This window comes from Cervus elaphus, chromosome 11 (assembly GCF_910594005.1).
Source record: "Cervus elaphus chromosome 11, mCerEla1.1, whole genome shotgun sequence".
NCBI lineage: Eukaryota > Metazoa > Chordata > Mammalia > Artiodactyla > Cervidae > Cervus > Cervus elaphus.
Window position 1 is genome coordinate 4,849,974 of NC_057825.1, and position 288,358 is coordinate 5,138,331.

The window sequence follows — 288,358 nt, forward strand, 5'->3', positions numbered from 1 at the left end:
CTGTGCTGGGCCTGAGGTCTATCTTTGAGCCAGGGCACACTGGGAGTTGGGGTCTTCTGGGATAAGCTTTGCCTTTCTCCTATGTTACATCTGCTCTTCCCTGGATTCTCTGCTTTCCACTTTCTTGGTTTACCCCCTCATTTTGATGGGGCACATCCTCTAGTAGCTTTCTGATAAAGGATGCATGAGAGGAAAATTTGGTGAGACCTAGCACGTCTGAAATGTATTTTGTCCACATTTGGGCTTAATTAATAAAATGGTTAATAAATTCAGGGCTGGGAATGATTTTTCCTTCAGGATTTTGAAGGTTCCATACCATGTCTTCTAAGTTTTAGTGATGATGTTAAAAGGTTCAGTGCCTGAACCCTGATCCTCTGTGGATGATATTCTGTCTTTTGAAGCTTTCAATAGGCTTCTGTGCTTGGCATTCTGAAGGCTCTTTAAATCTGGAAACATACAGTCCTGGAAAACTGCCATGTATACTTTTGTTTTTTTAAATAATAATTTCCTACCCTCTATTCTCTGTTCTTTGAGTCTAGATCTCTTATTTTTGGATATTAAACTTCATGGATCATGGTAGATAGAATAATCCTCTCCAACCCAACCCCTGAAACCTGTGAACATGCTGTCTTATATGGCAGAAGGGGCTTTGCCATGGTAATTAAGTTAGGGATCTTGAAACAGGGAGAATACCCAGGATTAATCAGGTGGGCCCAGTGTAATCACGAGAGTCCTTATAAGAGGGAGGCAGAAGTGGGGGCCAAGTCAGAAAGTGGAGCTGTGGAAATGCAAGCGGAGGTTGGCATGATGTGCTTTAAAGATGAAGGAAGAGGCCTTCCTGTATAGCACGGGGAACTCTGCTCAAGGTTACGAGACAGCCTGGCTGGGAGGGGAGTCTGAGGGAGAATGGACACATGTATACGTGTGGCTGAATCCCTTTGTGATCCACCTGAAACTATCACGGCATTGTTAATTGGCTATACTCCAACATAAAATAAAAAATTTAAAACAAAGATGAAGGAAAGGGCCATGAGTTAAGGAATGTGGGGGCCTCTAGAACCTGGGAAGACAAGGTAATGGATTCTCACCTCGTCTCCAATGAGAACACAGCCTTGCAGGCACCATGATCTTGGCCAGGTGAGAACCGTTTCAGACGTATGCCTTCCAGAACTGTAAGAGAATAAATGTGCATTGTTTTCAGCCACTAACTTGGCAGTGGTTTGTTATAGCAGCCACAGGAATCCCAGAAAAAGGACTGAAGAGCATCTACTACCTGCCCAGGCATCACCCAACAGTTTACATTCTTTAACTTCTCTGTAAAAGCTCTCCTGAGCCTTCACAACAGAATGGGTCCCACACTGCAAACTCTCCCTCTTGTGTCCGTCGTCATGCTGATTGAATAGTGATGACTGTGATTACTCCCTTTTTTTTTTTTTTTTTTGTGATTACTCCTTAAGCGTCTCTCTACCCACTAGACTATGGGCACCATGAGGGCCGGGGTTATGGGTCTGTTCATTTCATTCACCGCTTTGTCCCGTTGTTGTTCAGGCGCTAAGTCGTGTCTGATTCTTTGTGACCCCATGGACTGCAGCACACCAGGCTCCCCTGTCCTCCACTATCTCCCAGGGTCTGCTCACATTAATTCCATTGAGTCGGTGATGCCATCCAACCATCTCATCCTCTGCCGCCCCCTTCTCCTTTAGCCTTCAATCATAATAAATTTGTGCTTTGTGAATGACTAAATGAATCAAGTGAATTCCACTCAGCAGTCCTCCCAGCAACCCCGTGAAGTGAGAGCCATTGTCCATTTCACAGATGAGGATACCAAGACACAAGTGAGGCTCCATCCCATCACCTTTCCCAGGATGCATGGATTAGAAGGTGCAGGGCCAGGATCTGAACCCAGCATTGTTGTCTGTGCCCAACAGCCCATCAGAGGAGCCTGTAGGCCAAAAACATCCCAACTGACTGTCTGCCTCTGCCCCTCTGAGTGTCCCTACCCCTAGCTGACTTCTGCCCAGCAAACTAACACTCCAGGGGAAGAGGCATCTTAATTAGGCTAGCCTGCAGCTGTTAGGGGAGCTGCCTGGTCCACAGTGGAGGCGGAGGTTTCAATGACGAATCCCATGCTTAGCTGGGCTGAGGGCAAAAAGCAACAGGATTTGTCAAGTTGCTCTGGGATCCTCGTGAATGGGCAGCGTTCCAGAACCATAGAGTCATCATTGTTATTATTGTTTTTTTTTTTTTTTTATATATATCTAATCTGTTCTTGAGAACAACCATTTTGAAATTGGGCAAAAATACAGGCTAATATATTTAAACATATATATTTTTATTTTTATATAATTTAAAAATAAACGCATTGATGTACATTTTCCAAGTGCCTGCCTGCTGAATTCCTAATGTAATACAACATGACTCAGAGCTAAATTTAAAGAGAGAAGCACATATGTTTAAAGCAGGCACCAACTTTCAATCTGAGGAGAAACAGAGTCAAAAGTATTTTTTTTAGCGTGTGAACGGACTGAGTGCAAAGTGAATTATCTCCAAGCCATCTGGGAAGTCTGGTGTTTTTCAATGCCTTCACAACTCTAATTTTAAGCCGTTATTTGGCCTTTAAATAACAATATCTTTTCTTTCCATTGGAATTTGCACCAGATTCCGCATTTATTGCGCTATCGACTCCAAAAAGAGACCTATCTTTTTGAGAGCAAAAAGAGCAAAAGTTATTGAACGTATTACTCTGCAGATTGGCTCTGGGAAAAAAACAGCAGTCTGATATTTTGCAAATGAAGTTTGACATATTCTGGGATGGCATATTGCACTCACCACAAACAGGCTGCTTGTGCCCGGAGGAGAAAGCTTAATTAAAGCCCCCTTACAGCATGCAACTCCAGGAAAACGACTCCAAGTGCACTGTAAATGACCTTAATTTGTTCCATGGGGTTCCCATTCATGAACAGTCCTGACTTTTACCTAGAAGACTGTACAGTTTGGTTATAGAATTTCAGCTCTAAGGGGGTTCTGGTCTATGCTACCAGCCTGTGCTGGGATCCCCTACATAGACTCCAGGTAATACCTTTAGTCAATGGACTTGCTGCCTTCCCAACTGCAGGAAGTGCCTTGCATTATTTGGTTGAAATCTTCCCCTCTACAACTGGCTCTCATTATTGCCACTAGATTATGCAGGAGTCTTCCCCATGGTTGACACAAGGTGAGTTGAAGGTCACCATCACGACCTTCCACTGGCTCTCTCATCTGCTCTGCTCCAAATAAAGCACACCCAGCTCCTCTAAGGAAAGAACGAGATGACCTGAGTGGGTTCAGTAATAAAGATCACAAATTTTTAGGAACCTGTCTTTAGGCTCCCCTGGTGGCTCAGAGAGTAAAGTGTCTGCCTACAATGCGGGAGACCTGGGTTCGATCCCTGGGTTGGGAAGATCCCCTGGAGAAGGAAATGGCAATCTACTCCAGTACTCTTGCCTGGAAAATCCCATGGGCGGAGAAGCCTGGTAGGCTATAGTCCATAGGGTCGCAAAGAGTCAGATGGGACTGAGCGACTTTACTTTACTACAAGGGAGAGGACAAAGAGAAAAAGGAGAAGATGTGCTGAACCTTTATGAAATAAAATTTGGCCAGTTTATTTCATTTGAATCCCAAACCTTCTATTTCTTCTACAGCCTCTATGTATAGTCTCTTCAGAGGTATGGACTTGGCTGAAAACCAAATCCTTATTAGTTCAGAGGTTCTCAATTTGTTCTTCAGTCACTAAGTCATGTCTGACTCTTTGAGACCCCATGGACTGCAGGACTCCAGGCTCCCCTGTCCACTATCTCCCAGAGTTTGCTCAGATTCATGTCCATTGAGTCAATGATGCCATCCAACCATCTCAACCTCTGCCACCCCCTTCCCCTTTTGCCTTCAATCTTTCCCAGCATCAGGGGCTTTTCCAGTGAGTCAGCTCTTTGCATCAGATGGCCACAGGACTGAGTTTCAGCTTTAGCATCAGTCCTTCCGATGAATACTCAGGATTGACTTCCTTTAGCATTGACTGGTTTGATCTCCTTGCAATCCAAGGGACTCTCAAGAGTCAAGAGTCAAAAGACCCCCTACACCTTCCATTTCTACGGTTCCCTCTCATCTTCCACAAGAAAACAAACTTGTCAGAATTAAGATGAGGTGATGGAGATGACTGAAAACAAAGACTTGATGGGATGTATCAGCCCGTCATTGATGTGTGGTCCAAGGTCTACTTCATTCCATAACAGATTTTTGCATGAAAGACCTCATGTGATCTTCAGTTCAGTTCAGTAGTTCAGTCGTGTCCAACTCTTTGTGACCCCATGGACTGCAGCATGCCAGGCCTCCCTGTCCATCGCCAACTACTGGAGCTTGCTCAAACTCAAGTCCATTGGGTCAGTGATTCCATCCAACCATCTCATCTTCTGTTGTCCCCTTCTCCTCCCACCTTCAATCTTTCCCAGCATCAGGGTCTTTTCCAACATGTCAGTTCTTCACATCAGGTGGCCAAAGTATTGGAGTTTCAGCTTCAACATCAGTCCTTCCAATGAATATTCAGGACTGATTTCCTTTAGGATGGACTGGTTGGATGTGATCTTACCACCTACGAATTCTCCTTTGCCTTCTCTTCTGCAGGAATGTCCTTTTTAAAGATATCTGCCCAGCTCAATCGCTCGCCTCATACAGGTTACCACTCAAAGATCTCTATCAGACTAACCTGTCAGAATGACGGCCTCCTCGTCACTCTGTCCATTCATCCTGCTTTATATTCCTTAACAGTCCTTACTACATGAAATATTACAGATATAGCTATTTTTTTTGCCAACTACTTCCCTTTACTAGAATGTAGGCTCTGCGAGGTAGGGACTTTATCTCACCATGTACCCTGTTGAATCCCCTGGCCTTATAATATTTGATTAATCAATATTTATTGAATATATGTTTGAGGATCAATATGTAGATATTGGTCCATGGATATCAAACCCAGAATATCCTTCAGCCAGACTTGAGAAGGACTGGATTAGTCTGAGTGCTACATCCTTCAGGAGCCCTTTTTGCCTACCAGATAAAGTGACTCTTCCTTCCATAAGTTCTTCTCAAACTCAGGGGTCACCATTCATATGGCCTTGATCTTAAAGCAGTTTGGATTTTAGTTGACTTGCATTTATATCTCCCCTGTTGGGAGCAATTCCTGGAGAGCAATCTCTTCAGTCAGATGCCAGCAGTTGCCCAGAAAATACAAGGCATAAAAAGGAATGGCATCCTCTTCCTCCCTCTGTTCTCTTTCATGGAAAGGTTTTGGGGATATTTTGGTGATGGGAGCTAGTCATGATGAAAACTCATCATATCTAGTACAATCTGGGATGCTTGTTAACAGTTTGGATGAGGTTTAGTATGGTGAATATCTCAAAGAACTTTTACTCTGTGCTCAGTTATGTCCACTATAATGTCAGGTTATCATTCAGAATTAATTTGAAAAACCCTTTTAAAATGCAACAATGAAAAGACAGAGTTAAAAATGGACAAAGGATCTGAATAGACACTTCTCCAAAGAAGATATACAAATGGCCAGTAAGCCTAAGAAAAGACGCTCAATATCATCAGTCATCAGAGAAATGAAAATCAAAACCACAATGAGATTTCAGTTCACACCTACTAGGATGGCTATCATCAAAAAGGCAGACAATAAAAAATGTTGACGAAGATGTAAAGAAACTATAACTCTCACACATTGTTGATGGGAATGTATAATGTTGCAGCCATTATGGAAAACTGTGGCAGTTTCTCAAAAAATGAGAAAGAATTAACATTTGACCCAGCAAGAAAAAGCAAGAGAGTTCCAGAAAAACATCTACTTCTGATTTATTGACTACATCAAAGCCTTTGACTGTGTGGATCACAACAAACTGTGGAAAATTCTTCAAGAGATGGGAATACCAGACCAAGACCTTACCTGCCTCCTGAGAAATCTGTATACAGGTCAAGAAGCAAGAGTTAGAACCAGACATGGAACAACAGACTGGTTCCAAACAGGAAAAGGAGTATGTCAAGGCTGTGTATTGTCACTCTGCTTATTTAACTTATATGCAGAGTACAACATGAGAAATGCCAGGCTGGATGAAGCATAAGGTGGAATCAAGATTGCCGGGAGAAATATCAATAACCTCAGATACACAGATGACACCACCCTTATGACAGAAATCGAAGAAGAACTAAAGAGCCTCTTGATGAAAGTGAAAGAAGAGAGTGAAAACGTTGGCTTAAAACTCAACATTCAGAAAACTAAGATCATGGCATCACTTCATGGCAAATAGATGGGGAAACAATGGAAACAGTGACAGACTTTATTTTGGGGGGCTCTAAAATCACTGCAGATGGTGACTGCAGCCATGAAATTAAGACACTTGCTCCTTGGAAGAAAAGCTGTGACCAACCTACACAGCATATTAAAAAGCAGAGACATTACTTTGCTAACAAAGGTCCATCTAGTCAAAGCTATGGTTTTTCCAGTAGTCGTGTACGGATGTGAGAGTTGGACTATAAAGAAAGCTGAGTATTGAAGAACTGATGCTTTTGAACTGTGGTGTTGGAGAAGACTCTTGAGAGTCCCTTGGACATCAAGGAGATCCAACCAGTCCATCCTAAAGAAAATCAGTCCTGAATATTCATTGGAAGGACTGATGCTGAAGCTGAAACTCCAATAGTTTGACCGCCTGATGGGAACAACTGATGCACTGGAAGGAACACTGATGCTGGGAAAGATTGAAGGCAGGAAAAGAAGGGGACGACAGAGGATGAGATGGTTGGATGGCATGGCATCACCAACTTGATGGACGTGAGTTTGAGTAAGCTCTGGGAGTTGGTGATGGACAGGGAAGCCTGGCATGCTGCAGTCCATGGGGTCACAAAGAGTCAGACAGGACTGAGCAACTGAACTGAACTTGACCCAGCCTTTCCATTCCTAGATCAATATCCAGGAGAACTTAAGACATACACCAACACAATAACTTGTACACATATGTTTGCAGCCATATTATGCAGTATAGCCAAAAAAGAGGGAATAACCCAAATGTCCATCAAAAACAAACGTGGCATGCCCTTTTTTTTTCGGCCATAAAAGAATGAAGTACTGATGCATGCTACAATGGGCTTCCCAGGTGACACAGTGGTAAAGAATCTACCTGCCAATGCAGGAGACACAAGAGGTGGGGGTCCAATCCCTGGGTCAGGAAGATCCCCAGGAGGAGGAAATGGCAACCCACTCCAGTATTTTTGCCTGGGAAATCCCAAGGACAGAGGAGTCTGAGCAACTAACCACATGCTACAGCATAAGCAAGTCTTGAAAACACTATGCTGAGTGACAGAAGCCAGACACAAAAGACAGCATATCATATGATTCCATATATACGAAATTATCAGTGTAGGCAAATCCCATAGAGACAGAAAGTAATTAGTGTCTTCCAGGGACTAAGAGGAGCGAAAAATGTTCTGGAATTAGATAGCAGTGACAGTTGTGCAACTTTGTGAATATGCCAAAAACACTTTTTAAAGGTGAATTTTAAAGCATGTGAATTATATTTCAATGACGCTGTTATTTAAAAAAAGAAAACTTTCCTTGCCTTTCAGTAATTGAACTCAGCAAAAGTGATTACTATAGTTAGCTCTTACATATTCAAATCAATTATGAAAAAAAAAAACAAACCCCAAACTCACCTGGAAATAAAGCAGTTGAATAGAGTCAATTACCATTTAGACAGCCTTCAACGCACATAAGATAACATAAGACAACATAACAACAGATAACATGAGACATCACCTTTTGAGTGGAGAGAAAACAGAAGTCTCTTTCTTGGGGAAATTATGTAGAAGGAATAAAGTGACTGTTGGCCATACCAGGCTGTCTTCTTCCATTCCAGCAGTGACCATCACAGTGGACAGTGTGGGCTGCTTCTGGTGTCCAAGAAGCCACTTAGATCATTTATTTCTACCAGGCTGTCACCAGAACCAACAAATTCTTAAAAAAACAAAAAGACCTAGAATCTGAAAACCACAAGGCATGTTCAACACACACATAATATCCTTAAAAAAAAAAACACTTTGTTTTCATTATGGAAAATATCAAATAGTATAGTGAAACACACAAACTCATCACCAGCTTCAATAATTATCAGCTGACAGTCAATCTTCTCTCACCCTTTCCCCCCATTTACTTCTGGCCCCCTATATTATTGAGAAGGAAAGCTCATAAATTATATCATCTTCCCCAGAAATATCTCAGTATGACCCTTTCAAAAAACCCACAGAATATATTCATATTTCCTTTGCTGTCTTACAAACATTTAAAGGAACAATTTGCATAATGTCCTTTTTAATTGTTATCTCCATTCTGCATGGATACATGAGAACATGAATAGCAATTACTACTATTTACAGGAGCAGCTATTGTGTGCCAGACAGTTTACTGGGGCTTTCTGTATATCAACGAACATGATTCTTGCATCAATCACAAGGGCCACCTCCCGCGTCCCATCCCCCAGCTCAGGGAGGTGAATGAAGCCAACCGAGGGTCAGGTTGGCTGGCCCATCCTCGGTCTCCCACTCTGGCTCTCTCTCATCTGCCTCTCTTTTAGGGCTCCACTGTCCAATACTATAACCACTGGACTCTGTCAGTCTTGTCCAACTCTTTGCAGCCCCATGAGCCCGCCAGCCTCCTCCATCCATGGAATTTTCTAGACAAGAATATTGGAGTGGGTTGCCACTTCCTCCTCTAGGGTATCTTCCTGGTCCAGGGATCAAACCCACATCTCCTGCATTACAGGTGGATTCTTTATCACTGAGCCATCTGGGAAGCCTCTAGTATAGCCACTGCCGCTGCTGCTGCGTCACTTCAGTCGTGTCCAACTCTGTCTTGTCCAACTTCCTCTGCGACCCCATAGACGGCAGCCCACCAGGCTCCCCCGTCCCTGGGATTCTCCAGGCAAGAACACTGGAGTGGGTTGCCATTTCCTTCTCCAATGCATGAAAGTGAAAAGTGAAGTCGCTCAGTCGTGTCCGACTCTTTGCGACCCCATGGACTGCGGCCTACCAGGCTCCTCCGTCCCTGGGATATTCCAGGCAAGAGCACTGGAGTGGGTTGCCATTGCCTTCTCCTGTATAGCCACTAGCTACATATAAAGAATTTCAAAGATGTAGTAGGCAAAAAAGAATGTAAATTATCTCATTAGTAATGTTGATGTTAAAATGATCATATTTTGGGTGTATTGGGTTAAATAAAACCTGTCGCTCTACAACAATTGCTGCTGTTCAACAATTTTATGTGATAAAATACACATAACATGAGGTTGACCATCGTGACCTTTCTAAAGTGTGCGGCAGTGTTAAGTGCCTTCCTACTGTTGGGCACGCGTCAGCGTCGCCCAGCCCCGGAAGCCATGGGTACTCCCAGGCCACTTACCAAGCCCCCCTCTCTTTGAACTACCTTTAGCTTTCTCCGTAATTGTTAGTGGCAGCCAAACATTCTCTAATGGGATCACTCGTAAGTGGCATAGTGGGGACCAGAACACCTGTCTCTCTGTCCTCCAAAGCTTGTGCTCCTTCCACCTCTGCCCTGCCAGGGCTCCCAAGAATGGACTGGTGATGCCAGCAAGGTGGAAACTGGTCTCCTGGTTCTCCTCTGCACCCATTCCCTAAGATCTTACAGAAAAACCCAAACGAACTTTTTGGCCAACCCAAAATTATCCCCCAAACAGGGGAAGGAATTTGTAGCCAAATGGTGAATAAACATCAATTGCAAGGAATGTGTGCACTTCACACACAAAAATTGACAACTTAGGATGTTCTCTGCTGTGGTGTTTCAGGTAGAAAAACCTAGATGGCCAACAACGGGGGATTCAGTTGTTATTGTTGTTGTTTAGTCACTAAGGTGTGTCTGACTCTCTGCCACCCCATGGACTGCAGCATGCAAGGCTCCTCAATAAATTATGTTAAACCATCAAATGGGATCCTTGGCAATAATTAAGACATTTTCAAAGACTGTTTTATGATAGGGAAAGATATTTAGGCTCTATTATGAAAAATGGCGGCTCAGATGGTAAAGAATCTGCCTGCAAAGCGAGAGACATGGGTTTGATCCCTGGGTCGAGAAGATCCTCTGGAGAAGGGAATGGCAACCCACTCCAGTACTCTTGCCTGGGGACTTCCACGGACAGAGAAGCCTGTCGAGCTACAGTCCATGGGGTTGCAGAGAGTTGGACACAACTGAGCGACTAACGCTTTCACTTTCACTATGAAAAATGGAGGCCACAAAAATAGTATGTCTCCAATTTTGTAAAATAATGTGTGTGAATAATCAGAACGTTGAGTAGTGAAATTTTGCATAGATTCATGTTCTTTTTTTTTCTTCATGTTCTTGTACAGGCTTTTTCTACAGTTTCCAAGATTTCAAAGTAAGTCTACATTTGTAAATCGGAAAAATTAAGCAATACATTAAAAAAAAATGAGGCTTCATCACCAAGGTGAATGGATTGTTTCTTGGTCAGCAATCTGCTTGGTCAGCTTTCTTGATGTGGTCTTACCTGAGGCTTACCAGTAGCTGGAGGCAGGGACATGGAGCTGGAGGAGGGTGTGGGGAGGAGAAGGAGGGCTAAGGAGAGTTGCTGAGACAGAGATTCTTGTGCTTCTGTGGCTGCCCCACACCTTGGCTTCCCCTGGAAGCCCACAAGCTTGGCACCTGCCCTCTGCCCTCAGGTTCTGGGTGAGGGTTCCAGGGTTGGTAGCTTCTGATGCTGGCCATCCACGGTCCCTCTTAATTAAAACGCAGCATCCACATAACACAGTAATGGGATTAGAAGGCAGTTCCTCCCTCAGATGGGCTGCGGTCAAGACTGCACAAACAACTCGTGTTTTGTTCCACTGTGATTCAGCCTAATGTGTTGGTAAAAGGGTCCATTCCCGAGATGTTTTGTACTTAATTACGTATGAACATGGCAGAAAGCAGAGGCCCCTAACAACACACTCGGTGGTTGATTAAGTGAGCATCTGATGGGCAATCAATAATTTACTAAAATATTTAAAACACCACCTGGCTTCCTGTGATGGGAAGAATATGGCTTGCTTGTGGTCCTTTGTTGGTTGTTCTATAGGTGGAGGTCCTCCTGGCTTCCTAGTCTCCCTGCCTCTAGCTTGGACACTTCTGCAGCTGGAGTATGAACTTTCAGAAACACACAGATCTAATCACGTCACAGCTCCACTTTGTCCACTGAACTCTCTTACCTCTATGCCTCCCCCACCCCAACTGCACCTGGTTACCTGGGCAGGCTTGGCCCTCACTGCATTTCATGTCCCATCTGTGATTGTCTTCCCTGCTAGGCTGTGAGCGGACACCACGAGACAGGAACATGTTCTGTTTGGATCCTTATTTAATGCTTTTATTTGGTGGATGATGCTAGGTAAACAAATGCATTGGCAGCACAGGAATCCTGGTGCAGTGGTTGTGATCAGCATTAAAGGCAAATGATACTCTCCCCTTTCCCCCATCTTAAAAAAAAAAAAAAACTTTAAAAAATACATTTAACTAATTTATTTCTATTTTTGGCCGTGCTGGGTCTTCATTGCTGCACATGGGCTTTCTTTATTTGTGGCAAATGGGGGCTACTCTCGAGTTGTGGTGCTCAGGCTTCTCACTGAGGAGGCTTCTCTTGTTGTGGAGCAAAGGTTCTAGGGCACGCGGGCTTCAGCAGCTGTGGTCCATGGGCTTCGTTGTCCCAAGGCATGTGGAATCTTTCTAGGCCAGAGATCGAGCCTGTGGCCCTGCAGTGGCAGGGGGATTCTCAAACACTAGACAACCAGGGAAGTCCCTGTTTTCCTTCTCTTGAATTAATAACAAATTCCTTTAATCTTAGGACTTCCTAAGTGTGGCTCAGTAGTGAAGAATCTGCCTGCCAATACTGGAAACGCAAGAGACACAGGTTTGACCTCTGAGTTGGGAAGATCCCCTGAAAGAGGAAATGGCAACCCACTCCAGTATTCTTGTCTGGGAGATCCCAAGGACCAAGGAGCCCGGTGGGCTACAGTCCATGGGGTCACAAAGAGTTGGACACGACTGAGCACGGATGCATTGAACATTGTATCATTCTCTAATCTTACACTCCTGATGGTTAGTTCTGGGGGCCACCCCACTTCCTTATCCTCTGAATGCAAGAACTGAGGTTCAGAAGGGTTAACCCATTTGCCTGAGAGACCCCAGGGGGGCTGAGCCACCAGCTGGGTTGACTTCCTGACCTTCAGGAATCTTCCTTGTCCCTGGGATAATTTTGGTCACCACCATAACTATCGTCATCACCATTATTGTGTCAAGGTCGTGAGAGGCAGGAAATAAGAGGAAAACAGGAGCGGGGATAGGTTCAGAAGAGACCAAAAGGGGATTCTTTACCGTATGTGCTTAAATTGATCATAACAAACTTGGTTCCAAGCAATTTAAAAAATGATTGATGCCGTGAGTCTTAAGCGGGTGAATAGGGAGGAACACATGTTCCACTTGTGATATTTTCAGTGATATTTATCAGGCAACACTGGGCCTGGTTTTACCACTGGCTCCCCAGCTGTTTAGCGAAATGTTGAGCACATTCAATATCTATATTTGTTGAATGACTAACTTGAATGCCTACCATGTCCCCAGAACCGTGGGCTGTCTCAACGTAATCCTCAGGGCCACCCCCGAGGTCTTAAGCATCGTGCCACGTTGATTACGGCAGGTGGCTCAGTTCCGAGGTGGCTTATCCAGGGCGAATTTGAATTTAAAGATCTCTGGTGACTTTCCGTGCACCCCTCCAATGCAGTGTTCTGTGTCCAGTGAATCCTTAATAATGATTAATTGATGAGGGTGCTTTCTCAGTCTGAATGCTTAACACATGCTCTCTGAATATGATGGGTGTTGCAGCGTATTTTAATTAAATCCTGACAACTTTAATTCTGATTGCTCATTCTAATACTCTTGAGCTGCTAGCACCAAGCTAATGACTTGCTCATTTTGGAAGATATTAGTAGCAGGGTACTGCCTTTTAGCCAAACATAACATCATAATAATTAAAATCTGATATTTCTTGAAATGAACTCCTTTAAAGTGATTTCTATTCCACAAACACACACACAGATGCAAGCATATATGTGTCGAAATGCTCAAGAATTTACAACACCTTAGAGAAGCTCTGTCCATTTCTTTCCAAAATGAAATGTTTTTTTGTTGATGTGATGATAGACTCCTTACAAGGTTCAGGGGAAATGTGCATTTCCACTGATCAATTTCTGAGTTTCCCAGAAGAGGGGAGCCGGAGAGAAATCCTGAAAACTAATGACGGTGGGAGCAGAGTGTATTTGTACTTTATTGTGCCAATCAGAGCCTAAACCACTGAATCAGAGAAAGAGACAAAGAAAAATCTAATTGTGTGGGAAAGGTGGCAGGAGGACAGCTGAGCAGGTGCGAGAGATGGTATCTGGGTACACAAAGAGATGAGATAATTTGGAGAGAGGATCCAGGAAGCAAATATAATATACTGGGTTAACTCATTGCTCTCACAGAGTGAACATCTCTTGTGCTCAAGGCATCGGAGAGCTGACAGTTACAAGTTAGCTGCCGGCCATACACCCATGCTGCTTCCCTTAGTGCATGATTCTAACCAGAGGTTCATTCTTGGGCTTTAGTGGGGACTGTGAACCCCCCGAAATTATATGCAAAACTTTGTGTTATGGGGACTTCCCTGGCAGTCTAGTGGTTAAGATGCCATGTTCCCAATGCAGGAAACAGGGCTTCCATCCCTGGTCGGGGAACTAAGACCCCACATACAACATGGTGCAGCCAAACCCCCCACTCTAAACAAAAAACTGCGTGTTTATAGATACACATGAGTGTGCTCAGAAATAGAGCAGCACAGTTCTCAACCTCTCCTCTCCTCTGGGACAAAATATATAGCAAGGATCTCATTCTCTAAGACTTCAGTTCAGTTCAGTTGCTCAGTCGTGTCCGACTCTTTGCGACCCCACGGACTGCAGTATGCCAGGCTTCCCTGTGCATCACCAACTCCTGGAGCTTGCTCAAACTCATGTCCATTGAGTCGGTGATGCCATCTAACCATCTCATCCTCTGTCGTCCCCTTCTCCTGCCTTCAATCTTTCCCAGCATCAGGGTCTTTTCCAACGTGTCAGTTCTTCACATCAGGTGGCCAAAGTATTGGAGTTTCAGCTTCAGCATCAGTCCTTCCAATGAATATTCAGGATTGATTTCCTTTAGGATGGACTGTTTTGATCTCCTTGCTGTCCAAGGGACTCTCAAAAATCTTCTCCAACACCACAGTTCAAAAGCATCAGTTCTTCGATGCTCAGCTTTCTTTACAATCCAACTCTCATATCCATACATGAGTACTGGAAAAACCATAGCTTTGACTAGATGGATTTTTGTCAGCAAAGTAATGTCTCTGCTTTTTAATATGCTGTCTAGGCTGGTCATAGCTTTTCTTCCATGGAGCAAGCGTCTTTTAATTTCACGGCTGCAGTCACTATCTGCAGTGATTTTGGAGCCTCCCAAAATAAAATCTGTCACTGTTTCCATTGCTTTCCCATCTATTTGCCATGAAGTGATGCCATGATCTTAGTTTTCTGAATGTTGAGTTTTAAGCCAACTTTTTCACTCTCCTCTTTCACTTTCATCAAGAGGCTCTTTAGTTCTTCTTCGATTTCTGCCATAAGGGTGGTGTCTTATGCATATCTGAAGTTTTTTATATTTCCCCCAGAAACCTTGATTCCAGCTTGTGCTTCATCCAGGCCAGCATTTCTCATGATGTGCTCTGCATATAAGTTAAATAAGCAGAGTAACAATACACAGCCTTGACATACTCCTTTTCCTGTTTGGAACCAGTCTGTTGTTCCATGTCTGGTTCTAACTGTTGCTTCTTGACCTACATGCAGATTTCTCAGGTGGCAGGTAAGGTGGTCTGGTATTCCCATCTCTTCAAGAATTTTCCACAGTTTGGTGTGATCCACAAAGTCAAAGGCTTTGATGTAGTCAATAAAGCAGAAGTAGATGTTTTTTTCTGGAACGCTCTTGCTTTTTCTATGATCCAGTGGATGTTGACAATTTGATCTCTGGTTCCTCTGCCTTTTCTAAATCCAGCTTGAACATCTGAAAGTTCACGGTTCACATACTGTTGAAGCCTGGCTTGGAGAATTTTGAGCATTACTTTGCTAGAATGTGAGATGAGTGCAGTTGTGCGGTAGTTTGAGTATCCTTTGGCATTGCCTTTCTTTGGCATTGTGTCAAAACATGATATGGAGTTTGCCTTCTCTACTCTTCCCCTGGAAGGGATGAATAAACTGAAGCCATAACCAAAACCAGCCAACAGACACAGATATTTTTCTTCACTTTTGTAGAGTTAAACAGTATCTTCTGCAAAAATCTTAAAAAACAAAAACACCTCCCCAAAGATTTTAAAAAAGACCATTTAAAATAGCAAACTATAGGACACAGTTCATTGACAAGTTCTTGGCAACAGGGTGATGTCATTGGGGACAATTTGAATAGAACCCTTGCTGATCCTTGCTTGATTCTATGCAAAGACTCCTCAAGTGCGGGATGGAAGTGTAGGTCACAGTCTCATCAGAAACTTTCTCAGCACATCCTCCTCACAGTTAAGCTCTTCTGAGTGTTTATTGTAAGCTGAGCAATATTTCAAAAGCTTTGCCTGCAAGGTGTTATAAACCCCACAGCTATTTTATAAAGACAGGTATTATTACTAGGGGCCTCCCAGGCGGCACGAGTGGTAAAGAACCCACCTACCAAAGCAGGAGACACAAGAGACGCAGGTTTGATCCCTGGGTCAGGAAGATCCCCCGGAGGAGGGCATGGCAACCCATACCAGTATTCTTGCCTGGAGAATCCCATGGACAGAGGAGCCTGGTGGGCTGCAGTCCATGGGGCTGCAAAGAGTCAGACACGACTGAAGCAACTTGGCATGCATGCATGCATGATTACTAGACCTAATTTACAGATGAGAAAACTGAGGCTCAGTGAGACTCAATGAATTTTTTGCAATTCCACACCTAGACGTTTCCTGCTATCTCTACCCCTTTGCCTTAGGAAACACTATAAATGGCCACACTAGAAAAGTAAGGTAGAAAATGAAACTCTATAAACCCAAGACAATAAAACACCTTTCTTTCTTATGGGGCTGTTAATGTCTCTGAGTTTGTCAGGCATCCTGAGCAGATTCAGGGTTTGCATTTTTTGGCAGGAACATCACAGAAGTCATGTTGTGATCTGTGCCTCACATCAGGGGGTGGGTTGTCCTATACTGGTGATTTGACCTTGATCTCCTGTTAGCGTGGTGTCAGCCAGGTTTCTTCACTGTGAAGCTATTATTCCCTACCCACTCCCTCACTGACATTATTGAATTAAAAAACCTTATGATAAATTATATATAACCTAAAATGACCACTTTAACCATTTGACGTGTCCAGTTCTGTAGCATTAAGTCCATTCTCACTGCTCTGCAACTGTCACCACCATGCTCAGAACCTTTCCATCTTCCCAAACTGAAATTATGTCCTCTGAACAATGATTCCCCCTTCCCCCTTCCACAGCTCCTGACAACCACTATCCTACTCTCTCTTTCTATGAATTTGACTCTTCTAGGTACTTCACATAAGTGGAATTAGACAGTATTTATCATTTTGTGTCTGACTCATTTCACTCAGTATAACATCTTTAAGCTTCATCCATGTAATGCGTCTGGGCATGCTCAGTGGCTTCACTCATGTCCCATTCTTCGTGACCCTGTGAACTGCAGTCCACCAGGATCCTCTGTCCCTGAAAGTCTCCAGGGAAGAATACTGGATTGGGTTGCCATGCCCTCCTCCAGGGGATCTTCCCAACCCAGGGACCAAGCCGGAGTCTCCTGTGTCTCCTGCATTGCAGGTGAATTCTTTCCCGCTGAGCCAGTGGGGATGCTCTCACCCACATTGTAGTATGTGTCAGAACATCCTTCCTTTTTAAGACTGAGTAAATGTTCCCTTGAGTGTATGTGCCACATGTTAATGAACTCACCCCAGGATGGACACTTGGGTTGCTTCCACCTTTTGGCTCTTGTGGATAATGCTGCTACAAACTTGGGCGTACAAATAACGAATACCTTTTCCAGACCTTACTTTTCCTTCTTTTTATTATATAGCCAGAACGGAAACTGCTGGATTATTACTTTTTCCTTCTTAATTAGCAAGTTTCTTGAGGGGTGCAACGTTGAGACTGTGTAACTATGCTGCTATTCCTCACCCTTTCACCCCCTAGCACCTTCAGTTCCTATCTGAATCAATAATTAATCTAACAGTTGCCAAGTAGTAATTTTCTATCCATCATTCATTCTGCATTTATTAGCTGGCATTCTACTGTAGGGAAGAAATTTCCCTTCTCCCCCATTGATTTACGAATATGGAAGGATTTTATTCAATCCTTTACACCACGGACCCTTTATTGCTCTGAGCAATTCATTTCCATATGACTCCCAAGAGTGCAAGTTTGGGGAAGTGAGGGAACTTTCTGTATTTCCTTGTTACCATGAAGAAAGCCAAGAGCGCAGCCCGACTTCTCTAAATTCAGGTGATCGCTTTCCTGCCCACGCGTTCCTTTAAAGTGGAAATCCTCTCTCCCAGGGTGGTCTCACAAACCTCCCGGACGGCCCAGTCTCGCGAGAACTACATTTCCCAGCGCCCTTCTAGCGCCTGCGTCATCAGAGGGCGCGTCTTTTTGCTCGCCGGTTTTGAAGAGCCGGCTGTGGCGGCGGCAACATGGCGGACGTGCTAAGTGTTGGTGTCAACCTGGAGGCCTTTGCCCAGGCCATTAGTGCCATTCAGGCCCTCCGCTCTAGCGTGAGCAGGGTGTTCGACTGCCTGAAGGATGGCATGCGGAACAAAGAGACGCTGGAGGGCCGGGAGAAGGCCTTCATTGCGCACTTCCAGGACAACTTGCATTCGGTCAACCGGGACCTCAAGTAGGTACCGGCTGAAGGGGCGGGGGTTCGGGGACCTCCTACCCTGTCCCACCCCCGCGGGAGTCTCCTTAGTCGCGGGCTGCTCTTTCTTTTCGTTGCTCCCTCTCTTTCCTCTCCAAGCCTCTCCCTGCCCCTCAGGGCCTCCTCATCTTCCATCCCCGCTTTGTCTTCTCGTCCTGCTCTTGGCTGACTCCCGCCGCCCAGTACCTCCTCTGTGGTCCTTCCATTCCTTACGAGGGGACGTGCTCTTCCCATGAACTTCCACTCGTCTTCTCGGCTCGTCAGGGTTCCCACCTGTGGGCCCTCTGGGCTCCACCACGTCTGATCAAATAGTGCCAAAAAGGACCTGCTCAGCGGTGCCCCAGAGTCAAGTGTATTCCACCTAATTGGCCACAGGTTTTCCTCCCTGAACCTGGAATTCATCAGTTCCAGCCCATACCCCACCCCAAGACATGATGAAACAGGCTTCTTCCTCTTTTCTTCTACCCCACCCCTTAACCACCTGACCACTATTTTCACTCCCACTCTCACTGCTTCTCTTAAGTTCCTGCCTCTAAAGAGACCTTATCACAGGCTTAACCAGCTTAATTTCTGCTTGAACGCCTCATCCCTACACCCCCACCCTGGGCCTCCCAACAAAAGCTAATTTGTGGTCCTTAAGAGTTAAGGATTGTATATTTCTTTCTCTTTCTTAACAGGTTAACTTCTACTTTATCAGTGAAATGAAGTGAGAGAATGCTTGTAAAATGCCTGGTACATAAAAGGCAGTTTTTAATAGGTTCTGGTCATGTGCCCTCCCATCCTTATGAGAGTCAGACCTTCTCAGGGAGGTTAGAATTGCAGGATTTTTGTCTTTTACTTCTCAAAACTGACCTTAGCAGGCGAATCATTGGGTGAGTTACTCATCCTGTAATTTCTGGAGTGGCTGGATTTTTTTTTTTTCAGTCTCCTCAACTTGGTCTCGTTAGTAACCAGATGGAAGGAGGAGGTAGAATGGAAGAGGAGGTGGTGACCAAATGATGGGAGCCTCTTTTTATTTATTTATTTTTTCCTCTAAGTAGTTGCCATTCTTCTGGGGGAGAGCCAGGAGGGCACAGCCCCTCCTCAGTCCCACACTTACTTTCTGTTCTCTGGCGAAGTTCCAGTTAATACTTGCCCTGCCTGAGTCTGGATGCTAGTGGTTCTTCCCTTTCTTTCTTCTCCTCTTTGGTGGGCTTTCCTTGGTAAGGTGCAGGGTGTTGATACCCGTCAGCATTGTAGAAAGTTTAATAAGAGTGTTGATCTCACCCCGTTGTCTTCATAAATCTGTAGACAGCAGTGCGAAGAGAAAAGTGGCTGAAGAGTCCAAGACGAACATGGCAGGAGAAGCTGTTCCTAAGGTCTTATGTTGACCCTCTGGGACTGGCCCCTCAGAACGTGCTCCTGAATGTGCTTTTGCTGTTGGCTCTCTTTCCCAAGCTGCTCTAGGGTTTTTTTTTCTCCTGCTACAGTGAAGCGTGTTTGTTTGACACAGCCCCCTCTGTGGTGTCTTCCCATTTGTTTATTTTATCTCTTTATTGTTAAGTTTTACCATCTGTGAAGCACCATGTACAAATCTCTCTCTCTGTGAATGGTAAATAATCATCATTTATTCAGGTACTTGTTGTACTGCCAAATAGAATGATCTGTGTGTGGATCTGAAAACTCTTAGTGAGAAGCAGTGTTATACCTCATTTCGAAATTCCAGAAGGCCCTCCCCTTCCCCGGCCTTGCAAAGAATGATTTGAGTTGTTCAATCCTGATTTTAGGAGTCCTGTTGATTTCATTGCTCTTAACCTTTGTTCTCCTCTGGAATGGTGCTAGAGAGCTCAGTTGTAAAATTGGATAAGCACCCAGCTAGGGGTTCTCTCAAGTGGCTCTAGTCATCTTCTTCTTTTTAATACTTATTTATTTACTTGGGATCTTCGTTTCATCACGTGGGACCTTTCATTGCAGCGCTCGGACCTTCCATTTGGTGCTCGGGCTCAGTTGTTGTGAGTGGGTTTAATTGCTCCTCAGCATGTGGGATCTTAGTTCCCTGACCAGGGATTGAACCCGTGTCCCCCGCATTGCAAGACAGATTGTTGAGCGCTGGACCACTAGGGAAGCTCCTGGCCCTTGTTTTCTTAACCTTTCAGAAAGTATTTCTTCTTAAGGGAGTTAAATTTATGATGAGCAGTTTGAAGAACAGTCTTGGACCACTGTAGTAGGCTAAGAACTGGAGTTTCAGTGGACTCAGGCTTACTTGCTGCATCTGTTTACTTTTCAGTGAGCTGGAACGTCTGAGCAACCTGGTGGGCAAGCCTTCTGAGAACCATCCTCTCCATAACAGCGGGCTGTTAAGTCTGGATCCCGTGCAGGACAAAACCCCTCTGTACAGTCAGCTCCTCCAGGCATACAAATGGTCAAACAAGGTAAGGGGGATATGTCAGAAATGAAGCTAATACAGGAAAAAGCAGATTTCTTACATTTCGTAAAGGCAGAAAGTGAGGGTAAGTTTTTCTTTCCTTTTTTTGTTCTTGATTTGGCATGGGGTTACAGAGTTGGAAGTTTTAGACTGTCCCTGGGAGAGATTATATAGTCCTTTGAAGTCTCAGAAATTAATCATGATGCTCAGGTAATTACATTTTTAAAAAAGTCCAAACTCAGGTGTGTTTAACCGGGAAACTGGGTTAGAGAGCAGTTTTTATGAACCCCATGAAATCACATGCAAAGTGTTATGCTGTGCGTGTGTGTTTCTCTGGGAAGGACTTCCTAGCTTTCATCAGATTGTCAGAGGGGTTCCTGACTCCCAGGAGGTGAAGGACTGGTGGTCTGTGAGTGCAGCTGCTCACTTTGTTTTTGTTGCTCGGCCTGCCTTCCCCATTGCTGATGGAACATGTCTAGAGGACTGTTTGATAAATCACTCTTACTGTCCTTTTTTTCCATATATTTTTTAAAATTGAAGTATAGTTGATTTATGGTATCATATTAATTTCAGATGCATACATATCTATCTATGTATATATTCTTCAGATTTTCTCACTCATAGGTTATTACAAACTATTGAAAATAGTTCTCTGTTCTATAGAGTAAATCCTTGCTGATTATCTATTTTATATATAGTAGTGCGTGCTCATTGGAGAAGGCAATGGCGACCCACTCCAGTACTCTTGCCTGGAAAATCCCATGGATGGAGGAGCCTGGTAGGCTGCAGTCCATGGGGTCTCGAAGAGTCAGTCATGACTGAGCGACTTCACTTTCACTTTTCACTTTCATGCATTGGAGAAGGAAATGGCGACCCACTCCACTGTTCTTGCCTGGAGACTCCCAGGACAGGGGAGCCTGGTGGGCTGCCGTCTGTGGGGTCGCAGAGAGTCGGACACTAGTGAGCAGCAGCAGCAGCGCATGCTCAGTTGCCCAGTCATGTCTGACTCTTGGCAACCCCGTGAACTGTAGCCCGCCAGGCTCCTCTGTCCATGGAATCCTCCAGGCAAGAATACCAGAGTCGGTTGCCATTTCCTACTCCATACATACAGTAGTGTGTATATGTTAATCCCAACCTCCTAATGCTCTCTTCTCTAACTACTCTGCACCCGTCTGCAGGCGATTGCTCTAAACGCTCTCTGTTGTTCAGTTGCTCAGTCTTGTCTGACGCTTGCGACCCCACGGAAGGGCACACTCTCCATAGAATTTGCTCTTCGCGGTAGCCCCATGGCGGAGACCCTGGGACAGCTGTGAACAGAAAACTAAGTTGGAGTGTAAAAATAACAGGAACAATTAGGCCCATAAGCTGGCAGCAGTTAGTTTGTTTACTCGCAGGTTCCTCTTGTTTGGGTGCTGTGGGTTGCTGTGTTGTGCTTTGTTTGCTTTTCCGCTGCTGATGGAAAGCTAGAGTATATGTTTGGAACGATTTTGGAAGCTTTCCTCACTAGGCTGCTGCTCCCTGGAGAGAATTGTTCTTAGCGTTGCTGATTGTGATCCGCCCTTCCCCCTCCAGTTACCCATCGTCCTCCTCTTTTCACTCTCGGGTCTCAGGTGACAGATGAACCGTGGCAGTGTTTCTGGTGTGCAGAATTATTCCTTTGAATTTGTCTGTGGGAGTATTTGACATTCTTTGGTCTGCAGTGGGACCCAGGCAGCTGCATCCGAGACGCAGGGAGAAGCGATTTATCGTGGGACACTAGAGCAGGAGCGTGAACCCGGGAGGCGTGCATTTAGCCTGTAAGGGCTGTCCTCCAGCCTTGGGCTGCTGTGGACAGAAACCCACTTCAGTCCTGAGCGTCAGGTGCCCAGGTGGTGTGGGGACCGGTCATTCTCCTGCCCTCTGCATGCCCGCTTCCCAGTGTTGGCCTGGTGTCTCCGAGTGGTGGAAAAGACAGTCTGGCAGCTGTAGGTTTGTGTGGTCCTTCTACCAGGCAATCTCCAGGTGTCCACGCCAGATGCTGAAAACGGATGCCGGCCCTGTTTAGTAGGGGCCCCTGTCTACCCAGACAGCTTGTTGAGCTCAGCGGGTGGGATTCTCTGATTGCCCAGTGCAGATCAGCTGAAACGCAGGGATTGGGGCTGCGTGGATAGAGGCAGGAGGGGGTGCAGGACAGACACAGAGTCAGGGCTGTCTGGGGCATTGCCAGGGCCAGACACCAGGCTGTTGAGGCCCCACACAGACAACGCTGCCCGCTCAGGCTGTCCTGTGTGAGCTTCCTTGTTTCCCCAGGGGCTCGCGTGGGCATCTCTGCATGAGTTCACTTGGTGACTGGGTGGGATCTGATGTGTAGGTGACTTATTTCTGGTTGGACGCCTGGTCATGCCTTTTGGATGTGGAAGCTGTGTTGATGTATCATGTGGGTAATGTTCTCAGAATAGGCTCAAGTGGTGGAGACTTCTCAGTGGTGGGAAGATTTAGGCTGATCCCGAAGCTGCGAGTGCCCAAGATGCCAGTGGAAATGGCTGGTTTTAAATCAAAGTGATGACACTTACCGTTTGAGTGAAGGTAGTTTTGTTTGCCCAGTTTAATAGAATATTAAGCTAGAAGTCCCTGTTTCTCCCCTCTCAGATGCAAAGGAGGATGTGTTAGGGGAAAGAAGCAGTACGTATGTGGAAATCCTTGTCCTGGAGAAGCTGCAGGTTAAAACTAGATGTAGAAATGTGTCAGAGTGTAAGCCCCGCCCAAGTAGCGTGAGTGGTATCTGGGTTTCAGTCACGTCCTGGCCTGGTGTATGTTGTGAAGTCACTGTTCTTTCACTAGCTCTCTATGCCCAGCAGGGAGGGCATTTTGGACCCCTGTGCCATTTCTCGGCAAAATAAGGAAAATTAGTCAGAGATGTTCAGCTTATCCCCTTGTTTTATTGCCAAGCAGGTCAAGGCCCCATGAACCACCCTGCCCATGGCCTCGTAGCTGGACTAGAATTTGCCTCTCCTGACTTAGCCCGGTGTTCTTTACTCTAAAACTTGATGCTGTAATCCCGTTTGGCTTAAGGTTTTGACTGTACTAAACATTTTCTCCTCCCTTTAATCTTCTTGTCAGGAGCAATTCATGTGTTATATTTTATTCATGAATCTGTATCATGTTTTACTCATTTTTAGTGGTTTACTGAAGGGTGGAGATAGCAAATACATGGCCCCTGGTCCTCAGACTGTCGCTCTTGTCCAGGGCAGACATCGCTAATCACCGTCTGCATTCTTTCCTGCTGAGGCTCCCTCTGGACTCTCAGCTCTGTCGTGGGGCGCAGTGGCCCCTGCCAGTTATCCAAAGTGGGCTGCAGAGAAGACATATTTTTTATTTCTGTTACGGTACATAATGTGCTGTTTGGCTATTGCTTATTTATACTGCCCTTACTCTAGAAGGATTTGAAATCTGTTATAAGAAAGCTGTACTTTGACCTTGAAAGAAAAGAGGAAAACTAGGGTAAGGAAGCCTAGGTACATGTCTTTAATAAACTCAAGAAGTAGCCCCAAGAAATAAACCAGTATTCTAATTTCCAAGTGGGATAATGGAAGCAGGAAGCAATGATAGGTGTTTGTCTTGCCTCTCCTACACATGAAAAGAGCTTTTTAATTGCAGATGCTTCCATCATTTTACTCTCCAAGAGTTTAAACCAGTAGGTGCATTAATATGTTAAGTGGATTTTGGGGTAACTTGCCAATGTCAGCTTTCCACACTGTTGGCTAAGAATCAAGAAAGTTTGGGAAAGGCTTTGATACCACCCATTATGTGATGAACTTTCTGTTTTATGTGCTGTTGGCTGAAGAGAAGTCTTATTCACGCTTACTGACTAATTATTTTCTTAGGGGATTTTGTAATTTTTGTAAAGTCAGTCGGAATATTAATTACATGGTAGTTGGCATAATTGTTAGGATAACACATTTAAAAATTAATCTAATCTAATGAAATGATGTCAAATTGCTGTGAGCAGCACTTTCCCCGTGCTGAATTGGGGAAGGAATGTAGCTTTCAACTCTGATGCACCTATAGATAATTGTTCTGTAGAGGGATGACAAGCTCTCTTGACGAGGGCAAAAAATAATTGGCGTCAGCGCTGTCCTTGTAAGATAGCGGATGTGGACTTCCCATCACTGATTGCGCCCAGATATGCCGAGCGTTAGACTGAACTGACTCCTCTAAGACCCCTTTCCGAAGGTTCCCAGCGTCTCCTCACCAGGCCTTGATTTCCAGCTTTGACTGTGTTCATTTCTTGAAGACCTCAGTGCTTCCCTGGTAACGTTTGAAGCAGCAAAGACTCCAGAAGTGTCTCCTAGGGTTAGGAAGTAGGCCCTGGGGAAGGGGCTGCCGCCGCCTTTTTTTTGTTTGTTTTTGCATGCTTAATTTTTCACTTTTATTAGAGAAAGAGTGACTTTCTATTCCAGGAATATTCAGTGGGAAAGTCTACAGCCATTTCTCCCATTCTACCCTCCCGAGCTGTTCTCACCAGAATCTGGTTTTTCAGCAGCTTGAAGTTGCTGTAACATTGATGTCCTGCAGATCCAGCCTCGACGGTGCTCTTGACGTTTGGGCATCGGGGCTAACGGTGCTGGGATTGGTCCAAACTGCAGCACGGAGCCTTTTTCCTTGAAGTGCGCTGTCCTCTCTTAAGTCCCGGGGGAGAGAGACCGCGTCCGTCTGGCTCCCTGGGGGAAGCCCCGCCCCAGAGCCGAGCAGGGCGCTCCGTGCACACTCATTTATGATTCACTGAATGAATGAAAGAATAAATAGAGCTTTTTCTGTTGAATTTTTAATTTACAACCCCTTTTGTGGTTTGTGCGCTTGTATTTTTGATGAAGTGTGATCAGGGCATTTCCATTTGGGGCCATTACTGGGAAATCTAGTTGTGCTACTTGTAGACGAGAGAAAATTCTGAGGTCCTGTGGTGGAGGCTAGGGCCAGGCTTCAGAAGGGTAATTTGACAGGAAAGGTGAGGTCAGTTGGTGAATAGACGGTAAGCTTTTTGAGGGCCACGGCTGGCGTTTCATCTGTGTCGCCTGTCACCCAGGGTGCCTTCCTGAGAGAGCTGACTTGACAGCCAGCACTCAGAAGGGGCTGGGCTTGGGTGAAGCCTTCTGGAGTCGATGGAGTCAGGCTCATTTCAGCGACAGCACCCCATGTCCGGTGTTTGGCAGCTGCCGTGGTAGCAAAAACTATCTGGGATAAGTCAGCACCATCAGCCTCTTAGAGTTTATCCCACTTGGTGTATTATCGATAACTAACTGTCCCGCCCGGTGCACTACCACTGACTAACTCTCCCACCTGGTGTGTTGTCGGTAAATAAATATCACACTCAGTGTATTTATTCAGTTCAGTTCAGTCGCTCAGTCGTGTCTGACTCTTTGCGACCCCATGAATCGCAGCACGCCAGGCCTCCCTGTCCAACACCAGCTCCCGGAGTTTACTCAAACTCACGTCCATCGAGTCGGTGATGCCATCCAGCCATCTCATCCTCTGTCGTCCCCTTCTCCTCCTGCCCCCAATCCCTCCCAGCATCAGGGTCTTTTCCAATGAGTCAACTCTTCGCATCAGGTGGCCAGAGTACTGGAGTTTCAGCTTCAGCACCAGTCCTTCCAATGAACACCCAGGACTGATCTCCTTCAGGATGGACTGGTTGGATCTCCTTGCAGTCCAAGGGACTCTCAAGAGTCTTCTCCAACACCACAGTTCAAAAGCATCAATTTTTTGGTGCTCAGCTTTCTTCACAGTCCAACTCTCACATCCATACATGACCACTGGAAAAACCATAGCCTTGACTAGACGGACCTTTGTTGGCAAAGTAATGTCTCTGCTTTTTAATATGCTATCTAGGTTGGTCATCACTTTCCTTCCAAGGAGTAAGCGTCTTTTAATTTCATGGCTGCAATCACCATCTGCAGTGATTTTGGAGCCCCCAAAATAAAGTCTGACACTGCTTCCACTGTTTCCCCATCTATTTGCCATGAAGTGATGGAACCAGATGCCATTTAGTTTTCTGAGTGTTGAGCTTTAAGCCAACTTTTTCCACTCTCCTCTTTCACTTTCATCAAGAGGCTTTTTAGTTCCTCTTCACTTTCTGCCATAAGGGTGGTGTCATCTGCATACCTGAGGTTATTGATATTTCTCCTGGCAATCTTGATTCCAGCTTGTGCTTCTTCCAGCCAGCGTTTCTCATGATGTACTCTGCATATAAGTTAAATAAGCAAGGTGACAATATATAGCCTTGACGTACTCCTTTTCCTATTTGGAACCAGTCTGTTGTTCCATGTACAGTTCCAACTGTTGCTTCCTGACCTGCATATAGATTTCTCAAGAGGTGGGTCAGGTGGTCTGGTATTCCCATCTCTTTCAGAATTTTCCACAGTTTATTGTGATCCACACAGTCAGAGACTTTGCCATAGTCAATAAAGCAGAAATAGATGTTTTTTTGGAACTCTCTTGCTTTTTCGATGATCAGCAGATGTTGGCAGTTTGGTCTCTGGTTCCTCTGCCTTTTCTAAAACCAGCTGGAACATCTGGAAGTTCTCGTTCACATATTGCTGAAGCCTGGCTTGGAGAATTTTGAGCATTACTTTACTAGCGTGTGAGATGAGTGCAATTGTGCAGTGGTTTGAGCATTCTTTGGCATTGCCTTTCTTTGGGATTGGGATGAAAACTGACCTTTTCCAGTCCTGTGGCCACTGCTGAGTTTTCCAAATTTGCTGGCATATTGAGTGCAGCACTTTCACAGCATCATCTTTCAGGATTTGAAATAGCTCAACTGGAATTCCATCACCTCCACTAGCTTTGTTCATAGTGATGCTTTCTAAGGCCCACTTGACTTCACATTCCAGGATGTCTGGCTCTAGGTGAATGATCACACAATTGTGATTATCTGGGTTGTGAAGATCTTTTTTGTACAGTTCTTCTGTGTATTCTTGCCACCTCTTCTTAATATCTTCTGCTTCTGTTAGGTCCATACCATTTCTGTCCTTTATCGAACCCATCTTTGCATGAAATGTTCCCTTGGTATCTCTAATTTTCTTGAAGAGATCTCTAGTCTTTCCTATTGTGTTGTTTTCCTGTATTTCTTTGCATTGATTGCTGAGGAAGGCTTTCTTATCTCTCCTTGCTATTCTTTGGAACTCTGCATTCAAATGGGAATATCTTTCCTTTTCTCCTTTGCTTTTCGCTTCTCTTCTTTTCACAGCTATTTGTATTTATTACCAATAACTAATTTACATTCCTAGTGTTTTTCTCTCCACCAGGCCCTCGACTCACTCAGGGAATATAGATTCATTCAGAACATAATGAGGAAAGAAAATCACTAAAATATCCCCCAAGCTTTAGTCATGACTTTGGATTAGGCACTGTTTCAGTTTGTTCTGATTGTTAGCAGAGCTCCCCGGTACCATTCTTACAGGTTTTCTTTCACCCCAACCTCCCCCCCCCGTCCCCCATGACTCCTTGTCACTCAGCACAAATTTGCCTAGAGTTTGACTAGAGTTGAGTCTTCCCTGGTTGGCCTTGAACCTGCGCCCTTGCTGCCCTCCCCACCCCAAGCCCTGTGGGGGCATCATGAGAAGAACAAAAGAGTAACCAACGAAACAGAACAAAACCAGCCAAACAAAACCAGTCTCCTGGGTTCCTAGGTACTGCTGGATTCAGAAGTGAAGGCAGATACAGCCAGAAACGTCGAGACTTAACTCTGAGTTCTGGAGTTGGGCTGCCCAAGATATGATCCACCTCCACACTTATACCCTGAGCCTTGAACACGGGACAGGCTTGTTCAAAGCATCCATTTCCTCATCTGTAAAGTGGGAGCGGTGCAGCTCTTTGCGTGATAGTGTGAGAGGGAAGATGAAAGGACAGTGCATGTCGTGCCTTAGGATAACTCACGTGTGGTAAGTGTGTACGAGCGGTAGTTGCCGTTCCTGGACACGCGGAGCCCGTGTGTGTGTGTGTGTGTGTTCACACAGTGGCAGTGTTGCTCAGGGCTCAGGGCGTCGGCTCCAGAGTTGGCCCCGGTGGCTCAGCTCGCGGCTCTGCCACCTGACAGCCGAGCAGTGTCCCTCCCTGTGCCTCAGTTTTCTGTTCTCTGAAATGGGGACGACAGCTGTACCCACCACAGAGAAGTATTTTGAGACTGAATGAGGTAATATAAGCACAGCACTTCCCTGGCACAGAGTAAGTCGTCTCTGGGGGCTGGTATTATGATCTTAAAAGACAGTGACGAGGGCTGACTCTCGGGGCATGCTGGCCTGTCTTCCACTGGTTTCCGCTCTATCACCCGACCTCCCAAACGAGGCTTCAGTGTATTCATCTGAAATTCTGCAAATTAGAAGTTCATTTAAGTAATCAGAACCTTTTCCCCTTGAGGAGGCCTGGACATAGATATCAACAGCTCACACGTTAGTATCTATTTGTGGGAGGGGGCTATATTTCCTCATAAAACCTGGAGATGGGGTGAGGGTTTGGGAGCTTGGTGAGGAAGGCAGTTAGCCTCTTGGTGACCTTGTGATGAGGAGGCAGGGGTGTGGATGGGACGTGGGATTTGAGGGGCGGTAAAGGCAGCATGAAGGGCCTGCAAAGAAACCACAAGAGGAAGGAGGGCACGGCCGAGAAGCCGGTGAGCAGGGCTGTGGCCGGCCCAGGGCAGACCATCGCTGTGAGCTGAGGTGGAGTCCTCTCCCTGAGGCTGTCAAGGAGGCCTTGCTCCCAGAGCTCAGAGTTCAGGTTGGTCTGTGGTCTCTTATCTGGTGGGGAGAATGCCATAGGCTAGTCAAGGATTTCTAGTGTTATTTCTTTAGGGGAACATTCGCACATGTGGGCCTGTGTAAAAACAAGCACTTGGATTATATCCAGTTTGTGAATTGGATGCTTGTGGCTAGCAGGGCTCTGGGGTCGGACTCTGTTGGGTTTGAGGCCCCAGCTTTAGGACTTGGGGCGAGTTGGACACATCCCTCTGTCTCAGCCTGCTCATCAGTCAAAAGTGGATGATAACACGTCCCCCTTACGGGACTGCAGTGAGGACTGATGAGTGTGATACACCTGGGACCCAGGGCAGTGCCCCGGGTGTAGTGTGCGTGTGTGGTGGGAGCACCTCTTCTCACTCCCTTTGGTAGCGCAGGTAAGGCTTTGGTGAGGCAACGGTTGTCGTGGGAATATCGGACAGAGGTCTCGAGAGTCTGGGGTTTGGTTCTGCCTGTGCGTTGTCCAGCCGTGGGCCCCAGTGCTTGTGGCTTTGCTCCTTTGGGTTCTAGCTGCCTCGTTGGTAAAGTGGAGAGTGGGCTGGATGATAGCTGAGGTCATCTCTCACCTGGCAAAGAACGGTGGACTCGTTCATACGTTTCCATGGTTCTGGAAGTGAACGTGTACCCCGGGAGTGGAGGAGAGCTAGTCTCGTCCGGTCAGGTCTTAGGTGCAACCCTTGTGTGTCCTGCTGTGCCCGCCACAGAGCATCCCAGACCAGACCAGGGTAGAGCACAACCCCAGGGGCCCTTCGTGGAGGACTCCCTCCCAGGGGCCCTCTAGACAGGGTAGCCTCCTGGAACACACGAGTATAGATACTCGTGAAAATCACATGAGGCCCCCATAATTCTAAATGGGTTCCACCCCAAGGCTTTGGCCTAGCTCCACATCTCTGTGTTCCGCTTATTGGTTGCGGTTTCTGGAAACTGTCACTTTATTGTGGCCTGGAATCAGACTTGTGATTCCCTCCTCCTCCTCCTCTGAAGGAGCAGTAAGTCTGTTAAGAAGCTGCCCTGGGCAGGGGCAGAGGCTGCTGGACGTGTGTCACACGTGCCCTCCAGGACTCACTCTGCCCGGGGTGGGCGTTGGGGGGACTCATCTTGAGTCCCGCTTTGGCTGTCCTACAGTAGCCTTTTCTGGGCTGATCAGGTGTGTGTGTTTGTGTGTTTTGCCCAAAGCCTTCTGTGGGTTGTAACCAGAGCCTGCAAAGGGCACTTTCTCTTCTCTTCCAGGGATGTTAGGAGACAGGAAATGGCCCTGTATCATTTTTCCTCCAGGTAAATTGCACATTGACGGTGTGGAAGCAATCTGATGTCCCGCCTGCCCACTTTCTCAGCTGCTTCTCCTGGTGGTGGGTTGAGCGGGGGCAGGGCTGTGAGGTGCCTCGTGCTTCTCTTCTGTAATTCAGGCCTGCTCTGGGCCAGCTCATCTTTTCTGCCGCTTCACTTGCCAGCCGTGCCTGGATGATGCTGCACTCCAGGTCAGCCCTAGACTCTCTCCTGAGATGCTGACTCCTGTGTCAGAGAGCCTGTTGAATGTCTGCACTCTAAATATATGTCTTACATTTGTGTCTAAAGGGGAAAAAACAGGGTACTGACTTCCTTGCCACTGTTAACGTGAGCCCTGACCCAGCTGGACTGTCTGTGTCCTGGAAGAACCGTCCGTGGATTCTTGGTGATGTGGATTAATGACTGCATAGCAAAGGGTGCCGCACATTTGTCATTCTGTTTGTGAGTGGAGGTCTATTTTCTTTTGGCCACGCCCTGCGAATTGTGGGATCTTAGTTCCCCTACCAGGGATCCAACCTGAGTGCCTGCAGTGAAAGCTCTCAGTTCTAACTAGACCTCCAGGGAGTTTCCTGTGAATGGGTCTGTGTAAATTTCAGTACCTGGGGCCCTGATGGCCGATTTTGCCCATAGGTGAGGTCAGCCCCGTGCGCTGACCAGTGCCTCCCCAGGAGCCAGACTCCTGACTGCTTGCCTGACTGTCTGTCCAGCCGTTTACATAGCCCACCACACTTATGTTTCCTGGAGAAGGCATTGATTTGAAATCCTCCCTTATCCCTGGTGTTTGTGATGAGAGAATCCCCCAAGTTTCAGGATGAAATGAGTTCTCAGCCTCTCTTTCTTAGCAGAGGACGACGAGGCACCCGCTTAAGAGGTTTGTGTAGTTATCAAGTGGAAGTGTATTTTCTTTCCTCTGAAAATCACTGCGATGATTTCTCTGTGTTATAGTTCCTCTCCACATTTCGTCCTCTTCACCTGCATAGTGAGTCTGAAGACACTTCTTTTGTGGGCTTTAGAGCAGGGCCAGTGCAGAGTAAGCCCTCGGTGGGTATGCGTTTTCTTTAGTGCTGCCCATGTCCGTCCACCTTGCCCTTCGCCCCTCAACACTTAACTTGAGCCGGTGGAGACGTGGCTGGTTAACTAGAGTACCCTCAGCTTGGTTTGGATAGCAAAAGTGCTTGCCCTAAATGCCTTTAAAGTGTTCCAAGAAGCCACAGAGGATTCTAGAGGCCGATGCTCTCTGATCTTTGTTTTTCCCAGTCTAAAACAGAGCAGTCCATGCTCATTTTAATTGCTTGGATGAGCTCAGACATTGAGATTTTAATGCGTTTTCACAGTAGTTCAGACAGCGTCACCACATTATCCTGCTGGCAGTTCATCGGAATCCTTGGCCAAAACGCTGTGCTTAGGGACCTCAGCTTAGAAAACCAGAGTGTGGTAATTTCCTCGCAAGATGTCTTGTGGGGACTGCTGCCTTTCCTGGGGAGACTTCCTCTGAATTGCGTTGTCCTTCTCAGTCACGTAGTGATGGGCACGTCTTGCTTTCGAGGAGGGTTTTCAAGAGCTTTTGGTTTGCAGAGGCTGGAGTTGCTTTATTCTGATGAGTCACGAGATGGGAACAGGCCCTCATAAGCCTCCAATTTGTTTTTGATCCTGAAGACACACTGACAATATCTGCTCCCCAGTGGGGTCTGGAGGGCACTTCCTAACTCCTGCACCTTCCTCTCCCACCAGTCAGCTAGCAGGCCAGCCTCATGGGGAGGTGGCCACTGGGAGCCAATGACGAGGCGAGAGCTGGGAACACTGCCTCTGGGTGGGTTGACGAAGACCAACCAGGCCGCATCCCTGCCTCCTGTATTTCATTCCTTCTGCACATCAGTGGCCCTGGACCCTCCCGCGTCCAGCACTGCGGGAGGTTGAACCATGGTTTCTGGTGCTTGGCACGTGCTTAGTAAGTGTTGGTTGCTAGGCGGATGAGCGAACACCCCATCCCGTCTCTCAGAGCCCAGGACATTTGCAGAAGTCTCCTCACCGGCCCCGCTGTCTCACCACCTCCTGTCTCTCCCCGCATAGCGTCGGAGTGACCTTTAAATGTGCAAGTTTGATCTCACAAGTCTCCTGCTTAAAATATGTCGATGATGCCTCCTTCTGCTCGGGATGAAGACGGGTGCTGTGATGTAGCTGGTACAGTCCGGTTCACCGTCTGACTCCCATGGAGCCCCAGCTCAGGCCTCAACCTGCGAGCCCTCCTGCTCTGTAAGCGGCCTGTTTCAGCGGGCCCCACCCCTCTTGTTGTTTGGCTGATATTCTCTTGCTTTATTGGGAGACTCTTTTCTAGCTCCTCAGGTCAGAGTGAGGTAACCCCTCTGTACTATCCTGCAGCACCCCTTGCCCACATCATGGTGTGATCCGAGTTGGCCTGTAAGTACCGATGGCTGGAACTGGGGCCACGACACTGCCTGCCTGTTCACCAGTGTCTTTCCAGTATCCAGTAAGACCTGGCAGAAGACAGACCAACAAAACACCCTCAACTAAGTAACTTCCTTGTCTTTGAAGTCAGTATTATAATTCTAATGACACGTGTTTTTGGAGGGAGAAGGTCATGTTTTTGGAGGGAGAAGGTCGGGCTCCGGTTCCCACTTCTCTTGGTGGGTGGGAGGTGAGTCTCAGCCACTGTATTTCTTGAGCACTCAGCTGCCGAGATGTCTTTATTTGGCTTGTGCATTCCACTCACGGCCTGACTTATTGAAGGATGCATATTAACTTTTTTTTTTCCCAGCTAGTTTGGGGATACAAACAGAAGGCAAATTATCTTGATTATTTTGAGGCAGATCTGAAAAGGGCAAAGAGAGGAGACAGTGAAAAGTTGCAGAAGTGTCTTGTGTTCGTTTCAGCCCTTTATCGTTTGTAAAGTGTGAATGTGTTCGTCATCTCCTCCAATCAGAGTCTGTGTAGTCTTGTCATTAAAGACAAGAGCTCCAGGGCCTGCCTGGGTTCAAGTCCTGCTGCTTCTCTTTATTGGCTGTTTCCTTGGGCAGTTTCCTCTTGTTATCTGTAAGATGAGGTTGATGGGAGTCTCCCCCTCAGGGCGGTTGTGAAGATCAAAAGCCTAGAATATGCGAGGGCTTCAGAAGAGGGCTGATATGAGTTAGTTACCATTAACAGTAACATCACTGTCATCATCATTATCAATTCTGCAGTAGCCTTAGTTTACTTATTTTTATTCTCTAGTCTGCCTTTGCTGTCTCCAGATAGGATCCAGCTGGGATCCAGGTAGCTGCTTGCTTTCTGTAGGACTCGGTGGTGTCTTTATAAGGAAGACATGGTTAGAAAATGGCTCTTCTCTTAGGTAAAGATCTTTGAATAGAAACTGTCAAAGGTTTATTAACTGTTGGAAGGGCTGAAACTGAAGCTCCAGTAGTTTGGCCACCTGATGTGAAGAGCCAACTCGTTGGAAAATACCTTGATGCTGGAAAAGATTGAGGGCAGGAGGAGAAGAGGGTGACAGAGAATGAAATGGTTGGATGGCATCACTGGCTCAGCGGACAGGAGTTTGAGCAGACTCTGGGAGATGGTGAAGGACAAGGGAGCCTGGCGAGCTGCGGTCCGTGGGTCTCAGAGAGAGGGACCTGACTTGGCGACTGTGAAGTGTGAGTCACAAAGGTCATTGTCTGTAATCTTACTTGAAATACATGTATGGCTGGCAAAGGAGAATGTCTTGTGTGAATTGTAATTTCCTGGTTTAACCATATTACATCATATTCTGAAGGTTTTGCTGTTGTTCTTGTGTTTAAATTTGAGTCGCTAAAGCATAACTCAGCTCCCAAACCTTCAGAACCAGAGAAGTGATCTTTGGTCTTGATCATCACACAGTACTCATATGTTCCTCCAGCTTCTGCCGGCTCGTGGCCAAGACGTTGGACTGTGTTACTTTCTGTGCCTGTTGGTCATCCACTTCCTGCCTGCCTGACTGCTGCTTGCCTGTTTTTGTTTGATAAAATATATATCATCAAAGAGTAGCTTCGCAAAAGGCAGGGGTCCTTCATTTGGGTCTGGAATATATGTAGGTCCATTTTTCAGCAGACTAATCCTCAGCTTTCATCAAGATCCTTTCAGGGGTCTGTGGCCCTGAAAGTTCAACAGCCACAGAGAAAGAAGTATTACTCTTTTCTTTTAAATTTGTATACAAAGCATTTTATTAATAAAATTTATACCCTTCTTACAATACAACAAATTTTGTAGTGATTGAGCATGCTGTACTTTGTAAAAGCTTATCATAGAAAATTCAAGCTAAAACAAATAGTTTAAAAGTCTTCCAAACCACCCTTCCTTTGTAACCTGCCACCAACACAGGTATAAACAGCAGTCTTGTAACAGACACCCACATGTCTGAGCTGGCAGTCGCGTCTGACTCTTCTCGACCCTGTGGACTGCAGCCCGCCAGGCTCCTCTGTCCTGGGGCTCTTTTAGGCAAGAATATTGGAGCAGGTTGTCATTTCCTCAGCAGGGAATCTTCCCAACTCAGAGATCAAACCCATATCCCCTGCATTGCAGTCAGATTCTTTACTGCTAAGCCACTGGGGAAGCCCTTCAGAATGTCCAGGAGTATTATTATTATTTTAGGTATTTATTTATTTGTTTGGCTGCGCCAGGTCTCAGATGTGACACTGAGGGTCTTCAGTCTTTGTTGGGGCGTGCCAGATCTAGTTTCCTGACTAGGGGTCGACCCCAGGCCTGCTGCATTGGGAGCTTGAGTCTTAGCCACTAGACCACCAGGTAAATCCTTGGGACAGTTTGTTTGAAAATTGAATTTGGAAGCTGAGTGGTGGAGTGTGACTGGTGGAAAGTGTGGAGGGTTTCCTGCAGGAACTCAAAAAGGGTGACTCTGACGAAGGTTTCAGAGAAACGTGACCATCGAGTGGGACCGGGCGGAGGTCCCCGTTGGAGGCAGTGGCGGATACTGTCCTGTGTGCTCGCTCCCCCACCAGCTGCAAAAGAAGACGGCTGTCAGTTGACCTGTGTAGAATTTGCTTTGTGATGTGTCCATGGCTGATGGGTCGATGGAGCTGACAGCCCCAAAGATCAGGAGTGGAGCTGTACAGCTTTTCTGCCGGCTCCCCTCCTGCGTTCCCTTGGCCCAGCTGCTTCAGGCTGTCTGTCTGCCGGTGGCCGGGGCTTGCTTTTCTGCCAGACTGTGTGTCGCTGTTACTTCAGCTCATAGCAGGGCCTGCTTTCTAATTTTGCAGGAATCTCTTCACGTGGGATAATGTTCCTGCAAGTCAGTTCTTTTACAAGGAAATGGAAACAGTTTTCATTCATTTATTAATATTTTTTTCTACCTGGAACCCCCACTCCTCCCCTGGCAGTGTATCTAGATTGATCCTAGGCTCTGTGGTTTGTTTATTTTGTGACCTTGGGCAGGTCCCTTGTTCCTTGAGTCTCAGTTTCCACATCTTCAAATGGGAATAATAGCAGTTCTTCCCTTCTTGGGTTATCAGCATTAAGTAAAGAACTTTGCCTAAGGCTCAATAAATGTTAGGTCTTAGGAGTATACTAATGAAATAGAGTAGCATTGATCCTCATATGTCGATGAGAACCTGACTTCGAAGTAAGGGGGTTGGGGTAGAGGAGAGCATCCTGGTCACACGTCTTGTTGGACAAGCGATCTGGCTCGAGCTGTGTTGCGGGCAAGTCATATTAATGGCTGCTTCCCCTAGGTCTTTGCTTTCCCGAGGATTTATTTCCAACCGTGATGTGTAAACGGCCGTGGGTGTTCAGGCTGTAATGGATCTGGCGTTTAAGGCTTCCACTGTCACGGCCCAGTGGAGCCCGCCCCCGCCCGCCCCTCCCACTGCCACCCTGGCTTCCCCTCCTTGGGAGCGTGACTGCCTCTCTCCTGCCCCATCACCTGCCAGCTCCGATCCGGGGGCTGTGAATCCCAGCCCTGGTGCTGCTGCCAGCTTGGCCTTAGGAGAAGCCAGGCGCTGGAGCTTGCCAGCACAATTTGTACTTTGATTAATTTATTTAATCTAACTATCTTGTATCAACCTGCGAGGATAATTACGCACAAATTACTGTTTAAACTTGAAGCTTGCCTCCCTTGAACCGAGTCCCACGCTGGTCCAGAGCTCTTCCCTGTAGTCACTGTGGGCTAATTCTGCTCCCTCCTACCCTCCCTGAGATACGAGCCCCTCCCCGAAGTGAGGACTTGAGTTAGAAGCTTTTGAGAAAGGAGAAACACTTGCTTGGCTTCCGATCTGGGAGGTCTTGTTTGACTTATGGAGAGCTGTTCTCTTTGATCCGTGGATGGGAGATTGGTTTCCTTTCGCTCTGATGTCGTGAGGACACCTAGCCCACTGCTGCTGCTTTCTCCCTTCCGATCAGCCGGGGTTTCCAGATGCAGCTGGAGTGGGTTTGTTAGTTCTTTTCAGGGATGGGAAGGTGGTGTGACTGGTGAGGGGTGGCGCCTTCACCAAGCGGCCTTTGCTTTACTGACTGTAAGCTGCTGTTGATTGTAAGACGCATCGTGAGTGTTTTGGACCACTGGGAACGAGGGCTGCCAGAGAGCATTTTCAGACGCCTCGTGATTTCAGAAGGTTTTAAGAATAAGTGCGATATGATATATTGATGATGGAGCTGGTTACAAAATCCTTAGCTTTTGATACATTTTCACTGAAGTTGTAGAGGTGTGGATCTGGAGGACAAGATATTTTTGTCAGTGTCTTTCACATGACCTTCTAGTTGCTTAAAAAAAAAAAAAAAGAAGTGCACTTTGCCTCTCTGTGCAGTAGGAAGAGGGGACCAGAATCCTGACAATGCACATTATATCATGCATTTTATGTATGACTTTCAGATGATCTCATACGATCAACATACTTTGATTCAGCCTAATACTAAGATTTTACTTTCAAATTGGTGGCTAAGTCTCATAAAATTCTTAATGTTAAAAAAAAAACCCCAAAAAACAGGACTGTCACTTTTCGTATTTTTTCCCTTGAGCACAGAATATCTATTTGTTGCCTCACTGGGAGCCAGAGTGGTGGCAGCTTCATCGCCATTGTCAAGGAGGGGCTGAGAAAGTGAAGGGCGGGGGGACATTGGTTATTCAGTGTCTTGAAGAAACATAAACTCAGTTCTCTGCCTTCAAGGGGCTTACGAGTCCTAAACTCAGGAGTCTTTTCACTTCTATGAGTAATACTTGGGACCACCTGCTAGAAAATCCCAGATAACAGGCAGAATTTTCTAGTCACTAGCTGATTTAGTCCCTGAGAAGTTGAAATTTTGGCCTCCTGTTGGCTTTGCCATGTGCTTTTATTTTTTCGTAGAGAAAGTGCAGCTCACTGAGGACCCACCAAAGTTACTCCTGGTTGTTTCAGGCAGAAGGAAACTGGTGACGGAAGCAGGAGAGTGTTTTAGCACCCAGCTCTGTGTTCCCTAAGGCTCCTTCATAGCCCTCTGGCGCTGTCCCCATGTGTGGTTCCCCCACAGGAGACTGCTCATAGCAGACCCCAGCCAGAGTCCCCTCTGTGCTCACCCCTGGACCTCCCAGAGGCTTGCACATCAGGCTGGTTGGACGTGGTGGTCCCTGCTGGATTGCTGGTGAGGACGCTAGACCCTGGAGGGGGCAGGCGCCTTGCCTGAAACCTGAGATGGCCCACGATCCTTCTCCCGCCTTGCTCCGCTTAGAGGCAGGTGAGACCTCGACAAGCTCCTTGAAATAATCGTACTTAATGGGCTTGTCTGGGGATTGCTACAGGTGATTATAGGCCAGCGTTTACTTTTGCATTTTCTGCGCTTTTTTGGTTTCAAGGAAGAGACTCACTTGTGTCATATATGCAAAAAAGGGGGCATTCATTGGGTGTCTTATGGGACCAGTGGTCAGGAAATGCAAGGCCTTCCACGGGGCTGATGCTGAGAAGCAGAACGATGTGCGAAACCAGGGCAGTGCCTCTGTGGTCTCGGCCCTCCAGGACTCACGGACCCCTGTCCTGCCTCTCCATGTCTCCATCAGGCATTTCTGTCTGCAGACGGGTGCGCTAGGCCAAGCCAAACAGCTTCATGGCCTTGGAGTTTATGTCATCTCAGCTCAGGTGAGCACGGGGGCTGGGTGAAGACCCTTTCAGTTCCGCTTTCCTCCAGGGAATTGGAAAAATCAGCCGTCTGTTCTGGTCCAGTGAGCATGCCATGGAGTTGGGGTGGCAGCTCTTAGAGGAAGGAGTGGTGCTCAGTCCGTCCAGGGGCTTCCTCTGCACATCACAGGTCCTTGGACAGCTTGGCAATCCCTTCCTCTCTTGTACTCTTTAAGTCAGGAGGGTGCTTTTCTGACATGGCTCATGCCAACTTGGAAGCTGGTGATGTTTCACCTGGCAGTTCTCCTGTTCGTTCGCCATCTAATGATTTGCCAGGGCGCCCAGCTGATGAGGTGGAGGTCTGCCCCTCCTCTTCCCGGTCAGGATGGCCCTGACTAGGAAATCTGTTCAGACGCAGGAAGATTAATCTTTATTTCTCACTGGAGCGGTGTGCGTTGTAGGACTAATAATGAGCTGTAAAAACTGCCAGTATTTGTCCTGCTTAATGAAGTTACTTAATGAAGGCATGAAATAAACAATATGCCATAGTTATTGAGGTGGAAATGTGAGCGAATGTGAATGTGATGTCAATTATATTTGCGGGTAAAATTGCAGTTAGGTACATGAATATGACACGATGGTTAAGCCCCCGGGTTCCGTCTGATGCCAGGTTCAGGCTCTGCCTCTCCATAGTCCTTCCTGGGTGTCCCGGGGGTAAGTGACTTAGCCCCTGGTTGCTTCCTCGTCTGTGAAGTGGGCCTGACCACAGCAGCTTCCTCACTGGGTGGTTGTGGATTAATACCCCTTCAGTGCTTCGAATGGCATCTGGCATATAATAAGGGCTCAATAAATAGCAGTTTATTTTCTGCCAAGAAGAGCAGCAGGACTAACTGTTACAATTGGGTTGTGACAGAGGTCTGACTAAAGTGAGATCTCTGCCTTGTCTGTGGGTGTAGTGGTCCCGGCTGCCCTGGGGATTCCAGTGAGTGGGTGGGTAATGAGACCTCCCTCCGTTGGTCTCAGTCCTCACCCCTTCCCTTCCCAACATGCCATCTTGGGAGCAGGTTAGCGGTGCTGTGAGTGAGAGGAAGGCATCTTAAGGGCAGGTTTCAGTTGAGGTTTGGAGTCTGAGTTGACCCACATCTAAATCCTTCTTGATTTAATTGTGTTTGCTGTCCTGTTTGATCGGGTAAATATTAATTTTGTCCGGTTGTACATGTGGTTTTCAGTGGTCCCAAGTTTAATTACTGTGTTTTGTTTATAAAGTTCTCATAGAAGGTGAGGCAGTTTGTGAAGGACTTTAAAAAGCTCAGTCCTGGTTTAGGCCAGCAGACTCTCAATAAAACTTGGAGCGTTAGTGTAAAAAGAATTTCCAGTTTTTATAGGTGTGGCTCATGACCTTCCTTCTGCAGTCTTTTGTTTCAGGAAATGTTTGAAACATAGCTGTTTTGTTGCTAAGTCGTGTCTGACTCTTTGCAACCCCATGGACTGTAGCCCACCAGACTCCTCTGTCCATGGAATTCTCCAGTAGGAATAAGGGAGCAGGTTGCCATTTTCTTCTTCAGGAGATTCCTGACTAGGGATCGAACTCTGGTCTCCTGCATTGCAGGTGAATTCTTTACCGATTGAGCTACCAGGGAAGCGTTGAAGACAGAAGTGATTTTGTCTGCTGAGAATGCTCGGGGCAGCCCCAGCGGGATCATTTAGGAAAGGTTTCTTGAGGGCCTCCTGTGTGCTTTACTGGGTGGGGACAGGAGGAGACAAGGCTCTGCCTTCGCAAGGCTTCCAGTCCTGTGAGAGGTGAGCCAGGACACGGATCCACGGTACAGAGCAGAGGGTCATAACCCCACCAGAAAGGCACAGAGCGCCTCCGAGGGTCTTTTGGAGGAGGTGAGCCTGGTCAGTACACCGTAAAGAAGACTATAGAGGAGGGCGTGCTGACCTGCCCCTGAAATACATCTGGACTTTTGACAGGCAGACATGGAGGGTTCAGAAGAAGGTGGGAAGAACATTCCAGGTAGAAAGGGCAGTGTGAGCAAATGTTTAAAAAATAAAGTGTTCACTAGATTTCCGAACCGGCCAATCTGAAAAACATGAGATTCCCAAACCACCTTCTTCTCATATCATTTTTACTTTTGATTACTTGATACCTTTTATTAGTTTTTTTCCGTAATATATATCGGCTTTAAAAAAGAAACTTCGTGACTTCTTTATTTATTGTATATGGGTTTTGTAACAGACATTGTATTGCAGAGCTGCTGATATGAAAAGCTTCACCTGGGAACAGCCCAGGACTCAGTTTGGCAGACTCCAGCTTGCACACTTTGGTGAACTCTGTGTTGGCTAATGAGGCTCGACTGTTCGGCCTGGAATGTGACATAACAGAGGAGAACAGCAGGAGAAGCAGGGCAGTAGCATCAGGATTGTAGCACGGGTGTTTCAGTCCTGCGTTCTGGAACCTGGCTGCCTGGGTTCATAGCCTGCCTCTGCCGGTTCCCGGCTGTGTGCCTTCCGCCGTGTCGCTCAGCGTCTGAGTACCTCCGCTCTCTATGTAACACGGGCTCAGTGATGGTGTTCTTGATGAGTGACTCAGTGATGAGTCGTCGTGGGGACTGAGGTGGTACCTGTGAGCTCCTCCCTACGGGGTTTAACACATAGGAAGCACTCCCTGGGATGTCCATGTGTCCATGTGTGTGTGTTGTAAGAAGCACGCCTTGTCTTCTAACCCACCTGCCCATCTCCCCCGCTCCCTCCAGCCCCCTCTCTGTGTTCAGATCTTCTGTGCATCTCATACAGAGGTTGGCGCCTCCTGCTCTGTGAGCTTCTTCCTTCTTCCTGTGGGTTCTTTATAGCCAGGCTTCCCACCAGGCTTCTGAGCCATCTTTCTGTGGCATCGTCAAAAGGCTGATTCATAAAGAGCAGGATGAGCAGTCATTTCACTTGACCTGGAGTGTGGTGTGGCCAATCTCACTGCTCCTGAGTGAGACTGGGTTTTGTTATGGAGAGTTTTTTCTTTTTTTCTCATTGTGTGAGCATTTAAATCTTGGCTTTGAAATGTTAGTTCTGCACAGAGTTGTTAGGCTTTATCCTGAGAGCCACTGTATTATTCTACAAAAACATACCCAGTGCATGACTACTAGATAGTCACTGTGTGGAATTAATCTGTTATTATGAAACCTCAAAATAGGGACCGTTGGCAGATTAAATGTCAGCCCTTCTCCAAGATGTTTTGCTTGTGGAAGCAGAGGTTTGTAGGTAGATAGCTGGCCCCTTTGAAAGGAAATATAAAAGAATATAGTTGTCTCAAGGCTACTCCCTCCTGGCATCAAGAGATCAGGTACTTGGTGATGCCAGTTTCCCCTTCCTCGGTCCCTCTGCTATGTGGGGTCCGTCTGCCCTGTGGCCATCCGTCTCTGTTCGTGAGAGCTCTGCTACATGCAGCTTGCCTTTATGATGGCCAGGCTGATGCTTGGGTCGGATGGAATAAAACAGAAAGCGAACAGTAGCCCCATTATTCTCTCCTGTTGCTCTTTTTCCTAGTCCACAGTTTGTTTTGTTTTATGGTTCCCCTTTTGTACCATTGCTCATACACTGAATGCCCTGTCGTAGTTAAGATGCCAAGGGAAAGGGCCTGCTCTGGCCCTTCAGTCTCCTCCATTGCAGTTCTTCCGGCCTCATTGTGGTACGTGACACACTCATTTCTGAATCCAGAGCAGTGCTGGCCAGTAGAACTTTCTGTGCTGATGGAAATAATTCTTTAGGTTACTCAATATGGTAGTCATTCAGATCAGTTCAGTTCAGTTCAGTCGCTCAGTCATGTCCGACTCTTTGCGACCCCATGAATCACAGCACGCCAGGCCTCCCTGTCCATCACCAACTCCCAGAGTTTACTCTAACTCATGCCCATCGAGTCGGTGATGCCATCCAACCATCTCATCCTCTGTCGTCCTCTTCTCCTCTTGCCCCCAATCCCTCCCAGCATCAGGGTCTTTTCCAATGAGTCAGCTCTTCGCATGAGGTGGCCAAAGTACTGGAGTTTCAGCTTTAGCATCAGTCCTTCCAATGAACACCCAGGACTGATCTCCTTTAGGATGGACTGGTTGGATCTCCTTGCAGTCCAAGGGACTCTCAAGAGTCTTCTCCAACACCACAGTTCAAAAGCATCAATTTTTCGGTGCTCAGCTTTCTTCACAGTCCAACTCTCACATCCATACATGACCACTGGAAAAACCACAGCCTTGGCTAAACGGACCTTTGTTGGCAAAGTAATATCTCTGCTTTTTAATATGCTATCTAGGTTGGTCATCACTTTCCTTCCAAGGAGTAAGCGTCTTTTAATTTCATGGCTGCAATCACCATCTGCAGTGATTTTGGAGCCCAAAAAGATAAAGTCTGACACTGTTTCTACTGTCTCCCCATCTATTTCCCATGAGGTGATGGGACCGGATGCCATGATCTTAGTTTTCTGAATGTTGAGCTTTAAACCAACTTTTTCCACTGTCCTCTTTCACTTTCATCAAGAGGCTTTTTAGTTCCTCTTCACTTTCTGCCATAAGGGTGGTGCCATCTGCATACCTGAGGTTATTGGTATTTCTCCTGGCATTCTTGATTCCAGCTTGTGCTTCTTCCAGCCCAGCGTTTCTCATGATGTACTCTGCATGTAAGTTAAATAAGCAAGGTGACAGTATACAGCCTTGACGTACTCCTTTTCCTATTTGGACCCAGTCTGTTGTTCCATGTCCAGTTCTAACTGTTGCTTCCTGACTTGCATATAGGTTTCTCAAGAGGCAGGTCAGGTGGTCTGGTATTCCCATCTCTTTCAGAATTTTCCACAGTTCATTGTGATCCACACAGTCAAAGGCTTTGGCATGGTAGTCATTAGTGACCTGTAACTATTGGCATATAATAGGTATTATTTACATGTAACTTGGAATGTGACTAGTGTAACTGTGAGGGACTACATTTTTAATTTTTAAAAATTAAATTACATAGCCACATGTGGCCAGTGACCACTATATTGGATGACACAGATCTGGAGGCTGGACAGAACCCTGGGCCATATAGACTAGTATTGTAAGCCCCTTTCTGCTTACCTGTGCATATTTCCACAGTCTTGAGTCTGGCTCAGGGGTGTGGGCAGGAGAAGCCATAGGTCTTGGAGAAGCATTGTAGTGATGGGATGAGAAGGAACGCAGACCTTCAGCCAGCGGTGGCCAGTCTGGGACTAAGCCAGGCCCTCTCTTTTCCCCAGCATTGTCAGGTTTTAGAACAAAGTGCAGGTGGCATCTGGGCTAATCCTTCCAGAAATCCATGTCCCAGCTAGCTATAATGCTATGTCTTTCTTTCCCACTCAAGAAGGCTTACTGAAATGCAAATGAGTGGCAGATGTGTTAGGGATAACCTTGAATCTGCTCTGATATGAGTAAATAATTCACAAGCTCCTATGCTTTAACTGTTACTGAGAACACATTATTTGGGACACACCTCATCACTGATTATAAAAATAAAGACTGCTGTCTTGACACTTGGGTTGAAAAAGGATAGACTGGTGAGAGCATTGGCAGCAGGCTGTGAGTGGTGGATGGCGCGTGCGTGTGGGGCAGTGTGTGTGAGTGTATGTGTGTGTGTATATGGAGGTCAGACGGAAAAGCGTCTGCCTGCAATGTGGGAGACCCAGGTTCGATCCCTGGGTCGGGAAGATCCTCTGGAGAAGGAAATGGCAACCCACTCCAGTACTCTTGGCTGGAAAATCCCATGGACAGAGGAGCCTGGTAAGCTACAGTCTATGGGGTCACAAAGAGTTGGACATGACTGAGCCACTTCACTTTAGGTGCGTGTTGAATCAGGGTTCCCCGGATGAGTTATGATTGAGAAATGCTGACTGAGGCCATCACTGAGTCTTTCCAGTTATTCATCCAATATTTGCTGAGTGCCTACTACATGCTGAGGTGTTGTCGATACGGTGGTAACGAACGCCTCAAGGCCCTTGCCCGCATGGAGCTCACGTTCTTGGCAGAGGTGTGTGTGTGGCAGAGGTGTGGCTCAGTTGTGTCCGACTCTTTGTGATCCCGTGGACTGTAGCCCGCCAGGCTCCTTTTGTCCATGGGATTGGCCAGGCGAGAATACTGGAGTGGGTTGCCCTCTCCTTCTCTAGACAACTAAAAAATATAACTGATATCAGGGAGTAAGAAATGCTTTAAAGACACATTAAAGCAGGATGAAAGGCTGGGGGGAGCCGGGAAGGGGGAGGCCTGTGTGAGGTGGGGGAGAGGTCCAGCCTCAGAGTCCGTGAAGGCGTCCTGCTCCAGGTGTTGCTGTTGGCACCTTTTTTTTTTTTTCTTAAGTTTTGGCTGCGCTGGGTCTTTGTTGCTGCATATGGGCTTTCTCTAGTTGTGGTGAGCGGGGGGCTACTCTCATTGCAGTGCACTGACTTCTCACTGCGGTGCTTCTCTTGTGGAGGAGCGCAGGCTTAGTTGCCCCGTGGCACATGGATTCTTCCTAGACAGGCATTGAACCTGTGTCCTCTGCATTGGCAGGTGGATTCTTCCCACTGAACCACCAGGGAAGTCCTGTTGTCAGTATCTTCTACTGTCAAAAAAGATACTTTCTCTCTGTAACATATATTGACTTAATTAAAAGACACTTCCTCCTTGGAAGGAAAGTTATGACCAACCTAGACAGCATATTAAAAAGCAGAGACATTACTTTGCCAACAAAGGTCTGTCTAGTCAAGGCTATGGTTTTTCCAGTAGTCAGGTATAGATGTGAGAGTTGGACTATAAAGAAAGCTGAGTGCCAAAGAACTGATGCTTTTGAACTGTGGTGTTGGAGAACACTTTTGAGAGTCCCTTGGACAGCAAGGAGATCCAACCAGTCCATCCTAAGGGCGATCAGTCCTGGGTGTTCATTGGAAGGACAGATGCTGAAGCTAAAACTCCAATCCTTTGGCCACCTGATGTGAAGAGCTGACTCATTGGAAAAGACCCTGATGATGGGAAGGATTGAAGGTGGGAGGAGAAGAGGACAACAGAGGATGAGATGGTTGGATGGCATCACCGACTCAATGGACATGAGTTTGAGTAAACTCCGGGAGTTGGTGATGAACAGGATGGTGTGGAGTGCTGCGGTCCATGGGGTTGCAAAGAGTTGGACATGACTGAGCAACTGAACTGAACTGAGTATTCTTTTTCGCGTGAATATAGCAGGGCCTGGACCCTGTCTCTTACAGTGACTTGTTGGACATCTTCAGCCAATATCAGGTTGTGAGTTGCCACTAGCGGCCTGCCTTCTCCCTTCTGGCCGCAGTGATGTCCTCAGTGGTGGTCCTCTTGGCAGCTTTTGCCCTCCTTAGCCTGGCATTCAGACTGCAGCCCACCCGGCTGCCTCTCCCCTCTGACACCCTGCGTGCATCCTATGGTCAGAGTATCCAGTCTTCCGTCAGCTCGTATTTTCCAGGTTTCCCTTCTGCTGATGTTGAACCTCTTCTGAAGCATCCTTTTCTCCTCAGCCCTTCCCAGATCCTCTCTATCCCTAAAGACCCACCTGCCCTCACTTCCTCTGGGACACTTTATCACATCACCTGCTTGTGACCTTCTTTCCTGATTCGTAGTTAAGTGCTGTTTATATGACATCACAAGTAATGTCCTAGTGTTTCTTGAGTTGATGATAAATATGATCAGGCCTGTTCCACAGTGGAAGAAACATTTTATTCCTCCAGTTCCTTGGGCTTGAACCCAAGGACTCTTTGTGGTGTTAGGTTTAAGAGAAGGGAATAACTTTATTTTAAAATCATGTAAAGCCTCTGTGTACACACATTCCAATTCTGTTTTTTTGTTTTTTTTTTTTAAAGAAATTTTACCTTTACTTGTTCTCTTTGGATTGCCTCCATTTCTCTCTGGCTGTGTTCTCAGTTTTCTGCTTTTCCTGAGGATTAAGTGTGTGGTTGGAGTAACGTGGGGTTCTGGGAACCAGCCTGGTCGGCAGTTGGTGGAGCAGAAGTTCAGAATCAGCTGCTGAGTGCTTGAATTGCTGTGTTTCTTTCTCAGCCTTTCTGATCATAAGGTCCTGTCCAAGTCTCCACGTTCTGTGATTGTATATATTTTCCTGGTTGAGCCGACCTGGTTCTCTGTGGAACATTGGACCAGATCTTGCCAACTTGTCACGAGAAGTGCAGGAGCAGTGAACCATTGACGTGAGTGGCCTTCCAGCCCCTTACACAGGGTCTCTCCCCACGGGACTCTAGAATCACCCTTTGGCTGCTATTCTGGCCCTGGAGAAGAGCACATGCGCACAGAATCTCGTCTCAGGAATATTGAACTTTTTCCTTGATTTTTCCCACAGTCTGCAGAGCCTGTTTTAGGGCCGCATCAGGATTAAGTAAGATTACCAGCATCTTCTCTCCGTCTCTCCTGTGTATCTTGTATGAATGTGTCCTAATAACTATTGATATCAAGTTCATCCCTCAAGAAGCCAAGCCTGACCTTTAGTATCCTGCTGAGGTTGCAGTTTTATGATGTGTTTTCTTTGCAAGTAAAATCAATTGAGATAAATCTCGGTAACTTTTTCTGCACGATGAGATGGTGAGGCCCTGCTGCCATGGTGGGTTCCCCCCTCTACAGGGCATGCTCCTGTGTCCCATGCAAGGTTTTGTTTCACCAAAATTGATTGTTGATCTGCTTCTCTTAAAGGTCATGCTTAATCACATTTCAGGGAGACCAAAGAGGGTACCAAATTGCCCGGGTACCAGAGCTGACTCTCTGCTCTCCTTTGGTGCTGTTTGCTTTTAGCAGCACACCTCTAATTAACTAGGCAGTTACACCAGTTCTTAAAGGGCAGAAGCCCATTGTGCATTTTTTACCCGGAAAATTAGTCACAGTGAGTTGTGCTGTGGTTTCAGAATGGTCTGTTTTTTCTCCTGGAGATTGTAACGCCAGTGGATGAGACCCCAGCATGCTGCCAATCCCTGCTTCCCATCCCCGTAACCAGGGTGTCTGTTGAAGGACAGACCTCGGTCACAGAGTGGCCTGGCTTATCCGTGTGGTGGATGGGCCAGGCTGATGGGCCCGGAGGGGTTCTGCTGTTAGCCTTTCATGTTAAGCCTGATAGGGTAGAACAGATGGAGGGGAAGGGGCCTCCTTGACGGTTTGGGAAGGTGGGGACCTTTCAGTTAGGAGGAATCAAAAGAACAGTTTAGTTATTAGTGGCGTCTGTGTGACAGCTTGACATTCTGTAATTGTCCATGGAGACCAGGCTGCTTTGGAATGGTGTTCTTGCAAATGTGTCCTATTAAAAATTTTTCCTAATAAGGAGGACTGGTCTGATTTGAGTAGTTCTGAGTAATTTCACATTACTTATTAACCATCAGCAGTAGGAATGTTTTTCCTTGCCAAGTGTTTGACTGGAGGGCTAGAAACAAGAGTAATTGAGATTCCTGCATTCAAGAAATATTTTTTTCATTCTCGAGAGAAAATTTTTGATTGGAAGATCTGTAACATGACTTAGTATCTTGAGAGATAATGTTGAAGTGCAAGACAGGGAACATTTTGGGGGAGGCAGGAAGTAGTTGCTGTTTTCAAAGTAGTATGTGCTTATTATCCCAGTCTGAGAAACAGAGAAGCAGAAAGACGAAAAAGTCGTCTGTAATCCCTCTCCTTAGTTTAGCACCGTTAACAGTGTAATATTCTTTCCTGCTCGTCATTTTTCCTAGGTTGATGCTTTTGTGTTTAGCTTTGTTGTGTTCATTATTTATATATAATCAAAGCTACCCTCACCCCCACTTCCCATTATGTCCCAAGAATTTTTAATGATATTGTAACATTATGTCCGTAGTTCTTCAGGCACTCTGTCTGCCAGATCTAATTCTTTGAATCTATTCATCACCTCCATTGTATCGTCATAAGGGATTTGATTTAGGTCATACCTGAATGGTCTAGTTGTTTTCCCTACTTTCTTCATTTAAAGCCAAGATTTTGCAATAAGGAGCTCATGATCCGAGCCACAGTTAGCCCCAGGTCTTGTTTTTGCTAACTGTATAGATTGTCTCCATCTTCCACTACAAAGAATATAATCAATCTGATTTCAGTATTGACTATCTGGTGATGTCCATGTGAAGCGTCGTCTCTTGTGTTGTTGGAAGGAGGTGTTTGCTGTCACCAGTGTGTTTTCTTGGTAAAACTCTGTTAGCCTTTGCCCTGCTTCAGTTTGTACTCCAAGGTCAAACTTGCCTCTTATTCCAGGTATCTCTTGACCTGCTTTGGATTCCAATCCTCTATGATGAAAAGAACATCTTTTTTTATGGTATTAGTTTTAGAAGGTAGGTTTTCATAGAACCAGTCAACTTCAGCTTCTTTGGCATTAGTGGTTTGGGCATAGATTTGGATTACTGTGATGTTGAATGGTTTGCCTTGGAAATGAACTGAGATCATTCTGTCATTTTTGAGGTTTGTCATTTTCAAGTACTGGATTTCAGACTCTTGTTGATTATGAGGGCTACTCTTTTTCTTCTAAGGAATTCTTGCCCACAGTAGTAGATATAGTGGTCTGAGGATGTTGGACAAATAGCTGAGAAAAGAGATGCAAAAGGCAAAGGAGAAGGGGAAAGATACACCAACTTAAGGCAGAGTTCCAGAGAACAGAAAGGAGCGTTAAGAACGTCTTCTTAAGTGAACAATGCAAAGAAATAGAGGAAAACAACAGAATGGGAAAGACTAGAGATCTCTTCAAGAAAATTAGAGATACCAAGGGGACATTTCATGCAAAGATGGGCACAATAAAGGACAGAAATGGTATGGACCTAACAGAAGCAGAAGAAATGAAGAAGAGGTGGCAAGAATACACAGGAGAACTATACAAAAAAGGTCTTAATCACCCAGATAACCATGATGGTGTGGTCACTTCCCTAGAGCTAGACCTCCTGGATTGTTAAGTCAGGTGGGCCTTAGGAAGCAATGCTACAAACAAAGCTAGTGGAGCTGATGGAATTCCAAACTCTTTAAAGTCGTAAAAGGTAATCTGTAAAAGTGCTGTACTGAATATGTCAGCAAATTTTGAAAACTCAGCAGTGGCCACAAGACTGGAAAAGTCAGTTTTTTTTTTTTTTTTTTTAATGTTTATTTATATTTATTTATTTATTTGGGTGCCTTGGGTCTTGGTGGTGGCAGGCAGGATCTTTGATCTTTGTTGTGGCATGTGAAATCTTTAGTTGTGGCATACAAGCTCTTAGTTATAGCGTGTGGGATACAGTTCCCTGGCCAGGAAGTGAATTCTGGCCCCCTGCATGGGAAGCACAGAGTCTTAGCCACAGGACCACCAGGGAAGTCCCTGGAAAAGTTCAGTTTTCATTCCAGTCCCAAAGAAAGGCAATGCCAAAGGTTGCTCAAACTACCGTACAGTTGCACTGATTTCACATGCTAGCAAGGTAATGCTCAAAATCCCTCAAGCGAGGCTTCAACCGTATGGGAACTGAGAACTTCCAGATGTACAAGCTGGATTTAGAAAAGGCAAAGGAACCAGAGATCAAATTGCCAACATCCATTGAATCATAGAAAAAGCAAAAGAGTTCCAGAAAAACATCTGCTTCTAAAGCCTTTGACTGTGTGGATCACAACAAACTGTGGAAAATTCTTCAAGAGATGGGAATACCAGGCCACCTGACCTGCCTCCTGAGAAACACCCGTATGCAGGTCAAGAAGCAACAGTTAGGAGGAGACACGGAACAACAGACTGGTTCCAAATCAGAAAAGGAGTACGTCAAGACTGTATATTGTCACCCTGCTTGTTTAACTTATATGCAGAGTACATTATGTGAAGTGCTGGGCTGGATGAATCACAAGCTTGAATCAAGATTGCTGGGAGGAATATCAACAACTTCAGATATGTACATGATAACACTCTAATGGCAGAAAGCGAAGAGGAACTAAGGAGCCTATTGATGTGGGTGAAAGAGGAGAGTGAAAAAGCTGGGTTAAAACTCAACATTCAAAAAACTAAGATCGTGGCATCCGGTCCCATCACTTAATGGCAAATAGATGGGGAAAAAGTAGAAACAGCGACAGATTTTATTTTCTTGGGCTCCAAAATTACCGTAGACAGTGACTGCAGCCATGAAATTAAAAGATGCTTGCTCCTTGTAAGAAAAGCTATGACCAACCTAGGCAGCATATTAAAAAGCAGAGACATTACTTTGTTGATAAAGGTCCATCTAGTCAAAGCTATGGTTTTTCCAGTAGTCATTCATGTATGGATGTGAGAGTTGAACCATAAAGAAGGCTGAGTGCTGAAGAATTGATGCTCTCTAACTGCAGTGCTGGAGAAGACTCTTGAGAGTCCCTTGGACAGCAGGGAGATCAAACCAGTCCATCCTAAAGGAAATCAACCTTGACTGTTCATTGGAAGGACTGATGCTGAAGCTGAAGCACCAATACTTTGGCCACCTGATACAAAGAGCTGACTCATTGGAAAAGACTATGATGCTTGGAAAGATTGAAGGCAGAAGAGGGGACAGAGGATGAGATGGTTGGAGGGCATCACTGGCCCTACGGACATGAGTCTGAGCAAGCTCGGGGAGGCCGTGACGGACAGGGAGGCCAGTTGTGCTGCCGTCCGTGGGGCCGCAGAGTTGGACACAACTCAGTGTCTGAACACTGACCATGTTATGATGTAGCATTCTGAAAATTTAAATTTTAATAACTGTAATACTCTACTCAGGGCATGTACCACATTTTCCTATAGTGTTTCCCTGTTAGCTTGGACATTTAGTTTACCATTGTTACAAATATTGATGGAATAAATATCTTTGAGCACAGAGTTTTGTCTTTGCTTAGAAGTCTTTTCTAAGGATAGAGCCCTAGAAGTAGAATTGGGGCAAAGGGTAGTGATTTTTTTTTCCCCCTAGGATTTGGACAGGCTTTATTATAAAGCCATGGGTTGCCAATTTAACTACTGCAAAGGTGCCAAGTGGTCTAAGATGTGTGTGTGTGTGTATTTCTGTTTTTTTGCTTCTAAAATTTCCATTTAGCTCTTCCTTGTATCTTGCTTTGCTGAGACGTTCTGTGTTTCTGTTCATTTCAAGAGTGTTTACTTTTACTTGTTGGAGCATTTTTATGATAGCCATTTAATGCCGTTATTAGAAAATTCCAGCATCAGTGTCATCTTGTGGTATGTTTACATTACCTATTTGAATTGAAATTTTCCTGATCATCTACATGCCAAGTAATGTTGGCTTGTATCCTAGACATTTTTGTTATTATAAGGAAAACTCTATTTAAATTCTGTGGAGAATGTGGATATTTTTGTTTTTAGCAAACCATTGATCCTGTTGTGTTTTAGGCTGCAGTTTCAGATGAGCCTTCTGAGTTGTGGTTTCACTGTGTTGTTTTCAAAGCCTTTGCATGACTCTTCTAATCTGTCTCATGTTCATGCCATTCATATTTGTGACTTGGTGATCATCTATCCCATAGTCAAGTTGTTGAGAATGTGCTTGATGGTTTCTAGGGCAAACCTGTGCTTGCGCGGGAGTTAATAAGCAACTTTAGGTGTTTGCTCTCCAAGCATACCTTTTTCTGTGATCTCTCAGGGTTCTGTTTCTCTGGACCTCTCCTTCTCGGTCCTTGGCTGCTAGGAAGCTGGGGCCTTATTTGCAGGGCTGTGCTGTGTACTTCTCCCTGTTGCCTTTGGGATGAAATAGTGGGAGGGCAGAGAGAGAATTAAAGGGTTGGAGCCTGTTCCTCCACTCCCTCAGGTCTGTAGTGCCTCAGATTGGAAAGGAAGTTCCCTGCACCCTCAACATCTCTGGCCCTTTTGGGTTGCCATTGCGAGAAAGACGCTCACTAGCCCGCCTCAGAGGATGGACTGGAGACCCCCAGTGCGGCGGGAAGTGAGGCTTTAATGACGGGCCTGCGTGGTCGGGTGTCGGGGGGCAGTCACACCCAGGGCCCACACGGGAGCCAGCTGGCCCTGGCTCGCAAGTCTTTCCCCCAGTTCCTCACGGGCTGAGCACTGTGGGGTGAGCAGTCTTCCCGGATGTCGTCTCGATTTGTTCCCTTCCTCTTTACGGCTGGCCCCTCCCTGACCTGCGCACCTATTCCTGTTCTCAAGTTTTGAATTCACAAGTAGGATGAACCCACGCAAAACCCTAGTCCAGTTCTTATGTTTTAATGTCACCAATGGAATGAACCCGTGTGAAAATCCTAGGCATCTCGCCCTCCCATTGTCTGCCCAGGCTTTCTAGTTTTGTAACCCTTTAAGCCATTGGCTATTACATCAGCAAGCCGTCCCTCAAAGCTAGCTATTCTTGAAAATGGACCACTCCTAAGTTTATTTGTTACACCATCGCAGCCGCTAATGCTGTTGTCACTGTCACTGCTACAATTGCAGAGGAACTGGGGCAGGAGAGAAGGAGGAAGTCCAACTGGGGACGATTTTGCCCACTCTCTGAACTGGGTTCTCCCTTTCCTGACCCTTTGGGCATAGACTGGAGAACTTTTCTGGATGTCTCAATCTCCACTGATGCACGCTTCCAGTTTTGGGCAGCATCGAGTTCAGGCTGGGGATGTTGGGGAATAAACAGATAGTTCCCTCATCGCTGGTTCAGTGGTACTTTGCATTCTGGTCTTCCTCCTTAATTCATCTGCTGCTGTCCGCTTCTCAGAATCCTCAGATCACAGCCCCTTACGTGCTGTCTGGGTTTTGCAGCTGCTGTCAGTGGAGAGGCAGAGTGGAAGATGCTCAGTCTTACCTGGGTCTGATGTGTGGTTTGGACTTTCAGGAACACCCTTGGTACATGTTACAAATGGCTTTCCAAAATGACTATACCACGTTACAGTCCGTGACAGTATCTGTTAGCCTATTTCAGTGTGTGAAAAGATGGATACTGGAAAAAATTGTCAAAGTAAGACAAAAGTATTCCCATCTTTATTTAGTTGATGGATGAACTACAACAGCTTATCGTGTTCATTTATCTCCTTAATTAGTAGTGAGATTGAACGTTCACCTTTATATTTCTTTCTTAAGTGTATTTCTTGTCTTCTCATTTGTCAGTTCAGATCATTGTCTATTAATTTGCTAAGTTCAGACATATCAGGATCAGGTTTGGCTGTAAATACCATAGTCCTTTCAAAATATTCCATGGTTGAGAGGGGAGCTCTGTATCGTCAGGGACCAAGGTTCCGTTTATCTTACTCCTTTGCCGTGTGTAGTTTTCATTTCCAAGTTGTCTGGTAATGGCTGCTGGAGCTCCAGCCATCATCTTGTTCTCATTCCTAGCAGGTTTCCCAGAACCTGGCAAAACATTTTGTTTGTTAGTCAGAACTTAGACACTTGGCTATACCTAGCTGTAAGTCTTGTTGAGAAACAGTTTTTTGGCTGGGCAGCAGTGGGTCCTGTTTAAAAGCTTGAGCTTCTGTTTCTAAGAAAGTAAAGGAGAATGGATATTGACCAGCAGTTAGAGATGGCTGTAAAACAGAGCTCTAAAAAGTAAAAAGTGAATGGCTAGGGTGGGGTTCCTGCCCACCCTTTTCCCCCTGCCACTCAGATACAACCTTTTTTATTTGTTTATAACCATTATTAACAGCTTGATGAATGGTTCTTTAGGACCTTTGTGTGTGTGTGTAATTAACAGAAGAAACAAAAAAACCAAATATAGATCTAAATAAACATCTCATAATTCTCTTTCATTCAGTAATATACAGATCATATGTATGAACACCATACATTTGCTATTCCACTGTATGGATATAGCCTCTATATTTTATTTTTTCCTGTTGATGGACAGATTGCCTGATTGTTTTATACTTAAAAATTATGCAGCAGGGAATATTCTTAAACACATATCTTGGCATACTTTATGCAAATATTTTTCATTGTTTTTCTTTAACACTATTAATATTAAGCTTTTTTGTTTTTGCATATATCTTCCCAAATTGTTGTTTGCCTTAGATTTTGTTATATTTTGTTTTTTTAGCTGTCAGAGGTATTTATTTAGTCAAATCTGTTGATCTTTTTCTTTTTTGTCTCATGTCTCTTTTAAATGAAGAAAGTAGTTGTGAAATGGTCATATCTTTTTTCCCCCATGTTTTTCTGTGACTTGATTCCATACTTTTAACTCTAATCAACTAGAATTATTTTCAGTGTATGATGTGAGATAATACTTTCAATTAGAATCTTTCCCTGTGTTTAATGCGTGTCTACTGAATTAAATAAATTTTATTTTTGCCTTGTTAATGGCATACTCCTTATTAAATGAAAACTGACCAGAAATGAAACAAAGTAAATGAGTGTCTTCATTTGACTCAGTTCTACAGGTAATTTTCCAACCATGGACTTTGTGGGTAAAATGTGCACTGTTTTTGATCATTTAAGCAGATACAGGATTGTCCTTCAGATGTAAGGTCAGCAGATCCAACTGCAAAGCAGATAATTAGAAACAAAGTTAGCTTGCAAACTAAAAATGTGGTGCAGTGGGCAGAAGGCTGCCAATAGACCAGCTGCCCCGGGGGAGAGAAAGCCTGCACGGTCCTCCCGGCTCTCTCCTTGCCCCTGAGGACAGACCTCCTGGGCACCAGCCCCCTTTCCCTTTGGGGTTTCTGGTGAAAGACCCCTGAAGAAGTGGCAGCCTGAGAAGTAGGAGTAATAATAAAAAGAGCATTTGTTGTGCACTTGTAAAATCAACCCTGAATATTCATTGGAAGGACTGATGCTGAAGCTGAAGCTCCAATACTTTGGCCACCTGATGCAAAAGGCTGACTCATTGGAAAAGATCCTGATGCTGAGAAAGATTGAGGGCAGGAGGAGAAGGGGCAACAGAAAATTAGATGGTTGGATGGCATCACTGACTCAATGGATATGAGTTTGAGCAAACGCCAGGAGAGAGTGGAGGACAGGAAAGCCTGGCCTGCTGCAGTCCATGGGCTTCAGAGTCGGACACGACTGAGCCACTGAGTGACAACAAACTCTCAGACTCTGTGCTAGGCAACCAAGAAGCAACTCTGACAGATGCGTTGTTGTCTCTCTCTCTTTTCATTCTTTCATTTAAAATAATATTTTTATTTGGCTGCCCTGGGTCTTAGTCGCGGCATCCTCGATCTCCATTGCGGCGTGTGGGCGCTCTGAGTTGCAGCGGGTGGGATCTGGTTCTGTGACCAGGGATTGAACCTGGGCCCGCTGCATTGGAGGTGCAGCATTTTGCCCGCTGGACCACCAGGGAAGGCCTTTGTTGTCCTTTCACGGAGGAGAAAGCCGAGCCTGAGAGCTAGTGACCTGTGCCAGACTCATGGCTGCCGAGCCTGGAGCCTCAGGTTCTCCTTGCCTTCTTCTTCCTTCTCTCCTCCCGGCTCTTCACCCACCCTTTGTCCTTCTCTCCTTTTTTCCTTTTCAGTAGCCTCATGAATCAGTTACGAAATTACATTTTAAATGATGAAAGTAACAGATTTATTATGGAGGTTTGGAAACAATAGCAGATGGGAAGAAGGAAAGTCCTGACTGACGCCCTGGACCTCACTGTGCGTGGATGCCGTTTCTCCTGATTTTTGTCAGTACTGGATATAGATGGGAGAGGATCCCCGTCAGCTCCCCAGGGGAAACTGGTGTCTGTGTGTCTTCATTCACACTTTGCTCATTCATGCTTTGGCCCCTCTTTCACTTGGGCGGTTTCTCCGTTTTCTTATTGATATCCATCCCCTGTGCTATCCAGTGTTGGTTCTCTCATGCCAAGAACCTTCTTCCCGAGTCATAAATTATGCTGACCATAGAAGATGGTCATATTTTGCTGACCGTTAGCATTTCCTTTTAAATCTCTCAACTTAAATTTTAAGTGAGGTCATCTGTTTACTCTTGTCTGATAGTGTATATTTTCATTTGTTCTCCACATTAGGGCAATCAGTGGGGCTTCCCTGATAGCTCAGTTAGTAAAGAATCCACCTGCAATGCAGGAGACCCTGGTTTGATTCCCGGGTTGGGAAGATCCTCTGGAGAAGGGATAAGCTACCTACTCCAATATTCTGGTCTGGAGAATTCCATGGGCTGTATAGTCCCTGGGGTGGCAAAGAGTTAGACACAACTGAGCGACTTTACTTTCACTTTAGGGCAGTCAGAAGGGTTTTTTCTTCTTTTTAAAATTATGCCAGATTTTATATGCAAAATATGAATCTATTCATATGCAAAATGCATAAATAATAGGAAAGTGAACATTTGTGCACCTATTCCTAGTTTAAGAGACCCAAGTCAGTTCCTGCCCAGGTGCTTGTGAGCCCCTCCCCCTCAAGCTCCCCCAACACACCCCGTTATGCAGTGTGCTGGAGTTTGAGTTCCCTTCCTCAATTTTTTGTTTATAAATAAGATGGTAGATGGGAAAATGGGAGTCTTAAAGATTAAACAAGTTGCCCAGAGTCTGGCATTAAAGATAACTGTGATACTAGCACCTAAATTTTGAGCTGCTAGTAGATTGTTATCTTTTTCTTTCTCTTTGAAACATTGTACTGTCTGCTCACTTTCCTGGGAGCATGATGTCCTCCTGATCATCCTAATTTTATCTGAATAGATTTATGAAGAGTACGTTCAAGTTGTTTGGCGATAGTGCTTTTATTACTGAGGATTTAACCTTTGCCTACTTCATATGTTAGAAAACTTACCCTGACCCTCACAAAATAACCTGATGGTCCCCCTGATTTGTTTCCATAGCCAGGGTTGCTTGAGGTAATATCCACATGATTAATGGGAACATGGTCACCTCTTTTATATAGTCCATGCTGTGACTCCAAGTAAAGAAGCATATCTTGGAAGATACTTAGCGAGCCTTTCTAAAGCCCAAACGCTGGGGATTTTCCACTGCATCTAGTTCAGGTTTTGTTCATTTTTATAACTCACATCAGCATTCGGGTCACAGGCGTGGACTGAAGGTGGCGCCTGGTGGAACGAGGCCTGTCTGGCCGTCCTGCTGGGCGCAGCACAGTCCGCTCCTGGAGCTGAGGTTCCAGGCGCCGAGTTGCTTAGTGCTCCTCTCGGCTTTTGCTTCTGTGACCACTCAGAGCGAAGGCAGATTGTGGCCACCGGACTCTGGTACTGGAGGGGTGGGATCGCAGGGCTCTTCATGGGCTCTTCAGTGACCGCCGGGCAGCATGGTACCGTGGCTACAAGCACAGCCTCTGTGGTCACATAGCTGTCTTGGCTTTCCCACTCTTAGCTGTGTGACTTTGGGCAAGTGACTTTACCTTCCTGAGCCCGGCTTGCTCAGCTGTAAAAGTGGGGACGTTAGTACACATACTCTTGGACGTAAGGAGTTTAAGCAAGGTAGAGAGAGGGTGTAAGTGAGGTCGCTGGTGTGAAACGCTCCTCTCTTGCGCCAGGCACACAGCGTGCACTGCGAATCTAGCTGCCAGTCAGGATTGCCAGTGTCACCGTCATCGCCATCTTTAAGCCAGCCCCCGTTTTGTAGAGGAAGGAATCGAGTCCTGGACCTCCCGGCTGAGACAAGAGTTGTCTCCGGCCTCCCCGCCTGCGGTGCCGGTCCACGGCCGCCGGCCCGCCTGCCCGCACCCCGAGGCCTTCAGGCCGTCACCTCCGCAGCTCTCGGCGGTGCCGCGCCGGCCCCCGCTCCTGAGCCGGTAGCTCCTAACGACAGATGGTGCTGTTTTGAATTAAAACAATTTAACTTGGGATCCATCAACTGCCAACATCAAACACCCTTAAAAGAAGGAAAGAAACTCATTATCAAGAGTATTTAAGCAAAGTAGGTATTTAATCTATCTTGATCATTTGCATTCTTGAGAAGAAGAAAGTCAGTGGCAGCTGCCACCACCGGCCGGACCCCACGAACGCGCCTGCATGTAATTGCTTCGGACTGAGTTCTCTCCGCTTTTCTTCTCGCCACAGAGTACTCATTTGGACTTCGGTCCTAAGTTTTTAAGCCACACTGAATGTTTAAAAATTTAAAAACATAATCTTTTTTTTTTTCTGGTCCACAAATCCTGTGACTGCACGCTTTGCAGTAGCAGGGGCTCAGCTCACCACCGGAGCTTTGTCAGCGCTCACAGGAGTGCTGCGGGCTGGCCGGCTCCTTGGCGGGGGGTGCCCACGGCCCTGGGTGAGGGGGGCTGAGGCAGAGGTCGTGGGCCCCGCACTCAGGTCTCAGGACAGCCGCGCGCCTGCGCAGAGCTGGTTCTCAGAAGCCCAGTGTTCTCTCAGTGCCGCTCCGCCCTGCTCCCCGCACCTCGCTCTCTCCAGAGCTTGGTGTCCATGCAGTCGCAGTTGCCTTCGGATCACCACCTGATGGTGAAGCATAGTGGATGTGAGATCGAGGAAAGGACGCCCGCTCTGAGTACATCTGTGTGTCCAACTGACCCACTCCTGCCCGGCTCCTCGTGACTGTCTCCCGCGTTGCTTGTCGCCTCGCCCGCTCCTCCGTCAGTGCATCCCTGCTTTCTGCCCTCTGGCCCCCCGCCCACAGCCCAGGCGTTAAGGGATGCTGGTGTGGCGGCCCTCACATGACCTGCCTTTTCTTCTTCGTGGTTTTCTCCCTCTGCCCCTGTTCTTCTGCTTCATTTTGTTCTTTCTCCTTCCTCTCTTTTATCCTTCTTTGGTGCCCCTGGTTTGGTCCGTCGAGTAATGCTAGCCCGGCCTTGCGCTGCTCCACGGACGAGTCGTGAGCAGCAGCCCCGGGGTCATGGGGGAACCCCTGTGGCCCTGGGTCCCGGCTCCTGACCACAGGTACAGCCTGGCTCCAGGCCACAGATCCTTCCCTCAGCCAGTCTGCAAGAGGAAAGAAGACTATGGTAGGCATCCATTGTCTCTGAAATTGGCAAAACACAGGGGAAATAAAAATGTCACCGGGCCTTCCCAGAAAATCCTGACCTGTGCCGTCATGTGCCAGCATGTGAGTGTGCAGGGGAGTGTGTGTGCAGGGATGTGCTGGCGGGAAGAAGTGAAAACCTGCTGCATCAGTGGAACACTTCATCACTTTTCATACTTCTCTTTGGGCCTTCGTGTCTTGATCCGGATTTATCCTAATGGGCTGCAGGGCCTGGTGTCGTCAAGCCCTGCTGTCTGCCCCCTTCAGGACATGGCTAGAGGTAAACATGCTGCCTGAGTACTTGTTTGCTGCCTCACACTTCTGCCCAACCTATAGATCTGCAGTCTTATTTATAGCTTTCCCGTAACATCGGCGCGGGCAGCCTCCCGTCAGGTGACACCCTCTCTGGACGTGGAGCCGCTCCGGCTCCCTCGCGGCCCTGCCCCTCTATGCCAGCCGTTCTACATGTGTGTTTTATAAACGGCTGTTCTTAAGTCACCTGCCACGCAGGCTCTTACCTTGTGTGGTTTCAGCTGTCCTCCCTTAAGGAAATAAAGCAAAAAGGGGGTGGCACGTGCTTTTCATCTCTTAATAACTCAGTTCCCCACCTCAGGGAAGGGAGTGAGGCTCTGATGGCTTGAAAGGCCTGGTTTTGTTCAGTGTCAGAGGGCCCACGTGTCAGGACTGATGCTGCGCACGATGAGTAATCAATCGGTTTCTATCTGACAGCATTTTGAAAAGAGGCATGTAATGGTTGGTATGGGTGTGGTAGCATGCGTGAGATCTGTCACACCAAGTTATTCTACCTTGTTATCGATGCTTTCCCCCTTTCTAACGTCTCATGGAACAAACAGAACCGAAACAGAGTCGTGACATTTTAGAGGCAGAAGAGAGGCCATAGAGGCAGTGGTTTTTGTAAGGGATGGACCTGCGGTCCCAGAGGTGAAGGGTATCTGCGGGGTAAACGCCTTGGGGTGGAACCCAGTGTTGTGGGTCACGGCGCCCCCTGGCCCACACAGGGGGTGGCTCTGCTCCGGCAGACACCCGCTCCCCGGTTCCCCTTCCTCCTCCTTGGACAGCGGTGTCCTTGTTTGCTCACTTGAAGCAGGCCTCCCTGCCGGGTCCCAGCCTGGCCTCTGATATCAGACAGCCCAGGCGGGATTCAGCTCCGTGTCCCCAGCCCTGAGAGCCCACCTCGTCTCCTCCCTTGGTGCGGTGCCTGGGGCCTGTGTGAGGACTGCACTGTGGCAGCCGATGAGGACAGTGGCCAACGTTTACTGAGCACTGGCATGTGCCAGGCAGTGGGCTAGGTTTTTTGTGAAGTATCACATTGAACCCCCACGGCAGCCCTAAGTCATAGGTACAGTCATTATTGTTCTCATTCTAGGGGGACTGAGCCTACCTTCAAAGTCTGGCCCCGGAGCCATGTCCTCCGCCGGCCTTGGCATCCTCCCACCTCTCAGCCAAGCACCTGACCCATTGCACTCATGTAGTAAATGACAGGTTAGATGATAAAGTTAAAGCATTTGCACATCAAATCTGCTAATAGTTCTGTTTGTGTTCTTGGTTTTTTTGAAGCCTGAGACATTCTCCTCCCATCCAAAAATCATGAACTCTTTATTCTACGAGGAGTTATTTTTATCTATGATGTTCTTTGCAGGCTAGAAGTCCGTGTTGAAAGTAAGAAGACCAGAACATTACCACTGAATCTGAAGCCCTTGTTAAACCCAGTTGACCTTCATGTTCTTGTTCTGGATCTGCCATGGGCTTGGTGACGCTCCCTGCTTCTCCAGCCTAGTCTCGACCAGCGGTCAGGGTGTGCTTTAGCAAGGAAGGTCCAGACACATCGTGCCTCTGCCTCAAGCCCTGCAGTGGCTCCCGTCTGTCCCAGAGTAAAGGCCCAGGTGCTCTCAGCAGCCCTCCACCTATGAGATCTGCCCCCCACGCCCTCCCGCTCTGCGCTTCTCCTCTCCTTTGCTGTCTCTGTTGTAGCTGTTAGCCTCCTTCCTGATTCCAGGACACCGGGGGGCAGGACACCCCTTCTCCCCCTCAGAGTCTCTGTGCTGACTTCCCCGTCTCAGTAGCCCACATTCCTGTGTCCTCATTTTCACGTCTTTCTCAGTGCGCACCACCCTTGACCTTGCAGCACCCCCACTTCGAGCCACCCTACCCTGCATGTGTTAAAACCATACCATGTTTCTTCTTCTCGTACACCAGATATTTCACTTAAAAAAAAAAAAGAACTTATAGTCTGTCTTTGTCTTCTTGGAAATGTCCTTTATTTCATTGCTGTTTCCCAAGGGCTTAGAAGATGCCTGGCACATTTTAGGAAGTGTCCCATAAATATTTGTTGAAGAAATGAATGAATGAATGAAAGAAATGATTAAAGTTGTCACCTTGGTGAAGCCACTTCTCTTCGGACCTTTTTTTTGTTCTTTTTTAAATACATAGCAGGTGTCCTAGGTGAAAGGTCACATCCTCCCAACTGAACTTCTGCAGCTTCTTTGCACTGCAGTTGTTGGTCACTCATCTGTCCTCCCCCCACCCAGCTTGAGGTGCGATTTAGCTGGTGCTGGGGAGGCAGGTGACGTGTCACTGCTGGTTGCAGAGAGCCGTGTTCTCCTCTTCCGGTGAGGGGACACGCTCTGTGTTGGCCAAAGCTTGTGCTCAGGAAGCCTGCCTTTCCTGCCTGGGCCCACCTCCTCGGGAGAGCCCGGCCTGTTTTGCCCGTTGGCGATTCGTGCTGTCCCCGGAGCCTCATGGACGCACTGCTGTCCTTCCCCTCACCTCCCGGCAGCTCCCGTTCGCTCTCGTCCCCCGACGGTGGCCGAACCCGTTGTTGCTGGGAGTGTGTTTGCATATTGCACAGCCATCTGTTCTTTCTACCATCCAGGTTTCAGATTTTGAGATACGAATTACCACCGCTCCACGGACTTCAGTGGCTTGCTGTTTGTTTGCATGCCAGTAACTCGTCTTTCAACTGCTAGGACCTCTGTTCTCAAAGCCTGTCTTACTCCTGATTGTGTGTGTGTGTGTGTGTGTGTGTGTGTGTGTGTGTGTAAATCGCCTGGGGCGATTTGCACCGAAGGAGCTGCCGCCCAGGTACAGAACCAAGCCCCGGGCTTGAAAACCTCACGCAGCTGTTACTGCTAGTGCTTTCATTCCAGAGGCGACACTCAACCAGACAGTCATTTCAGAAAGTGACCAGAATATGGCCACCCCATACATGGTGAACCTGTAAATTAAGAGGACACTAACTTCAAGTCTGCTTCTGTGCGCTGTGACTCAGGCTTCCCGTTGTCCACGGTGTGTGGAGTACTCTGTGCTCACGAGGGTCAGGGTGTGCCTCTTATCCAGCAGCGTCTGTTACACCACTGCCCTCCGCGGTGGGCCCCCTGCTCCCAGCCCTGCAAATAAACATTTCGCACATGCTTTCTCTTTCCGCTTTCACAAGCTCCCCTTACCTCTGCTTTTTCACATGCTGTTCCTTCTGCTGGGACTGTCCTTCTGACCTAAACTTTCAGCACTGGGCCTTTTTATTAAGGCATTTATCACAAAAGCTTGTGAGTTTTTAGTTTTGGGAGTTGTCTATTTAATATCTAGCTATACTTACAGACTCAGTGCCAAAGAATTGATGCTTTCGAACTGTGGTGCTGAAGAAGACTCTTGAGAGTCCCTTAGACTGCGAAGAGATCAAACCAGTCAATCCTAAAGGAAATCAACCCTGAATATCCATTAGAAGGACTGATGCTGAAGCTGAAGCTCCAATACTTTGGCCACCTGATGCGAAGGATCAACTCATTGGAAAAGAACTTGATGCTGGAAAAGACTGAAGGCAAAAGGAGAAGGGGGCAACAGAGAATACGATGGTTAGATAGCATCACCAACTCAATGGACCTGACTTTGAGCAAACTCCAGGAAATAGTGGAGCACAGAGGAGCCTGGTGTGCCGCAGTCCCGGGGGCTGGACACAACTTAGTGACTGCACAGCAGTAATACCCACAGGCTGTTCGCTCCATGAGGCTCAAAGCCACATCCCCGGCGCCTGGCGCTGTGCTTGGGATAGAGGCAGTTCAGTTCAGTTCAGTTCAGTCGCTCGGTCGTGTCTAGCTCTCTGCGACCCCATGAATCACAGCACGCCAGGCCTCCCTGTCCATCACCAACTCCCAGAGTTTACTCAAACTCATGCCCATCGAGTCGGTGATGCCATCCAGCCATCTGTCGTCCCCTTCTCCTCCTGCCCCCAATCCCTCCCAGCATCAGGGTCTTTTCTAATGAGTTGACTCTTCGCGTGAGGTGGCCAAAGTACTGGAGTTTCAGCTTCAGCATCAGTCCTTCCAATGAACACCCAGAACTTACCTCCTTCAGGATGGACTGGTTGGATCTCCTTGCAGTCCAAGGGACTCTCAAGAGTCTTCTCCAACACCACAGCTCAAAAGCATCAATTTTTCGGCGCTCAGCTTTCTTCACAGTCCAACTCTCACATCCATACATAACCACTGGAAAAACCATAGCCTTGACCAGATGGACCTTTGTTGACAAAGTAATGTCTCTGCTTTTTAATGTGCTATCTAGGTTGGTCATCACTTTCCTTCCAAGGAGTAAGCGTCTTTTAAGTTCATGGCTGCAGTCACCATCTGCGGTGATTTTGGAGCCCCCCAAAATAAAGTCTGACACTGTTTCCACTGTCTCCCCATCTATTTCCCATGGAAATAGAGTCAGTCCTATGGCAAATGGTATGTTTCAGTTTTCACAGACAACCCTGTGAAATTATGTGTATTATATGTTTTTGAAACTGGGGTTAAAAAAGAGGTTAAATCACTTGCCCTAAGATCCTTCACGTCATAAAGGGTAGAGCCAAGATTCGAATCCAAACTGTTAACATCATGTTCATTCTTAATAACCAGGGGATGTTGGCCCTCCTGACATACGAATTACCAATACAGTTAAAACACAGTTAACACATAAACCAAATGACCTGTATTCTGAGTGAATCTAGATGCTTGGGAAAATGAGGCATTCTTATTAATTGTTAACTAGATAAAATTTTTGTTTTCTGACTTTTTCAGATATTTCTAAAACATCTCTTTTTCCTACTTTAAATAATCCAGCACACAAATATATTTTCCTTTTTTCTTTTGAGGAGTCTGCAGTCCTTCACAGCCTTCACAGTCTGCTGGGCTGGACTGAGAAGATGGGTGGGCTGCATGACCACTGACCCAGAACCTGAGTTGGAACTTACTCTGTTGCCTCTCAGGCTGGGTCAGGGGATTGTGTGCCAACTTGCTGACTGAAGCTTTGGGCCGGTTACTGCCACGCAGAGGTCTTCCGCCCCCGCCCCTTCTCAGCTGGCTTCGGGTGCTGCGTCTCTTTGAAGGTGCCCCTGGTTGTCTGGGTGTTGTAATGCTTTCTGCTAGTAATGCTTGCCCATGGCCGTGACACTTACCTTAAATGTTTTGCTTTGAAAATATTTCCGGCTTTCAGAAAAGTTATAAGGAATTAAATTCTGTATACTCAACTGGATTCACCACATTTTCTCTATCTTTGTCATTATGCATACTATGGTTACTTTAGTTTTTGCTAAAGCACTGAAGAATGCATAGCCTGTATCCTGACCCTTTACTCCTCAAAGAATGAAGGGATCTTCATTTATGACCACTATTCATGTCAGACATCTTCTGAAAGACCAGTGTTTCATCCTCACTGCTCTTGACTCAGCCTTTCTTAAGCAGCTGCTCATGGAGTCTCCTCTGTGGAGGTGCCACAGCCAGCTCTCTGCAGAGGGAGTGTAGGGCATTTCCAGTCTTCACCGCAGCAGGTGCCCTGGTATGTTAATGTTTGCCTGGAGGTCCAGGAAGTTTCTGGGGGACTGCGTTTACCATTTCCATGGACCCTGTTGACTTGCCCTTCAGGGTGGCTGAACCTGTTTACACGCTCCACCAACAGAGACCAGGTGCCTGGTTTTCCACCTCACAGTCGATTTTATCTAGTCTTCCCTTCTTAATCCAGTGGGCAAACAGAGGCGCATGACCACATCCTTAAGCGCGTGCGACCACGTGTGGCCGGGGTGAGGGATGAGCAGTGTCAGAAGCATTCTGTGTGTGGAATGAGTTTTGACAAGTGGGGCCGGAGACGGAGGAGGATCAGGCTTAGGACCCGCCAGGGTCAGAGTCACAGGTGGTGACGGTGAGGCCAGAGACCTGCTCAGCGCCCATGTTGCCCACGGGCCAGAAGCTGAGCAGGGGTGATGCGCAGCTGTTCTGAGAAAGGCTCCCCCTGGACTTCTTCCTGCCAGGGTGCCAGGCAGACTGCGCGCGCATCTCCTTTTCCATCCCAGTTCTCATGGCCACCTCAGAGATGCCTGGACTTCTTCCTGCCAGGGTGCCAGGCAGACTGCGCGCGCGTCTCCTTTTCCATCCCAGTTCTCATGGCCACCTCAGAGATGCCTGGACTTCTTCCTGCCGGGGTGCCAGGCAGACTGCGTGCGCGTCTCCTTTTCCATCCCAGTTCTCATGGCCACCTCAGAGATGCCTGGACTTCTTCCTGCCAGGGTGCCAGGCAGACTGTGCGCGCGTCTCCTTTTCCATCCCAGTTCTCATGGCCACCTCAGAGATGCCTGGACTTCTTCCTGCCGGGGTGCCAGGCAGACTGCGCGTGCGCCTCCTTTTCCGTCCCAGTTCTCATGGCCACCTCAGAGATGCCTGGGTGCCCGTCAGGTTCTGGCTCAGATGGCACCTGCTCAGGGGCCTTCCTCGCCTACCCTGTTTAGTGTTGCAGCCTCCGAGCTGCCCCCTTTTGCTTCCCCGTGTCATTTTTCTCCACGCTCTTGATCACATTTATCACCCTGTGTGTTTACTTCCTCCTTTTGCTCATTGTCTTTCTCGCAGCCCCTCTGGAATGTTGTCTCCATGAGGATGGGAGTTGCCTTCGTTCATTGCTTTATTCCCAGTGTTGTACTAAAGCAGTGTGCCAAGCGTACTGGATTCGCAGTACATATTTATTAGTATCATGCAGTACTGAATGAGTGAAATTCTGTTTATCAAGGCAGTATAGCTTTGTAATTAAACTTGCAGGGTTGGGTCCATTTGGACCTGAAATCAGCTATGTGACTTTAGGCAAATGACTTCACTTTCCTCAGCTTCTTTCCCTAAAGGTGAAGTGGGGTTCATGAGAACACCTCTGTTGTTGAGTCCTGAGGATTAAATGTCTGGCATACACTGGACACTTGTTATTGTTTCATAAGTTGTGTAGGCTGACCATCTTTTTTTGGAAGCTTTTTGTTTTGAATTAGCTCATTAATAATGTGATAGTTTCAGGTGAACAGCCAAGGGACTCAGCCATAGATACACATGTATCCATTCTCCCCCAAACTCCCGTCCTGTCTGCTTCATAACATTGAGAGGAGTTCCCCGTGCTATACAGTAGGTCCTTGTTGGTTATCTTTTTTAAATACAGCAGCGTGTCCATGTCCATCCCAGAGTCCCTAACTATCCCTACTCCGCATCATTCCTGCCAGCAACATAAGTTCATTCTCTTGAGTCTGTGATAGACTAGGAGTCTTTCCATGGGAGATTCTCCTAGGTGGACCTCAGTCCTCACCTAATGAGGTGAGCTTCTTATTTATTTTTTGAATCTCTTACTGAGTTTTGGCTCTGCTGGGTCTTGGTTGCTCATGGTCTTTTTCTAGTTGCGGCGAGCTGGGGCTCCTCTCCGTGGTGGAGTGCAGGCTTCTCACTGGGGCGGCTTCTCTCGTTGCAGAGCACGGCTCTGGGTGTGCAGGCTTCAGCAGTTGTGGTGCATGGGCTCGTAGTTCCTGCTCGCAGGCCCTAGAGCGCAGGGCTCAGGACTTGTGGCTCATGGGCTTAGTTGCTCTGTAGCATGTGGAATCTTCCTGGCCCAGGGGATTGAACCCGGGACTCCTGCAGTGGCAGATGGATTCTTATCCACTGCACCACCATGGAAGTCCAGACTAGGAGTCTTGATTTGTCTTTTCTGTTTCTGTAATGCTCATTTGAAATAAGTGTGCATGTATGTGCACGCTTGTACGCCGTGGTGAATTTATCATGCTGTGAACGAACTAGGCCACCCTCACAGGTAGTTTTAAGAGCTGAAGCCTCAGCACAGACAGTCCCTGTTTTTTACTCATGGCCATCGGATGTTTTATAATAAAGGCATTGTCAATCAGCTATATTTCAGTGAAAACCTTTAAAAAAGAATGACATAAAAAACAAAACCAAACCCTGTATGTAACATCCTCCTACCTTGAGCTTCTTCCTCATTGACCTGTGCTCATGGCTGGACAGGAGAAGGGTGACGGCCACAGACAGCGCCCAGTCAGGGACTCTGCTTGAGTCCACTGCAGGCAGAGGGAGGAACCATCCCTAAGTGAACTTGTATGTGGGAGTGTTGAGGAAGCAAGGAGGGTGCCAGTCAGTGTCTTCATGGCAAGATAGCAGAAACCCAGGCTATTGTTTTGTGATTCTGTTTTCCACCGCTTGCTAATGTTTAGCCATCTTCGGACCTGGGAGTGAGGTATACCTTGGTTTCTTCTACAGACGTCTCTAGAGAACGTTTCCCTAGGTGCATCCTCGGACAGCGCACTGGGATGATACCGAAGTGAAGGGCAGGCTTTGTTAGGAAACTGGTTCTTGGCGAAGTGAGAACCAGACTCTGTTTTACTGTCATAATCATAATAGGTGACTTTGGTGACCTTAAATCCTTGAGTCTGATACGCTTTGGTGAATTTATCATCTCGATTTGTCCATGAACACTTTAAAACTCACCTTCCCTGTCTTCCTTGAATCTAATAAAGGTAATCTCTTGTTTTCTGTTTCAGGTCTGTATATTTATTTATGAGAGCTAATGATATGTTGTGCCTTTGGGAAAGAAAGGAAAAATTCTTCCTGATTCTCCAGCTGGGGAGGGCAGAGCAGTCAGCTGCGAACTTTACTCCCATGCATTTAATCAGTTTGCAGTGGTGCTCAGGATTCCACGTCTTTTCAGACGGGGCTGTGTACTGGTGCTGGGTTGCTGCTGCTGAGATTGGCACTGTTATATTATTAATAGTACTGCTCACACATGCCTTGCATTCAATATAGAACATAAGAGGCTCACCTAGCATGAATGAAAAATCCCAAATTGAAAGTGTAGACGCTATAAAATTTTTAAAGAAGGGAATGTGTTACGATTGAACTTCTGGAATAAAAATAGTGTATTTTTAATCACCAAGTTTTGAATGTCCTTGAATTCTTCAGTGGGCAGGGGGCCGGTGGCGGAAGGGGAAGAAGGTGTCTTCCTCTTACTTTTGGGCCACACAGAATCCAGAGACTTCCATGGAACACTGAGGGTCTCGGTTACACCAACAGAAATGAAGAGAAATTAAAAAGGAGTTTAGGGAGGCAGCCGTTCCATTATTAATTCATCTGGTTATGCCAGCGATGGTGGAGATCTCAGAACAGTTGGAGATTTATATACATAAATGTGTGTGCTGAAATACCACACTCTGAGGACATTCGATGGAGGGGTAACCTTTGATGATGAATTTTCTTGCCCTTTTTAGGGGAGTGGAAAGGGAGGCGGGTGGTACTTCACAAGACTCTAAATTTACCAAAGTTGTTCAAATTTGAATTTTCTTGGAAAAAATGTCAAATGATTGTAGATCCAAAAATGCCTTTGTTGGCATTTTAATGATGCCTTTGGAGCCCAGTATGGTGTGCAAGTGAAAGGAAAAAGGAGTTTCTTTTCTTGGTAATAATGGTATTGAATCTGAAGTCCTGGACCAAACAATATCCCAGGAATCTTCATGATTTATATATTGTATGTGATCTTTTCTTAAACGTTGTTAACCTGTGCCCTTTACAGACAATGCCAGGTCAGATAATGTCAGAGAACCTTCAGCTTGCTTTCATAAGCGTATAAAGGAAATTATTGTCCTCAAAATCCAGGAGTTCTGACAGGCATTCTTAGTAGAGTGATATGTTCAGAGGGCCAGACACTGTGTGTAAGACTGCTTTTGGCTGGTGGGAATGAAAAATATTTGAGTGATAGTTTACTTCTGCTCCGGACCCATGGTGAAGGAGAAAATGTGTGTTTGCTACCTGTCAGGCTGCTGTAGACACCTGTTTAATTTGTTGGAAAGGTGAATTTTCAAAGCAGGAAGCCTTCTGAAATGCTTATTCACACTCAGACAGTTTATCACAGTCTAGAAAGACGGCTCAGCGTGGGCTGCAGTCCCAGGCGCTGCCCATAGGAGAGGGGCTTGACCGCATGGCTTCAGGAGCAGGGACGTGATGCCGGGAGGGAGCCTGGGTGGGAAAGAGGTCTGTCCTGGAGCAAGTGGAACCGGGAAAAGGAGCCGTGTGATGGGGGTGTTCGGCATTCCTGCCGACTAGCTCTGCTTGACAGGCTGTCTTAGCTTCTTGAGGTATTAAGATCTGCAGTGGATGACTTGTTCTGTACAAAATGCTATTTGCATAGGTGAAAAGGAAGAAGTGTCTTCTTGTTCATCTTATCATTTGGGTCATTAAAAAAAAAAAAAACGGTTTTAAGTGAAAATGAGAAGAGAGACAGTTCTTTGGCAGAGCCAGAAGCGGTATAACTATTTTCAACCCCGTGTTCTGAAGCAACGTTGGTTACTTCGGTTCAGCTCTTTCAGAAAGAAGAAAAAGAAAAAAAAAATAAAATGTGTGGGCTTGAGAGGCGGTTTTGCCAAATCACAGTCCAGAGTTGAACTCAGAGTGCCACATCCTTTCTTTTCAAAAAGTTTACTTTCTTGGTAAACACGAAATGAGAACCTATAAAAAGGAGCATAAAAGCCATGATGCTATTTCATGAGGCGGAGACTGTCTCTCACTCCCTTGCGGGTCTCTAGAATTTTTCCATTGCTTTTCCATCTTTCACAGTGGCTGCCCTTATGTTCCTTCTCTTGACTGGAGGCCGGGCGGGTCCTTAGGGCTCGTGGGCTAAGGCAGAGCAGCCTCAGGAGCCCATTCGGCTCCGGCTCGCTGCTGACAGCCCAGTTATCGCCTCGCCCACCACAGCCACCTTCTGACGGCAGCATTCACCAGAGGAAAAAAGCTTTCTGCACCTCATTAGTTCTGCAACCTGAGTGAATTTGCAAATTAATTGATGTGTGGGAGGGACGGCATCTGCTATTGTAAAAACCTTTAACTGTCGCCATAAAACTTGAAATAAAATTAAGTGTTACTATAGTAAACTAATAGTGCCCAGGTGATGAAGCACATTTTGTAGTGTGCAGGGGCCTAATGTTTTCGGGACCTGCTTAACTGAGGCTCTGTTTTGATTTTGTTTTTTCTTTCTGTTATAGTTTTTATTTTCATCAAAGGAATACAGGAAGGTGAATAAGTAAGCCTACAAGATTTATAGCACAAGTATTTGTCCTTTGTCTGCCTGTTCCACAAGCCAGTCCCTGGAGGGAACTCCTTTAAACTCTTTTAGTTGTTTCTTTGGATCCCTGCCTGCATTTTTATGAACAACTTGCCTGGACTGCTGTCTTAGATGTCATCTGTTGACTCCAGTATGGATGGTGAAGATTTAATCCGCATGTCCCACCTTCTCCCCATCAGTTTGCTTTAATTAATATTCAGGTTTTACACTGTTTCATGGCTATGAAATGTTCACAGCCGAGCCGTATTGTATACTGCATTTGCTGTTGCTTTCTGTGCAGGCAGTGGGAGGGAGGCTGTCTCACTATTCAAAGGGCAGGTCTGTTCCCCTGTTTTCAGTTGTCCCTGAGCCTCCCTGGAGCAGCCTCTGCTGAATTCTGATGGGAATAGGGGGTCCGTCTATGTTTACAAAAGACTTCACCAGTCCACCTTGTTTTTATTCCTACCCCACATCTGGCCTTCTGCCATCCTGGGTGCCTCCGCTTCCTGAGTCTTTGCAAATTCCGCAGTCCAGTTCCCTTTGCTCTTTCTTGACTTCTTCTATCCTCCTAACTTCCCTAACCCTGTTTCCCTCGTTCTCCCCTCTGCCTGGCAGCCAGAGGAAGTTTCAGCACACTGCTCTCGGCTGAGGTGGTTCTGGTCGGTGCTCTGCATCTTTTAAAATTTAGTTGACATCTTTTCTGTTGTCGTCGCCTCTCCTATTCTCTTTGTCCTTATGGGTTTACACTCTGCTGTCGTTTCTGTGGTTTGGGATGAGAGTGTAGTGAACGTTGCTGTTCACACTTACCATGTGCAACAGGAAGACCTCTGGCTCCTATAGGAAACATTTTGCTTTCTGTTACACATGGGCTTCCAGCATCTTCACTTAGTATTTTAAAAGCACATTTTGATGTAATGGACTTCTATTTTCCATCAGGGGTCTCTTTTTCATTGCATGCTTCTAAGAAATTTGCACAGACACTTGCACATGGTTGACTGGAAATAGAGTAGTATGTCTCTGCGTCCCTGATCTGCTTTCTAAGAGGATCTGTCTGATGCTAGCATTTCATTATATAGCAGCAAAGAGAGATGATAAAACACCGAGTTCTTGAGAAGAAAAGACTGACCTTTCCCCCCTCTTTTACCTACAAGCTGGTTTTAAACCTCTTTCTCACTGGAGCTCTCTCATTATTTTGGCTCTCAGCAGTTAGCTTTTCCAGAGTGTACAGTTGAGGGCAGGAGTACATGGGGGATGACTGTAGTGTTAAAAGCTGAACTTTTCAAAGAGACTGTGACTCCATTAAAATCAGAGCCACTCTCCTTGTGCTGGGACGGGGAGGGCCAGCGGTGCTCTGGTGAGGGGCTGAGGGATGCTGTCCCCAAGGAGTGTGGCTCTGGAGCCGGTGCACAGGGCCCTTCTTGGAATACTGGTGGAGTGCCGGGCCAGGCCCTCACCAGGCCTGTGCTGTCTTGAACGGCTGGACCACATTGTGGACTGAGCGTTTGTATCCCTCCTGGATGTCTTACGTTGAAGCCCTAATGTTAACCTCAGGACGATTGTATTAGGAGGCAGGGCCTCTCAGATGATTAAGTTAGATGAGGTCACGAGAGTCGGGCCCCCATAATGAGATTAGCTATCCTTACTGAAAGAGGCCGAGGGACCTGAGTGCTGTGAGTACAGAGAACAGGTCACATGACCCACGATGACATGGGGGCCAAGTGCAGGCTGGAAAGAAGGCCCTCACTGGGACCAAGTTTGCTGGTGCCTGGATCTTGGACTTCTCAACCTCCTGTGTGTGTGCGCGTGCGTGCAGTCGTGTCTGACTCTTTGCGACGCCAGGAACTGTAGCCCACCAGGCTCCTCTGTCTGTGGAATTTTCCAGGCAAGAATACTGGAGTGCGTTGTCATTTCCTTCTCCAAGGGCTCTTCCCAACCCAGGAATCGAACCCATGTCTCATGCATTGGCAGGCAGATTCTTTACCACTGAGCCACCTGGGAAGCCCCCCAACCTCCGAAAGTATGAGAAATAAGTGTCTGTTGATTAAGCCTTGCAGTCTATGGCATTTTGTTACAGTAAGCAGAACTGATGAAGGCAGACAGGTAAAGCCTTTTACATCTCTTTCTGTCCTTGCAACTGAGGACGTAAGCCACCAATTTTAGCATGCTGCCTTTGAGGGATCTTTGCATTTTCTGTCTGGGAATTAGAGCCCATGTAAACCCACCTTTCTTGACCTCTGTGCCACCTTTATCAGCAGCTCGCACATAGTAGCCTATGTACTTTGATCTACAACTTTTGGATACCTCTCCCCCCTTTTTTTCCGCAAGGGTAATGCAAAATGCAGCTCACAGGCCTGTCTCACACCTTATTAAAACATCATTTCCCCTGCCTTGTTCCCAGATCTCTGTGCTTAATCATAGGAAGGCAGCTTGTTCAAACACACATCCCTCCTGTTTGGAGAGTTCTGCGGGCTCGTCTTCCTTCTCACCCTCCCTGCGTATTTTGTAACCCCGCCTCACGGAGGCTGTTCTTATTAAATAGCAAAATTTGCTCATTGGAAAGTTACTTGTAAACTTAATTAACTCTCTGTCAGTGGTTGAGTTAACTTTCTCCCTTTAATTTCAGCCTCCTTGGTCATGGTTTTCCCTACCCTGACCTGTGCCTGTTAAAGACTTGGTAAATAGTTTTGAAATGCCAGTTGGTGATATATGGGCCTCTTTAGCATTTCTTTGATTTATGTGCAGTGCTGTGGAAAAAGGCAAAGAAAGCAAATTATATGGCAAAAAATGTTGCCAATCTTCACTTTTTTCCTCGTAGTTTTAAGAAGTACACTTATCAATCACATCTGATGGATTTTCTTTTTTATAAAGATTGAAAATTTAACTATTTGAAGACTCTTTCAGTGCAGGTTTTGTGTCTGCTTAATCAAGTGCAGTTTAGAGCCTGGGGTAGAGTCTCAGAATTCTAGAAGCTCTTTCTGTCTCTGCTGTGTGTCCTGCTAGGACGCTCTTCAACAATATATGCTGGAAACAGATTTTTTTTTTTTTAATAGGTGTCAGAATCTTCTTGACAGTGGAAGCATTTTACATCCATGTTTCAAACCCTGAATCTGTGCAGTGGGCCAACAAGAGTTGTGTCTTTAGAGTAGCTAATTGTAACTGGTCTGAGGTTTCCTTGTGGAGCATATTCATGGTGAGCATATTCATGGTGAGATTGACATCTTCAATCAGTGAGTCAACAAATATTTTTGAGATTGTCCTATGAGTGGATTCAAATTCCAGTGTGTCTGAGCTGCCTGGGTGGCTTCTTAGCGTCTTCATTCCTGGGTTTCCTGGTAAAAATTCGAATCCAGCAGATTTAAGGTGGGGCCGTGGAACCTGCATTTTTGGGGGGCATTCTGTAGGTGATTCAGGCTTCCCAGGTGGCGCGAGTGGCAAAGAACCCACCTGCCTATGCAGGAGACGTAAGAGATGCGGGTTTGATCCCTGGGTTGGAAAGATTCCCCTCTAATATTCTTGCCTGGAGAATTCCATGAACAGAGGAACCTGGTGGGTCCATGGGGTCACAAAGAGTCGGGCATGACTGGAGCAACTTTAGCACGCACTATAGGCGGTTCTGATGTGGATGAGCTCAGGCTGTTTTGAAAAATGACTTGAGGATTCTAGTGCCCTTTGCTTGTACCACTCCCAGGCCTGATGTCCTCAGGGGCACCCCTCCCCCAATTGTCTACCAAATAAAGTCCACAGAGGGTGTAAAAATCCATACTGCTTGGGAGGGCATGGATTTTTAATTTGTGTAGGCTGGGTGTGTGGGTCTGGCTGTGCACAGTTCTGCAATGCTTCCGTGCCTCTTCTGAGTGTTTCCTTATTTCTTCTTTCACTCGTCAAGTACTTACTGAGCTACAACTATGTGCCAGGCACTCTTCTGGGTGTTGGAGGCACAGTGGTGATGGAGAGAGCTGGGGTCTGGGTTTCAGTGGAGCTTTTATATCCAGTTAGTGTGTGGTGTTGGAGGGTGAGGGGTAGAGCAGGGGACATATACACTAAACACAGAAAGAAACAGTGTGTATAAAATACCTCTTTGGATTTACTGCTGTGATTAAGGTGAGACCCTGTGGTGTGATGAGATGACCTCCAAGAAGGTGAAGTTCAGGTTGAGACTTGAGTGACAGGAAGGCAGAAGTGCTGCCCAGCCCACTCGCCACCGCATGTCCCAGGTCCACAGCTCTTCCTCCAGAGCTTTCGCGTCTGTGTTCTGGGTTTTGAATATTCTGGGTTATTGAAAGGTAGTGTGGTTCATATACCACGAAGTTCTCCAGCAGGGTCTGGGGCAGTACCCTGTAACCAAATGTTGTGTAACAAGACGTTTGACTGTTCACACTAAGTGAGATAAATTAAGATGTAAACAGACTCACATCAGTTCATGTCAGTTTTTGCTGCCACAGGAATTTTAGCATCTGTATTGATGAGAAAGCTTTTGACTTTCAGAACTTTTTATACATTTTTATATTGAAAAAAAAACAAAAAAACTGTGGCTCTGTAATGCCAGCTCCTTGTCCATCCTCCATTTCTCTGGTGTGAGAAGGCACGCACTGGGTGAAGAGGTGGTGTGTGCAGTTTGCACCCTCACGTGGCAGCAGGCAGGAGCCTGGGGGAGATGCGTTCCTGTCTGCTGAGGGCCTGTCTGTGGGTTCATTGGCTTTCTCTGCTTCCCGGGCACTGCACAGCAGACCCGTATTAACTGGGTGACTGGGAAAGGCCGCACTGGGGAGGAGGGGAGGCCACGGAGCCCCACCGTCCTCCTGCTCTGCAGAGCCTTCTGCGTGAAGATGATTCAGAGTCCAGACTCCCTCCATACTCTGGCGTTTAGTTCAGGTCTCCTGGAGCTGTCCCCTGCTACTTATGTATTCATCTATTCATTTACTTTAAAAAAACGCTTTGATACAAGGGTTTGTTTAAAAAAAGAAAAGCAAAAAGGAAATAAAAATAAAAACCCTTCCGGAGAACATGCCAAGTTCTGGAGAAGCCATCAAGTGTGGTTGCAGAGCAGGGACTCTGGGGCCAAGCCGTCCAGAGTCCAGGCCTTACTGGCTCCATGGCCTTGAGCAGGCCACTTACCATCTGTGGCTCCATTTTCCTCATCTGTAAAATAGAGCTAATAGTGCCTGCCTCATGAGGTGGTTGTATAGATTAATTGAGTTAAGTGAATTAGAATAAAACCTAGTTACAACGAGCCCTGTGTACACGTTGTGTGTGCCCAGTCGCGTCTGACTCTCTGTGGCCCCTGTGGACGGCAGCCCCCCAGGCTAATCTGTCCGTGGGGTTCTCCAGGCAAGGATGCAGGCATGGGTTGCCGTTTCCTCCTCCAGGGGGTCTTCCCCACCCAGGGTTCAAAACCACACCTCTTGTGTCTTCTGCACTGGCAGGCAGCTTCTTTACCACTCGCGCCACCTGGGAAGCCCCATTGTGTACTTTGGTTCATGTTATTATTATTGTGATGCTGAGCGTTGTTCTAGACACTGGGGACCTAGCAGTGAAGACTAGGGAGTTCTGTGGAGCTCTTAGCTGCTCTCATGGAGCTTGTATTCTAGGCAAGTCTTGACCCCCTAAAAGCAGAGAGCATTTCTTTTTACATCCATCCATGTCTAGCGCTATACTCGGCATCCATCAGGTTATCTCATTCTCAGTAAGGATTTATTGAACATCCGTGCAGGCCCCTCTGCTAAGCCTGTGAGGCTTGTTAAACGATGTGAGACAGTCTGGCAAAGACAGATACACAAAAAACCATACTCTAGGGTATAGTCATCAGCCCTGTAAACGGTGCTTCAGAAAGACTTCTGGACTGGCTTGAACAAGCTTCAGCTCTTCTCAGCTTCTACCCGCCGAATACTTAAGGGAAAAAGCACTGTATTTATCTGAGTATCCTGTAATGAAAGAAGACACTAGCTGTGGCACCAGTTGCCTGTTATTCTCCTGTCTCTGGTCCCAGTGGAAGCTGCTTCCTAACATCTGGTTGGATGTATCTGATGGTAGCTGTGTTGTTGCTGTTTCTTCCCAGACATTCCTGGCTGCCTGCTGCTGATCCCCATTTTGGTTATTGGACTTGTTCTTCATAGCACAGTTCGGAGTTTCAGTAGGGCTGCAAAGCATCATAGAAGTAAATAAATAGCTAGTCCATCAGAGTAACCTGTTTTGTGTCAGAGGCTCAGCTCTTGTGGTCCTGCGATCCCTGTACACTCACCAGCCCAGATCCACCTAGAAACAGGCCTGTTTTTCACTGGCTCATCTCTGAGGCTTTTCATCAGAGGCAGGGCCTTCCAGTTACTGGCTCAGTCACCCCTCCCACTCAGCCTGACTGTCCCTGGCTCAGCAACCTCAGCCGAATTATAATCATAGCAAACATTCCTTGAGTCTGTATTTTATGCCAGCCACTTTGTTCAGTGCTTTCACGTGCTTAATCTTCACTGACTTCAAGAACCTGACTGTGATTTTGCTTCTTGAAACTCCAGATTGCTTCTAGGGTAATCATGTGGTATCGAGTAGCAGTATCATCTGTGATAGAATAGAAGAGAACTGAGACTCCGGAATGTTGAATAACTCACCTGAGTTCACAGTTGGTTAAGTGGAGGGCTGATGGTTTACATTCAGGTAGCTGACTACGTACCTACACTCTCAATGGATTAAGAAACTGTGCCTCAGTCCTGTTGATCAGTAGAAATAAACTGACCTGTCGTTTGTTTTAAACCAGAAGCATACCTACTGTATGTGTGACTTTTGCCTTTCTTTTTCGTTCCAAAAGAAAATATCTTTTTGCCACATTTGTCATAAGAAAATCCTACATTGACTCCTGCTTTTACCTTTTCTCATATTTCCTCAGTCAGAACTTAAACCAACAGAAAACCTTCAGTAGTCCACTAAAGAAGGAAATAAGAACAGTCCAGTCGGTCCTCTGTATCCATGGGTTCTGCCTCCTCAGATCCAACCAACTGCAGAGAGAAAACATTTGGGAAAAAAAATTCCAGAAAGCTCCAAAAAGTAAAATTTGAATTTGCTGTCACTGGCAACTATTCACATAGCATCCACCTTGTTCTTGTAACTATTTACCTAACATGTACATTGTATTAGATGTTATTATACAAGTAACCTAGAGATGGTTTAAAGTACCCAGGAGGATGTGTGTAGGTTATATGCAAATGCTGCACTGTTTATGTATGGGACTTAAGCGTCTGCGGAGTTTGGCACCCACTTCTGGTCCTTGATCCAGTCACCCGCAGATACCTAGGGACAGCCGTACTCAGGGAGTCTGGAAAGAGACTTTGATCTTCCTGTGCTGAGTTCTTTGTCAGCTGCCTGAAAAATGCTCTGTAACGTTCTTGTTTAGTGCAACAAGGTTGAGCCAAGTTTCTGGGCATTTTGAGTGTTCGTAGGAAGGATCCTACGCATCCTTCCGCATGGATCCTCTTTGCCTCTGTGTGGAGTGCTTCCCGTGTTTCCACAGGTCCCGCACAGCTGTCCTGGGTTCTGGGGAGACTTTCACAGGGTCGGCCACGAGGCGTCACAGTGTGATGGATTCCTTTCCTTGTTTGTACAAGAAGAGCCAAGCTGGGGCGCCTCCTCAGTGTACCTGCTGGCTCAGAACAGCCTGGAGGGGGGAGCTTTTTTCCTTTTTCCATTACACTTGCCAGTTTATTATCTGACATGTTTAGAGTGACAGTGTTTGATTAAAAGAAGTGATGTGAAAGTCGCTCAGTCGTGTCCGACTCTTTGCGACCCCATGGAGTATACAGTCCATGGAATTCTCCAGGCCAGAATACTGGAGTGGGTAGCCTTTCCCTTCTTCAGGGTATCTTCCCAACCCAGGTACTGAACCCAGGTCTCCTGCATTGCGGGCAGATTCTTTACCAGCTGAGCCACAAGGGAAGCCCAAGAATACTGGAGTGGGTAGCCTATCCCTTTGCCAGCAGATCTTCCCAACCCAGAAATCGAACCAGGGTCTCCTGCATTGCAGGTGGATTCTTTACCAACTGAGCTATGAGGGAAGCCCTCATTAAAAGGCAATACTTTTCCTTAGTTGTGAACATTCTCATTCCTGGCATTGTTGGAAGAGGTGAATTTGGGGGCATAGTCACTTCTGATAATCGCAAGACCAACTCTGTCTGTTCTCGGGGTGCTGGGCCCTGTGCTTAAGTCTTTTGCATGCATCATATCATTTCATTCCTACCACTGAACCTTCCATTTCTTCCTCTGTAAGAGGAGGCTGCCATTCCTCTCTCCATGGGGTTGTTGTGCTATAAGGAAAAAGCACTGTTAAAGTCTGCTTTAGGGAGGGTGCTTAGTCAACAAGAGAACAGCTTTGTCCTTGTGAGAGAAAAAAAAATCCCCCCATCTCTCATTATTGGACTGAGGAAGAAATAGGCTCAGAGGGGAGAGAAAACACCCAGTGATGCCCAGGATCACTTGTGCTGAAGCTGAGGTTTGAACTCAGGGCCATCTGACTACAAAGCTCGTCCCCCTACCCGGTGGCCACACTGCCTCTGGAGTTTCAACCTTTCTGCCAGAGTACAAAGGAAAGCACTTGCCTCTTTAGACTTATTGCCCCTTAAGCCACCTGACCTTGTTCCTCCTATTCCTGAAGGGAAAAGGCAGTTGTTAAAAATGATCAATAAAAAAATGCATCTTCCTGAATGTTTTCTTCTATTTCCTGATTTCTGCTCTCACAGGCCTTTGACCTGAGCAGCTCACTGTTCCTTTCCTTCCACTCCTGTTATTCTCAGCTTGTCTGACATCACAGTTATAATCTTTTAAAAGTCAGTGATCATAGGGCCATTTCCCATTCTTCCTCCTTCTGAGTCGCATCTGTGCTTCCTTTCCTTCTTCTCTACCTCCTGGCTTCATTTCCCGGGTAAGGGAGGGGTGGGGTGAGGCTGGTCAGACCCCTGATTTGGAGCCAGTTGACTCCAGCCGATGACTGGCTGATGGAAGGAAGCAGAAGCTGATGGGGGGCTGCTTTTGATGGTCATTGAAATGATGCTTAAAGCAGAAATGAGCATTTCATTACATGAGATAAAGGAAGAGTTAAACTGTCCAACTACATCTAAGCCAACTTTGAGCACATAGGAATCATTTTTTCTACCTGTAAAAGAAGTTTATAATAATCTAATCGGAATTTTAAATTGATCGGATTGATCATATTAAAAAAATCATGTTTACTAGTTTCTTGACTGAAGTCTTTTCAGTGATAACTCGGCAAAGAATTAATGCTCAGAAGTCAGTGGCTAGAATCAAGATATGGAAGTGTCCGGTGGTTTTCACTTTACTCATTTCTTAGTTGGAAACCCACCCCCGCCACCCCCATTTTCTTTAAGGGGAGGAAGAGGAAAAAAGGAATAGCCAGGGACATACCTATTATGTGGAAATATTCAGTTCTTCCCACAGACCTCACCTATGAATGTTTGGGGAGAATGACGAACTAGTGTTTGTCAACAGGCGTGTGCTACTTGCTGGGCCTCCAGCATTGCACACTAGGTTTTACGTAGTGCAAAGAGCCAACTCATTGGAAAAGACCCTGATGCTGGGAAAGATTGATGGTAGGAGAAGGAGGCGACAGAGGATAAGATGGTTGGATGGCATCACTGGTTCAATGGACATGAGTTTGAGCAAACTTTGGGAGATGGTGAAGGACAGGAAAGCCTGGCGTGCTGCAGTCCAAGGGGTTGCAAAGAGTCAGCACGGCTGAGTGACTAAACAGCAACAGTAAGGTTTTACCTAACACCCGCATCAGACATCACAGAGAGCCCTTCCCCCCTTTAACTGCCTAAAGTGGAGGCTTTTGGTGACTGGTACAATATTTGTGTTCATAAGCATATTTAAATTTCACCAATGCAAGTTCAGACTGCAGTTTCGTAGAGAAATACAACAATACAGAATTTCAGCGTTTGAAGGGACCTTAAGCATAATTCTAGCCATCTGATTTAGACTTCTGACCCAGGTATGCAAGAAAAAACTAGTATCTGGCATTTCTGGTGGAAATACAAAGCCAGTTCCAAGATATGTGCTTCTCCTCTGCTGCTTCTCTTTTAGTCAGTAGTGGAGGAAGGTCTAGGATACATTTTGTGTTTGCGGGATATAGTGTAGTGTGTGAATGGATCGTGATTCTCGGGTGGTTCAAGCCTAATTACGGATGGCCCTTCTGACATGAACTGCTTCCTCTAATCGGAATGCAGGTGAGCAAGATTGCCACCATGTTGTCCTCTTCAGAGAGCGTGTTCTCACCGTCCGTTAATAAGCTGTTAGGATGCCCTCATCAGTGCACTGTCAGATTTGCCTTGATCCTGTTTGTATTTCCTGCCTACATCTTCCTAAGTGGCCCTGTGACCTTCCTCCAAGATCCTTGTGAGCCTGTGACTTGCTCTCTGGGACCCCTCAGGTACAGAGGCTGAGAGCCTGGTGTGAAATGTGAGTTGGTTCATAGGAGATGGGCAACACCCTGGTCTGTTAGTGTTTGTAGCTTGTCTTTCCTTTTTGGCTTTCTTTTGTCTGCTTTCTCTCTCCCTCTACAAATAGTCTCTGTGATGGATGTTCCCTCCATTTTTAGCCGCAGTCACAGTTTACCGTTTAGTGAATCTGTTTGGATATCTGAGTGATAACTCTTCCGACTGATTGGCATCTTCTAAGTATGATAACATGCATACAGCTGCTGTGTAAACAAAAGCGTTGTGGAGAAAGGCCTATTAATAAAGGTGTGAGTTCTGAAACATTCCACAGGAACAGTTGTAAGCAGGCCTAAACATTACAGATATTTAAGAAAGAAAAAGGCTGCTTTCTGTCCTCTTGATTTACTTCTTTGACAGTTTTAAAGTCTGGACATTTGAGGATTCACATGCAGGAAGAAAGAAACCCAGACGGCCTTCGGGATGTAAATGATGCCACAGTTGAGCAGAAGCGGGTCCCTCGGTTTGGTGTCCTGCTTTCATGGTAATTGAAAGGCCTGAACCCAGCTTCCCAGTAGAGAACAAATAGGCAAATAAATTGGAGGCTTCCTTCTTATGGTTTATTGATGCTGTTTTGCCCAAGTAAAGAGATCATCTACCCATAAAAGCTCAAATGTGAGGATGTTTTTCTTTCTTTCCTTCTTTCTTTTTTTCATACTGGCTATTTGAAAGAAGCATTAGGAGATAAAAGGAGACAAGAAGCTAATATCATTGTCTAATATTTAGATAAAAACCTGAGCAAAACAATTAGATATATGGTATTTTTCTGTAGCTGTTTTCCTTGGCACGTATAATACCAGGCACCCTTGCTTATTTCTTTCCTCAGAGTTATGTTCAAAAGAAGAAACAGGGCTTTATTGTAATACATGGTTCCTTCTCATTAGCTGGGAACAAAACACATTTCAATAATGAGGGGCAAAGGTCTTTGCAACTCAAAGTGGTGACGAAGTGTTCCTAGTTTTGCACAAATATTGGTTTTAGTTGAAAGCTTAATGGTTTAGGAGAAATATGACTCCTAAGTATGAGAATGAGAATCTCACAGTGGCCTCCCCCACCCCCAGTGCCGCATACGCATATGGCAGCTTCATGGCGTGTGGCTCGATCCAGGTGTCTGTGGCGTGAATTGATCCAGGTGTCGTGTGTCCCTGGATTGGGGCCGTGAGCTTGGCGTGTGCTCTCGCCTCTTGGAAGGATTCTCAGTGCCCTTAGACCCGCCAGCTCTGGCTGTTCTGGTCAGTGCTCTACAGGGGAAGCGGTCCTCCATGGCTAATGTCCTTGCCTGTTACTGTCATGATGTATTACACAAATTCTCAAAGAGAAGCCTAAGTAAAAACGGATTATGCATGTGGCTGCTCCTGGGCAATAAGATGATTTATAAAAACCCATGAAGTACTCCACTAGCACAGTTGCCCCATTAGAACACTGTCAAGGCTGCTAGGAAGGTCAGATGTGTTACTGCTGAGTCTAGAAACTAGGTTTTTGACTATCTTGAGGTGTCTGTAGTTTCTTGATTCTTTCGTCTTTGAATTTTTTGTTTCTACATGGTATTAAAACCGTAAAATGAGAGCATTTAGAACTTCCCCAAACTCCCCACCTTAGACATGACCCAGTAGGAAGAAAAAGGCATGTGACAGATCAGCGCTGAAAGGTGAGAGTGAGGGAGCGGACAGGAGCGGGCAAACGCTGGCGACGCTCTGTCCTCCTTCCCTCAGCTCTGGGTCCTGGCCTGAGAAGAAGGGCTGCGTTTCACGGCCTGAGCAGTGATAACAAATGCCAGGTCCTGGGTTAAAAAGATGCAGCACGCGTAAAACAACAGGACAAAGTATGTGAGTTGAACCCTGAATGGCTTGTTTCCCTTTTATGATGTGTGAGACCCTGGGCTGGTGACCTCTTTAAGATCGGAGTCTCCTCTCCCATAAAGTAGGGCAGAGTGGAGGTGGAGGGCGGCTTCTCCAGGCCCCCTCTCTGACATTAGAATTCTGTGAGTTGAAGCAGTCGGAGGGCAGCCCCTACGAAGGCTTTTTCCTGAGCTCAAGCCTGCAGAGGGGTTTGACATACCTGCTTTTTTAGCATTTAGAATAAGAGGGAGTCAGGGCTGTTTCGTGGCTCTGTCATGACAGTGAGCATCTGCAAAGCTGAGAGTCTGCTTTTGTTAGAAACCAGCCTCGAGAGGGCTGTCTGATGGAGTCGTTCTGTTCTCTAGGTTGGCTCCAGCCACAGGCCAGGCCAGGGCAGCTTCACCAGTCGGCCAGCCCACTTATCAGTTGACAAATTCATTAGCATCTCCTGTTCTTAACGCACTACCCTGCACGCTGTAGAGAATACAGAGTTATCAGTAGTAACAAGGATGTGTCCTCACAGTGTGTCTCTCTCGTGGCCAGCTTCATTCCTGGCCCAAGAAAGAACATCAGGCCCCCCTGCCTGGATGCTCTGTGCGGGGAGGAGGGTGGGGCTCTCCAGCCCTTGATCTCTTCTTTCTCTCCTGTGGGCCCGCTGCGCTAAGGCAGCCAGAATTTATCATAGCTTGGCTCTGTCGCATTCTTCATCGAGAGGGTTCAGTTACTGGAAGTACCAATGTGTCTTCCTCGCATTCTTAGGAGAATCTATATGTAATTCTGTGTAAAGTGATTTTTTAAAAATGGAGTTGAAATGCCTTTAAGGTTAAGGAGAACTCTGTCATTGCTGTTTTTAACTTGCTCCCCACCTCCCCAAGAAGCCTTTGATGGAAAAGAAAATAATAATTTTCATGGTAGGAAGAATCAAACCTTGATTGAGCTGGCTTATAAATTTTAAGATTTTTGAATGTCAGTTTTCTTAAAGTGGGATTCAGGCCATATGGCATGGGGAGGATCACGTTGCTTATGAATAGATGCTGTACCCCGGACGCCAGGGGGGTTCTAGCAAACACATCAGCTTTTAAGTTCTAGGCCTGATCGAATGCCAGTGGCTTAATCGGTATATTGAATGTGATCAGTGTGATGAATTTCCTGTTTTCTTCTCAAACTTCTGTCTATTGCAGAACATGCCCTTTATTTATCTTGGAGCAGGTAGAGCCTTCAGAACAGTGTGGAACATGGAAAACCAGTTGGAGGACTAACTAAGGGGACCATTGCTCACTTGATTTTCTGAACCTGAGGTTTAAATCAGAAACTTTGCATTTGAGTTCTGTTTTTTAAATAATTTCCTTTCATATTGTTTCCTCTCAGTCTGTTTTGTCATTTGTAATTTGAAGTATATTAAAGCTACCTGGATTTGAGCCTCAATAATTTGGACTTTAAAAATAAAGACCTTAGGCTATCCAGAGGAAAAGGGTTTGCTGTTGTATGAAATTGTAGGGACATTACTTCACCAGTTTTTGGTGAAACCAAATACCCTTGTGATGTCTTCAGAAGCCTAGAGCTTGGAATGAAACTTCAGAGCTTGGTGGGTCCTTGGAGAAAATATAATGCAAATGAGCCATGTGAGATCACACAGCTTTTATTAGTAGCGGGTCCAGCAGCACATTCTAGAGGCTCTTAGTCTGTACACTGGAGTTCACCAGGACCTGATCACATTCCACACTTGTGCATGTCTAATATTACTAAAACAGCATTTATTCAGTAAATCAAGGTTTTCCTAATTCAAAGTGGTGTTTCCCTCAGATCATTATAAGGTGTTGAAAATATCGCAGACATAGAGCTAATTAGTAGGTATAATTGATTAGAAAAGGCTTTAGGTTGAGAACTGACCGAAAAATATGACGTTTGTTATAGAAAGTGGAAGTTTGACATGAATAGATAGGTTTCTCTTGGAACTGAGAAATTTGCTCTCAAAATTCAGAGGACACGGAAATAGCTAGGACTGCCAAGCAGCAGTCAATAAAGACCCCTTCCCCCCAGCTGGCCACACAACAGTCCCATTCCCCCAGCTGCGAGATGTGGAAGTTCAGAGAATGGACTGTTTTATTTCTCTCCCACTTTCATTTTACTCTTGCTGGTTAGTGAGAAATGATCTTGGATAGAAAAATCACATTATAACTTTGATAAAGTTGCCTTTTGAAATAAGAGTTGTTTCCATGCCACAGACATTTGGAGCGAAGTATGTTTATTGAAATATATTTTTATAGAAAATATTACCGAACCTGTAATTGAACACTTATGGCAGTATTTTGAGGAGTGATATGTTCTTAATGTTAATTTGTGGATTAGCTCTGAACTCCCTTCTGCTGTTTTAAAACCATTGGCTGAGTGAACATTTTCCAAGAGTCTTTGCAGATCTACACAGTGTTTCATGGAATGGAGTATTTAGTGCTTAAATAATGTATAAATCCAGTTGGACAGGAGCTGCCTGTCAGTTTTATTAACTTTGACCTTTTCTCCCATTATAAAGATGCTTCGGTAAATATTTAATGGGCCCCTTATAGATCTTGACAGTCGGATCTGTGTTCCTGGAAACTGGGAACCGTATATATGATTAACAAATGTCGCTTAATCACTGTGAGTCAGCTTTCAAGGGCAGGTTCTGTTCTGGGGGAAGAAAACTCCTTCCATCTCCATGTGCTCTCGGGTGTGGCGTACATTGAAAGCATCCAAGATGGTAGACGTCTCATTGGAATTCTGGGAAAGACAGACAGCAGCTAGGGTGCATTTCTGCTGTTTGGGGGTTTTTGTTTGTTTGAGCAAATGATGCCAGGTGGGCAGAATCACCCTGCCACACTGCATAGTTAGCAGGACTCTTCCACTTAAAAGAGTCAGCAGGGCTGGAATGGCTGAGCTTGCAGGGACCCTAATAAGATACGAAGGAGAAGGAGAGCCAGGAGGGGCCCCTGCCAAGCTGTCTTTCCCTTTAATTCCATAAAGCCCCATGCATATTGCACTCATTGCAAATTCTGGTGGGGAGGATCGAAACCCAAGTAGCTGACATTTTGAAACATTGTCTTTCAAACTTGTACTGTCCCTTGCTTCCATTGATTTCTCATTTAAGAAATCTGTAGCAGAAAAATAAATTTGAGCAAAATTCATTGGTCTGTGATGAGTTTTTAGAGCCAAATTATGCCCCCCCTTTTCCACCTCGAGAAGAGCTCCATTTTTGTTATGAATGTGATATGTCTCTGTCTTGTATTGTGCAGCCATAAGGCTCCCACAGCAAATCGACCAAGTAAATCAAGAGCCTGTTAAAAAGCAATATGGATGCTCCAAACACAGACATTTCACTCTTTCCTGGGTCACTGGATATCTTCATTTTTATAGCCACTTGCAAGAAGCAGATCATTTCAATTGGTTGTGTTTTCTTTCACTCTCTGTTTGTGTGCAGCCCAATGGCTTTACAGGAGGCCATTTATTTTTCAGGACGTTATTACCCTTTGCATCCAGGGCCCAACCCCTTTTATATGGTGGTCACCAATTTCATTACCATGAGCTGTAATGTAGCTTACTCTGCAAAGGAAATCTATGCCATGGAAGAGCATTTTGAAAAGAAATTCAGAGCTACAGAATGAATTGCTATTTGTATATTCAGTTAATTCTAAATAAATGTTTGAAAGACCTTGCTTAATTTGAGGAGGGAAAAAGAAACATGTTGGATGTTATAAATGGTCTCAATCCAAGCTTGGCATTTTCACATTTGAATGTTTTATTTACATCTGTTCAAAATTGGGATACCTTTCAAGGATAATTTTGTTATAGAGATGGATGACAACTCTTCACATCTAAAATACAAAAGTACAGGATTTAAAAAGGAAAATGGGTGTCACTGTCATTTGTCAAATTGGAGATGAGCTTCATTTTTTAACGAGTAAGAGTGATGAGCTGTATTGTAAATCAAAAGATCCTGATGATCGGAGCTGAGGGCAGGGGGAGATTGCCTGCGTGGGGCGAAGGGGAACTTTCTGCAGTGATGGAGGTTGTCTGTGTCTTGATGGGGGTGGCAGTGTCACAGGTGTATGTTACCAAGACATCACCACACTGGACACCTAAAATGTATGCATTTTATTTTGTATGAATTGTAACTCAGTAAAGGTTTTTTTTTTTTTTTTTTTTAAGTCCTGTTTGGTTTAGAACTAGGCAGTATTATTTCTCTTTTCCAGTAGAGAAAGTCTAGAGAAGTAAAATGATCTGTCCTGAGTAACCTCGATGCTCAGCAGTTTGTCCAGAACAAAGCAAATGATGCTGGCTCTGAGCCCGCTTAGAGTCGGCCGCTTCCTCACTTGTATTGTTCCGATTGCATGTGCATGGAGTGGAGTTAACTTCTGCAGCCAGTTCTCTTTAGTGAGCCTGTATGCATTTGTGTGCATTGTCATGAGATATGTTCCTGTGCTTGTTTTGTGACCCATACTTGTGTCTTAACCCCTGGGGACAGCAGCCCAGCTGTGTGCTTGAATCTGTTTATGATCAGCTTGTTGTGCTCCTGTTGCCACAGTGGAGTGTGAGTTACATGTTTTTTTATTGCGAGCAAGACATGACAGTAGCAAGGGTTCCTAGAACTAATTTGTCTTTAAGGAAACCCACCGGATCCTCTTTTTAAAAAATGACAGAAGCTTTAAACTCATTTACATAAAGCAGATGTGAACAGAAGTGAAAAGAGAAGTAAAAAATTACCACAATTCTACTCAGAAATACACAGTTAACCTTTTAGAGAGCATGTTTTAACCTTCTAGAGAATGTTTTTAAGTGCCTCTTTGTTTACAATACCTTTTTCTTTTTAACTTAATAAAATGATGTTGTAAAGTTCTTTATGTATTTACCCAATTTCCCTCTTATTATTGGGCATTTAGATTGGTTCCAGTTCTTTATCATTTTGTAATGCCATGATGAGCACCTTATTCATGTTTGTTTTCCTGTTTGTCTGATTATCTCCTATGAATACATTTCTTGAAGCAAGATGTTAGCGGGTATATTTGAAATTATTAAAAATGTTCTGAGCTGGTGAGATGTATCAAGTATTGATAGTTTAATAGCCCTTGTCCTACTTTTACCAAATGTTATTTTTCCTCCCCTTTTGTTTGGTTTTCCTCTGCAGTTGCAGTACCACGCAGGTCTGGCATCTGGCCTTTTGAATCAACAGTCGTTGAAACGTTCCGCTAACCAAATGGGAGTGTCTGCTAAACGTAGACCAAAGGCTCAACCCACGACTCTCGTCTTACCGCCTCAGTGAGTGATGGGTTGGAAAAAGTTCTTTCCTCCTGGGTAAACTCTACTTTGTGCTTGCTTTTGGCTAATGGAAACTCATTTTGGCAAGATTGTTTCTTTCTTTTTTTTTTTTTTTAAAGGTTTTTTTTAAAAAGGTTTCTGTTAAGATTGGAGACCAAACATGTAGGTAACCTATTCTGCATAGGTCTTCAAAGAAGCAGTTATAATGCAATTCCTAGTTTACCTGTTCTGTGTGTGTCTCTAGGACTGTAAGATACCTCATGGCTTATTCTTTGTTTCCTTTCACACTCCCAGAGTTGGCAGAGTATGAGTGCAGTTCTCCATATTTCACAAATGAGACCACGGAGGAGCACGTTTTGATAAACTGCAGGCCGTCTAAAAAATCTGGTAGCCCTGGGATTAGAATCAGTGCTGGCCTCCCTTAGTAATATATGTGCTCTTCCTTTTCCCAGTAGGAGAGAGAGCAGACACTGTAAAGTATACGATCAGATGGATGGTTTTTTTCACGTGTCTACCTTGGGGTAGCTCCACCTGGATCACGCCACTGGCCACCACTTCCAGAACTCCATGAGGGTTCTTCTCACGTTCCCACCCTGTACACAGGCCGCCACCTCCCTAAGTTGACCACTGTCCTGACTTCTTTGAACAATTAATTTGAACTGTTCTTGAACTTCATATGGGTGTAATCACACAGTATGTAATCTTTTATATGAGCTGTCTTCACTCAACATAATATCTGTTAGATTGCTTGTTCTTTTTTGTTGCTGTGTAGTATTCCTTTGAATATGCCATAGTTGTTCCACCCATTGGGTTGGCCTTTACTCAGAACCTCAGGAGTTGAGGGCCATGGCTCACTCAGTGATTAGAATCAGAAATTGAATACACCAGTCTTTGCTGGCGGTTTTTCCATTCCACACACAGACTCCCCTGGAAGGGGTGCTGCCTCCCAAAGGCTTGACCTGATTTTTAAACACATTTGCCCAGCTCAGCCTGTTCTCCTGTTGTACCTTCTTTCCTTTATATCCTCAGTTACAAACTACGTTTTAAAGTTTCCAGTCTGAAGGGGGTTGGCAGGGGACATTCAGTTGTTTGCCTTTACACAGGATCTCATTTATATTATGTTTGGTTAGCAAATATTTATTATACCTCCTGTCTGCCATGTACTGTCCTCAGCTTTGGGGATACAGTCACAAGCAAGACAGACATGGTCCCATCTTCCCAAAGCTTTTGATTTTCTGGGGAGAAAAGGCAAAAAGCAAGTACCCCTAAACAAATAAATAAACTAATACAGTAATTTCTGGTTATGATAAGTACTTATGAAGGGAACACCTAGGATGGTAAGGAGGGGAGGCTGCTTAAAACAAGTGGTCAAAGAAGGCCTCCCCAAGGAGATGGTGCTGGGGGAGACTTGAGAACAGGGAGGAGAAAGACCAGTGAGGAGCTGGGAAAACTACAGGGGATGATTCTGGGGGGTCTCTTCTCTCGCCAGTGGATGCTTGTGACACACCATTTGTATGATTTTCGGATTTTCTTCACCAGTAGCATTTGCTTCCAGGGTGGGATGAACATAACCAGCCGGCCTCCAGCAAGTTCCTTTTTGTCTGCCACACACACAGGCGCCATCCTTTCCAGAGACAGCAGGGCCAGCTTCTTCGAGTGATGCAGGATAGAGGGAGTTTTCACCATTTGGCAAAAAGCTTCTTCTGTCTGATGCTTAGCACATGTTGACTTGGCGATTCTGCACATCTCAACTTTTGGCTCTCAGAAGTCTAATGGGCCCTATAACTTGTCATCCTCCCTGCATGGCTTGTCTACTGAGGCAGGATGCGTGGTGAGAAGTGAAAGACTTTCTAATGGTCCCACAAGACTGGAGCCAGAAGTGTTTGTTGCTAACTCTCTCCCGACAAAAGTCAGTTCTTAGTCCATCTGTTCACCATTTGTTAATTTGCATTGGCTTGAAACCTGTTTACAGGTGACATGCTATTATGAGGACACTTAGAAACTATTTTAAGCAGCAAGGCAATCAACAGACTCTGTTCTCATGCCAAGAAAAAAAAATGGGTGTTCACAACTGTCATTATAAATTTATAATAAATCACTCAAAATACTTAGTTTCAAAGAGAAAAGTGGTTACCGTGCCCTAAGAATACAGTGTTGAAATGATTTCCTATACTTAGTAGCCTCTTTTCCTGTGAAAATTGACTGCAGCCTTTTCACATCCTTGAGCTTTGTGGATTCACATTGTCCTGACATCCCTTCTTAGAGCAGCTGTCCAGTAGGCAGAATCTATAACTAAAGGGCATTCTGTTCACTTTCACTGAGCACCTACTATGTGCCACTAACTGTGTTAGTTGTCAGGAGTAGAGACACCAGTTATGTGGCATAGCTGCTGACCTAATTGGATCATGCATTGTAAAAAAAAAAAAAAGAAACTAGTAATATATAAAAATATTGTAGATTTTGAAGAAAATCAAAGATTATTAAAAAAGAAAAAATACTAATGCTTTTACCCTGATAAAGTTATTGTTAAAGTTTTGATGGCCGTTCTAGATTTTTTTCCCTACGCATGTGTAATATATAATTTTTAAAAACAAAAACCAGCCTTTAAGAAGAACTGTCTCGTGATACTTTTCTGTATCACATCCCAACATTTATTGTAGTTGTTAGGTTTTAAGGTAGTATAATTTGACCAATGGAGTATTTAAAATTGGCTGTTAATCAGCCGTGTTGTGGTTTTATGTATAGGACATTTCCTCATTACAGAATTCTTACTATAAGCATGGTATGACCATAAACTTTGTGTTTAAGGAAGTCCCTTGAACTCCCTTATAAGATAGCACCTAAATGCTCCAAGGTTGCTGATTTTCATCCATTGCTACAAAACAAATTGCCCCCAGACTTAGTGGGTTTAACGACAATAAACAAAATCGCCCGTATTTTCTGTGGGTCAGGAGCCTGGAAGTAACCTGGTTTAGAGCCTCTCATAACATTGCCATCAGGTAGCAGCCAGGACCACAGTCATCTAAAAGTTGGACCAGGGTCCAAAGGCCACTTCCAGGGTGGCTCAGTCACATGGTAGGCAGTTTGGTGTTGGCTGTTGGTGGGAGACTTCAGTCCCTCCACGCACAGGCCTCTCCACAGGCTGCCTGGGTGTCCTCTGGACATGCGGGTGACTCTCCCAGAGCAGGCACGCTCAGAGAAGGCGAGCCGGGCAGAGCCTGTCCTTTTTATGGCTTCACCTCAAGATACGCAGCATCAGTTCCACCTGTTCTGTGGATTAGAAATGAGCCGCCAAGTCTGACTGACATTCATGGGGAGGGGGTGAGGCGCTCTCTTCTAAAGGCTGGGGTGTCCACATTTGCAGACATATTTTAAAACCACCACGATTGCCAAAGAGGAGGGACACTGCCCAGAGAGTAGGGTGGTGGGGCCTGTGAGCCCCATTCTCTTGTTTATTCAGCAGATATTTACTTGGGGCCTGCAGGTGCTTGGTTCTGTGCTCTGAGCTGGGGGTTTGGAGATAAATAAGATAGGATTTTGGCTTTGGGGATGCGCTCAGTAGAAACAGAGGAACAAACGGGCAGCAAGGGATGACCATACTGCAGCATTATAGTCGAGTGTGCCCGGTCCTAAGGACCGGATCCTCACGTGCCCGAGAAGGCCATGGCAGTGCTAAGAAAAGCCACGCGGGGACCAGACTTCACCGAATCTCTCCGCTGCCGGGCGGGAGCGAGGGAGGCTTCCTTGTGGAGAGCTAGGAGCTTTCTTGTGTAGGCCTATGGAACTCTGAGGAAAGGGTTTATTTCTAAACAGTGGAGGAGGCGGTTAAGGGCCAGGGGCCAGCCGCCTCACTCGCCCTCCCCTAGAATTCTGTGTGTCTGTTAGTGCGGAGGCACTTGGGTTTCTGCATTGGGTTGAGTTAGCAGTTGGGTGGCGTGGAAGCTGCTGCCCCAAAGCCTCGTCCTGAGTGCGCTGAGACTATAGTTGTGGCAAGAATGCAGGAGATTTGTACCATCATTGATGTGTGTTTTTAAAATGCAGTTGGCTTTAAAAGCAATAGTCTTTGAAGACTCAGATTCCACGCCTCACCCCCCAACCCACGTTCCCAGAGGATTAGTGATTTGTGGGATTAACGATTCATATCTTTCCCCCCCTCCAAAGACGCTTGTAAGGAGACAAGATGCTGTTCATGATGAAAGATCTGTGATCCTGTATTAGCGTTCAGAAGGCCCTGGTGAAGCAACCTCACTCCCTGATTGCCGAGTGTTCTTCTTAAGTCTTTGCAAAAGGACAGACACTGTCATTTTCAAAAAGGAGGCTGTGTCCCCCGTTGCCGGGTAAACATTGTTCGCCTTTGACCTTGTAGGACTGGGCTCAGTCTGGGAAGTGGCTGCTGCACTTGGCTGATCCGTCACTTGCATCCTGAGATCCCCACGTGTCAGCTGGCGCCATGGTTCCTTGTGCCGTCATGGATGGCAGCTTCAGCTCTCCCAGACCTCGCTCCGTGTACTCCTGTGGCAGCGTGGGGTGTTGGTTTGGTCAGTGTGGCCAAGTCACACACAATCAGTGTGACTCCCCGGTTTCATCAGAGGGGAAAGACCCTTGTGTGTTCTTATTTTGCACATGTAGATCTCATTCGGGTTTTTTTTTTAATACTTGTTTTCATTTATCTGGCTGCACTGGCGTGTGGTATTTAGTTTCCCAACCAGGGATTGAACCCGGGCCACTGCATCGGGAGCTCGGAATCTTAGCCACTGGACCACCAGGGAAGTTCCAGGTTTCACCTAGGTTTAAGGGGAAAAAAAAGTCAGTTGTTTTACAGAAAGGGTATTTTTAAAAGTATTAGCTGCCTCCCTCCCCCCGCTGGAGGTTGTGACAGCAGGCGGTTCCTGTGTATCACCTTGTGGTTTGCGAAGAGGCCCTGCCTATGAGACTAAGGGCACCTCACAGGCTGCCTCCTCTCAGCACTGGGGATGCGCTGGCCCTGCTCGCAGCCCGGAGCAGCCCTTCTGCTCATTCACTGGGTCCAGTGCCCCCTCCCCCACTCCCAAGCGTTTCTCCAGGGGCCTCCTGTTTCTCTCCCACCCCGTCCGTGTTCCCTTTCTCCTGCTTCGTTCTTGGTAGAATGGAAATGGGCAAACCCCAGAACCGTCTCCTGGGGGAGCACCGCCCCCTTTCATCTCCCCAGCCCCTCCCCCACAGCACACTCCCTGAGAGAGTGGACTGTGCTTGTCCGCTTCTCAGCCACCCCAGGCAACAAGCACTCTGACTCCCGTCCCCGTTCTCTAGTTTTGCCTCTTGTAGCACCCCACGTAGGCGGAGTCACGCAGAACACAGCGCTTTCTCCCTGGTTTCTTTTGCCTGACGTGCTGTCTTGGAGATTCATCTGTGTTGTGTGTGTCAGTGCTCTGCTCCATTTTACTGCTGAATAGGATTCCTGGATGTTCTCTGGAGCCCACCAGTGGGTCTTCCTCTCCGTTTGGCGTCTGCTTCAGTATTGTCTCATACCTCTGAGAGTGTGGGGCGTCTTCACTTCCTGCTCCTGCTCTTGGATGACCTCCCTCAGGTTTGAGTAACAACGACACACAGAAACCACGTGCCGGGACAAGTGTTGCTGGGGAGAAACGCCACCGATGGAGGCAGTCACTGGCATGATGACACTGCTTGGCCACCTCGGGGTTCCGGTGTCTGAACAGCAGATTGTCTTGGTATGGCCACTGACTGGGCTCTGGAAGTTGAACTGAAAGAGGCTTATCTCCTGCCACCGCCTTGCACACTAGGACCAAGACTGAGAAGGTCTTGGACTTGAAATCCCACCCGGTGCTGGTATGGGTGACCGGTTTCCCTCTAAGACGCGTGATGAGCACTGCCTCTCCTCCCCGAAGGGAGAGGCTCCTACTGTCTCTTGCTTAATGTGAAACTGCCAGGAGACCTGGAGAGCAGAGGGGAGACACGGATCCATGCTGGGCGACGGTGATGAACGAGGGGCCCGCAATTCGTGGTCATTGATGTTGAAACCGAGAAAGGCAAATATTTGCCAGGATGAGTGTACAAAACCCAGGTCTCTTCCTGTAGCTTCCTGGCCATTACATTATTCTCTCTCCTGTTGCTGATTTTTCCAGACCTTTTCTGTGAGTTTTTTTCTCAGCCGCACAGAGATGAAACTCCAGGTTTCTGTGTTTGCTTTGCTATTACAGAAGCCCTGATTTAGCCATCATTTGATAGTGACTGTGACCCTGCTTCCTTGCAGGTACCTAACCCTTCTCTTGATTACTTGGGCTTTGTTTTGCCTCCCAAGGATCTTGATATTTTGTTGAGGGCAACATTTGGTTGCATGTTGATAGGTTTATATTAACTGCTTCAACTCAGATGGTGAGAGGAGCCCCGAACAGGAATGTTTGGCATCTCTTTTCATGGGAGTTTAGTTTGTCTCTGAGCAAAGGAGGCTCAGATGATAAAGAATCCACCTGCAATGCAGGAGACACAGGTTCAATCCCTGGGTTGGGAAGATCCCCTGGAGGAAGACATGGCAACCCACTCCAGTATTCTTGCCTGGAGAATCCCACAGACAGAGGAGCCTCGCAGGCTACAGTTTATGGGGTTGCAAGGAGTTGGACACGACAGTGACTAAGGATTTCTCACTTTTCACTTTCAAAGCGTCAGTTAATATACCATGAATGAGAAGCAAACAGATGCATTGCCGTGAGTTTTAGAAATACACAGCATCGCCTCCTGTAATCCTGTCTTCCAGATTGCTTATTTGCTAGGCCGACACTCTCTGGGCCTCGGCTTTTCAGCAGAGCCAGTGTGTTGTTGGCTGTTCTGAGTGTCCCTGAAAGGAAACAGAGAACTTTGCAGCTTTTAAGTTTCCTTGAGGTTGGCAAAAAGTCATCAAAACTTAAGTAGAGATTCACGAAATTCCCCTTTCCCCTACTGGCAAGTATTAAGTAACAATATTCATTAGATGCCACTGAGAGGCTGTGTAATAAAGAAGTAATCCTAGGCCTTGGTGGCTCTCACTCTCCAGAAGAGTTGAAATTGAGAATATAATTAAAGATTAAAACATTGTTTGCATTCTAGAACATGGAGAAATCTTCCTCTCCATTGCGGGACCATATTAATAAGGAAGAGATCAGTTTCCAATAACCAAGACCACAGAAGCTCATTTATTAACATCAGTCATGTTGAAGCTGTCTGACTCGTTACTTCTTTGTCTTTTTCCTACAAGACTGGAGCTGTGTCCAGGAATAGTGAGGGATACCAGTCTTATCTCAAAAAAAATTTATCAAAATGTACGCAGCATCCTGAGTGTGGATGGGAGTGTTCACAGGGAAAGGGGACGGCAGAGGATGAGATGGTTAGATCACTGACTCAGTGGAGGTGAATCTGAGCAAACTCTGGGTGATAGTGGAGGACGCAGGAGCCTGGCGTGCTGCAGTCCATGGGGTTGGAAAGAGTCAGACATGACTTAGAGGCTGAACAACAGTTCAGTTCAGTCGCTCAGTCACGTCTGACTCTCTGCGATCCCATGGACTGCAGCATGCCAGGCCTCCCTGTCCATCACCAACTCCCGGAGTTTACTCAGACTCATGTCCGTTGAGTCGGTGATGCCATCCAACCATCTCATCCTCTGTCGTCCCCTTCTCCTCCCACCTTCAATCTTTCCCAGCATCAGGGCGTTTTCAGATGAGTCAGTTTTTTGCTCATTGGCCAAAGTATTGGAGTTGCAGCTTCAACATCAGTTCAGTCCAGTTGCTCAGTCATATCCGACTTTTTGTGACTCCATGAATCGCAGCACGCCAGGCCTCCCTGTCCATCACCAGCTCCCGGAGTCCACCCAAACTCATGTCCATTGTGTCAGTGATGCCATCCAACCGTCTCATCCTCTGTCGTGCCCTTCTCCTCCTGCCCTCAATCTTTCCCAGCGTCAGGGTCTTTTCAAATGAGTCAGCTCTTCACATCAGGCAGCCAAAGTATTGGAGTTTCAGCTTCAACAGCAGTCCCTCCAGTGAACACCCAGGACTAATCTCCTTTAGGATGGACTGGTTGGATCTCCTTGCAGTCCAACAGACTCTCAAGAGTCTTCTCCAACACCACAGTTCAAAAGCATCAATTCTTCGACCCTCAGCTTTCTTTATAGTCCAACTCTTACATCCATACATGACCACTGGAATAACCATAGCCTTGACTAGACGGACCTTTGTTGGCAAAGTAATGTCTCTGCTTTTTAATATTCTGTCTAGATTGGTCATAACTTTCCTTCCAAGGAGTAAGCGTCTTTTAATTTCATGGCTGCATTCACCATCTGCAGTGATTCTGGAGCCCAGAAAAATAAAGTCAGCCCCTGTTTCCACTGTTTCCCCATCTATTTGCCATGAAATAATGGGACTGGATGCCATGATCTTAGTTTTCTGAATGTTGAGCTTTAAGCCAACTTTTTCACTCTCTTCTTTCACTTTCATCAAGAGGCTCTTTAGTTCTTTACTTTCTGCCATAAGGGTGGTATCATCTGCATATCCAAGGTTATTGGTATTTCTCCCAGCAAACTTGATTCCAGCTTGTGCTTCCTCCAGCCCAGCATTTCTCATGAGGTACTCTGCATATAAGTTAAATAAGCAGGGTGACAGTATACAGCCTTGATGTACTCCTTTTCCTATTTGGAACCAGTCTGTTGTTCCATGTCCAGTTCTAATTGTTGCTTCCTGACTTGCATATAGGTTTCTCAAGAGGTGGGTCAGGTGGTCTGGTATTCCCATCTCTTTCAGAGTTTTCCACAGTTTGTTGTGAGACTGAACAACAGCAACCTCTATATTGCTTTTCAATTCTGTAATTCACTGTATTCCTCTGTTTGTCAAAAAATAATTTTCACGCTGTCAGGTTCAGCCAGTTTTTTAATGCAAAGAATAAAAGGTTGATAGGAACTAGTGTACCTACTTGCGTTGAGGTTGTATCATTGAGGCTGGGAAAGAGGCGAGAACACCATAAAATGTTGTCAGACCATCTGACACATTGTACTTGGCAGTCAGATACCTTGTACTCTGAGTTCCTTGCAGCCCACTGCACCCCTAACCTCAGAGTGGACTCACAGAAGAGGCCGGGGCCTTGCCCAATTGGATTGTAAAAGTTTAACTGCACAAGCACCATTTCATTTTCTCTCTCTGCTTTTTTGTTGCTGTTCATGTTTGTTTGTTTTCCATTTGCCTCAATATCGAATCAGAAGGCATTCAAGGCCAAGGGTGCAAGATAGTCTTCTCATGCATCCAGGCACCGCTGTTGCCTGTTCTTGCTCTTCAGGGTTTTTGAGGGCCCAGAGAAGATGCTGTCAGTAATAGTTCTTGAAATGTCCTTTTTATGTTTATTGCTAGTGTTATTGGCAGGTGGAGCAGGAAAGTGTCTTTCTCTGTCTGTGGCATTGACCGGGGAGGGGAAAATGTGGTTCAGTGACAGCAGAAAGAAAGTGTCCGCTCCGGGCTCTGTACGGCTTGCTTTGGTAGCCAAATGCCTCTGGCTTTGCCACTCTCTGCCTTGTGTTTTGTTGAGACTGGAAACTCCTTGGGGACCAGGGCTCCCTGCATCCCCATCCTGCCTGGTCTTGGCTCGCCTCCTGATGCCTGAGTGAACCAGCCCTGAAGTCTAGTTCCCCTCTCGGCCTCCCTCCCCGCTCCCTGCCCAGATGCTAAGGCAAGAATGTCTTTTTACAAGATGTGCTGGTTGTCATTGTTTGTACTGCTCATGGCTCTCAGTAAATTGGAAGCGTTGAGCGCTGGGTATTTAAGTGGCTGGGAACCAGGACTTTTCCACTGGTTACAAGTCTGTCTGCCAATGCAGGGGACACGGGTTTGATCCCTGGTCTGGGAAGATTGTATGTGCCTCAGGGCATCTTAGCCTGTGCGCCACCGTGACTGGAGCCCACGTTCCAGAGCCCGCACATGGCAGCTAGCAAGCAGTCACCGCGCCTGGAGTAAGCCTGAGCACCGCAACGAAGACCCAGCGCAGCCGAAAGTTAAAGAAATCAGTGGCTGAGCACCAGGTGCAGGGTACCTGTAGGTGAGCATTTGAAGGTGACTCCGCTGAGTGGGGGGGACAGGATTGGATCTGCAGGCTCCGGCAGCAGGCAGGGCCCGAAAGGCAGGTGGAGGCCTTATAGCGGCCACCGCTGGGGGCAGCAGGTCCCAGGGGCTCATGAGCAGGGGCTGGGGTGTGCAAAGTGGTGTTTTAGGACGATTAATCAAGTGGAAGAATGCAGCTAAATAAGGTAGTCCTTTGTAGCTGTTAAAAAGATAATTGGTTCATGTTACTAATCTTTTATCTCTCTGTTTGGGCAGGAGAAAAATCTCCAGGAGAAATAAACGAGGAATCCCTCATAAATATTAATGTAAAAATCTGTCTATGGAGAATAAATATAGGGACATTTTGCTTTAAATGCTCTATGTCGTTGTGCTTCATTAGCATATGTGTTGTAAAAGATCCTCCTCTCCCCTTGAGAAAACCGTATTTAGTTCAGCTAATAGCTGCCTGCTGAAAGCCGCAGGTTGTCGAGATCCTGTACTTCATATGGCCAGGAGAGCTGCTGTACCCCCGTGTCAGCCGGCCGGTTTCCTGGGCTCACTGCCCTCAGGAGTGCTGGCCCCCAGCAGCAAGTCCTGGATCCAGTCTCTCTTCTGGACCCTTTTTCGGGACCTCTGCTTCATGCCTGGTTTCCTAGTGTGTCCCTGCGCACATGTGAGTGCACAGACACACGTACTTGTGTTTTGTACTCTTCAGTTTGCAGGCATTCATCAAGCCCTCTGTGTAGGCTAGGCGTGTGCTTAATCAAGCTGGAGCTGTAAGGTGTTCAAGGACTCCTGTCTGTATAAAAAGATAGAAAAGAGAATGAGTTGCTTGTGAAGCTGGTTAGGTTGGAGGTACCCACAAGCCTTGGGAGAAGCAATATAATAGACTTGTTTACACTCCATGCCTTCCACTTCTCAAAAGTGTTGGGGAGGGGACTTCCCTGGTGGTCCAGCCAAAAAAAATGTCCTCTTCATTAGAGGGGACTGGAATGCAAAAGTAGGAAGTCAGGAGCTACCTGGAGTAACAGGCAAATCTGGCCTCGGCGTACAAAATGAAGCAGGTCAAAGGCTAACAGGGTTTTGCCAAGAGAACATGCTGGTCATAGCAAACACCCTCTTCCAACAACACAAGAGAAGACTCTACACATGGACACCACCAGATGGTCAGTACCGAAATCAGATTGATTATATTCTTTGCAGCCAAACGCGGAGAAGCCCTATACAGTCAGCAAAAACAAGACCGGGAGCTGACTGTGCGTCAGATCATGAACTCCTTATTGCCAAATTCAGACTTAAATTGAAGAAAGTAGGGAAAACCACTAGACCATTCAGTTATGACCTAAATCAAATCCCTTATGATTAGAAAGTGGAAGTGACAAATAAATTCAAGGATAGAGTGTCCGAAGAACTATGGATGGAGGGTCATGACACTGTACGGGAGACAGGAATCAAGACTATCCCCATGAAAAAGAAATGCAAAAAGGCAAAATGGCTGTCTGACGAGGCCTTACAAATAGCTGAGAAGACAAAAGACACGAAAGGCAAAGGAGAAAAGGAAAGAGACAGCCATTTGAGTGCAGAGTTCCAAAGAATAACAAGGAGAGATAAGAAAGCCTTGCTCAGTGATCAATGCAAAGAAATAGAGGAAAACAATAGAATGGGAAAGACAAGCGATCTCTTCAAGAAAATTGGAGATACCAAGGGAACATTTCATGCAAAGATGGGTACAATAAAGGACAGGAACAGTGTGGACCTAACAGAAGCAGAAGATATTAAGAAGAGGTGGCAAGAATGCACAGAAGAATTATACAAAAAAGATCTTCATGATCCAGATAACCACGAAGGTGTGATCACTCACCTAGAGCCAGACATCCTAGAGTGCAAAGTCAAGTGGGCCTTAGGGAGCATCCCTACGAACAAGGCTAATGGAGGTGATGGAATTCCGGTTGAGCTATTTCAAATCCTAGAAGATGATGCTGTGAAAGTGCTGCACTCATATGCAAGCAAATTTGGAAAACTCAGCAGTGGCCACAGGATTGGAAAAGGTCAGTGTTCATTCCGATCCCAAAGAAAGGCAATGCCAAAGAATGCTCAAACTACCGCACAATTGCACTCATCTCACATGCTAGCAAAGTAATGCTCAAAATTCTCCAAGCCAGGGTTCAGCAATACCTGAACGATGAACTTCCAGATGTTCAGCTGGACTTAGAAAAGGGAGGGGAACCAGGGATCAAATTGCCAACATCCGCTGAGTCATTGAAAAAGCGAGAGAATTCCAGAAAAACATCTACTTTTGCTTTATTGACTATGCCAAAGCCTTTGACTGTGTGGATCACAGCAAACTGTGGAAAATCCTTAAAGAGGTGGGTATACCACACCACCTGACCTGCCTCCTGATAAATCTGTATGCAGGTCAAGAAGCAACAGTTAGAACCAGACGTGGAACAGCGGACTGGTTCCAAATCGGGAAAGGAGTATGTCAAGGCTGTATATTGTCACCCTGCTTATTTAACTTCTATGCAGAGGACATCATGATAATTGCTGGACTGGATGAAGCACAAGCTAGAATCAAGATTGCTGGGAGAAATATCAATAACCTCGGATATGCAGATGACACCACCCTTATGGTAGAAAGTGAAGAAGAACTAAAGAACCTCTTGATGAAAGTAAAGAGCAGAGTGAAAAAGCTGGCTTAAAACTCAACATTCTAAAAACTAAGATCCTGGCATCCGGTCGCAGCACTTCATGGCAAATAGATGGAGAAACAAGGGAAATGGTGGCAGGCTTTTACTTTTTTGGGCTCCAAAATCACTGCAGATGGTGTTTGTAGCCATGAAATTAAAAGACGCTTGCTCCTTGAAAGAAAAGCTGTGACCAACCTAGACAGCATATTCAAAAGCACAGACGTTACTTTGTCAACAAAGGTCCGTCTACTCAAGGCTATGGTTTTTCCAGTAGTCATGTATGGATGTGAGAGTTGGACAATAAAGAAAGCTGAGCGCCGAAGAATTGATGCTTTTGAGCTGTGGTGTTGGAGAAGACTCTTGAGAGTCCCTTGGACTGCAAGGAGATCCAGCCGGTCCATCCTAAAGGAAATCAGTCCTAAATATTCATTGAAGGACTGATGTTGAAGCTGAAACTCCAATACTCTGGCCACCTGATGTGAAGAGCTGACTCATTTGAAAAGACCCTGATACTGGGAGGAGGAAGGCAGGAGGAGAAGGGGATGACAGAGGATGAGATGGTTGGATAGCATCACCGACTCAATGGACATGAGTTTGAGCAACTTCCGGGAGTTGGTGATGGACAGGGAGGCCTGGCGTGCTGCAGTCCCTGGGTTCACAGAGTTGGACATGACTGAGCAACTGAACTGAATTGTAGACACTAGGTCATGATACCTTAATACTGTCAATGAGCTCATTATAATATACTGTTTTTGTCTACTTCTGTGTATATTTTAATTTTTTTCAGGGTTTTTTTTTTTTTTTTTTTCTTATTTAAATATGAAGCTTGGGAGCTTGGATTATTGTTGAAGAAGTGGAGTTTCAGTGTGGGGATGGTAGGAGAAGTCTTGGGAGTGGGTGGCACCTGCCAGGGGTGGTGGAGGGGGCGCCGAGGCGAGGGCACACAGGTAGGGTGCTGGCACGGCACCACAGCTGGCCGCCCAGCCCTGCCCCGTCCCGCCCTGTCCCACCCGCCAGGGCACTTCAGCCCTTTGCTGTCAGGTTCTGGCCCAGCCTCACTCTCAGCTGATCTGTCCTATATTTATCTCGGGCCCTTTGTGACACAGGCTAAAATTTAAGACTCCATGTCTTCCATAGATACTGAATCAAAGAGAAATTGCATAAAGTGGAAAACTATAATAAAGAACCTGGCCATTAAGCACCAAGTCGAATGTGGCAGCCTGCGAGATCAGTTTAAAATTATATTTCATTGCATCCTCTAATTGCATTTCTCCTTTACAAGGTGATTTTATCCAGGAAGACAGCTGTCTAGTGTGGTTATTACATCACTCTGGCCCGTCCTAGGCAAAGGAAGAAAAGAAATGGTGGTTGTATAGTACACTCATCAAATAGAAGTTGGGTCTTTTTTTTTAATCCCTTTTTGCATAACAAAGAGAGCTTCAGGATTGTTAATATTTCACAGGATGCCTTTCCCAATCCACAGTGGTTTTAAGTGAAACTTTTTTTTTTTTTCATCTTTCTGTTCTTTCTTGGAATGGAAAGTAATTTCAGTGGTCTCTTGAAGTGTGTCTCTTTTTCTTTCTTTCTCTGCCATCGAGGCTATTAGTCACCCATAGATTTTGACCCAGATAGTCCCTGTTTATAGTCATAATGGTCTCTGTTCATCTCTGCTGAAAACTGCTCTGTTAGCTCTGACAGGTACAGTGACCTCAGTAACATGGAAACACAAAATGGCTTTGTCTCTTAGTTTGAGTCTTTTAGGGTAGAATGGATTTTGATCTGGGGTACCAGTCACTTTGATAGTCCTCATTCAAGCAGATACCCAGGAGTTTTTTTAAATAATAAAACACGAAAAACAACCCAAAAAACCTTTTTTCAGCCCAGGTTAGACTTATTTCTAGCCTCCTGAGACTTGAGGTGTATCATCTCCCTGTGTGCTTAGCGTGAAGGAATTGGTCATGGTCTTTGCGTTTGGAAAGTTTTTCAACCCGGATTCAGCTCTGAGCTCAGGACCTGCTAGTCCTTAGGATGAGCTGTCAAGGTCAGGCCTCACTCTGGACATTCTGACAGCGGGGTAGTTGTGAACTGGAGCGGGCTCCCGAGAAGAGGGACCCATGGGCCGGGTGTGGGGCCAGCTCTTCCTTGGAGTGAGGGAGCCTTTGGAGTGGTGATTCCCACCCCAGATGCACATTAGAATTTTACAGGGAGCTTTCTGTGGGGAGAGGCCCAGACACTCACTTTCTTAAACAGCTCCCACGGGGATCCCTGTTTGCACCTGAGAGTCAGGACTCCTGCTCCAGGAGGAATGAAGGGACACTCCAGGGATAGAGCTATCTTGTCAGAACGTCTGCAAGATGAGGGGACTAATTGTGGGGGAGAATTGGGGAGAGCTTGTTTGCTCAAGGCCACCAACAAGAACCTGCTGGAATTTAAAACTCAGACAAAGGTGGATCCTGACTTGATTGCTCATCAGCTCCCAGATGTATCCAGTGTCTCAATGCCTAATTTCTCTGACCAGCTTTATTGCGTTTTGTGGCTCTTTGGTCCACAGAATAAGGTAATCTGGTGATAGGTTACTTTTTTCCTTTAAATGTATTTTTATAGTAGTGGTTTGGTCCTTCAAATTAAATTGCAATCTACAACTAAGCATGTTGCATTGTCATTCTGTACACTTTTAAAGGTATTGCTATAAATTAGAAGTGTACAATTTAGTTTATTGTTAGTCTGATATATATTACTTTTCATTATAGCTTTTTTTGAACAACTTTATTGGGGTGTACAAAAAATACAGTAAGTTGCATGTATATAAAGTACGTAATTTTTGACACACCTGTGAAACCATCACTTTATCATAATCAAGATAACGAACATATTCATCACCCCTACATTTCCTCACACCCCTTTGTAATCTTGCTTACCCTTTATCTCCATCCCCTCACAGCCTCTGAGCTGCTTTTAGTTGCTATGGGTTAGTTTGCATTTTCCAGAAGTTTATATAAATGGAATCACAGTATATACCCTTTTTTTATTATGACCGTTTACTCAGCATTGTTTTGAGATTCATCTATATTATTGCACGTATTAACAGATCATTTGTTTTTATTGCTGAATTGTATTCCATTGAATGGATAATACCACAATTCACTTATTCCTGTTGCTAAACATTTTCATTGTTTCCAGTTTTTGACTGCTGCAAATAGAACCAGTATAAACATTCATGCTCAAGTCTCTGTATGGACATATGCTTTCATTTCCTCTTGGGCGAACACTTAAAGAGTACAACATCTAGGTCATATGGTAGGTGTATGTTTAACTTTTTAAGAAATTGCCTAACAGTTTTCCAAAGTGACTGTAGCATTTTACATTCCTGCCAGCAGGGCATGAGAGTTCCAATTGCTCCCTTTCCTCACCAACACTTGGCATAATCAGTCTTTTTAATGTTAAACATTCTAATAGGTGTGCAGTGGTATCTCATTGTGGTTTTAACATGCAGATTTCCTTAATGACTAATGGTGTTGAGCATCTTTCTTGTGCTTATTCACCATCTATGTATCTTCTTTGGTAAAGTACAAAAATCTGAGAAATGGAAGTTCCCTCTGATGGCTTTGAAGAGGCTTTAGTGTAGGGCTTATCACAGATACGTTATGACATGTTGCTTGGTTGGTGCACATCTGTCAAGTACCTACTGTGTGCTCACCACGCTCCCAGTCGCTGCGGGGCCTTGAGAGGAAATAGTAGTCAGGGACCGCGGGGATCCAACACTGCAGGTTTTACTTGTACGTTTCATGGTGTTTCTTCACCTTGTCCAATCTTCTTTCCTGTGCTTGTGTCATGGCTGTGGGTCTGGAGTTGATTGATGCTGAAGAATAGGTATTTAATTCAGTTTATGCTGACTTTTCTGGTAGGGGTACTGGTCCCTGAACCACTGCGGTCTAGACTCTTGCTGTCCTTTATCTTTAATTGGTGTTTATTTTTAGTCTGCTCTGCTTTTTGTTAATTTTAAAAATAAAATCTGACGTCCATAATGCCAGATGCCGGATATCCAGTGACGAATAAACCTTTCTTTAAAGAACTTAGAGTGTCCTGAGGAGACAAGTGCAGAGGCTGTTAGAACTCAAAAGGACATGAAGTCAACTCCAGGGAACCAGGAACGCTCTCTGGATGATATGGACTCAGAAAAGCTGAAATTCCCTATAAACAGACGTAAATATAATGTTGGTGGCTTGTATTAGAAACACCTAAGACAGGCCCACTGGGCTTCCCAGGTGGTTTGGTGGATAAAGAATCTGCCTGCATTGTAGGGGATGCAGGTTCGATCCCTGGGTTGGGAAGAACCCCTGGAGAAGGGAGTGGCTACCCACTCTAGTCTTCTTGCCTGGAGAATGCCATGGACAGAGGAGCCTGTCGGGTCTGTGGGGTTGCAAAGAGTCAAAGAGTCGGACACAACTGAAATGACTGGATGCACACACAGCAAGACAGGTCCACTGCCCGTTACCTCCTAAGAGGAAGGGGTAGAGGCAAGACTATAGAAGCAGAAACTGCTGGATCAGACCACCCCATTACACCTCTCACTCTTCTACCCTGCTCCTCTCCCAGAGCCCACTTCCTGAAGTAGTGAAGAGAGACCTTCAGCTCTCCAGGAGACTTGCATGGCGCCTAGAGCAGCTGCCTATGTCACTGTGTCCTAGGGATGCTGTCACCTAGGGCCTCGCGATATGGAGATTGGCAGGCTGCTGTGATCGTGGGTCTGATACCCAGGGCTTTTTTCTCTGGCTCTCTTTCTGAGGTGGTTGTTCTCCCTTCCCCCTATCATCTTTGTCCCTAGAAACCTTGTGGGGTTTTTTTCCCCCTACTATTTAATAAACCCCGCAATGGACCTTGCCAGGCTTAAGATCAAGCTTGCAGAAGACCCTAGTCTCCAAGTGTTGGTGGACCCTCAGTAGGACAGAGCCACCTTTCGCGGTCCACTGGTGTGCTCTGACCACAGATCATTATGTATTGTTGAGCTGAATGTCCTCATGGCCCCTCCATCTCCCCTACCCTGCTGTATTTGGGGCTCAGGCACAGACATTCACAGGTAGATCTTTCAAAGAAATGTTAATTCTTGACTCTAAGAACTTTGTTCCCCCACCCCACCCCCCGAGTTAGATTTGCTGGGACTTAAATGTCTCCAGAGAAGAAACCGAGGGGTTTTTAGCCATAGATTTAATAACCTGTCCCCTGTCCCATCCTTGCTCCACCCGTTACGGCTCCACTCGTGTTTCCTGGGGTCCGTTCCTTCCATTCATCTGCTCCTACTGTTACGTCTCAGTGCCCCAAAGAGAAGATCCTCAGAAGTCTCTCACAGTCTTAAATAAAATTTCATTTCATTTTTATCATATCATTAAGCCAATGTAAATCCTAAGCACAGTAGCTCCAGAAAGGCGTTCATTTCCTATCTGACACATAATAAAATAGATTTAAATTTTTGTTGTTGTTGTTGACTTGAGCACCTTGGGAAAAGTAAAATAAAATAACTGAAATTAAGTAAATAAAAGGCACCAAATCCCTTTTCCTTCTCTTGGCCTGAACTCTCATCTTCTATTGTCAGTTAAAGTGGACCCCCCACTCCAAATGTGTCGTGCACAGAACCCAACTTCACAGATCAGGTGTGGGGCCAGGGTAGGTTCTTACAAGTTAACTTCCCCTCTCTTTTAAAAGGTTTTTGTTGTTGTTGTACTTTTTTATTTTTAACAAAGGGTACTTAAATATTTAACGGTCTCCTAAGACCAATTAATTCAATACAGTTCATCCAGCAGACATTTAGACAGCATGTGGCATTGTCCTCCCCATTAAGGAAGCTCTGATGTTGTTGAGGGACGTGTCTAGAGTGTCTTGAAAGCCCAGGCCCAGAAGAGCCGGGAGGCAGCTGCTTCCCCCGGATCACTTCACCGTGAAGAAAGCCAAGGGTGCAGGTAGGGAGGTATTTCTCCTGAACAAGTCACAGGGATTCTTAGCAGCAGAGCCAGGACTGGACTGTCTTGACTGTTCTGCTCCTCTAATGCTCCTGCTGGTATTCTGCTGCTGTTTTCTGACTTTTTGGGTGGTGGCAGTGGAGGAGGAAGAGAGAGAGAGAAACCTCAAAAACAAGATATGAAAAAATTGTGGGACTTTCCCTGGTGGTCTAGAGAGTTGGATCGTGAAGAAGTCTGATCGTCAAAGAATTGATGCTTCTGAAATGTGGTGCTGGAGAAGACTCTTGAGAGTCCCTCGGACAGCACAGAGATCAAACCAGTCCGTCCTAAAGGAGATCAGCCCTGGCCATTCATTGGAGGTACGAATGCTGAAGCTGCCATACTTTGGCCACCTGATGCGAAGAGCTGACTCACTGAAAAAGACTGTGATGCTGGGAAAGGCTGAGAGCAGGAGGAGAAGGGGGCAGCAGAGGATGGGATGATCAGATGGCAAAATGCACGTGAATTTAAGCAAACTCCCGGAGACAGTGAAGGATAGGGAAGCTGGTGTGCTGCAGTCCATGGGGCCGCAAAGAGTCGGACGGGACTTAGTGACTGAATAACAACAACCAGTGTTTAAGGCTTGAGCTTTCATGCCATGGACCCATGTTAGATCCCTGCTTGGGGAACTAAGATCCCACAACCCCATGGTGCAGCCGGAAAAAAAAAACATCTTTTTTAGGTAATGATTTTGGATGGTGTCATAGAATCGCCACACCTGTTTGCTGTTCTGAGATTTCCCACGTGGGTTACTTTGCTGATTGCTTTTTGAGTCTTGTGTGTGTGCCTCACGAAGGCCACGTAGCCCATTGCTTCTGGTTCTTTGCAAGAAGAAGGGGACAGTTTCAGCATTTGTGTGCTGAGAATTCCAGCTTTCTGCATCAGTGCTCCTTGTGGCCTTGGAGCTCTGCCCTGTTAGCACTGCTTTTTGGCAGAGAAACAATACTTTATCAGCCAGTACGAACAGATATTTCTGTTCTACAAATGGGCTCAGATTTATAGACTCGGGGCTCAAAGAGAGGAGATGAGAGGTCACCAGCCACAGCCGAGTCTACAGCGAGGGAAGGGGTAGCATGAAGCTGGTCCATAGTGGAAACCAGTGCGCAAGGCACCCTTTCAGTCCCGGCGGTGTTTTCCTCTGAGAGGTGCTGTCGCCCTCCTTGCCTTTGCCGTGTCCAGTGTCTCCCAGCCGGGTGGTGGTGGGACTGGGGCTCAGGCCTGGGCTCTGGGACTCCGGAACCCACACGTCTGAGCTGCGTCCACCTCTGTGTCATCGATCAGGTTTTTTGGGAGCAGATCCTGAGATGGAGTTTGGGGTGCAGTGTATATATTAGTGATCAACACCTGTCTGAGGAACGGGGACAGAGCAGGATTGGGTAGGGGAAGATGGTAAACTGTGATGAGCCCTGACAGAGCCTGGTCCAACCCGGGAGAGCTTTGGAGTGCACATTGCCTCTAAGAGCTGTCCCACATCGGCCTTTCTCATCCTTCCTCGCTCAGCCGCCAGACGCAGGTGGCTCCAGGAAGGCCAGGACTGTCTCTGGGTGAGCTGGCAGCTGGAAACCGAGTGCCGAGTACACTCCCCTCGCCGGGCAGCACGTTCCTCCTTGAAGAGGGAGCGCTCGCCCCATGTCCTTGTCAGCCACACTCTTTGTCAGCCACACCACCGTTACTGTTCAGCTCAGCGTTGGTCTCTGCTGCTGGAGTTTGGACGCTTGTTGGCCTCAGTAGCTATTGCTATAGCAACTTTTCTAAGTGCAGGTCCGTGCTGTTGGGCCACTTCTTCCATGGGTCCATCATGCTGACAGTGGTTGACTGATAATAACTGCTCAGGTCACATTATCCCCTTGGATGTTCAGTGCTCTTCCATGGTTGGTGATACAAGGATCTCCCACCCTTCCTGCCCACTCCCATGTGTTCATGCACATCCACACCTTAGACTTTTTTAAAAAAGATATTTAGGCCGTGCCAAGTCTGAGTTGCAGCAGGTGGGCTCTTTAATTGTGGCATGTGAACTCTTAGTTGTGGCATGTGCGATCTAGTTCCCTGACTAGGGGTGGAACCCAGGCCCCCTGCACTGGGAGTAAGGAGTCTTAGCCACTGGACCACCAGGAACGTCCCTGCACCTTAGACTTTCTTGTCGTTACCGTCCAGTCTTTCCTTCTGGGCCCTTGACCGTCTGACTGGACCACTCGTGATTGCCCATAAGCCCGTGGATCGTCTAACCTGTGCCCCTGGTTTTCCGTACACGGTCGACACCTTGCTACAACTGCCCAGCGCCTCACCGATCGGCAGGCTTCTCTCTCACTGCTGGCTTTGTGTCCCTCCTGAGCGAGTCTGTACTGTAGCTGCTGGGCGCTTCTGGCTTGTACCCATGAAAGGCGGGCTTGGGCCTTTTCCTCCTCCTCCGGCTGCTCCGTGGGATGCCCTGTACAGACCAGTACAAGCTGCGGAAGGGAGGCTGAGGCCGCGCAGGGCGCCTGGAGCCGGAGGCCGGCGGTTCTGCCCCTGCCCCGTCCAGGGTGTGCTGCTGCCCTCTCTGCGCTGGCGGTGGCTGGGCCTGAGCAGCCCGAGGACTGGGTGCGTCTGACAGCACCCAGCGAGCCCCACCAGACATGGTGCTGCTTTCCCGTGATAAGAGATGCAAAATGCAGTCTCTTGTGTTTCACTTTATATAGGTGTCAAGAGCTGTGAAAGGTCTGAGACTTTTACTGGCCTCTCCCCCCACCCCTTTTCAAGTTAAAATGTTAGCTTATCACAGTTACATAGATGCTGACAGAAGTCCCAACAAAAGGAGTAGCCAGACTGTTGGCAGGGTCTTGTTGGGCCCCCTGAACCCCATGAGGGGTGATGTGGGTGTCCCCAGATGGATGCCTGCATTCACAATGGGTTACATCACAGGAAGGGACACTGAGTCTTGGGAACTCGCTGCCTTAGGGCAGCCCATCAGCAGCTCGCTCTTTATTTGCAAGGAGATGTTATCTTATCCCTTGAGGCTGCTCACTGCAAACAGGACCTTGAGAGACATCCCAGGTAGAGAGTCTCTGGGCCCCGTGTTCTCGGCGTACGGTAGATGTGTGGGGTGCGGGAAACCTGCAGAGGGCTGTCTCTACAGTAAGATGTCCTGCCACGCATCTGGCCTCTGGACCCCTAAACGTTTTCATGGGTGGGGAAGACAGCATGTGTTTCACCAAGGCCTCCAACGACTTGGCCACCTCGTGTTCATCTGACTTGCTCAGCAGTGTGTCGTTATGTCATGGATCCCTGTGATGATCAGAGGAAAGTCCAGACATCCAGACATCTCTTCCTACTGTATTATGACAGAGGGCAGAAGTCTGCCCTCAGGCAGAACAGTGAATGTACACTGTTTTGTGGAATATGGACTGTTTGTGATCTTTTTTGGATTGATTGAAATAAAAAAATGCATTCACTAAATCAGTGACTTTGTGTAATAAGACATCATGTTGCTGTGTCCTAGGAAAGACGCTACATCTGACGCAGTGGCTGTGGTCAGGGCTGTCTTCCTGGTTGACCTCTCAGTAGTCCGCAGTCTTCCTCTAGGATCCATCTGGTTTCTGCAGGAGTCAGGCTGGTGAATTAAACCTGCCCGGGTAGGAAGGGAATCACTGCCCCTGCATCCAGTTTCTGCTATTGTCCTGGGATGCAGTGTTACTTTTGATTTCCTGTCTTGGCTGGGAGACAGGGGAGGGGCAGGGCAGTGTGGTATCAACCTTGTACTTGGCCTTCTCCACTCTGATAGGTCTTACCCACAGACCAAGGACCTAATGCTGTGGTTGTGTCAACTGCCAAGTATGTTTATCTCAGCTGCGAGCTCCCAGCTGGTCTGCAGATCCTGTGGACAGACCCACTATAAATGGGGCCTGGGCTCGGGCTCCATCTCCTTCCTGGCCCTCACGAGCCTCCGTTTTCAACAGGGAGAGAACGATGACGCTGTAGGTCTCTGGGAACTGGTGTTAACGCGGAACAGTGGCTCTCTGTAGCTGGCGCTGACCCAGAATGAGTGGACTGCTGGAGGCTGACTGCGTTCACCACAGCCCGGCAGCCAGGCCTTCCCAAAGGGCAGCTGAGAGGTGTGGCCCCTGTCTGCCGTAATCTTGCTTAGCCATGAGACTGTTGCTGTATGGCCAGGACCAAGAAGCTTTGCGCGAGCACACCTTGGAGAGTCGGAGGTTTGGTTTCAGACAACCCCAATAAAGCGAGTATCACAATAAAGTAAGCCACATGTGTTTTTTGATTTCCCAGTGCATATAAAAGTTACATTTACACATAGTGTAGTCTTTTAAGTGTGCAATAACATTATGTCTAAAGAAACAATGTACATACCTTATTTAAGAATACTTTACTGGAAATTCCTGGTGGTTCAGTGGTGAAGACTTGGTGCTTTCAGTACTGGAGCCTGGGTTTGATCCCTGGCTGAGGATCTAAGATCCTGCAAACTTCATGGCACAGCCAAAAAAATAAAATAACACCTACCTTTCTTGTTAAAAAATGCTAACCATCATCTGACAACACAGGGTTGCCCCAAACCTTCAATTTGTGAAAATGCAGTATGTGCTAAGCTCAGTGATGTGAAGCGCAATAAAACGAGGCATTCCTGTGTAACCTTTCAGTGTGGTAAATAAGGGTTTGGAAGGGGAAAGTGCGACTGCTTTGTTTTTTCATGAATACCACTGGATGTTAAACTGCTGTGCTGTTTATTAATCAGCAAACTTATATAAGCCACGGTGGTAAACTCTGGGAACACAGAAAACCCTTGTTCTTAGATGTTTATAGCCAAGGGGATTTAGAACATAGTGCATGTGAAACATAGACTAGGAAGTACAGGCTGGGAAAAGTAGCTTCCGGAGTCCATTTGCTTGGGTTTGAACAAGCCTGGATCTCCCGTTAACTACCAGTGTGCCTCTGGGCTTCTGAATTCACCTCTCTCACCGTTAGTTTTCTCAGTGGTTAATGGAGATGATACTAATGGGACAACAGGACAGTGTCGCTCTGTAAGTGCTCGTTGCCTGCTTACTGTGGTAAGTGGTGTGACTTAGATGCTAGTGGTATGTACCAGATGGATATTATGGGCCAGGAGTTCTAGTGAGGGGTAGTGAAGAAGACTTCATGGAGGAGGTAGGCTCTGAAGAGTTATTCTCTGTCGGAATACATGCCTTTAAGAGACAGCAGTAGACAGCCATTTTCCACATCCACGTCCTATGAGGTAAAGATTCCTAAAGCAAGAGACTCTATTGTCGCTATTACTAGTGATGGAAACAAAGACAGGTCTTCCTTTCCAGTTTTTCTCATCAGTTTAAACTCTAGAAAATTATGTCTTTTTGTTGGCTTGTATGTTTTCTGTTGAGTGCAGACACACACACACACAGTATACACACAGGGACATTGCTTTCTTTCCAGATAATGTCATAGGAATTGGGCAATGAAGAATAATAAAATGTCATAAGAGAGGTCACCAGAGGAACTTACCAGAAGCTCTGCTAACAGCCTTGTTTTGTAAATGTCCTGATTTAAATTAATCCAAGACACTGGAAAGTGTGAGTTCCATTCTGAACCAGAGAAAAATTAAATTCTGTTTTATGTAGTTTGTGTTGTGTGTTTTATTTTGAAAATGATTGATTTATATTTAAGTGTCATAGCAAACACCCTCTTCTAACAACACAAGGGAAGACTCTACATATAGACATCACCAGATGGTCAATACCAAAATCAGACTGATTATATTCTTTGCAGCCAAAGATGGAAAAGCTCTATACAATCAGCAAAAACAAGACGGAGAGCTGACTGTGGCTCAGATCATGAACTCCTTATTGCCAAATTCAGACTTAAATTGAAGAAAGTAGGGAAAACCATTAGACCATTCAGGTATGACCTAAATCAAATCCCTTACGATTATACAGTGGAAGTGACAAATAGATTCAAGGGATTAGATCTGATAGAGTGCCTGAAGAACTGTGGACGGAGGTTCATGACATTATACAGGAGGCAGGGATCAAGACCATCCCCAAGAAAAAGAAATGCAAAAAGGCAAGATGGCTGTCTGACGAGGCCTTACAACTAACTGAGAAAAGAAGAGAAACAAAAATCAAAGGAGAAAAGGAAAGATATAGCCATTTGAATGCAGAGTTCCAAAGAATAGCCAGGAGAGATAAGAAAGCCTTCTTCAGTGATCATTGCAAAAAAGTAGAGGAAAACAATAGAATGGGAAAGACTAGAGATCTCTTCAAGAAAATTAGAGATACCAAGGAAACATTTCATGCAAAGATGGGCACAATAAAGGACAGAAATGGTATGGACCTAACAGAAGCAGAAGATATTAAGAAAAGGTGGCAAGAATACACAGAAGAACTATACAAAAATGATCTTCATGATCCAGATAACCGCGATGGTGTGATCACTCACCTAGAGCCAGACATCCTGGAATGTGAAGTCAAGTGGGCCTTAGGGAGCATCCCTATGAACAAGGCTAGTGGAGGTGATGGAATTCCAGTTGAGCTATTTCAAATCCTGAAAGATGATGCTGTGAAAGTGCTGCATTCAATATGCCAGCAGATTTGTAAAACTCAGCAGTGGCCACTGGACTGGAAAAGGTCAGTGTTCATTCCAATGCCAAAGAATGTTCAAACTACCACATAGTTGCACTCATCTCACATGCTAGCAAAGTAATGCTCAAAATTCTCCAAGCTAGGCTTCAACAGTGAACTGAGAATTTCCAGATGTTCAGCTGGATTTAGAAAAGGCAAAGGAACATGAGATCAAATTGCCAACATCTGTTGAATCATTGAAAAAGCAAGAGAATTCCAGAAAAGTATCTATTTCTGCCTTATTGACTATGCCAAAACCTTTGACTGTGTGGATCACCACAAACTGTGGAAAATCGTTCAAAAGATGGGAATACCAGACCACCTTACCTGCCTCCTAAGAAATCTATATGCAGGTCAAGAAGCAACAGTTAGAACCAGACATGGAACAGCAGGCTGGTTCCAAATTGGGAAAGGAGTATGTCAAGTCTGTATATTGTCACCCTGGTTATTTAATTTCTATGCAGAGTATATCATGTGAAATGCCAAGCTGGATAAAGCACAAGCTGGAATCAAGATTGCTGGCAGAAATACCAATAACCTCAGATATGCAGATGTCTCCACCCTTATGGCAGAAAGTGAAGAAGAACTGAAGAGCCTCTTGATGAAAGTGAAAGGGCAGAGTGAAAAAGCTAACTTAAAGCTCAACATTCTAAAAACTTAGATCATGGTGTCGAGTCCCGTCACTTCATGGCAAATAGATGGAGACACAGTGGAAACAGTGACAGACTATCTTCTTGGGCTCCAAAGTCACTGCAGATGGTGACTGCAGCCATGAAATGAAAAGACACTTGCTCCTTGGAAGAAAAGCTATGACCATCCTAGACAGCAGATTAAAAAGCAGAGACAGTACTTTGCAGTTCTCATCTAGTCAAAGCTGTGGTTTTTCCACCAGTCATGTATTGATGCTTTTAAACTGTGGTGTTGGAGGGTACTCTTGAGAGTCCCTTGGACTGCAAGGAGATCAAACCAGTCACTCCTAAAGGAAATCAGTCCTGAATATTCATTGGAAGGACTGATATTGAAGCTGAAACTCCAATACTTTGGCCATCTGATGTGAAGAACTGACTCATTGGAAAGACTCTGATGCTGGGAAAGATTGAAGGCCAGGAGAAGGGGACAACAGAGGATGAGATGGACATGAGTTTGAGCAAGCTCTGGAAGTTGGTGATGGGCAGAGAAGCCTGGTGTGCTGCAATCCATGGGGTCACAAAGAGTCAGAAACGACTGAGTGACTGAACTGAACTGAATATTTAAGTGTGTTGCGGTAAAACAGGAAGTTAGGTCACTAGCATCTGGCTTTGTGAGAGGACAGATCGCGTACAGAGCTCAGCAGAGATTTGCCTGTTACCCTTATTGAGTTTGATTCACATCTTTGTGGGCTGTGGGCAGGGATAAGTCAAAGGTATTTGTCTTGTTTCCAGTAGGGAGTTAGATCGTTTTGGATTTCTGCAGCAACTAATAAAATTAGGTTGTTCTGTCTGTTTTGTAAGGGATTCCTGGCTGTGTCAGAGAATGTGGAATTAATAGCTCTGCTTTACGACGGAAGTTCTGAGCGGTGGTGTCTGGTGGTATCTCAGCTCTCTCTCCACAGGTGCAGAGTTAGGTCTCTGATAGCACCTGCATTTTTTGAAATGCACTTGTAGTTCTGCATAGCAAGCATCTGTTGTTTTGTGTGTCTGCCATAAAGATATTTGGGTAGGTGAAAAACTGTCCCAAGTTGTCTTGGAAGGGAAAACAGGCTCTTCTTTTAGTGCCTCTGGGTTATGATTTGAAAGACAACCCTCACATTGCTCTACTCTTCAGCACACGTCCACATTTCCCGTTGTTCCTTGCCCCTGTAATGCCAATGGCCTTGACTAATGAATTGACCGTGACTGTTTCTGGATTTTCCACCTTGTGTCTGATTAGTGCACAGTGTCATGTGCCCTTGACTCTGAGGAGCTTGCAGTCGGATTGAAAGGCGAAATTATGTTCAGAGGCAGACAGAGAATATCATGATAGTCTCTGTCCCACATAATTTGTACAGACAGTCCTTCATGAGATTACTGTGAGCTGTAGTCCTTTGGGAGGTGAGATTTGGCCAGGTCCCCTCCTCTAATGGAAATCCTGCCTGTAGTCAGAACCTGAGACCAAGGCAGGACTGGCTTTCAGACTGCAGCACATGGGGTTCAAGGTGACCCAGGAGACCACACCCTCTCAGAGGTCATGCTTAAACCAATGACCAGGTGGGCTGTATGACTAAGGCATGGATCCAAAAGGACTAGACAGGAGGGTCTGGACCTTTTTTTTGTATCGGAGATACCCTCCACGTTTGGAAAATGTATGGGATGCTCGGTAAACATTGGTGGAATCGGGTACTGTTCTAGACATGAGGGATCTGGGATGCCTAATCAGACAAGATCCCTGGTCTCATGGGAATTGTAGTCTTGTGAGCAATATAAACTTGTGAACAATTTCAGGACCCCAGGTCAGGAGCCTTGGGGTAGATCAGAAAGAGGCGCATGGACAAAGCAGAAGACACCCATCAGAGCAGGAAGGTTCCAGAGGCCTCAACTCCTCTCAGCATCCCTGTGTTGTTGGAGATGTGCCGTAGGTGCCTGTTACCATGCATCCATGGGCTGCAGTGTCCCACGGGAAGGAGAGCACCCACCCAGGTACCTACAGAGGAGGTGTGAGGAGGAAGCGTGAGGGGGTGGGCTGCAGAAGGACCGCCTCAGGGAAGTGGGCCATGGAGCTGACTCTCTGGGAACTGGAGAGGTGGCGAACTGCCTGGTTTGTGGGCAGACTGGGGCCTGATTGGGTGCTGGTGAAGGTGGGTTTCAACTAGCGGGTGGTCCATAACAGTATTATGATTAGGGAGCTCCTGGTTCAATTACTTTAAAGATGAATATGTTGCTTCTTAGTGGTGGGTGTTAAAATACAACTTTATCATACTGCAATAGGTTATAGGTGAACTGATAATGAATTTTTGTTACTCTAGTGTTTTAAAAACTATGGTTATGTGGAGGGTGGATAAGTAAAATAGGATGGGTAATTGTTAGAGCTGGCTGAGTTTATTATATGGTTCTCTCTACTTTTGGATATATTCAAACATTTCCATAATAAAAAGTTAAATTAAAAATAATATAGCTGGCTGCACAGCCTTATGCATGTACTTAATGCCAACAAACTGTATACTTGGAAATGGTTAAGATGGTAAATTTGTGTTATGTATGTTTAACCACATTGCCTACAAAGGAGTAATATCAGATTGTGGCTCGAAGCCATAGAACCCACTGCTGAGGCCTCTGAAGACACATTTTTATGGGATGAAAGGTCAAGGGAAAAAATTCTGGGCTCCTTGTTCTTGTCCTCAGAGGGAAGTTCCCAGGTAAAATATTAGAACCACACCAATTTCTTTGCTTCATGATTTTGTTAAGAGGAAGTTCAATCTTAGTGAAGTCTAAATAAACAATGTTTTCAAAGTGTTGTAAATCCTTTTTTCTGATGTTCACCAGCTACTTATGTAATTACTGTAGCCTTGGTTTCTTCACCCACAAAATAGGGATGATAACATTTGTTATCATTATCAAAATAGGGATGATAACATTCACAGTTGTTGTGAAGTTTGAGATAATGAACATGAGGAAACCCAGCACCACTCCCATCTCCCCTCATTTCTGAATATCCTTGTTCAGAACTAGAATGCAAAGTTAATAGCTTCTTTAATGGACAAATCTCAGTTGATGCATTAATGACTATTCTTGTGTAAACAAGCATATCCAACTGTCATTTTTTTTAAATTAAAAAATCTGAGTAATCACTATGCTAGAGAATTTTTTAAAAAGGAAAAAGAGCTAATTTTCCCCCTTTAATACCATAATTTTATTTTACTTTATTACTGTTTGTGTTTATGGAAATAATTTTCCTGGCTCATTTTTTTTTTAATGTATATCTAACAGGCGGCTGATTCAGTCCATGTCTTAGGAGATACAAACTCTGACATTTCCCAGTAGTTTTTCACTCCCCAGGACATCGGCACATACTCTCGTGGTGTAACTGGGACCTCTGTCATTTACATAGGATGAGAGTGGAGCTGGAGCTGATTCCACCCCACCCCCACACACACACCCCAGTCCTGAATCCTAGCTGACTGCTTTCTCTGTTGCCTCAGCAGAATCCAGATGGCTTAGCCGGTAAAGAATCCTCCTGCAATGCAGGAGACCCTGGTTCCATCCCTGGGCCAGGGATATCCTCTGGAGGAGAAAATGACAACCCATTCCAATATTCTTGGCTGGGAAATCCCATGGGCTGTAGCTGTCCTTGGGGTCACAAAGTGTCAGGCAGGACTTAGCAGCTAAACCACCACCACTTCTGATACTTCTTCCAGTAGGAAGAGGACCAATTTCATGCATAATTCTTCATGACTGCGCAGAACAATTTTAATTGCTTGCTGTTGTGTCAAAATACTGTCCTTCTGACAGTTGGGATAATATAAACAGAAAGCAAGAGGAGATAGAAAATTGAGTAAATTTGCAAGAAAAGAAGAATGCCTTTGAAATACCTGAAAGACTGACTTGATATCATCAGGGAAACGTCTTGATCTAGTGCACTCTCAGGTGTGATCTGTGGGGGCGGTAGTGATCTCTGGAAGACAGGGCCTGTTGAGAGTGGAGGAAAAGCACTCTGACCCCTGGCTGTCCACACCCCGCCACCCCACCCGCCCCGCTCGCGAACTGAGTGCCTTCCTCTGCTGGGCGAGTTCGGGACACCTGCGTCCTGTGTGACTGATGGGGCTCTTGTTCACACTTCTGTCTGCTCAGTCTCATCTCTGTGCCTTTGCTTATTCCCTGTTTCAAAACCTGCCCCAATTTCTGGTCCCTCACTCCACCAGGCATCTACTCATGACACTTAACGAAAGAAACAAGCAAGAGGTTAAAACTAGCAAAAGATGCACCAGTCAATCCGAGGAAGGGCCTTAGCCTCCTTGAAAACCAGTGTCTAGGGAAAGTATCACACGTCACAGGAATCGTTCTCTCAGGCTCCTTTCTACAGTGCTCCTTCAGTGCCAGGAGAGCGTACCACAGAACCTGGATGGAAGCTTGACCCAACAATTCAGCCCAGTGTTGTTATATAGAAGGACAGCACTGTTGGGACTTCCCTGGTGGGCCAGTGGTTAGGACTCTGCGCTCCCAGTGCAGGGGGTCTGGGTTCAATCCCTGGTCAGGGAACTAAGATCTCGCATGCTGCACTAAGACCAGCACAGTCGAGCAAGTAAATAAAATAATTTTTTTTTTTACAAAAGAAAGTGGTGTTAGCAGTGTTCTTTTTTTTTTTTTTTTTTAAAAAAAAAAGGAGTGTGGAATAAAGCATGAACTCTGGGAAAAGCGCATGAGCTTTTCTTTAAATACCTACTCAGTGACAACATGCAGTGAATCGGGATCAACCAAGTCCATTCATTGTCAGCAAGATCGTATCAACTGCCTCTGTGTTCAAGTGCTGTTCTAGGCACAGGGCGTATAAACGTTTACTTTCTGGTGAATAATGGCAAAATCATTGCTCGTTTTGAATGTATAATCAAGGCCATATCATTGTCAAGACTAATTATATATCAGAAGGTAAATGTTATAAAACATGGGAATGTAAAAACATTCACAGAGCAAATAGAATCAGATTTGGTAGGCATATTTTCTCATCTTATTTGGGAGCCAGAAATATGTCTAAACATCAAGAAATAGAGGTTTAACTATATGATGTAAAATTAGAAAACCCTTGAGGGCAAAAAAAAAAAAGAAGAAGATGGAGTGTAAACTCACAAGACAACAAAAAGATAATCCATATGACAAGAAGTTTTTTTAAAAACCAAAACATTAATAGGTAAAAACACAAAATAAGGTGGCCAGTTTTAGACTGCACATCTGTATTATCAATAAATAGAATAAACACCAATAGAATAAACACCTATTAAAAAGTCTCATCAGATTGTCCCCCAAAACAAAATCCTGCCATATATAGCATTCAAGGAGTATTGGACAAAGATAGATCTTGCATTTCTAACTAAGAGGAAAGTAGGTTTGTGATAGAAGTACCAGAGAAGTTGAGTTCAAGGCACATGGCCTAAATGGCTGCAGAGGAGAATGTTGTAACGACAGAGTGTATGCTCCAGAGTGAGGCCGTACCAGACCGTATAAAGGCAGGAAGTGCCAGGAGAAGCAGAGCCTGGGCCTGAGTGCGGGACTGTGACTGCCCTAGCGCACGGCATACTGGAAGACAGGAAGTCACATCAGCATGTGCAAGAGTCTGGTATCTCCTTTTTGTTCAGTTTTTAGCTGAAATGTCACCTCAGACCGGCCTTCCCTGACTGCAGTCTAAAGTAGCTTCTCCCGTCCTTCTGTCATACTAGCTTTTAATTATCTCTGTAGGACTCATGACCATCAGCTATTCTCTTATTGGTGTATTACTTTGGATTGTTTTTTTAAATTTTTAATCATTGGGCCGAAATCTCTGTGCAAGAGGGACCCTGTTTGTCTTGTTCACTGCTGTAGCCTAGAACAGTACCCAGCAGAGAAGTCATTCTTGATTAAACAGATAGCTACTGAATGCCAGGTCTTGGGTTGGCCAACAAATTCCTTTTGAGTTTTTCAGTAAGATCTTACAAAAATCCAAGCAAACTTTTTGGCCAACCCCAGTATGTGTATGTGTGTGTAGATGTATGTGTACATATGGTTCTGGGTGCTCAGAATACTTCTGTCAAGAAAACAGAGCCCCTCATGGAGTCTACATTCTAGCAGAGAAAGTGTGGAAGAAAACAACTGTAGTAGATTAGGAACATATACAGTGTTAGAAGAGCTGAGAGAGCTGGCCTGAAAGGAATGGTGAGGGGAGACTTCCTTGAGATGGTTACATTTGAGCACGTGGGACAGGGGGGTTAGACCTGTGGGCCTCTGAGGGAAAGGGTTCCAGGCAGAGGACCATGAAAGAATGGGGTGCATCACTAAAAGGCTGTGAAGACAAATGGGGACCTGGGACAGAACAGCAAGCAAAGATGGCAGTTCTTGTTTGTGAAACTTGAGATAAAAAAACTGGCCCCAATCAGATAGGGTAGAATCAGCTAGAGCAACATAAGGAATTTAAACTGATATGTGACCTTGAGCCAAGCTGCTACTTGTGGGCAGTTTTGCCTTGGTGTAACATAAACATTCGTTCTTGTTTTATAGATCGTTTTGAGGGCTACAATATGTGCTGATTTCAATTATTAAAATGTCCATTTAGAACATTTATTAGCACAAATGAATTCAATTATTTCAAATATAGAAGCAAAATATTGTACAGAGTGAAAATATACGATATAATTAGACTATTAATGAAAACACTTACATACCCTCCGTGATTGAAAATGAAAGCTTAACAGTCTCAAAAGGATGGTGCTAAATATTTACATATCTGTCTGAGATGCACATTTTTAGATGCTAAAAATATTCATTGTTAATGACTGGAAGGGAAGGCTAGGTTTAATGTAGTAATAAACTTCCGTATATTTGTCTCACACCAAAGTCAAAGCCAGTTTTGTAAAGTAATACAGGCAGCCTTTGAAATAGAAACTACAGCTGAAATAAAAGGAGAATCTTTCCAGGCAGTTAACAGTAACTATTTAGTGAGGGAAAAGTTTGCAGGATGATTAGGAAATGAGAAAGTTTACTTGGCAGGTTGGCTGTTACATCTAAATTCTGTATACACATCTTAAACTTTTCCTTCTAAAGTGTGACACTCTTGAGGCAGTAAGAGGAGACTGAGTTATACTGAAGTATAGCCACATTTTGTTGGCTGAAGCAAGTAACAGAATCATCTCAGACTTAAGGAGAAGGGACTGGCCAAAACAAGGGTGTAAATAACAGTGTTCCACTGGGGGCCATCAGCGTAGCCAACTGCTCCTTGTGCATAGGAAGTGCAAAATACACGCAGCGTGTCCACTACCATTGCTCCTACAGCTCCCAGCGTGTGCATATCTAAGTGGCATGGGGGCTTGGTCTAAGCATGATAAGCTCTTTTCTGTAAATGCTTTCCTCCTGATTGGAATCCTTTTTCTCACCTTCCCTACCACTTCAAAATAAAGTGGGAAGAAAACAGATCCGTGGTCGGATGTGGTTGGAAATTGGAGGCCCGTTCTTGTCTGAAAGCCTGCTAATTCCTTGTCCAGCGTCGTGCCCCACCTCTGAGCTCCCCTTGCTGCCTCCGGGTGGAGAGCAATGATCCTGGGCCCACAAGGCCCACCGTAGCCCAGCCTCTTCATGCTGTAGTCTTACTGTGTGGTTGGGTCGAGATGGTGAGTCGCCTTCCCACCATTGTGTCTGCAGACCAGCCTTAGCCGCCCAGGTGGTTGTAAATCCTGCGAGCCCCCTCTGGTCCTCTTTGGAACTAGTCATTTCTTCTCCTTGGAGGAGTCGATGGAAGAAGAGCTGTGCTGTGTGCATGAGTTAGGCATGCTTCTCACAAATGGCCACATTTTAAAATAAACAGACTGGGGAGAAAGGCATTTGGGATCATCTGTGCATTTTCTTATGTGTTTGACTTCTTCATGGTTGGAGACGGTATTTTCGTTTCATTTCAGCACATGGGCCCAGACTCCATGGAGCTTACGCTCATCTTATTGCAGTTTTGAGGGAAAATGTCTTAAGCTATCACCCTGTGCAGAAATCAGAAGCATGTGATTTATTGTAATTTAGCTAAAACAAATAGTGGTTTTCCTTAGAACTTGCAACAATTGCTGTGAATGAGCAAATGTTTATACAAGGTGTGAAATTAAGTTTCATATAGTCACAAAATGTGAGTCCTCGCCAACAGCTCTGAAATCATATTTATATTTTGGGTAACAATTTCAGTGGTGTTCTTTGTTGCAATTAGGAGCCCTGCTGCTTTGAGAAATGATACCATGTCCAGATTTAGCTCTTGATGATGAAAGCTAGGCTAGAGCTTCTCCAATCTGGAGATTCGAGTCCCACCTTTGAGGCTGCCTTTCTGTGAGCATGAAAATCAGATTCCAAGGAGGGGGAACCCCTGAAAAATTTCTGGCTTGTGTTCTGAATTTGCCTGCTTTCCTGGAAGGTGCCTTGTAAGCGAAGGGTCTGACCTTGCCCAGACCATGAGTGCAGAGCTCCAGGAGGCCTGGGACCAGGTTATCTTGTTGGGGACCAGGGTTGCCAAGATTGGGGTAGGGGGAACCGAGGTGGTGGATGCCGCCAGTGGTTCTCTTCTCCAGATAGGAGGGTGCGAGTAAGGGGTCTGGTGGTTTCATTTATTGAGAGGTCTCTCTGCAAGCAGGCGGCCAGAGCTGAGGGCCAGGGACGGGGTCGGAGTCCAGCTGGGCTCGTGATGATGGTGCAGAGAAGGCAATCAGGAGGTGGAGATAGGGAGGCTGGCAGCAGGGACAGGAGGCTTTGTAGAGGGAACTCACTGGAGTCTGTGTGTGTGTGTTACACTGGGAAGAACCGCGTTCAGTTGAGGGGGTGAGATGGAGTGCTATAAGAGGCAGTAGAACCTTGGGCAAGTCCCAGCTGCTTGGTTTCTTCAGCAATTAAATCCGGATGAAAGAAAGTGTGGGCTAGAGCAAGGGTCACTTGTTAATAGCAATTAGAGCTCATAAACAAATTCAGCAAAGTCTCAGGGTATAAAATCAATACAAATCAGTTGTATTTCTATAAACTAGCAATTAATAACCAGAAAACAAAACAATTCCATTTATAATAGCACCAAAAAAAAAAAAAAAAAAAAACTATGCTGACTTCTAGTGAAAACCTGGGATTTAATCCTTGCTTTTAAAATGTGCAGATTCTGTCAAACAATTTAGGTGACTGAAACTCTTCCTCCAGGGTTTTATTTCCTAATCTGCTCCATTGAACTGTTTCTGCCACTAACAAGGAATTAAATTGTGTCTTTGCTGAATGCTGTCTTCTGCAAGAAGTGTCAGAATTCATTGAACTAAGAAGGTTCTCCTTAACAGCAGTGAACTAGTTAAAGCTCAGCATCTCTTGAGCCTTCTTGAAACAATGGTACTAGGCAGGCTCATGTTTCTATACAGCTTTTCCACCAAGCAGTCAAAACCCATTTTCTTTTTTTTTTTTTTTTTTTAATTTTTTTATTTTTTTTAATTTTTTTATTAGTTGGAGGCTAATTACTTCACAACATTTCAGTGGGTTTTGTCATACATTGATATGAATCAGCCATAGATTTACACTTATTCCCCATCCCGATCCCCCCTCCCACCTCCCTCTTCACCCGACTCCTCTGGGTCTTCCCAGTGCACCAGGCCCGAGCACTTGTCTCATGCATCCCACCTGGGCTGGTGATCTCAAAACCCATTTTCAAGAGAAAGTTTCCAAGACGAGCAAAATTCACAAAATGATTGAATATTGTGCACTGATTTTTAGGAATTAATTGGGAAGCAGAACTGTCTCCTGTCAGACTCTTCCTGATAAGTGAAGAGTGATGTATTATTTTGTACCCCTTACCTTTTTGCCCTAAGGTCCCATTTGTTTTATGCAAAGACACAATGCCGACACATGAAATAGCTTACTGTGTAACGGGAGCTGGTGCCTGCCAGGCTCTTTCCAGCTCTTGCGAACGCTAGAATCTCTTAATCGGCGCAGTCTTCTGCTGATTGCAGTAGTCTGTGTTTGGGGGTCAAAATCGGGTGTGCCTCTGAATGAGAGGAAATTTTTGCCTGGTCCAGCATTTGATATTTAATGAATTAGGTGGCTGGTTCATTTCAAAAGCAGTTTTGTGCTATGGCTCTTGTTAGGCAGCAGCTCGATTTCTTTCCCCTCCCCTCTGCCCACTTGTTAAAGGCCGTTTTGTACATCTGCCTCCCCACAAGAAACAGCGATTTTCTTGTTAGTGATGTGTTTGTACTTTTGGCAATTTGCAGATCAAAAGTCATTTAAAGAAATAGTTACAGTTTGAGCTGGGATTCTGAAATGGGATGCATATAGCTTTATTATGTTTTCAATAAAAAGTAGAAATGTCAATCTGGGCAGACCCAGTATCTTAAGGTTCTGAGAAGAAGGACCCAAGAGAATCCTGTGGGTGGGGTAGATTTTATGGTCTGTCTGTCCATTCTTCTGTCCCTCTGTCTTCTAGGGCCAGGTGTTACTCTGCAAGGAGGTAGGTAGCAGGGTCTAGTGCAGAGAACCCTGTTTGAAGGTGAGGAGTGTTCTGGGATAAGGGGCTGGGCCACTGAGGGAGATGTGTTTCCCTGGGGGTGTCACTTGATAAGCAGGCTTCACTTACCAAAGCTCCGCTTCTTTCTTCATTGAGTAACTACTGCGTCCCAGGCACTGGGCGGGCAGGTAGCAGATAGCAGGAAGCCCAGGGTTGCCTCAGTGATCTTGTTTTAATACTAAAATCCAGGGTTTTTTAAGAACAGTTTTTCCATTTTAGTAGCAAGTAAGTAACACAACTTAATTGAATAAACCAAGTATCTCCTCATATTTATTGTATGCCTCTAAACAGGAAGACTTCCCTGGTGACTCAGATGGTAAAGCATCTGCCTACAATGCAGGAGACCCGGGTTCAATCCCTGTGGTGGGAAGATCTCCTGGAGAAGGAAATGGCAACCCACTCCAGTACTCTTGCCTTGAAAATCCCGTGGACGGAGGAGCCTGGTAGGCTACAGTCCATGGGGTTGCAGAGTCGGACACGACTGAACGACTTCACTTCAACGCAGGAAGGAAGATATACAAGCATTGGTTAAACTTCCTAATCTGTTTAAAACCAGAGATTCCCAAGATGCCCTGGATCTTATCTGTTTTAATTCATTGGCTGGTCCGATGTCGTTCTTTAAAACAAAGGGGCCGAAAAGAAGGTGCTGGGTCCCATTGTTTGACCTAGATCGGGTGGCCACAGCCTCCAGGCCTCCGCCACCAGAGAGCCAGAGGACACCCAGGGGAGCACCTGAGGCCCACGGCCTGGGTGGGAGGGAGACAGAAAAGGCAAGTGACACTGGTGACAGCCGTCACCTCTGCGGGCGGCACTCTCCCGTTCAGGCTGATGCCCCAGATTGTCACCGCATCCCTGTTGCTCAGTGATCCAGTGCGTGTAGAGCTTAGGATTGTAATTCATTTCTGTGTGTAGGGCTCTTTGACGTGATTTTTAGGGTTTTGTGATATAAACAATCCAGGCACACCACAAAGCCATAAATTTTAGGGTTTTGTGGTGTGCATGGATTGTGGGGGAAAGGGTAGAGATGATCTAGTTATATTAAAAACAATAGAGTTTTCTTTGCTGGAAGTTCTTTATATATAAAATTTAAAGCTGAATGCTGGGCCCCCTTGAGGTGGCTCATCCAGACCCATGATTGTTCTAAAGAGCAGCCCGTTTGAGCTCCAGTGCAGGCTAGTACTGTGGGTTCTGAGGGTCATGTAGAACTGTGCCTGAAACAGTCTTTTATTATTATTATTTTAATCAACTTAATTGTCTCATAGCAGTGTTAGGTTCACAGCAGAACTGAGCAATAAATATAGAGAGTTCCCACATACCTCCTGTCCCCCTCCAGACTGGTATGTTTGTTAGAATGGAAGAAACTAGAGTGACACCTCATTATCACCCCAAATCCATAGTTTATAAAGAGTTCAGTCTTGGTGTTGTATATCCTGTGGTTTTGACAAATGTATAATGACATGTGTCCGCTATTACAGTATCACACGGAATAGTTTCACTGCCCTGAAAATTCTCTGTCCTCTACCAATTCTTCCCCAATAATTTTGTTAGTGTTATTTTTTTTAACTTTTTAATGGAGAATTTTGAACATACACAGAAGTAGAGGTCATTGTAATTAACTCAAGTGTAACCCCAGCAGCCTCGTATTACTTTGAAGCAATCTAAGACATGTCATTTTCTCCATAGTGTGTGTGTGTGAGTTGCTCAGTTGTGTCTGACTCTTTGTGACCCCATGGACTATAGCCCACCAGCCTCCTTTGTCCATGGGATTCTCCAGGCAAGAGTACTGGAGTGGGTTGCCATTTTGGTATAGAGATACATAAAGTCTTAAAAAAACAACAAACCTGTTGTCTTATTTAAAATAAAACTAAGAGTAGCTCTGTAACTCCCAGCGTCCAGTCAGTGTCCAGGTTTCCAGTTGTTTCATAAGTGTCACAGATTTTGTTGTTGTCGTTTAACAGTTCATCTGAATTGGGAGCCACATAAAGTCCACATCTTGTGATTGGTTGATGTGTCTTTTGTGTGTGTGTGTGTGTGTTTCAGTCTGTAGTTCTTTCTCCATCCTCTCTCTCCTTCCTTTCTTCCTTCTTCTCTTTCTCCCTTCTCACAATTTTGTTGCTGGTGTTGAAGAGACCAGGTGGTTTATCCTGTAGTTTCCTGTGGTCTGGATTTTGCTGACTGCATCCCCGTGGTTTCCTTGATCATGTTTCTCTATCCTCTGTATAATATCTGTATAGATAATATATGTATCTGTATCCTCTATGCACTGTATAAATTGGCAGCTGGATCAAGAAGCTTGGTCAGCCATGTTTGATTTGCTTGTTAAGGCCGCTTCATCTGTGGCGTTGTCTTCTGTCAGGAGGCACAAAATGTGTGGTTGTCTCTCTCTTTTGATGGCGTTAGCGGCTGTCTGTGCTCCGTGTCCAGATTCACTGGGCACAGGGTGGTGATGTATTAATACTATCATTCCTTGTTCATCTGTTGGCTGGAACGCTTCTATAAAGACAACCTCTGCCGTATCAACTGTTTAGTTAGCCTGTGTGCTCATATGTGCTCAGTGCTCAGTCTGTCTCTGTGGCCCCATGAACCATAGCCTGCCAGGCTCCTCTGTCCATGTAATTTTTAATTTTCCAGGCAAGAATACTGGAGTGGATTGCCATTTCTTTCTCCAGGTGATTTTTTTTCCGACCCCGAGATAGACTGGTGCAGCTTGTATAAGAGGCAGAGTAAATGCTTGATTTCCATGTATTCATTTGTTTTCAAAATAAAGTTGATTCTATAGCATCCTTCAATAATGACCAATTCACCTGTTTTTCTAATTATTTTTAAATTAGAATTTAACATTTTTGGTTAGGAATGTTCATTTTTGAGATGGCTTAGGTCCTTCCTAGGACAGCCCCTGACTCTTGGGGAGCTGAAGGGTGGAGTGGGTCCCAGAATTCCCATAGGAGCCCAGTACGAAGCTCCCAGGGAGAGGGAGAGGCCGCCTTCAGGGGCCAGCAGCAGAGCACGTTGGTCTGCACCACCCGAGAGCCTGTACAGGTGGGTTGGATAAATCACGTGGCCCTGATGTGATTTTTAAGGATTTGGAACACGCCTTAGCAATTATCTGAACCAAATTACTATTTTTTTGGCTCTTTCTCTTTTTTTTAAAATTGTGTTAAAATACACATGAACTAAAATGTTGGTCCTAGCCAGTTTTAAGTGTACCATTGATGGGTGTTAGGTACGTGTACATTGTCATACAGCCACCAGCACTGCCCGTCCCCGTAACTGACCAACTCACTTTTACAGTCAGGGGAAGTAAGACCCAGAAAGACTGTGTAAGGCTACAGCAGTCAGGGCGAATGGAGACCACATTCTCCAGCTTCAGTACAGTCCTTCCAAGAAGCCAGGCTTTGACCTGACTGCCTTGGGTCCTAGAGCTGTCGCCTCCTTACCGGTCAGACTTATCAGTTGCCCCCTGACTGCTGTGTGACAGTCGCAGAGCAGAGACCCCGGCAGAGGACGCGCCACGTGAGGACGTTCCTGCAGAAGCAGCTTCCGAGTAGGGTCTCAGAAACTGCGATGGAGCAACGAGCAGCCTAAGGGTTAACAACCTTCCTGACTCTGGCTTGGCAGGTCCATAAAGAATTCTGCTCGAGTTCATCCTCGCAGCTGACATCAAAGTGGTACAGCTGCTGCTGGAGTCCCAATTAGTGCTTTTCCTGTTTAAATGGAGCTCCTGCAAGTTGAATCTTGAAATGACTGTGTTGTGATTGGGGTTTGGGAGAGCAAAAAGGGGAAGGTCTCTCTTATAATTACAGTGTTCTTAAAGCATAATGATCTGTTTTCCAGTCTTTCCTGATTAGATAATAGCATTGTGGATACATTCATAACTGGCTTAGTTTATTGCTATGCTCATTTGTTATTTGGTTGGATATCTTTAGGTTGGATGTCTTTTGGTAGCTATTTCCATAATCACTGTAAAGTTTGTATTTACAGATTTTTTTCTTAAAGCAAGGGATGAGGCAAATTGGATAAAAGTTCAGCTTATCAAGGAAGAAAACAGACTTTGAAGGTATTTCTTTGCTCACTTGCCTAGATTGTCTTGTTTTTCCCAGCAGGATTTGTTTTAATTCATTGGCAAGGCTTGTCAGTAATGGGAGATTGAATTAGTGATAACATTTGTTCACAGTTGGTTTCAGGACTAGCGTTCAGGAACCTGGGATTAATGCTGTCACTTATCCCAGTATTAAAATAACCTACTATCCCCCCTGCCCAACGTCTATCTTCATTTTTGTCTTTTTTTTTTTTTCTCTCTCTCTCTCGGCCTTTGATATTAAGCTCATAACTTATCAACTGATTAGGATAATAGGGAAATAACTGAATCTCTGGCATCATAGCATTTTAGAGCAGGGGTGTGGTTACATTCCTGGGCTAAGTGAGAGACCAGAAGCTGGTCCTTTCTGGGCCCTTTCAATTTAGCTGGTGACCTTGGGCCCACAAGACTCGAACTTACCCCCAGTTCTTCACTTCTGACTAAAAGAAGTTAAACAAATACAGTTCTAAGATGTCTTTTAACTCCTTTCTATAATATCACTCAGGTCCTTATAGAACCTTCCGTCTCCTGGGTGAGACAGTTATTGCCTCCACCAATTGCTTAGCCCTCACGCGGCTTCCTAGTGGAGCTGCCGACCTCACACCCCCCTCTTCCGTCACAGACCCAGCTGAGTGGGGTGGCTGTTGGCCCTGAGAGAGAGAGAGAGACGGAGATGCTACCTAGATCCTTAGCAGCCCCTCAGTTCCTGGGCCTTCTTGCTTGGAGCACTGGCAGCTTTCCTGTTATTTGGGTCTGCAAGAGACATCTGGGTGTCCTGCCGATGAATGCCCTGTTTTCCTTTCGTGTTAGTGAATTCCTGTCCATTGCGCCCAGTTGCTTCCAGAGACATCTATATCCTCGTCATGCCACCATGTTTCTTGTCTGTGTGACTCCTTATCTTGTCCGTTTTTCTGTGTCAGTGTTTCTCCTTGCCTTTCTGCACTGTGAGCTCTTTGAGGGCAAGGACCGCATCATGTTCATCTTTGTGGCCCCAGTGCTTGTAATTGTTCAGGATATGGTAAACGTTGGTTTAAAAATGAATGACTCTAGACACAGCTACTTTTTAAACTGAAACCAAGACCCTGATGCTGGGAAAGATGGAGGGCAGAGGGAGAAGGGAGTAACAGGATGAGATGGTTGGATGGCATCATCAACTCGGTGGACATGAGTTTGAGCAAACTCTGGGAGATAGTGAAGGACAGGGAAGCCTGGCGTGCTGCAGTCTATGGGGTCACAAAGAGTCAAGCAGATTTAGTGACTGAAAAACAATAACAAAGAAATATTTGCTTGGACTTTTAGAATCAGCAACTGGATGAGAACTCAGGAATTTTTTTATCAAGCTTGTACTTTCTTGTAGTCATTTTGGTTTCCTTTCTTCTCTTTCGTTCTTTCCTTGGTGTTCTAGTGAGACAGGAAGGGGGCAGGACACAACCTTTAAAAGAATGACAGCTATTGAGGACATGACATAAACTGGTTAGAATCAACTAGATCCAGGGTGGCAGACAAATTCACTTCCGCTAGACCTTGAGCCTCATTAATATGCTCGTTATAATACATTAGCTTAGGCTAAATGACACACCCACAGGCACCATGACTGTTCCAAGGCTGTCAAAGATAAACAGTCAAAAAGTGGGCAACAACCCAATTCCTGAAAATCTCCACTCTTTCCCCCAAATAGTTGGAATAGTCCTCCCACTCATTAGCCTATGGAATCACCCAGCCAATGAGAGCTGACCGCTCCATATTTCCGGGTCTCTCACCTTCTGAGATGGCCCACAGTCTGTGGAGTGTTTCTCCCAGGGCTGCTCTCACTTTCTGAGACGTACCCCATTCTGTCTGTGAAATGTGCATCTCCCTAAATAAGCCTGGTTTTACTTTACTGTGGTTCTTTCTTTCTTGTGTGAAGCCAGGAACCCACAGTTGGCAGCCCATCCCAGGGGCTTGCCTGAGACCTGGGACATGGCCACCCTCATGAGTCCCACTCTTTGCTGCAGCACTAGCATGTGGTAAAACTTGTCTTTGCTTCTGCCCACTGTCTGTTGGAGGAATTAATAAGCAACGGGGTTGACCAGCAAGCTTAAAGGAAAAGTGATATGGTCTGGATGGCCTACTAACTACATTCCTATGTACTCTTTGTAACACAGAGGGGTGACTGCTTACAATACTAAAAATTAGGTGAACTTCTCACAGTAGAGGTGTGATACTAACCTGCCATTTATTCAGTGCCCATCATTCAAAATGGGCAACACGTTCCTTTTAAAAAATAGTGGCTCCAAGATACTACAAAAACTTACTTGAGTATTCAGCAAACCTTCTCCAGCTCACATATTTAAAGGATAAAAAATAAATAACAGTAACCGAAACAAGTTTTAGGAATGACTGCAAAGTAATTAAGTTTCTTTTTATGGCTTTTTACATTGGCTTAAAGGTCAGCATGAAAATAGATGAGAGTTAAACTTAGAACCAAGCATCTCAGACAGAAAATCACTTAGGTTCCATTGATCACCCCCTCTCACCAAAGTTTTTATACCTGAATTGCACAGTTCTCCCTGGCTGTTCTTTAAAAAAATCTAGGTGCCCTTCTGAACTGATGGAAAACGGGCGAGATAGTAGAAAATCCGTCTTGCGGAAGCGACCAGTGAAGGAACAAACGGAAGATGATCACGGGAACACAGCTGACATGGTGAGAAGCCCTCGGCGCAGCAGTGGTGCCGGGAGGTGAGCTGGGACGAGAATTTACAGTGAAACACTGCTTGGGTCAAGCCCCATTCTTCTGCACTACACCTTTGGGCGTGTGGGCCCAGCAGGCCCCGGTGGGTGTGCCAGGCAGCCCAGATCACAGTCGGCATTCTCAGATGCCTGTCATTGACAGGCCTTGTGTCTTTGGACAGGTCACTTCCTCTTGGGCCCGAGTTTTCTCACTTTTTAAAGGAGATAATTAAATTCAACAATTTCTAAGGCCCCTCCTCACTGTAAAACAAAAACAAAAACAAAATCTTGTCTACAAGGTTAGAGATAATCTAACCATGATTGAATGGGGTGGTTAACAAGGTAGCCTAGTGGAAGTAGTACAGGTGGAAAAGATTGGAAATCAGTGTATGGACTCGGTACCACCCGGGAGCCCCAGGTCATTCCTGTTTGATCTGTACCGTTGGCCCTCTGCATCTGCAGATTCAACCAACTGGGGCCTGGAAATATTCAGAGGGGAAAAAAAAAATCCTAGAAAGTTCCCCAAAGCAAACTTAATGTTTACATTGTATTTCCAACTATTTACAAAGCATTTATATTGTATTAGGTATTAAGTAATCTAGAGATGGTTTAAAGTATGCAGGAGGATGTGAAGAGGTTGTATACAGATACTACAGCATTTTACATCAGAGATTTGAGCACGTGCAGATTTTGGTGTCTGAGGAGATCCTGGAACCAGCCCTCTGTGGCTATGAAGGGACAGCTGTACATCAGTTACGCCTGGTACCTTCTCCACAAGTATCGGAAACCCCAGTGAACTGACTTAGGCAGTAGGACAGTCTGTTTATCACAGGATAACTCATTATAAAAGGTTCTAAGATGGAGTAGCTCTAGGGAGTGTGCTGTGGTGTGTGTGCGTATTTGCTCATGTATTTGCATGTCCGACTCTTTGCAGCCCCATGGACTGTAACCCGCCAGGCTACTCTGTCCATGGGATTTTCCAGGCAAAAATACTGGAGTGGGTTGCCATTTCCTCTTCCAGGGGATCTTCCCGACCCAGGGATCAAACCCAAGTCTCTTGCATCTCCTGCGTTGACAGGCACCCCTTGGGGAGCCCACTTGTGTACTGTATTTAATCAAATCTAGGAGTCACCCATGGTAAGATGTAGCCTCATTTTACATTCCACTGAAAGAAAATCATCTCTGCCAATTAAACTATGACATACTGCTGAGTAAAAGACATCTGATTTGAGAGATAATTAAATGTGGGGGAAGAATGTATCTTGGAATCCAGTGAAACATAAGAATTCAGTAGCGGGTAGATATCATCCTTCCAGACTGCCTTCTCAGCCTGTTGACCTTGTCCACGGCTGTCTCCCTTCACGGGTGCAAGACAGCTGCAGACAAGATGAAGGCGTGATGGAGATGAGCATGCCTATTCTGGCACCTCCTGATAAGAAAAAGGAGACTTTTCCCAGAAGCCCCGCAGCTGATTTCACCACAAGTCTCATTGGCCGAAAGGTCACCGGTCACACAAATGCCCCCTGGCATCTAGGTCACTGCCCAGGGACCCAGAATTACCCTTACGTGGTTAGAGTCAGACCAGTTAGGATTTACCCTCCTACGTGGGATGATGTCTGACATGAGAAAGAAAGAGGGAGTGAACAGATCATTATGGAAGCAAGAAACTATAGATAGAGCTTGGGATTTTTCCGGGTAGAAATTGATGAGAGGAAGGTGGTTTGTGATTAATGTCAGTTATCTTCTTGGTCTGAGCATTTGAGTGTTTGAAGTTTTGTTGTTTTTGGTTTTTTTGTTTTTTCCTGCCACGTAACTTGTGGAATCTTAGTTCCCCAACCAGGGCTTGAACCTGGGCTCTGGTAGTGACAGTGCTGAGTCTTAACCACTGGGCCACCAGGGAACTCCCATGAAGGTTGTTGCTGATTCGTTTAATTGTTTCTGCAATAGTAATTACTTTCTATGCATTTTAATATAGAAAAACATATTATCAGCTTTGGAAAAAATTCTTAATCTTTTTCTTTCCCTGTTTTATTGAGATGTAACTGACATACAGCGTTTTATAAGTTTAGGGTGTACAGCATAGTGATTTGACTTACACACACCATGAAATGATTATCATAGTAACTTTGGTGAACGTCCATCATCTCATATAGATACAAAATTAAGGAAAGAAAAAAATTTATTTCCTTGTGATGAGAACTCTCAGGATTTACTCTCTTTTAACAACTTTCATATGTATAACATACAGCTGTGTTAAATATATTTATCATGTTCTACACTACATCCCTAGTATAACTGGAAGTTTGTACCTTTTGACCACCTTCATCCAGTTCTCTCTACCCCAATTCCCTGCTCTGGTAACCACAAATCTGATCTCTTTTTCTGTAAGTTTATTTTTGATGTGTAGTTGATCTATAGCACCATTAGTTCCTCTTACACAGCATAGTGATTTGATATTTCTGTGCATTTGAAAATGATCACACTACAGTTCTAGTTGCAGAATGTCACCATACAAAGGTGCTCTCCACGCTGTACATTTCAAACCTGTGACTCAGTTATTTCACAACTGGAAGTTTGTGTGTCTTCGTCTCCCTCACCTGTCTCTCCTCCTCCCCCCACTCTCCCCTCTGGCAACTGCCTGTTTCTTTTCTGTATCTGTAACTCCTGTTTTTGTTTTTTGTTTGTCCATTTGTTTTGGGTGGTTTGTTTTTTTTTTTTTTAGAGTCTTCAGATAAGTGAAATCATTTAGCATAATACCCTCTAGGTCTATCCATGTTGTCCCAAATGGCAAGATTTCTTTTTGGTTTTTTTTTATGGCTAATACTCCTCTCTGCGTGCATGCATGCCTGCGTACGTGTGTGTGTGTGTGTGTCTGTCTGTGTCTGTGTCTGTGTCTATGTACGTACTGTATCCTTTTAATCCACTCATCTATTGATGAGCAGTTGCTTCCCTATTTTGGCTGTTGTTAACTATGCTGGAGCGAACATAGGAATACAAAAATCTTTTCTAATTAGTGTTTTTCATTTTCTTTGGCTAAATACCCAGGCATAGCCTTGGTGGATCATATGGTAGTTCTATTTTTAGACTTTTGAGGACCCTCTGCACTGTTTTCCACAGTGGCTGCACCAATTTACATCCTCAGCAACAGTGTAACAAGGTTCCTCTTTCTCCACATCTTCATGAACACTTGCTATGTGTTGTCTTTTTTATAATAGCCATTCTGATAAATGGTATCTTATTGTGGTTTTGATTTGCATTTCCCTAATGACAGTGATGTTGAGCATCTTTTTGTGTGCCTCTTGGCCATCTGTATGTCTTCTTTGGAAAAACTTCCCAATTTTTTTAAGCCGTGAGGTTTCTTTCTACATGCTTGCTGGTTGATTCTATTATGACATGCTGTTCTTAAAATTCCTTTACAGGTGGATACTAGATTACTCGTGTTTGAACATTCTTACTTCATATATTTAGGCTTAATTTTATCATTTTAAAATGCTTCACAACAATGAAATATGTGTTCTTAAGGGCCCCACTTTTTATTTGGACTAATGCAGCTGTTTACTCTTTTCCTGATAAAGATCTGGAAAAATTTTAGACACTGTGGCCCCCTTGCTTCTTAATGGACTGATATCCAGCTCATCTTCTTGGCCTTAACCATTGTGCCCACAGTCCCTTTTACTTAGTGACTGGGAGATGGCCCATTTCTTTCATGTTTCTCCTGAAAAACTTGCCCTGATTGCATTATGTGTTTCCTACTTCTACTCTTTGTACGTTGGTGCTTAAGTTTGTTCTTGATTTTCTAAGTAGAGTGGATGGCACACACTCGGTAGGGTGCCCAGTGCCCAGGCTGTTGCTTTTGTGGTACACCGGTTCTTCCCACAATATCACCTGGGGTTTTCTTGACCTGTGTCCTCTGGAGCATTGCTCTTAGTTGAGCCTCTCTGCATCCAGCTCAGGGACTTGAGCATTCAGAGGAGGAGGGCCGTTAGAGTCAAAGACCGCGCTTATTCATTTACTGAGCCCTCTGTGTCTGCAGCGCCCAGTGCTGGGCACTGAGGAGGACTCAGCACAGAGGTGACGTGGATATGTTACCGTAGGCTTTGGTATCCCCAGGAGGAGGGTCTGGCTTTTGAGGAGCTTGTTGCTGGAGTTCACTGTTCTCTGCTGCCTTGCGGGCGTTTCTGTTCTTTCTCCCTTGAGTGCACAGGCATCCTTCCTTGACGTTCTCTCCTCTATTCTCAGTGCAGAATTTCTGAGAATCGGCATGTGACAGAGGAATGAGTTAACGCCTGTTACGATACTGTTTTGTATTGAGGACTTTGCTCTAACAAGAAAAAGGACAGATTATTGTCGTATTCCTTCCTCCAAAAGTAGCTAACTAAGTATTCAGTGGTTCAGACCTCTTATTGTGAACCTTTAGGTTTATGAACAAATCCAAGTAGAAGTCATCTGTACTAGAACCAAACTGCTTTGGCAGAAGACAGCCATTGCCAATGTAGGGATTGTTTTTAAAGTGAGAGTGTGGAGGGTCTACCCTCTTTTGTCACTCACCTGCGTAGTCTGTGTGTTTCTGGTCTCATATTTCATCTATAAGGAGTGGCCTGAGCCAAGGTATGTGTAGGTCAGACTTCTGATGGTGATTTAAATCTGACAGTGCTTTTGAAAATTTCTTTTAAAGAAAGAGGGCCCTTGGCATGGAGCGCCGTTTAGAGATAGCCAGAGAGAACTGGGAAATTTTCTTCTCATTTCTGGGGAAAGATTACGATCAGAGAGATCATTGTGATGACCACAGTCCAGGAATGAACGTGTCTTTGCTTCACCTCCTCTCCTCCTTCTGCCCACTCGAGCCCACTGGCAGTATCTCTAATCGAATCTTACACCCTGCCCTTCTCTCTGTCGCCACTGATGGGGCCCGAGTCACACCTGGCGTCCTGCAAACCCCCACTGGTCTCCCTGCTCCCATTCTTGCCCCTACACAGAGCAGTGTTTTTCCAACATAAATTCAACTTTGTCCCTAATGAGTAAACCTTGCAGTGGCTTCCCATCACTTTAAGAATAAATTCCAGACGCCGCCTCGGGGTCGACAAAGGCCAGGCCTACATGATGTGGCCCCTGCTTGGTTCCATAGCTTCAGCTCCTTCCACTTCGCCCGACCTCCGCCATGACCTCTCTCCTCCTACCCGCTGCGCCCCCACTTCCACCCTGCCCCAGCTACAGGCTTTTTCCTTCTTTCCGGAAATCTCCAAGTTCATTTCTGCCTTGAGCCTCTGCACTATTCCTTCCACCTGCCTGCTCTGCCCTCCCCTGATCATGGGACAAGTGCCCCCTGCCCCGCCTCCCCATTAAAGTTTCAAGTATATGTAAAAGAAGAGAATACTAGGATGAACTCCATGGGACAGTCCCCTAAATCCAGAATCACCAATATCCAGCCATGCTTTCCTTACCCTTTTCTTCATTGTTTAAAAATGTTCTGCTGTAGGGCTTCCCTGGCGGCTCAGTGGTAAAGAATCCACCTGCCAGTGCAGGAGACACGGGTTTGATCCCTGATCCGGGAAGACCCCACATGCCTCGGAGCAGCTAAGCCCGTGTGCCGCATCTGCGGAACCTGTGCTCTGGAGCCCGTGCTCCTCAACAGGAGAAGCCACCACAATGAAAAGCCCGCACACCGCAACTAGAGAGGTAACCCCTGTTTTCCACAGCTAGAGAAAGCCTACACACGGCAACAGAGACCCAGCAAAACCAAGACAAAGTCAACAAATAAAATTATTTTTTAAAAAATTGTTTCCACTGTGACTCTTGAAAGCAAATCTCTGACATCATGTCATCTTGCTCCTGAATACTTGTTTCTACAAGATAAGGACATTTACTTTATAATCACAGTGTCATTATCACACTTAACAAAATTAACAGTAATTCCCTCACACCATGTAACACTCAACCCATATTCATATTTCCCCAGTTGTCTTGAAAATGTCCTTTTACAGTTGCTGTTGTTGGTTTTTTGTTAATCTTTTTTCAGCAGCCAAACACGCTCCGCACGATGCATCGGATTCTTGCGCCCCTCACCTGTCTCCTTCTTGCCTCCACTCCTCTTTCTGTGCTTTCTGTGGTGTCTCTCTGCTTTGATGTTTCTTTTAATTTGGTCTGATTGCTAAAGAATATTTCTCACATTTTCCTGAATTTTGTAAGCTCTCATTATATATGCTCTTGTTGTCCAGCTGTCTCACTTCTGAGAAGTTCTGATTCGTGTTGTTCTTTCAAACCCTCAGTTGTGTTCCCTTAATTTCTTTTAGCTCATTTTGAAATAATTTATTAGTTTTCATCCGCTTGTGGTCACTTTTTCATGGCTTAGTCTATTCACTCTACCTTTTTTTTTTCTTGTCGTATTGAGTGGGGTGGGATCACATTTCTGATGTGTCCCTGTGTGTTTGTGGGGGCGGGGGGGTGGACCACCTGTTCTGTGGGGGGAGCATGACAGCCAGGGTGGCCTCCCCATCTCATAAAGGATCCAGGCGCTGGTCTGCCTCTCAGAGCTCATGCTCTGCAGGCCTTCAAGGGTTCTGGCTGCCTGGCCTTTTGATGCTACTTGGCACTTGTTCTGGATGGCCCACCCGCTTAGCTTTCTGGGGCTTTGATTCCTGCTTCGTGTGAGGGCTGCTCCCAGCGCGTGCCCTCGGCAGGAGGACTGCCTTCTGAGTGGTGTTTGCCGGGTGGCTCTGTGGACCAGGCAGCACCGGCCAGCCCTCCGGAGCCCCTGAGGAGCGCCTGTGAGTGTTTGTGACAGTAGATGGTGAGTCACAGGCAGTGAAGGCCCCGTCCCTCCCTGCTCAAACTAGCATTGTGAAACTTTCCCCAAAAGCTCGAACCCTTTTTACTATGATTATATTACCCCGAAAAACAACTAAAAGAAAAACATTTCCCTAAAATGTTTTGAAGGCACATAAACTAGAAAATAATCCAAGATATTAAAATAGTAATGTGATATACACTAACTTAAGTATCATCAAACATTTTAAAATCTAGTTTTACCATGTCCCAGCAAAGAGGACTTTTCTGTTATAATTTCTGTTATAGAGTCTCTCATTGCACCGTGTGTGTGGTGTGTGTGTGTGTGTGTAGACATATCATACTGTGGTTAAACACAGAATAGTAACTGGTGTCTAAGACAGTGCAAACTCTAGATTCACAGATTGTCTGCATTGGGGAGCCTTCTAATATTAGCGTGGGAAGAAAGATGGCCTTGGAGCCAGAAGCGAAGCAAGATCTTGTCCCCCCTCTGCCACTGGTAATTACATGACCCGGGTCTGCCACTTACTGTCACTAGGTTCCATCCATCACTAAGATATAGGGTTTGGGTTTCTTTCAGCTCTGAGTACTAGGATTCTTGTAATCATAAATACTTGTTACCTGAAGACCCATTCCAACCTCCCAGTATAAGAGTCATGAGACACAAGTGTTTTCTGAGTTGGAGTCTCTACTGTAAATGTAACCTGACAATGAAAGCAGAAGTGATACCTTAAAAAAAATATGCACTTCAGTTTAATTTTGAAAGTATCCATCTGCAAATAACCACTGAACATATTTTTTGTTGATTCACAGCCATGGTGTCATGGGGGATACGTTTAAGAGAGATTTCATGTTGAAGTACAGTTCCAAAAATAGTAGTACTAAGCATTTCTGAAATTTTTGAATTAACACCCACAAATTGGAATGGCCCAGGGTTTGTATCCTGAGTAAGTGTATGACATGTTGTTTATTCAGACACAGAGATTCTTGCCCGAAGTAGAGGACGGTGTGAGCAAGTGTTCAGTTCCTGATACGATGATGCCAGTCACTGTGCGTATGGAGCACATGTTGTGTCCAGACTCTGTGCCCAGCACTCATTACACGCAGTGTGACTCAGGCACACTGTGCGGAAAATGTTCTGCTTATTTTACAGATGAAGAAACTGGGATGCGAGAAGGTGAGCCAGGGCCACACAGCCAGCGGAGGTCCTAGCGAGCATTCACTGAGATACTCCACGCTACTCCCTGGTCTTAGGATTCTGCACTTAATAAGCCATTTAATCCTTACAAGATCCCCGTGAAGCTGGTACCACCATGTTTCCTTAACACAGGAGGAAACTGAGGCACAGAGAGGTTAGATGATGCGGCCAAGGTCACGCAGCTGTTTGGTGTCAGAGTGAGGACTTGAACCAGGGCAGTCAGTGTCCAGAGTGCAGGTTCTTGTCTGCCGCACAGTATTGCCTGGCAGCAGTGTGGTGACTGACACAGAGACTCAAATTCTTACTCTCAACTGTGTCATTAGGAGTGGTCCTAGAAGAGCAGAGAGAATGTCAGAGATTGTAAAACTTGTCCTTCCTTACGTTAGGGACGTTGTGTTTTTGGCCCTATTGCACATGACTTGAAATTCAACAAAAATAAAGCTTCCTCTTTCCCTAAAATGTGAAGTTAGTGATTAGCAAGATTGCACTCTTCATCTCAGTTGTCAGAATCATATGCCCCTCTAGATAGACATGGTTACCAAGAATCATTAGACTCCCGAATCTCTGATTATCGTCATGCTTGGTTACTCTGCGCTGGAGGGTTAGTGTTTGAAAGATGCTAATTTAAAAAGAGAATTTCTCCGGATTTGTGGGGAGGAGGGATGGTGAGATCTAATGTGAGTGACATTTTTTATGAGAAATTTGAGAATACATATCAACAAGTGAGGGTGGCCTGGGCTTTTAAATGGAATCCTTTGTAGTTTGTTGTTGTTGTTGTTGTTTGGACTGTGCATTAACTTTGGGTTTGTGTTTAAGAAAAAGTGAAACCCAGCTGTACTTTTCAGCGTAAGGTAGCCTGAGATTTTGGTAGACGTGTAGACCCCACAAAGAGAAATTCAGGCTCTGTGTCTTGCTGGACTCCACTCCAGTGCCCCCCACGAGCCAGAGCACTGAGCCGGAAGCCATAAATGACAGAGAAGCGCCGAGACCAGCAGGTCCAGTGTGACTGCCTCACCCTCTGGCTATTGAGCTGATTGCTTGGAAAGTCTTTAGTGGTTTTTCAACTTGAAAAGAACAAATTTGAAATAAATAAATTGATCCATTAACCTGTTACAGGAAGGTTCCCACTGTGCTTAGGACCCCAGATCATCTCAGACAAAGTTGACTAAGCCACACCGTGATAGATTCTCAGGGTAATATGTGGGCCATAAAGTGACCATTAACCAGCCTGCTTTGTTTATGGGAGGCAGGCTCTTAATGCCGCTGGCCTCGTGCTGGAAGCACCTTCCACTGTGGTCTGTTTCATCACCGTGAAGTCATTGATCAGATGGAAATGACCAGTTAGCAAGTAAGTGTTTCCTGGGCTGCAGGCTTTATGAATAATGTGTTCTTCAGTTAAAAACAGCACTTTAAGCAATTGTTTAAACCTAACCATTTGGGAATGAGGCAGAGAGCTTCATGAATAATTTATTTTCAAAAGAAAAGATTAAGGGATCTGAATTTTTTTCACCTTCCCAAACCCTTTTTACATTAAGTGAAAATATCTATAAATGATAGCTAGATCCAGTTAAATAAGATTCATAATGTATATGTGATATCTGTAAGTTTATATGCTTTCCCTTTTAAAAAAACCTTTACTGAGAAAAGTACAGTCATGTAAATACAGTGAGTTTAAAATAAGAACTGAGAACAGAATTGCTGGAAGGGTTGCGGGATTTTAGAATGTAGCATTGAATGTGCATTAGCATAGTGCCGTGGGAAAGCTTGAAATATGGTTAATATGTCCTTGTGTCGTAAAGGACTCCATCAAAGCAGACCAGTTTGATCCCTTGTGCTTAAACATTATGCTTTCCACTTTCTAAACCAGATCACCATCTTAGGAGAATTGCACATCCTTGCTTCAAGGTTCTAGTAAGAGAGGTTGAGGCGGGGTGGGTACTAGCATCACAAGACCCAAATCTACCCCCTCATCCCCACCCTGTTTGCTCCCACCTCGCCAACTCCCCTCTTCTTCCTCCTGTTCTTAATATCATTAAAAACCCCCATGGTGTTTTGTTTGTGAGCCTGACAGATGATTGGCCTCAATGGATGAAATTTTCATCAACCATCTTGGCATTGAAGGAATTAACAGAGGCGCAGAGGGGTCTGGATGCTGCCTCACCACCGTCATACCGCTGTCACCACGGCAGGCAGCTGCTGGCTTTTGAGTGATTACCTGGTTTCAGGCGGTTTCAGGCACCATTCTAAGGACTTTACACCTTATTTAATCCTAACAACCTCCTGAGCTAAGTGCAACCATTACCCTCATTTGCAGTTGAGGAAACTGAGACAGTGTTTACTTACTTGCCCAAGTTCACCGAGCCCATGTGTTTATTCCTTTCAGCATCTCTGCTGCCTTCTCCATCACCTCACGGTCATACCCAAGGGACTCAATGCCGGGTGGGTCACCAGCATCACAGAAGGGCACCTTCACTTAGTCACCATTTGGTTTCTGACCCCATGACAAATTGGAACATAGTCAAGAACCAAGAAACATGGGAGCAGGCCTCGCTGATGTGGCTCTTGTCAGTTTCCCAGATGTCCAAGACCCTCTCTCAGAGCCCATTTTCTCTGGGTTGTCAGGGTAACGCGTTTGGAAACACGCAGTACACATTCTAACAACAGCCAGGAGCCAATGCTTATGTAACAGGAGAAGAAACAGGAGAAAAGAGAAAGAAAAGGAAGCGATGAATATAAAGCACAGGGACTTGAGTTGGTGCCCACAACGTTAACTAGATTGTTTTCTTATTAGGAATAATATATCTTTGTTTTCAGAAGATAGTCGTAAAAATGGGTACAATTAAGTTCAGGTATCAAGAGAGGCAGGCGTGAGGCACTGAAACCTTTGAGGGACAGTCTCAGGTGAGGGACAGCCTAACGTCTGGCAGCAGTGGCTGAGTTGGGCCCAGCCACCGGTATTTAGTCTCCTCCACCCAGCTGTTAGCATCAGAAATACTTCTGCCATGATATAGGAGTCTTGATTGTTCCCATCTTTTTCTGCTTGCTGCTTCTGGGGGCTTTAAAATGTCCTGTGTAAGATGGCCGCCCTCCCCTTTTGAGCCAGTCACACTTGAAAAGTATACCCTGAAATTATCCAAACTTAATTTCTGGCCATTTTGTTTCAGAAATACCAACCCCAGGGGCTCTCTGTTCTCTCCACTAAAACTTAATCTATTTGGAAAAATTCCATTTACCCTCTGTAGAAATCGACTGGACATGGCTCCTGTGAATGATATGGTTGCTATTATCCCTGAACACTGTAAAAATGAACTTTGAAACAGTTGGGTCGGACCCAAACAGAAAGTGATGTATGGCTTGAAAATGGTCTCATTGAACAGCGTGCTTCAGTATTTTACTGGTCAGTGCAGCACTGGTTTTCAAAATACATGTTCAGTTTTTTAAAGTTGTGTTTTTAGAGTGGAAACTTTCTCACAAACCAAACTAGATGAATCAAGCATGTTTGAATCAATGCTGAAATGTCATGCACATCTGTGGCGTGAAAATCATTAACCTGTTTCTTGAAATCCACATCAAATAAAACCATTTTACTCCATTCTTCATCCAGCCTTTACCTCCTCACTGAAGGAGAGAGTGCTGAGAGTCTACGAAAATGCATGTAACTGGATTATTGTTTTTTTTCCCAAAAGGTTTTCAGAAATACTGAAGGCAGGTATTAATCGAGCATGGGGCAGCACCCTGCCTGGATTGAGTCAAGTACATCCAAAAGTACATTTAACACAAACTCATTATTTCTCAGAGTCTGTGCTTGGAAATAGATAGAGACTACTTCTCCAAACCATGTGGCATAATTTCAAGTACATCTAAACTATGACCAGAATGTATTGTTGGAAAAGTGAGAGTGCATGAGAACATCGTAAAAACCACAGTGTAAAAGTACAGTGACAAGTTTTTTACACATAACTCTAAGAGGCTCTTAAATCTGTCTTTTGGAAGAGTTTGTGAAAGTCGCTCAGTCGCATCCAACTCTTTGCGGGCCTATGAACTATTTAGTCCATGGAATCCTCTAGGCCAGAATACTGGAGTGGGTAGCCTTTCCCTTCTCCAGGGGATCTGTTGGTTCATAATGTTTAGTAGGGCTTCACTGGTGGCTTAGTGGTAAAGAATCTGCAGTGCAGATGTGGATTTGATCCCTGGGTCAGGAAGATCCCCTGTAGAAGGAATTGGCAAGCCTCTCCAGTATTCATGCCTGGGAAATCCCTTAAACAGAGGAGCCTGGCGGGCTCCCGTCCATGGGTCAAAAAAGTCAGACATGACTTAGCAACTAAACAAACAAAAACCTTTTGTCAGTAATCTAAGTGGACCTGAGGAGATTCAGAAGGTCTGCATTCTGATCCCAGCTTTGCCTATAACCACCTAGAAGGCTTCATCCAAAGCCATCAGTTTCCGTGCCCCGGTTTCGTTTCCAAAGAGTAAAGAACTTGGATTAGCCATTCTCCTTCTTGCATTCTAGCTCTGGAATTATATGATTTGGGGGAGGGGGGCTATTATTCCGATTCTTAAAACTGTCAACTCTTGGAATGTATTTCCAAACAGGGAGAAAAACTAAAGTGCCTTCTTTTTCATGGAGGAAAAAAAGTGCTGGAAGTGACACTCCATCTTGTCATCTCAGAGAGCGAGCAGAAAACCTTTTAGTCTTAGAGCGTTCAAGTCCCAGTGGACACGTGTGAACTCTGCCAGCCTAGATGAGAAGGGATCATGGAAAGCAGAGTTTCCCCCCACACGTGGGATTCCTTGGCTAGTTAATGAAGGTGGGAGTTCTGATCTGGACCCTGCTGCCTTCATTAGGCCTTGGAACACAGAGGCTGATGGTCAGTCATCATTTACAGTAGAAATCTGTTAAAAAACAAAAACAAAAAAAAACAGCCCTATTTCCCAGACTTGTTAGCAGGCCCTTAGAACCTTCCTGAAAATGATGAAAAGTTTCTGGGTCATGTTAATCAAGCCTAAACGCTTTACATTGCTTAACAACAAGTAATATGCCCCTGTTTGGAACTCAACAAAGCAAGCTTTGAATTAAGACTGGGAAATATCAGAGAGCGTGGCAGGCAGGGAAGAAGTGCTGTTGTCTGGGTGTGCTGTGTATTACCCAGCGCCACCTTCCAGAAAGCCCGCCTTTCTTTTCTCCAAAACAATCGCCATTGTGTTGACTTCTTGCCCGCTGCAGCAGATGCAGAGCGTTTTCAAAGGCGTGTGATGGGTTTAAGGGGTCAAGAGTTTTGCCCAGTGGGTAAAACCCTCACTTATACCAGAGGGTTAAAAGTGTTGAAAAGTGGGAGTTTAACCTTCTTGTTTTCTTCCTCCTTTAGATCAGGGCAGACCTCTCTGGTGGCACATTTCTCCCGTTCTCCTGAACTGTGGCAGGAATAATTTGGGTATAATTAGGCATGTGTGAAGTTTAACCCTCAATGTCTCTACAGGCGGTCATTTCCGAGCGTCTCCTGGCAGCCTCTCTCCTCTACTAGCAGTCCTTCTATTTGTAAAGTTTTGCCTAATATTTAACCTCAGTGTTCCTTGCTGGAACTCTCTCTTCTTATTCTCATCGACCAAGAATAATTGATCCGTCTTCACTCAGCAACTTCCATTTGCATGTTTCAGGAGTAAGCGTGTCATCTCTCTGTTAGAGACAGCCTCTCTCCTCTTGTGAAGTCTTTGTCCACCTTGCTTCCAAAAAGGATTCCTCGGGGTGTTCATCTTCTAGGCACAGTCTCCAATTTGTCATCCATTTATTATCATTCGTGTTGGTACTGCACCTGTTTTCACCACAGTGGACTGATTCGCTCTCATTTTACACATAATCCTTCAGATTCTGAGCGTTTCATTTGGACCCATTGTGTTGTCGACTCATTTGCAGGGTGATTCGCCAAGTCCTCTGTGTCAAGGACTGCTGAGAGATCCTAGCAGGTGAAACAGATGTTTCATCCCTATGAGCGTGTGTCCCCAACTCTTGAGCAGTCTGTTCTGCCCACTGAAGTATGTGTGTGTGTGTGTGTAATGCATGTGCACACCTGTGCACACACACCCGCCTTGACAGGTCAGAGCTGACTTACAGCCTTCATGAGTAATTGTATGTGGGGATATTTGGAGAGTTACATGGAGTGACTTTTACGACAACCCAATCTGAGTACGTTTGCATCCATTGGTTGCAGCAGGTCTTCTGTTTATAAGAGTGGGCGTCTGAGGTTTGAGCATTTAAGGACCTGGATGCTTACTCTCCTGGCTTCTAGTCCTAAAGCCATTAGCATTCAAGTAAACGCTTGTTTTTATCTGTTTTATTCTGAGGTCCTCAAGTGAAAGATGTATTTGTTATGTGCCCTTTAATTACGCATGCCCTCTGAGTATGCTACTCGCCACATTAGGGCAGCCCACTCGGCCGCAGTAAATATTCATGTGTGAACTCTAGTGGAGAGAGTCCTTCCTGAAAATTTCCTTGATTACAGAATTGCTATTTCCTGGGGTTCTTGTTAAGAGACTCATCTTGAGTCCTAAGACTTGGTTACGGGAGTCCTTTCTAGTTATATGTTTCTTCAGTCATTTCTAGTAACGGGCCGCCCTAGACAGTGACAGAGGCAATGTGTCTTATGCCAGGACTATATACTTGAAGTAGTCCTGCTGTTAAAACCCTGATAAATTTTTACCAAAGTGCAGTAGATTTCAGTTATTCACAAAGGTTAAGGAATAGGGTGTTCTGATGCATTGCATTTTCTATAATAATTATCATATGTACCATTTGAAGACGGATAGTCTTTGGAAACTGTGAAATCGCTTCTTTGTGTATATAGTAAGCTCTTAGGAAGTGGGTGCTGCATTGACTAGATCTGGAAGGACCTGTTGAGTTCATCCCGTCCAAAGAGGAGGAGACCAGAGGTGGCAGGACTGGCTCTTTTGCCCGCTGTGGCCTGTGAGTGAGCGGAGACTAGGAGAGAGCCCAGACCTTTCCACACCCGACCCGGGATTCTCTCAGCCGTGGTTTGAAAGACTACTGCAAGATTTCTCAGTGTAGGGTAATATGATAAATGTTGAGTTGGCTCTAGTTTGGTGAGGCCACCGTAATCCTGTCGGGGGTGCCCTCTGAGAGTTTGTTCAGGCTGCCTTAAGCATCACCTGCCATGGGTAGAATCCTAGATTTGGCTCCACTGGAGAACTGTGTTCTGGTACAGTTTCTCACTCCTTTGGAGGGTGGCAGAAGGAATGTTGGAGCCAGTGGCCGTGCACGCTGGTGCCGGACTGAGGGCCGTTTTATTTTCTGTGAAGGAGGCCTCTGTCTCGTGCTCACATGGCAGATTCCCAGATGCACGTTCTTGTGGAGTCAGCACCCAGCGTGATTGATCAGCATGGCCCTTGCTTCACCGTATTGCTGACCTAAACACCTCGCCCCTCTGAGGATACTTTATCCATATCCTGTTTTCAATAGCTCCAGATGTATGAGTGACAGAAATTTTTTAAGGTCCAAAGTAAAGATTCATTTAGAATTAAAAAAACCCCACAATCTACAAAGACAAGCAAAACCTTTCAAAACAAAGCTGTTTAATTACCTGGTTTATTTGGAGAGTGTTTCTAAATGCAGTCATTTTTAATCTCTCATAGGATGTTTGCTATAATCTTTAGTCAGCTATTCTATTAGTTCCATATTTTTCTCTAAATAAACTCATTTTTTAAAACTTACCCTCATTCCAAGAAGTAATGTCTATGAAATCACAGGTTTTATTTGCTACTTATATGCTTTTCTGTATGTTGTTGCTGTTATTGTTGTTCAGTGGCTAAGGCATTTCCAACTCTTCGTGACTCCATGGACTGCAGCACGCCAGGCTCCTCTGTCCTCCACTATCCCTGAGTCTACTCAAATTCACGTCCATTGAGTCGGTGTTGTTTTCTGATCATCTCATCCTCTGTCTCCGCCGTCTCCTTTTGCCTTCAATCTTTCTCAGTGTCAGGGTCTTTTCCAATATACGTATATTTAAGTTGAAAGTGTTCATCCATATGGGACGGCTCTGGTGGTCCAGTGGTTAAGACTGCATGTCCAATGCAGGACATGTGTGTGTGATCCCTGGTCAGAGAACTAAGATCCCACATGTGCTGGTACAGCCATCAATAAATAAATAATTTTTCTTTTCTTTTAAGGCAAATGTTTGTCCATACCACACACCAATGTGTGAGTTTCATGTCACGTTTTGGAAATTGTTGCCCTGGGGCAAATGTGAACTGGACAGTGAACTTGGAGGAAAACAAACTATCCCTTGGCAGTGATCTGTGAAGGAATGGTGTGTGTCTGCAGTGTGGAGGGGCGTGGTGCATTTAGGGAGGAAGGAGCCATAGGAAGAGGAGCAGACTGATTCTCAGGGAGGCAGATACTTTCATTATGATTCCATGATTCTGTTTAAACGCCATGAATTTCAAAACTAGCCACATCCCATGGTTATAACACCCCAGGAGACACTTGCTGACGAATGATGTTGCATTAAGTGAGCAGAGTGGCTGTAAAGCTGTACTTCGTTACCAGTTTAGAATAGTCACGTCAGTCTTCTCAGTTAGGTGAACTGTTTTTCAGCTTTCTTGCTCTAGCAGAATTGCAGGGTTGGTTTTAATGTCATAGGATTTGTTTGAGGAGAATCTTTTATTATTCCAGGAGGAGACTCCAGCAGAGGAATGATTTCCAGTGTGAGAGGTCTTTACTAAAGGGACTGTTTCTAAAGGTACCAGCAGGTGTGGGAAACCCAGGGACCCATGCAGTAATAATAGCCCAAGCCAGCCCTTCCCCTGTGGGAAGAGTTTGGTTACTGGAGCCCAATGTGAGAGCGTGCGTGAGCTGTGAGCTCCAGGGGTCATTTTTGCAGCTCTGACATAGGTGACTGATTTAATAGCTTGTTAATTGCTCTTGTCGGAAAGCTCAATGTGGATTTTTTGTTTGAGATTTTTTTTTTTTTCCTTCCTCTCTGTAACATGCAAGGGCTTACAGAGGAGGCAGATCCTGAATGAAGCTACAAATTCTTCCCTAAGCTTAATACCTTGTTTAAACATTTTAGGGAAAGCTAGGACCCACAAGTATCTAAATGAATTTTTTAATGCATGAAGAATAGAATCTGAGAAAAATGTCTACCTCCTAGTTATTAATATAAAATAAAACTGAAAAATGTATTCACTTTTCTACCCCTTCCTGTAGCCTACCAACTTTGCACTTTAATTTTCTTCCCAACAGGAGAATGGAAGGAACTTTAACTTAGCTATCCTGTTTTTTTCTGAAGGAAGATGCCTTGTAACCAAATGAAATGTAAGCCCTGAGAGGGCGGAGACCGCCAGAGCATCCCTGTGTCCCTGGGCCCAGTGAGGCGAGTGGGTATTTACTGAATGATTGGGAAGAGGGAAAACCATACACTGATTCCATTTTGTCAGTACACTACCCCTCACTTTCTCAGTCATCTTATAAAGTCTGGGGAATGAGAATGGGGCAGTCTTTTTTTTCCCTGCGGTCCTCCCAGACCTGTAAACTGCCTCGGGGCAGGAGGAGGGAAACCCTGGGCTGGGGATCAGAGAGATCCAGTCTAAGGCCGGCTCAGCCACTCTGTGCTGTCACCTCGGGCAGGTCGCTTAACCTCGTTTTTTCTGTTGTTTATAAAGCAGGAGTTTTGCACTTGCCCTTCTTGTTTTACAGACTTGGTGAGGGATCGAATGAGATAAAGAACACACAAGTGCTTTGGAAACTGGAAAGCAAGGCCTGCTTTCCTGCTCAGCCTGACTCCTCCAGCAGAAAGCACAGGCTGGACCCATCCCTCCAGAGTAAGCCTGCAGGGAGCCAGCTAATACAGTGTTTTTCAAAATTAATTTATTTTTAGCCAGTGAGTGAGTTGTGTCCAAGCAACTTTGCGACCCCATGGATTATAGTCTCCCAGGCTCCTCTGTCCATGGGATTTCCCAGGCAAGAATACTAGAGTGGGTTGCATTTCCTTCTCCAGGGGATCGTCCCGACCCAGGGGTCGAACACGGGTCTCCTGCATTGCAGGAATTGCTTTACATTGTTGTGTTGGTTTCTGCCATACATCAACATGAATCAGCCATAGGTACACATATGTCCCCTCCCTCTTGAACCTCCATCCTACCTTCCATTCCAGTTTTGTTTTGTTTTTTAATCCTTAGATACTTGAGATCATTCCCTGAAAACAGTAATTATTGACAACTGTAGACACTCATTATATATTTGTTAAGAGATACAACAGGGAGAGTTTACAAACTAAACCCTTCACCTCTCCGTGTTTTAGTCTCTGTGCTCAGAGTGAGCAGTGCCTCTCTGTTTTGATGGCTTAGTCACTCAGTCGTGTCCGACTCTTTGTAACCCCATGGACTATACCCACCAGGCTCTTCTGTCAGTGGGATTTCCCAGGCAAGAATACTGGAGTGGGTTGCCATTTCCTCCTCCAGACAATCTTCCCGACCCAGGGATCAAACCGAGACTCCTGCATTACAGGTGGATTCTTTACCACTCAGCCACCAGGGAAGCTCAAGGCACTCAATAAATATTTGTTAATAGATATAATAGGGATAGTTACAAACTAGGATAGTATAGGAAAAATTCCGTCTCTGTGATGGTGTTTTCTACGTGTTCCAATTCATACATACCCAGGGCTTACGGGGCTGCTTGTACCTAATAGAAGAAGGGAGGCTAGACTCTGTATGTCAGTAGGTGGTGAGTGTGCATTTATTTCACCTTATGGAAATGGAGGTGGCTTTTGTTTGCTTGCCCAGATGATTCTTCAGGTTACACACCGACGTAGTTCCAAGTTCATCGGCTGTTCAGAGAGAAGAGGAAGAAGCCGCTCTTCTATGTCCGCGGCCTGGCTGCAGCTCCCCTCCAAGAAAGTGTGCCTTCCTGATCTGTATCTGCTTAGGTGTTGAGTTTCCATAAGGAGATTTTGAAGTCTTGAGTGTCTCTTCTTTCCTTTGGTAAGACACAGATCCTCTGGACTGTTACTCATTATTTATCTTTGGCCGTGTGGGCTCTTTGTTGCGGCTCGCGGGCTCCAGGGGACGAGAGCTCAGCAGGTGCTGCACCCCTTGGGGCTTAGTTGCCCTGAGGGATGTGGGATCTGAGTTCCCCAGCTAGGGACTGGAACCTGTGACCCCTGCATTGGAAGGCGGATTCTTAACCCCTGGACTGCCAGGGAAGTCCCTGAGTATCTTTTCTTGAAGGAGACTAACAGTCGGTCGGTAGCTAGTTGGGTAGAAGTGGTAAGGGAGGGGGTGTAGTGAGAGATAGTGGAGAAATCTAAGCCACTCCTTTTGTCTGTAACTCATCTGCTGCTTATGACTTCCCTCATAGCTCTGTCAGTGAAGAATCTGTCTGCAATGCAGGAGACCCAGGTTCGATTCCTGGGTCGGGAAGATCCTCTGGAGAAGGAAATGGCAACCCACTCCAGTATTCTCGCCTGAGGATAGAGGAGCCCAGCAGGCTACAGTCCATGGGATCGAAAGAGTCGGGCACAACTTATTGACTAAACCACCACCTGCTGCTTAGTCGCTTCAGTCATGTCCGACTCTGTGTGACTCCATGGGCTGTAGCCCACCAGCCTTTTCTGACCTTGGGATTCTCCAGTCAAGAATACTGGAGTGGGTTGCCATGTCCTCCTCCAGGGGATCTTCCCAACCCAGGGACTGAACCCGTGTCTCCTGCAATGGTAGGCAGATTCGGTACCACTGAGCCGCCAGGGAAGCCCCCAACTCATCTAGTCTTCATTCTTAATGTACAGTTAGAGAACTACTAAACTCCTTTTATAAACATGTTGATTCCAATATTTTACAAGCCTGAGAAGTTTGACCAAATTCGGAGGAGTGAGCAAGCTTGACCTAAGTTCCCAATTCTGTTTCTTCAGCATACTGAAATTAATAGTTGGAGTTTTAGGCAATCTCATTCTCATAAAGTAATTAAACAAACCTCCTTCTGTTTCCACCACCGGCAAAGTCCACTCGGTCTCATCATTCTTGGACAGGTGTAGAGGAAAACCTTAAATCTATTTCAGACGGTGTAAATTGCTCCCTTTTTGTTATCTCCTGGGCATTACCCTTTCCCCAAGAAGGTAGTTTATTAATATATGCATTCCTAACTTTCAGATTTTGTATGGGTGGAGAAAATGAACAGCATGTATTGTATGCACCGTGTGGGGTAAATGCTATTTAAATATCTGGTTCGAGCTGCTAAACATCTCGCTAATACAGGATCACTGGCTGGAGTCCAGGTTTGTTGGTTGTTGTTTTTTTCTTTTGAGGAGGGGTCAGACTTTATCGAGAGCTAAGCCATCTGTCCAGCAAGTTATTTTAAGGCTTTAATGACAAATGCTTTGCCATGTATTTCATTGTGTAGGGGAGAGAACTAATGTTTTACAAAACCGGTATCTTTAGAAATGTCTTCCACGTTCTGTCTTGCTATCGTTTGAGGGTATTGTGGTCCCGATTTGGTAGCACGAATCTTTGTACTAATGTTTTTGCAGAATTAATTAGTTCATTAAAAGCAGCATTTGAAAACTGGCTTGTTGATAACACAATGTACATTTTCAGAAGGCTGCTGCTTCCAGGAGGTATCGAGCTTCTCCTAAAACAGATGCAGGGGTTTTGTAGCCACGTCTTAAGCAGTAAGACTTTGAAGCATCTCTCTTTCCTTCTTTGAGGTTGCTTCTGCAGGGCTCTGTGGCTGCTGCTGGTAGTGAATTTTGCTGGCTAATGTAATGAACTCCTCAACACCTCAAATCTTCATCTGCTGAAGAGAACGTTGTGTTGTAGTTGTTTCATAACTGCCTGACTGGCATCTGCATGGCTTACTTTGAATGTCCTGTCTCTTTCTTGGGCAAATATTTGAGGAGTGTCTGGTGGGTGCCAGGTACCGTGGCCATGTGCTGGGATTCCACCTTTCTAAAGAAAGCAGTAATGTGATTCCATGGAGAAACCTGTTGGGGAGATAGACATTAAACAAATAATCACTCGGAAAAATTGCTTAATTACAGCTGGGACAGGAGACACAGAGAGGATTAAAAAGTGCCATAGAGGTGAGATGAAGGCCACTGAGTGATGGGGGGCCCGGGAGGCATGTCAGAGATGGTTTCCCCGAGGAAGTGTCCTTCAGGCTGCAGCCCAAAGCTGAGCTGGGCATGGGAGCGGGAGGAGTTACCAGACAAATCCTCCAGGCAGAGAATGCAGAATGTGCCCTGGTGCAGGGTGCTGCCAGCCTGCTGGGGTCACGGAGGGAGGAGGTGGGGCCAGACCAGCACCTGGACTTGGCCTCCTAGGACTAGAGGTTGAGTTCACCCCTGACTTATGCCTTCAGGGGTGATGCAGAAGGTAGGGGGCTCTTTCTCTATAGAAGCACGGAGGTTCCGTAAAGCTCAGGTATGATGTGGCTGTCAGGGCAGAAAGGTTTACTCACTATCAGGTGACCTCAAAGGTCACAGAAGTAGGTCTTTGCCTTTGTTGAAAAGATTAACAGTGAGAGGCAGTAGTTTAAGAACAAACATTACCCTTGAACTCCAACATGGAAGCATGATTTTAAGATGATCAGAGCTAGGAGATCCGTTGTACCCCCATACAACACTTCAGTGTGTTCACTTGTAGGCTGATACATATTTATTTCTAAGATGAAGATAGCTTTATTGAAAAATACTGTACAGTTTACCATTCAGAAAGGAACAAAGAAGAAAACCAGATACCTCCATTCTGGAACAGGTCTAGAGGAGTTATTCTGAACTTGGGGTCCATGAATGGACTTTAAGGGACCTATAAACTGCAGAGAGTTGTATGTAAAATTGTGTGCAGACATGTGTTTTTGTTTTCAGCACCTTCCGAAAGGGATCTGTGACCCAAGATAGAGTTAAAAGCACTGATGAGCTGGAAGGCCTGATAGTCTTTTATGTGTTTGCAGAAAGCCTTAGAGTTCAAAGGAAGTATCTGTGTGTGGCTTCACAAGGCTCAAGACTGAAGCGGGGTGTTGGGTGAAGGCCCTGGTCAGTGGGTTGCAAGCATCCCAGGAGTCTGGCAGTGAGGGGGGCTGCCTTGTGAGCTGTGCTCCAGGGTTGCTGACTTAAGCAGACCACCTCTTGGAGATGCCGTTACATCCCTAGATTGACAGGGACATTGAGTAAGAGGACCTCTGGGGCCCCAGTGTGAATTCTCTGATTAAAGACACTTACAGGAGGAGGCCACGCTCCTTGAAGAAAATCAGGAGAGAACAAGGTTTATAGGGCTTCAGAGATGAACGTTAGGAACCTGAGAACAGCATGATTGTTTCTGATGAAGCAGAGATGTTGGAGTAGTTGAGACTGAAACTTGGTCCTGAGGAAGGCTGTGGAAACCCTGAGAAGGAACCGTCAGATGCACAAAGGAGATTGAATCAGAAACCATTGAGAGTCTGACTGTAACTGGGGGGGCAGGACAGGGAAACGAAATTCTCTCAATTGCTTAAGGATTCATTTTCTACCTGAAAATACTGAATCTATGAATCACACCTTGATCTGAACCTGTGATTTCTAGGAGTTTATGTTTCTAAAAGCCTGGTTCTTGGCCCAGCCAGCCAGCTGACGGGCTGCGTGCTTCATGGAGGGAGAACCAAGCAGCTCTCTGTTTTCGAAAGGCCTCTGTAATGTAAATAGGAACAGCAATCTTTCCAAGTTATTACCCTGTTAACAGGTTGACAGATATGTGCAAATTGTGACTCACTGCTCAATTTGGCACTAAATTAATGTCGTTCCGCACCACGTCTGCTCAAGTGTAAACTAGTCACCGCTGCTGTGTTAGTGCTTGCTTGCCTGTATTCCAAAGGTAAAAATTAAAGTAATTCGATCCTGCCGCGGAGCGGAGTAGAGCATATGGTGGCGTGTGGGAGGGCGGGGAGCGCGCTGTTCCTACCTGTGCTGGCCCTTCACGCCCAGCCCTGCACGCGCTGGCGTGGCTGGCGGGGCACACTGGCCGGGGGGTGCTGCCAGAACAGCCCCCAGCCCCGGCAGGAAGAAAATGTCATCTCCTCAGCCTCCAGCTTTTTAACTTGCCGTTCCAAACTTTCCTTATTTCTGTCAAGTCACTAGTGGAGGATTTGTGGTTTGACGGTTGGGTCTACTTGAAAATGAAATGTTTTGCTTCTTTGCTTCTAGGATTTAGACATTGTTTTCCTCAGTGAAAGATGCAGCTGACTTTTTCTATTTTTGACAAATACATAATGTCACCTGTGAAAAGGAAATTTGCATCTCCTTTATGTTAGGCACAGGAAGGAAAATCAGTCTCCTTGAAATGCATTTGTGCTTAATAAAATCTTTGGATCGAGCTTGCTGAGCTTTATCTGAGATCACTGGTTGGAGAGGGAACAAAAAAATACCACCCCAGACCTCCCTACTTCCCTGTGTCCACATTAGGTATTTCTCCTAGGAACTCTTTTTCTCCCTCCACGGCCTTCCTTTGCAAGTAAAGAGTTCACATATAAAGGATTCCAGAAATGGCCAGAAACATTTATCATCTGCCCTTTCAGAACTCTGGCTCCTGCTGAAAGCAAGTCAGGTAGTTGGCTTAGTATCCTGAAAGTCTACACCCTGAACTTGGTTCTGGAATCATCACCTAGCCTACCTATCCCCCTGAGTTCAGCCTACTAGAGACACAAGTGTTCTAGAAAGTAGTCCCTTCAAGGTGAACGGTACATGGGAGAGCAGATTAGGATACCTTTGTGCTGAAGTTCTGCTTGTTCATTTGCATCCTGCTGTCCAGAGCTATGATGGCTATTGATTGAGGATTCGTTCAGAAGGCATTGCCAATCCCCCTTCCCATTAGCATATACTTAGCAATGACCTCCATCCCACAGGACAGCAGGTTTTTGCTTCCTGCTGAGTCTGAAAGAACCGAGTTTAAACCATACACATAGAGTTAGCAAAGAAGTATGTAAATGCAGAGATGTTTCCAGTGACCTGGTGTCAACTTTTGACATGAATCTTGCCACGTGTCTTCCACCATCTCCAGAAACAGGAGACAGTAATGAAAAATGAGTTCATTTCCTCCTCCTGTGTTCTCATGGATCCTGGGCAGACTGTCCAGCGTCACCTTGTCCTGGCCCAGCTCTGGGCTGGGCCGAAGACATGTGTGCCCCCTGCCACAGGAAGCCCCTCCCTCCAGCCAGGCCCCTCTGCCGTACCATCCCGACAGTGAACTCAAGCTCCACCGCCACCTCGTTGAAACACCACTTCTTTATTGAGGTCCAGGCCACAGTCTGCATCGATTTAATGTATTTGTTTCCTCTGTGGGCTCCTGGGATACGGGCAGAGCCTGCTTCTGACCCACAGCTGTATCTCTGTCACCCCAGCAAGGCCCAAGGAGGGCATTCATAAACCATCTTCAATGGCAAAAAAAAAAAAGAGATAAAGGTTCCATTTGGGCCAGAAAAACAGAAGACTGCCTTTCAGAGGGATGTTTCCAGAAAAAAAAAATGGCAACTGATAGATTGTCTGATATGTTTGACCATAGTGAGAGAAGTTTTAGAGTCAGGTAGGGAGTTTAAGGGAAAAATTTGTAATAGGTACAGAGAAAACTAATCGAGTAAAAATCCAATAAAACAAAACAAACAAAAAACTGTAAATAAATGTACCCATGAGCCACTGTGTGGCTCATTTATTAAAAACAGGCAGATGGGATGTCTCTGACAGTCCAGGGGTTGAGACTTTGCCTTCCAAAGCAGGGAGCCATGGAGTTTAAGATAGCCTGCCTGCCTCGTTCGAGAAAAACCAAAACATAAAGCAGAAACAATACTGTAACAAATTCAATAAAGCCCTTAAAAAAATAAGCAAATATTTTAGAACGTGAACAATAAATACTGATTTAAGCAAAAATTGTGATGTAATTTGAATTCGTTAGCCTCAAACCCGAAAAATGGGAATGACTTCAGGTATTTAAAACAGAAGGAATTTAATCCAGAGAATTGACTGTTGAAGTGATTGAGATGAGAAGGAAGCAGGACGCAAGAAGCAAGCAGAGGTGAGCAAAACAGGAAGCCACTCCACCCCTAAACCAGGGGACAGAGGGAGGGGCCCCTGTCAGTGGAGCCCAGCGGCCAGGAAGGTGGCGGGATTAAATTCTGATCTATAGAGGAAAGCCACAACGTCATACCTTAAAGTGAAAGACCAAGAACTGGCATTAAAAACACATCATGTGGAAATATGGAGGTAAATAGCAAAAGAAATTACTAAAAAAAAAAAAAAAAGGATGGTTCTGGAAAGCAAGAGGAGGAACTAGGGAGTCATATTTTTGCTAAAAAAAAAAAAGGCCTCATATATCCCACTGGCCTTCTTAAAAATGTATTTCACTAATGAATACCTAAACTGAGAAGAGAAGCCTCTAGTACACTGTAGATTTGTATCTCTTGGACTGGGGCTCCAGCTCTTACATATGTGTTTCTTCCTCTCAGATACGTTGACGACGTGATCAGCCGCATCGACCGGATGTTCCCTGAAATGACCATCCACTTGTCCAGACCCAATGGAACATCCGCCATGCTTCTGGTAAGTTCTGTCTGACCTGTTTGTAGGGACATGTGCACATTCCTGTGTTGTCGGAGCTCGGGAATGGAAATTCAGTTGCAGTTTGATGGTGAAGAGTGTGTTTCTTCTCTTTACTGGCATTCTCTAGGTTAAAAATTCTGGATGTGGATTCATTGCTTTTGAATGAAATCCCAGAGCCCACCTAAGAGTTACTCAGACAGGAAGTACAGTGTGAGACTCCATCACCTGTCAGTTCATGGGTTTTGGTGAATCTCTTTTGTAGTATCCCAAAGACAATGGAAATGCTCACCTGTTGGATCTTGCTGATAAAAACAGCCTCTTAAAACAGAAACAGGTTTTACAGGAAATCATTTATAAAGTTCATTCCGTATTTGAAGCAGGTGTCTGGGACCTTATCACTGACGGTTTCTGATTTTGTTGTTTCTGATGTGACTCTGCTCTGAGCAAGTTGATCCCGTGACCTCACCACTGATGTGTGTATTTGCATAAATTCACCAAAGACAGGTGTGTTTGAGACTTCAGTGGTGAGATGATTTTCTGGTGCTCTGTGTCCTAATACACAGTTGAAGAGCACAGATACTGAGGAGCCTCCACGTTCGCAGAAAAGGAGAATCAACTGAGTAAGAGCAAGGTTTTTGGCGGCCATCATGGAGGCAGGCTTCAGGACTGCGTGCTTTCTACGTCTGGCCAGCACTGCTGCTCTGTGGCCTAGTGTAAATTTCCTGGACTCGAGCATTTTACTTTTGTGAACTTTTACAAATATCCAGTCACCCAGGATGAGTGAGTATTCACTCAGTCCATTTACCTGAAGAGGGCAGACTTATTGTGTGTGCAAATAACTTTGTTTGTGGCTGTGCTGGGTCTTCATTGCTGGGCAGGCTTCTCTCTAGGTCAGTGTACTGGCTTCTCGTTGCAGTGACTCCCCTTATTACAGAGCCCAGGCTTTAGGGCACGAGGGCTTCGGTAGCTGTGGTGCATGGGCTGAATTGCTCCAAGGCGTGTGGGATCTTCCAGATAGGGATTGGAGCCGTGTCTCCTGCACCGACAGGTGGATTCTTCACCACTGAGCCACCAGGGAAGCCTCTCTCTTAAGAGGGGGAAAGACATAGCATTGTTAAATGGGTGGGATTTCGTGTGAGAAAAAATTAAGTGACATTCATCTGGGTGACATGCTACTTTTCTTTAAAATTTTTCCAGTTAAAAAATACAGTGAATGAGATAACATGGTGTTCTTTCACTAGAAAAAGAAAACAATTTGTACCTGTCTACAAAACATACGGTATTTTCTGCCCCCTGTTAAACGTACAGATTGTCTACGTGTTAAGATCCTCTAGACCCAGCGGCTGAAACATAAATGCTGCTTCCAGGATGCTTGACAGGGACCAAAGAGTTAATGAAGATAAAAACGAAATCATCTGCAGCGAGATAGGTCTGCTCAGATTATTTCTGGGTCGTTGGGCTTCCATTTCCTGATGAAGGTAGGAATTTGGCATTGATGGGAATGAGCAGAGAGAACAGGATTCTGGGTAAACAGGGTTAAGATATTAGAGTTATTTCCACGTGAGAGAGTGGGCGTTTATTTCACAATGACCTGTCAGCCTCATCTGCTTTCTCACCAAGCTTCTGTTTTAATAGGCTGATGAGAGTTCAGGGGCTCGAGTCAAGGGCAGAATTCTATTTTATATACACCATTTTGACTGCCATGAGTGGCTAATTCAGATCACTGTGCATCTGGCCAGCTAGCTGTCATCTTCCCCAGTTGACATGGGAATTCACACGAGGTGGAGCCTATTTATAGGAAGAGCAGTGGGTGATCTGATTTGGAATCAGTCACCAGGTGGATCATACTTTTAACATCATGGCTTTATTTGGCTTTTACTTTTAAAAGATGGTATTTTATTAGATGGCAGGTTTCTGGTCCACTGCTGCCACACACGTCTCTGAGGTCAAAGGGAATTTTCACCGGAGCGGAGAGCAGGACTGGGGGCTGCCACCTCCCCTCCTATGCTTGCTAGTCGCCTCTTCCCTGTAGCCGGTGGAAGAGGTGTGGGGCCTGTGCTGTAGGCCGTGGGGAACCGCTGCATGAAGTTCAGGCAAGAGTTAAAAGCTGTTTTCTGGAGCTTCTTCTGAAATGAGTTGTGTGAATCCGGGAGGCAGGTACCCTGAAAGTTTTGGGGGGCAAGTGAGACTGATAGGGAGGCCAGCCAGCCTTCCATGAGTACAAACAACAGAAACCTGCTCTGATGAACTTAGATACGAGAAGCATTGCCTTTTGTCTTTGTTTTGCTCTTTACTGATGCTGGCTGGTCACAGACATGAAGAACTGCTCTGCCAGGAAGAACAGAAAGCAGGATGGCTCCAGGGGTGTCAGGAGCAGGACCGCGTCCCTTTGGGACCCCGTGGCCCGAGTGATTGGGCATCAGCTGCCTGCCGTCCTTTCATCCATGCCTGTGCTCATACATCCCGGGAGATCACTCCCACTGGCCTAACCTGGGGTTCCTCCCCCTCGGAGAGGGTGGCGGTGATCCTGCCTTGGTAGGCCCCCAGAACCACTGTGGAGTGGAGGGGGCCATGTCCCCCCGGGGAAGAGAGTCGGGGCAAGAAAGCAGCAGTCGCTGACACAGTGAGTGTCCCCTGTCCCTGAGGAGCCTGGGTTTACCTGTCCTCCTCTCCTCTCACCCTCATCGTGCCCTCGAGGGAGGCGGCACTGATCGTTTTCATTTTACAGGTGAGGAACCCGAGGTGGTGATTTCTCCAGGGCCAGGACCCTGTTCCGAAGCCTCCAGGATGCTCCTTGCTCCCGTCCCTGATTGTAGGTCATGGTGGTGCTGAGTGAGATTTGGACAACCAGGGGACTTCCCTGGTGGTCCAGTGGTTAAGACTCCGAGCTTGCACTGCAGGGGGCACAGATTCATTCCTGGTCAAGGAACTAAGATCCCACATGCTGCACAGTGTGGCCAAAAAAAAAAAGATTTGGATAACCAGAATTACCAGACAGGTAATTTTTCCTTATTATTTTGTAAGTCGTGTCATGTGTATGTTAGTTATAAAGTCTAATGTTGAACGCCTGAGCTCACATCCAACCTAAGAAGCAGAGTATAACCAATGTGCTCTTCTCAACCCCCACCCCTCTCCACAAAATCGCCACCATCCTGATAATCGTCTCCTCTTCCTTTTCTAAGTGTGAGTTACCACATGGACATGTATTCCCGGGTAACGTATCATTGAGTTCTGTTGAATTTTGAACTTTGTAAGAACAGTATTGTACTGTGTGATTGTTTCTAAGATGCAGCTGTGTTGGTGGTTGTATGTGACAGTCTGATCATCTTCTTGGTTGTGTGATAGTTCAGTCTGTGACCATACACACTTTATTCTTTCTCCCATCACTGTGTGTTTGGGTGGTTTCTGGTTTTGCTTTTTAAATAATGGTAGTGTGAGGACTTCCCTGGTGGTGCACTGGGTAGGATTCTGCCCACCGATGCAAGGGACACAGGTTCGATCCCTTTTCTGGAAAGATCCCACATGTTATGGAGCAGCTGAGCCCGTGTACTGCAACTACTGATGCCTGCACGCTCTAGGGCCCACGAGCCACAACTGATGCATGCCCCAGAGCCAGCACGTCACAACTACTGAGCCTCAGTGCTGCAACTACTGAAGCCTGCACGCCACAGCTACTGAGCCTCAGTGCTGCAGCTACTGAAGCCTATGCGCCTTGCTCCACAACAAGAGAAGCCACTGCAATGAGAAGCCCACACAACACAGAGAAGAGTAGCCCCCATTCTCCGCAGCTAGAGAGAGCCCGCACGCGGCACCGAAGACCCAGTGCAGCCAGAAATAAATAAATAGAGCCATGTGTACGTGTCAAAAAAAAAAATAATAATAATAATGGTGGCACGAGCATTCTTGTACATACGCCGGAATATACTTTTAAGGTTTATCCCAAGCCACTGAGCCAGTGGGGTCCCTGTCCAGCGGAGAAAGGGGCATGTTGGGAGCACTGGAGTAGATAGTTTTTTCCAAAAGTCACACAACCTGTAAAATATAGCGGCGTGCTGCCCACTCTGCTGTACATAGTAGCCCAGAAATGACTAGTTAATAGCCTGGCCTCCATGATCAGCGTGTTCCCCTGATTTTGTCATCAGTATAGATCTCTTCTGGCTTTGGTAGGTGAGTGCAGAGGGCCTTTGGGATTTGTGTGTGTGTGTGTGTGCACGCATGGGGAAATGGCATAAAGTCACTGAACTCTAGAGCATTCCGTGAACAAGAGGCAGGCTTGGTTTCCTCCTTCAGCAGGCAGTCCCTGCCAAGAAGCAGCAGGGTGCCTTAGATCTACAAACATGGGTTCCTGGGATTCCCTACCTGTCATCAGTAGCTTCTTCACAGTGTAGAAGGAGAAAGGAAAAAATGAGGACTGTATATAGACTGATGTCTCTGTGAGCCTGGGGTCACCAACTGCAGCCTGGACAGCCCAGTCATGGCTAAAGTGAAGTCTAAGATTTCAGCCTTTTACATAAGCCTTAACTGCTGTGGCCAGCTCTGTTTGGGGGCTGTGTATAGAAATGGGTTGTTTTCAGGCAATTTGGGATCAATCTGGCTCCTCTAAAAGCTCAACCTGCCTTTCCTTGTCCTGGAGGCATCAGGTTTCAGAGCCTGTGACACTTAGGAGCAGTCTCCTGTGGGCCTGGGCTGTGTGCTTGACCTGGAAGCCCAGGCACATACCTGCTTCTGTTGATTGACCCACGGGGAGCAGGGGCACAGGAGACAGGGTGGAGGAGAGAGAGGGGACAGACGGGCAGAGTCAGTGTTCGCTGTGTGACTCCACTAGTGACACAGCAAAGCATCTTTCTCTTCTGGGTGTGTCAGCCTCTCCCCACAGCTGCAAGGGGGACCTGTTGCTTAGTGGAGAGGGAACAGGCCTCAGTACTAGCCTGCTTCCGGAACTCTCTGGGCAGTTATCATATGAACTGCTCCTGGCGTCTCTGTGAGCCTGGGGTCACCGACTGGAGCCTGGACAGCCCAGTCGTGGCTAATGTGAAGTCTAAGCTTTCAGCCTCTTACGTAAGCCTTAACTGCTGTGGCCAGCTCTGTTCGGGGGCTGCTTCGTGTTGTGTAAGTTAATAACTCATGATATAATAAATCCTGCTTCCGTTCTTTGAAGAGATGAGCTCAGTCATCCAAAAATAAATCTAGCTCTGTTGATATTTAGTTTCAGTTAATCTACCGCCTAACATCCCATTATTAATTTCTTCAAACAGTCAAAATATTGTAAGAGCTTAACTGAGTCAGACTAGAACAAGCAGCTGGCTCCTTTCGGCATTTAAAATATTAATCCACAACATTTTACTGATCCACTAGGTATGAAAATGTAAGAGAAGAAGAAAAAAATGAACCTTCAGCCAGCCATGATATTTGAAACATACCTTAATATCTTATAAATTAATCTTTCTTTATATGTTATATGGTTTGCAGCAGATAAAACTCATTTATCAGTCTCTTTAATGTACATTTTTACCAACCCTCAATTTCTTTAGCATATTCGTGTCTTGTTTTTGAATGTTACATCTGTTTTAAACCAAGAGACTCATCATCTCATTTCACTGTATCCCAAGCTCTCTGAGCTGGGAAAGACCGTTGAATAGCTAAACTGCTTAACTGTTCTGGGCATTGATTTTTCTGCTGGGTTCAGTAGTTCTCAAACTTCAGAGGCTCAGGAGTCACCAGTGTAGTTTGTGGACAACCCATATTCCTGGCAGGATGCCCGAAAATTCTGATTCAGTGGCTCTGGGGTAGAGCCCCAAGGCCACACTCCCCACCCGTGTCGGGTCATCTTGGAGCTCATTTCAAACGGCATGATGTTAAACCATGGTGCCCTTGGAGTGCCAATGAAGGTGGGCCTTTTGGGTAAGTCCCAGATCCAGCGTCAGGCTCTTTTGTGAGTTGGTTGCTGAAGCATTTGTGTATTTGTTCAGTAACCTGAGCAGCAGGAGAGGAAGGCATAGTACTGGGTCCTGTTCAGCACTGATCACCATCCCTGCTCTCAGGGCACATGCATTGCACGCGTGGGTGGGAGACCAGCCAGGCGTTGTATAATATGCTGGCTGCGGGGGCCTGGGGGAGAACAGGACACGGGGTGGAGAGAGACAGAGGGCGTGGTGTGGGGAGCAGAAACAGACAAAACTACAAAAACGGGGGCAAGCGAGGCGAGCCAGGAGTGGGGCCCAGGAGAGGCAGCACAGCACAAAGACCTGAGCCCAGGCCCCTGGGCCTGTCCAGATCACACCCAGGAGGCTAGGCGGCTGGAGTGCGGGGAGCGAGGGGAGGCAGGGAGGAGGTGAGACGTGGTTACACACTGTGGGTATGGCAGGGCAGGAGACTTTCTAAGTTTTAACTTCAGGTTAAATCAGTCATAATCCTTAATTGATGATCACACTGTCATCGTTGATCCAGACATGGCTCATTTATATTTATTTATTTAATAATATAGTAACTATTTGTAAATCTACCACCCAGCCTCAGAGCTAGAACATTATCTGCAACCTTCACCCCTGTGAGGGTCCCTCTGCCCACCACACCCACCTCTGTCCTGTAGGAACTGTTATCCCTTCGTTTTTGGTCATTCTCTTTCCTTTTTTGAGGGAGGGTTTAACACAAATATATGTTTTTTATCTATATATAACGTATTCTTTTTTTTTGGTCTGCCTGGGGTCTTAGTTGCACCCTGCAGGGCATTTTGCTGCGGTGCACACACTTTAGTTGTGGCATGCAGGCTTCGTTGCTCTGCAGCGTGTGGAATATTAGTTCCCTGACCAGAGATCGAACCTGAGTGTGGCAGATTTTCATAATTTTTTAATTTGAGTGAATATTAGTCAATCTCTCTTCCTTTATGTTTGAAAATGTTCACACTCAGAAGTGTTATAAATGGTTATTTAAATTTAGGTCTCTCCACATATCCTCCAAAGAGTACGGAAAAGCAGAAACAAATAAAACTACAAAACCACCCCTTAAACATGACCAAGAGACCAAGAATGCCCACACTCCAAATTATGTGTAAATAAAAAGCAAGCACATCCTAGTGAGCTGTCTCTTGCACACCTGTTAACTTTCGCTGAGGGAAAAATGTATCCTCTAGAAGAGTACATACGTATGATGGCATTACATGACATTTTAGGATGGACCAAAACAAGGTGAATACAAATCAGAACTGTGTGTGTGCGTGTGAGCCCATCCCCTCACCGGGAGGGATGGGGGCAGACATGGATTGGGACGGGCGTGAGGAAATGGTGGTGGTGGTGAGAGCGTTCTGCATCTTGATGACGTGATTTCTGTGACTGTGTGACGTTGCCAGAGCTCAGAGAACGGTGCTTTCTAAAGGTTTATGCACTTTATTGGAGATAAATTTTACCTCAAAAGATGCTGTTTAAACTAACTCTAAGCTGCCTAATGTCATGCTTGCTTTAGTGTTTAGGGATTAACTGTACTAATGTCTGCAACTTTCAAACTCTTCCAAAAATTAAATAAGTGGACGGACAGATGAGTATATATGTTAGAACAAAATGATAACAGTTGTGGAATCTAGCTCATGAGGATACAGGTACTCATTCTAAGACTCAATTTTTGCGATATTTAAAGTTCTTCATAATAAAATGTTAAAGGAAAAAAATACTTCAACTAAAGAGATCCCACCCCCAAGGAAACAAACACCACAAAGCAGAAGGAAGCTGTTTAACACAGACAGCACTCTAAACTGGTTTTAACATCCTCAAGCATTTGGAGAGGCAAAAAGACAAATCCTTATATCAGGAATTCAGAAATTAAAAGTAGAAACAGGCAAAAAGATGAAGAAATGAAATGGATTCACTATGCTCAGGAAAAATGATAAAATTATCTCAGACATTGACTAAATTTCAAGATGCTCAAGGAAAAATAGATTCACATGAGATTTAATAAAGGGCATTGAAGAAAGGCTGAGAAACAACCAAGAGAGTAAAAATAAGGTAAAGAACAAAGTAGAAGGGTTCAGAGAGAAAGTGGTTCAAATGAAACTAGACAAAGAAGAAACAACATGTACGTAATTGGAGTCCGTGAAGAAGGAAAAGGAAATAATGGAACAGAACCAATATGTAAACCTGTAATCTAAGAAAAATTCCTACAAATGAAAAGTCTAAATTTGCACATTGAAATGTCTCACTGTGTACTTAGGAAAACTGACCAACAGCAATCAAGTCTGAGATGTAGTCTTCTAATGCTAGCTGACTTTAAAGATGAAGAACAAATCCTCAAGGCTTATGTTCCAAGCAAAAAAAAAAAAAAAAATACAAGGCAGAAGATTTAAACTGGCGTCAAATGTCTTGAAAACAATATCCAAAGCAATACATTGACAGAGCAGCATTTTCAAAGAAATCATGAATCAAAGACAAATATGTCTTTCAAGTATTGAAGAAAAACCATTTTAAACACACAAGAATTCTGTCCATTAGCCAGTCTCAAGGAGTCTTCCAGAGAATGAGATTCATGCCACAAAGAGATGAATGAGAAAACTTCAGCCTAAGGACCAAGAGTGAGTGTGTAATATATTTAATTGTTGAGATAAGATGAAAACAAAGGTCATGATGAGGCCAAAGTATTAATATATAAATGTTATGTGTTCTAATACAGTAGAAGTAATCTAAGCAAAAAGTGAGGTAAGGGTTAAAGATAAAAGTACAATGAACTCTTTGATTGTTAAACATGTGATAGGTAAGACTTAAAGGATCCCATTAAAATTGACAAAATGCTAAAATGGTATCTAAGAAAAGGGGAATCTAAGGGTATTAAAATGTTATAGGTACAAAGATAAGCATGAGAACAAATATACAAACATTCCTAAATACAAACAGAATATACAGTGGAGAAAAGATAGTCTCTTCCATTAGTGGTTCTGAGAAAACTGGACAACTATATGTAAAAAGAATGAAATTCGAACACTTCCTAACACCATACATAAAAATAAGCTTAAATACAATCACTCAAACAGTGAGTGAGCAAGCAAAGAAAACGTCACTTAGAGAAAAAGCAGCGTTATAAATATGAGGCACATAGTAACTGTAGTGTCGTGTGATTCAAATTGAGACCACATGTATCAGTCATATCAGTAAATGTGAACAAACATAATACAGTCATTAAAGATTTCATTCTAGTTGATATTAAAGTTCATATGTAAAAGAAGCATGCAAGAAAGAATGGAAAAGCACAAAAGCTACCAGGGAACTTACCCTGTCAGACATTGAAGCGTACTCTAAAGCCTCTATAATTAAAACTGTATGGTGCTGACTCATGGGTAGACAAACAGGCTGGTAGAAGAGAATATAAGTAGATTCTACTTCTAGAATCAAATCGACCTTATGGACTGTAGCCCGCCAGACTCCTCTGTCCATGGAATTCTCCAGGCAGGAATACTGGAGTGGGTAGCCATTCCCTTCTCCAGGGGATCATCCCGACTCAGGGATGGAACCCAGGTCTCTCTCCTATGTTGCAGGCAGATTCTTTACTGTCTGAGCCACCAGGGAAGCCCGAAGTAGATTCAATTACGTAAACATTTAGTGTGTGATAAAGATACTCCTAAAATCAGTAGGACCTCTACGTAAAAAGGAAAAAACCCAACGTAACAAAGTCTGAAGACAGCCGACTTGCTGGGACATGTGTCATAGATACAGGGCTAGTATACCTAAGATCACTGTTTTTTAACTCTTACAAAGAGTAAAAAGACCAAAAATGGAATAGAAAATGAGGAAAAGAGACAGTCCCCTGAAAAGGTATAAAAATGGTACTTAAACATTTGAAAAGATGTTCAGCCGTACCCATAATTAAAGAAATGCAAATTAAAACTGCACTGAGGTATGGTTTCTCACCTACCAGATTTGCAGAAATTAAAAAGTATAACAGCACATTCTGTTGGTGAACCTGTGAGGAGACAGCCACCATCGTACACTGCTGGTGGGAATGCAAATTTGTCCAGCCACTTTGGAGGGGATTTGGCAACATGTGATACAACAACGTATGCATTTGCCTTCTGACCCAGCAGTGCTACTAGGAATTTACCCTGAAGACCCACCTCCAACAGTGTGAAAATATGCATGTGCACAGGATTATTAATTGCAGCTTGTTTGTAGTTGCAAAATACTGGAAATCACTGTAATACCTGTGCAGAGGAAAGGGATTGAACAAATACAGCTGCACAATGAAGCCACACTGTTTCTTTTTTTCATCTTAAAAAAAAGAATGAGAAAGACCTTTATGACTCATTTGAACTGATTTCTAGGGTACATTAAGAGAAAAAAATCAAAGTGTAAGAGGATCCTTAATATGCTTCCTCTTTTGTAAGAAAGGAGATTAAGAAAAAAAAAAACCTCTTATCTTATTTGTAGAGGAGACAAACAGAAAAGATGGTCAACTGGAAGCCAATTGATTAGCTCGAGGTGGGTGGCAGTAGGGTAGGATGGATGTGTGCAGGGAGGGGCGTTTCTCTGAGAACCTCGTTTTATATGGTTTTGACTTTTAGAACCATGGTAATGTTTCACATATGCAAAAGATAAATAATCGGCCAGAGTGGATTTTTTTTTTTAAGGAGGAAATAATAGAAATAATAAACTTAACTATATTTCAAATGAATTATGTAATCGCACTTTGGGGAAGGGATGGAGATTGAACCCTGATAACCTTTGAACACAGCATCGTGACTGCAGATCCTTAGACCAAGGATTGTTAGGCCTTGTGAAGAAATACTGAAACTCTTGGTAGTCTGCCAGTTTTTCAGAGAGGGTATGGGTTAACAATTCTGGAGCCGCTTTGTGTGTATTCTTGGATTGAGCAAATAAGGAAATCAATTGCAGATAATGGAAACCAAATTTCTCCCGTTTGCAGAGGGACATTATAAAAAAAAAGAAAAAGGAAAATGCTAGAATAAGCCCTTGGTATTGGATTGAAACCAGAAGTATCAGTGTGAACTAATTGTTTTGAATATGTACATACAGGTAGATCTAGAAAGAGATTACAAATGTGTGCACACATACCCCTGAGCATGTGTGTCCCACTGTCTACTGAGGTCTACAAGCGTGGAGACTCTGGGAACCATGAGTGAATCTCTTGTCCCTGTCTTAGTTTCTAAGCGTCGTTCTCACTAATAAGAACCAGGCTCCTTGGAGAAATGGCTGCTTCCAAGACAGGGACAGAGAAAGGACAGGGTGAACCAGAATATCTCCTCGGGCCAAAGCCAGGCAAGTGCTCACAGAAGGATGGGGGCATGGGCCGTGGACACAGATGCCAGTTTGGCTCCTGGGGGCCACGCCTGGGCCTGTTGAGCGCGAAGGTAGATGTGATGGTCATGGGTTACAGTCCTCAGAAGCCATCGTAGCCCATGTGTTGTCCACACTGATTTAAATTAGTAAAGCAGTAGAGAAAGAAAGGGGAGGTGTTTGTATCACATAAAAATAGCCACAGGAGAGCCATTCCTTCGGGAGAACATGAACTAGTAAATGCAGGAGTTAGAAAATTTGGCAGCCACCATGGTAATAATTGCTTTACATAAGAATCAAGAATTACCAGTGAGTGCTAAAATTAATGGGTAAAAGGTTGATGACAGGCAGTCTGAGTGTGGGTGTGCACACGTGTGTGTGTGAGAGAGAGAGAGTAGACGCAGAGCCTTTTTAAAGGGAAACTCGAGTAGTGTGTCCTCTCTGCTCAGCCCCGTCCGTGGCTCCGTGGCACTCCAGGAGAGGCCCCGTCCTTCTGAGTCTCTGGTTCCACCTGCAGGCTCCCCCGCCTGCTGGGCGCTCTGCTGCCTTGGGGCTGGCCTCATTCCTCACAGCCTTCGAGGTCTGCTCTGGGGTCGCTTCCCCGTGAGACCTCTCCTGACCAGGATGGGCTACTCCTGCCCCCTTACCTGCTTGAGTGTCCTTTAGTTTTTTAAAAACAATTCTTTTTACTTTCTAAGACAGTACCTGATTTTCTTGTCTGGTAGAGCCTTGCAGCTTGCCGGATCTCAGTTCCCTGTCCAGGGGTTGAACCGAACCCAGGCAGGCCCTTGGCAGTGACGGTAGGGAATCCTAACCCCTGGACCACCAGGGAGCTCTCTCTGCTTATTGTTCCATATCTGTTTCCTTCCGAAAGACTGTGAGCTCCACAAGAGAGAGATCTCGTCTTGGCTCACTGATGTGAATCAGTGCCTGGCACGTAGTAGGTGCTCAGTAATTGTGTGCTAAATGAACATTCATTCACATTCGTCTGTGTGTATAAAAGGAAACTGAACTGAGAGACTTCTTAAAACGCCAAGATGAGCTGTTAGGGGCTGACGTGAGCCTGGAGTAGGCAGCGTCCCGGGAAGTGGACGTGCCCCTGTTCGTAACTTCACTTGTGAACAGTCCGGAGGGGCTGTCCTTACCTCCTGGTAGAGTAGTGGTTGTCTCATGGGGGAGCGGGGAGAGGAGTTAGTTCTTGAACTTTCTGCTTGAAACACTTAAATGTTGTCTGGTTTCTTTTATTGTAACCACACATTATTCTTAAGATTAAATGTTAGAGAAGAGAAACTGCGTTTTTAAGTATAAAATTCACTGGGAACAGAAACGCTGGCCTGATCTTAACTGATTTCCTCAGTAAGTGTCTCAGCTTAGTCAGTGTGCTGTCTGTGCTGGGCACCAAGCTCAGGTTTTCACAGGCCCCGGGACCCCAGGGGCCCTTCATCCCCTTTTCCAGATTAATAAGCTGGGACTTGAAGAGGACCAAGGTCACACAGCTGGAAAATAACCCCAGTCGTAGGTGACAGTTCAGCCCCTGGCCTGCTTGACTCGAGAGCTCAAACTTGCAGCCAGTAAATAGTGAAAACATTACTTGAAGTTGCCCAGGTGTCGTTTTGTTCTTTCCTGGCCCTGAGGCATGTTGCTCCTGCTTCCTCGGGGTGCTTTCTGCTCTGGGAGTATCCAGCGCCCAAGGTGCTAGAGACGAACTCAGGACCCAGCAAAGCGAGAAGGGAGACTCTTGTAGGGACGTAGGGAGGGCTCATGGGCTCCGTCATTTTGCAGGGCCCACTGGATCCCTCGTGTGGTTCAGCTGGTAAAGAATCACTTGCAATATGGGAGACCTGGGTTTGATCTCTGGGTTGGGAAGATCCCCTGGAGAAGGGAAAGGCTACCCACTCCAGTATTCTGGCCTGGAGAATTCCATGGACTGTATAGTCTGTGGGATCACAAAGAGTCGGACACGACCGAGCAACTTTCACTCACTGGATCCTGAGGTTTCTTAGGCAAAACGTGTGCAGTGCTTCTGGCTGAACATGCACACCAAAGTCATGCTTGGACTTAATCTTTTGAAAGCTTGTGATTTTGAGCACTGTATAGATATGGTGTTCCATAAGACACACAGATGTTGTTTTTGTGGGGAGTTCCCTATCTGGTTCTGACTCAGTTTTTGAAACTAACTCTTGTCATAACCTCAGGGATTATAAGCTTGGTTTGTGAACTCCCAGAAGGTAGTGGATAGACTTCAAGAAATCTCTAAACCCCTGCAGGTTTTGTGTGTAGGTGTATTTGTGTGCCTCTTTCTGAAGAAGAGGGTCTGTGACTCCCATTAGAAAAGGCGGTTAATTCCCGGAGAGGGTTAAGGACGTTGGTCTGAAACCCTGATGGAATTCTGGTCCTTTCTCAAGGCTCTCCAGTTACCTGCTGATTCAGCCTCTGATCTCCATATTCTTGTTTTATATTCAGTATATTCTAGCATCCATGCTTCATTTCCACGTGAATTTCTCGTGGCTTCCAGGTTAAAGCACCATCCTAGAGATACTGCTCTTAAAGAGAATGGCTGTGTGAAGGAAGGCATCAGAGTGGAGCAGCTTTAAAATGCTTGGCCATTAAATCTGCTTTTCAGTTTTCTGACAGCTAAAGCTTATATAAAGCAGATTTTTTTTAGTCACATAGATTTTTTTGTATTCTGATAAAACCATTTTTTCCTTTTAGAACTAATTTCAAGAGTAGTTTATATCTTTTCCCTTTTCTTTCCTTTTCTATTTGTTTTCTTTTCTCCTCTCTCCTTCCCTCCCTCCCTCCTCTCTAAATACCATTTGCTCCGTATATGTTGTTTCTTTAGTTTCTTTGGCTATCAGTTCAAGACATTGGCCCCCAGAGGCAGTGGGCACTTCCATCTGTCATGTGAATGTGTGCCTGGGGCTCAGTGGTAATTGTTACTGTCCCTTAGATTCTCTAAAAGTATTTAGTCTGAACTAGTGATAGCCTAGTTAGACATCCCAGAATGCCCCCCTCAAATGCTAATATGCCAGCAATTACTGGGATCCACCATTTCTTATGATACTTTGGAAGCTCGTGATTCAGACCTCTAGTTTCCCCCAACACCTCTCAATTGCGTTTATCCCCCCAAACTTGGAAAGTACATTCTGCCAACTCTACCAGGTGTATTTTACTAGGCTAGCATCTACAGTAGTGAATTTAAATGTTGGAGAAAGCTATTGCAACTCCAAAGGAGTTTTATTGGATTTTAGTTTTAAACGACTATGAATTCATTTATAAAATTCATGTCTGGTAGAAACCTGTGACACTTGCCTTTTTGAAGCTGAGTGAAACTGCGTTTTCAAAAATCAGAAAAAAAGGAGATTGAGTAAATGCATAGTTAGCTTAAGAAGTAGTAGTAAAAACCACAACTACTTTTTTTTTTGTAATCTAATTCAGATTTATTCAATGGTAAAAGTGTTGGATATGTTTCCAGGGCACCTGAGTTCCAGGCTTCTTGTCTTATCACCTGCTCCCAATGTGGCAGCGCTTTGTCACATGACTTGTCTTCATTCTTATAGCTGACCCCAAATTGTGAGCCATACACACAAAATGCCACATCCACACACTTCCTGACATGCTGTCCGTCCTGCCTCACACCTTCCAAGGAGCCCCTCTGCCCACCTCCCCTGCTCTCATCTCCCGTAGTCTAAATTCTTGCCGGAGCCTCACAGCTGATCTCCTGGTCTCCCTGTTTCTAGCCACTCAGCCTCCACTGCATACTTAGTGCTTGTCCCAAAGGGTAGGTCTCCACAAACCAGTCTCCTCCATTGCTTGCAGGATGAAGCCATCCTCCTTAGGAAGCTTCAAATCAGTTCAGTCGCTCAGTCGTGTCCAACTCTTCGCAACCCCATGAACTGCACCACGCCAGGCTTCCCTGTCCATCACCAACTTCGGGAGCTTACTTAAACTCATGTCCATCAAGTCGGTGATGCCATCCAACCATCTCATCCTCTGTCATCCCCTTCTCCTCCTGCCTTCAATCTTTCCCAGCATCAGGGTCTTTTCCAGTGAGTCAGTTCTTCGCGTCAGGTGGCCGAAGTATTGGAGTTTCAGCTTTAGCATCAGTCCTTCCAATGAATATTCAGGACTGATTTTTTTTAGGATTGACTGGCTGGATCTCCTTGCAATCCAAGAGACTCTCAAGAGTCTCCTCCAACACCACAGTTCAGCTGCATCAATTCTCCAGTGCTCAGCTTTCTTTATAGTCCAGCTCTCACATCCATACATGACTATTGAAAAAACCATAGCTTTGACTAGACGGACCTTTGTTGGCAAAGTAATGTCTCTGCTTTTTAATATGCTTTTCTTCCAAGGACCAAGCGTCTTGTAATTTCATGGCTAGAGTCACCATCTGCAGTGATTTTCGCTTCGACTTTTCTCAGCTATTTATAAGGCTGCCTCAAACAACCATTTTGCCTTTTTGCATTTCTTTTTCTTGGGGATGGTCTTGATCCCTGCCTCCTATACAATGTCACCAACCTCCCTCCATAGTTCTTGCAGGCACTCTGTCCATCAGATCTAATCCCTTGAATCTATTTGTCACTTCCACTGTATAATCATAAGGGATTAGATTTAGATCATACCTGAATGGTCTGGTGGTTTTCCCCACTTTCTTCAATTTAAGTCTGAATTTTGCAGTAAGGAGTTCATGATCTGAGCCACAGTCAGCTCCTGGTCTTGTTTTTGCTGACTGTATAGAGCATCTCCATCTTTGGCTGCAAAGAATATAATCAGTCTGATTTTGGTATTGACGATCTGGTGATGTCTATGTGTAGAATCTTCTCTTGTGTTGTGTTGGAAGAGGGTGTTTGCTATGACCAGTGCGTTCTCTTGGCAAAACTCTGTTAGCCTTTGCCCTGCTTCATTTTGTACTCCAAAGCCAAATTTGCCTGTTACTCGAGGTGTCTCTTGACTTCCTACTTTTGCATTCCAGTCCCCTATAATGAAAAGGACATCTTTTTTGGGTGTTAGTTCTGGAAGGTCTTGTAGGTCTTCATAGAACCATTCAACTTCAAATTCTTCTTCAACATTAGTGGTTGGAGCATAGACTTGGATTACTGTGATATTGAATGGTTTGCCTTGGAAATGAGCAGAGATCATTCTTGTTTTTGAGATTGCACCCAAGTACTGCATTTCAGACTCTTTTGTTGACTATGAGGGCTACTCCATTTCTTCTAAGGGATTGTTGCCCACAGTAGTAGATATAATGGTCATCTGAGTTAAATTCTCCCATTCCAGTCCATTTTAGTTTGTTTTCCTAAAATGTCTATGTTTACTCTTTCCATCTCCTGTTTGATCACTTCCAATTTGCCTTGATTCATGGACCTAACATTCCTGGTTCCTATGCAGTATTGCTCTTTACAGCATCGGACTTTACTTCCATCATCCGTCGCATCCTCAACTGGGTGTTGTTTTGCTTTGGCTCCATCTCTTCATTCTTTCTGGAGTTACTTCTCCATTGATCTTCAGTAGCATATTGGGCACCTATGACTGAGCGACTGAACTGAACTGACCTGGGTAGTTCATCTTTCAGTGTCCCGTCTTTTTGCCTTTTCATACTGTTCATGGGGTTCTCAAGGCAAGAATACTGAAGTCGTTTGCCATTCCCTTCTCCAGTGTAGGGAAGCTTACGGGGTCTTTATAACTCAACCTCAGTTTACCTTTTCAACCTCCATCCCTCTTACTGTCTCCTGGCCACCTGAGTGTCCTCTGATGCCCCTCAGTGGAGGCACCCCTGGCATTTTGGTTGGGTCAGCCCCTCCCTGTACAGAGCTGGTTGGTGTCCTGCAGAAGAACTAGCATCCCTGACCCCAGATGCTAAGTGTGGGCAGCTCTCCCCACTCCCCACGGTGAGCAAAAATACGTCCTCGTTTCCAGGGGCTCCTTGGAACCCACCAGATCCCCAGACACCCCGTGCCTGCTTGCTCCTGCACCTTCTGTCTGCTTCTCCCTCTAATTGTGGCGTCCTTGTCCAACCCCGACCCTTCTGGCAAAACTGCGTGCCTTTGAGGCTGGGGTCTAATGGTACGTTTCCAGAGGCCCACCCCTACTTCTTCAGGCCACGGTAGTTCCTTTCGTGCTCCTAAAGTCCTGTGTATGCCTGTGTTACAGGAGTATACTGTGTGCAGAGGTGTCTGGGTTGGTCTTAAAAGGATCTCTCTGCTTTAAAATACACTTGACAGGGTTCCCCTGGTGGTCCAGTGGTTACAAATCCGCCTGCCAACGCCAGGGACACGGATCTGATTCCTGGTTGGGGAAGACCCCACATGCCCTGGCGTGACTAAGCCTGAGCACCACAACCCAGGAGCCCATGTGCTCCAGAGCCCGTGTTCCACAAGAGAAGCCACCACAGGAGAATCCCGCGCACAGCGATGAGGACCCAGCGCAGCCAAAAATGGATATTTTAAAAATCAGAATGCGCTGGACAGGACCCACCTCATCCTGCGCCACCGGGCCCCAAGCCGTGGTGCAGCGCCCGGGAGGAGGAGCTCCATCCCGGCACCTGCGAGCGTCTGTTCTGGTCCCCCTGCTTGCGTAGCACTGCGCGGCCCTTGGTGCCAGACATGGGGGACTTCACAAAGAAGAAAGGGCCTCCTGGGGCTTCATGATTTCCATAAGACAAAGAGACTATGTAAGTTGTTGTTGTTGGTCTTGTTATTAGAAGAACAGTAATATTGATCAGTAGATTCTTTGAATCCCTGGCAACTTATCTCAGAGTTTCTATTTGACTGAATGGAGCCATTTTTCTCAGTACCCCCTGCAATCAATAATATGACACAAAATGATGTTACTCTTTCCGAATCATCATCTTTGTTTTGAAGAGTTATTAACACAGGAGCCCAAGCTGCTATTTTCTTTAGACACTCGGGTTGTCCTGCTTCAGATTTATACACAGCAATTGAATCTCATTAGCCTGGCTTTACACTGCATAGACCAAGTATGTAAATAATTGAAACTTGCCAGGGCTGCATTAAATCTTCAGCTGATTTTAAAAGCAGTTTTATAGTGGTATCTTACTACTCCCTAATCCCAGTCTACACAGTTGATTTTTCCCCCATTCAATCTTTTCATTGTGTCTGTGCACTGAGATAAAACAGTTGCTCGATTCTAATAAAAGTGACATATACAGTCCATTTTGGTTGGCAGTTGAATTAAAAGATGAGCAGGAGTTTATACTAATATAATCTATAGTATTATTAATGACGTAAATTACCTTATATTGAATTTTAATGAAAATTAATTGACCTAATTGTGCTGCGTGCAGTTGTAGGAGTAGTGATTGTCATCATTCTCACGCCCATCATAATTAACTCAGCTCCTAAGCAACCCTGGAGCCAGATCACCTAGGTTCAGTTCCTTTCTCTGCCGATTCTAGCTGTGTGACGTTGAGTCGTCACTTAATGTCTCTGTACCGTCCGTTCCTCCTGGGTAAAACAGCTGATCAGAGTCCTCTCCTGGGCTTGTCGTGAACATCATTTGGTTAATCCTTGGAGCCACACCAGCTGCTGGCCAGCTCAGGAAGTCAGCCGGCCAGGGGTGGGGGTGGAATTCAGTGATTTCTACTAGACATTTGTTAAAGGTCATGAAATTGTATGGGCCTTTTCCTGACTTAATTACCATGTTGACTGTTGCTCATAAACACTATGAACATAAGAAAAAAAGTTGTTTCTATTCAAAAATCCTTTACAATAATGTGGGACCTGCTTTTTAAACACAGACAAAAATTCTCACCTTCCTTTTTCTCCTCATTCTTGAATTATAATTTTACTTAAAATCATCCGGTGACTGTCTTTGCATCTGCTTTTATGGTGACTACTCAGTGATCATGCTTCATTTGGTTCAATTAGAGATGGTGACAATTGTCCAATGGAATTTTGGAGTCGGGGTTTTGATAGGTTTTGCCCTAAAAGTAGCACTCATAATGGTTGTTGTTGCTGTTTTTCGGTTACAGCTGTGTCTGACTCTTTGCAACCCAATGGACTACACACTCTAGGCTTCCCTGTCCTTCACCATCATCCGGAGCTTGCTCAAACTCATGTCCATTGGGTCAGTGATGCCATCCAACCATCTCATCCTCTGTCGTCCCCTTCTCCTCCTCCCCTTATCTTTCCCATCATCAGGGTCTTTTCTAATGACTCGGCTCGTCACATCAGGTATCCAAAGTATTAGAGCTTCAGCTTCAGCATCAGTCCTTCCAATGAATATTCAGGGTTGATTTCAAACCAGAATTGACTGTTTTGATCTCCTTGCAGTCCAAGAGTCTTAAGAGTCTTCTCCGTCACCACACTTCAAAAGCATCAGTTCTTCAGCTCTCAGCCTTCTTTTTGGTTCAGCTCTCACGTCCATACATGACTACTGGAAAAACCATAGCCTTGACCAGACAGACCTTTGTCAGCAAAGTAACGCATCTGCTGTTTAATACGCTGCCTAGGTTGTCATAGCTTTCCTTCCAAGGAGCAAGTGTCTTTTAGTTTCATGGCTGCAATCATTGTCTGTAGTGATTTTGGAGCCCAAGAAAATAAAGTCTGTCACTGTTTCCACTGTCTCCCCATCTATTTGCCATGAAGTGATGGGACCAGATGCCATGATCTCAGTTTTTTGAATGTTGAGTTTTAAGCCAGCTTTTTAATTCTCCTCTTTCACTTTCATCAAGAGGCTCTTTAGTTCCTCTTCACTTTCTGCCATAAGGGTGGTGTCATCTGCATATCTGAGGTTACTGATATTTCTCCTGGCAATCTTGACTCCAGCTTGTGCTTCATCCAGCCCATCATTTCTCATGATGTACTCTGCATATAAGTTAAATAAGCAGGGTGACAATATACAGCCTTGACGTACTCCTTTCCCAATTTGGAACCAGTCTGTTGTTCCACGCCTGGTTCTGACAGTTGTTTCCTGACCTGCATACAGATTTCTCAGGAGGCAGGTAAGGTGGTCTGGTATTCCCATTTCTTAAAGAATTCTCCACAGTTTGTTGTGATGCACACAGTCAAAAGCTTTAGCATAGTCAATGAAGCAGAAGTGGATGTTTTTCTGGAATTCTCTTGCTTTTTCTGTGATCCAGTTGAAGTTGGCAATTTGCTCTCTGGTTCCTTTTCTAAATCCAACTTGTACATCTGGAAGTTTTCAGTTCATGTACTGCTGGAGCCTAGCTTGGAGGATTTTGAGCATGACCTTGCTAGCATGTGAAATGAGTGCAATTGTGTGGTAGTTTGAACATTCTCTGGCATTGCCCTTATTTGGGATTGGGGTGAAAACTGACCTTTTCCAGTCCTATGGCCACTGCTGAGTTTTCCAAATATGCTGGTCTATTGAGTGCAGCACTTTTAACAGCATCATCTTTTAGGATCTGAAATAGCTCAGCTGGAATTCCATCACCTCCACTAGCTTTGTTTATGCTGATGCTTCCTAAGGCCCACTTGACTTCCCGCTCCAGGTTGTCTGGCTGTAGGTGAGTGCTCACTTATAATGTTAGCTGTTTTTTATTCAGGGCCTCTTCCCACTTCCCTGATTATTCTCGGTCTTCTCTCTATTATAGATTCCTCTTCCTCCTCCCAAAACATCGGTGTGTCCCAGGCTCAGTTTTTGGGTCTGGTCTCTTTTCTGTTCAAACTCTCGAGGTGATCTTGTCCATCCCAGGATTTTAAAAACATTCCAACTGCCACTGACGCCCACATTTACACCCTTGCCCAGGTCTCTACCCAGACTTCAGCCCCAGTGCCTGTGGACGTCGCCACCTCATTTCCACACTTGTGCTTGGGCAGCGGTCCCGTGTACTAACTGACACCTCCGTGATCCTGTTGCCCAGACCAGAAGTCTTGGAGTGGCCTCTGCCTCTTCTGTCTCATATTTCCCAGCCAGTGCTTTGGTAGATTCTGTGGGTTCTTCCTTAGAAATATGTCCAGAACCCATTCACGTCTCACCAGCTCCAACCCACACTCCAGTCCAAGTTGCTGTCTCTTCTCACTGGGCGGACCGAAGCTCCCTTTCAGCTGGCCTTTCTGGTCCCACCCTTGCCCCTCTGTAGCCTTTAGCATGCTGTAATCACTTTGCAGCTAGAGTAGTGCTTCTGAAATGTCACTCTTCTTCCTAGGAGACTACCAGCTTCCATCGCACCTTAGAGATCGTCACCACCTTCTCCAAGGCCCCACACAACCCCTTCCCTCCCCCGCGGTCTCTCAGACCCCCACCTCCTGTCACTGCCCTGGCTCCCTCCACGCCAGCCCCTCTGCCCTCCTCACTGCTCCCAGAGCACGTCAGGCCTGCCCCGGCTCGCTCCTTTCTTCCTTGGAGCTTCTGGGTCTCCCTGGCCGCAGTGTTTCTGTAGTTCAGCGCCCCGCCCTCCCCTGCCATCCTGTCCCCTCCCCTGCTCTATTTGCCTTCACAGCACTCTGACCAGGCGGCATGTTATTCGTCAGCTTACTGTGCACATCCACCCTCCAGAATGCGGGCTCTTTGCAGGCAGAGACTTTGTTTGGCTCACTGCTGTATCCGCAGTGCCTGGAAGAGCGCCGGGCCCGTGCTGAGCGCCCGGCAGTATCAGTGAGTGCGTGCGCTCTCTGCGATGTGATCTCACGGCAGCCCTGAGGTGGGTGAGGCACGGAGAGGCAGAGGACGTTGCCAGGTTGCCCGAGGCACGTAGCGGATAAGTAGCAGAGCGGGGTTTAGTTAACCTCTGCCAGGTTGACTCCAGAGTGCATGTTCTCTCTGTTCTACCGCATGTCCTCCCACCTCTGAATGTTTCCAAACCACCGTCAGATCTCTGAGAATTTTATCGTGCCTTCGAATTTTACCATCTTGATTTTGTTTGTCATTGTCATCAAATTGTGTTTGAGTGTCCAGTTTCCACAGGCTCTTGGCTGTCACGAAAGGTAAAGAAAGGTGCCTAGCACCTGCCCTTCTGTTCTCTTCCTGGAGCAAATCCCCCGTGAAACAGTGAGTTCCCCCAGGGAAATCTCCTTCTTGGTTCTTGTCATCTTTGTGACCAACCTAGACAGCATATTAAAAAGCAGAGACATTACTTTGTCAACAAGGTCTGTCTCATCAAGGCTATGGTTTTTCCAGTAGTCCTGTATGGATGTGAGAGTTGGACTATAAAGGAAGCTGAGCATCAAAGAATTGATGCTTTTGCACTGTGGTGTTGGAGAAGACTCTTGAGAGTCCCTTGGACAGCAAGGAGATCCAACCAGTCCATCCTAAAGGAGATCAGTCCTGGGTGTTCATTGGAAGGACTGATGCTAAAGCTGAAACTCCAATCCTTTGGCCGTCTGATGTGAAGAGCTGACTCACTGGAAAAGACCCTGATGCTGGGCAAGATTGAGGGCAGGAGGAGAAGGGGGCGACAGAGGATGAGATGGTTGGCTGGCATCCCCAACTCAATGGACATGAGTTTGAGTAAACTCCAGGAGTTGGTGATGGACAGGGATGCCTAATGTGCTGCGGTCCATGGGGTCAGGAAGAGTTGGACACGACTGAGCAACTGAACTGAACTGAACTTCCAGGGCTTAGCACTGTGCCTGGCACAAAGGAGGCACTCGCTTCCTAGCAGTCGGATGAATGAATGAATGAATGAATGAGTGAATACAGGCTCGAGGAGGTGCTGTGAGAGCACATGTTCTTTGTCTTTGGCCAACTGAGCACTGCCTGAGTTGGGTGCCTCCCGGGTGTTCAAAGACTCACTGGACTCTGGTGCTTGTCAGAAATGTCAGTTCCACTCCAGAGCTACTAGGGTGACCAGGACTGGGGTGTCTGATTCAGATGGGGTTGTGGTCCACACCTTGAGAAACCCACTGCTGCCCAGTGAAAATACAGACCACAGGAGAGACTTCCCAGCTAGACCATTGAGGAAGGGGTGAGATTTGGGAAGCCAATAAGAGGGCCTTCCAAGCAGGGAGAAGTAAAAATGAAAAGTGAGGCTTGTTTTCAGATCTTAGAGAAGTCTGCCCCTGCCACTGTGAATATAATAGTTCTAATAATTGCTACCACTTCCTATGCCTGCCATGTGCTGGGAACTCTGTTTGGCTCTTAAATATACGCCTATTAATTTGGTTTCACACCAACCCCTCAACACAAGATGTTATCACCATCTTATAGACAAGAACATTGAGACTCAGAAGGTTAACTCACTCGTTCAAGGTCACACGTAGCGGTAGAGCTGGGATTTGAAGGGAGATCTGGGAAGCACCGAAGTCAAGGTCTTTTCCATCATCCTCCGCGCTATCCATGAAAAGGTCTCATGGACTCAAAGAAGTACAAGAACCTCCTAGCACATGTAGGTAACTGGGGGAAATGTACTGAAATGAGTCAAGTTTTCTTGAAAGTGCCTTAAAAGAATAATGGTTTTGATAGCATTTTGTTTTGGTCAGAAATACTTTCTGAATATACTCCTGACTTTCCCAATTCTATTTTCTTCTTTCATACAAGCTTTATCAAATGATTGTTTTGTTCATAAATTTAGTGTGCAGTTGGGACTTACATGTAGATTATACCTACCCTCAAAGGGAGAGAGGATTTTATAGTTTCCATTCATTCTCATTAAAATCAGAACATTTGCATCTTAACTTTTACATCTTGTTCCAGGAATTTTAAGCAGTCTGATTGTATGGAAGTGGGTCGTATTAATTGCAAATGGGCTAGACATCTGCTCACTAACACGGAATGATTTTTTTTTAGCTCGATTTTGTTTTTATATATGATCTACCAGAGCGATTAAGTGAGGGCTGTCGGGGCTGCTGTTACAAGACCAGGATTTTCAGGGACTTATAATGTAACCAGAAAATGAACTGAAGAGCGAATCTTTGAATGTTCTTGAACTGGGAGCAATTAAACATCTTACAGTTGATAAATTTTTATCCCCAGTCTGTTTTCCATTGTTGGGGCCTCTGTTGGTCTGGTGTGCAGTGAGCCCAGGTCCCTTGGGTTCCAGGCTCTGGGGTGGATGATGCTGTGCTGTTTCTACCTGTGGGGAGGAAAGTAGGCTGGGAATGAGCTGAGGTATAGCCTCAGACTGGAAACACACTATCCAGCCTGCTGGGGACTGGCTGAATAGGCTGGGTATTTCTTACCTGGTAGTAACCTAGCAGTGTTTCCCAAAGTGGATTTCTTACAACACAAAGTGTGTGTGTCTGTGTGTGTGTCTGTGTGTGTCTGTGTGTGTGTGTGTATAATTGAGCTTCGCAGGTGGTGCCAGTGGTAAAGAACCTGCCTGCCAATGCAGGAGATATAAGAGATGTGGATTTGATCCCTAGGTTGGGATGTGGATTTGATCCCTAGGTTGGGAAGATCCCCTGGAGAAGGGCATGGCAACCCAGGAATTCTCCAGTTGGGAAGATCCCCTGGAGAAGGGCATGGCAACCCAGGAATTCTCCAGTTGGGAAGATCCCCTGTGAAGGGCATGGCAACCCAGGAATTCTCCAGTATTCTTGCCTGGAGAATCCTATGGACAGAGGGGCCTGGTAGAGTACAGTCCATGGGGTTGCAAAGAGTCAGACACAACTGAAGCGACTTAGCACGCGTGTATGTGACTGATTTATTTATGGTTGTGCTGGGTCTTCGCTGTGTGCTTCTCTAGCTGCAGCTGCTCTGTTGTGGGGCCCAGGCTTCCCATCGCAGTGGCTTCTCTTGTGGCGGAGCACAGGCTCCAGGCACACAGGCTTCGGGAGTTGCAGCACACAGGCTCAGTAGTTGTGGCGCTCAGGCTTAGTTGCTCCAGGGGATGTGGAATCTTCCCAGACCAGAGATCAAACCCGAGTCCTTGCGTTGGTAGGCGGACTCTCATCCACGGTACCACCAGAAAAGTCCCGCAACACGACTTCTTAAGGAGGGTGATGTGGACAGTAAGGTTCAGAAGCACTCACTGGTTAAACCATCCTAGTTAAGCATGTTCCTTCATTGCAGGCCTTTCCAGCACCTTTAATATGCCCTTGTACACTGTGCATCGGTAAGAGGAGGACAGTGTCTGCACAGTTTCTGTGACACATTTGGCCAGAGTCCCCCTTCTCATTGATCTCAGATGGCCTCAGCCTGCAGCAGCTTGAAGCAGGACCTGAAGTCAGGCCAAGGCAGTGAGAGTGTGACTCCTAGCCATTAGACCGCCAGGGCCCAGTGGCCAGCGACGAGGCCCTGGGCCGTCAGCTGTGTAGACATGAATTTCCAAATAGAGACAGAAAGTAGTGAAACAAGTAAAGTGTTTATTAGGAGGAAAAAGGGTATGTGTGGGTGGACACATGGGTGAGCTCAGAGAGTCACGCCCTTGTGGTAGTTTGAATCTTATATGGGGCATTGAATCTTATATGGGGCATTTCTTCCAGATTTTCCTCTGGCCAGTCATCTTGCTTCGCCTGGTCCTGAGTCTGTATTTGGTTTAACTCAGGATCCTCCCTTGTATGCGTGCATCTCTTGGGCAAGATGGATTTTAGTGAAGAGGCCTGCGGGTAGGTTGGCATCCCTCCCATTTTGGCCTTTCTGCACATATGTAGTTGGGAAGGTCTCCTTGACCTTGAGAAGGAGAAGCATGTGTTTTTTTGTCTCAGCAGTTCCTCCTCCTTTTCATCTTGAAGTATCCGTCCACAGGGGACAAACTCTGGCTGCTGCTTAGCCTGGGGCCCATCTATCTCTTGCCTCATCATGGAACACAGTTCAGGAAATGTTGCCATGGAGAATGTCCCCAGTTTTTGTCATAAAACCAGGAACTGGGGAATCTGGTTGAGGCTCTCTGGTCAAATGGTTGAATACAAAGTCTCGGGTCCACAGGGCAGTTGCCTCAGCCATCTCGCCCCTCAGGACCTCCTAGGACCTGTTTTGCCTTTTTTTTTTTTTCAGAGCTGTGGATTCCAAGCCAGCAGCACCACTGGCCCAGTCAGGGGGCAGGAAGGGAGCTGGGCCTGTGTGCATCGATGCGTGTCTGTGCTTGACAGAGAGGAAGATGGTACACGACTGGGCAGCAGTGGTTAGGGAAGGACAAGTGAGATACGCAAGAGACAAAAGGGTTCGGGAGGGACCGGCGTGTTTCCTACGGGGGTCTCCTGACCCTGGCCCCGCACCCGCTACCTGGAGGGACGCAGTCCGTGTTTGTTGAATGAATAAATTGTTGGTCCTCCACGGCCTTTGCAAAAAGACAGGTAACGTTGCGACAGCATCATACCCTGTTTCAGTGGAGCTTGGCTGCCAAGTGTGTGTAATCTTTCACATCACCTGCAATCAGAGGTGAAGCCACCAGAACTTTTCTTTTCCTCACTTCACCGAGGTCCCTTTCAGGCAGAGCTCTCTGCCAAGTACTGCCTGGCCGCAGAGCACGTGTCCCTGCGCGTTATTTTTCTAGGGGTGGGAATGGACGTGAGCCGACTGATCCACACCTTTCCTCCTTCTCTGTTGGAACCAGTGATAGAAAGCTAATAAATGTGAAGTGGTGACTCGGAAAGGAGCAATGGTCGACTCAGAAGAGGGGCGAAGGCCACAGTGTGGACCTGTGACCTTGACCTCATTAGCTTCAGGCCTCTGAAGCAGCAGCTGGGGACAGTGGTGTGATCGTCTTACTGCTGAAGTCCTCCTCCTGCTGTCTTCCCATCTCATCCCCTCCTTCTGCAGAGCATGGCTTGTTACCCAAAGGAAGGATCACTGGCTCACCCTTAATATGGGGAAATCACTTAGAGCACTTAATTTGTGTTGCCTCTTTATTGGTGCACTATTGCAATTAAGTTAGATTAATGAAAGGTAAATTCCAGTCTATACATGAGGAAAAAAAAATCTCTTGTAAAGATCCTAATTAGTATGTGTGTTTATTTAGCCTCTCATGGTTTAATTGCATCCCATCTTGCTATTTACAAACAGGCATCATTAAAGAATAATGAGTATGTGAAGAGCATTAATGCCAGCAGCAGATGAGGTAACTGGCGGCTGGTGGGGAAAGGGTGGCGGATGGATGAAGCTGCCGGTTTGTGTTATTTCCCAGTGAAGGAGACTGCAAGACAGGGAGGACGGAACAGACCCTACGCATGGCAGCAGCTTGTCCTTTGACGGCAAAGACTTGGGCTGCTTTTCATCTGCTACGGTGTCACCTGGAAAGGTGAACACATGCTCTCAGGATTGTCTCAGGACCTTAGCCAGCAGCGTTTAGGTTGGAGCTTTCTTTTCTGCCCTGCATTGCAGGATATCTGCACCTCAATTTGGTGAGGATCCCTGGGATGCTGAAAAAGCCACCCATCGTGGGCCTTTCCTCATGCAGTTCAGCTCCTGTCCCTTCAGCAGCCTCTTTTTGAAAAATATCCAGATGTAAAATAAATTAAGCGGTAGGCTTGTGAGATTTCCCCGGCATCCCTAATATCATTCCAGTTTTACATAATTTGCAGTCATTCCTCGAAGTGACAAAACCATTTTATCTTTTTAAATGGATGTGTGATCATTTCTATTCTATTCTAACCTGGGCTAAGGGTAGGGAAGCTGAGATTCCACGTGGGGTAGCAGTGAGGTTGAAGGAAGAACAACCCAGAAGAAGCCAGGCGCTGTAGTGTCTTCCTCACTTGCTGCTTGAGTCTCTGGTTCACAGTACAGAGTAAGCACTTCTCTAAAGTCACTTAGAAGCAAATGTGGGACAAAGGTGGTGAATCTGAGGAGGGGGTGTCCTGGAGCCCGGGTTGCCTTCCTTGTTGGAGTCAGACTCGGAAATACCAGCCTCAGTTTCCCCTTATGTTATGGTTATCATTGCAAGCAGGTTTGTGAATATGTTCTATGTAAATGCAAATTGCCACTATTCAGACTATATTAAAGCTTTAGATTTCTCTAGGGATTCCTGGGTGAGCTGAAGTCCAGGGTTTAATTTATTTAAAATCAGGTTGTAGGAATTCAGTTTTTAGTACATTTTATGTTTTTTTTAAAAAAGAGAGAAACTACAGTTTAATTTTAAGCTACCCTAAATAGAAGCCAATAAATTTTTCAGTGTTCTCAATACTGCCTGTATCTAAGGGCACAGCAAGCTGCATTATCAAACACGAAGGACCCAAACAGGCTTGTGTGGCTGTCTCTTTTGTTGTTGTTAACTTGCAACTATTCCATTTTCAGCTCACAGAACTGTGGGGCGTACTGTCCCATTCATATTAATTGGATTTTAAAGTGACCTTGTCCAGGTATTGATTTGAATTAAAATTTTCTACATCAAGGTCAAGTTGGCACACATCGTACAGTCAAAATATTAAAAAGCCAAGTCCTGCCTAACAGGGTATCGACAAAAGTGGAGATGTAACGGGACCATGTTTGCCGCAGCGGGCACCGTGGTCTCTTCTACTGCAGGTGGCAGATCTGTGTGGGGGTCACTTTCACCTGGACTTGAGTCGCCCCATCAAAGGGACGGTTCCTGTTTAAGTCCACAGACTCACCTTTTCCCAGGAAGAATGTCCCTGAGCAACTCAGAGCTCAGATTATGCTGCTCAGGCACGAGGGTTTAGGGTGAAGCTTCAGCTCATCTGAATTCACCCAGGCTGCCTTGAAAATGAGGACCTGATACGATCATTCATAAACCTGAACTACCTAGCCCCAATTTCAGCCGTGAGTCCCAGTTTCCAAACTGCCTGTTTAATCTCTCTCTGCTGAGACATTTCAGAAATAATCTTAAACTTCATAAAAGTGAAGTAGTTTTCCCCTCTCCCTCTCTTACCCCTCTGCTTCCCCCTCTTATCTCATTAAATAGCAAAACCATCTACCTGGTGCCCAAGCCAGACACCTACAAGCTTCCTTAGTGTCCCCCTTTCTCTCACCCCCCAGCCCGTCTATCAGCAGATCCTGTCTTTAGTTCCTCTTCATTCTCTCTGGAATCGATCGGCGTCTCCTGCCGCCTTGGCCCCAGTCAGAGCTGTCACCGTCCTCTCTTGTGGCCCCTGTTTCTTCTCTTGATCTCGCCACCAAGCAGCCAGGGACATGTTCTTTTAAAGCACGCACATCAGCCCTGTCATTTCTCGGCACTGACTTCCCTTCACCCCGAGTACAGCTACGTTCCTCGTCAGAGCCGCTGCCACCAGCAGACCCCGGCCTGCCCTGACCTGGCGCCTGGCGCTCTGCTGCCCGCCCCGACCCCCGCCCCAGGCCCTCCCCACCCAAGGCCTTTGCTCAGGCGCCTTCCACGGCCGGGCCCTCTGCTGCAGGACTCTGCTCAGCCCAGCCCAGCCCAGCCTTAGGCAGTAGGTGTCTGCCTAGTGGGAACCTAACCCGTCACCCAGCTTTATTGTCTTCCTAGCCCCACACAGATCTTGTATTTTTGTTTCTTGTCTGCCCGTCCCCCTCCCCAGGAATACCCTCTCCTGAGGCTTTTCGTTCATTGCTCTGTCTCTAATCCTTAGGCCAGTGCTCGGCACAATAGTGGATGTCCAAGAAATATTTGAGTGAATTGAATGAACAAATGAATAATTGAATCATCTGATCTAAATGTCATTTTGGGGCACACATTGGTATTGCCTAAATCTCTCTTTCAGCTGTCCCCTTTTTGTTTATTTCCCTTATAACTCCTCGCAAATTATACATTTTTATTTACATACAGATTTGTTGCCTGTCTCCTCCACTAGACTCTTAGCTCTCTGAAGTGTTTCATCTGCTAACCTAATGCCTAGCCTACACTTGTATCAAATTAACAAGTAATTGTCGGATGCAAGGAGGCGGGGAACTGGAAGCCAAGCCATTGCCCATCTAAGGCACCTCCAGGTTCCAGTGCATCCGTCTGTCCGTCCATCTCCCCTCCTTACCCCCGCCCTTCATTCCCTCCCTACTTCTTCCAGCACAGCCACCTTCTCACAGGAGAGCTGTTCCCAGTTCCCAGTCTTGTCCAGATTCTGGAAGGAGGCAGCGTACGTGGCCTAGCCAGCACAGAAGGGAGAGCCTTCTGTCAGACCGGCATAGGGCCGCCTTTGGACCAAGTACCTCCCCCTGGGCCAGCTGGTTCTGCCCAGGACAGGAAATAGCAGCTGCTTCCTGGGCAGCAGGCCCACCCAGCTGAGGGCAGTGGCTCTCCTGCCACCACGCCCAGCACAGGGGACAAGTAAAGGGTGTGTGTGCACGGGGATCCCTCTCACGTCCCTACGAGAAGATTCACGTCTCAGCCTGCTAGAGAAAACAGTAGTCAGCTCCTCCTTCTGTCAGCTAACCCAATCCCCACCTCACCGCCGCAGCATCCTTTTGGAGTCTGAGTGCCCTAGTTTATACAGGCATCATGTTCTCCTTTTTCCTAGAGGGGTTTCTGTTATATACTTGAATGTATGTTTTATAAATGAAAACGAACTAATTCTGTTTTGACAATTTGGGGGATTTTTCACAACACTGCTTCTTTACATCGTGTGTGGATTTTGTTGTCATTGAGAGGAACGGGAAGCCAGATGAGAGGGAAGGACTGTGAGGAAGGTGGCATTTAATTGTATGAAATGCAGACTTATTTCTTAACCATTCCTTGTCATGAAATGGCTGATGAGGCCTAGAGAATGAGGAGGTCCTCTCTGCTGAAACTTCCCTCCCTCCGGGGCAGTTTTGACTATTGAAGAGACGAATGGATTCAGAATGAGCAGAAGTACCCGGAGTGTTAACGTTGATGGCCCCTTGGGAAATGATTCAAAGTCACTCATCCAGGGAATAAGCCACCTAGTGAAAAATAAACCTCACCTTATCAGGCAGGGTGCTTCATAATTGTTAAAAAGAATGACTTGCAGTGATATAACAATTGCTCCCGCATAGTGAGTGACAGTAGCGACTCCCCTGGACACTTCATAGCACTGGCCATCCAGACCTTACAAAGGGTTCTGTTTTAGAGATGAGGAAGTGGAGGCTCACGGAGGCTGGTTTTCCCCAACCCACGCTGGTTTACCATGTTGCTCTGTACGCGGCAGAGGCACAATTTGAACTTGGGTCTCTCAGGCTCCAAAGCCCTGGCTCACCCCCCCACCCCTATGCTGTCTGTAACCAAGCCTGACAGTGGACGGCAGATGCCAAGTGTGAATCCCAGTGCTAAACCCTTCACAAGGCTGGTGTCATTTCCTCCTCCCAAAAGCCTCATCCTGAGTCTGTAGGCAAAAAAACGGGGACGTGACAGTCCAGGTAACTTGCCTCAACTCCTACAGCCATGGGACTTCCCTGGGAGTCCAGTGGTCAAGATTCTATACTGCCGCTGCCGGGGGCGCCAGTTTGGAGAACTGAGATCCTGCAAGCCACATGGTGAGGCCAAGAAAAAAAACGTCATGCAGCACCAGAAAGAGGCAGAGCTGAAATCTAAACTCATTCAGTTCCATTCAGTTGCTTAGTCGTGTCCGACTCTTTGTGACCCAATGAACTGCAGTGTTCCAGGCTTCCCTCTCCATCACCAACTCTCGGAGCTTACTCAAACTCATGTCCATTGAGTTGGTGAGGCCATCCAACCGTCTCATCCTCTGTCGTCCCCTTCTTCTCCTCCCTTCAGTCTTCCCCAGCATCAGGGTCTTTTCAAATGAGTCAGTTCTTCACATCAGATGGCCAAAGTATTGGAGCTTCAGCTTCAACACCAGTGCTTCCAATGAATATTCAGGACTGATTTCCTTAGGATAGACTGGTTGGATCTCCTTGCAGTCCAAGGGACTCTCAAGCATCTTCTCCAACACCACAGTTCAAAAGCATCAGTTCTTCAGCACTCAGCTTTCTTTATCTAAACTCAGGTCTACTTTTTTCCCCAGTCCATACATGTTAACTCGAACTTACTTGCCTTACTGGCAAGTTGATTTTCTAACTTGTTGGTAGACAGAACCTAAAGTGAGTTTATCTGCCTTACTCTTCCTGGGTCTTTGTCAGAAGGGAAGATGTAATTCACCACTTGAGGCTGTAACAGCTTCGCAGCTCCAGTCTAGTCCATCCCCGAAAGTTACCTTCCAGTTTGATTTTCCCTTTCTTGAATCACACTGCATTGAACTGCATTTTATCATCAGAGGCACACCTGAACCCCCCACCCACCCATCCCCACTCCCCCTTTGAGCAAAAAATAAGTGACCTTCAGTGTAGGAAATACCGGTTTTCTCTTAGAGGCCCCCTCGGTCTGACCTCTTGGTTTCCTTGTCACGTAGACCGTGTTCTTGTGACGGTCTCATTACTGTCCAGCCCTCCACAGTGCCAGCAGCCTCATCCAGCCGTGACGGCAAGTTTATTGTCTCTCCCTCAGCCTGGCCAGAGCCTCAGCCTTTCAGGGTTGGTCTGTTGTCCATTTTCCCTTGGCTGTTTCCAGTTTTACAGTTTTCCTCGAAAGAAACAGGAGCTGGTTTCCCTCTCGTTCCCAGTCCCCCTTGCTACTCCTGCTTTGGGAAGCCTGCTGTGAGGAGAGCAGTCCCGCCAGCATGGTTCTGTCAGGACGTCACATACCTAGCATCTGTGCAGAATTCAGAGCACTAAGTTCAAAAAGAAACAAACAACAAAACACTAAAATTAATCAAAGCTAGTGTTTTAGTGGCGTCTGATAGATGGGGTTGGGCTTCCCTGGTGGCTCAGTGGTAAAGAATCCACCTGCCAATGCAGGAGATGGAGGAGACGCAGCTTCGATCCCTGCGGGGAAAGATCCCCTGGAGAAGGAAATGGCAACCCACTCCAGCATCCTTGCCTGGGAAATCCCAGTAGGACACGACTTAGCAACTCGACAACAATAACAATAGCTGGGTCAGGAGTGTGAGTATAAATCCATTTGGGCAGGAGGCCAGGAGCCTTGTGAAGCAAGATTTTGAGCCACTTACCAGAGTCCCCAAATATATGACTGGCAGTTAGAGGATTAGATGGTCCAAGGCTCTGTGGTCGCCCTGTCTTGTGATTTAGAGATGCTGCTGTGGGGTCAGGGACCAGGCACAAGAAGCGGAAATGGTGAGCAGCAGGCCCTGCGCAGAAAAGCTGTGACCTGGCACTCAAATCTGGCTAAACCTCAGCTTCCTTCTGTTAAGAACGAGAGTGAGATACCTGCCCGGGGTGCATCACAGGGTTCTCAGGTGGAGGAGGGAGCCGCAGCCCTGTGGGCACACCCTGGTTCTTGTCTCAGAGTCAAGGATGTGTCCACAGTATTCAGGGACGACCCCCCAGGTGTCAGAGGAAAGCTTAGAGGAACGTTTTTTCCAGGTCACATTCCAAGAACATCTCCTGGAGGAATGTTCTGTGGGACATCATCTGGGGAGTGCTCATCTGTATATAACCGACCCTCCTTTCAAAACGTGGGGTGAATTGGACAGGCGCCCAGCAAGCGTTTTCCAACAGCCCAGTGACACAACGCCTTCTCCCCAAGCCCCTTGGGGACACAGTGAGCCCCACGTATAAAGCACCGTGCACCCCCAGTTAGCACAGGCCCGGCTCGGTTTAATCACTTTCAAGGTTTGCTGTCACTCAGTCGCTAAGTTGTCTCCGACCCTCTGCAACCGCATGGCCTGCAGTGTGCCAGGCTGCCCTGTCCTTCACTGTCTCCTGGAGTTTGCTTAAACTCATGTCCATTGAGTTGGTGATGCCATCCAACCATCTTGCCCTCTGTCGTCCCCTTTTCCTCCTGCCTTCAATCTTTCCCAGCATCAGGGTCTTTTCCAGTGAGTCACTTCTTTGCTTCAGGTGGCCAAAGTATTGGAGCTTCAGCTTCAGCATCAGTCCTTCCAATGAATATTCAGGGTTGATTTCCTTTAGGATTGACTGGTTTGATCTTCTTGCTGTCCAAGGGACTCTGAAGAATCTTTCTCTAGCTCTGCAGTTAAAAAGCATCAAATTCTTTAGCACTCAGCCTTCTTTATGGTCCAACTCTCACATCCATACGTGACTACTGGAAAAATCATAGCTTTGAGAGCTATATGGACCTTTGTCAGCAAAGTCATGTCTCTGCTGTTTAAAACACCTTCAAGGTGGGAACCATGTTTGATACCTCTTAACCTCTCGAGGCTTCAGTTTACTCCCTTGAAAATGAGACAGTTGAAAGTGACTTTTTTAAAACTCCAGCTCTAAAGTCACATAAACCTGCATCAGTGTCCTCACCCAGAGCTTCACGTAATACACTTATATACTCAGTGAATAAATGCTTATCAGGCTCGTTTCCTTTATCTCCATCTTTCTTTGTAGTTAGCACAAAAGGGAAGGTTCTTAGTTCCATACTGAGAAGAACTGTTCCTGAACCTCCGTAGGTGCCCATCTGCCCCTCCCTCTCTCCCTTCCCCTTTCTAACTATACTTGGAAAAACATCACTGCAAGTATAGCAGGCCCCTTACAGACACTTCCAGGGTAAGCTTTTACCTTGTTTGTACCTGGAAAATAACGTTTGTGGACATGTGTGTATATATGGTTGCTTTTGTTTTTTTTTCCCCAATGTATCCCTTCCCCAAAGCAGAGCTCAGCCATGCATCCTTTGTCTGGGTGACAGATACTGTGCTACCCGCTTCACCGCCCAGTCACGGGCTCTGTGCTGGACCTGGGGGTGCAAATGAGCCATTGGTCAGCTCATCTGCCCCGCGTCCTAGACAGCTCTGCGCAGGCTCAGGGCGCCGCTCCCTGCACAAGCCCAGGGCTGAGGTGGCAGGTGATTAGCTCCTCTCCCCTTCTCAGCTCACCTGGTCTCAGCTACCAGGTTTGTTACATTTGCATTGGGTAGCAGTTGGCGGCAGAGCAGAACGAAATATTTTTGCTATCCTCAACGTGCCTCCCACTTTGCAGCTTGCCTTGCCATAGTGAACTAGAAATTTTCCCAATGTCATACCGCTTGGCAGATGAATGCCATAGAACAGACAGAGAAGACCACCCCTTCAGCCCCAGCGCCCCTGCAAGGGGAGGTGCTGTGACAGGTCTCTAAGGGCACTTCCTGGAAGGGCGACAGCCTGCTGGGCGGTCCGCCCCAGCGGCTTCATTTCCAAGTGCACCCCAATTCTCTCTGGAGAAGCACAGTGCTCCCCTCGACTTCACGACTTGCCATGTGAACGCACGGGGACCGGCGCAGGACGGCTTGGTGAGAGAGCTGCTCAGTGCAGAGGGTTACCTTGGCAACCGCAAGCCCGCTTCATTACCAGATGGCATTAGCGTTATTTGTGGGATCCCATGGCAGTTGCCAAGCGCAGACCTGTAGCTCCGTCTCTGGACATTTTGCTCCTACCACAGCCAGCATTGACTAGTCTGTAGAACAGTGTCCATCAGTCTGTATATGGTGCCCCACTGTATCAGTCTGCCAAAACTCCAAGGTCATTGCAACCTGCTGCGTGCACAATCCAGACACGAGAATGTGAATCATGATAGAGTGACATGCAGGCTGGAAAGAACATTAGGCACACAAAGCCCCTTCTCGAGGGCCAGGGCATGAAGGGCTCATGGGACGCTCTCAGCTGCACCACCTCTGGGTTGAACAAAGGCTGGCGACTGGTGCATTATTATCGCTCACCATGCCCACGACCACGTGTCTCCCATGGATCATCCCATCTCATTGCTCAGCAGGCCCCTCTGCACTTCACAGCTGAGTGAACAGGCACCAGAGGTGACTGGACGTGCCCTTGGTCACCCTGCCTGTAAGTGGCAGGTGTGGCACGGAGTCCAGTGCACTAGACCTTCATATTCAGCGACCTCCTTTGGAAGTCAGCGAGGTCAGCCCCCGTGGCAGCCTCGTCCCGCCCCCACAGCACCCGCACCTCAGGCTTACCAACTCTTAGCAGCCATTCAACAGGAGCATGCTTTTGTTCGAACGTCAGGGCCCACACTGCTGACACCCCATCTCTGCAGCATCCCTTTCGCCCAGGTGTAACAGCAGAAGGGCAGATTAGCCCTAAGTGGTAGTTTCACTCGACCAGAGGCAGTGACCGTTCTTGTTCCAGCTTTGATGTTAACTGGCTTCAGATCATTTCACCTCTGCAAAGTCCAGATGAGGGTGTGGGCCGAGCAGTGAGGACTGCCCCAGGAACGTAGTCAGTGCCGGGCCCTCTGCCGCACCCCTATCGGTGAATTGCCTCCTCGACTCCTCGGGATCGTTCTCGGAGGGCACTGTTGGTTCTCCCATCAGATGGAGGAAACTGACGTTCAAAGAAGGCAAGGGACAGGGTCAGGCTCTCCTGTAGCAGAGCCCAGACCTCATTCCAGATGCGCCTGATTCCAAAGCCTGAAAACATTGAGCTTCAAAATTGCGTGTGTAGTTTAACTGTAACCACGTTAAGAATGCAAAAGGCCATAAATCTGTGCATTTTCAGCCTATTGAGTATTAGAGTCCTTTCTGACTATAAAAAATGAAAATTGATAAACTTCATAGCGTATGACAGGTTTGAGAGAATAAAAGTGAACTGGAGCCAGACTTCCTATCACTGAATGGCCGGAAGCATCCAGCTCAGGAGAGGCATAGCCGAAGAGATGCTCTTGGTGAGCCTCCGATATGCGTGCGCCCTGCCTTACAGGTGAAGCCGTGGCCCAGGAGTGGGGCGTGGAGAGTCTATCCCAGGACTTCAGAGTGACCAGGCAGGGGGTGGGGGCAGTGTGGCTGGCTGAGGGCGGGCGTGGAGGTGGGAAGTGTGATTGTTGAGGGAGCGGTATGCTGGTAGAATCTTGTGTTTAGAGAAGAAAACACTTAAACCTCAATATATAAATGAACGTAGGGTAAGAGAAAAGGGGGTGGTAGAGGAAAAACTATGCTAGTCCAGATTCATAAAATGCAAAACAAAAATTTTAACCTGTCGAACAATGATCTGCCCCTCTCGCCCTGGTTGTGGACTTGAAATACCATTTTCCACGAAAAGAACCAGAGCTGCTTATGGAAGTGGCTGATTCATGACCTCGGGTGGGACTTGGCACAGGACAGGCCTGGAGTATCGTGTACAAGACAGTACCCGTCACAGAGACCAGGGTTACGACCTGACAGGCCTGGAGAACCGTATACCAGAGAGCAAGGGAGCCGTCACGGAGACCAGGGCTACGACCCACAGAGACGCCCATAGGCCACAGACAGGACAGTTCCGTGCGAAGAATTGCATCAGATACATATACATCAGATCTGCTTCACTTTTTGAGTTTATAGTAATGTTAAGGGGGAAAAGCTAACCCATCTGTTGATACATTGGAAGTAAACTAGAGAACTAATGCATTATTTGAAAACTGGCAGATAAATGGTAAGAACTGACCTTTTAACCTTTCTTTCCTATATAATAAATTTGCCCATGAGGTGACCAATTAGTAGGTAGGTGGAGTTTTTCTTTACAAAAGTATTCCAGCTAATACTTGAAGGCTGGGTGATCCGCTTGGAGTGTGACCATCTGTAACCCCTGGTGAATTTAATGGGTCAGCAGCTGCCAGCATCACACGCTGAGATGCCTGACCTCCCATGCTTCCTGTTGGCAGACTGTGACATCCCCATGAAGCAGTCCTGCCAATAATAATAATAATAATCAAGCCTGCATCTCATATAATTACTAGTTTACAGAAAGTACAGAGTAAGGAAGACCATGTAAAGTACACCGCCAGGACGCCATCAGCAAAATCCAGGCTGGAAAACTCTGTAGAGAAAATGAGCCAGTTTCTTCAACAAATAAAACAGGGGAGGAGGGGACAGAGAGAAATTTTTAGTTTAGGAGAGACTTTTGAGACATCAGCCAGTCACATGGTGTGGACCGTATTCAGATCCCAAGTCAAACAAACTTTTTTAAAATGTGGTCTTTGTGAGACTGTTGGAAATATGAAGACTGACTGACCTGCGGATTTGATAACACTGGTGAATTCCTATTACTCTTTCAGATATGGAGTGGTAGCATGGCTAATCTGTTTTGTTTGTTTTCAGAACCCTCATCTTTCAGAGATCCAGACTGAAATATTTACAGATAAAGTGATATCTTGGCTGTTATTTGTTTCCAAATAAAACGGGAAGGGAAAAGTAGGTGAGGGTGTAGGTAAAACAAATCTGCCAAGAGTTGTTGCCGTTGGGGTGGGTCCAAGGAGTTTCTTTATACTATTTCATTTACTTTTGTATATTTTCTTTTAAGGCTTCCATAATAAAAGGTTTGGGATTTGATTTACGTCATACCTGAATGGTCTAGTGGTTATCCCTACTTTCTTCAGTTTAAGTCTGAATTTGGCGATAAGGAGTTCATGATCTGAGCCACAGTCAGCTCCCGGTCTTGTTTTTGCTGACTGTATAGAGCTTCTCCATCTTTGGCTGCAAAGAATATAATCAGTCTGATTTCGGTGTTGACCATATGGTGATGTCCATGTGTAGAGTCTTCTTGTGTTGTTGGAAAAGGGTGTTTGCTTGCTATGACCAGTGCGTTCTCTTGGCAAAACTCTTATTAGCCTTTGCCCTCCTTCATTCCGTACTCCAAGGCCAAATTTGCCTGTTACTCCAGGTGTTTCTTGTCTTCCTACTTTTGCATTCCAGCCCCCTATAATGAAAAGGACATCTTTTTTAGGTGTTAGTTCTAGAAGGTCTTATAGGTCTTCATAGAACCGTTCAGCTTCTTCAGCGTTACTGGTTGGGTCATAGGCTTGGATTACCGTGATATTGAATGGTTTGCCTTGGAAACAAACAGAAATCATTCTGTCGTTTTTGAGATTGCATCCAAGTACTGCATTTCAGACTCTTTTGTTGACTATGATGGCTACTCCATTTCTTCTAAGGGATTCCTGCCAACAGTAGTAGATATAATGGTCATCTGAGTTAAATTCTCCCATTCCAGTCCATTTTAGTTTGCTGATTCCTAGAATGTCGACATTCACTCTTGCCATCTCCTGTTTGACCACTTCCAATTTGCCTTAATTCGTGGACCTAACATTCCAGGTTCCTATGCAATATTGCTCTTTACAGCATCGGACCTTGCTTCTATCACCAGTCACATCCACAACTGGGTATTGTTTTTGCTTTGGCTCCATCCCTTCATTCTTTCTGGAGTTATTTCTCCACTGATCTCCAGTAGCATATTGGGCACCTACCAACCTGGGGAGTTGCTCTTTCAATATCCTATCATTTTGCCTTCTCATACTGTTCGTGAGGTTCTCAAGGCAAGAATATTGAAGTGGTTTGCCATTCCCTTCTCCAGTGGACCACATTCTGTCAGACCTCTCCACCATGACCCAACCGTCTTGGGTGGCCCCACACGGTATGGCTTAGTTTCAGTGAGTTAGACAAGGCTGTGGTCCTGTGATCAGATTGGCTAGTTTTCTGTGATTATGGTTTTAGTGTGTCTGCCCTCTGACGCCCTCTCGCAATACCTACTGTCTTACTTGGGTTTCTCTTACCCAAGATTTAAGGGACTAGATCTGATAGAGAGCCTGATGAACTATAGACGGAGGTTCGTGACATTGTACAGGAGACAGGGATCAAGACCATCCCCATGGAAAAGAAATGCAGAAAGGCAAAATGGTTGTCTGAGGAGGCCTTACAAATAGCTGTGAAATGAAGAAAAGCGAAAAGCAAAGGAGAAAAGGAAAGATATTCCCATTTGAATGCAGAGTTCCAAAGAATAGCGAGGAGAGATAAGAAAGCCTTCCTCAGCGATCATTGCAAAGAAATAGAGGAAAACAACAGAATGGGAAAGACTGGAGATCTCTTCAAGAAAATTAGAGATACCAAGGGAACATTTCAGGCAAAGATGGGTTCGATAAAGGACAAATGATATGGACCTAACAGAAGCAGAAGATATTAAGAAGAGGTGGCAAGAATACACAGAAGAACTGTACAAAAAAGATCTTCATGACCCAGATAATCACGATGGTGTGATCACTCACCTAGAGCCAGACATCCTGGAATGTGAAGTCAAGTGGGCCTTAGAAAGCATCACTATGAACAAAGCCAGTGGAAGTGATGGAATTCCGGTTGAGCTATTTCAAATCCTGAAAGATGATGCTGTGAAAGTGCTGCACTCAATATGCCAGCAAATCTGGAAAACTCAGCAGCAGTGGCCACAGGACTGGAACAGGTCAGTTTTCATTCCAGTCCCTAAGAAAGGCAATCCCGAAGAATGCTCAAACTACCACACAATTGCACTCATCTCACACGCTAGTAAAGTAATGCTCAAAATTCTCCAAGCCAGGCTTCAGCAATATGTGAACTGAGAACTTCCAGTTGTTCAAGCTGGTTTTGGAAAAGGCAGAGGAACCAGAGATCACATTGCCAACATCTGCTGATCATCGAAAAAGCAAGAGAATTCTAGAAAAACATCTATTTCTGCTTTATTGACTACACCAAAGCCTTCGACTGTGTGGATCACAATAAACTGTGGAAAATTCTGAAAGAGATGGGAATACCAGACCACCTGACCTGCCTCTTGAGAAACCTGTATGCAGGTCAGGAAGCACCAGTTAGAACTGGACATGGAACAACAGACTGGTTCCAAATAGGAAAAGGAGTATGTCAAGGCTGTACATTGTCACCCTGCTTATTTAACTTATATGCAGAGTACATCATGAGAAATGCTGGGCTGGATGAAGCACAAGCTGGAATCAAGATTGCCGGGAGAAATACCAGTTACCTCAGGTATGCAGATGACACCACCCTCACGGCAGAAAGTGAAGAGGAACTAAAAAGCCTCTTGATGAAAGTGAAAGAGGAGAGTGGAAAAGTTGGCTTAAAGCTTAACATTCAGAAAACTAAGATCATGACATCTGGTCCCATCACCTCATAGCAAATAGATGGGGAGACAGTGGAAACAGTGTCGGACTTTATTTTTGGGGGCTCCAAAATCACTGCAGATGGTGACTGCAGCCATGAAATTAAAAGACATTTATTCCTTGGAAGGAAAGTTATGACCGACCTGGATGGTGTATTAAAAAGCAGAGACATTACTTTACCAACAAAGGTCCGTCTGGTCAAGGCTGTGGTTTTTCCAGTGGTCATGTATGGATGTGAGAGTTGGACTGTGAAGAAAACTGAGCGCCGAAAAATTGATGCTTTTGAACTATGGTGTTGGAGAAGACTCTTTAGAGTCCCTTGGACTGCAAGGAGATCCAAACAGTCCATCCTGAAGGAGATCGGTCCTGGGTGTTCTTGGAAGGCCTGATGCTGAAGCTGAAACTCCAGTATTTTGGCCACCTCATGCGAAGAGTTGATTCATTGGAAAAGACCCTGATGCTGGGAGGGATTGGGGGCAGGAGGAGAAGGGGACGACAGAGAATGAGTTGGCTGGATGGCATCACCGACTCGATGGACATGAGTTTGAGTAAACTCTGGGAGTTTGTGATGGACAGGGAGGCCTGGCGTGCTGCGATTCATGGGGTCTCAAAGAGTCGGACATGACTGAGCGACTGAACTAAACTAAATAAAAGGTTTAAAGAAAGTAATTAAGTCAGTACTTCTGGGCGGGGGGTGGATATTATTTTGTTCTTTTGTGGTTTTCTTCTTGTTGAGTCGCTAAGTTGTGTGCGACTCTTTGCGAACCCATGGACTGCAGCATGCCAGGCCCCTCTGTCCTCCACCGTCTCCCGGAGTTTGCTCAAATTCACGTCCATTGAGTTGGTGATGCTGTCAAACCATCTCATCATCTGCTGTTCCCTTCTCCTCTTGCCCTCAGTCTTTCACAGCATCAGGGTCTTATCCACTAAGTTCGCATCAGGTGGCCAAAGTATTGGTGCTTTAACATCAGTTTTCCAGTGAAGATGCAAGGTTGATTTCCTTTAGGACTGGCTGATTTGATCTTGCTGTCCCAGGGACTTATGTTATGGTTTAATAGCAACCATTGCTGATGGGAGTGGAGAGCAGACAATAGTATTCTTAACCCTTATGGTTAGCAGTTGGTAAATTGTATCAGAAGCTTTAAAACATTTGTACTTTTCACCCCAGTAAATTACAGCTCTACAAACCTATCCTCAGGAAATAATCCCAAACATGGCAAAAGCCAGGTGAACAAAAGTACACATTGCAGCCCAATATTAATATTAGGGAAAATTTGGAAGTGACTTATGTCCAACAGTAGGTTAAAGAAATTATAGTATGTCCACTCAGTAGAATGGCAGACCCACATGTCTTGCCATTTTGAAGACTGCACAGCAATATGGAAAAATGCTTACCTGATAATTTTAAATAAAGTTTTGACTTGAAATTATGTATTTAGTTTTAGTTATAAACATGTGAAAAATTCAAAACCCATGAATCTTTGATAGTACAAAGATTAAAAGGAAGTACCCCAGATGTTAATGGTGATTCTCTTTGGATGGAAAGACTATAAACAATTTATTCCTTTTTTCTCTAATTTTAGATTGTTCCCTAGTAAGCCTTTATAAACTCTTACTATTAGTTAACTTTAAAATATCAAAATTCTCTTTTTATCAGTTAAAGTCAGCTAGATCTTGCTTCTTTTAAGGAAACAGTTGCTCAGTTTTCAATGCTTATTAGCAAAGAGACTTAAAATATGTTGGAAATGGTAGCCCCATTGGAGGAGGTGTGCTGGACCGTGACTGTAGCCCAGCAAGACGCGATTAACGTCAGTGCTTATAACTTCATCGCTTATGACTTCAATTCTGTTCAGTTCAGTCACTCAGTTGTGTCTGACTCTGGAACCCCATGCACTGCAGCACACCAGGCTTCCCTGTCCATCACCAACTCCCGGAGCCTGCCCAAACTCATGTCCATCGAGTCCGTGATGCCATCCAACCATCTCATCCTCTGTCGTCCCCTTCTCCTCCTGCCTTCAATCTTTCCCAGCATCATGGTCTTTTCCAGTGAAAAAGACCACATAGGTGGCCAAAGTATTGGAGCTTCAGCTTCATCAGTCCTTCCAATAAATATTCAGGACTGATTTCCTTTAGGAATTGTTGATATTAATATTAATTAGGAATATATTAATATGAATATTGCACTGCAGTGTGTACTTGATTTCCTTTAGGAATTGACTTCACACTCTAGGATGTCTGGCTCTAGGTGACTGATCACACTATCGTAGTTATCTGGGTCATTAAGATCTCTTTTCTATAGTTCTTCTGTGTATTCTTGCCACCTGTTCTAATATCTTCTGCTTCTGTTAGGTCCACAGACCTTTAGGATTGACTGGTTTCATCTCCCTGCAGTCCAAGGGACTCTCAAGAGTCTTCTCCAACACCACAGTTCAAATGCATCAATTCTTCAGTGCTCGGCCTTTTTCATGGTCCAAATCTCACATCCATACATGACTACTAGAAAAACCATAGCTTTGACTAAATGCACCATTGTCGGCAAACTAATGTCTCTGCCTTTGAATACGCTGTCTAGGTTGGTCATACCTTTTCTTCAAGGAGCAAGCATCTTTTAATTTTGTGGCTGCAGTCAGTGTCCACAGTGATTTTGGATCCCAAGAATATTAAGTCTGTCACAGTTTCCATTGTTTCCCCATCTATTTTCCATGAAGTTATGGGACCGGATGCCATGATCTTAGTTTTTTGAATGCTGAGTTTTAAGCCAGCTTTTTCACTCTGCTCTTTCACTTTCATCAAAAAGCTCTTCAATTTCTCTTCACTTTCTGCTGTAAGGGTGGTGTCATCTGCATATCTGAAGTTACTGATATTTCTCCCTGCAGTCTTGATTCCAACTTGTGCTTCATCCCGCCCAGCATTTTGCATGATGTACTCTGCATATAAGTTAAATAAGCAGGGTGATAATATATAGCCTTAACATACTCCTTTCCCAATTTGGAACCACTCCATTGTTCTATGTCCAGTTCTAACTGTTGCTTCTTGACCTGCATACAGATTTCTCAGGAGGCAGATAAGGTGGTCTGGTATTCCTATCTCTAAGAATTTCCCATAGTTTGTTGTGGTCCACATAGTCAAAGACTTTAGCATATAGTCAATGAAGCAGAAGTAGATGTTTTTCTGGAACTCTCTCAATGATCCAACAGATGTTGGCAATTTGCTCTCTGGTTTCTCTACCTTTCTAAATCCAGCTTGAACATCTGGAAGTTCACAGTTCACGTACTGTTGAGCCTGGCTTGGAGAATTTTAAGCATTCTTTGCTAGCGTGTAAGATGAATGCAATTGTGCAGTAGTTTGAACATTCTTTGGCATTGCCTTTCTTTGGGACTGGAATGAAAACTGACCTTTCCCAGTCCACTGGGAAGTTTTTCCAAATTTGGAAAATTTGACCACTGCTGAATTTTCCAAATTTGGCATATTGAGTGCAGCACTATCACAGCATCTTCTTTGGGGATTTGAAATAGCTCAGCTTGAATTTCATCACCTCCACTAGCTTTGTTCGTAGTGATACTTCCTAAAGCGTACTAGACTTTGCATTCCAAGATGTCTGGCTCTAGGTGAGTGATTACACCATCGTGGTTACCTGGGTCGTGAAGAACTTTTTTGTACAGTTCTTCTGTGTCTTCTTGCCACCTCTTCTTAATATCTTCTACTTCTGTTAGGTCCACACTGTTTCTGTCCTTTATTGTGCCCATATTTGCATGTAATATTCCCTTGGTATCTCTAATTTTCTTGAAGAGATCTCTAGTCTTTCCCATTCTGTTGTTTTCCTCTATTTCTTTGCAATGATCGCTGAGGAAGGCTTTCTTATCTCTCCTCGCTATTCTTTGGAACTCTGCATTCAAATGGATATATCTTTCCTCTCCTCCTTTGCCTTTCACTTCTCTTCTTTTCTCAACTATTTGTAAGGCCTCCTTAGACAGCCATTTTGCCTTTTTGCATTTCTTTTTCTTGGGGATGGTTTTGTCACAGCCTCCTGTACGATGTTACAAACCTCCATCTATAGTTCTTCAGTCACTCTATCAGATCTAATGCTTTGAATCTGCTTGTCACTTCCACTGTATAATTGTAAAGGATTTGATTTAGGTCATACCTGAATGGTCTAGTGGTTTTCCCTACTTTTGTCAATTTAAGCCTGAATTTTGGAATGAGTCATGATCTGAGGCACAGTAAAGCTCCACGTCTTGTTTTTGCTGACTATATAGAGCTTCTCCATCTTTGGCTGCAGAGAATATAATCAATCTGATTTCAGTATTGACCATTTGGTGCCATCCATGTGTCGAGTCGTCTCTTGTGTTGTTGGAAGAGGGTGTTTGCTATGACCAATGCGTTCTCTTGGCAAAACTCTGTTAGCTTTTGCCCTGCTTCATTTTGTACTCCAAGGGCAAACTTGCCTGTTACTCCAAGTGTCTCTTGACTTCTTACTATTGCATTCCCGTCCCCTATGATGAAAAGTTTTTTTGGGTGTTAGTTCTAGAAGGTTTTGTAAGTCTTTATAGAACCGTTCAACTTCAGCTTCTTCAGCATTACTGGTTGGGGCATAGACTCGGATTATTGTGATATTGAATGGTTTGCCTTGGAAATGAACAGAGATTATTCTGTTGTTTTTGAGATTGCACCCAAGTACTGCGTTTTGGACTCTTGTTGACTATGAATGAGGGCTACTCCATTTCTTCTAAGGGATTCTTGCCCACAGTAGCGGATATAATGGTCATCTGAATTAAATTCGTTCATTCCAGTTGATTTTAGTTCACTGATGCCTAAAATGTTGATATTCACTCTTGCTATCTCCACTGTTTGACCACTTCCAATTTACCTTGATTCATGGACCTAACGTTCCAGGTTCCTATGCAGTATTGTTCTTTGTAGCATTAGACTTTGCTTCTATCACCAGTCACATCCACAACTGGGCATTGTTTTTGCTTTGGCTCTGTCTCTTCATTTTTTCTGGAGTTATTTCTCCACTCTTCTCCAGTAGCATATTGGGTACCTACTGACCTGGGTAGTTCATCTTTCAGTGTCCTGTCTTTTTGCCTTTTCATACTGTTCATGGGGTTCTCAAGGCAAGAATACTGAAGTGGTTTGCCATTGCCTTCTCCAGTGGACCACATACTTTGTCAGAACTCTCCACCATGACCTGTCCGTCGTGGGTGGCCCTACACAGCATGGCTCCTAGTTTCATTGAGTTAGACAAGGCTGTGATCCATGTGATCAGTTTGGTTAGTTTTCTGTGATTGTGTTTTTCATTCTATTTGCCCTCTGATGGATAAGGATAAGAGGCTTGTGGAAGCTTCCGGATGGGAGGGACTTCAGTGCTTATGACTACCAAACTGTAACTCAGTTCCTTTCCTTCCCTCGATTCCTTCCAAGACAACACATAAATTAAAGGCAGTTTCTGTTCCTGCCTTGGCGGTTTATTGGCATCCTTAAGTAGTGATTTCCCATTTTACAAAAAACGACCCATTAAATGTTACATGGTGTAGCAGAATTTAAAAGTGCTATGCAGATGAAGGGTGCTTTTATTAACATTCTCTTAAATATAAACAAAAGTATCATGTCTTTTTCTTAACTCTTTTGTATTCTGTAGCATTGAGGGCATGTAGAAATAGAGATGAGTTCAGCATTATTGAAGGAACCCGGTGTTAGTAATGTTCACTGACACCCAGGACTGATCAAGTAGAGAAACTGTTGTTGTTGGGGACAGTAAGGTAAAGACGATGCTGTGAAAGTGCTGCACTCAATACGTCAGCAAATCTGGAAAACTCAGCAGTGGCCACAGGACTGGAAAGGGTCAGTTTTCATTCCAGTCCCAAAGAAAGGCAATCCCGAAGAATGCTCAAACTACCGCACAGTTGCACTCATCTCACACACTAGTAAAGTAACGCTCAAAATTCTGCAAGCCAGGCTTCAGCAGTACATGAACCGTGAACTTCCAGATGTTCAAGCTGGTTTTAGAAAAGGCAGGGGAACCAGAGGTCAGATTGCCAACATCCACTGGATCATTGAAAAAGCAAGAGTTCCGGAAAAACATCTACTTCTGCTTTATTGACTACACCAAAGCCTTTGACTGTGTGGATCACAATAAACTGTGGAAAATTCTGAAAGAGATGGGAATACCAGACCACCTGACCTGCCTCTTGAGAAACCTGTATGCAGGTCAGGAAGCACCAGTTAGAACTGGACATGGAACAACAGACTAGTTTCAAATAGGAAAAGGAGTATGTCAAGGCTGTATATTGTCACCCTGATTATTTAACTTATATGCAGAGTACATCATGAGCAACGCTGGGCTGGATGAAGCACAAGCTGGAATCAAGATTGCCAGGAGAAATATCAATAACCTCAGATATGCAGATGACACTGCCCTTATAGCAGAAAGTGAAGAGGAACTAAAGAGCCTCTTGATGAAAGTGAAAGAGGAGAGTGAAAAAGTTGGCTTAAAGCTTAACTTTCAGAAAACTAAGATCATGGCGTCTGGTCCTATCACTTCATGGCAAGTAGATGGGGAAACAGTGGAAACAGTGGCTGACTTTATTTTGCGGGGCTTAAAAATCACTGCAGATTGTGATTGCAGTCATGAAATTAAAAGACACCTACTCCTTGGAAGGAAAGTTATGATCAACCTAGACAGCATATAAAAAAGCAAAGACATTACTTTGCTAACAAAGGTCTGTCTAGTCAAGACTATGGTTTTTCCAGTAGTCATGTATGGATGTGAGAGTTGGACTATAAAGAAAGCTGAGTGCCGAAGAATTGATGCTTTTGCACTGTGGTGTTGGAGAAGACTCTTGAGAGTCCCTTGGACTGCAAGGAGATCCAGCCAGTCCATCCTAAAGGACATCAGTCCTCGGTGTTCTTTGGAAGGACTGATGCTGAAGCTGAAGCTCCAGTACTTTGGGAGCCTGATGTGAAGAGCTGACTCATTTGAAAAGACCCTGATGCTGGGAAAGATTGAGGGCAGGAGAAGAAGGGGACGACAGAGGATGAGATGGTTGGATAGCATCACCAACTCAATGGACATGGGTTTGGTTGAACTCTGGGAGTTGGTGATGGACGGAGGCCTGGCGTGCTGCGCTTCATGGGGTCACAAAGAGTAGGACATGACTGAGCGACTGAACTGAGGGTAAGAACTGCAGGGATTGGGGAGTAAGGGAAGGCTGGCTGGAGGTGGCACCCCCCAAAAGGGCATGCACACTGGAGTTGCAACATCAGGAGTGCTGTTTGCGGAAAGACTCTGGTCTGAGCCCAGAGGGTTCCCTGTAGCCAATTCTGTGATGTCAGAGTTTCACGGACTAGCCCAGACAGTGGGCCTTGGTTTGGGTCCTGTGCCCAGTCTGTCTTTAGGGTCTCATCTAGGAGATAAACAGAAGAGGCCTGACAAAGTATCAGAAGGGTTATATGAGCCCCTAAAAGAATGGAAGTCGCTGTCTCTCTTGAGGACTGAGTCTGTTCAACAAGCACATCAGGTTATTTTTCCCCCTTGTTGTTGTTTAGTCTCTCAGTCGTATCCAACTCTTTTGCAACCCCGTGGACTGTAGCCCTCCAGGCTCCTCTGTCCATTGGATTCTCCTGGCAAGAACACTAGAGTGGGTTCCCATTACCTACTCTAGGGGATCTTTCCGACCCAGGGATCGAACCAGCACCTCCGGCATTGGCAGGCAGATTCTTTATTATTGAGCCACCTGGGAAGCCACTTTCCCCATCATTTATGAAACTTCACTTTTTGTAGCGGGTGTTGGTAATGTTTGTTTGTCTTTGGCCGCACCATATGGCCTGCTGGATCCTAGTTCCCCAACCAGGGATTGAACCTATACCCCTGCTGTGGAAGCACAGAGTCTTAACCACTGGACCACCAGAGAACTCTCTTAGGTTCTAAGAGAGTAAAAATACTTAAATGTATTTACAGGATCATGTTCCTTTTTGGAGATAAAACTCAGCTACTTTTCATTTACCTTCAGAACTGGTCCACTTTTCCACCAGCTGTTAAAAATAGATAGTTCAACCAGAGGGTATCTGGTGTCTGCCTTTCATCTCTCTCTGTTGTACTCTCTACATATTCTGTGAGTATCCGAAGGATCGTTACATCATATGGAAACAAGTGTGCTCACTCACTCCTGCAAGGCTACAGTCCTAGGATCACCTTTTAAGAAGGTAATCTTAAGACAGAAAAAAAACAAAAGGGAAACTTGCTTTCTCCAGCAAACAAACATTTAGAACTTATTCTGAGAGCTTGTAAGTCAAAATTGTAAGTAAATTCAGGGTAGTTAGATGAGTTGGGACCTGCACCATCTGAAATGCCTTAGGAGGCTGGCACATGGGTGACCACCATGCCTTCCTTCCTCCGCATGTCCACTGGTGCATCTCTCAGAAGCAGAGGTGATCTTCTCATTGTCTTGCCCGGCTTGTGTGCTCTGCATGTTCAAGGGTGAGCATTCATGTTTGCCCCTGTGTGTTTTGCCAGGTGACCTTAGGAAAGGTGTTGAAAGTGATTGTCGTCATGCGGAGCCTGTTCATTGATCGAACGATAGTGAAGGGGTATAATGAAAACGTCTACACAGAAGATGGCAAGGTAAGCATGCTGGAGTCTTTTGTTTTCTCCATTATTTTCTGTATCCCAGAACAAATGTAATCGAGTCCCAGATGAATGACATTAAACACTGGCAATCATAGCTGAAATGGTCAACAAGCGTAGATTTATCAGTGTGAAGCCGAACACTTTACAAAAAAACATTTATCTCTCTCCCCTTGCATTTTTCATCAAGCTTCTGCTTTTTTCCTTTAAGCCTGATACCCTTAGTTGAATTTCTAATTTATCACCTTGGACCCCAGTTGCCTCATTAAATGTGTCTTCTGAGGAAATGGATTTCTTTCTTTTCTTTCCTTTTTTTTCCCCCCTCCACCTAGTCATGCAGCACATCAATAGCCCAGGGTTCAGCATTTTGCTTTTCCGAGAACCATGAGGAAAATTCAAGTTAGTCTGACACACAGCCTGCCGACCGTCTTTTTCCTCGAAACTAAGGGGTAACCGCCAGAAGTTGCTTGTCCATAGCAGTGCATGTTGAATACTGCTGTTGAAAAAAGATGAGTTATATCTGTGGGTGAGCTGTTTCATGGGACGTTCACCTGTGTGAACCCCTGATTTCTCTCGACTGCACACTCTCCATATGGAGATCGAGCATGAGAGGATGCTAATAGGAGCCGACAGGCTTCATTTGTGTTTGCTTCCAGAGCGTAATGAGCATTCTGCCAGAGAAACCGACCCAGGTACACCCTGGTCACTTCTGGCACTGAGCCTCCGTCTTCCCCTCTCCCTGGAGCTTTCCCTTCTTTTCATGAATCCCATTAAAATGTAAAAGTTTGTTAGAACCAGCACTTAGCACCCAACGGCCACGTTATAATGAGGTTAGGACGCTCTCCAAAAACAGGTGACGAATGTAGCTTAGCACATACCTGTGCGTTATGTAAGAGGCGTGACCCGTACAGGAACGAGGTCTGTATTTTGATCAAGGAGCCCAGCATTTTCGAATTTCCACATTCTGCTCCAGTGTTGTCACCTTGGGCAGCTACTCTCACTCCCAGGGCTCTGCCAAGTTCTCATCAATCTCCCCATGGAGAGGAAAGATTCCTCAAGGGAAGCTTTCCCCCTTCTTTTTTAGAAAGACCAAAATGCCTCTGGAGCAAGGGCAGAGAATAAAGTAGATAATCGGGGCAAGCTTGACCTATGGTGTGCGTGACTCGTCAGCTTTGATGGCGAGTCTAAGCGAGAAATGCCAAACTCCTCTGCAACAGCAGAAGCAAGACTGGGTCGGGGGAGATCCTCGCCCAGAGCCCGAGTTAGTGGTCATTCTTGTGGCCTCTGTTGGTGATTTAAAGCTTCATGGTCACCCCTCGTGTGAATCCCAGCCCGTGCTCTCCAAGGACTTAGAAATACATAAAAGCTCTGCGCTCAGAATGGCTGTGCTGGAAGAGAAACGGAATTCAGGACACAAGTGAAGCGTACTCTGCACTTCGAGTATAAGGAGCAGAGGTTTTGCCTGCTCGGCAGTATCCACATCAGTCTGTAATGTGGTGTTTATCTAACTGCCCCAAACTGAAAGTGTCCAAAATCATGCGAGGGCTTTGCCACCTAGTTGATACTCAGTAAATGGTAACTGGTATTATTTTTATTCTGCACTTAAATCTGGGAGTTAGAGAACAGTCTCATGTGTATGTGTCCTAGAATTTTTCTCTGATTCCTCCTCCTCAGCTGTTTGAGGTAGTTCCTTCCCTCCCCTCTACCCACTTGACTCCCAGACTTCCCGGGGACCCCTACTCCCCAGGAGTAGCTGCACTCCTGCCTCTCGGCCACCCTCGTGTCCCTGTGGTTTCCTGTGTCCCCTCGTAGAGGTCACTCCTGATGTGTGTCAGAATCAGACCACCTCCCCAGCAGGACCTCAGGTTCGGCCTGTCCAAAATCAGCCTCAGTGCTCCTGGGCCGGTGCTCACCCAGGGTGACTGTGCCAGCCAACTGCCCAGGCCTGCCTCGTCCAGTCAGAGTCTGTTGGCAGGCTCTGGCGAGGCTCCCTCTTCATCCCTGCAGCCGGGCGCCTCCCATCCATTGCCACTTCTCCTCAGTTCTCCTGGCCTCTCCACCAAGTGGCAGCGTTGTCCTCCTCACTTCCTGTGTCTAGTCCTGCTTCCCTCCCCCATCTGTCTTTCACTTGGCCTCCAGAGCCGTCTTCCTGAAATACACAGTCAAGGGGGTGATTTCTTGCTCTCTGCCATCTCCCCATTGCCCAGAGGAGAAAAGTGGAATATAAGATGACGTTGGACACAAAGCAGTCCGTGATCAAAAGAGTTTGGGAAACTCGGGGTTAGAGAAAGTTCAGTGGGACTCTTGACTATAGAAAGTCTTAGAGACTGGAGTTTGTCCGTGTGTCTTGTGAATCTCCCGAGAGGGGTATGTAGTATGCAGTCTTTTCCTAACCAGTTTGATCATCCATTTTTTTTCTTCCTTTATTCTTGGAGCGTGTTGTGACATTGGCATTTGGCAAAATACCCTTTTGAAAACTCTGGCTTGTAGAATAAAATCCAGACCCCTAAGCTAGACATAGAAATGCCTAGTGATCTGGCGCCTGCCCCCTGTCCTGACCTCATCTGCCATCATTGTTGGCACACGTTTTGTCTTACCTTCCAGCCTTTCGTGCTCCTTGTGGCTCTCAGAATGTTCCAGGTTCTTCCACAGGCTTAACACCTGCTCTGCGCCCCTGACCTGGGGTGTTTGTGCCTCCTGCTCACCTGACATGCTTACTCTTCCCTTTGCACTGACCGAACACCATCTCTCTTCTTGTCCTGTCCCCCTTCCCCTGGAGGCCTCTTCTGTAGGCACAGGCTCCAAAGATGGCAGACCTGGGTTTCCCTCAACTTACAGCACAAATTATCATCATCATTCTTCACCTCCGTAGTGTTTTGAATAATCATTTTCCGGTACGAGAACTAGTACATCCTGGTTGTTTGTTGACTTGTCTACCTCGTAATTAATAAAAATACTGGCATACTCCATATTTGTTCTGGTAGGCCTTCTACAAAGCAGACTTAACCTCCAGTGGTCACAGAATCCTAGGGACCACTGCTAGACTCATGTTTCTGATAAGGAACCTGAGACCCAGAGTGGTAAAGTGGCTGCCCCCAGTCACACACACAGCCAGTTCTCAAACCTCCATCTGCCAGCAACTCCTCAAGGGCCCAGGCTCTGTCCTGAGTGTCTCTCCCTCCCGTGGATACACATCAGGGCCTGGAACACAGCAGAGTAATAATGTGTGGGAGGGGATAATGAAGAAGCCCCCTGGCGATGTGAAAATGCCTGAGCTGGGATGGAAGAGTGGGGAATCAGAAATTAGAGATGGGGCGGGGGGGGGGAAGGAAATTAGAGAGAGGTACCAGACAAGGCAGCGGGGACTGATGTCATCACTTCCGTTCAGTCGCTCAGTCGTGTCCAACTCTTTGTGACCCCATGAATCGCAGCACGCCAGGCCTCCCTGTCCATCACCAACTCCCGGAGCCCACCCAAACTCATGTCCATTGAGATCCAACCATCTCATCCTCTGTGGTCCCCTTCTCCTCCTGCTCTTAATCTTTCCCAGCATCAGGGTCTTTCGTCATAAGAACAAAGGAGGTACACACATGTGCACACGGGTCATAGTTTCCTGATGAGAGATGAGCATGGGTCTCTGTTCCCCAGAAGGAAGGTGAATGTGTGCCCAGGAGCCTGAATTCTCCTGAGTCATTTCCCGGAGGGTACTCGGGAGGCCTCCTGCTCCCTGTTACAACCGCATACATTGGCCCCAGTGATCTGCAGGGACCCTGAAAGAGCAGGACCGAGAGAATGGAGTCCTTTTGTTATTTTAAAGGCACATCTACCACATTTGGCACAGAAGCGCTCACACAACTGCTCTGCCCAGGAACTACGCCTAGCCAATTTGATCAGCGCCCCCTCCCCCTTTTTTTCAGACTACTTTACAAGTGATAAAAGAAAGTCATGCAGACATTATTAGTGTTCTCTTTTTAGAAGCGATCCTGGTATATGTGAACTTCAGTATTTATATACACTTGCATTAGTGCCATCCGTGTTTTGAACCGTCTGGCGCATCCCAGGTGAAACGCGGCGTTCGGAAGGATGTTGGAGCTTGAGGTGTGGCCTGTGAGAGCCAGTCTCCGCCTGCAGTCTTGCTGTTACAGAGGACAGCCCTGCATTTGCTGAGGCAAGCTCAGCGCTTGCCTGGGGTGGACCACTGCCCGGACCCAGTAGCTGTGGCTTGGAAAGCCTTGCCTCAGCTTCCAAGGGTCCGAACTCCTCCTGCCTGCACAGTTGTGTCTTCCAAATCCAAAGCCACCAGTTTCTAGAAGGTTTGCTTAGCTACTCTGGCACGACAGTGGCCCGGAGCCGCCCCCAATTCCCAGCTCTAGCAGGTTCCTCCCCCACCCATTACAGTCCCTCCAAGCCTGTCTGTCACTCTGCACTAACAACCACCACCTCTACCCCGATCATCTTCTTTACCTGGGATGTGTATTTTTGATGCCAAGCACCAGTAGATTAATTCCTCTAATAAAATATAAAAATGCTTCTAAGACTTTGCCGCCCCGCTCTGCATTGTCATCAGGGAGGAGCCCAGAGCCCTGACTCAGCATGCTAAGAGTCCGCTTGAGGTTGACTACCTGGCTGTTGTTCTCACTTCACACAGTCAGACCTAGCTGGAAAAAAATGCAAGTGTCTCCGTTGAATTTATCTTATTAGGGGATTTAGGTTATGTTAATGCTATAGCTTCATTAATTACCCCATATCAATAATAAAAAAAAAAAAAAGCAGCTTTTAGCCTCCTAGCGCAAGAGAGGAGAAGAAATGGTGGTATCAAAGGGAACCTTCAAAGACAGCCAGAGCTGTCTCCAGGGTAATTTCTGATCCCCGCATTCTTCCCACTTCAAAGTTGGATGTGTGTGTGTGTTTGGGTCGAGGAGGCTGGGGGAAGCTTGAATCTGATTTCTCTAATAAGTGTTGGCATCAGCCCCGTTTGATATTAGATGCAGGGAACATTTTGATTTGTTATAGCCTTTGAAATTGTTCAGACGACCTTCAGAAAAATGGCCTCTTGTTACTGATGGGGGAAGGGGAAATCCGGTTTAAGTCGTATGCCGAGGGTGCCCGGAGACGGTGCTCTCAGCATTTTTTTTTAGTAACAAATGTATGTCCTGATTGAAAGTGAAAAGTTGAAGAAGAACAGACCTGTAAAACTCCTTCACTTTTCTATTCTCTGGGGGAGAGTGGGCAGACTTAAGCAGATGACCCAGTAGAAGTTTGTGGCTTGGACAACTTGGATGACCGTCAAGGAATCCATCACCATTGCAGGTTTATAGCACCTCCTGACCCATCACCTGTTGACATTGCAGGATAAAGCTACTAGGAAATGAAAGCTCTAGATGTTGAAGTCTCTGTGAGGCTTACAAGTTTTATTTGGAAGTGTCAGTGTCAGGTCATTTATAGTTCATTGTAGTTTTTTTTTTTTTAAATGAAGAACTGGTAACTTTCTTATGAGCTGCCATCATTTTCACTTGCCGCTAAAGGAATTTTAGGGCCGATGGTTGTCACATGACCTGGCCTGGAAGGTTTGTCATCTTGAACTTTGCAAGAATGCCCCCTGCCCTTTGAACTGTGACAGCTTGGGGGGGCACCATGTGAGTCCCCTTCCATCTGGATTATAGCTACAGGGCCCTCTTATTCCTGGGTTAAGAGCTGGGGCCTCTTTTTTTTTAAACTGTTAATTTTGTATTGGGGTATAGCCAATTAACAATGTTGTGATAGTTTCAGGTAAATAGTAAAGGGACTCAGTCATATATACATATGTATCCATTCTCCCCCAAACTCCCCTCCCATCCAGGCTGCTATATAACCTTGAGCAGAGTTCCCTGTGCTATATAGTAGGCCCCTCTTGGTTATCCATTTAAAATAGAGCAGTGTGTACATGTCCATCCCAAACTCCCTGACTGTCCCATCCCCCGATCCTTCCCCCAGCAACCATAAGTTGGTTCACTAAGGATCACTGACCCGATTTTGAATTCTCTCCCACATATTAATTGTGTGATGTTGGACAAGTCGCTTAACTTCTCTGAGCTTCAGTTTCCTCAGCTGTGGATTGGAAAAATTTTATCATCACCATGTGACTGCTGAGCGACTTTAGAAAGATAACACAGGTCAGTGTAGGCTAAGCACATAGTCATCAGCAAACAGTATCCGTCCTCCCTGGTGGTGCCAGAGATGCCAATGGTGGTGACTGCCGTCATAGTCAGCATCGTTGGCCTACCGATCTGGGGATGTTCGGACTTCTCTCTTCGGTGAGTAAAATTGGCTGTAACTGCTGTCACGGGTTCTTCTTGTGCCTCGAGAGGACCTTTGATGTGTGACGTGAAGCCTGAGAGCAGGTGAGTCTGTACTGAAGCAGCTGGTCGTTGTGGGGTGCGTTTCCATTTTACCTGAGAAGAGACCACATTCCCACCTGTAAAATACTCACTCTGATCCCTGGAGTCCGACAGGCTGCTCCTAAGACGGCAGGTTCAGCCCCAATTACCAGAAAGTTGACTCTTCCATTTTAAGATCTTTCTTAGTCCTGCCCAGAATACTGGGGGGACAGTTTCATTTGTTTTTCTTGACACTATAGTTCAGAATCATTTCTCATTCATGGGGCTGAAAGTTTTGTAGCTTCCAGAATCCTCATTTTTGAGTATTGCAGTCAACAAAGAATCAGTAGCCATGCCCTCCTCTGCGACAAATAAGCTGAAGCTAATAAATATTCACTTGGCTCCATCCCGGCTCCCTGAAATGAATTTCTGAAATCTTCCTGGCCCTGAGGAGAGGCAGGGCACTGACTTCAGAACACTTGCTTAAACGGCTTTCTTTGGCATAAATCTAGCAGAAAATCAAGGACAAACTGCCTGCCATGCCCTCCCAGCAGAGGGGGAAGCCATTGTCGTTGGATCTGTCTCTCAGCCCCGCGCACCTGGGAGACAGTTGTACTGCCTAATGTCCTTCTATCCCAGATGGTCAGAACCAGTCCCTGGGGTCCTGAATAAGATATTTAAACCACCTTCCAAAAGAGCAGTGTGCTCACTTGGAATGAGCAAAGTATGTTTTGAGAAAGCACAATTTAGCTAGAGGGTCCACCCCTTAATTAAACCTGTGCATACTTCTCTCTGGATAATTTTTCTATTTAAAACATTTTGCAGGTTCTTGGTTTTTTTTTCTAATATATGTATATAATTTTCTCTTTTAAATGAAGATTAACTTTTCAGTCCACATGCCGATTCTTCCTTTTTTCTCTTTCCGAGGCCCTGTGTTTGTGTCTGCCTGTGTGTGATGGGAACAGGCAGGAAGGAACTTCAGCAGCAGCAGCTGTGGGCTGAAAATGGAAAGAGAGCTAGATTCGTTCCAAGTTCAGACACTGATGTGACTTTTCCCAAAATTTAGACTTAGAATCTTTGGCATCTCCCTGTCATCTTGGCAGTGATCTGGTAAAACTAAAAGATACAAAAAGTCGTTCTCATTCCTTCCCCAATGTCTGAGTAGTCTTTAAATGTAAAGTTTGTGAAGCTCTGGGCTAAACTGCGACACTAAGATCATGATATGAACCTGACTTATCCTCCCAAATATGACCAGCTGCCTAGCAATTTTCTTCAACAGAACTGCCAATGTAGGGAATTAATAACTTCACATGTGTATTTGGAGGTTTCCTTCAGAGTTATCTGGAGGTAACATGTCACTTTTCTCCCTTCAAATTGCTAACCTATCCAATTAAAATCTGATGTCTGAAGATGTTTAAAATTCTTAATCCATCCATTAGCTTAACGTACGGGGCAGTGACTAAAAACTGACACCCTCTTTCTGGAGAGCAGTTCAGCCAGAGTAGGAGGAGAGGGGTCAGGTGGGGGCCTCTGTGGAAATGCAGGGAGGAGGCGGTTCTGCAGTGGGTGTGGCGGGAAGCAGACCGGTTGAAATCAGCGTTCAGTCACAGCTCTTCCTTCATTGTTCCTGGGCTTGGATCTGCTAAACTTACCCTCTCCAACAGGAACCTACCAAGGACCAGAGAGGATGGGGGGCTCCTCCAGACCACCCAGGTCCTTTTACTTATGAGCAGGAAGAGCCAGAAGAACGGCACGCATGCCTGTTCCCAGCCCAACCTTTCCCTTCCGAGGACGGCTTTCAGAAAGCCCTCAGAACAGAGACAGAATTCCAGCCTGCCCCACATCAGGCGCAGCGCTTCCGGTCTCCCCAGAGCAGCCTCCCCAGCTGACGGCTCCTTATGCTCCCAGTCGCTCGAGAGTCAGCACACCACACACAGGCTGAAGCAGCCGTGTCTCAGCTTCCCACCATGACCACCGGCCAACTCCAAAGGCAGATCTCAAGAGGCCCACTGACCGGGCGTTTCAGTTTGCGCCACTCTTGAACCCGTGTATTAAAGCCAACTTCTGCGCGCCCGTGGGGCCTCCTGACGGCCCCTTTTAACCTGCACCGCTCCCTCCCTGTGTTGGGGGCAGTTCTGGTTTTGCCATGCTCCCTCTTGTCCTAACCTCCTGAAACAGTGAGAAGGCATTGATTTAATTTCTCATACAACCTGTCAAACCAGAGTGGCTTTGGTTAGACTGAGCCACGGAGCACCCCGTGCAAGACCGAGTGTGGCCCAAGGACTGGACTCTGAACTCTGCCCACATTTCATCTCAGACCTCTGTTTCCCCAACCAAGGGTTCCTGACACAGGGCTTCATCACAGTGAACCGATGGAGCCCTGTGAAAACACATGGACAAATCAATATATTCTCGGGCCCACTCCAGACCTCCTAATTCAGACATTCCAGGGAAGGGACCAAGAAATCTGTAGATTAAAAAACAAAGACTTTCCTCAGGGCCTCTGATGCCAGCCAGGTTTGAGCACCACCAAGCGAACCCATCCATAAGAAGCTTCCCCAGATTACCATGGGCAGTCGAATGGCTCCAAACGCAGTCTCACCATCTGGGAAGGGAGGTTGCTGATAGGACCAGCTCCCCGGGCTCGTCCTGGGGAGTGGTGGGGCAGGGCACATGGAAGGCCCAGTGCGGGCCTGGCAGGGAGCAGGTACTCACCAGCGGGAGTCTACTTTCCTCCCCGTGTGCCTGTGACATGCCCCGTCCTGTGCCAGGACAGTGTAAACAAAAGAAAGAAAGCATCAGTCAGTTTTAAGTGTGATGAAAATATTTAATTTTTGAAAGGATAAAGAGAAGCAAGACAACAGGTACGGGGATGATATTTTAAGACAGAGGCGATGCCTCTCTGACAAGTGATGCTTGAGCCAAAGGAAGTGTACGAGGAGCTGTGCGAGGGTTTGTGGGGGAAAGCAGTCCAGGCACCACAGGAGCAGAGGCCCTGGGGCAGGACTGACCACGGCAGTCGAGCGATGCAGGCGCACCGAGGTGGGACTCAGTGTCAGAAAAGTGAGCACGAAGCTCAGCTCATGGGCCGTGGGCACGGCAGGCACCTCAGGCTGACTTCTTTATTTCTCTTCATTTCATCTGCTTAAATCACCACAGTTGATAAAGAAGAAATCCCAGCATGTGTTTTTCTTATAATTATAGGATTTTTTCAAGCTTAGTAACAGTAGTTATAATATCATTTCTTGGAGTCCACAGTTCTAAAATTGATGCTGATATTTTATCTCTTTCCCCCCACAGCTTGATATATGGTCCAAATCCAACTATCAAGTGTTCCAGAAGGTGAGTTTTCCTTTTTGCTTCTTCCTCAAGAGGCTTTTAGGGAAATTCAATGACTTCGAGGTGGAAATATTGGTCTTAAATCAGAGACCTTTTAAAAAGTGAAAAAGCCAGACCCAGAAGTCTGCTCACTCTGGGATTCCACTTATGTGACATTCTGGAAAAGACAAAACATCAGTGACAGAAATCAGAGCAGTGATTGCCAGGGCTTGGGAGTGAGGGCAGGAGATGGTCCCCGGAGGGGAATCGAAGAACATGTCTGGGTGATGGCAATATCCTTTGTTGTAATTATGGGATCACACAACTGTATGTTTCAAAACTCACAGACTAAATGCCTACAAAGGGCAAATTTTACTATGTAACAATCATACATTTAAAGAAAAAATCAGAGGCTTTTGAGTTCTCCCAAGATCAACCCACAATTTTGTTTGTTTGTTTATTTATTTCTTTTTGGCTGTGCTGGGTCTTTGTTGCCGTGTGAGGACTGTCTCTAGTCGCAGGGAGCGGGGGCCACGCTGGCTGTGGAGCGCAGACCTCTCGTTGCGCTGGCTTCTCTTGCTGTGGAGCGCTGGGCTCCAGGGCCTGTGGTCTTAGTGGTTGTGGTGCTTAGCTCCCCCGCACAGCATGTGGGATCTTCCCGGATCAGGGATTGAACCCTTGTCTCCTGCCTTGGCAGGTGGATTCTTAACCACTGGACCACCAGGGAAGTCCCACCACACAGTTTTTAAATTCAGTTTCCCACAGCCCTGTAACCTACACATGTGCCTTAAGGCTGGGCTGAAGGAGGAGGCCAGCCCCACCCTCACCCTGCCCCCACCCCCACTCTGTACTACAGTGTGGGGTACATCTTTTTCAGGTGTCGGGCTCCCTGAAAGAGAAATACTATCTGGGAGATGTCAGAAAAAGAGGAAATGTGACCAGAGAAAATCCATTTCCAGCTCCCAGTGGTGGAAGGGTCCCTTCCCTGGACCAGCTCAGTACCTGGGGCTTCTGAGGGTGCCTCCCACAGCGCTCAGGCCAGCTCCCCTGCAGGGCACCAGCCTCCTTCTGTGCCCTCCAGCCTGTCTCTGCTTCCATCCAGCAGTGCAAATGATAGAGGAGGCCGTCAGTCCACTTGTTGCCTCCTCGTTCAACAGCAGTTATTTATTTGCCCCTTTGCCGTGTGCAGGTTCTGGGCTCGGTGCTATAGGGGAAACAAGACAAACAGGGAGAGAGGGTCAGGAAGGGACTCCAGGCTGTTACCTGGGGGCTGTGGTCAGGGACAGGAGGGTCTCCTTCACATCAGAGTGATCACAGGAGTCCTTTATGCAACATGAGTTAAACCGAGACAGGAGGCAGGTGAAGAAGCCAGCCATGTAGAAAGCCACGGGGAGAGGGTCCCAGGCTGAGGAAGTGCAGCGCTGAACCCCGTGTGGAGGGGGGACTTGGCATAGCCCTGCACCACGGGGGCCCGTGTGATGGAGCAGACAGACGGAGGGCAGGTGGGAGAGAGTGGGATTTGGGGCCCGGCCGGCAGGTGCCTCTCAGTCTTGGTGCAGAACTTGAATTTTATTCTCAAATCAGTGAGGGACCACTGGAGGGATTGGTGTGGAGGAAGGACAGGATTTTCAGAGCTGGGCCCGAGTTTCCCCGCTTGAGTAACAGCCGTGTCCGGGGTATGCCAGTAGCTCAGCATAGGATAGTGGTGGTGGTTTCTTCAATTGAGGCGAAATTCATGTAACAAAACTAACCATTTCTAATCGTTTTAAAGTCAGCAGTTCCATAGCTTTTAGTACTTTCACAGCATTCTACAACCATCACCTCTGTCAAGTTGTAGAACATTGTTCTCATCCAAGGGGAAACCTTGTTCCCATTAAGGCGTGGGCCTTGGGCTTCGTGGGCTGCCCTGGCGGCTCAGACGGTAAAGCGTCTGCCTGCAGTGCAGGAGACCCGGGTTCAGTCACTGGCTCGGGAAGATCCCTGGGGAAGGAAATGGCAACGCCCTCTAGTACTTTTGCCTGGAAAATTCCATGGACTGAGGAGCCTGGTAGGCTATAGTCCATGGGGTCGCAAAGAGTTGGACATGACTGAGTGACTTCACTTTCTTTCTGGGCTTCGTATCAAAGGAGCATGATGGACCAGCCTCTGATGGTGTCTGATGTACCTCAGTTCGGAGCGCTCTCTGGACCCCTCTCCAGTGAAAGGGGGAAGCCAGGGATAGATGTCCAGGGCTGGGGAGGGTCTGAGGCTCACCCCCACTTGTCTAGGGAGCGTGTGCAAGCAGGAGAACGTCCTGGTCTTATCACGGCTGTGTGCACCGTGCTGCCCTGGATTGGATCCTGAGCCAGGTAGGACTTATTAATGGAGAAACTGGTGAAATCCAATTAAAGTCTGGGCTGGACTCAGTCACAAGTAACCAACATTGGTTTCTTGGTTGTGATGAACCTACCTGATAATGACAGATGCTAACAGCGGGGAAACTGGGTAAAGGGTCTGTGGGAACTGTATGTACCATTTCTGCGGTGTTTCTGTAGGCCAGAAATTAGTCTGAAATTTAAAATTCATCTTGAAAAATCATAGTGTGGACTCTTCTAACACGTCTTTACCCAACTGAGGTACCCAGACACAGAAAGGAAAAAACAGCCTCCCTCTTTGGGTCCAGCCCCTAAAGGAAAGACGTCCATAGTCACGTGAGGCTAGCATAGGCGACACTGTGTTAATCCAGGCGCTCTTATCTAGGTGACCAGACCCACTATACCTGTTCAGCTCACATAGAGCCTCGGCCTTAACTGCTAACTCTGTCCATGCCAATGGCTCTTGTCGTTTCTCCCCTAGGAGCTGGTTGAAAAGCATTCTGAGGAGAAAGAACGCTGCTTGTTATCTGTATCTTGTTTCCCTCTCACAGTGAGGAACATTAAAATGGTTTGGATTTGTTTTGTTTTGTTAACCTGGTTTATCTTCGTGTCCTCTGGTGTTGCAGTTCGTTACTTTCTGGCTCCAGGGAAGGCAGGCGATGACTTCAGCCCCTCCACCGCCCGCCCCCCACCCCCCGGCCCCCCAGCATCACAGACCGATAACCTGGGATTTTAACAATGGTCCAATTTCCATTCAAATACCCTTCATGAGGGAGGGCCTTGCCCAGGCTTGCCTTGGCAAATAAATTTTTTAACGTTCTGTGTGGTATTAAGTATTTTTGAATGCAAGCAGAAAGTTTATTAGGAAGTTGTAAAATGTGTGAAACACAGATTTGGTGAAGCACGGGTTTAGAGAGAGAGTGCTATATTTATATTCTACTGCCCCTAAAAATAACCTGCCAATCGCTCTTTATATGTCTTTAAAACTAAAAACACGATGCGGCAGGGTTTAAAATTTGATATTAGCTAGTTGGAGAGACTCTGGCGCACCCACCACTTCCCTCCTTGTAGTTGATGTAACCTGTTCGAAGCAGTGGAAGTGGAAGAATTGGTAGAGATGGGGACTTTGTCTCAGCTGGTGAATGGCGTGCTCTGTTTGTGCAGAGCAGTCATCCCTCCCCTCACCTGTATTTTAACTAAATGGACTTGACCTCTGAGACTGACCTGCACTAGATTATAAAGAGTGACAATTTGGAGGCAGGAGAGAGTGCTTTCTGATGAGAATGAAAGGCAGGTGATGTTAAGGTCCTTTTTCTCATTTCAGGGGCAGGTAATAGTTACTGGATTACAGAATCCACTCCCTTCCCTCCTGAAGCATTGTCTCTTTGCTGTCAAATGAAGAAATATATTGGAAAATGACGTAGCACAGAATTGAGTTGAATCCTTTATCATCATAGTCGCGTGGCAGGGCGTCGGGATCTTGTTCTCTTGGGAGACGCTGGTGAAGAGGATGAGGAATGTGTAGTGTGGAATCACGGCGGGGCAGGGTTGTGACCGCACTGGGCTTACTTCATTGTGCTCATCTCAGGCCGTGTTGGAGGTCGGAGGCCAGCCCTATCTATGCCACAACCAGACCACTCACTGAAAGCAAGGCCGGGGCCATATGTTCCCTGCAGATTCTGAAGGCCGGGTCCAGTTGACGGGATGTTCAGCGTTTCAAACTCAACATGCCAAAGGAAGAGATGACATGGCAGCATTTCCCAACTCAGCTTTTTAGTATCAGCTTTTTCTTAGAATTCTGTTTTCTTCCTGTCTGCCCACTTAAAGTCTAGGTGTCCTGATTGATGTTTCTTGTAGTGTTTCCCAGAAAGACACTGCTGGGGATCGCAGTGGTGAGCCTTCCCTTCTGCCCATCATCCACCCGCTGACGCCCACCCAGCAGCCCGACCAGGGGAGACTCACTGAGCAACCCTGATCCAGGAAGATTGACCTGGAACAGAAGTCAAAGTGACTGAGAAAGTGCGAGGTCAGGGAGGATCCTTGGTCACCAGCGAGAAGGCATTTCTCGGGCAGGAATGTGTCCTCACCGTGTAGGTAGATGGCGGAGCTGAGCCCCGGCACTGAGACGGGGACACTGGCTGCCAGAATGGCTGTCCGGGCATCGCTTGGGGAGCACTCTCTGCATTGCCCTGGGGTCGAGCCCTAGCACTCCCTTTCCTAGGCAGTCATTATGTGGTTGCAGTTGCTGCGAATCGTGTGTGTTTTCTTGCCCACAAGTAGCAGCGGTGGCCACTGCAGAGAGACCCGACGGGAAGGCGGAAAGCCCTCCCAGGTCTTTCCCTGCAAAGTGACAAAGCTGGGGCTGGGAGGGGGCATTGACTCACAGAGCCATGCCAAGCTCACAGTTGCCTTTTTATTTCTGGAAACTCATACCTGTCAAATTCTCCTCAGTGTGATCCTGGCTCCCCAGGTTAAAGACGAGCACGCAAGGTACCAAGGTAAATCCGACCCCCGGAAGCTAGCATGACCTGCCTTTTGTCTGCTACAGGGCCTGTCGGCGAGCCCTTTCCCTCGTCCTCATTAGCCCCCTTCCCCGGTGGTGGGGCGCAATGGAAGGCCAGGGACAGCTGGCCGTGGGTCCGCGGCTGCCAACAGGCCCCCGTCATTTACCGCGGTGCCCCGGAGGCGCTGTGCACTCGGTCCTGGGGCGAAGGAGCTTTTTATAGCCGGCAAGTCTCCAGCAGAGCAGATTCAGAGAATGGAGCTTGGAAATAGGGGGGACCGTCTAAAAGGGCAGAATCACAAAGAGCTGGGAAAGGTTTCAAGCGTGTTTGGATTTTTCTGACATTTAAACTCTGCAGGGGCACTCACTGTTTTGATCTTTAACCTCCTCTCTTCAAAACAGTGGGCATTTTCATCCAGTAACTTGGGAAGAGCGGGAGCAACTCTGCAGCTACTTAGCGAGTTAAATCCTGGCAGGGAGGCCAGAGAGACGGGGAGGGCTCTCAGCCCCAGGTAGGCTGGCGGGGACGAAGAGGTGGCATCGGAGGGTCCGGCCTGCACCCCAGCCCTTTCACTCAGGGGAGAGCACAGAAGTCGCAGCCCCAGGTGTCCAGGACTGCCTTGGTCTGTATTCTAGGGGCAGCATAGGGAAGAGGAACCCCTTCAGTCCCTTACTGAGCTTGGCCGTGGAAGGTGGGCTGGCCGCCACTGCTTTTCCATTCTTGGGTTCACTCATTCGTTTGTTCACTCCCTCATTCAGGCTTCGATCCCAACACTGGCCTCTGTGGGGGGAGGCTTTATCCAGGGGAAGCTTTATTAAGTGGCTACCCAGAACTTGTCAACAGATGAGATTCTGTCCCAGAAAAGTCAGTTCTCTGAAATTTCTGAGGCACTGAGCCCCTCGCATAAACCAAGTGCCTATTCACATTGTTGCTCGTTGGCTAAGTCCTGGCCAGCTCTTTTGCCAGCCCATGGACTGTAGCCCGCCAGGCTTCTCGATCCATGGGACTTCCCAGGCAAGAACACTGGAGTGGGTTGCCATTTTCTCCTCCAGCCTCCCCAGATAGCCCGTGACAAACCTAACTTGTCACCAGTTCCAAGCCCAGGAAGGGGGGCTGTCCCAACGTGGGGTGTTCCCAGAGGACAGGACTCGCCTCTTGCTTAGGGCTGTGCATGTCTGTACCTGCTGTGGCATCGAACATCCCCAGAGGGGCTCAGTAAATACTCATTCAGTTCTTTTCAGTCTTGTGCCTTAGAATATCTAAGGATCTTCCCACCAGCTCATTCCCGTTTCCTTCCAGAAGCCCCTCTTCAGACAGCACAGAGAAGGCCCTGGAAGGTCTGTGGCTGTGGTGAGAGCCCTACCTTCTGCCAGGTCTCTGTCCTTGCTCTTGTCGGGTGTCCCGCTCAGATGAGGCCATCAGCAGAGGCCCTGCACCTAGAGGGGACAGCCCCCAACCCAAAAAGGGTCTCACATTTATAGGAAGGGCCTCTGTTTTGTCCCCTTTTCTCTTAAACGCTAACCTTTTCCAAAAGGCGAGCACGTACAATGGACCAGATATGGTGGCGTTGGCGTCCCGGTTCCGTGCTTTTGTCTCTGCCTCCCAGGTGTGTCTTCGTAGTCCCAATCGGAAAAGCCAAGGGAGCGCCTTTGGCCAGTGAAGGGCTGAGGGGCAGCTTCGTGAAGGAAGGTAGATTCCTGCTGGTGGTCTCCGTGAGCGATGGCAGGGTGACGCTGAAGGAGCCAAGCCTTGGGCTGTCGACAAGCTTCAGGACAGGAGAGGTGACGGACAGTTCCACGGTCATCCCAGAGGGCAGCCCTTCCCTGAGCGGAGAGCCGGACTGCATTGACTACACTGGGTCAGCAGAAAGAAGGGAGGAGGGGATGCCGTTAAGTGTCAGCCCAGGGCCCTGGGAGCTGAGAACAGGCGGGGACCGGGGGGCGGGCCTTCCACTCACCCTGAGCCTTAATCACCCCATTGTCTCTTAAATATTCACAAGCTTCTAAAGCAGGATAGGGTTGATCACTTATTTTCCCACCTTACTGCCTCTGCAAGGCTCCCTGCACCTCCACAGAGGGTGGTCATGACCAAGAGCCTCCCGCAGACCCAGGCTTGAGTTACCGCGAAGCAGGAAAGCCCGCCTGCCGGCTGGAAGTGGTTTGTGGTCTCTACCATTAGAGGAGTCGCAGAGGACTTGCTCTCATCTCGTAGCTTCCTTCTTCCTGAGGGCTTGCCTGAGATGCGTGTGCCCTGGGGCAGAGCCTAGCAGCTGCTTCTGGGAAGCCCGGCCTCTTGCCCTCCCCCAGACCCCTTCCCACACCCCCAGCATGTTCCCGGCAACATGCCTGTCCCCCCCACTGCACCACCATGAGGCTCAGCCTCACTGGTCACGTTCCCCACCGTGACCAGTCCAGAGAGAGGCAGTCCGGCCAGGCTGCCGCGTGTTCAGACCTGGGCTGGCCACTACTCCCCGTGTGGCCTCCCTTGCCTCAGTCCCCTCATCTGTGAAACAAAAGGCATAAGGGTACCTGCCTCACGGAATCGGCACCCCAAATTACAGACCACCCCCCCAGCAGTACCCTTTGGGCAGCCCTGACGGGCTGATGTAGAATCACGGTCCCGGGACCTGAAACAGTGCCTTGGTGTCCTGAGAGGGCTGGTGGCCCCTCTGGCCATCCCCTGAGATGGGAGCGTTCCCCACCCAGCAGGGCTGCCGAGAGGCTCCCAGCGCCACGGCAGCAGAGCCGGCTCTTGGGCTCTGCAACATCTGCTCTTTCTCCTGCGGTTGCATCAGTTTCATGGGGCAAGTAGGTGGTATTGTCTGTATTCTTGGGAGCCCAGATGTCTTTGGATGTGTTTCTCTAACCACCAGGCTGTTCCCGCAGAAAATAACATCACACCAAGTGGGTACAGAGCAATTCAGGTGTCCTCGGGCTTGGGCTCTGCCAGCAGCCAGCAGCAGAGCCTGGTGTTTTACCATCTGGAGAGCACTGAACTTTCTTCGTTCAGCTGAATGAGGAGTCTTGGTTCCTTAATCCTGGGAAATGTGAAGGACCTTTTGCAGGGCCTCCTCTCGCCCCGCACAAGGCCCTTGTGGCGGCTGAGTCACTGTCTGACTCTGCCACCACGCGGGCTGTGCAGGTGCCTCTCTCCATGGGATTTCCCAGGGGGGCATGCTGGAGTGGGATGTCATTGCCTTCTCCAGGGGATCCTCCCAACCCAGGGATCAAACCCACATCTTCCTGCATTGCAGGCACATTCTTGACCCTTGAGCCGCCCAGGGAAGCTGCACGGAGCTGGTCAGGACTGGAGAGTTCCCTCGAGGCCGCCGTAGGGTTTCTGTTCACCCAGGTGTTCCTCCCCAGGCTACCCCATGACCTCAGCTTTTCCCACCCCTGAACACCCCCCTGTTAGTCTGCTCCCCTAACCCCACCAGCCAAAAATAAATCCATCGCATCCTGCCTTCTCCATCTCTCCTTCTCTTGGGGTCCTACCAGGTGAGTGGAGCCAGTGCAGAGCATCGCCTGCGGCGAGGCAGGGACTTCTGGTCACAGTCGGGCAAGCACAAAACCAGAATGTCCACAGGGTGTGCTGGGGGTGCAGGAGGGCCCGGGGTGGGGGTGGAGCCCCCTGGCCTAAATCTCCCGGCGGGGAGAAGAAGTTAGCCAGGGCCAGGGCATCCCAGGCTTGAGGGCAGAGCAGAGTCAGGGAAGCCGGTCTGGGAGGAGGGGTTGCCAAGGCATCAGTGTCACTGGGGTGTGATGTGGGGCTCAGTGGAGACAGGACCGGGCCCCTGGTCATCGAGGACCACATACGCGTGCTCCCGTGTCGGGAAGGCTCCTGCAGGCGGCTGCCGAGTGGCCTGGGGGAGACACGTCTGCCTCCGGAGGATCTGCAGCCAGTCTGCTCGAAAGTCCCGGGCACTGAGGGGCTTTACTTTGGGGCATTGGTGGCATCCTGGCTGGGACTTCCAAGAGGGTCAGATTGGAAACCCCTCACACCAGACAAAAACTTCTTTGTGGAAGGCCCCAGTCTACGTGCCCCAGGCCATGTTCTGTACTTTACAAACAAGACCTCATCCTTCTCAGACAGAACTTGATCTCAAAGCCACAAGGAGGGGTTTTGCACAGGATGGAGCAGTGTCCATCTTTGCTCCCCAGTTCCCGCCCAGACAGCCCTGCCTCTATCGGCCCCACAGCGTTGCCGGGGGACAGTTAGTTATAAGCCCTCATGCAGATGGCTCCTTCATCAGCACAGAAGGAAACATTGATCTTGTCTAAGTAAATCCCTAGTCCCCTTGGACCGCGATGCTTCCTCCTCAGGCCTCTGGGCGTGTGAACCCGTGGCACACAAATCCAGGGTACGGATTAGAGATTCGAGCCAAATGATGAAAATGAAACCCCATGCTTACAGCCTCCCGGACTTCGTCCCAGCGTTGCAAGTCAGTCTCTGCACTGCTCAGCATTGCCCCCAGCCCCCAGCACTTTCAGGACTTCATAACTCAGTTTTAAAACAGTGATGGTTCCTCTTTTTATGGAATGAGTCCTTCTGGGACTGTTTTCAATATTCTCCATAAAACCAGTGCTCACCCTTGGGGCAGCTCTGCTGTCTCTCTAAACATTTAACATGCTCGGTTCATTTCTTTGACTCCCAGACCCACAAAGAATTTTCTCATTCCACGAGATTCCCAGTGTCCCTCTCATTAAGGGCAGGTCTGTCTCTACCCAGCGTGGAGACCCAGACTCTTAGCCTTCAAGTGTATCCCGCAGATGAAAGTTTCTTTTTATTGCTTTGAGTGGCAGAAGCAGCGTGCGCACAACAAAGTAACAAATGTTTGGCTTTGCTGCCTGCTAGTCTGTGCTGCAGTCTGTCTGAAACCGGTGGAGATGGGAAGAGGTTCCCAAGAACACCGCTGTGCTGATGGTCTCCCTGGTTCTGAGCTCTTGGTAACCGGCCCAGAATTTGAGGACCCCGTGAGGCTGACATCCCATCAGGACAGCAGGTGGAGGCAGGCAGGACCCGGTGCCCCTGCCGCCTGCTGGGACCAGCTTGTCTTTTCTAAAAGAACAGAGGGCTTTCATGTCTCTCCGGTTGGCCCGAGGGCGGCGCATGACACAAGGGCGCCCTCGGGGCGTTCAGTCTAGGCCCTGCAGCAGCGCCCACGAAAGCGAGACCTCGAGGCGCCCAGTGATCCCCGCCTCTTTTACTGAAGGCCAGTGGGGGGAGTGATGTGGCCAAGGTCACCCAGGTAATTAGTGAGGAACCCAGGCCGGAGCCCTGGCCTCCCGACAGCTCCAGGTCATCTTCCCCGCACCCCCTCGCTGCCGTTTGTTCACGGTCATGCCGGCATCGAGACGCTCCGCTTCACAGCGGGTGCGAGCCGGCCCTGCTGGAGCAGAGCCAGATCTGGGTCTCTACCAGACTCTCTTAAATAAGCAACTTCTAAACACTCGGGCACTTAACTTCTCCTGTTTATTAATCTTGCAGGATGGACTTTTAAGAGGCAGAGGCCCCAGCTCCCCTGACTCAGCAGGCAAGGCCCTGGGCGTCGCGGGCTGCATGCGGGCAGAAGCTGTGCTCTCTGTGCCGTCCGTCCACTGCCTGCCTGAGGAAGGGCTCTGCGGTGCTGGGAGCCGCTGTCCGGGGTGGGAAGTGGCCTGTTCACCTGTGGTTCCTGACTCTGCTGAAATCAGAGTCCCCCTGGAGGAGCTTTTTAACCACACAGAGCCTGGCGCCCGGCTAGACTGCCTCCTAGAAGCTGGGGGGTGGTGCCCGGCGGCCCACCTCCCGAGTCTGAACGCCTTACTCTGCTGTAACACCAGCTGTGCCCTCTGGCCTGGAAGCCCGCACAGAGTCAGGATGATCCTGCAACCATAGTGGACTCAGGAATCCCTGAGGACAGTTCCTGGGCCACCACGAAATACAGCACATTCTTTTTAAAGGAGGAAACTGCTGGGGGATGGAGGCCTGGTGCCCTCCCCGCATCTCACTGACCCTTTCTGCGTATCGCCCCTTTGTTCTCCCCTACGGACACCTCCCCTTTGAGCTTCCCTTGTGGCTCAGCTGGTAAAGAATCCGCCTGCGATGCGGAAGACCTGGGTTCAAGCCCTGGGTTGGGGAGATCCCCTAGAGAAGGGAAAGGCTGCCCACTCCAGTATCCAGGCCTGGAGAATTCCATGGACCATATACTTCATGGGGTTGCAAAGAGTCAGACCAGACTGAGCGACTTTCACTTTGATGGACAAAGAACAGAGCCTATCTGGCCACCATCAAACCCAGGCCCTGAGGGGCCAGCCTTCAGCAGAAAGTAGCCTAGCAGGACTTGAACCTGTTCTCCCCGCCACCCGCCCCCCCACAGCTGGAGGCGGGCACACGTGGAGGGAAGAGTGGGCTCTGAGTGCCAACACCACCCCTGCAACAGCAGCCCCCCTGCCAGACTCTGCTTTCAGTTTTCCTTGATGCACACAGGTGCACGCCTGACTTGACACTGCTGGCTTTACCTGCCGTTTCCCCCTTCGTTCTTTCTGCAAGGCCAGGAGACTCACTCCCTCTTGAGCTCTGGGGGGTCCTGGGTGGGCCGTTGAGCGGGAAGGGCAGAAGCTCCCGGTGGGGGAGGCGGAGGGCAGCCGCGCCAGTGGGGAGAATGTTGGTGGTGAGAGCTGAGGCGGCATGAACAGGCTTGGGACCGAGTCCCGCCTCCATCTGAGAGTCCTGGGCTCCACTCCCAGTGGGGGATGGCCTTCTCTGCCTCCTGTCTGTACCCCCTACCCCGCAGGCTCTATCCACCCCCCAACCCTGGGGCCCTGCCCTGCTGCTCAGGAGCCGCTTGGCTTGGGCACGTCACCTCCCTGTGGCTTCGCTCCCTCACTTGGAGTGGAAGTCGTCCCCTGTTCGTAGCCTCCTCCCAGGGTTGTGGGGAAGGGGAGGGTGACTCCCGCTGGGTGGGTGTCAGCCCCTTTTCACGCACTGTCCCTGTATTGACGCATTTAATCCTCGTCCACAGCCACCTGGCTCCTAAGTGACAGGCACGATCCAAAGGGGCGCAGTCAGCCCTCGCTCAGAACCGGTGCTCAGTCGCTGTCGACTCAGAGCCCTGCCCTGGCTGCAGGCGGTTCCACGTAGGGTTCAGCTGAAACAGCTCGTGACCTCCCCGGGACCCTGTCGATGTCAGCTCTTTGCACACAATATGGCCAGGGAGCTTCCAGAGGCTTGTTGTGACTGGCGTCTCTTCCAGCGTGTTGACTGGCAGCTGTTCCAAGGTCTCTTGAAAGACTCCTCTCTCTCCTTCTGAGCTGAGTTCCCTGTCGGTTTGGGTGCAGGAAGACCTCTTCTGCCTCTCTGAGCCTGGGAAGGGGGGTGGTTTGTAAGCTTGATCGGTGGAGGAAAAAACTGGGAGTCAGTTTCACAGAGCAGAGTGGGTGTGTTGGCAACAATAGAGGCATCACCCTCCCTGCAGTCCAGCCCGAGCCGGGGCTGGGGGTGGGGTGCACACCCCAAACTGAGCCAGAGCATCTGCACTTTCTCTTGGCCTTGAGGATAGATGGGACATCTCTTGGCAGAGTCCCTGGTGTCTGCATACTCCTCCTTGAGGCCCTCTGTCTTTCTGTGGCGTCCTCTTCCTGCCTGTACGGTCACCCCTGCCCGCCTCCTCCCAATCCTCTTTCCCGCTTCCCCTATCTCCTTGGCTTATTGTTACTTTCATGTCGTCTCCTCCCTCCCTCTCCTTGGGTTCACCATCTGCTTTGATCTTTTCTGCGCTGTCTTCAAACCCGCACTCACTGGTGGGAAGAATGGCCCCTCTCCCACGAGAGCATTAGTGCCCTTCTGCGGCCTCCGCTGCTGGACGGGGTGGCTTTCATCTCCCAGCGGAATCTCATTAGCTCGACATCACAATGGGACCGAGCCTCGGTGGGGTTGGCCCGGAGTCAGTTTAAATTAGTTAATAGCCATCTTTGTTGCTGTTGCCCCAGGCTTGTTTTTTTCTCCCACATCTTGGATGCTGAGTGAAAAAAAGAAACAAAACAATTTTGTTGTTAAAAAGTGTAAAACAAAACAAGTACTGAAGATGGAATGTTTTGACAAAAAGGAAGATCAATGCAGGTGAATTTCTCCAGTATCTGACGACCATGTCATACCCAACCGCGTTGGACTTCAGCCCTGGGAACGTGAAAACCAGGGGAGGAAATTTGGGAGGTGTCAGGAAGGGAAAACATAGCAAACCAGTTAGCTTTGTTTCCCTCTACTAAAATATTTCTGTAATTGGAGATGGGAAGTTGAAGAAATTCAACGATCGTGTCAGCGCTGGAAAAAGCTGCCACCATTTGGCAATGAAGAGAATATACTGGACCTTTTGAAAAAGAGCCTGAATTTGGCCAAGTTGCTGACCCAGTAATGGGAAAACTGAATCCGTGCCCTGCCTGGGAGCCAGATGCCAAAACAGAGCTTTGGTGTGTGACCCCAGCCATTTCTGGAAAAGGATGTTTTCTAGTTAGTGTGGTTTGTCCTGCTCTGGAGAAGCCTGTTAGCCCGGCAGCCACATTTCCAGACCTAACCTGCACCTAGCAGTGGGACTCTGGCTTTCTGCATCCTTCGCTGCGCTGGGAGGTGGTGGGCAGATGACACTGGGGCTCGGGACAGGAGCCTCTGTGCACAGACCGCAGAGCTGGCCAGGGCGTCTCCGGAGGCAGGCGGTGTGGGCGCACACACCCATTGCCCCTCACCAGCTGTGTTGCCTGTGAGTTTCCATTTCTTCGTCTATAAAGTGGACCTGGGGACCTTTCCCTGGTGGTTCAGTGACTTTGACTCTGCATTTCCAATGCAAGGGGCCCAGGTTTCATCCCCGGTCAGGAAACTAGATCCCACATGCTGCAACTAAGAGCCAGCACAGCAGAGGTAAAGAATCTGCCTGCAAAGCAGGAGACCCAGGCTCTGTCCCTGGGTCAGCAAGATCCCCTAGGGAAGGGAATGGCAACCCACTCCAGTATTCTTGCCTGGAGAATCCCATGGACAGGGGAGCCTGGCAGGCTACAGTCCTGGGGTCGCAGAGTCGGACAGGACTGAGGGACTAAAACACACACACAGAATGAACCTAGGAGACGACCCGACCCAGTGCGTGTGAGGAGTAAGTGAGCGGGGCACGTGCCTCATAAGCTCTCATTAATGTGGCTATCCTCGATTCATAAAATCAGCCCACGGTCCTGAAAGAGCACCTTCCAGAGGTAAGGAGAACCCCACCGGTCCACGACCGTGGCCCCCGCCCCCCTTCCCACTGTAGCTACGAGATTTGGCTAGTGTACTTTGTTTTCGATTCATGAAAAAGACGAGCGATCCTTCGAGTTTGTGGTCCTTTATTTCGCTCATGCCCCAGGAGGAAATGCCTTTTTCCTCTACTGCACGTTTTCCCCTAGCCTGCCTCCTGAGCGGCCTGGCTCCTCAGCTGCTGGGGGGCTGCTGGAAAGGCCCAGGCTTGGCCTCACCCCACACCTGCCTGTGATAATCAGCCAGTGGTCATGCATGGCTGTGAGAGTTGGACTATAAAGAAAGCTGAGCGCCGAAGAATTGATGCTTTTGAACTGTGGTGTTGGAGAAGACTGTTGAGAGTCCCTTGAACTGCAAGGAGATCCAACAAGTCCATCCTAAAGGAGATCAGTCCTGGGTGTTCATTGGAAGGACTGATGCTGAAGCTGAAACTCCAATAGTTTAGCCACCTGATGCGAAGAGCTGACTCATTGGAAAAGACCCTGATGCTGGGAAAGATTGAAGGTGGGAGGAGAAGGGGACGACAGAGGATGAGATGGTTGGATGGCATCACTGACTTGATGGACGTAAGTTTGAGTGAGCTCCGGGAGCTGGCGATGGACAGGGAGGCCTGGCGTGCTGCAGTCCATGGGGTCGCAACGAGTCGGACACGACTGAATGACTGAACTGAACTGAACAGCAGGATCCCCAGGGGGTCTGTGTGCCCGTTCACATTTGCCTCCTCCTGTATTTTGGGATCCCGAAGAACAGCTGGAGAGGCCGGCTTGATCTCAGGGCCCCCACCCCACAGATTCGATTCTAGGTCTGCACTGGGGCCCAAAAGCTCACATTTCCAATACATTCCTGGGTGATGCCTACGTGGGCGTCCAGCACCAGCCTGCTTCTCTGCTGCAAGTGCTTGTGTACACTCTTGTCAGCAAACCAGAGAACTGGCCCGGGTGTCTTAGAAGGGAGGCGACATAGAGAGACTTCCTGAGAGGCAGGTAAAATAAATGGTAGGAACAGGAGAAGGAATTCTCCAGAAACTTCGTTTCTTTTGTGATGGCAAATGTAACTGTAAGGATTGTCTTATGAGCCTATAAATAGCACTTGTGTGGGACTTTTTTTTAGCAGGCACCTGGATGGGTACGAACCAAGCTCTAAGCTCAGGCATCCTCGGGGCCCAGTTGGCTTCGCTGCGTTTTGTAGCCGTTCATTTCACCCCGCCAACCACAACCCGCCATTTTGCCAAGTTATCATTCTACTGTATGTTTTTTTTTTTAAAGCCTTGCTCATTTTAGAAAGCTGTCTGTCAAAAATTCTTAAAATAAAAACAGTCTTTGCACTTGAAGGAATAAGTACCATTTATCTTGAAAGTCACTTGGGTAAGAATTTCTCGGCGTGGTTGGATACATGAACCATGGCTGGTTTGCAGGAAAGCCGGCACAGGTGTTTCTGGTTCATGGCTTTTGGTGAATGACCATTTTATAGTTTATTTCTTTATTCAACAAACATGTGCTGAGCACCTGCTAGATGCCAGGTGATAGTCTAGGCCCCGGGGACACAGCATGAACTGGCTGGGCGTGATCCTCGCCCGCACAGAGCTGGTCATCTCGCCGAGTCCACTAGCCACCAGGCAGGCCCTGAAAGTCCAGCGGGAGAGAGGGCCAGTCCCAGGGCCAGGGAGAGCGGAAGAGAGGGGGCAGGTGGGCCCAGGGCACGGCTGGGGGATGAGCACTTCACGCATGACCATTTCATCCAGGGGGAAGCCACGACCTCGAGAGGTTCTGTGAGCTGGGGAGCCTGCCTCCTTGCTCTTCAGGGCGTGCGCTCTCTGACCTTGAGTGTAGACACACAGGTGGACTAATTTCTGGATCACTCGCAACGCCCCTTGCGGAACCCAGACCAAACCAGCTCTGCTGCTTTCCACCTGACCAGTTTGCTTAACTGCTGCTGAGGTCTGTCAGCACGTCGTGGTGTCCTGGTGGGAGCGGTGCCGACTGAAGAGATACACACAGCCTGATCCGGCAGGAAGTATTCCATTTCTCAGCAGGAAGACAGGCGAGTTGACACAAGCAGACCATGATTACTCTTGTTCGCAAAGTTGATCGTTTTGTTTGGTGTTTCTGTTTCCTTTTGTCTTTTGACCACATCATTTGTAATGGCAGGATTCCCTAATGAAGACAATCAGATAAACCATGAGTTTGAACACAGCTATCAAATTAGGAACAATCTATTCATCTGCTGATGGATGGCAGGCATTAGCGATCCAGGGTGTCATCACATTTCAGAACTACAGGGGATCTTCGGCCAGCACTTTGCTTTTCAGGAGGGACACTGAGACCCAGAGAGATTTGATGGATCAAAGTCAGCAGGCAGAGCTAGGGCGGAAACCCAGCACACGTTCCATCTTGTCCCCAGATGTCCTGCATGAACTTAGAGCCGTGATGCCCTTGGCCCTGCTGGGGGAGTTGAGACAGCGGGTGTGGCCCACTGGACCACAGCTTTCAGGGAGCTGGCCAGACAGAGGACCGCACTGGGAGCGGCACAGCTGGTGAGGACGGTAGTGTCTCTGAGGCCCCGGGGAAGGATCCTCAGAAATGAGCAGAATCCTGGTCGGAGAACACATACAGCTACAAGTTATGAGACAGAATGGGAATTAAAGGAGGCAGAGAGACAGACCGGTTACACTGGCAGGAACATCATTCCCGGGTAAAGACAAGTTGAACACGGACAGTTGGAAAGAGCCTCTGTGTCCAGGCAGTGTTGCATGCAGTGGAGGGGCTGGCAAAGCCCCTGGCACCCGCCATTGTTTGACCTCTCCACCAGCCCCCGGCCACACCTTTCTCAGGTGCTGCAGCCTACCTGGAGTTGCTGGAAGGTTCCACACTTCACTTGGCCCCGGGCATGAATATTTATGTCCTTTCTGCTCTCAACACTCCTCCCCTCCCCTTCCCTGCCCCCAACCTTGCTAACTAGCTTTCCACCCAGGCTGTATTAGGTATCTTTTCCTCCACCAGCCGTCAGATAAAAGGAGCACCTTCTCGTTTTCTCTGCTGGTTCTGAGTGGCTCTGACCCAGCCCTTATCCTTGGTTTCCAGGTGACTGACCATGCCACCACCGCCCTGCTCCACTACCAGCTGCCCCAGATGCCTGACGTCGTGGTCCGCTCCTTCATGGTAAGTGGCTCTAGAGGTCACGCCTAGTGAAGCCTTGGCCCCTCAAGTGAAGACAGACAGCTCAGAAGGTAGCCACAGGGGCCTCGCCAGGGAGACGGCCCAGTGCGGAAGTGATACTTCCTTTCAGCTGGGCAGGGATCTAAGATAAACCACATCCAACTCCGTTAACTGGTTTTCCTATCATTGCCAAACACGTGGTTTCAGAGGTGACCTCCCGACACAGCTTCCGGCATTGATTTAGTCAGTAGGTGTTTATCGAGCTCCTTCCTGATCTGTGCCGGGCCCCGAGCTTGGTGCTGGAGCAGCCACAGTGACATCGTTCTTCCAAGACACCCACTCCTTAGACTCTTAGGTCGGAGCTCAGGATGGGGAGGGACCAGAAACAGCTATTCCCCGTGTGTGCCAGCTCCCGCCAGCTCTCGTTAACTTTGAGGATTTCTCAAGCCGGTGGTTTAACCATTGGTGACTTGACATGGAACCAGAACGCTTACGTCATGGAGATCAGTCCTCCGTGTCAGTACTCCCTTCTGCCCTCCATCCCTCTCCCCCACCCCCCAAGGCAGTTCGTCAGGTTATCACATGCCCGCCAGTCAACCTCAGCCGGGCTCACAGCTGGCCCCCATCCTGGCAGAGGCGGCCCGCTGTTTCGGCACCACAGCGTCACGCCCTCGCATCGTTGGCTCCTCTCTCACTGGGACTGACGCTCCCTGCTTCACTCCTGCCTGGGGGCTGCCCCTTAGAGTGCGGGCCTATTAGCAAGTCCCCATCAGTGCTGACAGCCACGTGGAGTGGCGCTCCTGCGATCCACCTCGTCACGTTCGCCGCCGCCGCAGCTAAGCTTCTAGGAGCCTGTAGTTCATGACCTAGGAAATACACCCCGGCTCGTTGATGGGCTCCCACGATGGGGAGGCTGAACGTGCAGACCCGGGCTCCGTGGCGCCATCACAGAGCGGTTCTCTCATGTATGGAGAACACTCTCAGTCAGCAGTCTCGCTGCTTGGGCGGATGGAAAGACTTGCTTTTTAACCTAACGTGTTATAATGCCTGGTTTCCCTTTAGAAAGGATAAATAGTTTAACTGAATGACCATTGACCTCCTCACATCTGTTGCCAGAACCTCAGACCCCAAGCCTTTGGAGGGGGCAGGATGGGTGGGCCACGGTCAGCCAGCAGGAGGCCCGCTGTGATGAAGACGGCAGGATTTGTGTCAGTCAACATGGCTGACGTCTCCCAGGAGCGATCTCCAACCGACATAAGTGATCACAGTGGCACACGCCCCCCCTTGCTGGCCGGTTGCCGTGACTTTGGGCTGGCGTGGCTGTGCGTCTCCTTGAGTCGGGGAATTGAGTTACGAGTCTCATCCTTATGTATGATGCCCAAAGGAACTCTGCCCCCGAACCCGCGAGTGTGCACTTGCCACTTATTGCGTTAGTCGGTGGCGCCGGGTTGTCCCCGCCCTCCCCGCAGGTGTGTCGGGCCACGTTGTGACAGTGAGTGGTGACCTGTGCAATCAGATTAGTAAGAAGGCGTTCGACCTTAGCGGGGAAGTCTCCGCTCGCCCTCTCTCTGCATGTCTGGGGCCACCTCTGGGTGGTGAACACGGAGAGGCTTGATGCCGGTGTTCAGAAGACCCGGGACTCGGATGGAATGTGGTTACACGTGGCCCCTGAGCCACGAGGCTGGGCCGAGGTTCACACGCACCCCTCTCCGGGAGCCCTGCCTGCCTCCCAGAGTAGGGACTTCTATTTTAAAACTCCCCTAGTCAGGAGGGGCCCGGGGCATTGGAACTGAGACTCAGCAGCGCTGTGACCTTGTGGATGCTCCAAGGAGCTTTCTGTAAAATCTCGGGGCACCTCCCAGGGTCACGGCCAGCCCAGGTCCTCCGTCCTAGAGATCATTAGGCTGGGCAGAAAGGATGACATTGGAAGCACCCGGATCCGTGTCTTTGACTTCTCTCCTCACTTCTCTTTTTAGACCTGGCTAAGAAGTTACATAAAGCTGTTCCAGGCCCCGTGCCAGCGCTGCGGGAAGTTTCTGCAGGACGGCCTGCCCCCCACCTGGAGGGATTTCCGCACCCTCGAGGCCTTCCACGACACCTGCCGGCAGTAATCCCACCCCAGCCCCGCGCCGGCCCCCAGACCCCCACCCAGAACCTTCCCAGGCAAGCCCTCCGTCACAGCGATGGCTCAGATGTGTCTTCATGGCCAGAATGGCAGTTCCGCCACCTGCTCGCTTCCGTCGCGCGCTCAGGCTTGGCGAACAGCAGAGTCCCCTCTGTTGACGGGACTGTCACACCGTGGAGAGGGCGTGTGGAGGTGCAGAGAGCGCCTCAGGACCCAGGACGGGGAAGTTAGGCAGCGTGTTTCCCTGTGTGTGTTCACCATGCTGGTCCATCAGCCCTCCTGGATCTGTGTTCTAAGTCGTTTTGTAGTTGGAATGAGCCCTTGTCATGCCGAGTTTTTTGTTCTGTTCCATAACTTATTTTTATAAGCAATAAACCTTTTCTACCCGGGATAAGGCTTCGTGTCCTGCTTCTTAAACCACCTTTTGCGTTCAGTTCTGTGAACACGTGAGCAGATCTGGGCCTTTTGAAGGAAAAAAAAAATGTAAAACTTAGTAATGTCTGCGTTTGAAATAATTCTTTTTGAGGACACATCTCCCTGTTTCTTGCTTTTGGGAGAGAGGGCAGTGTTGGCAAATATTCCATTTCAAAGACGTTTCAGCAGCTTGAAAACTGGATTGTTCTTTTTGAGAAGAGAAGTGCACAGATGTTTTGTTTTACTAAACCAGTAACACACACATATACCAAAGGGAAAGGAATCTGCCTGCGTTGCCAGCAGACCGTGCGTGAGAGGGCACTCAGCTGTGCCTGGCTTGCTGGTCCCGTTTTGTCCTGAATCTTAACCACAAGCAGATTCCAGCCCCATCTGCTGAGTTTATTCAGGGCTTCAACCCCGTTTAAAGCCATGACCTGCAAATATGAAGAAGCGTTGACCTGCTGAAGGTCTTGAGAAGGATGAGCAAGTCCCCAGAGCTTTTCCAGCAGGCCCAGCCCAGAGACAAGTCAAGTTCTCTTTGCGGTTAAGAGGGCCAGAGAGACACTGCTTTCTGAGGGGTCCAAAAGGATGCATGGCGCCCACCTGTGTTCTGGTACCACCCAGACCCTCCTCACTTACCCCTGCCAAGATGAGAAGTGCCAGAGAATGAAGGGGGTTTAGTGATGGGAGAAGCAGTAGGACAGTGCCACCCCAGAGAGTGGTTCAGTAGCCGTGGCGTGCTGGAAGCTTGTTAGAACAAAGCCTCAGAACTTCCCTGGAGGTCCAGAGGCCCAGAGTCTGCGCTCCCAGTGCAGAGGACCCAGGTTCGATCCCTGATCAGAGAACTAGATTCCACAAGCCTCAACTAAGAGTTCACAGGCCACAACTAAAGATCCCGCATGCCACAACTGAGACCCAGTGCAGCCAAATAAATATTTTAAAAACACACAAATCCTCAGGCCCCACCCCAGACTGGCTGAATCAGAGGCTGGGGCTGGGGCCCAGCGCCCTGGTTGTTAGCAAGTCTGGATGTGGGCCCCGGTCTGAGAACCACTGGTCTCTAGGAGATGGCAGTGTTCTCAGGGCCCAGTTTGGGTCAGGAGGGGGAGCGGCGGCACGATGTGGTACAGGAGTGTTTGCACACAGCAGGTGATTTTAGATTAAATACCAGGATTTATCACATTTAAGATGCCATCACTTGTAAGATGCACCATTATTTCATGATCCCCCTAAGAAAGAAAAACATGCTGCCAATTAAACCATGGCACGGGCTTTAATGATAATCCTGTGTGACACATGAATCGGTCACACCAGCCTTTCATGGCTCTGAAATTGCTTTCATCTCTTCCAAGGGGGTTGGCGGTTTCTCCTGGCTTGAGTCTCACTGTCTAACATGTGACAGGCGATCCCTTCCCAGAGCTCCTAGTAACGCAGCTCCAATGACTTGCTGGTATCTTCCTTTCTTTGGTCTTGTGGGACACTTGTTTGTTGCAAGAAAACCCAGAATTGAGGTCACTGAGTGTATAATAACATTTTGTTGCACAGCTGCACGTCTTTTTAAAGACATTTAAATGGCAAATAAAAGACCCCATGCAGGACGTACAGGTATGCAGAGCCCGTGTGAAGTGACGACAAGATGACCAGCTGTGACAGGTTGGAGCACACGCTGATGACTGGTGCATCTTGACGGCCAGCTGGCTGAGAGCCCACGTCGGGGACCTTCCCGCGTGTGAACCAGCCCTCTGACAATCGATGGGATTACGGTAACAGTACACCACATTGTGGGGCTTCCCTGGTGGCCCGGCGGTAAAGAACTCACCTGCCAGTGCAGGAGATGAGGGTCTGATCACTGGGTCAGGAAGAGCCGCTGGAGAAAGAAATGGCAACCAACTCCCAGTATTCCTGCCTGGGAAATCCCACGGACAGAGGAGCCTGGTGAGGCTAAAGTCCATGGGGTCGCCAAGAGCCGGACACAGCTTAATGACTAAACAACAGCAGCAACACCACGTTGTCAGAGAGCCATTTGGATTTTTCAGTGTTGGCAGCAAATCTGAGAGCCTCCTAGTTGGTCCCAAAGATCCCTCCACCTCCCGCTGAGCTCCGTTTCCAGTGGAGAGAGCAGACTTCGCGTTCAGGGCCCTGGGCAGGCGGTCGTTTCTGCTCAGGTCTGAGTGGCATGGTTCTTGGTCTCACTACAGGAGCTTCTGCGTTAAAATAATGTACTTAGGGGGAAAAGCAAGACCATTAAAGAAAAATGTTAAATAATAACACACAACACCAGACGCTAACACAAGATTGTAAAGCAGCTATATACCTCAATAAAAGTTTAGTAACAGCACAGCTGGAGCGTAGCCACAGCAGGTGTGAAGAGGGTGGCCGGGTCAGAACCGCAGCTCCCTCCTCCTGCTCCCAGCTGTAGGACTTGGACAAGTCACTCATCCTCTCCCATAACACGCATGTCAGTGGCCCAGGGCCAGCAAGGCAGGAGAGCTGGAGGGGGCTGGGGGGCTTGTAGACAAAACGTAATGTTCCATGGGTAGATAATCACTGAAGATGGGCATCGGATAGGTGGGTGATGCTTGTGATTCTATTTTTCTATTTTTTAATTTTCCCTAATTAAAAGGGGAAAAAGGTACAAGGGTCAGGCTAGGCAACCTTTAGGGTGTTCTCCTCTCTGACCTTCTTCAGTGCCTAGAAGGGGAAGCTGAAAGGGAGAGGGCCGGGCCTGGAAAGGGGAGGGGTTTGCTCGCCAGATCCCTGAATGCTTGGTGCTTCAGAGACGCCCATGAGAGAGCCTGGCTGTGTGTCCACCTTTCCAACATAAAGACCGCACTGACCTGGAGTGGGCAAAAACAGACTGGGGGTGGGCTGGGGTCAGTTCCAAGACGTGGACTGTGAGGAAGCTGGGCCCTGGCGCTGCTAGGGGCACCGTCCCTGGGGCCAGAACCACCCAGGGGAGCCCCTCGCAGAAGCAGGCATGGCCATCAGCGCTGTGCCAGCCACCCCCCACCCGACCCCGTCACTTAGACTATGCAGCGAGCTCTAGGCCAGAACCACAAGGTGTTCTAGGTGACTTGATGACCGCCCGGACAGCCCAGCATCTTCTCTGTACCAGGCGCTTCCCATATGTTGTTGATTTCCTCCTGTGTGGGTTTGTGCTGTTTTGCCCATCATGTGCACGGGGCCTGGAGGGGCCTGGGTGTCCCACCGCCCTCGTCACTTTTTCTCCAGGAGCAGAGGGGCTGAGCAGTCCCTGCTCTGCGGGGCATGTTGTGTCGAGAATTGCCCAAGAAGCTCCCTCGGCCCAAACTTGGAAATCTGTCTTACAGTTGCGTCTGCCAGGTTGAGCAGCGATGTGTCTTTTCCGTGCTTTCCGCCGGCCGGGTTCCTGTTGATCAGCAGGGCACCCGTTAGGAGCTGGCAGGATGGGATGAGGAGGGCCAGGAAAGGTGGGCCAGATTTTTTTTTCCCCCTGAACTAAATTGGGAATTGGTCTTTTGGTATCGAGTGATGTTTTTACACTTCACACCACTGACGGAAAGCTGCGGGCTTAAAATGATCTTTCAGTGTTAAGGTGCCAACTCTCCATCGCGTTTTGAGTGTCAGAGTGTGGGCCTGCTGCTAAATTGAGAGCCTTTTAAGGTCACCCGAGCTGGGAGGAGAGGGGACGGCGGCTTCAGCCACCAGGAATCCCAGTAAGATCCGGAACACCCGCCCACTGGACGGGAGGTGTCGCTGGGCCGTGGGGTCTGTGGAGAGAGGACAGAATATGACCACTCACCTGGCTTGTCTCTGCCACCCAGCATCTGCATCTCCGCTGGCGCGCCGGAAATGAGCAGGGACTTTCAGTGTCCTGCCTTTGACAGGAGAGGGTGGGCCAGTCCGCTCCACCTCCTCACTCGGGGTGCAGCCAGCCAGGCTGTTCTGTCTCAGAGAAAGCTCATTCAAGCCCGCATAGGGTGCGCCTCGGAGATGAGCCTGTGGTGTCCGTGGACAAGCCTGTCCTCCAGCTCATCTGCCCGGGGAATAATTAGGCTTCACTTTCTGGGACAGGCAGGTTTATTTCCCCATCTCTGCCGTCCTACCCCCACTCTCATCCCCACCCCCGCTCCTCAAATTAATGGAAGGAACCTCCCAGCATCCCTCCCGAGTTGCACTTCAAATTGCTGGCTGGCTGCTCCCTATTATTTGTACTCGAAGAGCTAAACCTTCACGTTCACAGGCATATCCCTGGTAGAGGCTCGTCTTGGCAGCTCTCAGACAATTAGTTACTCGAGAGCGGCTTCAGCCTGTCTCTGTGCTAATCGAGTTTGAAATTTCAGCTGCAGGTTGGCTGTCCTCGGGGACAGTGGGCGCGGCGGCCTGGTGCTCACCGCACAGGTGGCTCCTGCCGGCAGCGGGCTTCTGCAGCCTCGCGGGACCCCAGGTAGTGACAAAGGAGTGAAGCAACCCTCTGGGCAAGAAGGTATGGGGAAGGTGGGGGACAAGGGGGTGACGAGGGGAGGATGGAGGGCAGTAACAGGCCCTGAGTTCGAACGCCAGCCTGGGCCGCCAGCAAGCTTCATCAGCTCCCGCACCATGGGGCGCGTGGGTATTTAATGCCTTACTCATCCTCGTCTAATTCTTGGCTGTCGTCTCAATCGTAGGCTCGCTTTCTTAATACCAGAAGGAATACATGTGTTCCTTTTATAGAAAATTAGGTAATGTGGGCAAGCAAAAGGAATAATACCCATAATTCCCACCAACAGGAGACAATGACCAGAGAACACTTCGGCGTACACCTCTCCAGACCTTCACGTGGACGCGCTGGGGTGTGTACATATTTGTAGAAGATCATACTGGATAGGGTTTTGAAACCTTACTGTATAATGCTTTGAAACCTGCTTTTTTGCATTTAGCAAACGCTAAGTTGCTCCAACAACAGAGGTCTCAAAACACCTTAAAGAACATAGACATGTACTTCCTGTCCACTTCAGCGCCCCAGAGGGAGGGAGCATTTCGGGTCCCAGGGCTGCTCTGAGCCACGTGGTCACTCGGGGACCCTATTCCCCCCACCCTCTTGCCCACATGACCTTGGACGTGACCTGCGTGGTGGAAGCAGAGTCACGGGCGCCTTCTGAGTTGACGAAAAGGGAAAAATGTACAGGCGTTGTAAGGCCAGACCCAGCACGGGCACGTGTCAGTTCCACTTGACCTTCACGAGCGAGAACTTAGGCACGTGGCCGACCTGGCTGCAGGGGCTGCTGGGAGGCGCCGTCCCCCACTGCGCAGCACTGGGTCCGGCGGGGACCCTTGCCCTGGACGAGGAGGGGGCAGCCCCCACCACGCAGTGCCCCTTCCTGCTTCGGGACTGTGAGCAGTGACGCTGCCCAGAGGGTTCCGTGGGCCTCGTTTGAGCCGCCCCTTGGTTTTGTGCGATGGTGGCCTTCCACACTTTTTGATAACCGTAACTTAGACAAGGAACCGCTCCTGGATCTTCAGAGTGTCATTTTGAAATAATTACAGATTCACCAGGAAGTTACCAGGACACGTGTATGGGGGTGTCAGGTAGGCCTTACCCGCCTCCCCCAGTGTCAGCATCTTGTGCAGACCTGTACAACCACATCTGTAGTTGCTTGCACGACTACTGCACGACGTACAAACCAGGAAGTTGACTTTGGTACCAGGCGGAGGGTTCACCACCAACTCAATGGACTTGAGTTTGAGCAAACTCTGGGAAACAGAAGGACAGGGGAGCCTGGCGTGCTGCAGTCTGTGAGGTCGCGAAGAGTCGGACACCACTGAACAATGGTGAGAACATAGAGTTTACTTGCATTCCACTGGCTACACGTGCACTTATGGATGCGTCTGTGTGATTGTGTGTCTGCATGTAGCTTAATGCGGTTTTGTCATATGTGTAGCTTCGTGGAACCACCGCCACCAAGACATGTCACCGTTCCCTCCCTGCAAGACCCCCTCGTGCTGCCTTTTCCTGATGGCACGTCCCTCCTTCCCCATTCCTGCCCCCGGCCACCCCTAAACTGTTCTCTATCTCCAGAATCATTTTATTTCGTGAATGTTATAAACAGTGGGATTCCACTGCACATATATGCCTTTGAGGTTGGCTTTTTTCATCCAGCAGAATTTCCTTGAGGCTCATCCAAGGTGCTGTGTGTATCAGTGATCCATTCCCTTCCGTTGCTGAGTAATATTCCAGTGGTTTCTACACCTTGTTTAACCACTTACCCAATGGAGGACGTTTGGTGGTTTTCAGTTTGTGGCCGTTATCAACAGAACCACTGTGAACACTCATGTACAATTTTCTGCATGAAAAGAAGTGTTCATTCCTGTGGAATATATTCGCCCATGAGTACAGTTGCTGGGTCATAATAGTAAGTCCATTTTTAGTTTTAAAAGGAAATGCCAAACTATATCGTTTCACATTGATATGAGTGATCCAGTTTCTGCACAGCTTTGCCAGCATTTGGTGTTGTCACTGTTTCTTATTTTGATCGTTCTAGTAGGTGTGGAGTGATACCTCGTGGTGGTTTTTATTTGCGTTCCTCCAATGGCTGATGATGTTGAACATCTTTTCGTGTGCTGCTTTGCCATCTGGCTATTGTCTTAGGTGAAATGTCTGTGCATGTCTTTTGCCCAGTTTCTCATTGGATTGTTTTTAAACGCTGAGTTTTGAGAGTTCTTTATATATTCTACATACGAATCCTTGGCAGGCATGTCATTTGTACATATTTTCTCCCAACTGTCGCTTGTCTTTTCATCCTCTTAATGGGGCTTTTTGAAAAGCAGATATATTCAGTTTTGATGAGGTCCAATTTTTCAGATTTTTTTTGTTTATGGGTTGTGTTTTGGTGTTGAGTTGAACCTGCTGGGTTTCGGCTTGAGTGTTGTTTTGCTGTAATGAGCATCGGTGCTCCTCACTCCCTTCCCTTCCTGTCCCCCCGCCCCTGCCCTGTCTCTCTGTCTCTCTCCCTCCCCCAGCAGGGACCTTAGCTGCCCTCTCATTTTATCAGATGGTCTCTCAGGACATCCAAGGCTGGGAGCTCTGGCCTGGCTCACCCACCAGGTCAGTGGCAGCGAGAAGACCAGAACCAAACTCCCTCAGTCACCGTGTTTCCCGCTTCCCCAAGACTCTTCTCGGGGAAACGCTTGAACTGCAGTGTCAAAATGAAATAGATCCCGCTAGACCAGGGAGTATTAAAGAAAAGCGTTGGCAGTGACAGACTTGTTTCTCCGGCTCAGCCTGGGGCCCGGGGAGCAGTGCTCTGATGACACGCCTCTTCCAGGAGTGATTTAATGCCAGGGGTCCTCGCCCTCCCGGGCTCAGGAAGGCAGGCAGCGCCCTGCGGTCAGATGGGCAGCTGGGACCTGAGTCCCTAGCATTTAACCAAGCCAGTGTGGTCACTAGGGGACCACAGGGGAGCTTCCCGGGGGTGACACCTCCCCTCGCGCCTTTTGGCCTCCGGGATTGCCCAGTCACCCAGATCCCCCCCCCCACCCTCCCCCACTGATGGCGCTGCCGTGGAAGGGGGCGGAGGGGGCACAGAGATGTGTTGGAGGTGGGAGTTAGGGCCTCAGCAGATGGACAGCCCTTTTCCAGATTGTGCTCAGTGCCCGTCCCTCCCAGGCAGGACCCCACACGCCCAAGGATGCCAGGGGTTAGGGTTAGGGTCCCTCCCCCAGGTTCCTGGGGGCCCACACTCAGGACAGGGGTTGTTGTCACCCCAGCCTCATGCTTGCTGTCACCGTCTTCTGGGAGGTCACCATCCTCAAACATAGTGGGCTGAGGGTGCCTGGCTCGGGGGTGGGAAGCACCTCCACGTGGAATCTCTTCCTTTCAGGAAGCATTCGACCTTCCACCTCCAGGCCTCTGGGTGATTCTCTGCCCAGACAGCCCTCTCCAGGAAGCCCCATGGCTCATGCGTTTTATTTTTATTTTTTTCCCGCAGTTATTAATCCCATGCTCACCCAGCCCACGTCCTCTTCCTAAACACCCAGCAAAAGTCTCTTTCCCGGGTCCCTCGTGTCTAAGTGGGGCCGTGAAACATGAGCAGAAGAGGCAGCTAAAAGCAGACCGCATTCCCCATGCTCCCTCTTCCTTTTCTGAGACGCCACTGGAGGCAACGCACGGCCGTGGTGGAGTTGGAGGTTGGAAGGGTCCTGAGTCCCTGGGCCACCGCCTGGAGGCGAGACTGCCCGGGTGAGCCGCCCAGTGGATTCTATGGGACAGAAGTAAACTGTTAAACCTGTTATTAGGTTAAATCACTGAGACTTGGGATGTGTTTTTTTTAATCAGCTGCTCGGATTATTTACCCCACCCTTCATGAAAATACCCTGGAAACAGTGCCATGAACTGTAATTCTTGATAGATGGTAGAAGTTACTGTCTCTCCTGTTTCTATATTAGCTGGAGTCCAAGTCATCTTTCTCTTCGATTAGAAGAGGACCACAGTGGCCAAGACTCTGCTCCCCGTGCAGGGGACCTAGATCCCGTGTGCTGCACTAGGCGTTCACGTGCCACAACCAGAGGCTCAGCATGCTGCCGCTAGGCCCTGGCGCAACCGAAATAGGTAAATAAACTTTTTTTTTTAAGAGAAGAAGAGGATCATATGCAGAGTCATCTCAGGCTGTCCTCTTGTTCCCCCAGGAAGAGCAGCCTCATCAGATGCCTTCCTGACCGCTCGCAGGAAGTGTGGGCGTTCCGTCCCTCCTGCCCCTTCCTCTGATCCTCTTCAAAGCCCCTCCTCTTGCACTGGACAGTCGTTAACTTATCTCATCGTTCGTCCCCCTCAGAGACGGTCAGCTCCGCAAGGCCGGGAACCGAGTCTGTCTGGGGCACTGGCCTGGCCCCTTGCACACAGAAGGTGCTCAATAAGTATTTACCGAACGTGGAGAAGAGTGAGGAAGCCAGGTGCAGGCGTCTGCTCTGCTTGCTGCTCAGTGGAGGACCTTGGGCCGGTCGCGTGATCCCTCTGAGTGTGGATACTTCACCCGTGAAAGGGGCAGTGGCCCTGGCTGGCCATGCAGTGCCAAAGTCCTGTGAGGGAATCACACCAGATGTTTATTGTGCACCTACTGTGTGCAGGTGCTAGGTGCCTGGAATGTAGTCCATGTGGCAAACGAGAAAGGGGCCAGACAGTCAAGCAGCCTCATCAGTGACATCCACTGCAGGCAGGGCAAGGATGCTCTGGGCCGTGGTCACCCAGGTGGGGCTTCTTCCATCTTCTTCCACTATGGCCTTGGTGACACCCACTCGCCTCTCTTTGCTCACCCTGAGAAAATATTCAGAGAAAGGAATCCGGAGGTTTGGCGGCCTCCCCTCTGAGACGCAGCCTCAGCTGAGCACCAAGACCCTCTCTTAAGCACAGGAGATTTCAGACGCCACCTGAAAAGCGGAAGTGCCCAGAAGAGACTCGGGCGTGCAGACCCGCCCCCGTTCCCATCCCATCCGCACTGCTGTGAATGAGCGCATCTCCCTGCCCTGAGGAGAATCGGGTCCCTTTCTTGCTCTGGCCTTTTGATATTTGACTTTGCATTCGATGCCCCTAAAGCTAATAGGCCCTGGCCTTTCATTTCCAAAGGGTAGTTGGTCAAATTAATGATCACCAAAAGGCCAGAGGTAATTTGCTCTCCTCCCGGTTTCTTTCCATCCGTTTGCAAACCAGCAAAGTTCAAGAAAGCTTCTGAGCATGAAAGAGTAGGGGATCTAATTAGGAAGCAGGCAGGTAGTTCTAAAACTTTCTCCAGAACTTAAGGGCTGTAGTCACAGGGTAGTTATGAGATTGTCCCAGCAAGGGCACCAAATACTGCATGGACTGGTCCCAGCCGTGGGCTTCACTCCCAGAGGCCCGGACAGCTTGCAAACGTGTGGATGTGCATCCCTGTTCAGCCTGTCTTCAGCCTCGATGAGGGACCCCAGGCGAGGCCATCTGCTGGGGGCAGGGCGTGGCCAGCCGGGGAAGGGCTGAGGTCGACATGGGACCGGAGCCATCCCACAGCTGCCTGCGTTCTCAGAATATAAACCCCACCATGTGGGGCACATGGGATGAGGTGTATCTGGTTTGCTGTTACGCACAGCGGAGGCGTTTTATGGCTGGGTCTTGTACCTGGGCCTGAGCATTTCCAGCTGAGCTCCACGCTGTGGAAAGGCTGTGGGTTCTCAGGAGCCCGGCCTGATGACTGGCCGAGGGCCCCCAAGCCACCAGGGACACGGCGGGGGTGTCAGCCTGCCAGGAGCCACATCTGTGAATGGAGAACACGTGACCCCAGGAATCCAGACACCACGGTGGTATCACCCCTCTTGGGAGAAAAACAGGGCCTCGCCTTGCCTCTGGGGAACCAACCCCCAACGCCACTCATCCGTCTGTGTTTTGCAATTAGATGGTCTCTCATCAGTCCACCCCCTCCCCTGCCCCCACTCCAGAGGAAGGGGGTCCTGGCCAGTCTTGGTGCCAGACTCACCCACACACACACCCTCCTGTGATTGATTCAGGGATGGGCAGACAATCTCACGCCATCCCCAAAGACACACAGTCGTGTCCAGCTCGGGTGCTAAGAGACAAGTACTAGTCATTTCCATTGAGTGTGAACAGAGCGGGTTGAGCAGCTGCTAGAACCAGGACCTGGAATCCCCCCGGGAGCCAAGCTCACTCCTGGACAGTTTGGGCCAGGGTAGGCGAGGGGAAGACCCTTTTCCTGCCATCTCTGTTCTCAGTGCCTAACACGCACCAGCAGGCAAGGAAGACTGCTCAGAGGGCCCAGATCCACTGTATAGATCAGGCAGTGAAGGGTGAATTTGCAGCTGAAAGGCAGTAAGTTGGTGACTGGCCCCATGAGGCCCTGCTCTAGGCATCTCTGAGGTATCACACAGGATCTTACAGTCCTTTCCTGGTTTGATCTTGGCCCAGAAGACATTTTTTAAGAGAGTTTTCTTAAAATGCTTATTTATTTGGCTGCATTGGGTCTTAGTTGTGGCACGCAGGCCTCAGAGCACACAGACTACATAGTCGCAGCTGGCTCTGTGCTCCGAGGCATGTGGGATCTTCGTTCCTCGACCAGGGATCAAACCTGTGTCCCCTGCATGGGAAGGTGGAGTCCTAACCACTGGACCACCAGGGAAGTCCCAGGGGCCATTTTCTAATTTGAGATTTTTTTTGCCATCTGGAGAGACTAGGAATGAGAAGCAGCTTTATCTTCAAACCTAGCAAGTCATGGCTAGGCAAGTTATATTTCCTTTAAACTTACTGAAAAACTGAGTAGTTTCCTTTTAGCACTCAGGGAGCAAGGCGGCTTCTCCCAGAGGGAGTCTCCTTAAGAGGATGGTTGGGTCCATCGGACAGCGATCCTGGCTTCCGCTCGATCGTGGAGACGACCTTGTCAGACTTCCCACCGCCACCTGACCCGGGCCTGCTTCTCCCCTCCTTCCCCTCTGCGCCCTCTCCAGTGGCCTCCTCGAGCCCCCTCTAGGTAGGACGTGTGTCAGGAAGGTGTGGACGTGTTTAAACACCAGGACGAGGGTCTCCTTCTATTTCCTGTTCATGCTGTGGGGTGAGGGCCGCCCTCCGGGACCAAGGGGGCGGCTCGTGCAGACAGACGAGTTAGACTAGACGCCCCGGGCTCCGGGCCGGCCCTCGGCCACCTCCCGGCCGGGGTGAGATGTGAGCGTCTGTTTCAGGCATAGTTACCCGTGTCTGTGGTCCCTCACAGCCTAATCCATCCCTCACACACACACACCCCACACACAACACACAGGACACCACACACACCACACACGCATACCACACACACACGCATACCCATACAACACACACACACACCACACACACCACACCCCACACACACATCCCACACACATACCATACACAACACACATGACACCACACACACACACACACATACCACAGACAATACACACACACAGACAACATACACATGCATACCCATACAACACACACACACCACACACACCACACCCCACACACACACACCCCACACACATACCATACACAACACACATGACACCACACACACACACACCACACACCCATACCACAGACAACACATGACACCACACACACACACACCACACACAACACACCCCACACACACAACACATATATACCACACACATCATACACGCACACCACACACACATACCACACAACACACATGACACCACACACACACACACATACCACAGACAATACACACACACAGACAACATACACATGCATACCCATACAACACACACACACACCACACACACCACACCCCACACACACACACCCCACACACATACCATACACAACACACATGACACCACACACACACACACCACACACACATACCATACACAACACACCCCACACACACACACCCCACACACATATCATACACAACACACATGACACCACACACACACACACCACACACACATACCATACACAACACACCCCACACACACACACCCCACACACATACCATACACAACACACATGACACCACACACACACACACCACACACACATACCATACACAACACACCCCACACACACACACCCCACACACATACCATACACAATACACATGACACCACACACACACACACCACACACCACACCCCCCACACACAACACATATATACCACACACACGCACACCACACACACACCACACACACATACCACACACACAATACATACCATATACACACATACCACACAACACACTCAACACATATACACCACACACACGCACACCACACACACATACCACACACCACACACATGACACCACACACAATGCACACCACACACACATACCACATACAACACACACACACATACCACACACACACATGCATACCCATACAACACACACACACAACACACCACATACCACACACATATACCACACACAACACATATATACCACATACAGCATACCACACACACCACATACACACATACCACACACACAACACACACCATATACACACATACACATACCACACACATGACACCACACACAATGCACACCACACACAACACACAATGCACAAAACAATACACACAACACACACTCACACCACACACATGCCACACATCACACATCACACACACACATCACACACACACATCACACATCACACACACACACCTGCAATGGGTTTCTTGGCCCTGACTGCATCAGAAACATCCTGTTTGTTCATGTAAGTATTTGATCTGTATCTAACTGTTACCCCAGTAGATTTTAAGCACATAGTAGGTCTGTATTAGGAACTTAGGATTGCTTTTCATAGCTGCTTCATGGTTAACAGACTATTCAGAAGATTAACTGCAAATGTCTCTCAAGACATGGAGCCCAGGATCCAGACTGAGGATCTCGCTGTGCCTTAAGCACAGGGGGAATACAGGGGTGCTGCGGGCCCGCTGGAGAGCTGAGTGTGTGGACGAGGTCGAGGGAGGTTTTGTCTTCTGCCTGGATGAAGTTTACTGTTTTTGCACTGTATAGCAGGAATAGCATCGTGAGTTAAATGTCACAGTTTACATGACTAATTCCTTGTACTTTTAACATTCTATCACATTACATTTTCCCCCTTCGGCGGGGCTTATGCTCTGCCTCTGTCAATCTCCCCTTCCCCTCCATTGCTTTCAAGGTCAATGTCTTGTTTTGATGAGAGACATCATTTTGATTCAGGCTGAACGTATTCTGGCTTCAAGACATGGCTGGAATCTGTTTGCTTTCGTCAAGAGTCACACTTCCATTCTTCCCTTCCAAATAGAGCTCCCAATTTCAGCCTGGGATAAAGACTTCACATCCCAACTCCTTTACAGTTATATGGCCATTGAGACGTGACTTGGGTTATGTCCAACTGCTGGAAGGGGTTCTTAAGGGAGTGGTGAGAGGAAGGAGGTCTTTGCTTCCCCCTCCTCCTTCCTCCTGGTGGAAGTGTCAATGTGATGGCTGGCCTCAGGCAGCCAACCTGGACCATGAGGTAGAAGCCACACACTGAGGATGGCACAGCAGCAGGACAGAAGGAGCCTGGCTCTCTGGCGACTTGGACAGCCATCCCTGCTCTTCTTTTATGTGAGAGAAAACCAGGATGTCTTATTCAGGGCACCATTGTTCTGGCTGTACTTTCACTTATAGCATATTTGATCCTGATCAACACAAGGACATCTGATGAAGCTGGCTTTTTACAACAACCTCAGTCTGGGCCTGTTTTCCTCTTTCTCTCTCTCACCTTACTGGGGAGCTAATTGAGAGTTCCAGTTAATGGCCATTTTTTGTTCCCGAGTGTGGTGCTTGCTGCAGCACACCCCCAGTCCCACCAGTGCTGAGAGCGCTCCTTCTGCCGTGGCATGTTGGCTGCCTTCCTCAAGATCATTAACACCTCGATTCCACCAGCCTCTTCAGAGACCCGCGTGATTTTGGTTTCTGCCAGGGTTTAACACTGCTAAAGGTCATTAAATCCATCTTTGGTGAAGAAAAGCCATTTAATGAGCATGTTTTGGCCTCATGAAGAGAAGATAGCTGCACACACGTGTTCGGAGCTGCAGCCAGCCCCCGGCGCCCCATCTCCTCCTCGAGGTTTGATTTCTTGGTCCGCACTGGACAAATAGATCAGGCTGGCTCTTTCCTTCCCTCCGCCCAGCCCCCCACCCCCCGGCCCCTCATGCATTTTTCATCTCGACTCACTACTCCTGCAACTCCTCTGCCCTGTGAACACTATCGATCGGCTGATTAAGCCATCAAGTCACAGCAAACAACTTTAATTCTCTAACTCCAGGCCCTCACTTCTCTTCCTGGCCTGGTACTGTGTTCCTCACTCACGTGTAACAACCGGCAGAGGACTTTTCCGCCGCCCATCACTAACCTCGACGTGGCCTTTCTGTTGTTTTGTGGGTGTTTTGGATAATCAAGAAGATGAACTTAAAAGAAACCAGATCCTCAATTTAGATGCCACTCCACCTGTCATCTAAACACAGCACCTTGAGGCTTTTTGAAAACCAGCCCCAGTTCCTCACCAGAGGGGCACCTCCACAGGGCTTTTATTGATTTATTTTTGGCTGCTCTGGGTGTTCATTGCTGCACGCAGGCTTTCTGTCACCGCAGCAAGTGGGGCTTCTCACAGTGGGGCTTCTCTTGTTGCAGGGCACAGGCCGTGGCATGTGGCATCTTCCTGGACCAGGGATCGAACCCATGTCCCCTGCATTAGCAGGTAGACCCTGTACCACTGGACCACCAGGGAAGCCCTGCCATGCCTTTTATGATTTAGTGTCCTGTCCCATCTCTTCCACTCTTTTTTCTCTTTGTCTGAAGTGAGGCACTAGGTCAAGGGAAGGGGGAATAAATAAGGCTCCTCCATCGGAGGGCATGCCACAGACTTCGTGGACATATTCAGATGATCACACTCTGCCCTCTGGACAATAACGGACATGCAAAACATCACCTTCCTCCCAAAAACCTCAACCCGTCACAGCATCGGCTCCGAGTCTTGATCTCATCCTCCAGGTAGGAGGAGGCTCTGTGCAATAGAGAGGTGCTTCCATGAAGCTCCGGGAGTCACTTCCTCTCCACCCACGAGCTCAGAGCCACTTGATCTGGGTCAGGTGTGGGAGAACCACAGAGAATACCTGCCGCATCCTCAGCTCCCAGCACAGCCCTGGGCACCCGGGGTGCCTTCACTCCCCAGACGGTGAGTGAGGGGATGAATGAATGAACGCCCAGTCTGGAACCCCGGGACAGAGAGGTATAGCTGTTCCTGCTGGTCATCCAAGCCCCGGCCCAAGTCACCCCCAGCCCCAGGTCACCCCCAGCCCCAGGTCACCCCCAGCCCCAGGACACCCCCAGCCCCAGCTCACCCCCATCCCCAGCTCACCCCCAGCCCCAGCTCACCCCCAGCCCCAGGTCACCCCCAGCCCCAGGACACCCCCAGCCCCAGCCCCAGGTCACCCCCAGCCCCAGGACACCCCCAGCCCCATCACCCCCAGCCCTAGGTCACCCTCAGCCCCAGGTCACCCCCAGCCCCAGGACACCCCCAGCCCCAGGTCACCCCCGGCCCTGTCACCCCCAGCCCCGTCACCGAATCTGTGCAGCAGTGCCGGTGTCCGTCTCCGAATCGGATGTGCGCTTCTTTCCGACTGCCGCCCGCCCCCAGCAGGTGAGCCCCCAGGGGCAGGATCCCCGCATCCTTTGGTTCACTCTGTGTCTCTGTACCTAGAACAGAGCCCAAAAACCAGCAGCGCTCAGTAAGTGTTTGCAGAGTGAAGGAATGGAGATGTCAATACTCAGGGCCTGGGGAGGGCGCCGAGTCCAGATGCTGGAGAAACTAAAGCAGGGATTACACAGCATCGACATCCGTTTTCTAGGGGTTGACGATGGAATAGACCCTGTTCTTAGGAGACACAGGCTGATATACTGAGGGGAGAAGTGTTAGAATGTCTTCAGCTTACCTTCAAGTAGTTGAGAAAAGTATATGGATATGAAAACCCCCCCCAACCTCCTGTGGAACCTTGAAGTGTTGTCCTGTGTCCCCCCTGGAGAGAAAGGCAGGGCTTGAGCCCCCGTGCATCCCAGCGCCTCATCAGGGCGCTTATTGACTCACTCGGGGCCTGAGCTCGCCTCTTGCTGCAGCCTGCCTGTCCACCCAGTGAAATCCCACACGTGTCCCTTCACTGCTCTGGTGGGGCCAGGGGCCTGGTAAGGAGGGATTTGGGCAGGGATGAAGAGTTCGTTCCTTGGTGTGGACTGGAGTGATGTGGTCCATGTGGACCCTCGCAGGTGCTCCCCAGCTCCCTGGAGGGGCCCCAGGTGGCCAGCATCTCTGCCTAGAGCTAAAAAACCCTCCCCTGGAGCCTCCCCAGACCTCCAGATCCCCAAGGAACCACAAGAGATTCTCTGACCATCACCAAACACAGTCTTTCACGACCAATTTCAAGGGGTTAATGGGAGAGCTGAGTGGAATTTACTTAAAACTTCAGCTCCACTTAAAATAGCTCTTCCAGGCATTTAGCGGCAACATCTTCAATTCCCCATCCACGTCCTTTCGCTCTGTTATTAAATACCATGATATTCTGGTCCAAGTTCTGACTCCCCCAGGCCCTGACTCATACGGCTGTGCATGCCGGGAGTGTGAGACGTCGTCACCTGCCACCCGTGGACTCTGATGGGCGGTGACACCAGCAAGGGTGCCAGCAAGCGGCTGGCATGTGGGCTCAGAACAGCTCGGTCTGCAGACGTGGCCAGTGCCCCACGTCACACCGTCAGAAGTCACGCATGTGGCCAGGGACAGCGCCCCCTGTTTGAACTGCTTCTTGGAGTTTCTTTTTTCTTACCTCGATTTACACACGTTTCTAAAGTCTGCCTCCTGGGCCCCCAGAGTCTCCGCCACTTTGAGCGCTGGTGCTCCAGGCCCCACTGCAGACAGGACTTTGGACATTTCACCTGTCTTAGCCTCTGACTTTTCATTGCCACCCAATTTTGTACTTGTCTTCCAGCCTGATGTTTGGGTTGGGGTGGGCATGGTGATGGTGATGGTGATGAAGACGATGGTGACAATGACATTGGTGATGACATAACAGGATTAATGGGACTCTCAAGGAAGCCTCGGCGTGTGCCTCGCATGACGCACAGCCCTGCTGCAGCTTCGGTTCTGGAAGGAGGATCTGAGCTGGAATGCAGAATGTCTGCTGTGATCACCTGCAGAGGGGAGAGGCGAAGCAGGACTGGGCAGAGGGGGTGACTGAACAGTGACACCGCCCCCCCCAGCACCCCATGAGGCCTCAGCCAGCCCAGCGGGGAGCTCAGACAAGCAGTCTTTCCATGGGTCCCATGTTGTTCCCACACCCCCACCTGGATGCCTGCCTCTGGATGCCAGCTGTCCCTGAGGACATGGCCTGGGTAGAGAGGCGGGTCTCTACAGCCCAGCTCCCCTGAAGGAGCTGGCGCCCTCCCAGTGACCACACTGCAGCAGCTGGGCGCCAGGTCCTTCTGGAAGATGATGTGGGCAGCGCCTCTCCCTGTCTGCCATAAGCCCTTCATCTGCGTGATCCAGCTTTGCCCTCAGAGCAGAGCCCTGCGATGCTTTTGCAGACGAGGCAGCAGGCTCAGAGAGGTTGAGGCACTCGCCCAAGGCCACACAGCTCGCCTGCTGATGCACATCTTCCTGGTTGCAGGGCCCACGTTCATACCCACCGCCGTGCAGCCTATCAGGCTGAAGAGTACGGTTTTAAAAATGAAACTGAAGTAACCGGCCCTCCCTCATCCTGAGGAGCAGACGCGGGTCTCTGTCTGGTTGCCCAACTCCCTCCTAGGAGAGAGTTGTCAGGTTCTGGGTTCACCTTCCGGCAGAGTGGCCCGCCGGTGACCCGCCTTCCTTCCCGCATCCCATCTTCCCTCTGCAGTGGAGCTGGGATCCTGGCTTCTCCCTGCTGGACGATGTCTAGGACAGATGTCACGTGGGGCTTTGCCACATCTGTTGGTTCCAGACCTGGGGAAGGAGAAAAGGGCGGTCGTTCAGGCCCTCTTCGGTGCCAAGGTGTTGGATCTCTTGTGACCACTGGGAAACATGAGGCCAAAAGCATGAGGAACAGTCCCGAGCCAAGACCCTCGGGGGCAGCCAGCTGCCCTTTGGGGCAGGCAGCACACGGATAAGCTCTTTCCTGCCCCTGCAGATAACCCACTGCCATTTCAGGGTGTGCGTCCTTACAGTGAAGGGACGAGTCAGTGCCTGGGGAGAAGGGTGCTGCATAAAACCTGAGCCGACTTGACCCTCTGGCCTGGGCTGTGGTCAGCTCAGGGGTTGCCTGGGAGTCTGAGTTCACCCGCCCAGTGAGCCCAGGAATGTGGGTCCTAGAGGGACCCCGGCCCTTCCTGTCACCCCTCCCCCTGTCTCCCCCACCTCCTGCCATCCTGATAGCCGGACCAGACATGAGCCTGGCTCAGCCAATCGGAGGCTTCGGATTCTGGGAAATAGAGCGAAGATTCAGGGAGAGCTAAGTGCACATCCGATGGTCACAGTGCCAGCCCGGGTGCTGGCAGCAGCAGCCTGCCCAGCTGTTCCCGGGGCGGCCAGCTGTGGTTCCAGCTGAACCAGGCTCCCAGGCAACCGCTGAGCTGACCACAGCCCACTGCCATTCTCTGCTTCTCCTGTCGATTCTGGGAGTTTCTGCATTCCTGCCAGCCCCATCTTCTCCTGTATGAGATGCCAAAGTTCATTTAGGCTGTTGCCACCGAGCAAAAAATGTAGAGTGTCTGCCAGCACCCCCGGAAGACACTGGGTGCACCTGCCTGGATTTCTCTCCATCAGTGGCCTGAGGTAGTGAGCTCCCTGTCGGGAGAGGCAGGCAAGTGCCGGCTGGAGGGCTCCTTGATAGGAACGATGCCTAGATTTTGTGCAGACTCAACAAACAGGTTAGGTAAAAGTCAGCTGCTGCAGAAATTAACTCAGCATTGTAAAGCAACTGTACTCCAACAAAAATTAATTTAAAAAGTCAGGTTCTGTGTTGTTTTGTTGTTACTGTTGGTCGTGGCTGTGACAGGAATTTGCTATCAGTTTTAAGCAAAGCACTCGTGTTCTAGCCTAGCCCCATGTTTGGTTTCCAGACTGAAAATGGAACGTCCTTCAGAGAGAAAGAAAAGGGTGGGTTTGTCCTTGGCTGGATCAGCCTCATTTTACACAGAGAGGTGGGACGATGCTCCCAGCAAGTTTGAGGCTGGCTCCATCCCTTCCAGAGGACCCGGGCTTCTGAGCTGTGTGGATGTGTTGTTTTCTTAAGGAAGAAAAAGTGGGAGAAGTAGGAAGTGAAGTCCAGATCTGTTTTAGCCCCCAGGTCATTTAGTTGTCATAAAAGCCGGAGTTTTTCATGAGTGTATTTTTTTTTGTACTGTGAATGTGTTGCTCCTTCCAAGGCCAACGTTTATAACAGAACCACCTCCTATTCCTCGGCTGGTTCCTATGGGGAGGGGGTGGCAAGGGGCAGGGCAGTGACGTGACCTCCATGAGGTCACAGGTCGAGGCTGTGCAGGAAGTGAGACACAGAGATGCAGGGGCCTGACAACTTCCGGGCGGCATCGTCAGCGGAAGCACCATCCATGGGAGACAAGGGGTGGGCGGTGCGCTTCCTTCCGAAGCTTGGCTCCAGCCTGGGTCGGGGCAGGATGGCAGGCTCGACTGTCTGCCACCTCCCCTGTCCCTCCCTAGGGGACCCTTCCCCTGCCCACAACCCCACTGCCCGCCCGCAGATAAGGGACTTGCCCCAGGCCACAAACTATCAAGTAGAGGAGATAGGCTCTCACCCGGAGCTGTGTGCGCCAAAGTGTTGCCATTTCTGGGACTCAGGCCCTTTTCTCAGGACACATGCAGTCTAGGGGAGTCCTGAGGGCCTCAGGAAAGAACAGACAAAGGCCACAGGGAATTCAGAAGAGGGTCCTGGGAGTCACGGAGGGCTTCCCAGAGGCAGTGGCATTTGCCGTGAACCTGGAAGGCAGGTGGGTTCTTTTTAACATTTATTTATTTGCCGCGTGGCACACGGCATCTGTGATCTTGGTTGTGGCGTGCGGGTTTTCTAGTTACGACATGCAGGATCTTTAGTTGTGGCGTGTGGGATCTAGTTCCCTGACCAGGAATCAAACCCAGGCGCCTGCATTGGCAGCCTGGAGTTTTAGCCACTGGACCACCAGGGAAGTCCTGACAGGTAGATTTTGAGCAAAAGGAGCTGGAATTCTGAGCATCTGGGGAAACCTGCAGGCTGGCCCAGAAAGCTGGGAAGACAGCTGCCATCGCTGGGAGAGCCCGCCTCCCATAGACTGAGTCCCACAGCTGGGATTCAAAAAGCCCTGCCTTTCCCAAAGGGCAGGATACACAAGAAGGACAGAGGGGAGGGGAGGGGAGCAGGGAAGCCCGTGTCCAGTGCCCCGTAGAGTAGAGAGGCCATGTGAATTGGGGGTCCTTGGACTCTGGGGTCTCTCCCAGCTCTCAGGCCCTGTGACAGATGAGTGGTCCTCACTGGCAAACTAGCATGAGATGATGGAAGGTCTGCAGCCTCAGAGGGGCCAGAACCCAGCAGGCTCCACACCCCTGGGATGAGAAAATGACCCTGGACACCTTGGAGCATCTCCCACTAAAGGGAAGACACAGCTGTTGAAACAGAAATGTTCGCTCTTCCACTGCGGAAAGCTGAAGGTTGGGAATTGCGAATCCCTTAGTCACAGGCGCTTTCACACCATCTTCAGAAGCTCTGGGAGGGGACGCACCCCCAGCCCCAGGGGTGGGGGATCTTCCCACCTGCCTGAGGCTTCCGCCTCTTTCTGGATGGAGGAGCCTCAGTCGGGATGGACGTCAGGCCCTCTCAGGCCCCACACGGCCTTTCTTCTCGGAAAGTTTCCAGCTAAAAATACCTCCCTGTTTAAAGCCCGCCTCTCCCGGCAGAGCCCGGGGTCCCCTCCAGGCTTCTTCTGACACGTGTGTCCGTGGCCTGGGAAGCTCGTACCGATCCTGCTCTGTGCGGGGAGAGGGTGGGCCACACCGTTCATCTGTACCCAGGCCACAGGCCTGTGATGGGGAGGGTCAGTCTGGCAGGACTGAGATCTTCAGGCGACCAAGGCTGCTCACACCTGCCGGGGCACAGAACAAGGCCAGGGAGAGAGGAGGGCGCCCGGCCCAGGGGCCTGGGGAGAAGGGTGGTCCAGAGCCTCAGGGGCCCGGACGGAAGACCCACAGCTCACCTCCCCCAGTGTGATGAGAACTCTCAATGTCAAAATGTAGACGAAGGGGACTTCCCTCAAGGTCCAGTGGCTAAGACTTCACACTCCCAAAGCAGGAGGCGCAGGTTCCATCCCTGGTCAGGGAACTAGATCCCACATGCCACAACTAAGACCCAGCCCAGCTACCGTTAATAAATAATTTTTTTTTAATGCGGACCAAGGGCAAAATACCCAAGAAGGGCCGAGGCTGCTACACAAGAGCTGAAGGATTAAGACCAGGCGCTCGTCACAGGCAGTTTGTCTGAAGTCACCTGCTTATCTTCCTGTCCAGCTCGCTTTTAGCCTTGAATTGTTAGTCCCGACTCCTCCCCTCCCTACATGCCCTCACTCCTCGCTGTGGCCTCCCAGTGGGTGGCGTGGACGTCCTCTTGACCTTGAGCGTGGCCGTGGGACTGGCTTGGGCCCCTGGAGCTAAGCGGACTCACCAGGAGCACAGGCTTAAATTGTGCTTGCACAGCGGGGCTGGCCTCTGGAGCTGACGCGATCCATGCAAGTTGCAAAGAGCTGCCCCTGGGGTCTTCCCTGGCGGGCCAGTGGTAAGACTTCCCCTCCCAGTGCAGGGGGTGCAGGTTTGATCCCTGGTCAGGAAACTTACATCCCACATGCCTGAAAGCCAGAAAACCAAAACTTAAAAAAAACAGAAGCAAGATTATAACAAATTCAATAAAGACTTTAAAAATGGTCCACATTGAAAAAAATCTTTAAAAAGGAGCTACCCCAGAATGAACATGGGTAGAGCAGACCAGGACATCCCTAGCAGTTGAGTGGTCAGCCAGGGGCAGTCAGCCACCTGAGCCAGCCCCGACCGCCTACCCGAGCTGCTTCCTCACTGCGCCACTTGCCACCCATCCATCAGCCTGGGCGAGACATCCCTGCCTCACCTGTGTGTGTGTGTGTGAAAGTCGCTCAGTTGTGTCCAACTCTTTGTGACCCCACGGTCTATACAGTCCGTGGAATTCTCCAGGCCAGAATACTGGAGTAGGTAACCTTTCCCTTCTCCAGGGGATCTTCCCAACCCAGGGATCGAACCCAGGTCTCCCACATTGTGGGCGGATTCTCTACCAGCTGAGCCAGCAGGCAAGCCTCACCTGTAATGCAGACCTAATAATAGCATCTATTAGGGAAGGCAGTTCAGGGAACATCAGTACCCGTTCAAACCCCAAAATATCAGTGATGTAACATAACAGAAATTTATTCCTCATTCCTGGTTCTAGTTATCTACTGCTTTATTTAAAAAAAAAAAAACTACTCTGAAAACAGTGGTTCACGACAGCAACCATTTTATTAAACCTCATGATTTGGGGGGCCAGGGCTTTGGGCAGAGCTTGGCTGGGTGGTCCTGTGTTCCCTGTGGCCCTGACTGAGATCCCTCGTGGCATTCAGCTGGTCGCTGAGCTTGTCCGGAGGGTTCGAGAAGGCTGTGCCCGCCAGCCTGGTGTCTTGGCGTGGACGGCTGGAAGGCGGGCCTCCGCTGGCCCCCTCCCTCTCCCTGTGATCTCTGGCCTCTCCTTCTGGTCTTGGGGCCTCTCTGTGTGGCTCCCCAGCAGGGTAGACCCTCTTCACACAGCTGCTCAGCCCCGAGAGCATGTGCTCCAAGAAACAGGACGTGGAGTGGGGTGAGCAACAGATACGGTGTCGTTTCCACTGTCTTCTATTGGTTGAAACAGCAAGCCCACTCATTTCAGGGGAGAAAACATAGACTCCTCCTTTCAGTGGGAGGAGTTCACAGAATTTGTGACCGTCTTTAATCTCCTACACTCATAAGTGCTTCCCTTGTGGCTCAGCTGGTAAAGACTCTGCGATGTGGGAGACCTGGGTTCAATCCTCAGGTTGGGAAGATCCTCTGGAGAAGGGAAAGGCTACCCACTCCAGTATTCTGGCCTGGAGAATCCCATGGACTGTATAGTCCATGGGGTCGCAAAGAGTTGGACACAACTGAGCGACTTTCACTTCACCTACTTCACTCATAAGTGCAGTCAACAGTCTGGAAGAGCTCTGCTCCACACAGCGACTCAGGGACCCAGGCCAGGAGAATCTCTGCTCCACACGGTGACTCAGGGACCCAGGGTGAAAGCAACTCTGTCATTTTCTACATGTAGCTTCCAAGGTTACCCTGGTCTCAGCATCCAGCGGGCAGATGCTGGGAAGGAGAAAACATGCAGTCCACACAGGAGGACTTTATGAGCCCTGGAAGTGGCCTCTCTCACTTCCACACTGAATTCAGTGGCCTGAAGTCAGCACATGGTCCCACCAAACTGCAACGGATGTGAGGAACTGTCATCCAGCCGTGTACCTGGGGAAAAGGGGACAGGCTCGGCCAGCCCCCTGCTCTCCTCTCAAGGCTATCTGATGAGCAGATGGCTCAGTCCATGGAGAGGGTGCCTGGTCAGCAGCCCTGCGTGGCCCTCCTCCGCACCCCTGCGCCCAGCACAGCATGTGCGGGATTTGCGTCGCTGGTCTGCATCTCTCCGTGGTGTGCTTCTTGTTGTTGCTCAGTCACTAAGTCATGTCCAGCTCTTTGTGACCTCGTGAACTGCAGCATGTCAGGCTCCTCTGTCCTTCACTGTCTCCTGGAGTTTGCTGGAACTCACATCCATTGAATCAGTGATGCCACCCAACCATCTCCATAATGGTATCTACCAACCCCCCAGCATCTGCAAAGGGGAACATCTCCCGGCATCGGGCAGCTCTAAATGCCTGTGCCATCTATCTCATGGCACCCCCTCCAGCCATGGCTGAGGGGACCAAGAGTGGCCAGGCCCTTGCTGGTCACTGGCCCACAAGGGGACCTGGTGTGTGACACTTTGCCTGGATAGGCTGGACCAAACCGAGAAGCGAGCTGAGAAGATACAGAGAGAGGGCATCGTGAGGTGAAGCAAGGGCTGGGGAAGGGACACCGGCAATCTGGAGCAAGGAGGATTCAAAAGTTGTGGGAAAGCAGAACCCAGGAACTACAGACCCAAGTTCCAGAGAAGAAGGTGAAGGAGCCAGTGGGTAGTAGGAGCTCTGCTGAGATGCAGGATGAGAAGCAGACACCAGGAGACACTTGAGACTACTCACAGCGGCTCAACATGAAGACCAGCTCATGTCTCTGATACCCAACACCCCTCCCAGTCGTGAGCCCCACAAGATCCCTTGGTCCTTACAAACAAGAGCAATGAACAGAGTACAGTTGTGGCTGGAGAGGGTCATCATTCTTGGTCAGGGGTCAGTAGACTTCCTGTAAAGAGCCTGATCGTGAATATTTACAGATCTGCACATCCCTGTCGAAGTTGCCATCACCATGCAAAAGCAACCATGGACAATATTGAAAAACGTGACTTGGTTACATGTTTACATTGACTTGGTTTACATCAATAAAACTTTATAGACATTGAAATGATCCTTCCTCTACATTTGAACATGTCCAGAAATATTTTTTTTCTTTTAATTGTTTTTTTACTACTGTATTTTAAAATGTGAAGCAATTCTCAGCTCATAGACTGTACAAAAAGAGACTTGGGCTGGATTCAGCCCACAGGCCATAGTTTGCTGACCCTGTTCTTGGTTCATAAGGGCCGAGGGTGCCATTTTATTTGGTCATTCCCAACACCGGGAATGCCTTCCTGGGTCAAAGGAAGGAACCTGGCGGATGTGTCCCAGACAGCCCAGCAGCAGCACCTCTCTGACCTTGGCTGGAGACCAGCGGTGAGGACCTTGTGGAATCAGTCTTGGTGATGGGTGATGACCGTCCAGCCGGTGTGACGGGGCACCCGCAGCGTCCCTGCCCAGCGGCAGTGCAGCGTCTTCACTGACCTCGTTGGCTTCAATTCTTCCCTCCCAGCCTCGCAGGCTCTGAGCTGGGTCCGCAGCCTCCTCTGGAGAATCTGTGAGCCCCGCAGCCTTCTAATGAATTCATGTTCTGCTTAAATCAGCTAGAAACGCTTTCTATTGCTTACAAATAAGAACCTTGTCAGTTGTTGGAATTTCTCTCTGTGATTTTCTCTAGTGAATTCCCAGGGCAATAAAATGTGCTATAAAGTTCTTTTTTTAATAAGTTTTTTTTTAAGTTATTACATAAATAATACATGTTCATTATTTTACATAAAGGCCAAGAAATAGAAAGCATCACAAAAAAAGAAATAAAAATTCCTCATAATCACAGCACTCAGAAAGAAGCACAATTACTGTGGGGATGCAAACCTTCCAGAGATACAGGCTTTTTTTCCTTAACAAGTATCAGGTTGTACTGTTTATGCCATCTTGTAACTGGCTCTTTTACTCCCCACACCTTGTGAACTTCTGTCTTTTCAAGTAAACGCCTAGCATTCCATCACAGTGCCTGCCCCCCAGTTCACTCCGCCAGTCCCCCGCTAGTGGACATGTAGGTTGTTCTCAGTTTTTCGTTACTAGAGACAGTGCTTGGATACAATAATGTGAGCTGAATTGTGCCCCACCTCCCCAAATTCGTATGTTGAAGTCCTACTGTCAGTGTCTCAGAGTGTGGTTGTTTAGAGATAGGGCCTTTAACGAGGTGTTGCGGTCAGAGGAGGTCGTGTGGATGGGCTCTAACCCAGGGTGTATTGTCCGTACAAAGGGGAGGTTGGGACACGACAGACTGGCGGAGGCTCACTGAGGACGCAGCGCAACAGTGGCCATCTGCAAGCCAAGGTGAGCGGCCTCAGATGGTACCCATGCTGCCCACACCGTGATCCTGGACCTCTGGCCTCCAGAACGCTGAGACAATAAATCTGTGTTATTCAAGCCACCCAGGCCGTGGTCCTTTGTTATGGCGGTCCCAGCACACAATTACAGTATCCTTTTAGCCAACCCTTTGAGTACGTTTTAATTTTTCGCTAGGCTGGAATCGTGAAACAGGATTCCAAAGTCAAAGAGTGTGTACTTTTTAAAGCCTTTTGTTTTGAAATCATGATAGACTCATAGGAAGTGGCAGAAATACTGAGTTGGCCAAAAAGTTCATTCTAGTTTTCCCATAAGATGTTACAGAACAAAGTTTTTGGCCAACCCAACAGTAGAGAGAGCCCTATTTACCCTTCCCCTGAGGGTCCCACAGTGGTGATATCTTGCATAATTATACTACAGTATCCAAACTGGGCAGTGGGCATCAGTACAACTCTGCTAAGCGGACGGCTGGCTTTATTCAGGATAGTGGTAGGTTTTGTATATCTTTATGTAGATTGAACCCTGAGCATCTTATTTTTTATTCTACTGTAAATGTATGTTATTTTCTATTTCATTTCTTGTTTGTTTGTGGAATAAGGACAGAATATTCTGACCTTGTTTCCAGAATCTTGCTACATTCACTTATTAATCCTGTAGTTTGTTGAAGATTCTGTTGAAATTTCAGTGTATATGATGATATCATCTATAGCTAATGACAGGTTTTTTCCTTTCAATCCTTATACTTTTTTTCCTTGCTTTGCTGCATTGTTTAGGATTACCAGTAGAAAGTGGGATAAAAGTGATAGTAGTGGGAAACCTTTGTTTCACTTCCAGTCTCAGGATTAGGGTTAGGGGAAGTGGAAGTTTCTGTAATCTACCATTAAGTATGACGTTGGCTGTAGATTTTTAATATGTATCATTTACAAAGTTAAGGGTGTCCCCTTCTTTTTCCAGTTTGGTGAGAGCTTTCTTTTCATGGATGGTATTGAATTCCATCAATGAAGATGAGCATATATTTTCTCCTTTATTATGATTGGTTTCTGAGTGTTAAGCCAACCTTGCATTTCTGTTAATAGACTCCAATTGGTTGTGATATTGCTTTGTTTAATTTGATAGTACTTCACAATATTTTTCAATCTGTTTTCATGAAAATAGTTGATCTATAATGTCTCTTTATTGTAATGTCTTTGTCAGGATTAAGGTTATGCTAGCCTCATAAAATGACTTGGCAGTATCTCTTCTTTCTGTACTCTCTGGGAGAGCGTGTGTAAAACTGGGGCTATTTCTCCCTTAAATGTTTAGTTGAATTCACCAGTGAAGCCATGTGGAAATTTCTTTGTCAGATAGTTTTAATTTGAGATTTCATTTCTTTAATAGGTAAGTGTTTTTCTTGTGATCATTTTGATCAGTTGTGTTTTTAAAATAATTTGTCTGTTTCACCCAGCTTTCAGATTTATCTACATGAAGTTGCTCCTGATATCTTCTCCAAAACAGCTTAAACATCAGCTCTTCATATGATCACAGTAGGCTTCAGTGTGATCACTGATGTTACTCAGTGATACCTCTGTCATAGTACTCGACGAGTTATATCTGCAAGTTTTCCGTGCGTGTGTCTGTCTTTGTCCCTCCCCTCCCCTCACTGAGCTGTTAGCTGCTCCCTCTTTCTCCAGCAGGGGCCAGATGGAATTCACTGACTCGACAGGAAGACAGGACACACCATAGACAACTGCTGAACTGGGGCCAAAGTGCATGATTGCACTTCAGCATTTCAGGGGCAGCCCCCCACTGGCTGCTGAAGCGATCGACTGCTATTGAATGCATCTCAGACCTCTTTGAAATGAAGCTTTCAAATGTTGTTTGCATTGAAATATCTAAGGGCTCCCCAGGTCCACCGAGCCAGAGGAAGTCATTGATAGATTAGTTTGAATGAAGATTAATCAATAATTTATGCTGATGTTTTTCCTCCTGCAGCAGGGAGACCTGTTTTGATATGATTTGACAGGGTCGGGTACACCTTGGTTTAATTAAACCTGATACAGAAAATTAAAAGGAAAAAAAAATGCCCAGCAACCCACTGGCCATTGGTTACCCAAGACAGACTCAATCTACAATCGATGAAGCAGGATAGAGGAGCAGATGGGGATGTGGACGAAAGTCCGGATTCAGCAGATGCTCCTACGTGGCTGCTCTGATGGAGCAACGGCAAATGTGAATACACTTATTGGCATCTTCTCATAATGTGGCCTTTAGGAGGCAAGCCGTTTGCACACGATGATGGATGGTCTTGCCGGCAGGAGTGAACATCATGTCTAGAAACCAACATTGCTTAGTCCTCCCTTGGAGGAGACAGAATGCTGAAACCGGCATCCTTGGAGCAGTCATCAGAAGGAACAGGTGGAAACTGATGATCCTTGTCTTCCCAACAAAAGGGAGACAGTCCTGAAACCCGGTGGAGAAGCACCATCAGGGTGAGCTTCTTGGTGGGACTTTTCTGAGTTTTCTATCCTCCAAACTCAGCAGGATCCCCTCACTTTTTGTTATGTTCTGTTACAGAGATCCCAGTGGAATCTTTCAGTTTTCAAATGTTTCCTCCCTGTCGTCTGAGTGTGGATATGAATGTTTGAGGGTATGGACCTGAAATAAACCCAAGCAACTGTCCAATTCAGAACAGAGTCTCCGCCTAGGGTCACTGAGATTGTTTGCTCCATCAAGCTAGTCACTGGATGCCCTCTCCCTAGAGGACAGGTTCTCACTCAGGCATCCTCAGTCTCACCTAGCGTTTGCCCGTCATGGCCAGACGTGTCTCAGAGAAGTGGATAAGCCCCAGGTAACACGTGAGTGGCACGCAGAGCTCCCTCCTCTTTCCTGTGTCCACAGCAGACATCACTAATCCATCCCTGCACATTCTCCCGATGGAGAGGAAGTAGAAAGCCTGAAGCCCAGCCCTTCCTGCCCACACCCTGCTGGAGTGGCTGGTCCAGAGGGGCGGGTGGCAGAGGGCACAGGAGGCTGGGGCGGACATGGCTAGAAGCAGCATCGCTGATAATGCCCACAGGGTGGATGGAGCACAGAGGGGCCAGAGCACAGCCGGGCCGTGCGGCTCCAGAGAAGCTGGTCCCCAAGTCACCCAGACGCCAACCTTGACCCGGCCGGCCGCTCCCTCCTCTGCCTGAGTTTCCCTGTCCTCGTCTGCCACCCGGGGACCGCAGCATCCTGCCCCAGGCAGAGCAGCTAGAACCTGGGCATGCTGGGCTGCCATGGGGGTTAGGCCGGCAGCGGCTCCCGGAGGTTTCCTTACAGGGTCCTGGGGACTCCGTCCCGGGTGAGGCTGTGGGCCCAGCTGTGCCCTGAGAGGAGGCGGTCACAGCAGCCTTCAGCCCAGGCGGCTCCATTCTTGTCAGGCTTGAGCCTCTGTGTCTCCCACTGAACTGGAGTGAATAGTGGCCCCCAAGAGATGTGTCTGCCCAGATCCTCAGCTCAACCTTGTTCAGAGAAGAGTCTTTGCAGATGGAATTAAGAGAAGGCTCTCAAGCTCATCTTGAATTGGGGTGGGCCCTAAGTCCAGCGAGGAGAGACGCAGATACAGAAACACACAGGAGACCAGGCCACGTGAAGATGAAGGCAGAGGCCGGAGTGACGCATCCACCAGCCAAGGTAGGTGGAGCATGCTGGAGCCTCTGGACACTGGGTGAGAGAGATTCTGCCCCGAGGCCTCCGGAAGGGACCAGCTCTGCTGACAGTGGACACTGGCCTCCCGAACGGAGGGAGGGCACGTTTCTGTCATCTTGAGCCGCACGGTGTGTGGTCATCTGCTACAAATCCCTAGCCCTCCCAGGTCCATCTCCAGCTTCTGCCAAAAGTAGGAGTGCCCGGTGGCCACCCACCCGCCTCCACTTTCTCGCTTTGGCTCCGCCCTGCCGTCCTCCACTCATCCAGCTGTTGGGGCCTGGACAGAACAACCCAGAATCTCCTGTTCAGAAGCCAGACCCTCAGCCCTGGACTGGACATGGGGGCCCGGGCTGGGAGAGGCTGTCTTGTCAACTCCATGGAAAGCCTGTGATGTGGCTGAAACCGTCCCCACCCAAGGTGACCTTCTCATGACAAACCTGGCGCTGGCATCAATTATTCACAAGGAGCATCTTGGAACGCGCTCAAAACACACGTTATCCCCTCCCCTGCCTTTAAAGACATTTGTCAAATTCGCGCCTGGCAGAGAAACAGAGAGCCAGGGCACCAGGGAGGGGCGGGGAGCACAGCGCCCAGGGCTCCCCCAGCACCAGCAAAGAGCTCTTTTCGCACGGCCCACCACGGGCCTTGAAAGCCACGTCTCCGCGCCTCCTCTCGCAGAGAGAGCTGTCAGCTGGCCACCGGGGCCTTTGATCCCTCCCTGACAGGGTGCTGACGGATTGATCTGAGGCCCGTGCATAATTCATGAGCCCCCAAGCAGCCGTGAATCTGGAGCAGGCCTCTTCCATGGCGGGGGGGGCGACACGGGCCAGAGTGCAGGGTGTGGGGAGTGGGCATGGGTGGGGCGATGGGGGCCGGCCCCCGCCCGTCCCTCTGCTGGAAACCATCCCCTAGGTGTTCCCCCAGGAGGCAGAGAGGAGCTGAAGCGAGGTTCCGGGCCGGGAGAGCACAGTCCTTGGAAAAGTGGTCCCAGGTCCGCTTGAGTCAGAGACAAGAGCCACTCCCTGCGGTCAGCCTGAGCACGCCCTTCCGGGGGGCTCACGGAGTGGGGATACTGCAGCTCCTCAGAGACCCTGCAGACTGACCAGGGGGTGACCTTTGGCAGGTCACTCGGCTGCCCGAGCCCCAGCCTCCCCTGTAGAATCACAGTGACAGCGCCGGGCGGTCGGGCGAGCGCCTCGGGCCGTCGCTGCTGGAGGTGATGGATGCGTCTGGCACAGCCTCTCTCTCCCACTCGGCTCCCTGGGACGGGGGGCACAGCCCCATTTCCTGGGGTCTGGCCACAGGCAGGCTCAAAGGCCCTGGATCACATAGAGCAGGATCCGAACCAAACAGGAACAGAACCACAGCCGGCGGAGAAGGCCTGTGCAAACACGGTGTCACGGAACCCAGAGAGGTGGGTTCCCTAACCTGGTGAACCGTCAGAACCGCCTGGGGTTGTGACAGTCCAGCCCCCAGGCCCCAGGCTTCCGAGTTGGAGGTCTCAGTGGCCGGAATCCACGCGACCCCCTCAGTCATGACCCAGGTGGCCACTGCCCAGCCAGAAGCTGGTTCCTCAGAAGAGGCCCGGCCCCGTCCACAGGGCGTTTTCCATCTGGAGTACGGCTTGGGGTTTCGCTCAGCAAGGGCGTTGTCCTTGTTTTTCCAGTCTTCCTGTTTGGTGGAGGACATTGGTTTTCTTCCCCCCTCATAGTATTTATTATTAATAGGTTTTTCAAATGACAAAAGTAATACATACATAAATGTTTGTTTCCTTTCTCTCCATGCTTTTCTGTATTTGAAATTTTTCACATTCAGAAAGCAATATATATCCCGTGCCAAAAAAGGCAGGAAATAGAAAAGCAGAAAGAGGACCGTCCCCAAAGTCCTTCCACCCAGAGATGACGGCCATGAAGGAGTGGGTCAGTCTGCGCCCTCCCAGGACTGTGGCGATGTGAACACAGAGAGATCCTACTTTTTGTGTTTTTTATTGTGGTAAAATGTGGGTTGTTGTTGTTTAGTCACTTCAGTCGTGTCCGATCCTTTGTGACCCCCATGGACCATAGCCCACCAGGCTCCTCTGGCCATGGAATTCTCCAGACAAAAATACTGGAGTGGGTTGCCATTTCTTCTCCAGGGGATCTTCCTGACTCAGGGATCGAACCCATGTCCCCGGCATTGGCAGGCAGTTTCTTTACCACTGAACCACCAGGGAAGTCCTGCGTGTATGCTAAGTCAATTCAGTTGTGTCCAACTCTCTGTGACCCCATGGGCTGTAGCCCACCAGGCTCCTCTGTCCGTGGGATTCTCCAGGTAAGAATACTGGAGTGGGTTGCCATGCCCTCCTCCAGAGGATCTTCCCGACCCAGGGATGGAACCCACGTCTCTTATGTCTCCTGCACTGGCAGCTGAGTTCTTTACCACTAGTGCCACCTGGGAAGCTTGTGGTAAAATATATAAAATGCAAAATTTACCATTCTAACCATTTTTATTAATAAGTGTACAGTTCAGTGGCAGTGAGCAGCATCAGTACCACTCATTTCCAGAACTTTTCCATCCTCCCAAACTGAGACTCTGTCCCCATTGAACACTAACTCTCCATTTCCCTCCTCCAGCCCCTGACAACTACCACTCTACTTTCCGTCTCTGTGGATTGATTTATCTTGGGACATCACACGCGTGGAATCATACAGTATTTGTCCTTTTGTGTCTGACTTGTTTCACTTAGCATAATACCCTCCAGGTTCATTCAAGCTGTGTCATGAGTCAGAATTTCCTTATTTTCAATGCTGAGAGAGACATCCTATTTATGAAATAAAATTATATTGTGTGGTACCAACTGCTCCTTACCCACTTCTATTTCGTACGCTAAATCAAAAACATTCTCCCATCAGAAAGTGAAATGTAACTGGCTTCCTTCTCCTTCTCCTGTCAGTTACACCCTCCTGGAAGCATCCTTGGCCCAGGAGCAGGAAGCTCTGGTCCTCTGGGTCAGGGGGGCCCCAAGACCACCCCCAAGACATCAATGCCTCAGGCTGAGTCACTGAAAGCCTGGCAGGACTCAGCATAGAGTTGTATCTCAGTTATGACTTACTACAGCAAAAGAACATGGAGCAAAACCAGCAGAGGGGAGGGCGAATTGGACAAAGTCCAGAGGGAGCGGGATGCGCTACCCGGAGTCCTCAGTAGTAGAGTCCTGCGGGACGCTCCTAAGGTGTCGTTCACCAGGGAAGCTCCTTAGAGACTCAGCGCCCAGGGATGTTATTGGAGGCTGGTCACCTTCTGCCCAGCAAGTGCCAGAAAGCCGGACTCCCGGAAGGAAAGCAGGTGTTCAGCATAAAGCACATGGTTTGCACCAACAGTTTGGGCTCAGTGAGCCACTTATACAAGAAGGAGTGGTGGGCACGCCCCCAAAATCCAAGCTCCCAGACGCCAGTCCAAAGCCCGCTTTGCAGGCAGTCCTTTGAAAGAGCAGCTGTCTCAGGCCTGCTAGGACACCACTCCCTCTTTTCTGCACACACATCAAAGTCTAGGATTGTTAAAGTCCAAGTTTCAAAACAGAAATGAAGACTACCAGGCTTCCCTGGTGGCTCAGTGGTAAGGAACCCACTTGCCAATGCAGGAGACATGAGTGCCATCCCTGGTCCAGGAAGATCCCACATGCCTTGGAGCAGCTAAGCCCATGCGCCACAACTACTGAGCCTGTGCTCTGGAGCCCGAGAGCCACGCTACTGAAGCCTGTGCCCCCGAGAGCCTGTGCTCCCCAGCAAGAGAGGCCACTGCAGTGAGAAGCCCACTGCAACTTGAGAGTAGCCCCTGCTCACTGCAACCTGGGAAAAGCCAATGCAGCCACGAAGACCCACTGAGCCGAAAGTAAGTAAGTAAATGAAGAACATCTGGTCATGATGGGCCCCTCTCCCACAAGCCTGCTAGCTGGGGTGGAACAGCTGTATCTTTAGGGCAGATGGGCAAGGTCTGGGATTGGTCATTATTCTGTTCTTGTGAATTAGCTGTCAGTTTGAAAGTCGGAAGTCTAATGACACACCAGATCTCTACACTGGAAACTATTAATACAAAGAGTCAATATGCGGGTCAATAAACAACTGTTAGAACTGGACATGGAACAATTGACTGGTTCCAAACTGGGAAAGGAAAACAACAAGGCTGTATATTGTACCCTGCTTATTTAACTTATATGCAGAGTATATCATGTGAAATGCCTGGGGTGGATGAATCACAAGCTGGAATCAAGACTTCCAGGAGAAAAATCAACAGCCTCAGATATGCAGATGATACCATGCTAATAGAAGAAATGAAGAGAAACTAAAGAGCCTCTTGATAAGGGTGAAAGAGGAGAGTGAAAAAAAGCTGGCTTGAAAGTCAAAATTTTTAAAAAAACTAAGATCATGACATCTGATCCCATCACTTAATGGCAAATAGATGGGGAAACAATGGAAACAGTGGCTGACTTTATTTTCTTGGGTTCCAAAATCACTGTGTTTGGTGACTGCAGCCATAAAATTAAATGAATCTTGTTCCTTGAAAGGAAAGCTGTGACAAACCTAGACAGCATATTAAAAAGCAGAGATATTACTTTGCCAACAAAGGACCGTGTAGTCAAAGCTATGATTTTTCCAGTAGTTATGTATGGATGTGAGAATTGAACCATAAAGAAGGCAGAACACCGAGGAATTGGTGCTTTCGAACTATGGTGTTGGAGAAGACTCTTGAGCATCCCTTGGACTGCAGGGAGATCAAACCAGTCCACCCTAAAGGAAATCAGTCCTGAATATTCATTGGAAGGACTGATGCTGAAGCTGAAGCTCCAGTACTTTGGCCATATGGTATGAAGAGCTGACTCACTGGAAAAGAACCTGATGCTGGGAAAGACTGAAGGCAAAAGAGAAGCGTGACAGAGGTGAGATGGTTGGACAGCGTCACTGACTCGATGGACATGAATTTGAGCAAACTCTGGGAGAGGGCAGAGGACTGAGGAGTACATGCTACAGTCCATGGGGTTTCAAACAGACATGACTTAACAACTCAACAACCACAACGAATAGAGAAATACATCACATTAATGGCTTGGAAAACTACAATACTGTAAATATGTTATTTTTCCCAATTAATATCTGAAATCAATGCAATGCTAACCAAAACCCCAGTGGGTTTCTTTTTGGTGGAAATTGACAAGCTGATGTATAATTTTCTTTTATGGAAAAGCAAGGAGCCAAGGACAGACAGGAAGATCTTGAAAACAAAGACAAATATCAGACCTACTATGAGGCCATAGTAATTAGGACAACACAGGATTGGCACAGGGATAAGACATTCTGAATAATGGAACAGAAAGATTCCAAAAACAGCTCTCCCATGCCCAGCCCTGCCCAAAATGGTCAACAGGGGCAACCCTGCAGTACAGTTGGGAAAAGAAGTCATCTCAAAAACTTGCATTGCAAATTACAAAAAACGTACTCCACATGGATCACAGCTCTCCATGTGAAAATCAAAGCAGTAATCAAATCAAAGGTCACATCTTTGTGACCTCAGAGTGGGGACAGGTGTCTCGAACAGGGCACAAAAGGCACTAAGCATAAACAGGAAAAGTTAATAGACTGGACTGTTGCAGGAGGATTCATTAGAAGAGCTTACTCAGAGAAGGAAGAGGTAATCCATAAAAGTTATTTGCAGTAAAAGGACTTGATTCAAACATTGCTAGAAACCAGTAAGCAAAAGACAAACGTCCCAGGGGAAGAATAGGTCAATAACCATATCAATAACCATATAACATGAGGCTCATGGGCCATTGGGGAAATGCAAAGGCCAGCCATGGTGCGATCCCAACACGCACCCCTCAGAAGAGCTGGATGAGAAGATGGAGAACACCAAGAGCTGGACCTGCAGCAGCCACAGTCTCATGCGCTGCTGGTGGGAGGTAGGTTGGAACGACACTTTGGAAAACCATATATGCAGCCAATCTAATAAAATGGAACACGTGTGTACCCAATGACCCAACAGTTTCACTCCAACCAGAAATGCCTGTGTGTTCAGGAAAAGACACGCATCAGAACATTCATAGGAGCACTGTGTTTCTAATTACCTAGAAGCCCAACAACTGTAACATGGATAAAGCGTCGTATTCCCACCCACAGGAATACTAGACAGCAAGGAGAAAGAATCACCTACCATGACAGACAACATCAAGGGTGACTCTCTCAGACGTGATCATGGCATTGTGTGATATGAGCCAGACACCAAGAGGCCATGCCACACGATTCCACTCACAAGGGCACATGGGGGCTTCCCTGGCGGTCCAGTGGCTGGGGATTCACCTTCCACCACAGGGGACGCCAGTTCGATCCCTGGTCTGGGAACTAAGGTCCCACTTGCCGTGGGGCAAGTAAGCCTGTGCGCCACAATGAACGATTCTGTGTGCCTCAACAAGACTCAATATAGCCAAAAAAGTAAAAAAATATTTAAGTGCACACATAGATGGGCGGGGCCTTCTGAAGTGCTGGCTACGTGGGTGACCAGTGTATAAAAATTCATGCACTCGTGGGCACTTATTCACATATTCATGTACACTCTGGGCGCTTTTCTATGTGTGTTACACTTAAAAGCAAACAAACAAAAGCTGGTGGGGGGGGAAGAAGGGGCGTGCCCCGACTTAGACGTACCCTGCAGGGGCCCTCCTCCTTATTTGACATTGTGACCTCTGACCCCAGTGACCTCTGAGGCGCCTTCTTCACCTTGTCCCGTGAGGCCCCCAGTAGAGCTTATTTGTTCCCAACAGCCATCCAGACTCATGCCAACAAGCCAGTGGATCAGAGTGTCACCACTACAGTGCTCCATTACAGAGGTTCTGGCCATTCAGAAAGCCTGAAACCTCCAGGGTGAGACCCAGCCCTGACTCTGTCCAGTTCCAAGACCAGAAGTCCAAGAGGGACCACGGGAAGGACCTGGGAAGGCCCCACCCCCGTGGCCTCCTCTCCTGACCCGGGGCAGGCACTGTAGCCTCAGACACCAAAGTCGGGGCAGCCCAGTCCCAGCACAAAGGCTCCAGAAGCAGAGGCTTTAGAAGCCAGCGGCACCAATCCCAGCTCTGTCTCTTACTGTGTGACCTCCCGCAAGTTATGTACCCTCTCTGGACCCCCATTGCCCCATCTGTGACTAGTAACACCACCCACAGATGGGTTGTTGCAGAAATTAACCAGAATCCCTTAGCACAGAGCCTGGCAGGAGGTCACCGTGACTGTGATGGCCATCATCACTGCCTTTTTTAGTCTCCTGTTCGTTTCCATTTCCAGATCCTGCCACTATGGATGAGGACTGTGAGCTCCCTTGCCTGAGACTTGTAAGGTAGGACAAAGGCAGAAAACCGGGTTCTGAGACGAACGCTTTTTAGCCAATGTGGTCCACACAGCGAAGCAGGTCCAGTGCCGTGTTTGCACACTCATTCATTTCTTTTTGCAACACACGCGTGATATACACTCACTGTCACTAGGACCTGGGCGGCCTCCCAGCACCCACAGCAGGTTGGGGAGAAGGAGGTCTGCAGGCTTCACAGAGAAAGATTTATGATTGCAGCTCTGAGATGCAGGAGCAGCCTGAGGTCGTGGTTGAGGAGCTAGAGGCAGCTGGAGCTTGCATTTCATTTGGCTCTGATGAAAACGGTGCAGTAGATTCTGAGTGGGCCTCCTTGTCTTCACATCCTGGGGGAGTTCTGTAATAATATAGACCAGCTCCTGATGATGTTCTCCGGCAAGGTTTATTAAAACCCCAGCCTGCCCCCTGCTGTGGCTCAGGCTAAAACCCAAAGTGCAGAAAGCCTCGGGCATCAGGACATCACCACCAGTGCCTGGTGGATGCACAAGCTTGGGTCATCAGAGGCTGTCACGGTTCCCTGAGTCCTCCATGAAGCCCCCAGCCTGTAGCTCTAGGACTGATGGGCCTATGAGGCCCCCAGGGACATCAAATTGACTTCTCAGCTACTGGGTGGTGGGGAGGGCGTCCACTGGCTCAGGGCCAGTGGGGTGTGTAACCCAGCAGGCAGCATCTTAAAGGCAGGCTACTGCTCTCCTGCCTGCACCCTTGGCAGACATCGCTAATCAATCCCAGAGCCCTTTCCCACTGAGCCCAACCTTTTCTGAATTCTTCTTAGCCCAGGGCTCCAGGCAGCCAGATGGACTCATGGGAACTGGCCAGTGAAATGTCTGCCATCCCCAATCGGAAGGAAGAACCCCAGGCTCTAGATCTGCCTGATTACTCATGATACTTCCAGGTGGTCACTGAATTCACTGGCCACTGTTTTCCAGTCTCTAAAATGGGGGTGGATGCAGGGGAGGGGCTGGTCATTCATTTGACTTCAAATTCCTCCCCCTCCCTCCCCTGTTGACGGAGCGCCAGCACCTGCCATGATGGTGAGACCCTGGACGCTTCCAGGCCTCCGTACGGAGGGGACCGTGTCGGGCCAGTCCCCGGGGTGCATACCTAGAGGGCACTGAGCTTGGTCCCTGCAAGTGAGAGGCGCTCAGAAACTGGGGGGCGCCTGTGCCGTTTTCTTAGTGTTCTGAAGAGCGGTCCTGTGTCGTTCGTGTCAGCCAGTCAGCCTAGGAGTCAACGCCTCCTCCTCCCCTCCCCCTCCTTCCCTGCCCCCAGCCTGTTGGAGACACGTGGAGGAAAGTTGGTGCATCTCAGGATGCTGGCTTAAGCTGCTTGGACCCTATCAGGCCCTCAGAACCGGACAGTTCACTGGGAAGGGTCCCCTATTCCGTATGCCTCCGTATACGGAGGAAGGGACCCCTCTGTATGCCTCGTGGCAACCGCTTGGAGTGTGGCAGGGCCCAGAGGGTTAAAAGTGCTCATTGGGGTTGAGGGCAATCCAGGAAGGCTTCCTGGAGGAGGGGTGGGCCCTGCCTGGGACATGGTCATAGGAGTGTGACGGTGGTCACTTGGTCACCTAATTCTTCTACCAGGATGGTGGCAGTCCCCACAAGGAAATGGTGTTGGGGGTGGGGGGCGGGGTGTGGAAACCCCGGCCATTTCATGGGGAAAGCACTGCTCCCTGGCTGTAATGGCATGTGGTGATATCCATGGGGACACAGCCAGGCCACCTCCCTCCCTGCTGCTTAATGGCCAAGGCAGCCCCCGTACCCCGTCTCTCTTTCCCCCTCCCCTCTGCATCCCTCTGTGTCTCGCCTCACCCTGCCTTTCTGCTTGTCCCCAGAGGGGGAGGTGGGGGCAGAGATGCCCCTCAGTCGGCTCCACCTTCTGGGAGAGGCAGGCAGCTCCCTACCCGCTGGGAATCGGGGAGCCTGGGCTGCCTCCCAGCACCCTCCGCCTCGGAGCATTTGGAAGCTGCCGCTGGGTCAGAGCCAGGAGCTCTGCACAGACTGGCAGGTTGTCCAGGGTCGCCGCTCCTGCAGACAGTCCTGGAAAATTCCAGCCGTCCCGTGGCCTCAAGAGGCTGGCTGTCCAGAGGCTCCCACCCCCAAGCTCCACCCCGTCTGGCCCACTCCCCGGCGCTCTCTCTGGCCAGGCCCTCGGGAACACCGGCAGCCCTGGGAGAAGGCAGCCTGGCTTACGGAGAAGCAGAGGTTCCAGGACACGGTGACCTTGGCCAAGTCCCACTGCCTCACCAGGGCCTCCCGTGAAGCCATTCCAGCTGTGAGCATGGTCAGCCAGCCCCAGGACAGAAAGTGAGGTGTTTTCTCAAAGCAGCCAGGTTGGTAGGAGTCTGAGAATGTCTGCCCCGCCCCAGGCCTCGAGCTGAGTTCCCACAGCCTTGCTGCCTTTGGGGAGATGAGGGTTTGGGACTGATGAATTTTTCAAACACTGCCAACTCCTGGTTTAGCGCAGCAGCAGCGACTTACAAGGGCGGGGCGAGTGACATGGTCCTCAGTGCAGCCCTGGAGATAGGAGTCAGCACCGGTTACCACCCCCATTGCACAGAAGGGGAAGCTCAGAGAGGTCGAGAGGCTTGTCCAAGGTCACACAGCCAGGAAGTGGAGAAGCTGGCGTTTAACACCTTATCTTGCGGGAACTCTGGCACCCCCCCCCCTCGCTCTCCCTCTTCCCACCACCTCCTTCTTCACATTCAGCCTGAAAATCTCTTGCCCCAAGCCCAGTCCTGAAATGTCAAAATTACTGGCCAGTTCCCAGGGCTTCCCTTGTGGTTCAGCTGGTAAAGAATCCACCTGCAATGGGGGAGACCTGGGTTCGATCCCTGGGTGGGGAAGATCCTCTGGAGAAGGGAAAGGCTCCCCTCTCCAGTATTCTGGCCTAGAGAATTCCATGGACTATATAGTCCATGGGGTTGCAAAGAGTTGGACATGACTGAGGATAAATACTACTACTATAGTCCCGTGGCTAATAGCAAAGTGTCCCTTGTCAATACTGCCTCCTGCTCTGGAGAAGCTGGTCTGTGCCTAGACTCTACCGTCAGAAGGGGCTTGGGGTCCTCTCCTAAGATGAAGAGAAGGCCCTTGCTTCTAGGTCGGAGGCGATGGGAACAGATATCCCAGGGGAAGGAGGACGGTACAGGGAGGCTGTGGGTGGAGTTGGGAACTGGGACTTCTGAGGGCCTATTTGGTGCCCGGCCGTTGTGAGCATCCTCTCATCTCACACAGTAGGGGTTTCTACCCCCAGCTCACAGATGCGGAGACGGAGCCTCCGGAGGTAAAGTCAGGCCCTGGAGACTGTGTGACTGGGGTACGTGGCATCTCCTGGGGTCCGAGCGGCTCCAGCACAGCGCCCGGGAGGGCCTGGGCAGCCTGCTTCCTTCAGGGCGCCCCCCCCACCCTGCCCCGTGTTTCTTCCGAAGGCTCTGCTGGCCCTGGACCCAGAGGGTCATTCATCGTACTGGACTGGGGCCATGCCACCAGCTGGGCCTGCAGCCCGGAGCCTTCCAGATCTCCACGGGGCCGCCAGCTTGGGGCCGCTGCTGCTCTGCATGGCTCTGGGGCACCATCAGAGATCCCTGCCTCCCACCCTGGGGTGAGAGTGAGCGGCAGCCAGGCCTGAGGGGGGCGGGGGCGACTGGCGGGCTCTTGTCTAACACCGGGAAATGAATTGTCCAAGGAGACACATGTGCTGAGAGAGCAGGAGACTTTATTGGGAAGGGGCGCTGGGGCAGGGAGCAGGGGGGTGAGGGGACCCAGGAGGACTGCTCCCCGCAGTCCACAGTCTCGGGGTTTATAGTAAAGGGGTGAGTTTGCGGGCCGTCTCTGGCCAGTCATTCTGACTCAGGGTCCTTCCTGGTGGTGCACACCTCGCTCAGCCAAGATGGAGGCCAGTGAGGAGGATTCTGGGAGGTTGGCAGGACATGTGGACTGGTGTCTCCTCTCTCCTCTTGACCTTTCCCAAATTCTTCCGGTTGGGGGTAGCTCATTAGCTCCACGTTCCTTACAAGGGCCTCCTGTTGTAAGGTCATTCACGCTGGAGGCCGCTGTCTCGCCTGGCCAGGGCTGGTGGTTCCAGTCAGTGATCCCCCTGACGGCCGGACCACCACTGCCTACCAAGCCCGCCCCATGCCGGACTCTGTGCCCAGGGCTCCTTGTCCAAATATTCCCACTGACTCCTCCCACTGCCCTGCACGGGAAACAGGTGACCACTCCTCCCAGCGAGAAGGATTGCAGGACTTACTTGAGGCCACCACTAAGCCGGTCAGTGGCAGGGTAGAAATCTGAACCCAGAGCGGAACCTAGAAACACTCTCTAACTGTTGACTGCCCTGATCAGGAGTTCCAACCCCTCCAAGGAGCACCAGTTTCCCCCTCTGGTGGCATCACTCTTTCCTCTGAGAAGAGGTTTGGGAGCATCTCCATGAGCCAAGCTGAAAACACAGTGACGGGGTGAGACAATGTCCCCATCAAGGGAATCCTGCAGTCAGGTGGGCACGTGGCACTGATTCAGACACTCCCAGAAGTGACTGTGGCATCCAAGCGGGAGTCAGGCTCTGAGGGAAGCTGGTGAGGCTTGATGAGCACCCAGGATGATGGGCCTTGGGCCAGCCGGGAGTCAGGGGGAGAGGAAGGCTCAGATGAGATCTGATCACATCAGTGTGATCACAGCAGCTGGGGGAGGGAAGGAGAGAGCCCAGGCTCGGACCAAACGCAGTGAGGGTCCTAAAAACAGCGGCGTTCACTGGAGATCTGACAAGTTCATTAGACTGTCCTGCGGGCATCTCCCCTGGCCCTGCCCTGCTTCCAGCCACCCTGAACTGTGGCCCCCTGAACCCTCCGTGTCTGGGACCCCTCACCACTGGGCCTTTGCACGTATGGTTCCTGTTGCTCCACTCTTCTGACTCCACCCCCCACTACCAAACCCCACACAAGAGATTTCGCTTACTCTTTGCTGGAGCCTGGCCTCTGGGTGGCACCTGCCCTCACAGGCCTCCCACCTTCACACAGACTCTCCTCCAGCAGTGTCTCTGGCTTCGGGGAATCCCAGGGCACTGCCATCAGCCAGCTGCAGCGCGGAGGCAGGGCCCCCGCAGGAGCCTGCAAACCCCCTGTGACCAGTCCTGGTGGCGTGCTGGCTCCTTCTCTGGACACTTGTTCGTCATCCCACAGTTATTAATGATGCATGTCGGGCACTGTCCCCCAGGGCCCAAAGTCCTGGGGGAGAGACCTCCAGGAAAAGAAAGGCTCACGGGATGAGAGACCAGGCAGTAAACCTGAGACAGGCCCGGACCGCTGAGGACCTCCCTCCCGACCTTCAACAACGCGGCGGAAAGTGCCTCCCTCCTATCTGGCTGACATACGTCTGCTGATCGCTCACCACCTCCTGGTGCTAATTCACACACCACCCAGGCTGCTTGGCTGCGGGATTCTAGATTCATTCCGGAGGCAGGACCCAGAAGGGCAGTCAAGAGGCCTCCCTTCCACCAGGGAAAACAGAACACTCGCAAAACGAGTTGTCGAGCAGATTCCTCCTAAGCTGGTTTGGTTTCTGAATTGGCCGAGGGCCTAGAATCCGACTGGCAGCGATGGGTCGGACAGATGGGGTCCTATATGAAGCTACTGACTCATTCAACTTAGAAAGAGAAGAAAACCTTATTAGTCAAGGTTTCAAAGCCTGCAGCTTCACAGGAAGCCTTCTCCGGCCCAGCCAGCTGGGGCCGCCCCCCTGGCTGGCACCGCCCGGCTCTGCCAGGCCCCCGCTGGAGGCTCCCAGCTCCCAGCACCGCAGCTGGGGGGCCAACGGCCAACACCCGGGCCCAATCTCACCCCCATGAGCTGCTGCTTCCTGAGTCCCAGGGGTTTCTGTCTGCCCCCTGGCGGGCTGGACTGGGCTGAACCAGGCTTGAGGCGTTCCACAGCCACCCCTCACTGTCCCCTCGCTCTGCGCTCAAAGTGACCTGTTCTAGGTTGAAATGTTTCCCCCCCCGCCCGCCACCCCGATTCATATAGTGAAGTCCTAACCCCACATACCTGGGAATATGACCTTGTTTGGGGACAAGGTCTTTGTAGAGGTCAGAGTTAGAATGAGGTCGTTGGGGTGGGCTGTGCGCCAACTTGACGTCCGTACAAAAGGGACATGTGCACACAGACACATGCAGAGGGAAGGTGATTGTCCACAGGCCGAGGAGCGAGGCCCGGGACAGGTCCTTTCCTAGGGCCCTCGGAGCGAACAGGGCCTGCCGACACCCAGATCTCAAGCTTCTAACCTCCAACGCTGAGAGACAATGGATGTCTGTGGTTTTGTTGTTTCATTGCTAAGTCGAGTCTGACTCTTTGACACCCCATGGACTGCAGCACGCCAGGCTTCCCTGTCTTTCACTATCTCCTAGAGCTTGCTCAGATTCGTGTCCGTTGAGTCGGTGATGCCATCGAACCATCTCATCCTCTGCCGTCCCCCTCTCCTCCTGCCCTCAATCTTTCTCAGCAGCAGGCTCTTTTCCAGTGAGCCGGCTGTTTGCATCAGGTCTGTCGTTTAGGCCGCCCAGCCTGCAGTGCTGTGGCACGGCAGACCTGGCAAAAGAAGGCATGACCTTACCCAAGAGGCCACCAGTCTCACGGGCTCCATCGCCCAGGGGTGCCAGCGTGTGGCCGGGACACGGACATCTGCCCAGCCCAGGCCTACTCACCAGGCCTGCTGTCCTGTCAGGCCCCCCAACACCCCCCGACTGCCATCCACTGGTCCAGGACTCCCCTCCCCAAGGCCAGGTGGAAATCTCCCTTCTGAGGAGCTGGAGGAGTGTCTGGGCTCGACTTCATCGTCATCAGTGTCTCCTTTCTTTCCTTTTCTTTTTTTTTTTGTAGATGTGTGCCATTTTATTTAGTTTTGGCCATGCTGGGTCTTCATTGCTGCGTGGGCTTTTTCTCTAGTTGCAGCAAGCAGGGTCTACTCTCCAGCTGTGATGCGGGCTTCTCATTGCGGAGGCTTCTCTTGTTGCAGAGCACGGGCTTCAGGGCTCACGGGCTTCAGTAGTTGCGGTGTGTGGGCTCTGTAGTCACGGCTCCCGAAATCTAGAGCACAGGCTCAGTAGTTGTGGCACACAGGCTTAGGTGCTCTGTGGCATGTGGGATCTTCCCAGACCAGGGATCAAACCCATGTCTCTGGCATTGGAAGGCAGACTCTTCACCACTGAGCCACCAGGAAAGCCCTCATTTTCTTTTTTGCTTCCCCTGCAACCACCCCCCTGCATGGTTTGTGGGATCTTAGTTCCCTGACCAGGGATTGAACCTGGGCCCTCTGCAGTGAAAATGTGGAGTCCTAACCCCTGGATCACCAGGGAATTCCCCCACTGTCGCCTCTGAGAGCCCCGGAAGAGGTGTCCCAACCCGCAGGGCTGAGCCAGACCCCCAGGGACAGAGCCCCAGAGCTCCCGAGTCCAAGGTGCCTCACTCCGCCCGCCAGCTGCTCACCTGCAGAGTCCCGGGCACTGGGCAGCAGCATCCCACACCAGGATGGATGAGACAAGTTGCCCGGGGTTACAGGACTCATGCCATCCTTTATATTTGCTTCTGACGTGTGTGCTTGCAGGAGGTCAATAAGCAAAGCATGTCACATGGCGTTGCATGCGCGTTCGCCAGGTGAGAACACAGGCCGTCCTCTTCTACGGCTCGTCATTTGTGAGCGTTCACGCCGCGCCTCAGAGATCCTTTCAGGGTAGCAACATCACCACCCCGTGTCACCCATGGGGAAGGCCACGCTTGGAGAGCTTGTGAGCCTCAGGCGGCAGCGTCGCCAAGCGACGCACCAGGGGTTCAAACCTGAGCCCAGGGCTTGTGCTGAGATCACACCGTGTGCCCCATCTCCAGGCCCCGCCTAGGGTGCCGTGCTGAGGACCAGCGGGGAGAGTGACCCGCCGAGGCTGGGCAATTCCAGCAGGCGGCGCTGGGGCGCTGGGGCCGCCCCCCAACCTCTCCCAGAGCGCATGGTGTTTACAATTTTTGCCTCGTGAGAAAGTTTCAAATTCCACAGCCACTGAGCAGGTAGAATAGTGGCTTCATTTGACAAGGGGTTCAAACCTGAGCCCAGGGCTTGTGCTGAGATCACACCGTGTGCCCCATCTCCAGGCCCCGCCTAGGGTGCCGTGCTGAGGACCAGCGGGGAGAGTGACCCGCCGAGGCTGGGCAATTCCAGCAGGCGGCGCTGGGGCGCTGGGGCCGCCCCCCAACCTCTCCCAAAGCGCATGGTGTTTACAATTTTTGCCTCGTGAGAAAGTTTCAAATTCCACAGCCACTGAGCAGGTAGAATAGTGGCTTCATTTGACACTGTATAGAGCTAGTTTTCTGTACCCTTTTTTTTTTTTAATATATACGTTTTTATTGGAGTATAGCTACATTTCCCCCTGGTAGCCCAGCTGGTAAAGAATCGGCCTGCAATGCAGGAGACCCTGGTGTGATTCCTGGGTCAGGAATGTCCGCCGGAGAAGGGAGAGGCTGCCCACTCCAGTCTTGTTGGGTTTCCCTGGTGGCTCAGCTGATAAAGGATCTGCTTGTGGTGCGGGAGACCTGGGTTCGACCCCTGGGTTGGGAAGATCCCCTGGAGAAGAGAATAGCTACCCACTCAGTATTCTGGCCTGGAGAATGCCATGGACCCTTCCATGGGGTCACAGGGGTGGACACAACTGAGCGACTTTCTATCTATAGCTTCTTTACAATACTGTGTTCGTCTCTGCCGTACGGTAAGTGCTACATGGACGCGTGCAGCCCCGCTTTTCTGGATTTCTCTCCCAGCTAGGTCGCCGCAGAGCACTGAGTCAGGTTCCCGGGGCCGGACAGGAGGTTCTCGTTAGTCGTCTATTTTATACATGGTGTCAGTATTGTATACACGTCAATCTTCGTCTCCCAGTTCACCCTATTCCCGTTTCCGCCGATGGCGTCCATATGTTTGTTCTCTGCGTCTGTGTCTCTATTTCTGTTTTGCAAGTAAGATTGACAGCTTCAAACCCGTCTCTTCTGGTGGTTGGCGGGGGGTGGTATGCACCGCCCCCCTCGGGGTCTGTGCTGGACCACAGATGTGGGTAAACCAGGAACCCCGCCCTCGGCACCCCACGTGGAGACACCCACCAAAGACCCCAAGTGCTGTGTAGGTGCGTATCAAGGTCTGTGGGTGCCCCAGGGACCTTCCGACCAGAGACACCAGGCTTCTCTCTGCAGGACAACGGGCGCGCGCGAAAGGACTTTGGAAGAGGAAGGGGAGCTCAGCTGAGGGGACCTTCAGTCCAAATGGGCAGAGGGGCTAGGGAGGCAGGCGATGGCGAGGAGTTTGGGAGGAAGGGCTCCGCTCTTTGCTAATTCAGACGAAGCTTTCTTAGGAAGTGCTGCATTCAATTTCCCCACTAAGAAGCCAGCAAAGGGGCTTCCCTGGCGGTCCAGTGGTTAAGATTCCCGGCTTCCAAAGCAAGGAGTTCAATCCCTGATGAAGATACTAAGATCCCACATGCTGTGCAGCGCAGCCAAAAATAAATTAAAATTGTTTAAAAGATTCATATTAAGAATCAAGGAAAACTGAGATCCACTGGTCACAGTGGAAGGTCCTGGGCCGGGCCAGGTGAGGGTCCTCCCCCTCCACTCCCCCCGGGCACTGGGAAGCCTCAGCTCTGCCCCCTCGCCCTGCCCCTCCTCTCACCAGGCTCCGTTTCCCATCAGGCTCGCTGATCCATTCAGGTCAGAGCCACCAGCCGGAGGCCAAGCAGAGAGGTCACTGCTAACTATATGCTAATGACAGCAGGGACCAATCAATCTCCCCCTTAATCAGGCAATCAATGTGCACCGCAGGTGTGTCCGATCCCGCCTGCAGCTGGGGCTGCGGGGCGGGCGGGGGAGAGGAGGCTTGGGTTGGGGGGCTCGATCCCAGCCCCGCCCTCCTCTCCACCCCAGAGAGAGCCGGCTGCAAATTGAAATCACTGCTCAGGAGAGAACTGAGGAGGAAAGAGAGGGAAAAAAGACAGCGTCTTTTTAATCAAGGCTCAGAGCTGCAGCCTCTAATGAATTCAAGGTTCTTGGGAACCCCAGGGCAAGTCTGGGTGGAGAGAAGCCAAGAGACTTCCTCCTCCTCCCTGCGCTCCTTCAGCGGGTGGGGGCAAGTCGGGGCAGTGAGTGTTTAAACCTTTGACTGGAGGATTGGAAGGTCCTTTGGCCTTTCAGAGTTGGAAGGTCACCCAAGGTCAGCACCAGTCCCCTCCTACCCAGGGCTCCCCGGGTGCAGTCTCTCCCAGCCTTGGTTTAGGAGCATAGAGAGGTACCAAGAGACTGTTTCCCAGCTCTTTCTCAGCACCTGCTGGATTGCATACCTACTATGCGCCAGCTTTAAATACCACAGCATCCTGAATTCTCACAAATTCTCACAACATCATGAAGCCTTGTTGCTAAGGTTATACCATTTTGCAGATGAGAAAACCAAGGTTCGGTCAGGATTATGGAATCCTCCGACATTTCAGCCAAGGTGGGAGGGTGGGACACAGCCCCCCTGGCCTCCCAATTCTCTTCCCAGGAGCCCGCCAGTTGCTCCAGCTCCAAGGTCCTCATTAGGGCCACGGCTCCGCCATGCTCCCCCGTTCTCTGCAGCTCCTCAGCCCGCACCCCCTGCTGCAGCTTTTCCCCTTTCACAGGTTAGCCTGGGACTGAGACCACCTTGTCTGTGGAGCGCCTTCATTGTGAGGTAAAAAGGCGCCAGCCTACGGCAGTTGGGACTTAGGCTGTGTGATTATAAGCCAGTTGTTGGTTGTCTCTGAGCTCAGCTGGTGTGACCCAGCAGCCAGCCCCTGGCCCCCTGTAAGGCCTTCCCCGTGCCTCCTCTCCCCTTCTCGACAGAAGAGTCAGCTGAGACTCAGAGAGGTTAACTAGCCTGCCCAGGGTCGCCCAGCAAACTCAGGGCAGCATAGGTGCTGAGACCCTGCTCCCCCTACTTCCCCCCACTGCCCCCAGAGCTGTCAGAGGGAGGAGCAAGACCAAGAGCTGGGCAGAGAGGGCACGGGGTCAGTGGTGCTGGTTAAGGGATTCATGGCCTGGGAGACGTATTCCCAGAGCAGCTCACTTCGGAGCTTCTGCTGGGAAGCGCTCTATGCAGGGAAACACTGTGAAAACGGAGGTTCGAGGCCACACCCGTGGGAGGGAACAGTGGGCCTCGTTTGGTTCTCCATCAGACCTGCCTGGTGTCATCCACCGCCATCTGCCTTCCAGACTGTCATGTCCTCCCCTCTCTGCACCCATGTGCATGCACACGCACACACACACCACAGCCTTGGGGGGCCCTGCCCCCACCCTGAGACACCCCACCCAGTGCAGCTTAATCGGGTGGCAGGGGCTGCTCCTGACTCCTCAGGCTAGGAGGGACCCTTGGCCTGGAGGATGGCAAGGAGGCGCTAGGATTTCACTGTCTGAGATGGCAGCCACTGGCCACACCTGAATTAAAAGGAATTTAACAGAATCACTGTGAGCCAAGTTTACATTTATCTCAGTTAGCTGAGGTTCACTGTCCATCTCCTCAGACTCGCCAGCTACACTTCAGATGGTCGGGAACCAGGTTGTAATTAAGACTGAGCCTGGGAGCCGCCGCCCGCCCCAGCTGTCCCGTGCAGACATGGAACATCGCAAGGTTCTACAGGGCAGACTGCGCTAGAGATGTGGCCTTTCCCCTTTGTGGGTGTGCACGCTTCTCTCTCCTTGATTGCTCTGTTGGCTCCTCTGGTACATAGCCCAACATGGCCCCCGGCAGCATTTCATCACGCCCTCTCTGCTGGCCCCAGTTCCTCTTAGGTCAGAATCCCAGGAGAGAAAGGGCTGGCTCAGCCCCGTCCAATGAACACGGACCCCCTCTGGTAGGCAGCAGTGCCCAGGGTGCCTGGGAAGCCAGGGCCGGGGGCCAGGTTTCCTCGGAAGGGGTATGGCTCCAGGAGTCGGAGTGTTGAGGGTAAGACTGACCGAGAAGTGACCCTTTGATGTAAGGCCCCTCCAGGAAGGGGTGCCCGGCTGCTGAATGTCCCAGGTTAGCAGCAGCTGTAGCATAGACAGCCTCTTGATCACATTGTACAGATAAGAAAACTGAAGCTCGGGGGAGGAAAGTTAAGTAGTGTATCCACATCACACAGCCGGTAATTGACAAACCCTCAAGGTCACGTTCCCTGAGGTTATTGTCCTGCCTCTCCAGGACCAACGGGCTGGCAGCAGCGTGGGCTGCCCGGGGGCTCCCCTCTGCCCATCCTCAAGTCTTTTTAGGATCATTGTTTTATCTCCCATGAGAAGAGAAGGGTGCCCACCACTCTATAAAAGTAACCTCACCCAGATCAAGGTCACCACGTCTGAGGTCCTGCAGGAGCCCCAGCCTGGAGACAAGCCAGCTTCCTCGGGTGTGCGGGGCAGAGTGAGCGGACAGACTGGCAGCCGTGTTTCTGCTGCTGCCAGAATCGTAGTTCCTGGGCCAGTGTGCATTCAGGGCCGACTGGCCGCTGCAGCAAACCGCTCCCAGTCGCAGCGGCTCATCACAGTAAAGGTTTCTTTCTTGTTTGTGTCACAGTCCCGTGAGGCTTACTGCAGAAGGGGAGACTGGGAAACTGTGCTCCATGCAGTCACCCAGGGACCCAGGCTCCTTCCAACTAGTGGCTCCACCATCCCCCAGAGCAGAAGCCAGCAAGCTTTTTCTGTAATGGGCCAGATAGTAAATATATTTTAGGCTTTGCAGGCTGTACAGTGGCAACTACTCAATTTCGCCGTTGTCGTATGAAAGTAGACACTGACACAGAAAGGAATGGGCGTGACCCTGTTCCAATAAAGCTTTATTTAAAAAAACAAGTGAAGGGCCATAGCTTTCCCACACTTGTCCTAGAGCCTAGAAGTCCTTCACTGGATGCCTCTGTGTCTGATGATGCCCGGAAAGGGAAACCTATGAGAGACCATGCAGGAGGCTTTGGGGGCCAGGCCTGGAAGGGGCATACATTGCTTCCACCCACAGAAATAAATGCTAATTGTTGCATGCCACTGTGACTTGGGGGTTGTTTTTTATGCAGCATTACTGTGGTAATGGATACATGTACACTCTTTTACTTGTTTATTTATTGCCTGTGCTGGGTCTTCATTTCTGTGCACAGGCTTTCTCTAGTTGAGAAATAGCCAAGCCTATTCTTCATTGCAATGCCCAGACTTCTTATTGCAATGGGTTCTCTTGTTGTGGACCACAGGCTCTAGGCTCATGGGCTCAGTGGTTGTGGTGATTGGGCTTAGTTGCCCCATGGCACTTGGAATCTTTCCAGACCAGGGATTGAACTTGTGTCCCCTGAATTGGCAGGCAGACTCTTATCCATGCGCCACCAGGGAAGCCCATGATACACTCCTGTTCTCTCCACTTTGAAGATGGAAAAAGGGAGGGTGTTTGCTCAAAGTCTGACAGCTGGTTGATGGCAAAGCCACGCCATGAGAGCCAAAGCTGCTGTCTAAAAATCTGACATCCGCTTGATCCCATGAACTATAATGCTGTCTGGCATAGAGTAGGCGCTGATATTTGTTGAGTTCTCCTTTTGAGTGGTAGTGACTAGAAGCCCTTCTCTCACTCAGGAAGCACATGGGGGCATTGACTCTCCTACAGTGTGGAGAGCAGGAAGCCACTGAGCCAGCAATCAGAACTCCCCCCTGGTCGACGGAGCCTAAAATGAAGGCCAACATGAGAGACACGTTCTCACTCATGCATGCACTTTGTTCTCCAGTAGACCCAGGGGAAACGGGGGCAGAATCAAAGGATGAGGAGAGGACGGCTCTTTTTAAAGCTCTGGGCTTTTAGACATGATGACAGCCCCTTTGGGAGAGAGGCAGGGATGAGGGTGTGGGGGCAAGGGAGGCTCTGAGCAGGACGGAACTGACCAGAGGGGCTTGATGTGGGGGGGGGGAGGGAGAGAAGTGTGACCGGGCCCCTCCACAAGCATCCCATGGGCCCCTGTTCACCCCAACCATGCAACTCCAGGAGCTCCCCAGAGAGCCCTAGCCCCGCTCAGCACCAGCTCTGAGCACAGAAGCAGCAGTGTTTTCTCATTGGCTGGAGTTCTACACACACACACACACACACACACACACACACACACACACGCTGGAGTTCTACACACACACACACACACACACACACACATACACACACACACACACACAGGGGAGAATTGATTTTCACTTATCTTATTTCCCCCGTCGTGCACCCATGCTCCAATAACCTTATAATTTCATCGTGTTCCTGCTCCCGTTTCTCGTCAGCACTGATACATCTCTAATTGAAAAGAAATGCAGAAGTGCCCAGGTGTATGCGTGCACCCCCTCACCACACAAGCACCACACGCACAGGCAGAACTCCATCCTGATGGCCTGGCTTGGCTTCCCTGGGTGGTTTGATGTCATCCAAGAGCCTGACAAAGCAGAGCAGCCATCAGACAAGGAGTATCTATGGTTCATCGTCTCCTGAAAACTCCAGAACCCCAGTCCCAAATGTCCCTCTATCTCTCTGGGAGTCTAGGCAATTCTCAGAATACGCCAAGTCTTTCTGAAACCAGAGAAGCTGGTGCCACCTATTGGTTGGGCCTCCAGGAGAAAGATGAGGCCTGGCCACTGACTCCTCTTCTGGTTCTCTGAAAGCTTCT

At 47.8% G+C, this 288,358-nt stretch overlaps 1 protein-coding gene across 2 annotated transcripts; it reads left to right on the top strand.

Moving 5' to 3' along the window:
* Positions 1-17,813: 17,813 nt before the first annotated feature.
* On the top strand, positions 17,814-236,179 carry MED27 (mediator complex subunit 27). 2 transcript variants are annotated; one of them, XM_043916544.1, is made up of 8 exons: positions 17,816-18,053; positions 20,341-20,485; positions 88,244-88,374; positions 157,137-157,230; positions 206,608-206,715; positions 216,375-216,416; positions 233,589-233,666; positions 235,640-236,179. In XM_043916544.1, exons 1-8 carry the CDS (start codon positions 17,851-17,853, stop codon positions 235,772-235,774), a joined length of 936 nt encoding a protein of 311 aa, XP_043772479.1. In that variant the 5' UTR covers positions 17,816-17,850; the 3' UTR covers positions 235,775-236,179. The 2 variants fall into 2 exon arrangements, with proteins under 2 accessions (XP_043772478.1, XP_043772479.1); XM_043916543.1 differs by lacking the exons at positions 233,589-233,666; positions 235,640-236,179 and adding an exon at positions 219,228-230,131 and having other exon boundaries at positions 17,814-18,053.
* The last annotated feature ends 52,179 nt before the right edge of the window (positions 236,180-288,358 follow it).

Excerpts from the sequence above, each read along its gene's own strand:
- MED27 (XM_043916543.1), top strand. The coding sequence starts at position 17,851 with ATGGCGGACGTGCTAAGTGTTGGTGTCAACCTGGAGGCCTTTGCCCAG. Across the intron at positions 157,231-206,607 it reads GAACATCCGCCATGCTTCTG|GTGACCTTAGGAAAGGTGTT; the intron begins GTAAGTTCTGTC and ends GTGTTTTGCCAG. Across the intron at positions 206,716-216,374 it reads TCTACACAGAAGATGGCAAG|CTTGATATATGGTCCAAATC; the intron begins GTAAGCATGCTG and ends TTCCCCCCACAG.